General features: G+C 35.9%; 3 protein-coding genes across 4 annotated transcripts; 1 reads left to right on the forward strand and 2 right to left on the reverse strand.

Annotated features, from left to right (window-relative positions):
- Nucleotides 1–42,419: 42,419 nt before the first annotated feature.
- On the forward strand, nucleotides 42,420–121,286 carry LOC150102259 (putative glutamate receptor). 2 transcript variants are annotated; one of them, XM_090399123.1, is made up of 10 exons: nucleotides 42,420–42,467; nucleotides 47,866–48,048; nucleotides 48,175–48,321; nucleotides 66,525–66,628; nucleotides 67,436–67,526; nucleotides 78,255–78,413; nucleotides 89,850–89,994; nucleotides 96,924–97,153; nucleotides 106,332–106,591; nucleotides 118,112–121,286. In XM_090399123.1, exons 2-10 carry the CDS (start codon nucleotides 47,926–47,928, stop codon nucleotides 118,350–118,352), a joined length of 1,500 nt encoding a protein of 499 aa, XP_090255249.1. In that variant the 5' UTR covers nucleotides 42,420–42,467; nucleotides 47,866–47,925; the 3' UTR covers nucleotides 118,353–121,286. The 2 variants fall into 2 exon arrangements, with proteins under 2 accessions (XP_090255249.1, XP_090255248.1); XM_090399122.1 differs by lacking the exon at nucleotides 42,420–42,467 and having other exon boundaries at nucleotides 45,627–48,048.
- A 5,430-nt stretch (nucleotides 121,287–126,716) lies between these two features.
- On the reverse strand, nucleotides 126,717–177,117 carry LOC150102260 (acylphosphatase-2-like). The gene is made up of 5 exons (XM_090399433.1): nucleotides 176,860–177,117; nucleotides 157,482–157,498; nucleotides 142,077–142,186; nucleotides 136,760–136,956; nucleotides 126,717–126,884 (listed from the first exon to the last, which is right to left on the reverse strand). The coding sequence occupies exons 1-4, from the start codon at nucleotides 177,077–177,079 to the stop codon at nucleotides 136,842–136,844; spliced, it is 462 nt and encodes a 153-aa protein (XP_090255559.1). The 5' UTR covers nucleotides 177,080–177,117; the 3' UTR covers nucleotides 126,717–126,884; nucleotides 136,760–136,841.
- Nucleotides 177,118–229,328: 52,211 nt separating this feature from the next.
- Nucleotides 229,329–234,411, reverse strand: LOC150102261 (uncharacterized). Its single transcript, XM_090399483.1, has 2 exons — nucleotides 233,372–234,411; nucleotides 229,329–229,407 (listed from the first exon to the last, which is right to left on the reverse strand). The coding sequence occupies exons 1-2, from the start codon at nucleotides 233,773–233,775 to the stop codon at nucleotides 229,404–229,406; spliced, it is 408 nt and encodes a 135-aa protein (XP_090255609.1). The 5' UTR covers nucleotides 233,776–234,411; the 3' UTR covers nucleotides 229,329–229,403.
- Nucleotides 234,412–288,358: the final 53,947 nt, after the last annotated feature.

A 288,358-nucleotide genomic window follows, 5' to 3' on the forward strand; every position in this document is an offset into this window, starting at 1 on the left:
GTTCAAAATAATGAAATTTTCGAAAAAGTAATGAAATTACTTTTTCGAAAATTTCTGGACTTGTATTGTTGAAGTTACTTAATTGTGGATCATTAACACTACAAAAAAAAAAGTACACTGTGACAATTACTAATTTTATATTACCTTTTAAGACGCCTTGGTATTAGAGTTACATTTTTTACCTTCAGGCAACGTCTTTTGGCTAGCACTATCTTTCACTAGCACCTGGCATGACATGTATTATAAGCAACGTCCTCTTATTTATTATATTTTGTCCTTCTGGGAACAGGATGATTCTATAGAACACCAGGATTACTAATTCGCAGAAATTCATATCTGTAAAAAAATTATCTTTATTGAAATACAAAACATATTCCAAGAAGAAATTAAATTCAATTTTTATTCGCAATTTACAGACAATGAAGAATAGCTCCCCCACTAATTTCTAAAATTTAGTTGTGCTAAAATAGTTCTACTAATTTTTTTTTGAGAATAGGAAATGTCAGATTTATTTTACGTTTATTTTGAAGAAATTCCGATTCTAAACAAAGTTTTGTGAAATTCTTTTTTTTGTGTAATAAATGTAACCACTATAACTATATAGTTTCATGATTTTATGATTTTACTTAGTTTTTAAGTTATTACTTTAATTTGAGGATTTAATATATTTTAATTAGCATTAATAATTATGCGTAAGTAAATCATTAATAAAAACAGGAAAAGTGTCATAAAGACAACTCACATCAAATGTGCCTGTATGCTATAAATATCAAACACTTCGATCTTGAAGCTCAAAACGTCAGTTTGCAAGTTTGGTATAAAATAGACATTTTCCTATATTAATTGAATATTCTAATTAATTTTCATTTAATTACTTTTAGTTTGTGATGAACTGATAGTCACAATGCATCCTTACATGACATTCTTTCTTTCTTTCTTTTTTTTTTTAAATGAATATATGTTGCTTACTGAATATGAAAGTTCTGTCTTGAAACTTTAAAAGCAAATTAATTTCTTCCTATAATTCGAGAATTTATATGTGCCACTACTTACTTTGTCATATTGCAAATTAATAATTAGACGTTTCCAATTAGTAATATTTTTTCAATGAAACTGGTTAGATATCTTTTTGTTATTAAAAAGAAAAAAAAGTGAAACCGCCTACAGCGTAAATTAATGAAAATAATTAATTCCCATATCAAAATGAGTAAAAACAAAAATAAAAATGCCAGATAGATGCACAATAAATGTATCATTGCTGTATAGCTTTTTACTCGTGAATGGCGCTAGTAGTCTGCAAACAAACAAACAAAATTGCTGTTAGTATTTTATGCAATCCAAATAAAATAAGTTATTTACTGTACATATCTTATTGCTTGTTTATCGTGTCAGTGCGTTGTATTCGCTTAAATGTGTTGTTTAGTCTATCGATTCATAAAGATGGATAGTTAGATTCTTAATGTAAAATTCACAGCGACGAAACTAATATTCAAAACAAATTCCACGTTTCCCCCTAAAAAAAAAAAAAAAAAAAAAAAAAAAAAAACGCTCTTTAATATTGGTTGATGACGATGTTGTAGTAACATAATAATAGCATGCGTGATTCGTCCACTTAGGTGCAGGGGTGTAGTCCTAAAAGAAATAGTGCCAGGGCCTCTACCTTGGAAACAAAAATCCAGAGCACGAAGTGTGGCATTATTATTATTATTGCGACGGCCATATGGCAGAGAGATTGCCTTGTTTTCTGAAAAAAAAATGACAAGAGCGGCAAGTTGCTGTTTTTTGCCCGAAAGCTGGAAATGCGTTATAAGTCTCATTCTTATAATTTATTATAATGAATTTAAAAATTTTGATAGTTTTAAAGAAGTACCAGGGTGTCGCCCAAGCCCGACTACACCCCTGCTTAGGTGTTCATTATTAATATATTAGTATTATTTAGTCACCTCAACCAGATGTCGCTCTGTCACATTCCGATATTTAAAATGCAGTTTTCAAAGATTATATGTTTCGGAGACAGAAAATGATAGTGCTGTTTATTTCGAAAACAAAAATTTTCCATCGCTGATAATTGCAATTAAATGTGTAAACGTGGAAAAAAGTCTACAAATTGTAGGTCACAAAACTTCTGTTGTTTAAATGTTGAAATAATGCAAAATCGATGCATCATGCCTATAATATTCTAATTTATTGAAATGCATCGAATAAATGCTAATGCCTTACCTTTAGTTTATTTTAAAAAATATTATCTTAACACATACACACCTACGTGATTGTATTCCTCTGGTTCTTTTTCCTGCTTCTAGAAGAAAATTATTGTTTTCCTAACAGTTTCTCTCACACTTTGTTTAAGTGATGTACCACTTTAGATTTAGCTCTAGTTACATATTCCAGAATGCTAACATTTTCAAGTCCCTTCCTAATATCTTCATTTTTAACATGATTCTGCTACTGATGTCAGTTGTTTTCAATTGTTCTTAGAACTCATAACTGTGGTCTCTAATATTTTATCACGTGTTTTGTTTTTAACTCGTCTCTCATATCCATTAGTTAACATTGGTTTGAGCTCTGTCCTGAAAGCTAGTTTAGTGTTTTCTATGAACTAATTTTTCTCTTCATCATATCAACAGCTTCTTTCAGTCCACTGCTGGACGGACACCTCTCCATGTTTCTTCCATTTTGGTCGGTCTTGTACATCTCTTCACCATAAATGTCCAGAGTATTTTGTTTTCTCAACGTCCCATCTTGCCCCTGATCTACCTGGTTTCCGATAACCAGTGTCCATTTTATTGTTCTCTTTATCCGACTGTTGTCCGACATTCTCATTGCATCTCCTGCTCAGTGCCATTTGTTTCCTCTTATTACTAATACAACGTTAATTATCTTTGTTTGCTTCCTTATCCGAGTATTATTCTTTTTATATAACCGAGTTATTCCCAAAATGATTCTTTCCATGTTTTCAGTTTCGTCAGGTGTTTTTTTAGTCAGACTCCTGTTTTCACTACCATTAGGTCATTGTTAGGAGTACACACTGGTTGTAGATCTTTCTTATTAGGCAGCTTGATAAATTGCTTTTAAATATCTCTATAATCATTAAAAGCTTTCCATCCTGCTGTCATTCTAGCTCAAATTTCATTAAGTAAAAAATCATCTTCTATATAAGAAAAGTAATAAAACTGACATAAGAAATTATAGACTTATAACCATTCTACCAACTCTTCAAATAAACTGTTTAAAATAATTATAGATGGCAGAATAAACAATATATTAAATTTTCATCAACCAAAAGAACGGCTTTCAGAACATTCTTCTCAGATTTAGATCATTTACAATCCTAAATCAAATAATGAGAAAAAAAGAAGAAAAATATTAATATTATTATTAAAACCTACATGGAGTCAAAAGACTATTATAATATACCAACTTTTTTTGGCCTTCATAGATTATGAAAACGCATTCAACTTAATAGCTTTAAATACTTGAAGCTTTAAAACGAAGTAGCGCTCGGTCCACCCGAGCACTACTTCATTCGCCTTGTGTTCACAGCGGCCGTGATTCCCGAGAGCTATAGAGTATTCCCACCTTATGCCAGGGCCCCTTCCCCCTCCCCTCTGGGTCCGTCACTAGTCTTGGGCCAGCTATCTTTGACTGGCTACCGGTGGAGGTTGAACTTTCTCAGTCTCCAAAAGCGTTAATTGATTTTTTTTAAAATAAAATAAGTATTCAAAGTAATTGCCCCAAAGACCTAGGATATCTTAACTGTTCAATTTTTATATAAACTCTATCATCTCTTATTACTTTTACAGTAATCTTGCCCTTTTCTAAGATTTTTTTACAATGGCTTGTAAAAGGTTTGGTTCAGTTTATTCATTTCCTTATCTCCTTCGAAAAAACAGATTTAAAAAAAATGAAGACGATAGTGTGTGTGTGTGGGAATAGAAGAAAGTAATACATTCAAAAAAATAAAATAAAATAAATTGCTACTAGATTATAGATCAAGCTGATATAAAAGCATAACCAAAATTAAAAACCTACATTAGGTAAAAACTAAAGAATATTCTTATAAAATTGGACCAAAAAATTGAGTGTAATAAGCTGGTGACTTGCACATTTTTTTTTTTTGGTAAATAGCTGCATCCACCAGATGGGAAGAATCGGAGACCAGCTCTGCATAGGTAGATAGGAGAAATGCTTCATAGTATGAATGTTAAGACCCTAGTTCCTGTCTGCTAGATAACGTCTGCAAGTTCAGTGAATATGTTTTATTCACAGAACTATTTCAATTAACTTCTTATGTAGGTTAATGTGGAAAACATTAGAAAGCAGTGCAGGTATACAACTAGATGATGTAGTGTAACTAGGCATAGAAGCTACCTAAGTCAAGTGAATGTCCCTGTGAATTATGGCACTCAAGGTGACCATCTCACTTCCTCTACCGTAGTTATCCCACTGCAAGTATGTATATATAATCTGTGTTGTATCAGAAGCATATGTCAGATGCAGAATTATTGACTGAAAGAGTTTTAAAATGAAAAGTTTGAAGAAACTCATACTGCAACTGTTTTTGGATTTTAATACTGATGGGATTGGAATCCAGTTTTTTTCAACCAAAAGACTCAGTATTACCATCTGCTCTGTAGAGGCAATCTTGTAGAAATTGTAAATTTTACTTGATTCCTTATGTTTCATATATGGCTTTGATAACAGTTAATCTGCTGTATTTATAATCACCTAATTAGTAAAGATCATCGATTTTTCATTATATTGTTAGCATGCTGTTATTCAGATTATGAAATTATTTTTGATTTACAAAGTAGCTGAGGTGATATAAAGCAGTGAATGTATGTTTAAAATAAGCAAATGCTTACATTTATCAGCTAACACCATTTCATTGGAGGAATGTGATTTCTTCATAATACATTCTTATAAATGCTCGATTGAAAATGATTAATGGGAGTGCATTTTATATTCAAAAAAAAAAAAAAGGTTCTGTAATAATTTAATGTAACACGAGGTATTTGTTTACACATTTATATATTACAATAGAGATGTTGCTGCTTAAGAGAAGAATTATCTGGACTTTTTCAGCAGTAATGTGAGATCATTTTGTTCAGATTATGAGCCACATGGGGAGGATAAAATTTTTTGATATGAACTTTTGAAAAGTTTTGAGAGTTGCACTCTTGTAAGCCATTTCATGGATGAATACCATTTCAGAAATAAAAGAACTATATTTAACAGAAAAGTAGGCTTTCAGGGTCTAAAGTATGCTGAATTTTACTGTGAACTGCTAATTGCTAATATGCTCATTCTCCTTGTCACGAAAGAAATTTTGTTTTTGTTTATGAATTATCAGAATTATCTGTTCATGTTTATTGATAGCAGTGGGTTTCAGTGCTCTGGACATAATGGCTATATATAAAAATTACATACACGTATATTTTAGGTTTAGTATCCGGTTATGTAATTTTAGCCGGGTTGGTTGGCCGAGTGGTTAGCGTGTCCACTCTCCACCCAAGAGGCTGCAGCTCGAATCCCACCATAGGCATGGATGTTTGTGATTGTCCTACGAACTTTGTGTGGAAAGGGAATCTGCGACCCTACCACTTATACTAGCAGAAGACATCATTGCCAAAACAATATGAGGTACGGCAGTGACCATACGACATCTACGGACGTCAAATGTGATAATTTGAATTTTTTGTAAAAGGTGCCACCTTCCTGATATTTATCTTCTATATTCTTACCAGCCTTCCTCTGAATTTTGTTAAGCTACTTTTAACAACTATACCACACTATAGGTTTGCTAATAACCTTTCCTGGATGGGGAGCATCATTAAAAAAAAAATTCACTATCTTGCATTTCTTCCTCTGTGTTTTCTGAGAGAACACAAAGAAAAATGCATGGCATTCTGACTTTTCCCTCATTAAGTATCCCCCCTCCTTTTTTCTCTCTGGCTAAATCAATTAAATGTTTACTTCAGAATTGGGAAATAAATTTCATCCTTATTTTCAAACTCTTTCACTTTTTCTTTAATAATATTAGTATATTTAAGTCTATAGTTCCGCTCTGAATGTTTTTCTACTTTTGACTTCCTTTGACCTTACTCATTTTTCTTTTCAATATAATGTTCGTTTTATTATCATGTCGAAAACTAAGTGGTAATGACTTCCTCTGTCAAATCCACTGTACACCTGGCCCTGAACCAGCGTGAAGATATCAACAATAAACTAATAAGACTTTTCTTATTTTCTATGTTTTTCTCCATGTGAATTTCTGCACATCTTTATGCTGGAATATGATCAGTGATGACTTTTCCAGACGTTCTTATCATTATTCATTTCTTACTCTGCTGTTTAGATCTCCAACAAGAACCAACAATTTTTCCCGTTTTCTTTACGTGAACTGTCTTCATCAATCATTTCGTTTTGGTTTAAGCCAATGCGGAATACCATTTGGGCCCCAAAATCACAAATTTCTAGCTCATCCTCGTTCGTTTGAATACCCAGATGAATATCTAGTTATGGGTACACACGAAAAAAATGAAGATTTAACATTAAGTCAGAAGTTCCTTTATTTCTCTGCATTCCTTTAAAGACTATGTAAAAGGCTAGTCCGTCACAGCCAAGAAACTTGACTTCATATGATGCATTGATTATGCGTTCCTATTTAACATATCCTAAGTACATGAGATATCTTTCTCAACTCTTTCAATAAATAATTACTGTCCAGAAATTCAAGAATATTTTATATTTTTTTGATAAAATTGGAAGGAGTCATGATTATCATCATGACTCCTTCCAATGGCAGACGAGTTAGTCATTCTTATACATAAACTCTAGATTTTTCGCCTGCAAAAAAAAAAAAAAAAGACAAACCAGCCAGGGAACACACTCAATTAACGGACAAAAACATTGTACAGAGTAGTGTGTTCATAGAAGATTATGCAATATAGACGGTGGATGTTGATGGTGCTGTGTAGAGTGGCTTAGTGCAATGAGATTTGAGACTCCATGAAGGTGTCACGTAATAAATAATAAATCAGCTAACGCCTTTTATTCCCTAATAGGAGTAGGCAGGGCCTTTATACCCTATCTTTTGGAGACTGAGTAGACAGTTCAATCTCCACCGGTAGCCAATCAGAGACAACTGGCTCATTTCTAGCACTAATTATAGGCGGCTACCGATGAAGAAACCATCAGTTAGGCACCAAGTGCTGCCATCTCTTGGTGCATAACCCTAACAGGATATGTTATTGTCTGAAATAATGTGGATACTACTGTCGATTTTCTTGAGTTTACGGGACGAAAAACCCGAGTTTCCGGGAGGAAAAACCCGCTTGCCCGTGCCAGAAATCGACTAACTCGGGATCCGGTCGAAGATAGGCTTAGAAAAAGTTCCTCCAGTTGGCGACTAAATTTGAACTTAGGTCTAACTTCTACGGCCAAGCACAGAGGACGCAAGCGCCACTTGCACTGAGCTACACAGGCGTGGGTGTCATATAATAATTTTCAATAATAATAATAAATAATATATAAATAATAAATAAATAATAATAATGTTAAAACTGGGCAAAATGGGCATGGTTTAACATAATAAATAAAACGAATGTTAAAGATACCAAGTAATTTTAATTTTTAGTGGCCCCTTGCCTTTAATACAAAACATCATACATCCCCTTCTTGGAGATGTGTTTTGGCATTAAGGGTAAATATTAAGATTAGTGATCAGAGCTTGCTCCACTTCTACCACGAGTTGCCTTGGTCTTGCACTACCTGTGGGATCAGCTAGTCTTGCATATATTGCAGGCGCAAACTTGACATTTTGTCTGTTTGCTTACTTGGAAAAAATGGAGTAAAACCAGGTTTAAAATTACTTGGTATCTTTAACATAACTATACCCAAGTTAAAAATACTTTCTACTTTCTACAAAACGAATGTGTTTATTCAAAATGTGTCTTTATTTTAAACACGAAGACAATAACAAACAAAACTCGCAATGCTAACTCACAATTATATCTTTTGCTTGAATCCAAATAACTGAACTAAATCAAGCAACATTTTTCATGTCCCTTGTAATAACGGGTTAATGAAAGAAAACATAAATCGATTAGCCATATGCAAGCACATTTTCCGATTTCTCATAAATTTATTATAAACCGAATTTCGTGTCAATTATGTTACATACTAATCAAACAAAAAAAACCGTGATGTATAAGTAGAATTGGCCATAACAAATCAAATTCTCACAACGAAAACCAACAGTTAGATAAAATATGCGCGCACCAAACTGTTAAGAATTCTAATACGCAGACGACTTTACTCATATGCAGTTCGTAGTTCAAGTAAGTATCCATTTTGTCTGAGGTAATCTTTGAAAATCTGTTAAAATATTATCTATATTATAATATTTATATGATATATTATATTTTATATTTAATACTAATATATTTAATTTGATATACTGTATTAAAAGACTCTGCGATGAGTCTTCGACTCGTATAATAATAATAATAATAATATAATATTACGTTGCTCATTTGCGTAAATGAACACAAATGAACAACGTTTATGTTCATTTACAATAACAGTTATAATAACAATAAATATTACTTTTAATAAATAAATATAAATCAGTCTTGTAATGCCCCTTTCTCGTTAAAGGAAGCGGAATATACACGTTAGTCCTTATTGATACTTGAGTTCGTAGCTAATAATTTGAAGGCCGGTGGGTGAGTATCGCAGATAGCTTCCCTATTAAATCCTAAGTGCTATTATTGTTTTAAATAGTAAGTACTGCTGTCAATTTATTCATCCTTTAACAGTATAAACATCTGCAAAATGACCGGGACAGTCGAATGTAAATATTACAGGCCAATAAGTCACGTAATAAAATTACTACGATCATTATATTGGAAAAAAAATAAAATCAAAAATAACAAATGAAATAAAGGATAGAGAGAAAGACTTGCGAAAGTTAATAAATAGGGCAAAGGTGTTTTTACATTAAATTAAAAAAAAAAGTAATCAGCGTATGCAGAGAAAAAATTACTAATTATATGAAGAGCCAAAGGCTTCAATTCGGCGACATAACTTATTTAAGTTAAGGGATATTACATCCCATATTGTTTCTTAGCCGAATAAGAAACTCAAAGAGTTTCATGCCGAATATAGAAACTATATAAAGTTCGGCGATTCCAAGCGTAAGCAAATACCTGGATACTGCAGCAACTGACCCTTTAGGTAGCGCAAGCTGAGGCAACTCATAGCAAAGGTGGAGCAAGCTCCGATCACTATTCTTGATATTTACCCATAATGTGAACTTAGCTCCTAGGAGCTGTATTACTGTTCTACGTCGCCGAATTGAAGCCTTTGGCTCTTCATATAATTAGTAATTTATTAGGACACCTCTTGGCAATTCTCATAGAAGGGATGTAAGTTCTGTTCGCTACAAACTTGGTATTATTAACTAGGTCTACCTACTCACGATGAGACCTCAATAAAGGTTGAAACCGGTCTGGGTAGTGACCTTCTCTCATAATGTAGAAGGTCACTACCCAGTAATACAGTAATACAGCTCCTAGGAGTCTAATCTAGGAGCTCCTAGTAAATATCAAGAATAGTGATCGGAGCTTGCTCCACCTTTGCTGTGAGTTGCCTCAGCTTGCACTACCTAAAGGGTCAGTTGCTGCAGTATCCAGGTATTTGCTTACGCTTGGAATTGCCGAACTTTATATAGTTTCTATATTCGGCATGAAACTCTTTGAGTTTCTTATTCGGCTAAGAAACAATATGGGATGTAATATCCCTTAACTTAAATGAAAAAGGGAGATTATATCGCAAAATCAACCTTTAACAGAGTGAAGAACATAGCAAAATCAAGAGAAATAAGCAAAATTCTAGATTAGGAATGATTAAATACTTTATTTGGTCTACTTCTTTTCGTGGAGCAGAAAAATGGACAATACACAAGTAGACAGTAGAAGGATTGATGCTTTTGATATGTGGACATACAGAAGAGTATTCTGAGGTCTGAACTATGAGAATCAGAGAGCAATTGAACAGCCTAAGACAGAATTATATGGAGATCCATAATAGCAAATCTCTTAGATGGAGATGACACTTGACAGAATATCGCTGAAGCAGTGGCGCACCTAGAGGGGGGGGGGGGTCCTGTCCCCAAAAAAGAAAAAGGAAAAAAAAAAAAACGCTAGAAAAATTTCCAAAAATCTTTTCCTTATCGTAGGAGTGACGTTCGTAGGACTTGTGGAAGCAGTGATGATTTCTTATGTTTATTCACTAATGCTAGAAGTATTCGAAATAAGGGGAACGAAATTGTCGCTTTGCTCGAGTCTGTTTTCCCCAAAATTGTTGGTATAAGCGAGACGTGGTTAGATGACGATGACATCCTAACAGGAATAGAGATGAACGGATATGATTTTTTTTTGTGAAGATAGACAGGGAAGAAAGGGAGGAGGAGTACTGTTAATGGAAGCAGATGAGTTGTGCTCATCTAAGGTCGAATTGCAAGGTGCAAAATAATGGTCACGGTTTTGAGGCGGTATGGTGTGAGGTAGAAGTAAACAGGATGAAATATTTAGTTGGGTGTTGCTATAGACCTGGTAATATGGAGGGTAATGAGAAGGAAATGTATAGGCAAATTGGCCTAGCTAGCAAGAAACGAGTTATCATTATGGGCGACTTTAATTATGGTAATATAGACTGGGAGCAAGAGATTGCATCTGGGGGTAAATAAAATGAATTTTTGGAGTTTTTGAAAGATAATTACCTTAGGCAGCAAGTAACGGAGGGTGCACGAGGATCAAGAGTATTGGATTTGATCATCTCATCAGATGATGTTATTATAAATGAGGTGTCAAATCTTCCACCAATTGGTGAGAGTGACCACGAGGTGATCACGTGCAAGGTGACCAGTCATTCGAGGACGTCTGTTAGAAAGGGATATATGTGGAATTATAAGACTGGTAATTACGAAAAGCTCCAGAAACAGCTTGCGATAATAAATTGGAAAGAGGAACTGGATGGAAAGGATATCAATGCTGCTTGGGCCATTCTCAAGAACTATTTGGTGGAGGCAATATCAGAGTGTATTCCAAGGATCAAGAGGGTAAATAGAGTGGGTGTAAAATGGATGAATCAAGAGAAAAGGTATGCAATCTGGAAGAAGAAGGTATTATGGAAGAAACACAAAATGAGTATTTATAACAACCAGTTGCATGAGAAGTACAAAGAGCAGGCGAGGAAGGTGACTAACTTGATAAGGGTAGCAAAAATGCAGTATGAGCAGCAGTTAGCTAAAGCGGCCAAAAAAACTAAGGAGTTTTTTCGATAAGTCGCCAGTAGAAGAAAGAATGATTATGGTAGGATGGGATTGATTGGTTAAAACAGAGGAATGATAACTTCTGAGGAGGATATAGTTGAGATATTTAGTGAGCAATTTCTAAAGGTATTTCATTCTTGTGAATGTGACATCATGCAGAACTTGAAAGCAGTGGGAAAGGAGGAGGAGGAGGAACTGTTAGTAAGTGAACAGGAGGTATATGAGGAATTGAATAGACTTGATGTAAATAAGGCTGTGGGGCTTGATGCTATTTCACCACGTGTCTTGAGGGAATGTGGCAGAGAGTTAACAACAGCTTTTGTATATCTTTTCAACATGAGTCTCTCACTGGGTCAAGTTCCAAAAGAGTGGAAAGAGGGTAAAACTGTTCCAATTCATAAGGGAGGTGATAAGAGTAAGGCTTTGAATTATAGACCAGTCTGTGTGTCTGGAGTTGTGGTCAAGGTATTAGAGAAGTTAGTTAGGAATAAGATTCAGAATTGGGTTGACAACAGAAAAATACTCTTTGGCAGCCAGCATGGATTTACTAAAGGAAGATCATGCTTTAGCAACCTGCTTACTTTTTATAATAAATTGACAAATGCGTTGGATAAGGGTGTTGCATATACAGTAGTATATTTAGATTTTGCAAAGGCGTTTGATAAATTGCCACATGACAATCTGGTAATTAAATTGGAACGGATGGGGCTGAACAGTAGATTGGTTCGCTGGATTAGCTGTCTGATAGGTATCAGCGAGTTGTCTGTGGAAGAGCGATATCCCAGAAGAGGAAGTTATTAGTGGTGTACCTCAAGGGTCTGTTTTGGGTCCATTGCTGTTTAATTTGTATGTAAATGATATCTGGAGAGGTCTGAATGGTGATGTGCAGCTGTTTGCAGATTATGCAAAGTTGGGGAGAGCTATCAGGAGTAGTTTGGGTATTGTAGCTTTGCAAGAGGACTTGAATAACTGGCTGAATGGGTAAATAAGTGGGGATGTCAATTCAATGTTTCAAAGTGTAAGATTTTGAAATTTGGGAAGCAGAGATGGGATGTAAAGTACACAATCGGTGCAAATATCTTGGAAGAGGTAGAGGAAATGAGAGATCTGGGAGAGATTGTAGACAAGGACCTAAAATTTCGGGGACATGTTACTAAAATAGTGAAGACAACACAGCGGATAATGGAAATGATGCGGAGGACAGTGACTTGTAGAAGTAGGGATGTTATGGTTCCTTTGTATAAGGCTTTGATCAGGCCACATATGGATTACTGTGCACAGATCTGGTCACCTGGTTTTCAAAAAGTTGAAATTGCGTTGGAAAAAGTTCAGAGGCGATTGACTAAGGTGGTTTCTGGTCTCTGGAATATAGAGTATGAAGACAGATTGACAAAATGCAATTTGCAGAAATTGGTGGATAGAAGGAGGAGGGGAGATATGATTGAGACATATAAGCTGTTATGAGGTTATTACCAGATTAATGTCGGGGAGGTTTTGCACAGAATGGGTGAGGATAGCAGGAGAATAAGGGGTCATTCCTGGAAGCTGTATAAGGAGGATCTGAGCAACGGAGTGAGGAGCAAGTTTTTTGCATGGAGAGTGGTGAGTGATTGGAATGTTTTGCCCGAGAGTGTGGTGTGTGCAGAGACAGTGAATATATTTAAGGCACAGTATGATAAACTGCGTGTATAACAGTGGACCTCCCACGATGAGCCTTTGACTCCATGGAGGTTTTTATAATAATAACAATTAAAATTCATTTTTTTATTTATGTTGTGTCGTGTCTTCTATTTCTATACTGCTTATGAATTAGCGATCATTGCAGATGCAATGCGTATTCTCAAATCGTCTACTCAACTCTCCCCCCCCTCCCAAATTAAATCCTGAGTGCGCCACTGCGCTGAAGTAAAATATTTTTTTAGTATTTTATTATTATGTTTTATATAATTACATGCATAAAATTTAAGCAAGAATATTTGTTATATTTAGAGACGAATTACAGTTATTAACTATGTAACTGGCATGTTTAATTCAATTGATATAAACTACAAATAATGTCTTATTATTAGTAATAATCATAATTACAACTTATTTACATAATTTACAACATAATTACAAGTAATTGTTAATGTGAATTGTAAATAAAAATGAATTGTAAAATTAAAATGAATAGCAAAATTAAAATGTAAATGATTACTATTATGTTATGATTACTATTACTCAAAATGTTATGATTACTATTAATTTTAACAATAATTATAGTATTACATGGTCCTAATCAGAATAATTTAATAACATGTAACAAAATTATCTTACACTCATGTAATTTCTTTGAAAGATAATAAACTGTGTGTATTATTGTAAAAAAAAATGTATATATATATATATATATATATATATATATATATATATATATATATATATATATATATATATATATATATATATATATATATATATATATATAAAACATTACAACTGACGTATTTAACTGATATAACAGTATATCATGATAGTGTAATTAATTCTTAATTCATTATGTTGTTATGTCTATTTTTATATCTATTTCCCACCCATTAGTACTATAGGTTATTAGTAAACACAGATGTACTATAGGTTATCAGAAAACCTATAGTACATCTGTACTGTGAGCAGGCTAAGCATTTTTTTTCATTTATATATATATTATTTTTGCATAGTCCAGAAATCCTAGCGAGAAAGCCACTTCATGTCTACAGTAGGCGGGGCTGGTCGTCTCATACCAGGCAATGAAATTCATTCCCACCTAAAGATAATAGCAAACATCCATGCCCGTAGCAAGATTCGAACTCACGACCTGTTTGTTGAAGAGCAAGTACACTAACTACTTAGTCAACCAAGCCGATGATATATTAATTAATACATTGGGCAATACATTAATACATTGTGCCTCAACATAAACATCTCATGCTCATGTTGAGACAGTGAAATCCCTCACTAGGAAGATGGAGTAAGCTTTTATGAAGATAGTGAGATTAACGTAATGTTTATATTGTTTGGTGCTTTTTATGGATCGAGTGTAGGTGTTTGTACTACTAACAATAGTCTACTGCTACTACTACTACTAACGCACATATAATACCAAACAAGTGAAAACCTCACACTAATCAGTCTGTAAGAGGACGTGGAAAGAAAATGTTAATGGCAGTGAAGAGTAAAAGGCCTTTTATGGACTAATGAACAATGTAATATTACTTCACTTGATGTATTAATACAACACGGGGGAGTGTAGAAACATATTCCAGATGATGAGATTCGGTATTCTTAAACTTATGAGGGTTCCAGAGAAAGAGATCCATTCAACTCTCTCGTCTTCGAAAGTCATAATCGAAAGCAGATATCCTGGTGTCAACATAATACCAGATGAACACTAGTGGAATGGAAACAAGTGTGCAGGTCTGATCACTCGCCTTTCCTTCCTGCTGAATTACTGGGCTGGCCGAGGCATGGTATAAACAGAAAAAATGGGCCAATCCTAGCATAGCTTTTGCTATCTAGGCTGGTGGGGGAATGGTATTATTATTATTATCTGAGTCCTCCAGAGAGTCAATGAGTCATCGAAAGGCTATAAATCACCCAAGCCAGCTATAATACCTTCCCTTAAATTCATTCACATTAGATGCACTCACTACCCCTAAGGGCAAATTGTTTCACTCACTCACTGTTCTCTGGGAGAAAAACCTAGCTCTTACCCCTTTCTTGACTGTGAACAAATTTAACTTCCATGGATGCTCCTTGTTCTTTCCCCACCTTCCACATAACGAAAAAGTTCATCAGTTGATATCCTATAACACCCATTCAAAAGTTTATAGACCTCTATTATATCATCCCTCTTTCTTTTGTTAACCAATAATTTTTGTAACTCTTCTTTCCACAGCTTCTTTATCTCCTTGGAACCTGGGAGACCAAATCTGCGCACAATAATCCCGGTGTGGTCTTATCAAAGTCTTATAAAGAGTCAAAATAGTTTCCTTATCCTTACATGTCAACGTTCTCTTCAACATAGCAATTATCCTCTGAGTTGTATTTGCAACTTTTGCTACCTGACCTTTGAACTTTAAAATTCCTATCCACCAATATGCCTCTTCAGTTTCTTATAGTATAACCCTGCTAATATAATATGCTGCTGGAACTCTAATCACGCCAAAGTGATTAGATAATGGCCCAAGGACTGAACCCTGAGGTACACCACTGCTCACCTTAAATCCACCGTATACTACTTATCTGTATGTCAACCATCCCCTGATCCAAGTCAAGAATTTATATTCCAATCCCATATTCTCCAGTTTATGCAACAGCCTTTTGTGTGGTATCCTATCAAATGCCTTAGAAAAATCCAACATTATCATAGTGTATCCATTCCATTCATCCAACTCGACCGTAACATTGTGATAAAATATGAGTCAATTGCTAAAACATGACCTTCCTTTAGTAAACCCATGCTGTTGCTTGCAGAGTATAGTATGTTTGTCTACCCATTTCTGTATGCGAGTTCTTACCAACTTCTTCGCTACCACACCAGAGATACGATACTGATAGGTCGGTAGTTAGACACATCACAACTGAGATTCCTGTTATTGACCAGTAGCTCGCCAGTCATACTGGTCGTATTACATTATATATTCTGCATATTACACTTGTTTTACAAAATGGAGTCTTCCGAATGAAAATGAAGCTCGCCACCATCCTGTAAGGAATTTTTTGGAATATACTGTGAGATGTATAAACCCCGCATACTTCGCCTCTGAGAGACTATGGGATGCCTTACAGACATTATGATAACAGATTCATTAGACATTTTGTGAAATTAAGGCCAATGAACGAGTACAGGCCGTTATGTGACGAAAGCAGATATTAGATAGATGGTCATAAACCAATGTATGTGAATGTTATGTTATGTTATGCTATGCACATACGTACAAGGCGATGTTTTCTTTTCTCTTCATTACCAGTCGTGCTAAGAACTGGAGTAAGTTAATGAAGATAGTGGGATTAACATAATATCACTATTGTTCAGGGCTTTTTTATGGATGACATGTAGGTGGTACGAGCGAACTACGTCAATATATTATTTTATTATTTTTAAAACTATTTAAAATTTTAATGCCTGTATCCGGGATGAAAAACCCGAGTTTCCCGGAGAAAAACCCTGCTACCTTTGCACGAGATCGGCTAACTCACCTTCAATTGAAAAAAATCATATATAAAGATTCCTCTCATCACGAAGAGAATCGAACTTAATTCCTTTCCAATCGAATGGCGCAATGTACCGTAATTTTTCCAATATGTTTTGTACTGATATCTATCTTGACGGGGGACGATATTTGCAAATCTAAATCTCCCTGCGTTTTAGATTTACCAATGCTGGCTAGCCATTGTTATTCACATTGAAGGTATAATTTTATCTTCTGTAATGTATCATTTAGACTATCGCATCTAAATGACACCGCTAGTCTTGAAATGGAAAAGCAATTATGAGATAATTTGTTTGCAGTTAAGAGTAAAATCGATGTATTTTTCAGAAGTTTATGACAACTGTGAAATAGAAGTTTGTCCCCCGCCCCGCAATGCCCAATCGTTTGGTATACCTTGTGATATCATATCTCTTAATAAGCATGTTCTTATTAGTAGTGTCTTGCACGCTATTAACATATTTCTTTACAAACATAACATTTGCAAAAAAATATTTATCCATTTGATCTATGTAGTAATATACTTTTATATCACAAAGTAGGTGAAAATAAAGACGGATTAAATAAACCGAGAAAATAAGAACTAGCTTTTATTTATTTATTATTAAATCAATATAATTCAAAAGCTGCTATTCTTCAAACAAGTAATGCAAGAAAAACAAGTAACTTGGTTCATAAAAATTTATACAGATTAATAAAAAAAAAAAATTTTTATAACACGTTTCATTTGACCTTTCTCAGTTTGATTTTTCTTTTCGAAGTATAACTTTTTGCTACACATACACAAAGTCTGACACCTAGATTACTTACAAACATCCATTTATACTCTCTCACACACTCATTTTTTATCCTCTAACCGTCGCATATAAAAGAAAGAATGAAGTAATACCAAACGATATGTTTGGTTATTTCTTCTCGTTTGCTTGATAGCACTGGCTGAATGAATTCAATGCAGAAAGGATAATCGATCTTCTTCATTATGTAGAAAGGGTACTGCACTCGGAAATTATATTAAAAAAAAAAAAAAAAACATTGCACCTTTGTGTTTTAACAAATTTTAAAAACAGATATAAAAAAGTATCAATTATTTTTCTTTTTTAAAAAAAAATGCATGTCGAATTTGATATATACGTGTAAGTGTATAATGTATACATATGTTGCAATTTCGTTGCGTATTTTTGCGGCCAAAAATGGAGTGCGCACAAATTTTTTCCATTCAGATTTCTAATTAATAATTCATAATTTTTGAATCTACTATAAAAAATAATTATATGATAAATCATATTTGTCACTTACTTAATTTAGTAATTTTTCTAGACGTGTGGGCGAACTGATGCTGGCGATAGCAAGTTGCAGAGGCATATTTAGTGTTTATTTACTGTCTAGACCAGTGGTTCTTAACCGGTGTTCCGCAGGTAAAAGATATCACATGACACTTTGCTACGAAACACGGCAATCTTGTTTCAAAAACTAAAGATTATTTCAAGAGCTTGTTGGCCATGCAAGTTAAACAAGTAAAATATTTTGAAAGACTTTTGCTGTAAAATTCTTCTTATTATTGTGCTATCTTCTATCGAAGGTCAGCGACCATCTTGGCGAACAAACTGCGGTCTTGTGCTAATCTGAGCAGTTGTGCACTGCTCTTTCCTGTCCACGTCTTGATGTTGTCAAACCATGATATTCTTTTTCTTCCTCTGGTTCCTTTGCCATCAATTCTTCCTACCAAAATAGTTTGTAGAAGTTGGTATTTGCTGTTTCTCATGATGTGGCCAAGATATGATGTTTTTCATTTCTTGATTATTTGTACAAGATGTTTAGCTTTGTCAATGGATTTTAAGACCTCTTCATTGGTAATTTTTTCTGTCCATGATAGCTTTAGCATTCTTCTGTATAGCCACATCTCAAAGGCTTCGATTTTCTTGATGGTTGTCTCCTTCAATGTCCATGTTTCAACTCCATAGAGCAGAATAGACCACACGTAACATTTCAGCATTCGGCATCTGACTTCCATGTTTAGGTCTTTATTGTAGAATAGTGTTCTCATTTTCATGAAGGACTGCCGTGCAACTTCAATCCTTGTCTTTATATCTATTTCTGGATCCCACCGTTCATTAAGCCAACAACCAAGATATTTATATCTTGACACTTGATCAATATTTTTCCCATTGAGTGTCAGTTTCATTGAGGCTGGATGTTTGCTGATGAGCATGTATTTTGTCTTGTTGATGTTTATATTTATTCCCATTCTTTGGCTTTCTATGTATACTCTGTCAATGAGATTTTGGAGATCCATAATGTTATCTGCAATTAGCACGGTGTCATCTGCATATCGTAGGTTGTTAACAATCTTTCCATTTATTGTGATTCCCTCTGGACATTCTTCCAATGCTTTTTTAAAGATTACCTCTGCGTATATGTTGAACCGGAGTGGTGAGAGCACACATCCTTGTCTCACTCCTCTTTTGATGTTAATATCACTGGTGGTAATGTTGTCTAATTGAATGGTAGCTGACTGATTCCAATACAGATTTGTTATTAGTCTTATGTCTTGTTCGTCTAGCCTTGTTTGTTGAAGGACTTCTATTAAGTTAGTGTGTCTGACTTTGTCGAATGCTTTTTCAAAATCTATGAAACACATAAAGACAGATTTCTGTTTTTCTATGCATTTTTGTATCAATATTTGGATACAGAAAAGGGCCTCTCTAGTACCAAAACCATTCCGAAAGCCGAATTGTGTTTCACTTAGAGTTTCTTCACTTTTTCTATAAATGCGATTCTGAATTACTTTCAAAAATATTTTTAATGTTTGGCTCATTAGACTAATAAGTGGGAAGTCACCACAGGAATTCGCTTTGGGTTTCTTTGGGATAGTGATAAATGTAGATTTGAGCCAATCTGATGGAAATTCATCACTTTCATATATTTCATTAAATAGTTTTTCAAGAAGTTTGATGTTATCTGGTTCTATTAATTTTAAAAATTCTGTTTGCACACCATCTGGTCCACTGGCTTTTCCTGTTTTACTTGTTCGTATAGCATTCTCTATTTCGCATTTCATGATTGCTGGTCCTTGAATGTTATCTTTTATATTTATAGGCTTCTGTCTAGTATCATTGAAAAGTTCTGTTACATATTTTATCCAAATCTGTGCTTTATTCTCTTCTTCTAGAACTATTTTTCCATTTTCGTCTCTTAGAGACACTATTTGCTTTTTCCTCAGTTTTCCGGAAATTTCGTTGATTTTCTTATACAGATTGAAATTATCATGTTTCTTCTGAAGCAGTTCAATTTCAGTACATAAATTTTTCATCCAATTTTCCTTGGCTTCTTTTATTTTTTTCTTGATGATGTTATGTATTTCTGTATACCTGGCTAGGTCTTTGTTTTTGTACATTCTTCTTGTATCAATAAGAGAAAGAATCTCATCTGCCATCCATTCCTGTTGTTTTATATTATTCGCATAACCTACTTCTTCAATACTTGTTGTTACGATGGCATTCTTTAAGCTATTCGAAAGAGATTCCACACTTTTATTTTCTTCTATGTTAATCTGTTGTAATCGCAGGTTAAGCTGTGTCTTGGCACTTTTATTTATGTTCGGGTCTTTCAGTTTTTCTACATCAATTTTCTTTTTCTTCTCTTGTGATTTTTTAGCTGATTTTAATCTAAGACGTACTTCTGCAACTATGGGATTGTGGTCTGATGAGATATCTGCTCCAGGATAAGCTGTAAAATTAAAACCACATATTATAGCAGAGTCTCTTATTTTACCAGCATGTTGTGAAATAGTAAACATTAAGTTTGGCGACGAAGCAAAAATGGAAATTATGAAAATTCCTCATTCGGACGATACAATAAAAAATAAAATGAAAGATATGTCAGATGATATTGAGAAAAGAATTACCAATAAACTTTCCAAACAACATTTTGCTTTACAAATTGACGAGTACGCTGACATTAGCGGTAAAGCTCATCTACTAGGATTCGTTCGTTTCATTAATGAAAACGAAATATTACACAGCTCCCATGAAATTTTAAAATTTCACGGGAGCTGTGTGTAGGAATTTGTATGGACGGAGCTCCATCGATGGTGGGCTCTTTTAAAGGATTTGTTACCCTTGCAAAGAAAATAAACCCAAATATTATATCTACGCACTTCTACAGATAATCCCTAGTTTCAAAACCATTAACGGCAATATTAAAATGAAATACTAGACCAAGTTGTAAATATGTCAAGACTTTTAAAAGCACACATTTAAAAAAAAAAAAAAAACTTTGCATATCTATGGAAGCCAAGTACGAATCTTTGCTTTTGCACGCTGAAATAAAATGGTTATCCAGGGGTAAAGTGCTGTTCCGAATTTTAGAATGAATCATTAAGCCTTTTAAGAATGAATTATTGGCCTTTTTTCAAAATGAAGGTACAGATGCTTTTGTAAAATGTCTTCACAATATTTGGTGTGCTGAAATAGCGTATTAAGCAAATACTTTTGATTACTTAAATAGCGTTAATACAAGTATCCAAGGGGGAAATGAAAATATTTTGACATCCACTGACAAATTGTCACCTTTTTCAGAAAAAAAAAAGTATCTTTTTGGAAAAACCTCATATCAGAAAAAAATACAGTGGATATGTTTCCTTCGATCCTTAATAAAATGTCGCGGGAATTATTTCCGTTATAACAGAACAATTAACAATATTGGAGGAAAGATTTCAAGTTACTTTCCTTTCTTAAATACACACAATTAGGACTGGATACGAAATCCATTTGGCACAGTTGATACATCGAGTTGTGAATTTTCGTTACAGGAAGAACAATTAGTTACCTTGCCAACGGATCGTACTCTAAAAATGAAATTTCCTGAAATATCTCTTGAGGAATTTTTTGTCCAAGCCGAATACCCAGCTCTCTCCACAAGGGCACTGAAAATTTTGTTAGTTTTCAACATCATATTTGTGTGAGCTCGGGTTCTCAATATTAACCAATATAAAAACTAAAACGCGTGAAAGACTTACTAATGTAGACAAAGAGAGATGAGGGTAGCTATATCACATATTAGACCTGATATTGCTGAAATCTGCAAAAGCTGACAAGCTCAAGTATCACATTTTATAAAAATAAGTTCCATTTTTATAAAAGGCAAGTCCATGCATATGTTTATTGTTAGTTTTATGACCCTAATGCTTTTGGTGTTCCCCAAATTTTTCTGATAATCAAAAGTGTTCCGTGACTTCGAAAAGGTTAAGAACCGCTAGACTCCGGAACAACGTTTTTCTAACTGCCGGTTGCGATTAATTAGTGGGCCTTGAAATCAAGTTAGCAAGTGGTCACCAGAGGGGGGGGAGGAAACAAGGCCCTTCCCCCACTCAAAGAAAAAGGGGGAAAAAAAAAACACTAGAAAATTTTCCAAAAATCTTTTTCTAATTAAAATTCATTTTTTTTTTAAATTTATGTTGTGTCGTGTCTTCTATTTCTATACGACTTATGAATTAGCGATCATCGCATGTGCTCAGTCATAGGTCGTATGCGATGCGTAGTGTTTATTCTCAAATCGCCTATTCAACTCCCCTCCCCCCCCCCAAGATTAAATCCTGAGTGCGCCACTGGTCACTATCATTTTTTTAAAATGATATATAATAGAAAATATATGAGTATATCTGATAGATTTCTTAGCTTTAACACGTTCATGCCAGACGGTGTCATATCCTACGTTTCCTTTCAAGAGAGAACTCGCTTGATTATTATTATTATTATTATTATGATTATTATTATTATTATTATTATTATTATCACATGACACCTCCAGGGAGTCAAAGTACAATTAAGTAGTAGTGGAGAGGATAAGATGTATTTAGCGAAGTAGAGTAGTGTGCTCTCCACTACTACTTAATTCTCCAACTACGACCCTACTACCATCAATGCCATCTATCGCCCATCATCACAAACAACAGCATTTTTTGTCTATAAACTGCGTGTGTGTTCTGAAGGCCGATTTGTCTGTACGTGGGATGAAAAACCCTGCTACCACCGTATGAGATGGGCTAACTCGCCTTCAACTGAAAAATCCCATATAAGGATTCCCCTCGTGACCAGGGGAATCCTTATATGGGAATTTTCAGTTGTATATAATTGTGTATATATATAATTGTATATATATGTATATAGACCTGAGTTCATATACATATATACAGTATGTATATGTATATATACATATATACATATACATATAAGACCTGAGTTCATATACATATAAGAAGATTAAGCAGATGCATTTTTACAAGGTTTTAAATATACACGGCATGTTGGGTTGAATGTTTTCAATTAAATTTTAATTGTAAACTTAGTATTGTTTCAAACATAACGTACTGTGGGAGGGGGGGGGGGGGTTCTTTATCATTACGCAAAGTCATTTTCATTCCAGACGTCTCTAATTTATACTAATTGTCGCTATGTATAGTACACAGACTCTAATTGTGTCCATACTGTACTTAGTGGTAGAGTCAACTTGTATTTGCAGTATGGCGTCTGTTTGAGAGGGGATATTGATCACTTTATACAAGGACCTTGGCAAGCACTCCAGTCGCATTAAATAAAATGTTTCCTAATTTTTTTTATATGTTGTATTTAAAGGTTAATAAATTTGGTGTGATATTAACTTTATTACGTTTTTATAACATAAATCGCGTTGTAATAAAAAATCGCATATTTAGGAAGTATACCAAAATACATTCTTAATTCCTCCCGGAAATTCGTTTTTTTTTTTTTTCAGTAATTAAAGGAAATCGAACCATGGAATTGCACTATCTCAGACAATAATATATAGTATCAGGGTACTATATATCATTATTGGTGACAGTTGTCTCTCATATTCCTTCCCCAGATACTGTTTAAAACATTTGATAGTCTTGCTTCATCTATCTCTGATTGGTAAGAGTGAATGCACCAAGTTTCTAAAGAATCAGTTAGGGTTAAACCCCCATAAAAAACCGGACACTCGGATTTTTTAATCGTAATTCAAGGAAATCGACCATAGAACTCGCACTATCTCAGACAATCATATATAGTATTAGGGTTAGGGACTGCGCGATGGCAGCAGTTGTCTGTCGTATTCTGTTCCCTGGATACTGTTTAAAAACCATTGACAGTCATTTTCCAACTGCTCTGGTTAGTAAGAGTGGTCCCCCAAGTAGTTACCAAAGAATTAGTTAGGCTTCGCCTACTCTCCAAACGGAATAAAAGGCATTAGCAGATTTATTTTATTTGCAAATATAAGTACGGAAACAGTATTCTGACTGTTAACACCTCACTGCTCATTCCTGAGACGCTGTACAGTACTAGTCCAATTGCTGCAGAAATGTTATTTGTAATTATGCAAATGAAAATTAGTATATAAGTTCATAATGCATTTCTTTTTTTATTTTTTTTATTTTATTAGCATCTAGAGAAAGTTGATCGAGTTCATTACAACTACAGAAAGAATTGAGGAAAATGAAAGCAGGATCGTATTCAGCAATGACCTGTATAGAAGCAATACTGTTTATCTTTCTTTTCAGTACTGCAGTGGACAGCTATGATAATTCAAATTCTATTAATAGTTCAGGTAATAAATTAAACTGATAAAATTTGTTGTTTATGAAGTCACCAGTCAAAGATTTATTATACAGGGTGTTTAAACTTTTACAATTTTGAAGGTGTATCAAATCTCTTGATATGAATGAGATAAAAATAAATCTACAGTAATGTATCCAAATATATGAAGTTTGTATGAAATCTCAATTATAAAATATCAGTGGGATTTTCTGCTAGAGTTGCCATCTGTCTGGGTTTTGATACATTGGTTATTAGAACTTTGCTTGGCGTTTAAAATATGAATCCGTAAATATTCATATATTATCATATTCTGCAAGAATGCCAACTAAATCAGAGATGCATCCTGAGCAGAACTGTTAGTAGAATTGTGCATGTCCACGTTTGCAGCTCCGTGCTAATCAAACACTGTTATGTTTATGTTAATAGCGTCCTAGTCAAGAAATATTAATATGTATAAGGAGAATTATTAACAAAGATATTTTGATCTTATGTACTGTGATTTTATATATTTCATTATATTAATAAAAAAAAAAAAAAAACTATATTGTACATTTTATTTTTAACGCTGCCCCGTTCTCAACTCTGGACGAACTTCCTTTTTCTTGGTATGACTCATGCACCACTTTTTTTGTCTTGTCCATACTGCGTCAACAAACTACGTCATTTTTCTTTCCGCTGCTGGAACGCTTGGGATCGTGGTATTGGTGCTACGATTATGATGTAGTATGATTATTTAAAAAAATAAAAATAAAAAATGTCGCATTTGACACATCCGCATTGTAGAGCTCCTCATCGTAATTTATTCACAATATGATACATTGTGGAAAGGGAAAAGAGATTTATAAAAAAAATGAAAAGATTGCAAATTTTTGGTCTCCAAGTCTCTCTTTCTTGAGCTAAGTGGTAGATGTCAGATGGAGATTTACAGTTCAGTCTATTAATGGTTTCACAGATGTATTGCCAAATTGTTTGCATGGTCTTCCTCTATGGCGATTGCATCTCCTGGTTTGTACAGGATGAGTCATTTCAAAAAGGGTGAGACTTCAGGATGTCTGAGTTGATGTCCAAGCCATCCGAGTTGTAATTTTTTAGTTGTATTGACAAATGGTTCTTGCTTAGCCAGATTTAGCACAGTATGGTTAGCGACACAGTCCATCCAAGTGCATCCAAGGATTAGTCTGAGACATGTAGTTCCGAAGGAGTTAATTATATCTGTAGTTTTTTGGCATTTGTTCAGGTTTGAGAACCATACAAGAAGATGGTTCATGGTATAGTCTTAATTTTGTACTTAGTGATATTAATGATGATTTCCAGATTATTATTATTATTATTATTATTATTATTATTATTATAAAAACTCCATGGAGTCATAAGACTCATCGTTGGAGGTCCACTGTTATACACACAATTTATCATACTGCACCTTAAATATGTTTACTGTCTTTGCCCTCACTACACTCCCGGTCAATGCATTCCAATCACTTACCACTGCAAAAAACTGGCTCCTCATCCCCTTGCTCACACTCCTTATACAACTTCCAGGGATGACCTCTTGTTCTCTTCCTATCTTCACCCATTCTATGCAAAACCTCCTCGATATTAATCTGGTAATAACCTCTTAACAGCTTTTATGTCTCGATCATATTCCCTCTCCTCCTTTCCACCAATTTCTGCAAATTGCATTTTGTCAATCTGTCTTCATACTCAACATTCCAGAGACCAGAAACCACCTTTGTGAATCATCTCTGAACCTCTTCTTCATCTTCATCTTTTTGGAAACCAGGTGAGCAAATATGCGTACAGTAATTTATATATGGCCTAATCAAAGCATTATACAAGGGAATCATAACATTTTTACTTCTACAAGTCAATGCCCTCTGCATCATTCCCATTATCCGCTGTGTTGTCCTCACAATTTTAGCAACATGTCTCCTAAATTGTAGATCCTTGTCTATAATCACTCCCTCTACCTCTTCCAAGATATTTCCACTGATTGTGTACTCTACATCCCATGTCTGTTTCCCAAATTTCAAAATCTTGCACTTCGTAACATTGAATTGATATCCCAACTCATATCCCCATTCAGCCAGTGTATTCAAATTATATTCGGAGAGATCTGAATTGTGATATGAAGGTGTTTGCAGATGATGCCCAGCGGGGAAAACTATCAGGAGTACTGTGGATGCCGTGGTTTTGCAAGAGGACTTGAATACACTGGCTAAATGTACACTAGCAATGGACCCAAAACAGACCCTTGCTGTACACCACTAGTAACGCTCTTCTGGGATATCGCTCCCCCCATAGACATCTCGCTGATGCCTATCAGATTGTAGGCCAATCTCCAATCCAACGAACTCATCCACTCTTTAGCCCCATCTGTTCCAATTTAATTACCAGCTTGTCATGTGGCAATTTATCAAACGCCTTTGCAAAATGTAAATATACCACTTTATATGCAACACCCTTATCCAATGCATTTGTCACTTTGTTATAAAAACTATGCAGATTGAAAAAGCCCAATCTTCCTTTAACAAATCCATGTTGGCCTTCAAAGAGTATTTTTCTGTTGTCACCGAATTCTGAATCTTAGTTCTAACTAACTTCTCTAAGACCTTAACGACAACTCCAGACACACATAGACTGGTCTATAATTCAAAGCCGTACTCTTATCACTACCCCTATGAATTGTAATAATTTTATCCTCTTTCCACTCCTTTGGAACTTGACCCAGTGCAAGACTCATGTTTGAAAGATATGTAAAAGCCGTTAACTCTCTGGAACATTCCGTATCACACGTATAGACGAAACAGTATCCCATCTCATTTACATCAAGTCTATTCAATTCCTCATATACCTCCTGTTCATTTACTAACAGCTCCTCCTCTTCTTTCCCACTGCTGTCAATTTCTGCATGATGTCATATTCATGAAATTGTAAATTTCACGAGTTTATAAATTGCTCATTAAATATCTCAAGCATATCCTATGCAGCGGTTATCATTCATGTGTTTTCACTAACCAATCCCATCCAACCATAATCATTCTTTATTCTAATGGCCACATATCGAAAAAACTCCTTAGGATTATTTTTGGCCGCTTTAGCTAACTGCTGCTCATACTGCACTTTTGCTACTCTTATCAAGCGCGTCACCTTAAAATAGGCGGACATAGCGTATAATTTAAATTTAGAAGCGCTTATAAACAGTTTTATTGTGCGATATCCCCGTAGAGCAAACATTTAATTAATATTATTATCTAATCGTTTTGCATTAATGTTTCTCTTTTAATAAAAACAAACTAGCAATTGGAGATTTTCTTATATTTTTGTCTTATAATCCATCAAGGGCGATATTTAACTGTTTGCCTCAGGGCGCAATCTAATCTGGCGACTGCCCTGTGTGGGTGGGTGTTCTAGTGGTATAACCAAGATCTTCTGTGTTGATATGGAAGTTGTAGTCCAAGGATACCAAGAACAAATAAGTGCTAGTGCATCACGTTACAGGACTCTTGTTGTCACCAGAAGGATTCAGATGTTTCCGTTTTAAAGATTACTATAGCATTGTAATTTTATAAGGCACTGACTGCTTGTATGATTTTTGAAGGTGAACCATAGAAGCCAAGTATTTTAAACATTACTTCTCTATTAATGGAATCAAAGGCTTTTTTGAAGTCTATAAAGGTTAAAAAGTGTTAGGTTTTGATCACATGAGCCTTCTGTGATTCTTCTGATGCAATGTATATGTTCTATTGTACATCGTTTTTTAGAAATCCAGCTTGGTTTTTTATTAAAAGTGGTGTTAAATAAGGTTTTATTCTATTGAATATTATCCTATTGTAGATTTCAACTATGGCTGATATCAATGTAATACCTCTGTAGTTATCCATTCTATTAATTCCCTTTTTGGGTGTAGGACAATAAGGCATTGTTGAGGTATTATTCCAATGTTTAATCGAACCCAGGTCTTTCCGACCAAAGGGCTTCGTCTACACCGACTGAGCTACGGAGGCTCTGCTTAGTTGTCAGAGTTGTATATACAATATGTTGACCAAACTCTAGAAATTTTGGACCATCATTCTTGTTTAAATTTGATTGTTTTATGCTCTCGCAGGCCTCTTTAAATTTTCTTTCGTACCAGGTTCTTGTGTAACCCAAGAACTGTGCGCCTTTTCAGTCAATTCTATGCAATGTCGCCATTGCAGGATCGCAAAGACCTGTTTACTCATCGTGGATTACACGGACATGGTGTGCCCAGTTTTAGAATAGAAGTTTCAGTATGGTTACGCATACATTTACATTTGGCATACTCCTGGACGTTATAAATAGTAAGAAATTTTAGTTTTTATAGGAGGTTAAAAGTAGTTTTTATGCTGTACTACCTTAGATTTCTACTTATGTTGTTTGATAGACCTTTAGAGGATAGATGTCTTCTTCTTCTTTAGTATTCTGCAATTGAGCAAGTTCTTCTTTTAGTAGCAGAAACTTTCCTTCCACTCTCTTCTGTTCTGAGCCTTCTCTTTCAAGGTTGTGTACCTGTCTCCATTGAACATATCATTTAGCATTGTTTTCCTTACTCTTCCTGTGGGTCTTTTTCTGTCTAATTTCCCTTCGATGGCATCTCTGATGATTCCATTCCCCCCCCCCCCCCCTCAGAATATGTCCGATCCAGTTTCCCTTGCTTTTTTTATCCTCCTTAACAGACTTCTTTCTTCTTCTACTCTTTTTAAGATCTCTTCATTAGTTATTTTATCTGCCCATTTGATTTTTTCCATCCTTCTCCAAATCCACATCTCAAAGCTTTCCAAAATCTTAATTTCTTCTTTTTTCAATGTCCAAGTTTCAGATGCATAGAGGGTAACACTCCACACATAACATTTTATTGGTCTTTTCTTTAGGTTTCTATCCATTTTCTATTAACGGCATCTCTTCCCATCGCTATTCTTGCTTTTATGTCACTTTTACATCTTCCATCACTGCTAATAACACTTCTTAGATGTTTAAATGTCTTTACTTGATTCAATTTTTCCCAATTTATTCGGGTATCCATATTTGCCTCTTTCTTGCTATTTTCATCACCTTTGTTTTTCTGATGTTAATTTTCATTCCATAATTGATACAGGAGTCCAGTAATCTGTTCAACAGATGTTGTAGTCCTGTTTCAGTGTTTGATTGTAATGCCTTGTCATTTGCATATCTTATTGCAAATATCTGTCTACCTCCAATATTTATTCCTTCTTCCGAATTCTCCAGTGCTTCTTTTAGCATTGCTTCGGAATATATGTTGAACAAAATTGGTGACAGAGAACAGCCTTGTCTTACTCCTCATCCAATGATACCTGGTTCTGTTGTACCATATATGTCTCTTACCATGGCAGTTTGTCCCATATATATAGTGAGATAATTCGCCTTCTGTCTTTCCAATCTATACCAATCATTTCCATTGCTTCCACCATCTTATTCCATTTTACATCGTCAAAAGCTTTCTCAAAATCTATACAACAGATGTTAACTTCTTTATTTACTTCTAGACTTCTTTCACTTACTATTCTTAACAGTCCAATCGCGTCTCTTGTTCCCCTACCTTTCCTGAAACCAAACTGATCTTCTTCAAGAAATTCTTGCACTTTAGATGCAATTCTTCGTGTTAAGATTCTCATAAGTATTTTTGATGTACGGGAAATGAAGCTTATTGTTCTAAAATCCTTGCAATTGACTGCATTACTTTTCTTTGGTATAGGTATAAATATTAAGGTCATGAAATCTTTTGGTAGTTCTTTGTTATAAATTAAATTTATTATTTTGGTTATTTCTTCAGTTCCTTTCTTTTGAAGTTGTTTCAGGAATTCTTCAGGTATTTCATCTATTCCTTCTGCCTTATCCACATTTTAGTTCTTTAAAAACTGCTGAAATCGCTGTTTTGGTGTGATATCTTTTTTGTTCAGTTTTCTTTTTCATTTTCGTTTCTCACAGAGGTGTCTATGATCCATTATATATCTCAGATAATTTTAAATCTTGAGATTTAAAATGATGTCTTTTTGCCGTATATATCAGAAAAATATGAAGATGATTTGTTTTTATTTTTGAGTTAATTTTCATTAGAGCAATTGTCATCACTCTCATTTTGAGGGTATTTATTATTCCAAGTCTTTGCGTTGGGTTGTGATAAGTTTCTGCATGTACGAATTGACCAGTATGCGCAGGTTTGCGATATACACTACAGGAGGGTGTCGCAAACTGGCTTCCCCCGGGCAGGATACGGTCCGCGAAGGCTTCGTATCCGGCCCGCGACCTTAATGATTTCTTTTCTAAAAATCAATGTTTCTAACATCCTGCGGGATTAAACAGAAAAAATTCAAACTTCTAAATGTTTTATGACAGCTTTAAACAAAATAAAACTTATTATTACAATTCTTTGTACCTTGCTAACCACTCGGCCAGCCAGGCTGGCCGAGTGGTTAGCAAGTTTATGTTTTGGTTCACAGAATAATAGTGAATACGGCCCGTGTCTGATATACATCTAATTGACTGGCCCTTTGCTGCGTTTGAAACCCCTGCACTAAAGGAAGACAAGTTATGTGTATCCAAGAACGATAAGGATTTATTATTTATATCGTGAACTGTATTGTTTAAATGCTGAGGAAGGAATTTAAGGTTCGGTGGTTACAGTGGCGTAGCTAGGGGGTGCGGAACTTTGAACTTTTGCAGTTAATTCTAAAATAGTCTTGAGAACTTATTTCGAAATATTGTAATATTATATAGTTCGCCCACCGATTAGAGATCTTTCGACACTTCTGCACATGTCAGAAAAAGGAGAATCCATTCCGATAATAGGGTAATCAATCTGTCTACTGGGATGAGTTTATTATTACAGGGCGGAAAATTTAGCTTTTCTTTTACGAACATTGCTGATTTTAAAGTGTAACAATTTTGCTTGTATAACAGTTGGAAAATTGTACATAGAGTATTAACAAAATTAAAAAAGGTATAGCATAAAACAAAAATTTAACTAAGTTTATTTTTAAGAAAGGTTTCTATAAAATAAAAATAATTATACAGTAAAACAAAAAAATTTTCAAATGAACTTTGATATTCTAAACTTACAGTTGAGAGAACTGAGACACTTTAATTTTTTAAACCGATTAATTATTTATGACTTTGTGACTCTTTTAACATACCCATGCAAAAAAAAAATGTTGGAAAAAAATACCATTATCAAATGCTTTTAATCTTCAGTCATCTGAATCGGTGTCCGAATCGCCATCACTTCAACTTAAACTGATCACCAAAGATGCGCATAATTCTTCGATAATTCCGTCTCTGTCCCAATACATATTTTCCAATCAGGCGACATGAGAGCAACATTTTCTCCAGTTTTGAACTGTAATACGTTCTGAAAGCTTAAAAAGTTTCTACATGTCAATATCTCCAGTTACGTTGCGATGGCGAATGAAACTTTTCACTTCTGCCCAAACATACTCAATAGCATTAATATCGCAATGATATGGTGGTAGCCTCAAAGCTAGAAATCCATGCTCTTTGAGCAGCGTGTCAAATTTAAATAGTTTAGTTGTAGGCGAATTTCTTTTGACCAAATTAAGCAATTCAATTTTTCGCATATCTGGGGAATGAGAAATGTTATTTGCAGAGAGCCAATCCATAAGAACTTGCTTCTTATTAGACCAATTTGGAACTTTGCTTAATCGAATAAAGTGATATGAAGCGTTATCAATTATAACAACAGCATTTTTAGGAAGGTTTGGAATCAGTTTTTCTTCTGCCCACTTTTCGAAGATCATAGAATTAATTTGCCCATGGTAATCTCCAGTAGTTGAATTGGCTTTGTATAGTAAGTTTGAATTCGGTAAAAAAAAAAAAAAAAAAAAAACATTTCTCCACCCGCCCACAAAATTATTATGCACCGCGAGGCATTTCCGGTTTGTAGCACTCCACATTCTTCTTTAGACTGCCAACATTTTCCATAAGTTAAATTACTATCAATCCAAGTTTCATCTAGATGCATAATCGGTCTTTTCTCCTCCCTGAAACGTCTTATTGCTCTCAAATTCTGCGTTCTAGATAAAACAATGTCACTTCGCTTCATGATAAGTTTCCTTTTATTCTGGGACATTTTAAAACAAAATCCGATTTCATGAAGTATTTTCTTTAAAATTTCTCTTTTCCAAGGAAAATTAATTGTTTCTTTAAGCAGAGGAATCAATTTCGGAACAGTTGGCACTCTTTTCTCGATCACGTAAAATTTGTGACTAGTTCTTATAACGTCTACATCTAAATCATTCAAAGCTACGGTTTCGATAGTTTTCTTTCTCTGGCGCTTTTTTTTTTTTTTTTTTTTTTTTTTTTTTTAGGAGATTTAAATTTTGGCTTACCTTCATCTTTTGATTCCCTACGAATTCTTTTAACAGTCGACCGCGATACGCCCGCAATTGCACTTGCACATTTTATGACTTGAGAAAGGGGAACAAGGAGACGGCCTTCTGACGATTCTTTTTCGCAGAATGTCAGCACATTATTCAATATTCTTTTGCAAGGGCTACTGAAACGTTTAAGAACAGAACTTGTTGACTGTACTGGATCCATCATACAAATTAATAATAATAAAATAATGCAAAAAAGCGACAACAAAAATCAAGCTACTACTAGTACAGCGACAGACAAGAAAGCACGTGATTTCGCATGTTGGCGACCAATTCGTACATTCTTCATTTCTTTCTCCCTTTCAGCATGAATTGACTATTCTTGGCAAAATGCCAAGGAGAGACCTACAAACGGTGGGCGAACTATACCACTGCGAATTTTCTTCACAATTGCTTTAAGTGTTGTGAGTGGAGTTTTTCTAAATAAAATTGATTAAGAATTACCTACGTTACTGTGAAATAAACTTTGCCAATGTCATCGATGATTTTGTTAACAGAAAAGCAAGAAAAATAACATTTTAGAATATTGAAATTAAAATTTTACTTAAAAAATAAACATGGTGTTTTAATTTATTTCCATATACGTCGTTTTGACTTATATGGAATTTGTAGTATTTTTGGTGTGTATTGAGAGGGGCGGCAAAAGCTGTAGCTACACCACTGGGTTATATGGCCAAATTACATATGAAGTATGAAGTCTAAACATAAGGTTTAATAACTGAAGAAATAATTTTATGATTGGATGATGTAATTATTATTTATGAATTTTAGCAGTTTTAGAATTATTTCTACATCTCTCAATTTATTTACGAAAATTATCGATTATCTGGATTATTCTGTTATTTTGTTGGGAACTGTAATTTATGAAAATATGCAATTTCTGCCGATTATTTATTTCACATTTCTCTTGCTTGTCATTACTGACTTTTTTCCTCCTCTTAACTCCCAGGTGATTTAGTATCTTTTCATGGTGGATTTATAACTAACCAACAAGTGAAAAATTTCTGGGAATTTTTGAAGGATTTAAATAGCCAAATCTTGAAGTCAACCACCATCTTATTTGAAAATTATCAAAACATGTGTAAGTTCCGTTGAATATATTATTTCATTTATGGAATTTTATAAAGGTAATTAACTGTAGTGGTATACATGTGGTAATGATTTTATAAAGTCATTAAATTAATTTATGAAGCTCGCTTATTGGGTCTCGGATGGTACAATAAAAGTAACTTTTCGGTCTTTCCCCCTTTTTATTTTATTATTATTATTATTTATTTATTATTTTTTTGTTTCAGTGCTTATTTATATTACTTCACAATAATCCCACTTTGGATTCAAGAACACTAGATGGTAGCAGTTGACTGCCGTACTCTTTCTTCGACATCATTAGTAGTCACAAACTCAGCTTCTAGCATTTGTGTTAGACACGCAGTGTCATGTGTACCTAAATATGATTATCTCCTTCACATTTTCCAGCGCAGTACGCATGTGGATAATAATTTTCCATTCGTCTGGTCTATAAAATAGGCCGCTAAAGTGTCAGGACTTAAAATCTTTCAGATTTTTGTCTGGTGAGGTTTCGTAGTTACATTTTTGTATGGACAAAAGAGTAAATACGACACGTATTACACACGGGCATTTTGGCTGCTGCAACCCACGTAAAGAACAGTATTAATGAGCTACAAGCGCCATCTATGGATTATTTGCAATTGCCTATCAATGATAGTATTTTAAAAAATCTACTGTAAAAATGAAATTCCATTGTAAGATATATTTGAACAGAATGGGATCAAGTTATTTTTACGCGTGAAGAAACTTTTTGTTTCATGCCCAATACATTAAAATACATCTTTAAAACCTGGAAGTCGAACCAGCCTTAAATATATATATATTCGTCTGTAAATTGCATCTGTTCTCTTTGCCGATTTGGCAAAAGAATACACGCAATGGGAATGAATCTCCTGAGTTTCCGAGAAGGGGAAAAAGAAATAAAAAAAAAATTACGTCCGTATGAGATCTGCTAACTCACCTTCAATTTCAATTGAAGTCCATATAAAGATTCCTCTCTTGAAGACGAGAATTGAACTCGGGTCTTTTCCAATCGAAGGGCGCAACATGCCGTCCATTCAAATATACATATCTCAAAAAATTACTTCCAGTTTCCTTTCTTTATAATTAGAAGGTTTGATAAGGTTTGAAACAAACAAAAATAACAATTAACCTCTTTAAAGCAAGCACTTAAATACTGATCCCATTCAGTTTCATCAACACTAACAGCCAGTGATTCCAGTAGCAGTATGTTTAATTTGGCATTTTTGCCTCTTGCTTTTAATAATTGACTGAAGTGTCAATCAACGAACCACGTTTTTCTCAACCTCATAAACATGAAACTACTGACAGTCACACAACCATTGGCATTTGCAACATTAAGGTAAATAAACACTTGTTTCTTCTTTTCACACTGTGATTCATTCCTGTCTAGTTAAATAACTCATTGCTGTTCCTTTCCAGGGGAAAAAAAAATCAGCTAATACTTTTATTCCCTCACAGGGAGTAGGTGAGGCCGTTTTAGTCTATCTAAGTTTTGGAAGGGCAGTTCAATCTCTACCAGTAGCCAATCAGCAATACTGGCCCAAGATCATCACTAATTATAGGCAGTCTCTGATGAAGAGATGACTGACAAGTCATTTCTTCTCTGATGATGCCTCAATAAACATTCAAAATTCCTTTTATTTGTTTCCCAGGAACAAAGGTCTTCTCGAACATAAAAATAAATTTGCCTTCTTCCTTATTCAAAACATTTATCAAGAAGTTTTATTTGCATTTTCAACTTAGTTAAAGCAAAATTCATCCATTAATTCATGAAACTTTGTTTTTCCTTTCTCTCTCTCTCTCTCTCTTAAAGATCTTATCCTATTTTCGGATTAAAAATGCCCTTCACCTCAACTATATTTCTCCACAAAATTTTCCATTTCTTTTAGCATAGTTGGAAGAATGACAGTACACTGCTCCCACCAACTGGAAAAGACCTGAGTTAGATTTGAAGGAATCTTTAAATAGGCTTTCTCAGTTGAAGGTGAGTTTGCTAATCACTTATGAAGGTAGCAGGATTTTTCCCACCACATACAGGCAAATGGACCAAGAAAACACAAGCAATTTACAGACCCAACATACTATTCATGGACACAGGATTAAATTTAAGGTGGTTGTATACTTTAAGCAATAACTTTTAACAGCCCTTCCTCCCTCTACTGAGTAAATTTTAGATAATCAATACTAGAGGCGAGGACCACTTTGTAATGTGTGGCCCTAAGCTGTAGCTTGTATAGCTTACATGTAAATCCAACTCTGAATGAGTGATAGATTGTGTAGTGTACAGTTACAACAGACTGTAGTTATAGTTTCTTTTTTTTTTTTTAAATATAAATTTTAGATACATAACAATGGTCCAAGTAGTCTTGTGGTATAACTGATAATCTGCTTTCTCCTGGCTTCAACTTCACCATATACTATACTACTCTTTGATGCCTGTCCAACAGCTGTCCTGCTATTATTATGCCTCTAAGACCTCATCATGGACATTTTATACACCCCATGGTCTCCACAACTTATATCTCTCATCTGTACATAACTACACTCATCCAGTATCTGCACACAATTCTATCTACTTCCTGCTAATAGTAATTTTTGTCTGTAAATTGTGTGTGTGTTTTCTGTGGCCAATTTTCCTGTATATAGATGAAAAAACCTTAGAGAAAACCTTAATTTCTTAGAGAAAAATCTAGCTACTTTATGAGGGCTTCAAATGAAAAAGTCTACATAAAGATTCCTCTTGTCAGGATGTGAATCAAACTCAGATCTTTTCCAGTCGAAGGGTGAAATTCCTGTTGTTCTTCCAATAACAGCAGGTCTTCACATTTACGGTTTGTAGTATTCTAAGTAATTTCAATTCATCTCTCTCCATTCACCTATCATCAATGTTGCATCTGTCAGTGCAGTATCTCAAGCAAAGTAATTCAACTATTCTATTTCGTTTTCCTTCATTGTAACTTTTATTTGCCATATAGCAAAAAAAACTCTTTGGGATTTCCTCTCTTAATTTGATTTTGAGTTACTATGCTGGTGACGCTTGTTTCCTGTGCTTTGAACTACTCATGAGTTTAGTGATTACCTTTCTTTTTATATTCTATACACAACATTGTTATTTATTTTTTCTTTCTGCAGCTCCTGCTTAATGATGCACATTCATTTGATTCCAACAGAATTAGTGTGCTATGCATTGTGCAAATACCACTGACTATTTCCCCATGCACTGCTAACATTCTTCCCTTGCAGTTTCCAGCACTGTCAAACTACTGGTCCTCTTCGTTACATGCTATTTCACGTAATTACCTCTTATTAGTTTCATAATCCCCCCCCCCCCAGAATGTGTGCTTTTCTCCTTCCAGTTTATGTCCCCATAGTTGAAGTACTCCATAATAATTGCTTCCCTGCACTATTTGAGTAATTTGAAGAATTGGCTGCAATTCTTCTCCTGTCATCAGTAATATTTTTAAGGAGGATATGATATATTCTCTGTACCCTGCTTAAAAATTCAGTACCCTTCAGCATTTTTTTTCCCTAACATTCACTCTCCTGAGGGTGCTCCATGCAAAGAACCTGCTCTTCACTTCTATGCTCACACCCTCCTTATACGGTTTCCAGCAATGGCCTCTTGTTCTACCCACCCCCCTCCCATTTTATGAAAAATCTCTTCCATGTCAACTATAATAACAAGCCCTGACTATCTTATATGTCTGAAAGTTTGCACCTGAAGTATTTTCAGGACTGGCAATAAGGCAAGTGATCAGAACTTATGCCACCTTTTTACCACGAGTTGCCCCAGTATTTTGCACCTGAAGTATATTTAGGACTGGCAATAACACAAGTGATCAGAATTTATACCACCTTTACCACGAGTTGCCCCAGTCCTGAAAATACTTCAGGCACAAACTTTGTTTGCTTACGTTTGGATAAAGGATTAAACTAAATATCCTAGTAGCACAGCCAAGTGAATAAACTTCCATCATTCTTGTTTTGTCTGATTTGCCAATTTCTGTTCATATGCCACTTTTGTCTTCCTTACTAACTGAGTCACTCTCCTGGCTTGTTCTTTATATTCTTCATGTGACTGATTATTACCATTATTCATCTTTCACTGCCAGTATCTTCTTCCAGATTTCATGTGTAAGTTCCTCATTTATCCATTTTACGCCTATCTTATATAGCCTTTTGGCCTTCAGAATACATTCACACATTGATGCTGTTATGTATTTCTTTGTCAGTTTCCAAGCAGCATTTATTTCCTTACCACTCGACTTCTCGTTCCATGCTATAGCTCCAAGCTGTCTCCTAAAAGTCACAAAAGTCTGCATATGACTAGCCACAACCCAGGTGATCACTTCATGAACACTCTCACCAACTGGAGGAAAGTGTGAAACCCCACTCATAATTACATCCTCTGAAGAAATGATCATATCAAAAATTCTCGATCCTCACATGCCCTGCTTTATGTGCTGCTTGAGATAGTTATCCCTCAAGAACTTAAGAAATTCATTTTCCTTATTCCCAAATTTTATAATCACCAGCCTTATCATCTCACATATATCCTTTAATCACAAAAGCCTGCATATAGCTAGCCTACAACCCAGGTGATCACTTCATGATCACTCTCTCTATCTCACTATCTCTTCATTCCAGTGTCACCCATAATAATTTCCCTTTCTTTGTTCTCTAATCCAAGTTGTTTATATGTTTCTTCATCATTACCTTCAACATTTCCAGGCCTATAGCAACATCCAAGCACATTTCTTCGTCACCCCACCCTCCACATTTCCACAACATCCAACTAAATATGTCTTTCTTTCAAACTCCATGTTACACCATACTGCCTTATAACCATTGCCACTATTTCCCTCTTTCATGTCTACCTTATGTAGATATAATTCCCTACTATCATCAGCAGCATACTCTCATCTTGTTGTTTCTATTCTTGTGAAAAATACTGTATCCTTCCATTTTTATTCTCATTAGAATATCATCTTCATTCAACCATGTTTCACTTATTCCAATGATTTGGGGGTGAATAAACTCAATCAGTGAAACCATTTCATCTTCCTTATTTCTGATACTTCTGGCATTTGTAAATAAACACAGTAATTCATTTTTAGCTCTATAACCAGTCCTATCCAAGCCACTTGTTGGTTGGTGTGATTTCTCCACCACACCTGCCCCCATCACCTTTATTACTACTTACCACATATCTGTTCAGTTTGAATTTCCTCACCCACATTGCATTATACTCCATCTTCATATACACATTCACTGCAACTTTCAACACTCTCTCTTCCTCATTTTCACTCTCTCTATGCCATGTCTCCCTATCCACCTGGGTGCCCCCCCCATTTTCCTGTTCCTCTTGCATTATCATTCTCTCTTCATGTCTTACTTCTGATCTCTTGCACACATCACACGCTATGCTTCCATTCAGCAATGCATTCTCCAGTGCACTCACTCCAAAGCCATTCAAATGCAACATCACGCCTGTATAATTTCATTCTGATTATATTCTGAAATTAAAACTAATATAATTTATTAATTAATTTATTTATTTATTCATATGGAGTTTCCTCCCTTTTTCTCCCCCATCCTCTATTGGGGAGAGTTGAGCTCCCCTCATGGGGGGGGGGGGTTAAGTATTTATGGCTGTAGATCCGTGTGTGTTCACGGGTCTGGTTTGCCTGCTTGCGAGATGAAAAACGCCAGATGAACTGGCGGAAAAAACACTACTGCCCGCACCCAAGACTGGTTAACTTGGCTTTGGCTGAGGAAGATCCTCAAATTCCTCACGTCCGCGACGGGAATCGAATCTGGGACACTCTTTCCCCACTCTTATGGTTGCAAAGGGCACAGCCACTAGGCTAACCGCATGGACAATTAATGAATTTTATGGATACAAAATTTAAAGAAATATACAGATCTTTGTAATGCAACAAGAAAATTGGTGCATATGTTTCTTAGTTGAAAATACCTGAGTTTCAATATCATTTAAATTTCAAGTTACAGCCACTTTTTATTCTTTGCAATCCATTCTGTGTATACTATTTGTATAGTTTTGTGGGTAATGAAAAAGCAAATCTAATTGGGAATAATGTGGAGGATACTAACTTGTAGAAGGAGGGAGAGTCTTGTTCTGTTGTATAAGGCTTTGATTAGGCCACACATGGACGGCTGTGCCCAGATTTGGTTACCTGGTTTTCAGAAGGATGAAGAGATGTTGGAAAGAGTCCAAAGGCAACTAAGGTAGTTTCTAACCTCTGGAATGTCGAGTATGAGGAAAGATTGAGATTTGCAGAGTTTGATAGACAGGAGGAAGAGGGGAGATATGATAGCCCTAAAGTTAGTAAGGGGTTGTTATAGCATCAATGCTGGAGAAGTTCTACAGAAAATAGTGGGAGATCGGGGAGAACCAGAGGTCATTCCTGGAAACTGTATAAAGAGGGAGTGAGAAACAGGTTTTTTTTCGTGCAGAGTTGTAAATGACTGGAATGCCTTGCCTGAGAGTGTGGTGTCTGCAAGGAGGTTGAATGTGTTTAAGACATGGTATGATGAGCTGTGTGTGTGATAAAAGGACCTCCCAGATGAATCCTTGACTCCATGAGGTCTTGCGGTAATAATAATAATAATAATAGTACAAAGTGTGACAACTAATAGATTCTAACATTTTGTATCAGGTTGTTTTGCTGAGATGGAAAGTATATTATACTTGAAATTATATTGTTGTTTTCATCCATATTTTATCCCCAAGAGTATAAGAAAGAAAAGTTTAGATTCTGATATTGTAGAACCTATTGCTGCTATTTTGATGGCAAAAAAACATTTTTTCTGTGATGACAGAAAAAAAAATGCTTTTAAGACTATAGCAAATTCTCTTGAAAACCTTGGTACTGTGGAACTTTTAAAAGTTTATAGTTTCTTATAGTGGGAGATGATCAAATTTTGTTAATAAAGAGATAACTGTATTTTAATCCTGCCCTATTTATAATCTTAATTTTATTTTCCTTTTAAGATGAGGAGAATCTTGGTTACAGTGCGAATATCTTCCATGAAATGTTAACAAAAACAGTAGCTATCCACATTAATTCATCTCCAGCATTCCAACAAGTGGTGTCAGATGTTTTAAGCACAGAGAAGTTTCTACATATCTTTTTGTATCCAGATCAACACAAAGTCAGCAATCACATGATTTTGCAGGTATGGGTATTTTAATCATGAAGTATTCTAATAATGATTACAGTATTAACTTAATGTGGAGTTTAAATTTTATAGTTGTGTCACTTTGGTATTTTATGCATGAAGTCTGCCAAATTTATTCGAGGATGTAATATAGGTACATCACTAATTTTATGGCACTCTTGGTTCCAGAGCCTTGCCAGATTAGGCAGGTTGCCAAACCAACAGAAGTCATATAATAACAATTCATCAGCCTCTGGCTCACTAATTATATGTCTTCCATGTTTCTAAAGCACCACAGACTGCTAGAAACTTAATTAACATTTAATATTTAAGTGATTAAATGAAATACTATATGCTTGCAATGTATAAATGATACACTGCAAGTGGATATGAACTTGTACTTATGCTTTCCCAATCAAAAGCAGCACTATCTTTATTGGGACTTTTCAACTGTAGGTGAGTTACATGATCTCATATAGAGGTGGCAATTTCAATTACTCCTCGCAGAAACTTTGGTTTTTCATCCCACAAAATATACAAGGCCATAAGAATACACACCAATTAACAGGCATAATACACTGGCCTCATAGCATTAGTTGCTTCAGCCGTAAATACAAAAAAAAACAAAAACAACAAAACACTATGAATGTGAAATAAACCTTAGAAGCCCTAATCTGGATAAATGTAACACATAAGCTAAGAGTTACTCAATTCAGGGGTTATCAAAGTGCATATGTAAATAATTAAGCAAGTGTGTCGCATGCAATGCCATCTCTCCTGTGGCCTAGTGAACTAGTTGGGTGGTCCTGCAAATTTCGCATGACCACACAACTAGTTCATTAGTGCACCCTCTGAAGTTTGTACAGACTAAAGGAGGTGCTGAACAATCTGTCGCTAGAAAGTCGGTGGCGTACCTGTAATAATAGTGTCCTTAACACTAGATGTTTTACTGTCACTTTTAACATTCACACAGAATGGGGAATGAATTTAAAAAAGCCTTATAAACTCAAGGAGCTATACAAGCTTGTCTAGAGCAGGCTTTTACAAACACCCATGTCCACAGTGTGCATAAAATACTAAACCCATGTTGGTCAGAGAGTAGGTATGCTATCCACTTGGCCAATCAGACTAGCAGATGCTGTTATTCTACTGAATTAGCTGTTACCTTAATAAATATGAATGATATAATCACGTAATCACAAGAAAGATATTTATTTAACCAAATATTTCGGTCTGGAAATAGCAGACCATCGTCGGTGGTATTACAAGAACAGTTTAAAAAAATATACAAGCTAGAATACTAACAATAGATCGTTGAAATTAGAACATGCCGCGTGATGTTATATCACTAAGTATGAAACGAAATATTTTGAAGTAGAAACATGATTGAATTTGCTATTAAAAAAAAAAAAAAAAAAAAAAAAAAAAAAAATTAATGAGTAATCTTAATCAAGATTACTCATTAATTTTTATTTTTTTTTTTTTTTTATTATTTTTTTTTTTTTAATAGCAAATTCAATCATGTTTCTACTTCAAAATATTTCGTTTCATACTTAGTGATATAACATCACGCGGCATGTTCTAATTTCAACGATCTATTGTTAGTATTCTAGCTTGTATATTTTTTAAACTGTTCTTGTAATACCACCGACGATGGTCTGCTATTTCCAGACCGAAATATTTGGTTAAATAAATATCTTTCTTGTGATTACGTGATTATATCATTCATTCTTATGTCGCAAGTATCCTTAAAACAACAAATACTTAATAAATATGTCTATTTCTTTTAATATTACTTATAGAAGTATTTCTGGATTGTAAAAAATATTTTTTAAACTGTTCTTGTAATACCACCGACGATGGTCTGCTATTTCCAGACCGAAATATTTGGTTAAATAAATATCTTTCTTGTGATTACGTGATTATATCATTCAGTCTTATGTCGCAAGTATCCTTAAAACAACAAATACTTAATAAATATGTCTATTTCTTTTAATATTACTTATAGAAGTATTTCTGGATTGTAAAAAATAGCATTTCCACAAATTACATCCAGTTTATATGGCTGTGAAAATGCCATTCCCATTTAAATTAACTCTGGTTTAAATACCGTCAGCTGTTGCTATCAAAAACACTGTTATTGCAAACTTGTTCCCTATAACCAGTACCATCGACAGAATATAGCATAGAGGCAGCCTGCCTCACGGCGTGGCTTAATAAGGGCGTTTGTTCAACCATATTGTGATAGGTGTTGTCGCTACACTAACAGTTCTTGTTAGCGTAGCAAGTACAGAAAGTTTTTCCAAGCTTAAAGAGATTAAAAATTATTTGCGAACTGCAATGACCCAAGAAAGATTAGTTGGTCTAGCAACTGTATCGATAGATGCGGACATAGCTTATAATTTAAATTTACAAGAGCTTATAAACAGTTTTATTGTGTGATATCCCTGTAGAGCAAACATTTAATTAATATTATTATGTAATCGTTTTGCATTAATGTTTCTCTTGTAATAAAAACAAAATAGCAATTGGAGATTTTCTTATATTTTGTCTTATAATCTATCAGGAGTAATATTTAATTGTTTGCCTCAGGGCATGATCTAATCTGGCAACGGCCCTGTGCCTATAACATTTGTTCTCTAAATTATACATGAAATGTAAAGTATACACTTGGTGGGGATATATTGGAGGAAGTGGAAGAAATAAGGGATCTGGAGGTGATGGTGGATAGGGATATAATTAGAAAACACACTTCTAAAACTGTGAGGACAACACAATGAATTCTGGCAATGATGCAGAGGATATTGACTAACAGATGTAAGGAGATTCTGGTTCCATTGTATAAAATTTTGATTAGGGCACATATGAACTACTGTGTGCAGATTTGGTCACTTGGTTTTCAAAAGGATGAAGAGGTATTGGAGACAGTCCAGAAGCAATAAACTAAGGTAGTTTCTAGTCTATAGAATGTTGAAAAGATGCAATTCACAGCATCTAGTGGAGAGGAGGAAGATGGGTGATAAGATAGAGACATATCAGTTGGTAAGGGATTCTTATAGGATTAATGTTGAAGAGATTTTTCATAAAATGGTGGGAGATCGGGGGAGAACAAGAGGTCATCTCTGGAAGTTGTATAAGGAGAGTTTGAGCAAGGGACTGACAAGCAGGTTTTTTGCATGGAGAGTGGTGATTGGAATATACTGCTTGAGAGTGTGGTATCTGCAGAGAATGTGAATGTATTTACTTTAAGGCACAGTATGATGAGTTGTATGACAGGAGGTTCTCCTATGATGAGTCTTTGACTCCATGGAGGTCTGCAGATAATCATAATAATTCAAAGTACCCAAGAATATCTAGCTAAAGCTGCATACATTCACTCAGGCATCAAATTATAGGCCAATCTGTGTGTGTGTGTGTCAGGTGTTGTAGTTAAAGTGTTGGAAAGGCTGGTGGGAATCAGGGTCCTGAACTGACTTGACAATAAGGTATTATCTTTGATGGACAGCATGGATTTGTTAAAGAGAGGTTATGTTTTTAGTAATCTACTTACTTATTACAATAAGGTTACAGCAGCATTAGACATGGGAATGGATACACAGTAGTATACTTAGACTTTACAAGGCTTTTGATAGGTTACTGCATTATAAGTTGATAGTTAAACTAGAGTGGATGGAGTTGGATATTAGACTATCATTGGATTGGAGCTTGGCTGTCTGATAGGTATCAACAGGTTATGGGGGAGCAGCACCCTGGAAGGAGAATGTCACTAGTGGTGTGCCTCAGGGGTCTGTTTGAGGGCCACTGCTGTTTATCCGGTATGTTAATGATAGTGGGAAAGATTTAAATGGGAACATACAGTTGTTTGTAGATGATGAAAAAGTGGGATGAACTATAAGGAGTAGAACAGATGCTGTGGCATTACAAGAAGACTTGAAGTGAATGGGCATGGGAATGGGGATGCTAGTTTAGTGTTGCGAACTGTAAGGTTTTAAAATTTGGAAAACAAAGATGGGATGTTGAAAGTTTTTCCACTTGGTTATATTATAAAAGATGCCAAGAAATTATATTCTTGGTTTTATCCTTTATCCAAGTGTATGAGTTTCCTTGTCATGAAGTTACTTCATGTGCAAACTTTGTTTGCTTACACTTGGATAAAGGATAAAACCAAAAATATAATTCTTGGTTTTATTTGGCATCTTTAATTTATAAAGATGGGATGTAGAATTGTAATATATTGTTGGAGGTAAAGGAAATAAGAGTTCTTGGGGTGATGGTAGATAAGGATCTAAAATTTAGAGGACAGCACAACAAATTCTGACAATTATGTGGAGGACACTGACTTGTAGAAGTAAGGAGATTCTAGTTCCATTGTATCAGGCTCTGATTAGGCCACATATGGACTACTGCACATAGGTTTAGTCACTTGGTTTTCAAAAGGATGAAGAGATGTTAGAGAAGGTCCAGAGGCAATTGACCAAAATAGTTTCTGATCTCTGGAATGTTGAACACAAAGAAAGGTTGAGACGATGCAGTTTGCAGAGTCTAGTGGACAGGAGGAAAAGAAGTGATATGATAGAGATGTACAAGTTGGTAAGGAGTTGTTATAGGATTAATGTTGAAGAGGTTTTTCATAAAACGTTGGGTGAGAACAAGAGATTTTTCATAAAATCTCTTGTTCTCACCCAACGTTTTATGACACTGGGTGAGAACAAGAGATCATCCCTGGAAGCTGTATAAGGAGGGTGTGAGTAAGGGCATGAGAAGCAGGTTTTTTGCAAGGAGAGTTGTGAATGATTGAAATGCATTGCTTGAGAGGGTGGTGTCTGCAGAGAATTTGAATGTGTTTAAGGCACAGTATGATGAGCTATGACAAAAGGAACATCTTAGACGAGTCTGTGACTCCATGGGGTCTTAGGATAATGATGATGATGATAATAATAATAATAATAATAATGTTCTAATGGAAATCCATAAAAAACTAATCCTTTGGTTCATACAACTTTGTTTATTGTGAGAGGTTGACTATTTAACAAAAATGTAATACCCCTTTCCACTCCACTAATTGACTGATTATTTTTCTTTATTTTTTTATCTTTTTTATTTTTAATTTTCTTCCATATTATACTGCTGATGTAGCAGAGTAGGAAAATCTTACCAACATCAATAAAAAGTGCAAAATACATTATATAGATTATGTAGTATGAATTCAGTCCTGGAAAGTTTTGTTTGTATTAGATTTTGCACTACAGATAATGTAGTCAGAAATTATCATTCAACCAATATTGTTCATTTTTCTAGTAAATTATTCTAGACAAGAAATTAAAGGAAATTCTGATTTAATTCTTTACTCAGGTGTGAGTAAACAACATTTTTATGTGAATTATCTTCATTACTAGACTACAAGTATATGGAAGCTGTAGACTTCACATCAACTGCCTCAAGATCTCACAATGCACACAGTGCACTTACTTATGTGTATATTGCTATGCATTATGGGAAAGGTCACTGTGAAGACAACAGCTTCTATATACAAGTAGCCTAGTTGTGAAAATACTTCGTATGCAGATTTTGTTCGTTCATTCATTCATTCTTTGGTAAAGAATTGAAAAAATAATATAATTCCTTATTTAGTATAATTTACTTTCTAACCAAACAGAAAAATTTTCTACATTCATCTTTCTAAAATATCTATAATACCTGTAAGAAGCAGTATAATTGCTATCATGATGCTCAGTAGAATGACAATAATATAATAGTTGATTAAATAGAATAACATTTGTTAGTTGATTGAAACTAATTTCCAGATGTTATTTTAGTATCAGCACAATATTTGGTGGAAAATGACATCACCTGTGGGACAATAGTCATCATAAGGAGCATCGGTGGTACAGTTAGGATTTAATCAACTTTTTACATTTTAGAAGTAGCAGTGGATGCATTTAATTGTGATATCTAGATCTAGTAACTGTACATTTCAGTATGTTTGTATGTATTGGTTTTACAGTTGAAGCAACTCAGGCTACAAAGCCCGTGTATTTATGTCTCTAAATTGAATGTATTCTTCTGGTCAGTCACTTTACTAGGAGGGAAAACCCTTTCATCTCTGAATGAGATTTCCTAATTCAACTTCAATTGAAAAGCCCTGATAACAGTTCCAGACTGGATTCAAACCCAAATCTTTCTAACATGCAGATAGAACTGGTTTCTTTCAGTAGGAAAGAAAACAGCTATATCTTTCATTAACTGGAGTAAAAGTAAATGAAAGTTTTCACCATGTAGTACATTTTCTCTTCTCAGTTGTGTGCAAGTTTACTATATTTAAGCTGACAATTGGATAATACAGAAATGTGCTAAAAATATACATATTGTTAGCTAGCTATACTGATCAACTAGATTTTATCAGTCCTGCCCATAATGCTTAGCTACATATTTTTATGATTTTTAAATTTCTTTCGATTCACTTTCTCTTGATATTTTTTAGGAACCTGTATTTTATGATGACATTTAATTGTTTGTGAGATGTTCAGATATACCATTTGTAATCATTTTAAAGGAACATGCATACTAGACATATTTCTAAACATTTATATAGCTAACACGTTGAAAAAATATCAAGTTTTGTCTATGAAATATAAAATACAATTTTTGTTTGTAATTTATATATTTAAATTTTCTTCAAACTTATTTGCATGACAGGTTTGATGAGCATAAGAAAAATAATTCCTTGAATCCATTCTATATACTTATGTTATGCTTTTATTTTCAACTACACTGTCATAAATTTCTGTTATTCATTTTTATCCTGAATTATACATATTTTAATCTTTGTGCCATAGTTTTTCATTAATCTTGGTTCAGATATTTCAATGCACATGTCTTTCTTTGCTGCATTTGGTTCACTTATATGATTCTGTAATGATAATGCTATATATATATGTGTGTGTGTGTGTGTAAGTGTTTATAAGATGTTATACCAATAATATTACCTATTTCTGCAGTCCAAATCTTTGAAGTGCAGTTCCAGTTCAATCAGATGGGTTCTGTTTTTGGATCCATCCATGGATGTGAAATCAGAATTACAGAAAGAGTTGGGCCTGCATCAGTGCACTTATGATATTACCAACATCCATTATCTAAAAGGTTCTAACTTAGTTAGCGAAGACATCTATGAAATTATTCAGGTAATATAAAATCTTTTATATTACCTGAAATTATTCAGGTAATATAAAAGATCTGAATATTTATTAGAAGAATGCATTAACTATGAATAATATATCTAATGTACAGTTCATTTTTTTATATTTTAGATAAGATACAAACTAGGTGTTCTTCAAGAAACTTCAAACAGATGGTCGTCTCTTACCCACCGCTTTGAAAAAAAAGTCGCAAGTGAAACTGACAAGAATCCTATAATGAATTTTAATAGCACAACATTTAAAGCTACCATGGTTCCTGTAAGCAACAACATAGGCTATTTTCTTTAATTTTGTAATTAAGAAACAAGTGCTTTTAATATACCAATGAAAATAAAAAATAAAGCAACTTTCTGATTTAGCAAGAAATATTAAAAGCAAAATTTTAGCATTATCTAAGCTGCAAAATTCTCTGTGTACATTTTAAACATGATTTTCAGTTTAAATTCTAAATGAAAATGAGTAAAAAAAAATATTATTTTACAATACTTGGTTTGTATTTAAGGAAAAGTAACATGTCACCATGCTATCTGTGCCATTACTGTTTCAATAATTTTAAGCACATGAACAGATTTATGAAAAACTGTACATACCATTATCACAAGGGTTATTGGAAGTGAAATATAGGTATTACCAGAACATAATAAACAAAGAATAAAAACAAGTAGAATTTAATTTCCCTTGTTTTTATTTGTGTCATAAAATGTCATGGCAAGAGATTGTCCAGTTAAATAAGGCCATAGCTGTTTTTATCAGGGAACCAGGGTGAATACTAAAAAGCCAGTTCCTGGAACAAACTCAACATCAGCAAACTGAAGGTCCTTCAGTGTTGGAAGTGTCAGTGAAAAAAAAAAAGAAAAAAAAAGAAAAAAAGAAAAAAAAAGTGGAACTAGAGAAATGCACTGTCAGCTTAACTGGTATTACTGAAAAAGAAGACAAAGAATACAAAGCAGGCAAGATATTGTTAAATAATAACTAATAATATGTTATGTATTTGTAAAGTAATGATCATTAAAAGGAAGAGTTACGCTGGATTGCTTTGAATTACAACAAAAATAATTAAGCCTGTGAACCTTGTATTATGTCTGTTCTCCTGTCTATGTTTCTTGTTTTGTAGGATGAAAAAATCTGGGTTTGCTGAAGGAAAAATCCTGCATCCTTAAAAGGATATAGTTGATATAGAGGATAACGATATAGTTGAGATATTAAATAAGGACTTCATAAAGGTATTTCATCCTTGTGAATATGATATCATGTGGAGTTTGAGAGCAATGGAAGGGAAGGAGGAGAGACCGACTGTGAGTGAATAACAGGTATATTGGGAATTGAGCAAACTTGATTTTAATAGGCTGTGAGACATGATGAAATATTACCATGCATTTTGAGGGAATATAGCAGGGAGTTGACATCTGCTTTGGCATACTTGTTTAATATGAGTCTTACACTGGATTAAATTTCAAAAGAGTGAAAAGAAGGGCAAGATTGTACTGCTTCATAAGGGAAGTTACAGAATTCAAGTTACAAAATATAGACCAATCTGAGTGTTAGATGCTGGATCCTAGTTATCACTAACCTTTCCAACACTTTTAACTGTTGGAGAGGTTAGCGAGAACCAGGATCCAGAACTGGATTAACAACAGTAGTATTTATTCTCTTGGATTTGCTATAGGAATGTCATGTTTTAGCAATCTGCTTACTTATTACAATAAGGTGAGAAGTGCATTGGACAAGGCAGATAGATGGAAAAATAGTAGTATACTTAGATTTTACAAAGGCTTTTAATAGATTGCCATGTGATAAGTTGATGGTTGAACTAGAACAGATGGGGGTTGGATATTAGATTAGTGCATTGGATTGGAGATTGGCTGTCTGATAGGTATCAGCAAATTCTGTATGGGGGGAGCAATATCTCAGAAGAGGAAAGCCATTAGTGGTGCACCTCAAGCATCTGCTTTTGGATCATTGCTGTTTAACTTGTATGTTAATGATATTGGGGAAGGCTCGAATGGGGATATTCTGTTTTCAGATGATGATGATGCAAAGTTAGGAAGAATTATGAGGAGTAGAGTAGAGTAGATGTTGTGGCTGGCTTTACAAGAGGACTTGAATAACCTAGATGGGTGGGCACATGAGTGGGATAATCAGTCCAGTGCTTCAAAGTGCAATTTAAAATTTGGAAAACAAAGATAGGATGTAGATTATATAGTTGGTGGGGATATATTAGAGGAGATTGAAGAAACAAGAGACCTGGTGGTGATGGTGAATAGGGATCTAAAATTTAGAGAGTACATTTCTAAAATTGTGAGGACAACATCTGGTGATCATGCATAGGATGCTGACTTGCAGAAGTAGAGATATTCTGGTTAAATTTGTATAAGGCCTTGGTTAGGCCACATCTGGATGTGTACAGATTTCGCCACCTGAGAGGTTTTTCATGGAATAGTGGGAGATGGGAGAAGAACAAAAGTCATCACTGGAAGCTGTATAAGGAGAGTGTGTGTAAAGGAGTGACAAGCAGGCTTTTTGTATAAAGATTGTGGTCAATGATTGGGATGCATTGCTTGAGAGTTTGATCTTTGAAGAGAATGATGTGAATGTATTTAAGATACATTTATTTATGATGAACATGTATTTTTGAACTGTGTGTATGATAGGGGAATCTCCCATGATAACTTTGAGTCCATGGAGGTTTGGGGATAATAATAATAAGCAGTGACAATAGTACATTACACTAAATACATTAATTTCTTTAATAGCAGTCAAGGCAGTAAGACTTATTTGTACCTATGGTTCTACAGAAGGTTTCACTAAGGAAGAAGTACAGAAACTTTGAGTCAGCAGCTGACATGGAAAAAAAAAAAAAAGAAGGTGGGTGGGTGGGTGAAACCTCATTCTTTTTGGAGATCTAAATAGCAGAATAGGAAATGAATATGAAAAAGATATAAACAGTTTGGAGAAAAGAACAAAGTTAATAATAATGATAAGTACCTGCTAGATTTCTAGTCCATGTTCTGAACTGTCATTACAAACACCATGTTTCAACATATAGATGCATATTAACTATGTTATTATTATTGATACTGATATTTATAAAGCGTCTCTGTAGCTTAGTCAGTATAGACAAAGACCTTGGTCAGAAAGACCTGGGTTCGATTCCTGTCCATGACATGAGAAACCTTTATCTGGTCTCTTTCAACTGAAGGTGAGTTAGTCGGTCTTCATACAGAGGTGGAGGTTTTTTCCTCCTGGTAACTCGGGTTTTTCATCCCTCAAAGCAGGCAAACTGGTCCTGTGAATGCACACGGCTACAATCATAGATACTTCCAGCAAGGAAGGCAACAGGAAACCACCTTGCGTCATTATCTCCCTAGCAATCAGAAGATCCAACCTTGGAGACTCAGTGGCAAAGTCAGAAGAAAATATTGACTGATTGAGCAAGAGAGGTATGTGATGAAGTTGTCTACATGGACAGAAAAATGTGAAACTTCTTGATGAATTCAAGAAGTTAAAACTGTGATCTTGGAAAAAGAAGGTATATCAAAAGTTCCTGGCAAGTAAGTTAGCAGATACCCTCAGAAAATATGGAGAAAAATGTAACAAAGCTAAACTATGCAGGAAAGCAGTTAATGAAAGTCATGAGAAAAACTTTGCTAAGAATATAGAAGATAAATATCATGAAGATAGCAAAATAATGGAAAAGCTATTAAAAAATCTTAGAAATGGAGGAAAGAGTACTGTAAATGGAATGTTTATCAGAGGTGATAAAAAGGTGACATAAAACTAAAGACATATTCTGGATGTCTGAAATAATTACTTGGAAAGACTTTAAATAAAATAAAGAGTGACAGAACAGTGGTAGAAAATATTCACAACAAATGCAAGGCGTACATATAAATACTTGAGGTATTTATATGAAAGAGCCATCAAAAATTTTAAATATGAAAAAGGCAGTTGGAGTTGATGAGAGTCAATTAGAAATAATCAAACATGGAGTAAAAAGTTTTACATTGGTATAATTTCAGGTATCAAATATGACAGTGGCGAGATGAGATGGAGCGCAAGGATTATTATTATTATTACATAACTATTATTATTATTATTATTATTATTATTATTATATTAGGCTGCTTGGAAGGATAAAAGAGAATAGTGTGACAGGAAGGGTAGTCAGTGTGTTGGCTAGGTATGACTGTGGTGAAATGAGGTGCAGAGCAAGGATTATGAATGATATGCTGGCTGAAATGTGTGAGGAGATGGGAGTACAGTTTGTTAATGTATGGAATGAGTTTGAGGGACGAAGTGAGCTGTATGGGAGCGATGGACTGCATTTGAGTGGTTATGGTGTGAGTCGCTTGGAGAGACTGCTGCTGGAAGGTAGAGAAGTGAATAGAGAGAATGAATTAGATCGAGAGGGGAGTGATGTGGAAGAGCAGGAGAGTAAGACAGGAGAGATTGAAGAAGTGGATATGAATGGGGAAGTGAGTGGTATGAGTATAGAAAATGAGAGAATGGGTGTGCAAGAGGAGCAGGGAAATGGGGAGGCTCAGGGTGGACAGGGGTACACAGCATGAGAAAGGTGGATGCTCCAAGAGGAGGTGAGAGCATGTGTAGGCAGGAAAGAAATGGGATGACCAGGGATCAAGAGGAAACAGTTGGAATTGAAAAGGGTTCTAAAATGAAGAAGCAGAAAGGGAAATGGCCCCAGTCGAGCATGGAGAGATCACATCGAGTGAGTGGTATCAGTGGAACTAGCTGTAGATCCATAAATGAGCTGTTGTGTTTGTATACAAATGCTAGAAGTATAAGAAACAAGGCAGATGAAATGGTTGCACTAATTGCATCTATTCACCAAAGATTGTCGGAATAAGTGAGACATGGTTGAAAGAGGATGACATCCTGACAGGAATAGAGATGGAAGGGTATGACATGTTTCATGAGGATAGAAGAGGTAAAAAGGGAGGGGGAGTGCTATTGATGATAGAGAAAGAGTTATGTCCATACAAAGTAGAGATGCAAGATGGAAATAGTGCCAATGGTTTTGAGGCAGTATGGTGCGAGATAGAGGTGAATGGAATCAAATACTTGGTGGGATGTTGTTATAGACCAGGTAATGTGGATGGTGGTGATAGTGAAGTGTATAGTCAAATTAGCCAAGCAAATAAGAAAAGGGTGATCATTATGGCTGATTTTAATTATGGCAATATAGACTGGAATGATGAGATAGCAACTGGAAGTAAAGAAAATTAGTTTCTTGAGTTTTTGAGGGATAACTACCTCAAACAGTATGTAACAGAGGGCACACGAGGATTAAGGGTCTTGGATTTGGTCATCTCATCAGAGGATGTAATTATAAATGAGGTGTCAAATCATCCACCAATTGGTGAGAGTGACCATGAGGTGATTACCTGGGTGGTTGCCAGCAGTGTGAGGACCCCTGTGAGAAAAGGGTATATGTGGAACTACAATGGGGATGATTATGAAGAGCTCAGGAGACAGCTTGCGGATGTAGCATGGAATGAGGAGTTAACTGGAAAAGAGATCAATGCAGCTTGGGGGATTTTCAAAAACTATCTAGTAGATGCAATGTCTAAATGTATTCCAAGGGTGAGAAGGTTAAATAAGGTAGGTATGAGATGGATGAATAAAGAGATTAAGCATGCGATACAGAGAAAAAAAGGGCATTATGGAGGCAGCATAAGGGAAGGGAAATAACCAATTTTATGAGGTCTACAAAGACCAGGCAAGGAGGGTGACTTGGTTGGTGAGAGTAGCTAAAGAAAGATATGAACAGCAGTTAGCTAATGAAGCCAAAAAGAATCCTAGGGAGTTCTTTCGATATGTAGCCAGCAAAAGAAAGAATGATTATAGAAGGATGACATTGATTGGAGAAAATGGTATAAAGACAGCTGTTGCAGAATGTCTGGTGGAGATACTTAATGAGCAGTTCATAAAGATCTTTCAATCTTGTGAATGTGACTTCATGGAGAGATTGAGAGCAGTTAATGATGGGGAGGAGAGACTGACTGTAAGTGAGCAAGAGGTGTTTGGGGAGTTGAGTAAACTAGATGTAAATAAGGCTGTGGGACTTGATAATATATCACCGCATATTCTGAAGGAATGTGCCAGAGAGTTGACACCTGCCTTGACATATTTTTATAATACGAGTCTTGCACTTGGTCAAGTTCCTAAGGAAGGCAAGATTGTGCCACTTCATAAAGGAGGTGATTGAACTCAAGCATCAAACTATAAGCCTATCTGTGTGTCAGGTGTTGTAGTTAAGTTGTTGGAGAAGCTTGTGAGAACTAGGATCCCAAGTTGGGTTGACAACAATGGTATTATCTTTGATGGACTGCATGGATTTGCTAAAGGGAGGTCATGTTTTAGTAATCTACTTACTTATTACAATAAAGTGACTGCTTCCTTGGACAGAGGAGAAGGATACACAGTAATATACTTGGATTTCGCAAAGGCTTTTGATAGAGTACCTCATGATAAGTTGACAGTCAAACTAGAGCAGATGGGGTTAGATATTAGATTAGTGCATTGGATTGGAGACTGGCTATCTGATAAGTATACAAGTTGTGTATGGGGGTGCGATATCTGGGAAAAGGAAAGTCACTAGTGGTGTGCCTCAGGGGTCTGTTTTAGGGCCATTACTGTTTAACTTGTATATTAATGATATTGGTGAAGATTTGGATGGAGATATTCAGTTGTTTGCAGATGATGCAAAGTTGGGACGATAGAGAGTAGTGAACATGTTGTGTCCTTAAAAGAAGACTTGAATAAATTGAGTAATTAGGCACGGAAATGGGGGTGCGAGTTCAATGTTGCAAAATGTAAGGTTTTAAAATTTGGAAAACAAAGATGGGATGCAGAATTTATGCTTGGTGAGAATATATTATTGGAGGTAGAGGAAATAAGAGATCTGGGGGGTGATGGTGGATAAGGATCTAAAATTTAGGTGACACATCGCCAAAATTGTGAAGACAACACAAAGGCTTCTGGGAATGATACGGAGGACACTGACGTGTAGAAGTAGGGAGATTCTTGTTCCGTTGTATAAGGCTTTGATTAGGCCACACACAGACTATTGTGCCCAGATTTGGTCACCGGGTTTTCAGAAGGATGAAGAGATGTTGGAAAGGGTCCAAAGGCAACTGACTATGGTAGTTTCTGACCTCTGGAATGTCGAGTATGAGGAAAGATTGAGAAGGTGTAATTTGCAGAGTCTGGTGGATAGGAGGAAGAGGGGAGATATGATAGAGACCTACAAGTTGATAAGGGGTTGTTATAGGATAAATGGTGGAGAAGTTCTACAGAGAATAGTGGGAGATCAGGGGAGAACCAGAGGTAATCCCTGGAAACTGTATAAAGAGGGTGTGAGTAGGGGAGTGAGAGGCAGGTTTTTTTCATGCAGAGTTGTGAATGATTGGAATGCCTTGCTTGAGAGTGTGGTATCTGCAAGAAGTTTGAGTGTGTTTAAGACATGGTATGATGAGATGTGTGTGTGTGATAAAAGGACCTCCCAGATGAATCTTTGACTCCATGAGGTCTCAAGGTAATAATAAATAACACCTCCAAGGAGTCCAAGGACTCATAAAGGGAGGGTACCTACTCTACAACTCTTTGTCTCCGTCACTCAAAATCCACCAACCACAACTACACCATGTTATCTGCTGCCCACCACCATCACTATGTTAGCAGAAATGTGTAAGGAGAAAGGAGTGCAGTTTGTTAATGTGTGGATGAGTTTGAAGGACAAAGTGAACTGTATAGAGCAATGGACTGCATTTGAGTGGTTTTTGTGTGAGTTGCTCAAAGAGACTGCTGCTGGAAAGTACAGAAGTGAGTGCAAAGAATGAATCTGATCAAATGGGAAGCGATGTGGAAGAACAGGAGATATTGAAGAGGTAGTTATTAATGAAGAAGTGAGCAGCATGAGTGTAGAGAATGAGAGAACAGGTGTGCAAGACAGACAGGGAAACAGTGAGGCTCAGGGTGGACAGAGAAACACAGCGTGAGGAAGGTAGATGCTCCAAGAGGATGTGAATGCATGTGTAGACAAAATGTGAAGGGGATGACCTGGGATCAAGGGAAAACAGTTGGATTTGAAGAAGGTTCTAAGATGAATAAGGAGAAAAAGAAATGGCTCAAGTTAAGCATGGAGAAGTCACATCAAATAAGTGGTATCAAAAGAACTAGCTGTAGATCCAGGAATAAGCTGATGTGTTTGTATACAAGAAGTGTAAGAAACAAGGCAAATGAAATGGTTGCATTAATTGAGTCTGTTCATTCACCCAAAAATTGTTTGAATAAGTGAGACATGGTTGGATGAGGATGACATCCTGGTAGGAATAGAGATGGAAGAGTGTGATGTGTTTTGAGGATAGAAAGGTCAAAAAGGGAGGGGGGGGGGAGTGCTATTGATGATAGAGAAAGAGTTACATCCATACAAAGTAGAGATGCAAGAGGGAAATAGTGTCATTGGTTTTAAGGCAGTATGGTGTGAGATAGAGGTGAATAGAATGAAATACTTAGTTGGATGTTGTTATAGACTTAGTAATGTGAATGGTAGTGACTATGAAATGTATAATCAAATTAGCCAAGCAAATAAGAAAAGGGTGATCATTATGGGCAATTTTAATTATAGCAATATAGACTGGGATGATGAGATAGCAACTGGAAGTAAAGAAAATGAGTTTCTTGAGTTTTTGAGGGACAACCACCTCAGACAGTACAGGGCACACGAGGATTGAGAGTCTTGGATTTGATCATCTGATGAGATGTAATTATAAATGAGGTGTCAAATCACCCTCCAGTTGGTAAGAGTGACCATGAAGTGATTACTTAGGTGGTTGCCAGCAGTGTGAAGGCTTCTGTGAGAAAAGGGTATATGTGGAACTACAAGGCTGGTGATTATGAGGAGCTCAGGAGACAGATTGAAGGTGTAGCATGGAATGAGGAGTTAGCTGGAAAAGAAATCAGTGTAGCTTGGGGGATATTCAAGAACTATCTAGTAGAAGTAATGTCTAAATGTATTTCAAGGGTCAGAAGGCTAACTGGGTAGGTGTCAAATGAATGAATGAATGAAGAGATTAAGCATGCAATACAGAGAAAGAAGGCATTATAGAGGAGGCATAAGAGAAGTGGTAATAACCAATTCCATGAGGATTACAAATACCAGGCAAGGAGGGTGACTTGGTTGGTAAGGGTAGCAAAAGTTCAGTATAAGCAACAGTTAGTTAATGAAGCCAAAAAGAATCCTAGGGAGTTTTTTCAATATGTAGCCAGCAAAATAAAAATGATTATGGAAGGATGACACTGATTGGAGAAAATGGAATAATTAATTGCTTGGAAGATATAGTGAGGATATTTAATGAGCAGTTCATAAAGATCTTTTATTCTTGTGAATGTAACATCATGGAGAGATATCATGGTTCTTCACTGCATACAGTGAAGAACAATACAGACAAAAAATACTAGTTGTGGTGGGTGGTAGATGGCGTTGATGGAGATGATTCGTAGTAGAGGTTCGGTGTAGTGGTTGAGACAGTTGTAGGTGTCCTCCTGCGATGAGTCTTCGGACTCCTTGGAGGTATCAGGAATAATATTAATAAAAGAATCCTCTCTCTTTCACACACACACACACACACACACACACACACACACACACACACACACACACACACACACACACACACACACACACACACAAAGTTTCCCTATCCACTTCATGAACATTTGCAGCCTCAACAGCAAATCTAAGTAATCTGCACCAATCCCACCTACAATCATCAATATTGTTCATTGTTGTTCAATTATTGTCCACCTCAACTACCTAAACTGAAACCTGCACATCACTTTTCACCACAAGGGTGGAATTTATGCATTCATCAGAATTGATATCATATGTCAGTGAATGCAATACTTCAAATTCTCTCCCCTCCATATTTGATTTGCTTTGGTTCTGAATTTCCCTACCAGTCCATCTTGCATGTTTACCATTCCCCATATTCAGATAACCATTCTTGCCTGTTCAAGTATCTATCTCTGGAGGTTAATTTTTTGCAGTCACTTCAATGTCTACAACTCAAATTGCCTTCCCTTCTGAAGTTCTACTGATCAAGCAAGTAGGGATGCCAAGGACCCTTAGCAATGACCTAACACAAATAGTCCATCTTCCTACCAGAATAACAGACAATCTCACCATCTTGTCAACATCCTTGACTCCTTCTGAACAAGTTCCCCTTCCAAATATGCTGTGGATGTCAGTTCTCTTTGGAATTCAGACCACAACCTGATTCGAGTTTCCTGCACTTTGCAACTTACATGCAGCCATTCTCAGTCTTGTGTCCTCAGGCATTATAAGGTTGCCAAATAGATGATCTCCATGACCTCTATTCCTACTTTCTATGAATTATGGCTTCAGTTCTCCCAATCCAATCATCTGTTCAGACCAAATAGCAGAAATAATTATAACTAGAATGAAAACCTATCCCTCACTCTACCCAAAATTACTGACCAGTATCCAGTGCACCGGTTCTCCAACAAGTGTTCCAAGGCACTTCAAGAAAAAAGTTCAGCATATCACAAATAGCCTGAGACCAAAACTTGAGCATCACACAATATGCACTGCAGTTTACAGAAACTGCAAAAAATCATGAATAAATCTGATTCTGAATGGGCCAGATTCAGATTCCATACACAAACCTTTGCTTTGTGGTCCCTACCAGGCCATTGGGTATAATTTCTGCTCATCCACGCTTCTATCCCTCTCACATCTGAAAGATAATATTCTAACATCACCCAAAGATAAGAAGGATCTACTGGCATCACTCGTCTTCCAATTCTTGCACTGATGACCATGGCAAAGTATCCCCCCCCCCCCACACACTACCAAGACCTACTCTAGTTTTCTGCAAGAAAGAAATCATTAAAATCCTGAATAACTTGTAAACAAACAAGGCATCTGATCATGATGGCATACCATGTATTGTGCTAAAAACTTGTGCTCTAGAATTAATGCTTATCTTATATGTTGATAGTTTTTTACTTGGTTATACTATAAATTAAAGCTGCCAAGAAATTATATTCTTGGTTTCATCCATTATCCATATGTAAGCAAAGAAAGTTTGTGTGTGAAGTCACTTCACGACTGGGCTACTTGTATATAGAGGCTAATGACGTCACATTAATTGCCATAATATCCCATAATGCAATGCACATATCTTTATGGATATATATAATACTATGCATTATGGGAAGGGCCACTACCCAGACCAGTTTCAACCTTTATTGAGGTTTCACCAAGGTTGAAGTAATGCAGAGGTCATATTTCCATATACAAGTAGTCAAAAGGTGTCACACCTTATTACTAAAATACTCTGGATTAGAGATAGATAGATAGATTAGAGTAGCCCAGTTGTGAAGTTACTTCTCACACAAAATTTGTTGTTGTGTCCCGAAAAAGAAAGTCACTAGTGGTATGCCGCAGTGTCAGTTTTGGGGCCATTGTTGTTCAGTTTGTATGCTAATGATATTGGGATGGGTTTAACTAGTGATATGCAGCTGTTTGCAGATGATGATGCAAAATTGGAGAGAGCAACACAGAGTCAAGCGGATGTTATGACCTTACAAGACGATTTGAATAGATTGCATGAATGGGCAGGTAAGTGGAACTATCAGTTCAATGTTGCAAAGTGTAAGGTTTTGAGATTTGGTAAGCAATGATAGGATGCAAAGTATACACCTGGTGGGGAAACTTTAATGGAAGTAGAGGAGATGAGAGATCTAGGAGTAATGGTGGACAAGGACCTGAAATTCAGGGGCCACAGGACCCTGATATGCAGAAATAGAGAGGTTATGATACCACAGTATAAGGCCTTGATTAGGCCTCATATTGAATATTGCACAGATTTGTCACCTGGTTTTCATGGTGATGTGGATATGTTGAAAAGGGTCCACAGAAAATTCACAAAGGTGGTCAGTAGTCTGAGATGTAGAGTATGAGGATAGATTGAGAGAATGCAAGTTGCAGAGCTTCGTGAATAGGAGGAAAAGGGGGGGAATATGATTGAGACATATAAGCTAGTCAGGGGTTGTTATCGTGTCGACATGGAGGAGATTTTTCATAGAATGAGAGAGGGGGCTAGGAGAGGTCATTGCTGGAAACTGTATAAGGAGAGGTGTGAGCAGAGGAGTGAAGAGTAGGTTCTTTGCATGGAGGGTGGTTGGTGAGTGGAATGCATTGCCTGGGTGTGGATACATTGAATCAGTTTAAGGCACGGTTGGATGAGCATTGTGTGCAATGATGTGTACCTCCCATTGTGAGCCTCTGACTCCATGGAAGTTAAATGTTATTAATAATAATAATAATACTTGGATAAAGGATCGAACCAAGAATATAATTTCTTGGCATCTTTAATTTATGCTTATCTTATATCACTTCTTTAACCTTTCCTACCCTACATCATGGAAACAAGCCTACATTTAGCCTATTCCAAAGAAAGGTGATAAAAGCCAGCCTACCATCCAATTGTTCTCATTTCTTTTCTCTCAAAGACTATGGAGAAGGTCATCAACAGCCAACTTCTATACCTTCTGGAGGCTCACTAACTACTTAATGACAAAAAATATGGATTCCACCACTCTCCTCCATGCATAGCTGATTTTCTACAACTCACCATCCACCTTTACACTTAAGCCACGGTAAGGTTTGGAGAAACTCACATGGTTGCTCTTAACATTTCTAAGGCATTTGATTAGAGAGGGAGCTCGATTGCTAGCTTCCTCTCTGATCAATTACTATATGTCATGGTAGATGGTTCCTTTCCTCAGATTTCCCCACCAATATACTTCCTACTATACATAAATGACTTGCTCTCACTGATTTCAAATCCTATCCATAGCAATTTGATGATGGTTCACTCTACTCTTGCCTCTCGTTACACACCTTGTAGTGCCCAAAATTAGAAGCTTCAAGATCCTCCATAACAAATGTCTTAAGCTCTTATCTCCTCACTTGTTCTTTAAGTCCTTCCATCTTTATGGCATCACTGAGTAAAAATAAAATGTTTAAAATATGTTTGTGTATGGGGTGCTTAAGGGTGAAAGCTGTATAACTGAGAGGAGACCTCCACATAGCCTTTAAAGGAATGTGGAGAACCAACCAGGGCTTCTGACCTAATGTCCAATCCTCAACTTCTCGTGGTGCACCCTCTTGGGTATCTACTTGGATACTGAATGAACGAGGATGGGCAGGCAATTTGGGATTTAGCCAACCAAATTGTATTCTTATTGGTTAAACCAAAATAAAAAAATGATGGTAGAACATGACAAAATTTCATGCCGGCTGGGGCGTCGCCCAGTTAAACAAGGCCCCCATTGTTTTCACCAGGGAACCAGGGTGAACAGAGAAAAGTCAGCTACTGGAACAAATCTGAAAACACACCCCAACTCATCATCACCAGAGTTAAAGATCAGTACTATCAACATAAGAAGCCCAAATGGCAAAGAAATGGAGCTAGCTGAGGAATTAGATAAGTACCAGATCGACATAATAGGGGTGACTGAAACAAAAAAGACAAAAACTGGTGAGATCTTTCTGAGCAATAAATACAAAATGTTATATTCAGGCAATGACAATCAAGGAAAAGAAGGAGTAGCCATAGTGTTCAACACAAAATACGAGGCTAATCTTCTTGAATGGCAGTCAGTCTCAAGTAGAGTAATGTGGGCAAATATGAGAATGGGGAACTGAACAATGAGACTTATTTGTGCCTACGGTCCAACAGAAGATTCTACTAAGGTAGAAGTGGAAGAATTTTTTGATGCTTTAGAAAAAGCAACTGACTCAATGAAAAAGGAAAAGTTGGTCCTTGTTGGGGATCTAAATAGCAGAGTAGGAAATGATTGTGAGACATACAAAAATATTTTGGGAAAATTTGGAGAAAAGAGCAAAGCCAATAATAGTAGCAAATGCCTGTTGGATTTCTGCTCAGGACATGGACTGGTTATTACTAACACCATGTTCCAACATAAAAAAGTGCACAAATTCACTTGGAGAGAAGAGCAAAGGAAGAAGAAAAGTCTCATTGACTATGTTATTGTTGACAGTGATGTTTTCTCCCTGGTGCAGGACACCAGAGTGTACAGAGGATTTGAAATTGGAAGTAATCACTATTTAGTCTTGAGCAGGATAAAATTGAATTTCATATTGAAAAGAATAACATGTAAGAAAGTTTTAAAGCGAATAAAAGTTGAGCAGCTCTCAGATGTGAACTGTAGACTAAAATACACAAAGATTATTGAAGAAAAAATGAAAGCGTTTGAGAACAGGAATCAAACCTTGGTGATTCAGTGGCAAGCCTTGAAGAAAGCCCTGATTGATTCAGCTAGAGAGGCATGTGGTGAAGTTGTCTGCAAGGATAGAAAAATTAGAACTCCATGGTGGACACAGGAAGTTAAAGAGGTAGTGAAGGAAAAGAAGAAAGCATATCAAAAGTTCCTGGCAAATAAATCAGCTTGTGCTCTTAGAGAATACAGAGACAAATGTAAGAAAGCTAAACACTGTGAAAAAAACTAGCTAAACAAAAGTCATCGGAGGACTTTGGCAAGAATATAGAAAATAAATATCAAGAAGGTGACAGAATATTCTGGAGGTTGTTGAAGAAGCTTTGGAATGGAGGAAAGAGTGCTGTAAAAGGAGTTAGAGATGATAAAAGTGACATGAAAACAGGAGAAAAAGATATCCTTGAAGTATGCAGTAATTACTTTGAAAAACTGCTAAATGAAACAAGCAGTGATGACAGCACAGTGGTAAAAAACACTGACCAGGCATGCAGTCAGGAATACATATCCATACTTGAAGTAGAAAAAGCCATCAAAGGCTTGAAATGTGGAAAGACAGCAGGAGTAGATGATATTTGACCAGAAATACTGAAGTATGGTGGTATAAGAGTCTTACAGTGGCTGCACTGCATAGTTCAGAAAGCCTGGACATAGGGACGAATTCCCGATGATTGGAGTAGAGCTCTCATAGTACCCATATATATAAAAAGGGAAATAAAACTGAATGTGAAAATTACAGAGGTATTTCCCTACTGAGTGTTCGTGGCAAGATCTATACACGTATACTTGAGAAACGGTTGAGAAGAATTGTGGAAGAAAAGCTTGGTGAAGAACAAGCTGGATTCAGTCGAAATAGAGGCTGTCAGGATCATATCTTCACTTTACGACAAATAGTCGAGAAAGCATGGGAATATAACAAAGATCTGTATTTAAGTTTTGTCGATTTGGAAAAGGCATATGACAAGGTGCCAAGAGAGAAGCTATTCAATACGCTACAGTTATATGGTGTCAATGGAGCATTATATCAAGCAATACTTAGTCTTTATTTGAGTTGTAAGTCAGCAGTTAGAATTGAAGGAAGTATAGGAAGATGGTTTAATGTTAAATCTAGTATGAGACAAGGATGTACATTATCCCCTCTGTTATTCATTATCTATATGGATCACATTATGAAGGAAAGTGGTATTAAACATGATATCAAAATTGGAGATGTTAATGTCACCTCTTTGCTTTATGTGAATGATGTTATACTTCTAAATAAATCCGCTACAAGTCTGCAAGATTCTCTGACTAAATTGAATAACTGTTGTAATAGATATGGTATGAAGGTCAGCATTAAAAAGACAATGAAAGTAGGTAGAATCGTTTAAAATGTCAACTGATTTGTGAACGGAGAACCTGTGGAACAAGTAAAACATTTCAGCTACTTAGGCACGATTTTTAGTGAGGATGGTAAATTAAATATGGAAATAGACAACAGAATCAACAAAGCTGGTATGGTAGGAAGTCAATTGAATAAATTCATATGGAATAAGAGAGAAATTAGTCAGAACACTAAATTAGCTATATAGAAGGCAGTGTTCAAACCAGCTTTAACTTATGGATCTGAGAGCTGGGTCAGAAGTACTAGAGATTTGAAGACTAGAGACCGCAGATATGAGAGTCCTGAGAAAGATTAGAGGTGTGAACAAATGGCATCAATGGCAATATCATATTAAAAACGAGAATATTAGGAAAGAACTTGACATTGTTAGCATCCAGGAATGTATTGCAGAGCTAATCTCAGGGTGGTATGGTCACTTAAACAGAATGGGAGAGGAAAGATTAGCAAAGCAAGTGTTCTCCTCCCGGTTGGCAGGAAAATTAACCAAAGGAAGACCAAGATATAGATGGATTGATACGGTACAAAGTGCCTTAGACAATAGAAATATAAGAACTGATAATGTTGGAGTCTTGATAAGTAACAGACTAATTTGGAGGAAAATTGTAGATAGGAAGTTAATAATAATGTAAATTTTTCATGTAATACTATCATATCCTGTACACCCCTTGTGGGTACATGGCAGAAATTTGATGATGATGATGATTAAAATATGACAGTATGAAAGGTGAGTAAGTCCATTTTATACAAATTTTTTATCCAGTGTACAGACAAATCGGTTAGCAAACATATGCAATTAACAGACAAAAATATTCTTACTGGGTGGTAGTTGGCATTGTGTGTAAATGGAGGATTAGGCAGTGTCAATGTGGGTTGTGTGATGTGGAGCGTCTGCAATGAATTCTTGGAGGTGTTGTGTAATAATTTTTGATTCAAGAAAGTGCAACTGTAGGCTGTGTGCAGATGCTTTACAATACATGACAACACAAGGAACAATCTTGTTACAAACATGCAATTAATGTGGAACATATATTGTAGCATATTATGGTGTATGCACAGTATTCATATATATATGGGAAACAACTATAAGAACCAGCAAATTGATGCAATTCAGAAAATTTTGAAGTTGAATTTCTGAAAAAAAAAAACATATCTAGAAAACACAGCTATTCGATTAACTGTTAAAAAATATGTTAGAAAATGCGAAATTTAACTTAAAATTAAGCATCATGCAATTAGACGAAGATTTTTACTAGTTATGCAAGTAAATGTTATACAGTTAAATGATATGATCTGTATATGAAACAAGACCATACAAAAACTGGACTTACGGAACAAGAATGGAGGTAAGGAAGAAAAGTTAATCAGTGCATTTAGAATTGGAGTATGAATTCCAATGCTCTCTTCTAAATACCCATGAATCACCACTATCAACTTATTAAATGATGCTAATTCAGATGAATAATTTCTGCAAAACTACCAGCAGATATTAAATATTTATATGAAAAAAAAAAAAAAAGAAATAAATGAAATATAACAGGGATGGGTGGCCAAGTTTCCTAGGCCCTAGAGCCACACAGGGATTTTTCAGATGCTTGTGAGCTGCTAGATATTTTATAAAACAATTATTATTAAAAATAATTAAATATAAATAAATATGTATATTTAAATATAAACTATATAGAATAATATAACGTTAAATATAGATATATAAATACTTATGTACATATATGTATTGTGTCAATGAAAAATGTATATGTATCACAAATTTTTGTCTTTTATGATAAACACAATAAAAACCAAAACTGCATTGAGAGCTGCTGGGAGAGGGGATTTGAAGAACTGTTGTGAAGAGTTAAAAGTTGTTCAATTTCCACAGAGTAACTTGCTTGTCACAGAGCAACTTGCTTTCATATAAATTCAATTAATGCAATGAAGTGTTTGTTGATATCCATATAGTGGATTATGTAGTCCACTATATGGATATCAACTGAGCATGTTAAAGATACCTGTGTTGCACTACGTGCAGCTGCAAACTTGACTTACTTGTCTGTTTGCTTACTTGGGAAAAAGGATTAAAAACCTAGTTTATGAAATTGCTTGGTATCTTTAATATAATATATACCCAAGGTAAAAAACTTTCTACATCAACTGAGCATGTTTTCTGTCTGGTTTGTCACTTCCATTTGAGATCAGTTAACTTACTTTCAGCTGAAAATTCCTTATATATATATATTTTTTTTTTTATTTTATTTTATTTTATTTTTAATATGATTCCCATTAATAAAAGGCTGTACACCTACCATACATTATACCTTGAGTAGAAAATTTACTCTAGAGGCCAAACAAGGAATTTTTTTTCAAACCTCTTCAAACTTCTAATAAGAGAAAGGTAGTGGTTGCATACTGGGTGATGATATTCATCTGCCATCTAAGGATATTCACAAATATCCATGCCTACAGTGAGATCTGAACCTATGACCTGTTAGAGAATGGAAATGTTATCTGCTTAGCCAACCAGGCTGGCAAATGTTCTTCAAGTCCTAGATGGTTTTCAAACCTGAGTTTGAAAACCAGTATTAATAACTGAGCCTACAGAGCCTGTCATTTAGGTTATAGAACTGATTATTATTAATTTATTTATTCATTTTTATATTTTAATTTTATGTGAGAGGCAGATGCTTTTCCTTTTCCCTCATAAGCATATATGATTAAAGTATATTTTTTGTTTTAGACTCAAGTCTTTGATGTTAAAAATACTTCAGATGGCAAATGGATTCCTCAGGGTGGCTGTGAATACCGAACACTACAGTTACTTTCTGAAGCTTTGAATTTCAAGTAAGAAAATGTATAAATCTTATTTTAAAATCACAGGGTATTATTTAAGAATTTGCATGCTTCTAAAACATTTTTAAGAATTGTTAAGAAGGATTTAAATCTGTAAAAGAGCATACCATCTTACACCCCACCCCGTATACTTTTACCCTTAAGATTTCATTATTAGTAAAAATCATGTACTCAGGTACATGATTTTTAATAATACCTTTAATACCATTCCTTCAGGTAGAGATCGTATTAGAGGGATTTTGAATGTATAAAGCACCGTTATAAAACATATAATGAGATAAAATATCTAGATGTATCTGTGATATAATCTTATTTAAAATAACATAGTTTTGTTACCTTTTAACTTCTCCATAAATATAATGAATGTTTAAGAAATTACAGTTTCAGAAAAAAATGCTGTAGATTGTTAACAATCAATAAATATTTCAAGCTTGAAAGTAGATAAGTGGAATTAAGCTTTGTCTTGCAGATTAAAATTCAGTTCTACAAATAAGAGTATCAGGAAACATAGCAAATGGGTTATAAATTGTGAAACCTGGGTATCAACTTCACTTTGCAGAAAATTTCATATGTGTAAGTAACTTCCATTGTTACATACACATTTTATACAAACCCATTAATATATTAATTTTATTGGTTAGTTTATATATTTCCATTCTACTTGCCTATTTTGTGCACTTAATCAATGTCACTGAGGGAGTTTTACTTGAATTTTTTTTTTCAAACCATATACTTACAACATTTAGAAATCATTTATATGCTGTTTTCACATTTCCAAGTATCTTTCGTGGCATTTAGATATACAATACATCCTGCCAAAGATGGAAAATGGGGAGCTGAAAAGTCTCCTGGGGTATGGACAGGAATGGTCCACATGATTATGTCAAAGGTTAGTTATTAAATCCTGTGTTTTTTCATTGTTTTTGCATGTCACACTTCAAAGTAATTAGCATTTGCTGACATATGACATTATCCAATTATTTATATAGAGGTAATAGTTTCTCATCATTATCAATAATTAATTTTTAGAGTGTGAACTAACTTCATACATCAGTTTGCACAGTAGTCAAAGAAACTACACACCAGTACTGTGTCATCTCATTTAATTATGGGACTGCATCGGTACTAAGACAAGATTAATAATATATACACCCATTACTATGAGGGTGGTCTGAAAAGTTTCGGCCTAACAATAAAAAACGAATTTATAATTTCAAAATTATTTTTATTTTTCGACATAATTCTTCTTCAAGACTAATACATTATCAATCCCTGTAGTGGTTCTCAGTAAGATCTGAAAAATATCCCTCTTCAGCTGCAATCACCTCTTGATTCAAAGAAAAATGCTGACCAGTGAGGAAGAGTTTTAGTTTTGAGAAGTCAGATCTGGATGTTCCAACAATTCATAGTGCAGATCCCTTAATTTTCCCATTGCCAAAACACTTTTGTGGGCAGGTGCATTGTCCTGATGAAAGATGGTTTTTTTTTCTGCAAACCGAGTATTTTCTAGTGAATTTTTTCATCTAGTCTGGTTAAAAGATCGGAATAATATTCTCTGGTTATTGTTTTACCCTTTTCAAGATTAATAAACAAAATGCCTTTAGCATCCCAAAACACCGATGCCATGACCTTTCCTGCCAATGGAACTGACTTTGTCTTCTTTGGTGCTGAACAACTGGCTTTTGTCCAATGTTTTGACTACTGATTGGATTCTGGTGTGTAATGGTGAAGCCAAGTCTCATCCATAGTAATAAATCGATGCACAAAATAAAATCAATTTTATTCTTGTTAAAATACTCCAAGCACTGTTCAGAGATTTTCATGCGAGTGCATTTTTGATCTGCTGTGAGCAAGCGTAGCACCCATCTTGCGCAAAGCTTTTTCATTTGCATTTCTTTTCAAAATATATCCTGCATGTTCTTTTGAAATGCCTATAAGTCTCAGCAATTTCATGCACTTTGATTCGCTGGTCATTCAATACCATATTGTGCACTTGATCAATGATTTCTGGTATTGTTACACTTTTTGGACATCCTTCATGTGGATCATCTTCGAGGCTGGTACAGCCACGTTGAAACTCGGCAACCCATTTCTTAATTGTTGAAAATGAAGGAGAAGAGTGCACATAAACTTTTATGAACTTAGAATGAATTTCTTTTGGCATTAAATCTTTTAAGCACAAGAAAAAATCAATTTTATCCATTTCAAGGGATACAAACAACACTTTTGCTTCAGACAGCTGTATAAAACAAACTACTTGATAGAATGACTTGCAATTTCACATGGATGCTTATGACAGGTGTACCAACTTAGAAAAAAAAAAAAATCTTGCCAACAGTGTTGCCATCTGTGGTTGAGGCCGAGACGTTTTCAGACTACTCTCGTAGATTCATTGTGTACAACTATTGTTCATGATGTCTAGCATGTTTTATTTCATGTTTTTTTTTTTTTTAATGTGAATCCCACTCACAGAAGGCTGTAAATAGCCTATAATACATTAGTATTAGTATTATGGATAGGCTAAAGATTATATAATCTGGAAACCTGTACTGGAGAACAAACATGAAGCTTTTTTTTTTTTTGGCTCTTTATTTTATCATTATTATTATTATTATTATTGTGGATGCATGTACGCTGTACCGCTGTTGCTGGTTTTATAGGTTTAAAGTGTTAATTAACTCATGTTTCTAACTTGAAAGTGCTACTATTTAATTCTACTAGTCACGCTGAAGACAGGGACGTTCAAATTACCAAAATCGGATAAGTAAGATTCAAATTTTCAGTGTTGGAAGTTCATAGAGTGTACTGCAGTCACCAGCCAGCGAAGAACAAAGGACATCGCCATTTTAAAAGTCGCACTATAGTCGCTAACGGGAAGAAAGGCTAAAGGTCACGGAGACAGCGAAGTTCAAACAAAATGAGCTGTGACAAATGCAATAAGCCATTAAGCGATTAAGGGGACGGGCCGCATTGTTCCAGATGTAACAAAAACAACACTTCCACTGTTCAGGGATCTCAGAAAGCACGTGGAAAGCAAAAGGAGCTGTGAAACGGACCAAATGGTGATGTGAACAGTGCCGTGAGAAAACGAACAAAGACCAGGCACCAAAGAAAAGTAACGATGCACATCAAAGTAAGCCGCTTCCAGATTCTAAAATTATAGATAACTTTGCTTCATTTAAACTCATGGTGAAAGACTTATTAAATGCACACATGGATAAAATTAACAAAAAATTTGAGGAGTATGAACATTACATACAGTTCAATAACGAGACCTCTGAAGAAATGTTAGGAACCGTGCGAGAAATAAAGACGAAATTAACGGTAGCGATAGAAATGCAAGAAATACTCCAACACGAAAATCAAGAATTGTGGAAAGAAGTAAACACACTCAAGTGTCAAATGGAACACATGCTACAAAAAGAAAAAAAAAAAAAACTTCAAATTGAGGGAATAACGAAAGAAAATACAGAAGACTTAAGCAACATAATGCAACTGATCGGCAGCAAAATTGGAATTCAAATCGCAACCACAAATATCACCTATATCAACCGAGGCCCACAAAAAAATAAAGAGAGACCACCACCAATCATCGTTCATTTTACCAACAGAAATCTGAGAGACTCCATTCTTACAGCAAGCAAGAAAACAAGGCCGACAACAACGATCCTAACTGATAAGAAACTCCCAACACCAATCTATATAACGGAACACTGGACTCCATACTTCAAAAATCTTCTATACCAAGCAAGGAAGAGAAAAACTACAAGTTCCTGTGGACAAAGAATTCCCAGATATTTTTGAGAAAGAATAAAAACACTCGAGTATACAAAATTACAAGTGAATCCGACTTACACAGCCTACCAATATAAAACACTAACTCTTTACATCCTTAAGAATAAGATTAGAACTCATTTAAAAACTATATAATGGAGATCTCAAACATAGGCGAACATATCCAGTCAGACAATATAAACTTCAAGGTCTTTGACTCTTTGAAGAAATCGTCAGACAACATTTTGACCAACACCAACTTCACTATCATACACACAAACATAAGAAGTATAAAAAAACACTGGCTTACATTGATAACAGCTCAATTATACCATGATAAACATAGATGCGCTAATACTGACCGAAGTTGCAATAAACGACACAGAAATTTACGCATACAACATAAATAATTATCAAACCTACAACTTATGTAGACCAAACAAAAGAGGTGGCGGCATTGTGGCATTTATCAAAGAAAAATACAATGTGACAGAAAAACAAACTCACTTCGAACATGCGGAAACACTAATTTTGGAACTAACAAACAGCCACAATAGTATCAAATACACAATAAACACAATATACAGACCCCCAGATAATAATCCACTCAGTTTTCTTCACGAGTTAGAAACATGGCTAAGCGGCATTGAACCGTGTACAACACACAGGTGCTCATCCTAATAGGAGACATTAACATAAATATTCTTGACCATGCTTCTTCAACCACTAACACATATCTTGATATACTAAGTAAGCACAACATAAACCCTACCATTAACTCCCCAACAAGAGAAGAAATACTCAATAACTCACTAACACAATCATGCATTGATCATATCAACATACGGGCTCCCATCCATACATATACATCATCAGTAATTAATGTAAAAATTGCTGATCACTTTGTCTGAACTTCGTTTTATTACGTTTCCTACCCCCCCCACCACAAAAGTCGATAAAACTCGATCATACTAAAGAGCATTGTTGATAACCAAGTAAAAAATACAGACTGGAATTCCCTACTTAAAATAAACGATCCTGTAACATTATATGAGAATTTTCAACTAAAGTTCACAGAAATATACAAAAAAGCAACAAAACCTACACAAACGAGGCAACAAACAGAAAAAAATCCATGGATAAATGACGACATACTAAATACTATTACGGAAAAAGAAAATCTATGGAAAAAATTTAAAAAGTCACCCAGTAACACACATTTACAAACCTTATACAAAAACACAAGAAAAAAACTAACAACAAAAATTTGTAGGGCAAAAAGACGATACTACTTCCAAAAATTCATGGAATATAACAACAACATTAAGCAAACATGGGCTACACTCAACGAATTAGTAACCCGAAAAAAGAAAACTTCAGCACAAGATTTTATTGCAAAAAGCTTCGGTCAGGACACAAACCAAGAGGAACTAGCAGACTCATTCAACCATGCTTTCACAAACAACATCGCACAACTCAAAAAAGACAAACTACCAATGATCAACAAAAAACTACCAACACAAAGTCAACAACAAACGATCTATTTTCCACCCATAACAAAACAGGAAATGAAAGAAGCAATCCTACAACTAAAACCAAAGACCACTCCAGGAATAGACAAAATAAGACTCACAGACCTTATAACACATTTTGAACAAATAAATCCAATACTTTTGAAACTCATGAACATAATATTCGACACAGGCATTATTCCACAATAACTAAAAACTGCAGTAATTACGCCAATATACAAATATGGCAAAAGAAACGATTCTCAGAACTACAGACCAATAGCTACACTACCAGTCACCTCAAAAATTCTAGAAAAAATAACACACACCAGACTACAGAACTGTTTACAGAAGTACAACATCATCTCAATAAATCAATATAGCTTTCAGAAAACAAAAAGCACCATTACTTTATTAGAAGACATCGCCGACACAATAAACAAAGCTCTCGACAAAAACAAGTATGTCGTCCTTATACTGCTGGACCTAACCAAAGCATTTGACACACTTGAACATGACATACTACTCACCAAACTATACTCAATAGGTATAAGAGGAACACTGCATACATGGTTCAAGAACTACCTCTCAAACAGAACACAAGGTAACAAAAATAGGTACATGTCACAGTCAGAGTATACAAGTAAAACACGGTGTACCTCAAGGTGCAATATTGTCATCCACTCTATTCAACATATACATTAATGATGTTCATAACATATCCATAAGAAGTCAAATATTTCAATATGCAGATGACACTGCACTACTAGTAATCACACAGACATTAACACAGCTCTCTGCAAAGCACAACAAGACCTAAACGAAATCACAACATACTTCCACCAAAACGCAATTCTAATCGACGGCACCAAAACACAGATGTTGATAATACACAACCCAAGAATCATATGCCCTGCATCACTATCGATACCTTGTCACACATACTGCTGTATTAACAGCAAAAATACCTGCCAATGTTTCGAAATCAAACCTATAACACACGCAAAATACCTCGGTCTCTATATAGATTCCCACCTTAAATGGACAAAACATATAGAATACCTACACACCAAACTCCAGATCATTGCAGCAAAACTCTTCCAAGTTAAAGATATTATTCCACCCAACATAAAAATACTCCTCTATCATGGTATCTGTGAATCCCTACTCAGATACGGAATAACAGTCTATGCAAATACATCAAACAGCCACCTAACAAATTTAGAAATGCTACACAGGAAAATCGCGTCAACAGTGATCTGGACACCTTACACGCAACAACCAATATCCGACAAGCACATGGCGATACACAGAATTCTGAGCATTAAAAACCTGAAACACTACGTGTTTCATTAACAAGGAATTATTTCAACATCACCTCCCGAAACAAGAGAGACACATATCGTATAACATGACCTACAACCTCTCTCTACATCCCCACACCCTTCAACAACTGAGATCACATCAGATACCCACGCAACTCAACAACCTACCAAGAAAGTTAAAACACGTAGATAACTACAGAACATTAAAAAACGAACTCTGGAAAATATACGAACAAAGTTAAGAAACTATTAACACTAATATACACATCATAAATCACTACCATCCAATGCATACATCCCATACATAAACAGTAGCAACAACACAAATAGTGAAGGCTAAATCCTACTCTCTTCATAAAAGCTAACCCAAGCTTCGAAGTAGGTGGGATTAACTTGCCTCACTCATCTACAGGTAATCCTTATAAGCAAATGCAGAAATTTGTATGAATAATCACTCTTTCTCAAACTTTAAAAAAATATATATATAAATAAAAATAAAATAAAAAATTATACAAAAAATTCTGTATAATCTTCATTGTTAATATTAGAAGAACATGTGTTGTAAATACATAATATATAAAGGCAAAAAAGTATTACTAAAATTTTTTTAATTGAAATCCAGTGTAGGAATTGCAGCACTTAGTGCTGAACTCTGTAAAATTATAAGGTGCAATGTCACACAAGATGTTTATTGTATGTATAAATATTTTAGCAATCAATAAATATATTATTATTATTATTATTATTAAAAAAAAAATATACTATTCTGTATAATCTTTATTGTTAATATTAGAAGAACATGTGTTGTAAACACATAATATAGATGCAAAAAAATACTATTAAAATTTTAGTTGAAATCAATGCAGAAAATGCAGCACTTAGTGCTGAATTCTGTAAAATTATAAGTTGCAATCGGTACACAATAAATAACGGAAAAAACTCGCGTAGAAAGATTATTTATTAGTATAATTTTCGCCTGTGTGTCACGGGCATCCTCAGTACATTAAGCTCAAAATGAAACACTAACTGACAATTCCAAAAAAGCGCCACCTAAGTAGCTGGTGTAAGATAACTAAAAAGGTCAATAACTTTCTTAAAAAAAAAAAAAAAATTAATATAATAAAAAGTTAGGAAAGATTAGCTGATTTGTAAAGTACTATCTCCCATAAAGGGGACAGACGTAAGCCATCGGATCTGTTTAAGTTAGGAGAATGAAGTAGAGTTTCACATGTTTCTTTATAAAGGTGTTCCATGAGAAACTGACTTTTGTGAAGAACTCTTGTCTTTCTCCAGTGAACTCTGTGTTTAGTGAAGATGGCATGTTCAAAAAGTCCAGACTTTTCAGGTTTAAAGCATTCAATATAAGATTGGTGTTCTTCTAGCCGAATAGAGGCAGATCTTCCCATTTGTCCGAAATAAGATAATCCACAAGAGCACGGAATCTGGTAGACACCTGGATGATTAAGATGTGGAAGCTTGTCCTTAGGAGAAGTGAGAAAGGTGGACAAGCTTCCACATCTTAATCATCCAAGTGTCTACCAGATTCCGTGCTCTTGTGGATTATCTTATTTCGGACAAACGGGAAGATCTGCCTCTATTCGGCTAGAAGAACACCAATCTTATATTGAATGCTTTAAACCTGAAAAGTCTGGACTTTCTGAACATGCCATCTTCACTAAACACAGAGTTCACTGGAGAAAGACAAGAGTTCTTCACAAAAGTCAGTTTCTCATGGAACGCCTTTATAAAGAAACATGTGAAACTCTACTTCATTCTCCTAACTTAAACAGATCCGATGGCTTACGTCTGTCCCCTTTATGGGAGATAGTACTTTACAAATCAGCTAATCTTTCCTAACTTTTTATTATATTAATTTTTTTTTTTTTTTTTCGGAAAGTTATTGACCTTTTTAGTTATCTTACACCAGCTACTTAGGTGGCGCTTTTTGGAATTGTCAGTTAGTGTTTAATTTTGAGCTTAATGTACTGAGGATGCCTGTGACACACAGGCAAAAATGATACTAATAAATAATCTTTCTACGTGAGTTTTTCCCATTATTTATTGTGTACCGATATGTCTACTGACGGTTTACCTCTTTTAAAACTTATAAGTTGCAATGTCACTCAAGATGTTTATTGTGTGTGTAAATATTTTAGCAATCAATAAAAAAATTATTATTATTAAAAAATAAATAATAAATTATTAACCCAAGGCCTCATGGAGTCAAAGACTTATCTGGGAGGTCCTTTTATCACATACACAGCTCATCATACCGTGTCTTAAACACACTCAAACTCCTTGCAGACACCACGCTCTCAGGCAAGGCATTTCAATCATTTACAACTCTGCACGAAAAAAACCTGCCTCTCACTCCCCTGCTCACACCCTCTTTATACAGTTTCCACGGATGACCTCTGGTTCTCCCCTGATCTTTAGTCTGTAGTCTCATGCCGGACAATGAAATTATCCAACTTTGCAACAACCACAGCAGAATTTGAACTGCTAGCCATTGGTAGAGCAAAAGTGCTATTCTCTCAGCTATCCAGGCTAGATTTTGAATGTTTAAAATTTTTAAACATTTTTCTCAGGAGACAACTTAATGAGTAGTAAAAATGAAAAAAAGAACCATTTTCTGAATTATATGTCAAAACATGACATAAAAAGATGAGCTAATGTTTTTTTTCCAGTTTGGTTGCCTTCTCTCACCAAATATAAATATAAAATATGGCTTCTCTCACCTGATGCAGCCTAAGCTTTTTTGAAGTTTTTGTATAAAAACTTTGTATAATAAGCTTAAAAGATATAAAAATGTCATCTGCTTTAAATTGGTCTCTTCCCCCCCCAGCCATCTCCTCATATTTTTTGTCGATCTGATCCTGCACAAAGATGGCTCATACTGAGTCTTTCAAGCATGACAGCAATAATAATGATTAATATATGCACGTAAACACAAGAAAGATATTTAATTAACTAAATATTTCAGCCTGGAAATAGCATACCTTCTTCAGTGGCACTACAAGAACAGTTTAAAAAAAAAAAAAATACAAGGTGGAATACTAACAATAGATCATTTAAAAATAGAACAAGCCGCGTGATATTATATCACTAAGTATTAAAGGTAATATTTTTAAGCAGAGAGACATGATTGAAATAAAGATATTAATTAATAATATTAAATAACATAACATTAATATGAATTAATGAGTTGTCCTGATTAGACTTTCCCAGATTTTGATATAGATATACAGTCATTCCGATTCAGGTTAGGACGATGGAGTAAGGCCTCTAGGCTTTCTTTGAATAAACATTCAAATTTATAATGGGATCTATGTAAAAGGTGAGTTTTTGACCAAAGGATGTTGTGGTTAGTTTCAATCCCGTGCTGAGCCAATCCACATTTTTCAGGTTTGTTGTGATGAATTGAGGATTGATGTTCTTGGATTCTTTTTTCAAGAGAACGTCCAGTTTGTCCAAAATAGGAGAGATTACAGTTGCAGGGAATTTGATAAACTCCAGGAAGAGATATAGTTGAGCGTGATGATGGGCTGATTCTTTAAAAATATAATGACTTGTGAATGTTGGTTTCCTGTAAACTGTAGTTGTAAGAGTATTTGAAGGTGACCGGATGAGGAGAACGTCTAAAAAAGATAACTGGTCGTTTTCTTCCATTTCCATAGTAAACTTTATGCGATGATGTAAGAAATTGATACTGTTTAAAAAAGAAGGTAAGGTAAAGAATCAGCCCATCATCCTTGTCAAAAAACAGGAATCATAAAATGTCTAATCAGAAGAGCCAAAACTAATTGTTCTACTTCTAATTTTCTACAGAAAGAACTTTCTACTATCCAACAACACATGAAACTCAATGGCTTTTCCGAAAAGAGTACTCAACATCTTCTCGATTCTTATAATCCACCACAAAACAACGAAGATTCAATATGTCGAGTTCCAATTCCTTACATCTCCGGGATTTCAGAACCTATCGCAAGAATTCTGAAGAAATATGAGTTAACAGCTACATATTCACCTATTAACAAATTATCTTCCCATTTTCCTTCTCCTAAAGACAAACGCTCAACTATATCTCTTCCTGGAGTTTATCAAATTCCCTGCAACTGTGATCTCTCCTATTTTGGACAAACTGGACATTCTCTTGAAAAAAGAATCCAAGAACATCAATCCTCCATTCATCACAACAAACCTGAAAAAGGTGGATTGGCTCAGCACGGGATTGAAACTAACCACAACATCCTTTGGTCAAAAACTCGCCTCTTACATAGATCCCATTATAAATTTGAACATTTATTCAAAGAAAGCATAGAGGCCTTACTTCATCGTCCTAACCTGAATTGGAATGACTGTAAATCTATATCAAAAATCTGGGAAAGTCTAATCAGGATAACTCATTAATTCATATTAATTTTATGTTATTTAATATTATTAATTAATATCTTTATTTCAATCATGTCTCTCTGCTTAAAAATATTACCTTTAATACTTAGTGATATAACATCATGCAGCTTGTTCTATTTTTAAATGATCTATTGTTAGTATCCCACCTTGTATTTTTTTTCCCCTTTAAACTGTTCTTGTAGTGCCACTGAAGGTGGTCTGCTATTTTGAGACTGAAATATTTGGTTAATTAAATATCTTTCTTGTGTTTACGTGCATATATTATTCAGTCTTTATATCACAAGTATCCTTAAAACATCAAAGCAATAATAATAGTTTGGAGGAATTGACTAGTTTCTCCATAATACAAAAATATTTACTGAAGCAAAATCTGCTGACATTAGTTCAATTTCACTATATTGCTAACTGAAGTTCATAAGAGAAGATGCATTCTGTTTTTTTTTTTTTTTTTTTTTCAGTGTTTATACGTATAAACACCTGTTTTTTGATTCATCTAGTGGTATTGCTTTGTCTTTTAAGATTAAATAATAAGGAATTTTTATTCCAGCATATTACTGGATAAATAAATATAACAGTAATTTTCTATATTTTTAGGAGGCTGACATTGCTATTAATATGTTTGCTATCAATGAAAAGAGAAGTGAGGTCCTGGATTTTTCAACTCCTTATCGTTATGATCCGGTTTCTTTTATTGTGAGAATTCCTCAACCGAAATCAAAAACATTTGTTTTTGCGAGGCCTTTTCAACCTTCAGTAAGTAGGTGATGATAACTTAGAAAAAATGAGGCAGCACTGCTAAATTTTATTACATTATGCAGAAAACAGTAGTATTTTTATGTAGTAATGCGACTCCCACACCCAGAATGTAGTAGCGCATATAATAGCACATTAGTATTATGGACGTTTTTTTTAAAATATATTTTTATTCTACACATGAGAAGTACAAAAACCTATAGTACGTAAGACTAAGGATGATTTTTAATATTTTTATTATTATATATTTTTTGTATATTTTTATTTATTTTTTTACATAATCCAGATACTCTAGAGATCAAACATGGAACTTTTTCGAACCACTTTGGACTTCAATAAGCAGGATGGTGGTCTCACACCAGGCAATGAAATTCATCTCCCATCTAAAGAAAATCAAGAATAGATGAAGGTTTATAGCTGGATGTATGGTTTGAAAATGGCATGGAGATTATATTTTGAAAAACTTTAGCTATCTTTCTGGATATATTTCCAAACAGAGGGGATGAGAATAGTTCTGATCTTGTGTGTCAAGTATGGGAAGGATAAAGGCTGCAATATTTTGCCTATTTTATCTTCAAAAAAGTGTTGTGATGATAACAGTGTTCTAAAGAGATGTTAGCTTATTCTGTTTATAGGAAATATAAGTGATTGCTTATGTTTCCTATAAATAGAAAAGGATGACAAACTATGATCCTACAAAAAAAATTATCATAGAAACAAAGAACGTATGAAAGAAAGAGCCACTTAAATTATACAGAAATAGTGGATTTTAATATCCTAGGCTTGCACTACCTAAAAGTGCATGCTGCCAGGGCATCCATATATTCACCTTTTATTAGGGCATTTGATAATGGTTTCACTGGCCTGAAAGTTTAACAGCTGTCAGGCCAGTGAGACCTTAAGAGAGAGAGAGAGCCCTGTTTAAGTATAGGCCTTCTCCAAAAACTCGATCAATCCTTCAGATCACTGAATCAGTGAGTGACCTGAAGGATATCGTTTATCATTTAACTCATTACTCAGAGGTGGGTCTACTCAGTGATAAGCTCACCCTACCACCAAGCAGACACACAAGTTATATGCAACTAGTGTGTCTAGGAAGAGAAGATAGTTGTTTGTTTCTTTTCTGCAGTGAAATCTACATTTGTATGTTTGCTGTAATATGCACCAGCATGTGTGTTTGAGCCGTGTGACTAAATGGCAGCCATCATCTACAGTATGTAACCCTATCACTCAGTATGACTGTATACAGAGTGTTTGGTTTTCTAGAAATTCTACATTGAAATTGGTGTGTGTGTGGGGGGGGGGGACCTATATGTATGGTGATTTGGATAATTTCCATTACTGGTCCTTACAAAGGACCAATAGCAGAAAATTCATTCTCTGTCCAAATGGAAATCACCCTTCTGGTCCTTGCAAAGGCCATCACAGGCAACTTCTGTTCATCCTTCTTCCACCTCTCATCCAGATGACACCAATGCTACAGTACACAAAGCTGATCTATTGGCATCTCTTCTTCTGCAACTCCTGCATAGATGATCAAGGCGGATCTTCACCCATGCTAGAACCAGAGCTTCACGACTCTTGTGTCATATCTTTTTCAACAAAAAAGATATCAGAAAAATACTAAATAACTTAGACACTAAAAAGTTTACCAGACCTGGAGGCATGTGTCCAATTATACTCCAGAACATGCTCTACAATCTTTTATACTCAGCTGTCAGTTGTCCTAATACATAGAAGTATGAATATATCTGGACTGTTTCAAAAAAAAAAAAAAAAAAGGGATGGGGTGGGGAGAGATTATTCACTATAGAGGTTTCCCAGTTAATCGATGATCACTAGGATGGATCCCATCACTATATCCACAACTGATCTCTTAGCCTACATCATTCACCAATGGATACATGTCATGGAAAAAGTTTGAAGAAACATGAGCTCTCACTCTTGACATTTTCAGAGCATTTGATCATGTCTTGCATCAAAGCTTGTTCAATCAATTGCCATCCTATTTACCTTCCACCCTCTGTAACTGGGAAGCCAGCTTTCTTTCTGGTTGTTCACTGCATGGTGTGCATGTTGTTGATGGCTTCATCTCTGTAAGCTTCTCCACCAATGCAGAAGTGCTTCAGGGCTCTGTTTTATTGCTTATCCTCCTCCTTCTATACATAAATAGCACATATTGTCAATCACTAATAATCCTAGTCACAGCTTTACTGACAACAGTACAACACTTCTATTCATTCTACTCATTTAACAAACCTTGGGGTATACACAAACATCCAAAGTTTCAAGTTCATCTGCAAACTAATGTCTTAAATACTGATCTCCAAACCATCTTTTAATCTGGATTACACCAATGATACCAAAATGCAGTCTTGCATTTTTTTTTTCTCACAAAAAGGGTCTCGGTTCACCTACCCTTACCTGCACAAATTCACACACTACATGAATTCACCATACAGGATCAGATCTGTCTCTGCTGGACTGACACTTACTTCCATCATCGACCAGCATAAACAGTTGCTTCCCCAGCTTCAAAGGCATTCTTTTCTACTCTAGATACTACTTTTCATCTATCCTGCTACTAACTCTGTACTAAGGATATGTCCATCCTTAGAATACTGTTCACATTTGGGGTGCTGCACATAAAACCTCCCTAAAAATTCCCGATGCTATCAAGAGAGAGTGATTCAGGTGAAAGATATCCCACCACAATTTCAAAAGTACAACTTTTCTGCAGGTACTTCCAAGGACAATGCTCCACTGAGCTGGCATCTGTCATTCTACCTCTGCTTATCTACCACTGTCCTCTGGAACAACCTTTCTTATGAAGTGTTTCCCAGCAACTACAACCTCTAACTCCTCAAGATAAATCTTAATAGATTTCATCTTTCCCAATCCTCACCTGCATCTAACATACAACATTGATGTGCTATAGGTTCCTCTACCTTTCCTGTATGGGATCAGTATAAAAAAAAACTAAATAAAAATTATTATTTTCATTTTCAGGTGCAAACTTTGTTTGCTCACACTTAGCTAAAGGATTAAACTAAATTTTATTTAAATTAAGGGGATATTAAATCCCACATTGTTTAAAACCGAATAAGAAACTCAAAGATCGGAATCAAAGAGTTTCATGCTGAATATAGTAACTATAAACGTATCTGTGACTACTAGCATAAGCTAAAGCATGTAGTTCAAGTACGTAGTACAAACTAGGACAACTCGTAGAAGGTGGAGAAAGTTCTGATCGCTATTCTTAATATTTTCCATAAATTTTCCTTTGATTCCGATCTTTGAGTTTCTTATTCGGTTTTAAACAATGTGGGATTTAATATCCCCTTAATTTAAATAATGTTTACATCGCCGAAATGAAGCCTATTGGCTCTTTATTTTAAATAATAATTTACGGGTGCACCTTTTTGACAACTCATATAGCAGAGTATATAAGTTCTTTTCGCTATACCCTTAGTATTATACTTTGGTCTAGCTACTCACTGATGAGATCTCAATAAAGATCGAAACTGGTCTGGGTAGTGACCTCCCACCATAATGTATAACATCATACGTCTCCTAGGAGGTGGGTTTTACATTATCGAAAATACTAAGAATGACGATCAGAACTTTCTCCACCTTTGCTACGAGTTGCCCTAGTTTGTACTACGTACTTGAACTACGTGCTTTAGCTTACGCTAGTAGTAGCCGATACGTTTATAGTTCAGCATGAAACTCTTTGATTCCAATCTTTGAGTTTCTTATTCGGTTTTAAATAATGTGGGATTTAATATCCCCTTAATTTAAATAATGTTTACATTGCCGAAATGAAGCCTATTGCTCTTTATTTTAAATAATAAGGATTAAACTAAATTTATTGTAGTCTAACCAAGTGAAAAATAAACTTTCAACATCTTTCTCTAAATCCAGAATAATTTAATAATAAGGTGGCAGACCTTTCAGCAACTCCTATAGATAAGGATGACTTCTCCTATTGCTTCTGCCTTAGTATCTCCACTCTGTGCCTGGCTCCCACTGACGAGACCTCAATAAAGGTTGAAACCGGTATGGGTACTGTCCTACCCCCTCCTTAATGCATAGCAGTATATATGTCCACAAAGAGATGTGCTGTGCATTATGGGAGATACTGAGACAAGGATTTGAGAGCTTGATCCACTTTTGCTGCGAGTTGCCCAGTGTTGTACTACCTTACCTCAGTCCTGAAGATATTTTCAGGTGCAAACTTTGTTTGCTCACACTTGGATAAAGGATTAAACTAAATTTATTAAAAATTATTATTATTACTATGAGCATCAGATTTCCATGCAGTCAAAAGACTCATTACAGGAGATCCCACTATCACACAAACACAGTTCACTATACCATACCTTAAGTATATTCACCATCTCTGCATTCATAACACTCTCAGGCAATGCATTCCAATCACCTACCACTCTTCATGCAAAAAACCTGCTGCTCACTCCTCCCCCTTGCTCACATCCTCCTTATACAGCTAGGGATAACCTCATATTTTCACCCCTTCTATGTGAAACCTCATCCACATTAATCTGGTAATAACCCCTTAATAACTTATATGTCTGAATCATATCCATTCCTCCTCCTCCTATCTACCTGTCTCTGCCATTTGCATTTCCCCAGTCTGTTTTCATATTCAACATTTCAGAGATTAGAAACAACCATTATCATACAATTATGTATGATCAAGATTTTCTCTCAGTGACACAATGGTAAAATAAAGAAACCATATCAGAGCTGATCGTGACTTCTGAATTTCTTAAGTTAAAATTTTTAAATTGAATAGAATTTTTAATGATGGAATGAGAACTGCCTGTGTGTGTGTGTGAGAGAGAGAGAGAGAGAGAGAGAGATGGGGTAGAAGAAATGATTTTGCTGTTTGGCAAGTTTGTAGATAGGATTGTCTATGCTATCAACTATAGGACAAAGGGGGATATTAGTATGTGACTTTTTTTGAGTCCCCATATATCTGGGATTGTTTAACATGATAAGGTTTTAGTGTTTCGGTAACTGCCCTGGGCCAAGATGCAACTTTTTTAAAAAATAATTTACATGCCTTTTTTTTTTGAGACTGTGAGATCTTGATCTATAACTTTGTAATTAGAGGACTCTTTTTGTAAGATTGTTAATTTTTCTCTCATATTTTGTTTGATCCATTAAGACAGTTGCATTAGCTACTCACACACATTTGGTATGGTGCACCAAAATCCTCTCTAAGATTGCTCGATGCCAGGGGTGGCTCATGCATAGTCACTGTGGAACTGTAGCACCCCCAATTTTTCTTGATATATAAATATATTTATTAATTTATTTATATTTGCTTGTAATATTTAATTTTATCATCAACAATCCTATACAATTCTCTTATTTTGTAAAAAAAATAATAAAAATCAATCTTGTAGCACTTAGGGGGGCGAAGGATGTTAGCAGCACTGTGTTTACCACAGTGTCATATTGCTACGTGCGCAAGCATATGCACGTCATAGTGAGATGCAAGCTATTAACATAATGCGGCACTGCCCGTCGCGCAATCTATTGTTGTTTATATGTAGTTTGTGCCAGTAGTAGAGTGTTCATAGTGCTTATCGTGTTTACTCCGTCTCTTTAAATATTTGGACATTACAATTAAAGACATAACATTTGTTATAGTTTTTATTTTAGAACATTATTGGGGTTATGATAATGGATTTTATTTTTAAATAATTTCGAATTATACTAAACTGTATAATTTTATCGATAATAAACAATATTTTTTCATGTTTAATTTTTTTTAAATTCTTACCATAATTTTGATATTTTATCCAAACATGTATACACTGTACTTTTTCGAAAGTTGCAGCACCCCCACAATTTCAAGACACGAGCTGCCACTGCTCGATGTAATTAATTATTAATCCTTCTCTCACAGATATCAGATTTTGTCTTATGTCCATTCTACAAATATTTCATTGACACTACTCTGCTGAACTGACCATCATTCCACCAAAATCATAAGAACAAGAGACACTACTAACCAACACCCATTTACAGTCTACCTCAAAATTTGCCAAACCAACTTCTCTGCCTCCTCTTTCATTTCAACTTTCCTGTTCTTGGAACAGCTTCTCTCACTTTGTCTTCCCTAAAGAATATATCTTTATCACACATCACAATTTGGACCATGAATTATGCTCATAATTCAAACATTTTAAATAACATTATTGCATATTTAAAATTTATGGAATTACTTGGAAGGAAATTGGTAAACAAAAAATATTCAAGCCATATTTATTATGATGCTTTTTTTAATTATATTTTCTAAATTGTCTATAACTCTTGATAAAGATTTTTGGACATTCACTGTATGGCATATACTGTGAATGTCCCTCATTCAGATACATACAAATGAATGAATGAACCTCTTATTTGATCAGGGAGAATCACACTTTATATATATATATATATATATATATTACTCCCACACATGAGAGGCAGCAGGGCCTATAGCAAATAAATGCCATAAAAGGTCAGGGGTCAAGAGCAGAACAATCTATTTATTTTCTTCTATTTTCGAAAAAAGTTTGGTTTCTTTTTTTGGACAGAGGATGTAGATGCTAGTTCTGCTAAACAGTGATGGAAATATCTGTGGAAGAGGCATGGAAACTGCTCAATTTTCTATGAGAAAGTAGCTGAAGAGAATCTATAAGAGATGCATCATTAATCAACTGATGCCCTTTTCTGAACAGCATCAAGAATTTTTAGGGAGGTCTTAGGTGCACCACCCCAAATATGAAAGCAGTATTCCAAGGTTAGTTGGATTAGGGATTTACATGGAGTAAATAACTGGTCAGAAGAGAAGTAATGTCCTGAACAAAAAAAGATGCCATTTTTTTTTTTTTTTTTTTGGATGCTGAGGATGCTATAGAATTGATATGATTATGCTAGGAAAGGTTTGGAGCAAGAGTCAGTCTGAAAAGAGATTTGGTCTTGACTGTTATATCCAGAATGCTGATACCCAAATTATGTTCATAATTCAAAAATTTCAAATAATATTATTGCATATTTGAAATTTATGAAATTACCTTGAAGGAAATTGGTAAACAGAAAATTGCATGCAACTTACAGGCTAAGAAGGAAGTTTGTACTTTGGTCCCATGCACTTATGATAGGCTGTTTGCTTTTCTTGAAATGCCCTGGCACACTTCTTGGAAACCCATGGTTTGGATATAGAGTGGGAATTTTGAACAGAGTGAAGAATGAAAGCTCCTTTCCAATATGGATTATTTCTGTAACAAGTTTACAAGTATCTAGAGCTGAGCATGATCAAAAATAAGCGAGGAAGATCTGAGGTCATTTTTGTGAGAAAACAAGCAAAAATGTTTTGGAAGCATTCAAGATGACTAGGTTGTTTTGTTTTCACTCCAATGAAGGATACTGCAGAAATCAGTTTTCAGGACATTTATGATAGATGATCTTCAAGCTTGAGATGTTTGTGCACTATTAAGGTTTGTTGTATGAGTAGGATGAATGGAGAGTATTATCATCAGCAAGACTACGAGTAAGGTTTTTGTAATCAATGAGAGTTGGTCATTTATATAAACTAGGAAGAGGGTGGGTGAAATGACAGAGCCCTGAAGGAAGGGAAATCTGCATTAACAGGAAAATCTGTAGAGAGAGAGAAAACACCATTACATGTAGAGATCGATCTGACAGAAAAATGGCAATCCAATTACACAAGGATGAAGGCAGTCCATATGATAATTATTTGTTGAGAAGCCTCGATGCCAGACCCTATCAAAAGCCTTGGAGATGTCAAGGGCAACAGCACAGGTTTCACCTGTTTGCTTTCCATTGGCATGAGTCCATAGATGGTGATGTAGGCCAGCTCTCCTTTGGATACTGGCAAACTCCCTACTGGTGCTCATTAATTAGCTGGCAGTTCTCCAGGTGTCAAAGAATTTGACTGTTGATAACCTTCTCCATTAAAACTGAGGTGAGAGCAATAGGTTGATAGCTTGATTATAGCCATTTATTACTTTTAGAAATTGGCTGATCATATCAAGATAGGGAGATTCTAGATTAGGCATTATTTGTAAAGGAATACCACATTGCACAAAGGCACAAGTATGTCAAACAACAAGCATACAAGATGATCATGTGCATGGTTGATACAGCAGAGATTTGGGAGTTCAGTGAAAAAAAGAAAATCAGGTTTGGATATCTGAAGGTGATGATGCATGTCATTTAAATTATTATTAATACCATGAATGTTAGTAAAGTCCATATAGAAGGTTTTTGAATTTAAGTGTTTTTTTTGGGGGGGGGAGGGGGGGATTTTTAAGGAAGGTTTATTTTTTAGTTTAACTGCAGTGACACTGTATTGATTTAGGTTTACCTTTATATTTAATGTTTTAAAAGTGAAAAGAAAACAGTAGGAGAACAAACAGAGAACATGCAATTTCCAAACCATAACATGCTCTTGACAGTGCACCCCTCCATATCATTACACAGCCTTCCTCCAGGCATGGACTGGCAGTGTAGATGGTAGTGAGATTATGTGCCAGTTGATCAGGAATCCTCCTAAAATGAATTACCATCTGGTTCAGTTCTGTATACTAACTGATGGCCCAGCCCGTGGAACTGCTTTACAGATGTACGCTTCAAGATGAGGGAGATTCTGCATCTCTGCAGTTTGTTTAGCTCACCCTTGATGGGTATCACTCAAACTGCATATAAAAGGTTGGAAGGAAAAGGGGATAGATACCAGAAATCTTGTTCTAGGAAACAAACATGGCAACAGCCACTTCAGGTGTCCAATAAGTAAAGTGGTGGTATTTCACTGGGCATTGAAATTCATCTACCACCTAGTAGGTCTAGTTGGCATTTCCTCCAACTAGGAAGGTATCCCTTTGCAGATGGAATGCTTGCCACCAGTCCCATTACCATTAGGGGAGGTCATCAGCCTGTTTCCCAGGTATGATAATGATGAGTTGAGAAGGCGAGCGAAGATTATGAATGATATGCTAGCAGAGTTGTGGGAGGAGAAAGGAGTTCATTTTGTGAATTTGAGGGGGTGGATAGAGCTGTATAAAAGAGATGGGCTACATTTAAATGGATTTGGTGTGAGTCAGTTGGAAAAATTGTTTCTAGAGAAAATAATGACAGAAGTGAATGTAAGACCTGAGGAAGCAAGAGGTGTTGTGGAAAAGCAGGAGAGTAAGGCAGGCAAATTTTTGAATGGAGAGATGAGTGGCATGAGTAAAGAGAATAAGAGAGAAGGAATGCAGGGTGGATAGGGAGAACATGAGAAGTGTAGGTGATCATTTCATGAGAAGATGTGTGAGTGTGCAAGAAAGGATTAAGATAGTCAAGGAAGTAGGGTTGACATTTAAGTCAGGGGAGGGGGTGTAATATCAGTGATGATAAAGAGGAACGGAAATAGGGAGTGTGGATAAGTCATATCTGAGAAGCATGGTCAGTGGACTTGTTCATTGTAGCATCTAAAAATGTTTCTGATTTGTTCTAAATCACTGGATGAATGAAACAGTGAAGATTCAAGGGAATGAATAGTAACAGTGGTTTTGAAGCAGTATGGTATGAAGGTGGACAGGATGAAATGTTTAGTAGGGTGTTGCTCTAGACCTGGTAATGTAGAAGGCATTGAGAAGGAAATATTTAGGCAAACTGGTCTGGCTAATAAGAAAAGAGTGATCATTATGGGCAATTTCAATTATGGTAATATAGACTGAAGAGACAGCATCTGGAACCAAAGAGAATGAATTTCTTGAAAGTGAGGGAACTTTCTTAAGCAATACCTAACAGAGGCTATACATGGATCAAGGATCTTTGGATTTTATTATCTCATCAGAAGATATTGTAAATGAAGTGGTCACTTGGATGGTGGCCAGCCATATCAGGACTTTTGTGAGAAATGGTTATCATCAAGGCCATGGGACTTGATATATCACTGCATATCTTGAGGGAAATGTTCCAGAGATCTAACAACAGCTTAACTTACTTTTTAACATGGGTCTTAGATTGCTACAAGTTCCAAAGGAGTGGAAAGAGGTCAAAATTGTTCTGCTTCATAAAGGGGTGATAAGACTAAGGCATTGAACAAGCCAGTCTGCTTGTCTGGAGTTGTGGTCAAGGTGTTGGTGAAACTAGTGAGGACAAAGATTCAGAAATGGATTGATAGCAGCAGAATTCTCTTTAATGGACATGCTAAAGGAAAACTGTGTTTTAGAAATCTGCTTACTTACTATACTAAGGTGATGAATACATTAGTCAAGGGGATTGCATATACATGTACAATAGTATATATTAAGATTTTGCAAAGGCTTTTGATAAATTACCACATGACAAGCTAGTAGTTAAACTGGAACAGATGAGGTTGGATAGTAGATTAGTGCAATGGATTGGAGATTGTGTGTCTGATAGGTATCAGCTGGTTGTGTATGGGGTGATATCCCAGAAGAGGAAAGTGGTGTATCCCTGGGGGTGGGGGACCTGTTTTGGGGACATCAATGTTTATTTTGTATTTAAATGACATTGGAAGGGACTTATGAGTGGTGATATACAGTTGTTTGCAGATGATGCAAAGTGGAGGTGAGTTATGAGAAGTACAGCAGATGTTGTAGCCTTGCAAGAGGACTTGAATAGACTGTCTAAATAGGCAAATGTGTGGGGATCTCAGTTTAATGTAGCAAAGTGTAAGGTTTTAAAATTTGAGAAAAAAAGATGGAATGCAGAGTATAGGATTGGTGGGGACATCTTAGAGAAGGTGAAAGAGATGAAAGATCTGGGGGTGATGGTGGATAGGGACTTGAAATTTTGCTCACATTTTGCTAAAATTGTGATGACAATTTTATGAGTTGTTCGAGAAGGTTCAGAGATGATTCACTAAGTCAATTTTTGGCTCTGGAATGTGAAATATGAGGATAGACTGATTGAGAAAAATGCAAATTGCAGAGCCTAGTGGATAGGAGGGGGGGGGTAATTACCAGATTAATGTGAATGAGATTTTTCATAGCATATCTGGAGACAAGAGGAGGAGAATGAGAGACCATTCCTAGAAGCTGTATAAGGAATATGTGAGCAGGGGGATGAGAAGTTGATTTTTTTTGCATAAAGAGTGGTGGGTGATTGTAATGCATTGCCTGAGAGTGTGGTGAGTGCAGAGACAGTGAATGCATTTAAGTCAAGGTATGATGAGCTGTGCATGTGAGAGTGGGACCTGTTGCAATGAGTCTCTTGATTCAACGGAGGTCTGACAACAATAATAATAATAATAATAATTATTATTATTACTACTAGAAGCAGGCCACAGCATAAGAAGGGGATTGAGTTGATATAATTGAAATATTTATTAGAAAATTAATTTATATAATTAATTATTATAAAAATTATGTTTATTGTATTTTATAGGTGTGGATTGCATTGTTTATAGCCTTATTTTTAGTGACGACATCAGTCTGCTGTTTAAATCATATAGCCTATATTGCCATCAGATGCAAGAAGATGCCATTGAGAATGTTCTTTTGGAACTTGTTTGGCACACAAATTAACCAAGGTAGTTGAAAATATCTGTAAATGAGAAATAATTTAGTTTGATAGATGCTAGCATATTATTAACAGAATTTTATGGAGTTGATATATATTGCAGATCTTACTTGATCAGCTACATATTATATCTTAAACTCATTCATTCTGCACACACCCCATCAATGCATTTCATTCGTTCTACATTTTTAGTGATATAACTTCCAGGGTCTCTTGTTCTTTCATTCTCTGCCTTCGTTGTATGTATAATCCCCATTTTAATCTGATAAAACCCTTCACAAAGTAATGTTTCTACCATATCACCTCTCCTCTGCTTATTATTTTTAAATCTTACAATTTTCCGTACCTTTTCTCTATAAACAACCTTCTCGTCCTCAATAGTTTCTAACACACTTGTCTATGGATTCCAGAGTTTCCTCGTCACAATAGAAACTAGATGATCGAAATATGTACAGCAGCCCATATCTGATCAAGGCCTCAGTTGTACAACACCTTAGCTATACTTTTTGGTGTCCTTCTTATCACTGCAGCAGTACATGCTACGTAGTCCACAATTCTTGCAGTGTGCCCTTTGAACCTCAAGTCTCGGTCAATCTCCCCTCCCAGATCTCATCCACCTCTCTGAGCACAGACAACACACTTCTGCACCTTGCACTCAAAAATGCTGCACTTTGTACCTATTAACATTGAAATTTGCATTCCCCTCATTCATTTGTGCCAAATGTGTATTAAATATTTTACATGATTTAACATTAGCATCACTTCTATAACTCTCCTAAAAATGAGCAAACAGGTGAATATCTCCTTATCAACTCAAACAAAATATCTTTAATAAATAAATTCAATAGTATAAATCCAAGGAATAAGCACAGTGATACATTGTTACTGCTTCCCTCCATACATAATTTGGTGTTAGATAACCAATCTTTTATCCATCTTAATTCCTTCAACTTGCAAACTTGTCATGCAGCAATCTATTATATGACTTTGCAAAGTTCAAATATGTCTTCCTCTATATCTTTATTTAAGTATGCTGCTAAAGGAAAACTTTCCTTCAACGAGATTATGTTAACCATTATAGAGAAACTTTTATCTATCAACCCATTTTCGGTATTCTACTTATAACTGGTCTCACCAATGCCTTAACCACAACTGTGAAGATATGCAACACAAGAGTTATCAAAGAACTTACAGAAGTTCATGAAAAAAAAGTCTCAATACATCATGAAACTACAACATTTAGAACTTGAGAACAGAATTAGACATGAAAATTGAATATCATATCTTTAATTTTGCATGGTGGAGAGACTTCATCATAAAGGCCATCAGTTTGTGGACATGTTATGATAAGAAATTTCATAGATATGGTGAGATGATAATGACAATAACATTGCATATAATTTAGATAATTCCTTCCATATACTGTATTACAAATCGCAGTCAGTCAGTCATGTCCATTCAAATTACATGAATTAAACTCAGATATAATTGTAGTTTTGGTCAATGGTTTAGTGTTTATTTATGTATTTAATGTTACTATTTATCACTTCTGTGATAAATAGAACTAGTGCCAAAAAAAAATCCCAACTGTTGTTCCAATGCCTGTTCTGTGGAGAGGCTGCCTTTAAGATAGGTTTCATCCTAAGTATCTTTCTCAATTCATTGTTTTCATTTATTTTTTCATGATATTTTGTTGAGATTTGTTTCAGTGGATCTTTTATTTTTTTTAAGGGGGGGCGGGATGCAGTCCGATAATGAATGGAATTGATATTTAACTGAATAATGAAATTAAGCACTGGTGTAATGATATAAATATTTTATTCCTCTCACGGACAATGAATGCTATGATGTAAGAAAATTCCAATTATTATTTATTTTTTTTATGCATTGAGTAAGAGGAGAAACAATTGCAGAAGAATAATCTTTCTTGATGAAAAATTGGTGGTCAGGTGAGTGATATAATGAATTATACATTTGAGCTGTTTAATTAAAGGTAGTACATTCTAGTGAAACAGGTTTTATTCTTGGGGGGGGGGGAGATTGAACACTAAGTATACAAGATACTAGAGATAGTTTTTTTTTTGCACTTAGTTACAAAGTAAATTATACTTGCCAAGAAATTGTAGTCTTGTTTAATCCTTTACCCAATAAGGTACCTGGGGCAAATAAGGCCCAGTGTCTAATAAAGCCCGTTTAAAAAAAAATCACATTTATGGTAAGTTGTGCCGGTTTGGTTTCTTACACACACACACAAAGGATGCAATAAGCAATGGCAAATCAGTGGCACCATATTGTCTAGTGACTGTATTGTGTCAGTTTGACTTAGACCTTTGTGGGAGGTGATTGTGTCTTCCCGTTTAATAATATTATGCCGCAATAATTCGTAAGTTTTAATTAAAAATATTGTTCTTTTCGCATTGTTTTTATATTTAAATTGTTCTTTCAACATTCAGTTTTATGATAAAAAATGTTTTAATTGGTTTGAATTCATATATTACGTGAAAATAGATTTAATAAGGCCCATCAACAGTAAATTTGTTGATGGGCCTTATTAAACTGCTATAATTTATGATTTTATTTTTTGGTGATTGCTCATAATAGTTATTTTATTGCTAAAGGCCTCTGAAAATGTCAGAAGTTAAGAAGAAATGAGGTCTTTGGACTGATGAAAGACTGGAAGCAGCTATGAAAGCTGTGCAAAGAGGACAACTATCACAACGTGCAGCATCAGAACGCTATGGAGTACCTAGAAGAACAATGAGGAACCATTTAAAGACCACATAAAGACGATGAAAAGATTATGAAGAAATACTGTGCTAATGAAAGAACAAGGAAAGGACTTGGTAGAAAGAATAGTAAAGTTTGCTTCAATTGGCATCCTTTTAACTCCAAAAGCTATATGCAGGCAAACTTTTATATTTTGCAAACAAAATGAAATTAGGAATAACTTCAATAAAGAAAGTGGCCTCACAGGAAAAGATTGGTTGAAGTTATTTTTAAAGATAAACCCAACAATTTCTAAACGTAAAGCTCAATTTTTGAATCCTGCTCGAGCTGTAAGAACATGTCCTAATCCTCCATCTTGTGATTCAGATAACTCCGATGATGAGATTCCATTGGCAAATCTAAAAACAAAGAACTATTTGAAGTCATCATTTCAGGAGTTAATGCCAACGCCAAATTATGCAGTTGTAAAGGCAACACCAAGAAGAAAAGTGTTAAATTATAAGGGCCAGAGAGTGACCAAAGATCTTTTCAAAGAAAAGGATAGTAAGAAAGAGAAGGCTGCCACTAAAAAACAGAAGAAACAAAAAAAAATAAAGGAACAAACAGTGTCAAAAGAGGGTTGTATTGCCATGGATGCAGAGAAGAAAAGGTTGCTGATATGAGGCAATGCACACGGTGTCTTAAATGGTACTATGAAGAGTGTGTTGGTCTCACCAAAGAAGAATGTGCTGTATTTGTATGCCCTTATTACTGTTCTTAAGCTAATAATTATGATTAAAATTAATAATAATTAAAAATAATTGTTATATTCTTTTTTAAATATTTAATTTTGTTCAAGGGCTTTATTAAACTACTGTGGTTTAATAAGGCCTGCACAAGGTGTTTTTTAAAGACTTGGTTAAAATATAAATTACTACAAGAATTGTTCTTATTTGTGTTTTTTTTAATTAGTAATAATACAAACTTTAATATGAACACTGTTGTTTCAATTAATCTAAAATTGTCTAATTTATTCAAATTTTAAATAAGGTGGGCCTTATTTGCCTCAGGTACCTTATAAGCAAACAAAGTCTGCACATGAAGTATCTTCATGACTAGGCTACTTGTATACAGAGGCTGTTGACTTCACATCAATTGCCTCAGTTATCCTATAATGCAGAGCACATTTCCTTCAGATATGTTGTTATGCATTATGGCAGTGGTTCCCAAACTGTGTGCTGCGATACACAATTTATGTGTATTATTTTTTTTTGATGGGTACTAAATTGTTAGGCCACAAATACTTTAATATTAAGTAGTTTGGACCTAACTACTACTACTTCTTCAGCTTAATGGACCATCTAATACTGCCATCACTAGGTTTCTCCATTGGTCTCTGTCATAAGCTACATCTGATGTAAAGTGTTCATTCAGCTGCCTTAAGTTTCTCATTATCACATCCATCCATCATGTTTTCTGTCTTCCTATGGGTCTCTTCCTGTCACTTTTATTTGTAAGTACTTATTTGATTAAATGGTCATCTGTTCTCCAAATATGACCAATTCTCTTGCTTCTTATAAATGATAGGATGTTGGATCTTTGAAACAGGTTTTGCAGTTCCTCATTATATCTTCATACATACAGTCCAGTATTTTGATTGTAAGATGGCCCAAAAATTTTATTTGTTAATAAAATTTTATTAACAAATAATATTGTGTTAATAATTTTTCTTTTAATAATAATCTTTTCTTTCAAATATAATAAGTTTTCTATTATCTTCCTTTGTTGACCATGTTTCAAAACCAGAGGTTATTATCAGTTTTAGACAGCTTAAGTAGAATTTTTCTTTGGATTTTCTTGATAATGTTCTCGACTTCAGAAGTTGTAAAATTGCAAAAAAATATCCATGACTGGCCTTCTCGATTCTCTTCTCTAGCTCTTGATGCATATCATTATAGCTGTTAATGTTGATCCTAGATAATTAAAGTTATCCACTTGCTCAAAGATATAATTATCAACAACCAAGTTGAATTGATCTCATGGGTCCTTGAAATGCAAGTATATTTAGTCTTTTTCTCATTTATGACATGACCTACAGGCTTACTTGCCTTGATTAAATTAGACAGTGTGTAACACCTCACAGGATGTCTCCAAGAATAACAGTGTCATTGGCATAATAGTATACTGTTCCCATTTATTTCCATTCTTCATTGTTCGTTTAGGTCTCTAATGACTTTTACAGTGCTAAATTGAACATGCCTGGCAAGAGAGCATCTCCTTGGCACAATTTTATTTCAAAACTTGACAAATGTACCTTACAGAGGTTGTGGTGATTATCAAGTTTTATGAGATTTACGTACTTTTGTAGTATTCTAAAAAGTCATTGAACCCTGTAGTGCATTTCAATATATACTGTCATATTGCCAGACTGGTTGGCTGAGTGGTTAGCTTATCTGCTCTTCAGCCAAAAGACTGCAGGTTTGAATTCCATCATGGACATGGATGTTTGTGATTGTCTGTGAAAATACTAGTGGTGGTGGTGGGCGGAAGATGGCATTGGTGTAGTTAGTAGAGACAGAGAGTTGCAGAGTAAGTACCCTCCCTCGATGAGTCTTTAGACTCCCTGGAGGTGTCACGTAATAATAATAATATGTGCTTGTTTATAGTCCATGCATACTAGATGTAATTCTTTATCATATTCATAATGATTTTCTAGTAATGATCAATCAAAAATCCAAGAACATCCAAAATCAACTAAAGAAGAGAAAAGGAACAAAATAACTGACTGTCCTTCCTTAACACATGCATTTCAAATGGTTCATTATCTTTTTCTATTTATAGAAAGCAAGTCATACTTGATATTTATACAATCACATTATCATCCAGCACAACAGTATGGTATCCTAAAAACACTAACAAAGCACTAGAGCTATTTGTTCCAGTGATATTCTCTTACCACTGAACTTGCCTATCTTCACTACATATTTTTAGTCAATGTCTATAATCTTCAAAAAAAAAGTACTTAATGCCTTTTCCCCCATTTCCCTCCTTCAATACACAAGATCACAGAGAAACTGTTACCATCCAATATATTTGCAGCTTGTCTGAAAAGATATCCAAAGTACTTAAAAATATATATATATATATAAACTCCACACTACATTCAAACCATATATCAAACAAGCAACCCTCATCAAGTTCACTTCAATCCTTTATCATATTTAGAAGAATATGAAGTGCCATGTTCTTACAATCCAGTTTACTATGGACACAGAGGAAGATCTCTTGATATCTGCCTTGGAGAACATAAGAAATACATTTATCACCATCATTATGCAAGTAAGGACTGGCAAATCCCATGCTTTGAACACACCTTTACAGAGGATTTGATAAGAAAAAACCAAAGTGTTATACAGCAGTCATTACAGGTTGGAAGGCTGTTTTCAAGTCAAAGCAGATAGGAAACATTCCTCAAACTTCAACAGGTATGACTATATTAACTTTCCAAAACTCTAGGAGAGTGTAATTTTAAGACTGAATTAATACTTGTAACATATTTTTAAAAAATTATGGGGGGATATGGTTGAAACATATATGCTAGCCAGGGATTGTTATCAGGTTGACATGGAAGAGATTTTACATAGAATGGGAGAGGGGGGGAAGAACAAGAGGTCATCACTGGAAACTGTATAAGGAGGGTATGAGTAGAGGTTCTTTACATGGAGAGTGGAATGCATCATGAATGTAGACACATTGAATCAGTTTAATGTGTCTCTAACTTCATGGAGGTCACATGTTAACAATCTTCTTCTTCCTCTGTGCTTTTATCTCACTTCCAATGCAGGATATGCGTGATACATTTGATGCGACCTTTATTAGTACAACCTCCAAATGGCCTGCCGCTGGGGGGGGCAGTTTGCCTGTTCTGAGAGACGAAAAATCCCAGTTTCCAGGAGAAAAACCCTCTACCTCCACATGAGACCACTAGCTCACCTTTAGTCGAAAGAGACCATCACATCATTGACGGGAATCGAGCCCAGGTCTTTCCGACCAAAGGGCTTCGTCTATACTGACTGAGCTATGGAGGCACTTCACATGTTAATAATAATAATAATATATAAATATCTTATGTTCTTATTTACTTTGTTTGTGTTACAAATTAAACTGCTAAAAATCAATGTGCTTCTTCTAATAGAGTATTAACATCTCACATTTTTTTTTGATATCTAACAGGAAACACATCTTCATATTTCAAGGTGCAGTTCAGAAGAATGATATTTGGTTCATGGTGGATATATTCTATCATCCTCATCTATTGTTACAATGGAACTATCTTAACATTTCTTCTTGTACCAGAAACAGAGCCACCCATAGACACTATTTCAAAACTTCGTACAGCTGTTACACAGGGCAAGTACACATGTGGAATACTGGCTGACTCAAGTACATATTACAGATTTACAGTAAGTACAATCAGTGTAACTTCCACAATTACTTAGTTATTATAAATAGCTTTATTCAACTATTCACTTTACTTAATTTCATTTTTAGTTACTTCCCAAGAAGTCTATTAAATTTCTCAGCAAAAAGCCTTAAATGTAATTGATTCTTAAGTTCATAACTATGGGATTATGAGCTTAAGAATCTGTCAATGTTGCCTTTTGTCTGAAACAGAACAACAACATAGAATATGAGGCATGTTTAAAAAAACAAAAAACAAAGAATATTTTTATTTGAAAAATGTCGCATGAGTGAGTAAAATGCATTGCCAGGAGTGCAGAGATAGTGAATAAGCATAATGTGTATCATGACAGGCATGCTGCTAGTTAGAGTAGATTATCTATGATTAATTTTGTGACTTCATAGAAGCCAGATAATAATAAGTGGTGTCATTTATTTTATTTTCTAATGTGATTGACAGAAACTAAGAATAACAGCACTGAGTTATCATTATATGTCAATAGTACATGTTGGTATAAAACAAACAGGATCTATTTCTTGCATTTATTTTAATTCTGCCATCTACAAAGAAAAACTCAAATTGGTATGCCCTTCTACTAATCTGTGTTAGGTTGGCTTTTGCATTATTAGCACTTGAGTTCTCTTGCATATCAGTTTCGGAATGCCATATTTTATTCTCTGTTCATGTTAATTATTCAAACCCCTTAGCATGTTTTGCTAAGGGGTTTTAATAATTCTGAATTCAATAACTAACTGTTCTGTCTTTTGGTGATAAGATTTAGTCTGAAGTTTTTTGTTTTTTTTCTGATTTTGTCAGATTATTTTCATCTCTATTTGTTTCCTTAAAGGATTTTGTTCGGAAGTTTTTATAGAGGAGTTGAGTGCAATTCTCTGTGCATGGCTTAGCAAAGAATTCATTACCAATCTTCCATGTCTCTCCCAATTTCAAATATTCTAAATCGACTTCAAAAATGGGGTCTAAGTTTCAACTTGAGTGATTATATTTTCATCTCTAATCTGTACAAAACACACACCTACTTTTCTAAACAGAAACTATTAGCTTCAAGCTACTCATCTCACTTTTCCCAACAATAAAACTCTTGACTGTTCATCTCAAAGGTGGCAATTGCACACGTTCACATTGATATTCCATGCCAGAGAATGTTTAATCTGGAATTATTATTATCACCCCCAAGACCTCACGGAGTCAAAGACTCATCTGGGAGGTCCTTTTATCACACACACAGCTCATCATACCGTGTTTTAAACACATTCAAACTCTTTGCAGACACCACATTCTCAGGCAAGGCAATTCCAATCATTCACACCTCTGCACGAAAAAAACCTGCCTCAGGGTTTTTTGTAGCTAAAAACTTCTTTGGTTCATTCTGTCCTTTTGATTTCCTTTCTTTTAATCTCTAGTTTATCCTTTCTAATAGCAAAATCGTTTTCCTCAAAGATATTCTAATTCACAATTTCCATTTTCTAAGCACACGATACACGGGTGTTAAGACATTTGCTAATATCAATGATCTCACACAAATTGTTCCTATGTGTAAGAATGTCAATTAATTTTAACCACTTCTGTCCACTAATGACCCTTTATAAATATACAGTAATGCTGTTTGTCTTGAACCTCTATAGCTAAGCTTTGACAGTGCTCTTTGGTTGGAAAGACAGAGTTTGAATCTCATCTAGGATGCAAAGAACTTTTATCAGGACTTTTCAAAGTGAAGGTGAGTTAGCTGCTCTCAAGCAGAAATGGCATGGTTTTTCCTCCCAAAAACTCAGTTCCCCCCCCCCCTCCAAAAAAATAAAAAACAGGTATAATGACCAGTAAAATGCATGCAACTGACAGTCATAATACACTGTACAGATAGTGTATTATTAACTGCCTTATTAGAGCATTAATTACATCCCCAAGATGCCAAGTTACTAGGCATTAACAGCCAACTGAGCATAACAAGAAAGGAAAAACAAAATGGGATGTTTGTGATCCAAATGGCCTCTGGGCAGTTTGGATCACAAACTGTTTTCACTGTTTAGATCACAAACTTAGTATTGATTTCCCCATTCATTGAAAAGTGCATACACACAAACACACACCCACACAACCTCTGGTTGTTGGACAACATCAGAATGCCAGATGAAATAATGTTCATAATTTCTGTTTTATTTCGTGAATTATTGTTGTTGATATTTTTAAAGGATGTACCAAAATAACACCATATAAAAAAGGAAGATAATAAAAGAGTGCATGATATTGATTGTGTAAATGAAAAAAGATCAAAGAATATAGAGAGAAATGAAAGGAGAATGAAAAGACAGACTACTAAAAGAATTGGATAAATACTGACCAAAAGGAAAAGAGAGAAGACAAAGACTAATGAAGATGAAACAGGCAAATGTGTAATCCTCAATAATAATTAGAATTGTTGTTTCCACTCTTTTGATTCAATTGTTTGCAGTGAGTGCACTAAAGCAATTCTTATAGAGTATGGAAACATCATTGAATGATTCAAAGTGGATATTGAATCCAACATTATTTCATAGCCGAATATAGAAACTACAAGAGTTTCGTGCCGAATATAGAGGCTATAAAAGTTTCGGCAGATACCAGCGTACGCCAACCTTTCATGATGGATGACTCATAGTAAAGGTGGAGCAAGATCCCACCACTGTCCTTAGTATTTTCCCATAATGTAAAACACATCTCCTACTCTTGTAGTTTCTATATTCAGCTATGAAATAATGTTGGATTCAATATTCACTTAATTTGAATAATTTTGCATTGCTGAAGTGAAGTCTTTTGGCACTCTTTTTCAGTAATCATTGAATGATGTTTCCATAATGAACCCCCCCCCTCCCCCCCACACCAGCTTCCATTCTAAAATCTTGTCCTTTATCTAAATCTGGATTCTCCAAGAAATACAACAAGGTTGTTGAAGAGAATAATCAACAATATTGCAAAAATAATATGCTTTAGCACACTGATTTGTTATTAACATCAGAGTTCCATGGAGTCAAAAGACTTATCTTAAGAGGTCCATATTCTCATTCCAAAAGATGATCAAACCTTGTCTTAAACCCATTCAGTTTCTGCACTCGCCACACTTCCAGGCAATACATTCCACTCTCACTGCAAAGAACCTCACTCCCTCCTTATACAGTTTCCAGGGATGGCCCCTTATTCTAATCTTGTCTCCTTCTACTCTATGAAAAATCTCCTCAATGTTAATCTGGTAGCAACCCCTCATCAACTTATTCATCTCAATCATATCACCCCTTCTTCTATTTATAAGGTTCAGCAAATTGCATTCTCTCAATCCATCCTCACATCCCACACTGACTTGAAACTGACTGAGTGAACCTTTGCTGAACTTGAATATATTCTCATCTCCTCGAAAACCAGGTGACTAAATCCGTGTACAGTAGTCCATACGTAACCTAATTGAGGCCTTATACAAAGGAACCATAACCGCTTTGCTTCTACATGTCAAGGTCCTCCTTATCATTGCCATTATCCACTATGATGTTCTTACAATTTTAGCAACGTGACCCCTAAACTTCAAGTCTCTATCCAACACCACTCCTAGATTGCTCATCTCTTCTGCCTCCTTCAAAATTTCTCCATTAACTGTATGCTCTGCATCGCAACCTTGCTAACCAACTTTCAAGACTTTGCACTCTGCAACATTAAACTGACAGCTTCACTCATGTAGTATATTGAGATCATCCTGCAAAACCACATCTCTGTTCCTCATAGTTCTTCACAAATTTGCAACATCAGCAAACAACTGCATATCTGCAGTTAAACCTGTCAAAATATCATTAATATACAAACTAAACAATAATGGTTCCAAGACAGACCCCTGCAGTTCTCTACTCTCCTCTTTTGAGATACCATTCTCCCAAACACAACCCACTGCTATCTATCTGACAGCCAATTATACAGCGTCCATCAAAAAAATGTATACACACTTTAACAGATGTCATCTCTGGACCTTTTTTCCGAAGTTGGGTCGAATTACGGTAGTAATGTGCAGTATGATGTTCTCTCAAAAGATGTCGTTACTCACATGAATACTAGCATCAACACGTGACTGGTAGGACAGTCAAACAAAATGGCCGAGGCACGATTGTCGTTCGAGGAATGCAAGACCATTTTGAGTTCTCCCCCACATTCTCCTGATTTAACATCCTTGGATATCTGCCTATGGGGAACTCTAAAGGATGTAGTGTATCGTAGAAAACCAGCTACACTGGTGACCCTTTGGAAAGAAATTTAAACAACAGCATGTGCAGCAATCCCACTGGACACTTTGGTCAATGTTGCCCAAGCAGTAGTTTGCTATAATATTGAGTGTCTGGATGCTAATGGTAACCACTTGAGTACTTCGTGTAATTGTAGAAGGTCAAAGATAACTTGTATTCATCCCTTGATGTCTGTATAAATTTAGTATTACAATTTTTATACCAGGGTGAGCCTCAGCTACTGGGCAGGTCTGGGTGGTGGATAGTGGAATGGCTTGCAGATATGTAAGCTAGCTGCAATGAGGGGAAACCTGAGCAGCCCCGAACCAAGGCAGTAGTGCTAATAGGACATTACCAAACACTATAACATAGTCAGGTCATCATACAATGGTCATACTGCATCGTCCGTCACGCAGGTTACCAAGGGAAGCATTCGGGTTTTAGGCAGAGGGACCCATTCAAAAAATATGTTACAGTCTCCCTTAGACACCATTCCTCAGCACTCTGCTAGAGGAAACTCCACCAATGGGCCCACTACCTGTTTGGGGGAGGTGTTTAGGGGCAGCGCAAAGAAATGGTTCTGCAAAAGGACGGAAATGGCAACAACAACCGCACCAGACTATGGCTTCAGGCAACTGGAACATCTTTTTTCTGACAGAGAAGGAAAAGGAACTGGTTGAGGAAGCCAAGTGCTACCAATTAGATTTAGTCGGACTTTCTTTGACCAAGAGGAGAGGCTCTGGAACTGTTGACCTGGATGAGGGGTGGAAGCTCTACTACTCTGGTGTGAGCCTGACAATGTCTGTTCAGGTGGGTGTGGGGATACTCACAAGCACCTGACTGTCAGAATGTGTTGTCGAGTGGATCCATGGGGGGGGGGGGGGTGATGGGTGTGTGTGTTAAGGCTCTGGATGAAAAACCACAACTTGGCTGTGGTGCAATCCTGTGCACCTAATCTGGAGTTAGAATACTCTGCCTTCTGAGAGGAAGTGGATGCTGCTTTCGACAAGGTGGCAGACATGAAATCAGTCCTGCTAATGGGTGACTTCAATGCACATGTTGGAACAGGTGACCAGACATGGAGGGATGTGGTTGGGAGAAATGGAGACCCTGACCTTAATGCGAATGGGTTGAAATTATTGGACTTCTGATGTACTAACAGTTTGTCCATAAAGAATACCTTCTTCCAGCACTAAGAAGTTCATACCTGGTACAGGGATACATTTGGACAAAGGTCTCTGATTGACTTCTTTATAGTCTCAACAGACCTATTTTCCTCAGTGCTGGACATTTGTGTGAAGAGAGGGGCAGAACTGTCAACTGACCATCACCTTGTTGTCTGCACTCTACAGCTACAGAAACCAAATGCTACCATCAACATTGGTAGACCTAAGCAGCTATACTGTATGAAATGGGAAGCATTGGAAAATAAGGCTGTGAGGAAGAAATTTACAGATGCTGCTTTCGACAAGGTGGCAGACATGAAATCAGTCCTGCTAATGGGTGACTTCAATGCACATGTTGGAACAGGTGACCAGACATGGAGGGATGTGGTTGGGAGAAATGGAGACCCTGACCTTAATGCGAATGGGTTGAAATTATTGGACTTCTGATGTACTAACAGTTTGTCCATAAAGAATACCTTCTTCCAGCACTAAGAAGTTCATACCTGGTACAGGGATACATTTGGACAAAGGTCTCTGATTGACTTCTTTATAGTCTCAACAGACCTATTTTCCTCAGTGCTGGACATTTGTGTGAAGAGAGGGGCAGAACTGTCAACTGACCATCACCTTGTTGTCTGCACTCTACAGCTACAGAAACCAAATGCTACCATCAACATTGGTAGACCTAAGCAGCTATACTGTATGAAATGGGAAGCATTGGAAAATAAGGCTGTGAGGAAGAAATTTACAGATAACATCTCCTCCAGGTTCAAAGAGATTCCCAGACATACTGCAGTGGGAGCTGTTCAGGACGGCTGTCACTGCCTCTGCATTCTCATGCTGTGGCAGAAAGCAGCTTGGCATGGTGACAGGCAGTGAAAACAGTTCCTTGGTGGAACCAAGAGTCCAAAAAGCTGTCCAGACAAAAAAATCCTTTCCTCAGTGTACTGGAAACGCATCTCAGGTCATCTCAGAAAGTATATGCTAGGTGCTTGGAAAGAAGGTGCAGGAGCATAGTTGAGTCAAAGTTCCAAGAAGAACAATGTGGCTTTTGTCCTGATAGAAGCACAACTGACCAAATTTTCACTTTAAGGCAAGTCTTTTGAGAAATCTTGGGAATATGCCAAGAATGTCTACACGTTTTGTGGACTTGGAGAAGGCATATGACTGGGTTCCTCGAGATAAGCTTTGGCAAGTAGTACAGGAGTATGGAGTGGATGGCCAACTATTAGCTGCCATCAAGACCCTGTATGAATGCCTGGAGTTTTGTGTCAGAGTAAACAGCACAAAGTCTGAACCTCTCACACTGTCCGTTGGTCTCTGCCAAGGGTGTGTTCTGTCACCATCCTCCTTTTCTTAATATTTATGGACTGGATTGATAGGCACAGCCGAAGCAGTGAGTGTGTCAGAATTGGAAGATGTAACATTGGGTGTCTGCTTTTTGCAGATGACCTAAGTTCTGCTTAGCTCTTCCACGGATGACCTCCAGCGGATGCTAGATAGGTTTGTAGCTGTTTGTACAGAACCCGGGATGTGGCTAAAATGGAAACATTTGTGGTCTCAAGACAGCCATCCCAGCGCACTCTACATGTGAGTGGAGTCCCACCGAGGCAGGTGGAGAAGTTTAAATACCTTGGGGCCATATTCATGAGTGATGGAAAGTGGGACATAGAGCTAGATACTCGAATTGACTCAGTATAGCGGGAGCTTGGCTGTTCGGTAATATTGAAGCAGGAGTTAAATCAGAAGGCAAAGCTGGTTGTCTTCAATACAGTTTATGTCTCCATCCTCACCTGTCATGAGAGCTGGGTAATGATCGAAAGAATGCAGACACGAATCCAAGCAGTTGAAATGAGGTTCTTCGAGGGGTTGCAAGGCTGACAAGACTTGGCAGAGTCAGAAGCTCTGCAATTCAGAGAAATCCTCAATACTCAACTGCTGCTTCTCCATGTTGAGAGATCACAGTTACAATGGTACGGGCACCTGGTCAGAATGCCACAAGAGAGGCCCCCCAAACAGGCCCTCTTTGTCAAGCCAGAGGGTGGGAGGCCAAGGACTCATTGGATAGATTATATCCAAAACCTTGGAGGTACATGTCTGGGACTTCCACCAGAACACCTGAGCTTGGTGGCGGAGGATCATCACCATTGGAAGTCCCTCTTGCAGCTGCTGCCCCCACAACTTATACAGGTGTTTCGTTTGCTGAAGTGTGTATACATTTTTTTTTGACGGACTCTGTATATCCAACTCACTAGTCTCTTATCCAATCCCATCCATTTTAATTTAGTTACCAACTTGTGTGGCAATCTATCAAAAGCCTCTGCAAAATCTAAGGATATCACTGTATATATGCATATCTCTTATCCAACGAATTTGTCACCTTGTTGTAGGACATAAGCAGATTGCTAAAACATGACCTCCCTTGACAAACCCATGCAGACTGTCGTACTATTATTATCAATCCAATTCTAAATCATAGTTCTCATCAACCTCTCTAAAACCTTTACAACAACTTCAGACTATAGACGAGCCTATAATTTGTAGCCTGTCATAGTCATTCTTTCTTCTAAATTGCCACATATCAAAATAACTCACTAGGATTTTTCTTGGCTTCACTGGTTAATATCTGCTTATACTGCATTTTTATTAACTGAGTAACTTTCCTGGCCTGCTCTTTACATTTTTCATGAAACTGATCATTACCAATTGCATGAAAAATAAGGATAGAAAATGGATGAATGAAAGAAGAATTCTTTTATTCATTCATTTTACTGCTACCTTATTTAGCCTCTTTCAAATGCACACAAGACATTGCTGCTGTTAAATAGCTCTTCATCAATACCAAGCAGCACCTGTCTCCTTTCCATCAACCCCTCTATCCACAGAGTACCAGAACTTCTCTTAAGAAAGAAATGAATTTTTTTATTATTCTGTCTCAGCCTTATACCCAGGCAGATCTTATCAGTCCCTGATAAACTGCATGAAGTTTCTAACTCTTTAAAAAGAATGAATGTATATAAACATATTTGATTATATATACTATTTATATGTAGATACTGGTTTGATTAACTTAATTTTTTTCAAAAAATTGCTTTTTGTACATACACTAATTTCTCTCTTTATTTAAGCTACTGTAACCTTTGGCTTGGCACAGTATGATCTTAGCTGTCCTTGTGCTAATAAACTCCTAATCAACAAACCAATTTCTTTCCACGTTAGCTTCTAGTTGTCTCTTAAGCTTTTCATAATTACCCTGTAGTTCCCACATATACAGTATATCCCTTCTTCACAGTTCTCTTGTGATTGGCAACAACTCAGGTGATCACTTCATGGTTGCTCTTGCCAACTGGGCAAAGATTATACACTATAATGGAGGACACATGGAGACACCTCCATGTGTCCTCCATTACATATTGCCTAAGACAGCTGTCTCTTGGGAACTCGAGAAATTTATTCTCCTTAATCCCTGATGTCATTTCTTCATTTCAATCAATATTGCCATAATTAAAATGACCTATAATGATCACTTCTCTTGTTCACTAACAAATTGCCAATACATTTCTCTTCAACATTTCCAATAGCAACAACAAACTAAATATCTCATCCTACCCAACTAAACTTCCACTTGGCATCATGCTGCTTCATATTATCAAAAATAATGAAAAGATAGTCAGCTCATATATAAATTCACTTTGTAAAAAGCAAAAACATTTATTCTTCAGTTAAGTGACTTAATTTATATTTATTTTGCCTTTTACAGTCTGCAAAAAGTGGAATCTTGAGGACATTTGGTCAAGCTGTTCTTAATAATAAAGAAAATCAAATTAGGAACTTTCCTGAAGCTGGAAAACGTGCCCTTGAAATGAATTTTGCTTTTATAGACGTTGAATTATCATCTGAAATGGCCATGGGTCCTTATGGACGTCGTCATTTCCTACGAGCAAAAGATTACTTCTTTACCAACAGATTAGGTGTAGCTATGTATAAAGGATTTCCCTATAAGACTTCTTTTGATAAAGCGTAAGACATTTTTTAATTATAAAACTTCAAAATCAATCTTTTATAGGTAATTTGGAGTTAAATTGGATATCATGAACTTTTTAAATGTCTCAAAAAATTACAAATGCACTAGAAAAATGACATCACATTACAGAATGGATGCGAGTACACTTGTTCATAAAGCAACAGTTCCTACTATAGTTACAATAATTAAAACCATCCATTTCAAAATGAATAAAAAACCTCGTTAGATATTTAGCATATTGACTGCCAATTACGAGATAACTCGCAGTTGGCTGTCTATATCAGGATGTCAACTACAAGTTACCGTGTATCGTATTTTTTGTAGTGAACACTGTTGTGGACTACATGATTTACTGCCAATTTACTGCCAATGTAGGTGTTTCCAATGGGGGAAAAGGGAAGATTGGCATATGGTGTAACTATAGAGAAATCAAAATAAATAATTTTTTACAATTGAATAAATGAGAGAAATAGCACAACAGATATGTAAAATAAATACAAAAATTGCAACATCGGAGTTATAGTAACATAATTTCAGAGCTTGTGTAATGATACATAAACTTACTGGTACTTCTTGAGTGCTGATGCCAACACACTGCATATTACTGCACTGTCTTTGGTCTATTCTACAGCAGAGCATTGTGCTCCTGTGTGGCTGAACAGCGCACACGCTTCTTTAGTTGATTTCCAGCTGAATCAAACTATGAGGATAATCTCTGGAACTCTAAGATCTATTACTGAGAGTTGGGAGCCTACTGGCTCCCAACTCTTAGTAATATAGCCCCTCCCTCACTTTTGCAGTACCCAAGCCTTAAGCAAATTATGGACAAAAATAATCGGAAACAGTTCCTTGCCTATCCACCAAGACATTCCTTCCATGCCTCACAAAGATTGAAATCCAGGCGCCCTACCTGGAGGAGTGCAATACAAATGAACGACCAGAACTTCGACCTATGCAAGTCATGGGGAAAGTATTGGCTTCAACATACCTCCAATCTTCAAATTCCCATTTCAAATCCAACATCTCGTTTGGAGGGCTTCAATCTCCCTAGACATGTATGGACCACTTTAAATAGGATCAGAAAGGACATGGGAGATGTCCTTCTGAATTTAATTGTGTGAAAGTCAGTTATACAGGGTGTAACGAATTCTCTAATAGGGAAATAAAATATAACAGAATTAAATGAACTTGAAGTAATCCTTGTGATTTCTGCCATATGCATGTGTTCTGGGCTGAGGACTGCACCATATTACAAAGACATGGTTCAACAGTGAATAAGATAATACTTATCCACTTTTTTCTACAGATGTTCCATGCAATAATTTGAAAGCATGGGAGATTCTGAGAGAATCCATCACCATTCCTTTGATTTTGATTTTTTTTTCTCATTAAATGCTGTAAACATATAGCATATCTTTATAGGTCATTTCTGGTCTACAATAAGCAAGATGGTGTATCACACTGGCCATCACCTACAGCTTGTAAATCTTCAGGTGATGTAGCCACATAGATAGCAAAATCAAACTACAAAATAAAGAAATCTAAAGTTGAAGTCTTTGGACTGTTACTAAAAAAAAAAAAGAAAAGAAATAAAAAGGGACTTGATATCAAAACCAAAATCTTTCATAGGTTTTGTGACCTCTTTCATGACACAACAGTGCCATGTGTGGATAAGGATGATGTTTCTTTAACAGTTGGAGGTTGTAGTTCTTTAGGGAAAACAGTATAGGGGAGATTGTTCCAAAGAAAAGAGGTAGAGCAAATGAAAGTGATAAGTCTGAAGTGAAAGCATGTATGGATGTTGGCTGGCAGCTACTCATGTTTTTACATGTTTAGAAGTAAGTGTATATAACAGTGTTGGCTGGTTCATTGAAGTAGTGTTCAAGAAAATACCTGTAGCAAGACATGGCACAGATGACAAAGTGACTGGAGGCAGAGTCTGAAAGAGAGGGAAATCATCTATTAAGCAGAGTGCCCTCTTCCAGATAGCATTAATCATCCTTGGAAGTTTTTATGAGAATAGTATTCCATGGGTGGATCGCTTTAGGATTTAAATGGTGGTGGTAGTAGTAGTAGTAGTATGGGCAAGAAGTACTGCCTTTAACAGAAGAGAACATAAAGTTTTTTTGGATACTGAGGAGTCTATGGAAATGATGTGTTTGCACCAAGAAAGGATAGTGATTGGAGATCTGACTGAATATTTGGTAATGTACAGATCCACAAGATGATCATCACCTTACTTGAGAATGGGAAAGAGATCAGTGTTTAAGATATTTAAAAAATAAATGTATATTTATTTTTTATGTATATGTATATTGTTTCGTGTATCGAGACTGATATCGTTAACGGTAGTCAGAATGTAGAAAATGGCGGTGTACTAGAGAATTGCGTGGTAGTGCCAGATATGTGTGAGAGCGTCGCTGAAAGTGTAAATGAAGGTAGAAACACCGAAGGAATGGATGATTTGATCGATAATGAAAATGGTGAGATAAATGCGAGTAGCGAAATTGCCCTTTTAAATGGCGCGATACACAGAGCCAAACGACAACTGGAGCGTATGCAAAAATGTGTGTTGAACGTACCGACAAATAACCGGCGGAAGTCTGTGACGGCAAATAATAGAATGTACGTAAACGTCAATAAAATGAGGGAGCGAGTGCTGTATGGGGATTCGCTATTAAGAGGCGTAATAATTGAGAGTTTAACGAAGTCGTACCAGCCGGGTGCGAACATAAAGGACGTCAGCGAATCTATTCGACTGCAAAAACAGAGGGTGAAAGAGATGATAATAGTGGCAGGAACGAATGATTTGAAAGAGGACAAAATGGAAATGATAGAGGATGTGAGGGAGTTGTTTGAGGTAGCAAAAGAGAAGAGTGAGAGAGTTAGGATGGTGAGTATCTTACCGCGGTATGACAGCGAAGTGTTTAGAAGGAGGGCCATAATTGCCAATGACTTTATGCGTGGGTTATGCATGGAGAGTGGTGTGGAATTTGTGGATGTGTGGAATGAGTTCGATGGGCGAAAGGACTTATATAAGATGGATGGGTTACATTTGAATGGAGTTGGTGTACGGAGACTTGAAAGAGTGTTGATGAATGATGTGGAAGTGGATGTACAGACTCAGGGAAACTAGATTTATTAAGAGGGGGGGGAGTAGATATGCAGACTTTAGGGGGGGGGGCAGTTAAGTGTATGAATGAGTATATTATGCCCGGGCGAGTACGACAGACAACAAATCAGAATGGGATAATTAGTATAAGGAATCAAAGTAGGGATGGGACAAATGGGCTTCTGCGATTCATGTACACTAATGCCAGGAGTATTAGGAACAAGAAGGAAGAGTTTTTGGCCATGGTTGGCACTTCCAGGCCACAGGTTGTCGGTATTAGTGAAACATGGTTGACAGAAGATGATAAAGCTAGTGGGATTGAATGCGATGGGTATAGCGTGTTCAGGAGTGACAGGGTGAATAAAAAGGGGGGAGGAGTGTTATTGATGATAGCTGATGAGCTTCAGCCAAGGAGTATAGAAGTTGAACTGCAGGATGGGGAAAAAAGCACATTTGAGGCTGTTTGGTGTGAGATACAATCTAGCAGAACAAAATATACAATTGGGTGCTGCTATAGACCGGGTGATGGAGTGGATGGTGGGAATAGTATGCATAAGCAAATAGAAGAAATGAATGGAAGGAGGGTAATTATTATGGGTGATTTCAATTATGGTAACATTGACTGGAAAGAGGAGAGGGCACATGGGAGGAAGGAATTGGATTTTATGCAGTTATTAAGAGACAACTATCTACGGCAACATGTATTGGAAAATACCAGGGGGCAGAGAGTGCTGGACCTAGTAATTGCAACTGAGAATGTAGCTGTAATGAACATGACCATGTTGCCACCAATTGGTGAGAGTGACCATAAGGTCATGACTTGGGAGGTGGCTAAAGGAGTCGAATTTACAATTAAGACAGGGTATATGTGGAATTACCGGGCTGGTAAGTATGACAAGCTTAGGTGTGTGCTTGGCTCAATGCCATGGCATGTAAAACTGCAAGGGCTGGATGTTGATGGTGCATGGGAGGTGGTTAAGAACTGTTTGCAGGAGGCAATGGTTGACTGTATACCAAGAGTCCGAATAATAAATCAGGTAGGGGTTAAATGGATGAATAACACTATTAAGCTTGAGCTGCAAAAAAAGAAACAATTGTGGAGGGAATTTAAGGAGAAGGGTGACCATCAGGTGCATGAACAGTATAAAGCTCAGGCCAGGATGGTAACAAGGGTGGTAAGAAAAGCAAAAGCAGATTACGAAAGGAAATTGGCCATGCAGGCTAAAGAGAATCCCAAACAGTTTTTTCAATATGTTGCAAGTAAAAGGAAAAATGCTCATGGTAGAATGATCTTAAAAAATGCTGAGGGTAGGGAGGTAACTGAATCAGTCGATGTTGTGGAATTACTGAGCGAGCACTTTGCAAGAGTATATCATCCAGGTGGTGGCTTTGCGAAAATGGAGGAACCAACAGCTTATACTGGAATTGTGATGGATGAGGTAGAGGTAACTAGTCTATTACAGAACCTCAATGTCAATACATCTGTGGGATTGGATGGTATACCAGCTCGTGTCATACGTGAAGCGGCCAAAGAATTATCAGTGCCCTTGACCATTATGTTTAATTTGAGCCTCAGGACTGGGTCAGTCCCAAGGGGGTGAAAAGAGGGGAAAATAGTTCCACTGCACAAAGGTGGTTCCAAGGCTGCTGTTGAAAATTACCGGCCAATCAGCATAACAGGAATCATTATCAAGGTCTTAGAGAAAATAGTCAAGAGGAAAATACAAGATTGGATAGAAGAAAATGGGATACTGTATCGGGGACAGCATGGTTTTGTGAAGGGTAGGTCATGCCTCAGTAACTTGCTCACGTATTATAACACAGTGACGGCTGAACTGGATAAGGGTAATGGGTTTACAGTGATTCTGCTGGACCTTGCTAAGGCCTTTGACAGGATACCACATGGAATTCTAATCAGTAAATTGCAGCATATGGGAATGGACATAGGGTTGGTGAGATGGATAGGAGGGTGGTTGACGGAGAGATATCAGAGAGTGGTTTACTCAGGAGTAGAGTCCACAAGACGGCCCGTGACTAGTGGTGTACCACAAGGATCTGTTCTTGGACCACTGCTGTTTAATTTGTTCATAAATGATATAGGAAAGGATCTGAGAGGAACAGTTCATTTGTTTGCGGATGATGCGAAGTTGGGTAGGGCAATAGTGAATGCAGATGACGTCAAAATTTTGCAGGATGATTTGGATAGATTGGAGGTCTGGGCTAGGGAGAATGGATGTCAATTTAATGTGGCAAAATGTAAGGTTATGCATTTTGGGGTGAAAAGATGGGAGGCAGTTTACTGCATTGGTGGAACCGTGCTCCAGGAAATTGATGAGGCACGAGATTTAGGAGTGTTGGTGGATAAGGAATTGAAATTTAGGGGACACATTGCAAAAGTGGCCAAATCAGCTCATCAAATCACTTGGTTGCTGAAGAATACGTTGACAAGCAGAGACAAGCAGGTTATTGTTCCTCTGTATCGAGCCTTGATAAGACCTCATCTCGACTACTGTGCTCAGATTTGGTCACCTAGGTTTCTTCTTGATGGGGAAGAGGTGGAGAGGATCCAGAGGCGAGTGACCAAGATGATAGCAGGTCTGTGGAATGAACCGTATGAGAACAGGTTGAGGATTTGTGGGTTGCAAAAATTGGTTGATAGGCGGAGGAGGGGAGATATGATTGAGACATTCAAATTACTGAAGGGTTTCTATAAAATTAATTCAGAAGATATTTTTGAGAACAGGGCTGGTTGTGGGAGGACTAGGGGACATCCATGGAAACTGGGCAAAAGTGTGGTTAGTAAAGGTGTTAGAGCTGGGTTCTTTACTTTTAGAGTAGTGAATGAGTGGAATGCGCTCCCTGAGTCTGTGGTGGATGCTGTGACAGTGAATGAGTTTAAGGCGAGGTATGATAGATACTGTATAAATGTCAAATAGTTGTGATGAAAATGATTTGGGGCCTCCCTCGATGAGTCTAATGACTCCCTGGAGTTGCCCGTAATAATAATAATAATAATAATAATAATATTTATATGTTATTCATTCCATATATCAGAAGCACCTCCAGGGAGTGAGGGACTCATCAAGAGTGGCCACATACTACATGCACCAGCATGTGAATTCAATTCATATTAGATATTGTGGGTGCTTGCACACACACACACACACACACATATCATCCGATGGCAATCCATTCCAATCGTGCACCACTCTATGAGAAAAAATCTAGCTTTCACCCCCTTTCTTGACAACATTCATTCTCAGCTTCTAAAGACGCCCTCTTGTCCTTTCCACACCCTCCATAAAATGAAAAATTCCATCTACTGAAATCCTGTATGACCTTTTCAGAAGTTTGTAAGTCTCAATCACATCATTCCTCTTTCTCCTGTTTGCTAGTGTCTGCAGTCTACAAATTCTCATAAAAAAAAAAAAAAAATCTGTTTTCATAATCAGTATTCCACAATCCTGATATCATTTTTTACACTGTCCTTTGCACATTCTCTCACCCTCTGTGTCCACTATATCAGAATCAACACAGAAACAAGGAGACTAGACCTGCACACAATAGTCCAAGTGAGGTCTTATGAAGGCCTTGTAAAGAGGCAAAATGACATCATTATCTTTACATGTCAAAGTTGATATTTCATCACTGCAATTATCCTCTGAGTTATATTTGCAATTTTTGCTATATGGCCCTTGAACTTCAACTTCCTATCTACTAAAAGTCCAAGATCCCTAGTGTTATCAGTTTCTTCTACTTAATCCCGCTGTATAAGATGGAAGCTTGATAAAGCCTCTATGCCAGACTTGAGCAATGCAAGGTTTGGTAAAGAGGAAGGTGAACTGTTATCAGCAAAACTATTGATAGAATTTGAGGTTAATGAGGGAAGGTCATTGATGTGTAAGAGGAAGAGTGACCAAAACAAGAGGGTCATCCCTGGAAGTTGAATAAAGGTGCGAGGACTAGATTTTTTGGTTGGAGAGTGGTGAATGAGTGGAATGGGTTGCCAGAGTCAGTTGTGAGTGGTTTTTCTGTTAATGGGTTCAAGGAGAGGTATGATAGATTGTGTGAACAGATCGAGTCTCTCATGATGAGTCTTCAGACTCCATGGAGGTGCCCATATAATAATAATAATAATTTTAAGTTTTTGATGGCTTTTTCCTTTTTCTAGCTCATATATTGATAAGTCCTCCTGGCTGAATTCTTCTTGCATGTTTTCTACCAGCATTCTGTCACTTCTTGTTTCATTTAACAATCTTTTCAAAGTAATTATTTCAGATATCTGGAATATCTTTGTTTTCATGACCTTTATCATCTCCAATTCCTTTAACAGTACTCTTTTTTTTCAATTTCTAAGCTTTATCAATAGTCTCCATAATATCATCCAAATGAGGTTAATGATGTGACAGAGACATGTGGGAACAGAGGTGGACGAATCGGAGGTTCTTAGGATATTGCAGAGAGTCTCAATGTAAATACAGCTGTGGGATTAGATGGGAAATCAGCTAGCATTTTTCAGGAATGTGCAAGGGAACTAGCAATGCCTCAGACTAGGCGCTTTAACCATGCGGAGGTCACAGTTGAAAAAATTGCAGCGTAGGTCGCACGTATCTGAGAGATACATTCATTACTAGTATGTGCTAAAATGTGATTAAAAAAAAAAACACTGCAAATATAATACATGATGGTTTATTTATTTTCAGTTACAATCTAGAAATTATTGAACAAAGAAAAAAAAAACTAAACAAATACTATACTGACATCGGAGTTCGCGGTATCTTTCAGATACAATTTACTATCAAATATCACTTTCATTTTCGCATTCGACTCTATCATTCTCATCATCGGACTCGAGTAACATTCACTGATTCTCTTCAACACCTGATGGATTATCCAATCAATATATTTTTCCAGCCATTTTCAATGGTAAATAAAAAAAAAAAAAAAACTAAACCAATACTATACTGACATCAGAGTTTGCGGTATCTCTCAGATACAATTTACTATCAAATATCATAAACTTCACATAACACGTGTTAAGCCAAAACTGACTGCATAAAATAGTGTGGAATATCACTCGTAATATATGCATGTGCAGCTAGTCATGACTCCAAGCTATATGCTGGATATGCGTAAGAATATTTATATTAAACAATTTGTTTTTATCTGTCAGATCAGCCATGACCTCTGCAGGGTTAAGTTTATTTCTGGTAGAGTTCCAATGAAGTGGAAAGAGGGCAAAATAATTTCCTTGCATAAGGGAGGTTCTAAAAGATCTCAGTATCTCAGGAGTGGTGGTAAGATTAGTTGAAAAATTGGTCAAAAAGAGAATTCAAGAATGGGTGGATAAGAATATGATACACTTCTAGGGGGCAATATAGTTTGTAAGGTCAGTCATTCCTTAGTAATTTATTAACTTTTTTTACAATAGAGTGACAGCTGAGTTGGATAGAGGAAATTGGCTACACGATGATTCTGCAGAATCATTGTGTAGCCAATTATGTGTAGAATTAGAAAGATGACTGGAGTTGATGATATTGTGAAGTGTTGTCAAGCGGAGATGGGCTGGCCATATTAGTAGACTGATAGACGAAAGGTGGACAAAATTAAGCACTGAGTGGATACTAAGAGAAGGAAAGATTGTCAAAGAACAAGATGAATGGATGGTCTACAAAGATTTGACATGAGATGGTGGACATTGGCTATAAACAGACAGAACTGGAAAGTTAAAAGTTAAAGGGAAACCATATATCCAGCAGAGGATTGAAAGAGACTAAAAAGAAGGAACTATAGCTACCTCCTTAATTTATTTGATCATTATTGCCTAAATATAACATCTTTATTCACCTATTTTTATCTTCTTTGTTTCAAGGATATGTGTAAGAATATTTATATTAAACTATTTGTTTTTATCTGTCAGATCAGCCGTGACCTCTGCAGGGTTAAGTCTCATCTCTGGTAGAGTTCCAATGAAGTGGAAAGAGGGAAAAATAATTCCCTTGCAAAAGGGAGCTTCTAAAAGATCTCAGTTTGCATAATATCCCTATTATGCCAACGTGTACTTTTCCAATTCTTGTACCAGTTACATCTCTTTTCCATTAATGCAAGGGTGGTCTGAAAAGTTCTCAGCCTAACAATGAAAAAACGATTATTTCAAATTTATAATTTCAAAATTATTTTTATTTTTCAACATAATCTCCCTTAAGACTAATACATTTATTCCAGTGATGTTCCAGCACCATTATCCCGTCCCTGTAGTGGTTCTCAGTAAGATTTGCAAAATATCCCTCTACAGCTGCAATCACCTCTTGATTCAAAGAAAAATGTTGACCAGCGAGGAAGAGTTTCAGTTTTGGGACGATATAGAAGTCAGAGGAAGCCAAATCTGGGGAATAGGGTGGATGTTCCACAATTCATGGTGCAGATCCCTTAATTTTCCCATTGCCAAAACACCTTTGTGGGCAGGTGCATTGTCCTGATCAAAGATGATTTTCTTCTTCTGCAAACCGGATCTTTTCTCACGAATTTTTTCATCTAGTCTGGTTAAAAGATCGGAATAATATTCCCTGGTTATTGTTTTACCCTTTTCAAGAAAATTAATAAACAAAATGCCTTTTCCTGCTGATGGAAGTTCCATCAGCAGGAAATTTCCATGTCGGTTCCATCATGGAACTGACTTTGTCTTCTTTGGCGCTGAACAACCAGCCTCGGTCCACTGTTTGGATTCTGTGTGTAATGGTGAATCCAAGTCTCATCCATAGTAATAAATTGACACACAAAATTAGTTTTATTCTTGTTAAAATGCTCCAAGCACTGTTCAGAGATTTTCATGCGAGTGCTGCAGTGCATTGATCTACTGTGAGCAAAGTGCGACACCCATTTTATGCGAAGTTTTTTCATTTGCAATTCTTCTTGCAAAATATATCCTACACATTCTTTTGAAATGCCTATAGTCTCAGCAATTTCACGCACTTTGAGTCACCAGTCATCCAATAACATATCATGCACTTGTTCAATGATTTCTGGTGGTGTTACACTTTTTGGACGTCATTCACGTGGATCATCGTCAAGGCTGGTACGGCCACGTTTAAACTTGGCAGTCCATTTCTTAATTGTCGAAAATGAAGAAGAGTGCCCATAAACTTTTATGAACTTTTAAGTGAATTTCTTTTGGTATTAAATCTTCTTTTACAAAGAATTTTATAACCGCACGATAATCAATTTTATCCATTTCAAGGGACACAAACAACACTTTTGCTTCAGACAGCTGTATTAAACAAACTACTTGACAGAATGACTTGCAATTTCACATGGATGCTTATGACAGATGTACAACGTAGAAAAAAAAATTGTGCCGATAGTGTTGCCATCTATGGTTGAGGCCGAGAACTTGTCACCCTCGTACTTGTTAAGTTGATGGTGCCAACTGTGAATTAAGCTGATATTTTCTTTATAAGGAAGTTCACAATCTGGTTGATTTTTTAATATAGGAGGTGAGGGATTCCCAGTAAGACCCCAATTAAAAAAAAAAAAGTTTAATGAAATGAGTTACTCATTAGAAATGAGTATTTAGAGGGATGTCCACTATAATAATTCCTAGTAGGACAGCTCTCTGATTATTAAGGATTCCCCTTCAGAGCTGTTATAAGCCTAATAAATCATTATATGAAATACAATCTAGAGACTGACTTGATTCTGTCATTCAAGCAAGGGGTAGTCAAACAGGTAGATTAGCAGAATATGAATGGAAGAACACAAAAATTACATGTGTCCTCCAAATAGGCACACAGAGCTCAGCAAAAGACCATGTCATTAATAGTAGGCATAAAAATGACTGGAAAACCACCAAGTTTTTATAAATTCAACTATGAGCATTTATTTCCGGAATTTGTTAAGTGTGTTTTCTTCAGGTGATTTGCATGATGAAAAACTGCAGTTTCCAGGATGATAAAATCCTCCATAAGGCTGACTAACTTACCTTCATTTCCTAACATCTGAGAAGCCATCCTCCTTAATCACAACTAATATATCAACAGTTTATTCAGTTGGCTCCTTGGACCCAAACTACTATTACACTGTTTTATAATTTTCCGAGCAAATAATTATGGGCTATTTCCAATGGAGAGGTGGAAAGTAGTTATGAAGTGAACTGCCAAAATTTTTGTTTTGGCACATCACTTAAAAAATAATCACAATTATGAAAACTGAAAAGCAGTGCATAAAACTGGGCTCAAATTGGAGATGTCCAAAGGCACAGGAGATTACATCTGCCAGCAATGTTTGATCTCATAGAAAATATTTATGAGAAGAAGAAGTCTACAATTTTAGTTTTTTTTAAATCATAATGTAATTTAATAGCATGCATGATCAAAATATTAAGAAATGTTTTTAAAAATTTTTCCAGTGTTACTCGACTGGGTGAATCAGGATTATTCTACAAACTTTATGAGGATCAAATTCACGATATAGAAAAGCAAACTTTGTTGCAAGAGGAAGCTGATAAAGGTGTTAGCCCCCTGAAGTTAAAGAATCTTCAAGGGGTCTTTTTGTTACTTTCATTTGGCTATTTTATAGCAATAATAGTTATTATAATTGAGATTGGAATAAAGAAAATATGCAAAACTGATTTGCATATTTCTAATTAATTTTTTTTTCTTAAAAATCGCTTTTACTAATTTGCAAATACCATATTTGCCGATGTATAAGACACACTTTTTTTCTTTGAAAATAGGTCTGAAAAACAGGGTGCATCTTATATGCTGATACTCAGTTTTTTATTACTTTCATTTCTGGAAATTTTCTCTGTTCAGTTACGCGATTTCTTTCTTGCGGTGTGTGAGAGCATTCCAGTTACATTAGTTATGTATTCAAGTTACTGGAATACATTCTAGTATTCCAGTTATGGATAGATAACATTTAGTCTAGGTGCTCTGGCGGATTGTTGAAGAAGCCTACCCTGCTAGTAAGGGATCAGTTTCATTCTCACAGAACAGAAGATGTTAAAAATAAAACTCAAGGAATTGAAAACTCAGTTAGCTGTAATTCCCAGAGGTCTAACTAGTCAGCTTCAACCTTTAGATATCTGCATTAATAAACCATTTAAGGGATTTATGAAGGAGAAGTGGAACACTCCATCCAGAAGACTGCTGGATGCAGTCTTCAGAGTTTGAGGTTATGTCATCAAGAAGGAAGAGGCCTAGCATTTTGCAAGTTTGTGAGTGGGTCAGAGCTTCATGGGATGCTGTGAAAACTGAGACAGTGGTTAAATCATTTAAGAAGTGTGGTATTAGTAATGCGCTGAATGGTACGGACGACAGATTGTTGTATGAGGATTCAGATTCTGATTTAGAAGAGGTTTCAAGTGTGTCTTATTTAGCTCTGGAGATGAATTTCTGGGTTTTTGACGAAGAAGATTAAAAGGTGGGTACTCTTTTCTAGTTAGATTAGGTATTATTACTTTATTACTTTATATTTGAAATACTGTAAATTCATTAGAATATTCAGTTATAAAGTTTTTTTCCTAAGAAATGTGTACAAAAAAGGGGATGTGTCTTATACGCTGGCAAATATAGTATATGTTTACAAATCGATTTTATTCATAGATATACAAAGCTTTTTTTTTTCTCTTATTTATATTTACATATAAAATAAACTGATACTTAAATTTATGTAATTGTATTTGCGAGCTGCTATGTACATATTTAAAAAAAAAAAAGTCGTGTGCGTGTTTTGCACTTTAGAATGTACAAAAGTAAAAGTTCTTTGAATTTTTGTCTATATCCCTTTCTTAGGCTCTGATCACATTTAAATGATTTCATTCTTTAAATAATCGCACTTTCAACTCTACCTGTAGGATCTTTTAAATTTTAGTAGCCAACTTAATAATTATGTTTGTATCATAAAAATTTTATAATTCCTTTCAGATTTCAAAATTTTATAACAGTCTGAATCTGTTCTTTCCTTATGCTCTGAAATGTATTAAAGTAAAAGTTAAAGTTGTAAAGCCTCTGTAGTGGAGTTGGAAGAACAATGAGACATTATGCCCTTTGATTGGCAGAGACACAAGTTCAATTCTCGTCATGATGAAAGGAATCTTTGTAAGGGCTTTTTTCAATTGAAGGTAAAGTTAGTCAATCTTGTATGGAGGTAGCAGGTTTTTTTTCCATGAGAAACTGTGGCTAGAGAACCACATAATTTATACAGACAAACTATTTTGTGTAGCATATGACACTGTGTATTGACAGTGGGTAGTACTCGTGTTGGAGGATTAAGCTGTGAAAATGGTGGATTATGTGGAGATGACTGCCCTCTGATGACAAGTCCTTGGAGGTGTTCCCTAATAATAATAAATAATGGATAAATTAAATGTAATATATAATTTAAAGCAAAAACAATGTTCAAGAGCATCTTATTATCATCCCATTTTCAGCAGGTTCAGTGCTATTCTCAATCAGGAGGATTATAACAAATTTATTTTTAAATTATGATATAAAAAAGTATAAAGATAATAAAAAAAGAAAGCATAAAGAGAATAAAAGTAAATGCAGTCCTTTAGAAACTCAAACAGGCTTTTAGCATACATCTTGAAAGAAGATATTCTGAATACTGAAATGCACAACATCTCTAAATGCTGTGGCATCAAGACATTATGAAAGAAAACTGATGGACAGATTGGTGTACAAAAGTAATGAATTGTATCTGGAATGGGTTTGATGTATGGTATTTGTTAGTAGACAAAACCGAAACAAAGGTGAACAAGAGACCCGAGAAAGTGAGAGGTTATGAAAGAGTAAGCAGAGCAAGAGAGAAAAAACAGTTGTCAATGACAAGGGAAAGGGAGATGGACAGCTAAATGGGGCATCAGGATGGACAGCAGATGGAGACAATAGTGACTGGTGAATTTTCAATAATAGACAAAAAAAAAAAAGTTTAAATGTATGTCATTCTTGAACATTAGTCACAAAGAAACTAATAGAACATTTCCATTCTCTGTAAACATAAAATCTATATACACTAACTGACACTTAAAGAATTTCATCCTTCACACCAAATATGGTATTATAAAAAAATAAATAAATGAAATAAAATAAAAACCACAGAGCCTGAATCATTTCTAACAATAGTTTAATCTGAAATATAAATAAATAACATAGTAAACTGCTAAAATTAAGGGGATAAAAAATCCCTTGTTTTACAGCCAGTAAGCGAAACTCTAAGATTGAGAACTACGATCTATGAGTTTCATGCCAAAGAACTATCGGTGAATCCAAGCGTAAGTGACCACTTTGTAGTACAACACCAAGGCAACTCGAAACAAAGGTGGAGCAAGATCCCTCACTATCCTTGATATTTTCTCATAATGTAAAACACAGCTCCTAGGAGATGTAATACTGCCTTACATTATGAGGAGAGGTCACTACCCAGACCGGTTTCAACCTTTTTTGAGCTCTCATCAGCGAGTAGGTAGACCTGGATGATATCAAAGTTTAAGTGAAAAGAACTTACATACCTTCACTATACGAATGCCATTTTTCTGGCGACCTTAATTAAAATTAAGGGGATAAAAAATCCCTTGTTGTTTTACAGCCAGTAAGCCTTGGTGTTGTACTACCAAGTGGTCACTTACGCTTGGATTCGCCGATAGTTCTTCGGCATGAAACTCATAGATCGTAGTTCTCGATCTTAGAGTATCGCTTACTGGCTGTAAAACAACAAGGGATTTTTTATCCCCTTAATTTTAATTAAGGTAGCCAGAAAAATAGCCGTTTGGCTTTTCATCATAGTGAACAGTTGTTTCTATCTACAGCAAGCCAAAAAAAAACAAAAAAACATTCCAAATGGTACATAATACTACATATACAAGGCTCATTAGAAGTAAGTTGTAATAATAGGAGTGCTATTTCATTATAACAAGGACTTCTTTTTATATTCTTCCATCATCATCATCGGCTTTTTAGCAGGCACTTAAGCACCCATGCCTTCCTAACCATAATACGAGGATAAGGCTGTTACTCCCTCTACGTATTCTACTGGCTGGTTTGTATGTTTCGAGTCACAAAAACCCGAGTTTCCAGGAGAAAAAAATCCTCTACCTTCAAAGGTGACATCGGTTAACTCACCTTTCCTCAAAAGATAACAGATAAAGATTCCTCACGTCACACAGGAATCGAACCCAAGTCTCTCTGACCAAAGAGTTTCATCTATATCGACTGAGCTACGAAGGCTCTTTATACTCTTACACAGGTATGAAAATAATGTATCTGCCAACATGGCATAACCATTTGTCATCAAAAACTACACAGAATGTTGTTTGACAAATCCCAACCCAGCTGTCTGAATAGATAGCATTTCTGGTCTCCAATCAATAGGCTTAAACAGGTTTAAAACTCCACCCTGTAGGAAAATTCAAACATACAGCTTATTGACAGGAGATTTTTCAATGATGTTTGTGAATGTCTTTAGGTGGTAGATGAATTTCATTACCAGTATGAGATCACCACACTGTTTATTAGTTCAAAGTGGCCTTTAATGTTTGATATTCCAGACTAGAGTTAACATATAGATTTACCATTAGTAGGTAGGATTCACAAAAAAATTAACTGTATGCACCTTTTATTAATTGATGAAACAACATTTAACTCACATCAAAATGAATAATACTCAGGATGGGTTTGGTGAAAATCCTGTGCAAATGCCTATATTCAGTAAATCTATGGTGTAAAGTTGTTGGGAACTTGTTAAACAGAATGTATATATTTAATGATCATCTCAAGGGAGTGGATATTCCTTTGCTAATGCAATGAGATGGTGTATTTCTGTCATGTGGAACTGCAGTACAATATTTTCAAAAGATTTTTGATTATTTGATCCTTATCCCAACTGTTGAAGAGGTCTTAGCCAGCTAGATTGTTCTGACTCTTAACTCTTGTGACTACTGATTTTAGATTCACTTGAAAGTGCATTAGTATATACACAAAGAGTTAACAATATTAATGCTCTGCAAAGAAGTTTGTGTATTGCATGCCCCATTCAAAATGACAAACCAATAACAGAGAACAATTTCAGCACTATTACGGAATGAAGAAATGCATATCAAGTAGAGGGCAGATATTCTGAGTAACTCTTAAGACTTCAGATGGTTATTTCTTAAATAGTTGATTTTCCAACTTAAATTTTAAGATGATAAAACATTTTGTAACTTTTAAAATAAATGTTTATCATAGAGTTCCTTACAGGTTGCCATAATTTATGACTATAGCACCCTGCACCATATATGATTTTGGTATATCACACAGTTGCTAAGTTTTTCTTTGGTGGTGGGAAAGGCACAGGTATGATATAAAAAAAAAAAAAATTTAAAAAAAATGCCCATTTTAAAAACATAATGCATAATTATTTCAACCCCCCCCCCCACTTTTTTTTAAACGAAGTAATTTTTGTTTCTTTTTAGGTAACTTCTATTTTATTTTTATATGTTTTTTTATATTTTATTTTATTATTTTTTATATATAATAATCTGGAAGCTCTGCTCTAAATGGGCAATGGTCTCACATCAAGCAATGAAATTATCTCCCATCTAAAGACAATAATAAACATCCACGCCCAAGAGAATTCAAACCAAGCCTGTTGGATGGAGAGTGGATGTAAAGCATTTAGGTTGTTTTTGATTTATGGCTGAAATAACTAAAGCTGCAGCATATCATGTCTGTTACTTGTGTGTGTGTGTGTGGGAGGACAAACCTTTCCACCTCCACACTGAAACTGATTAACTAACCTTTAGATGAAAAACCCATTACGAGACTCCTTGCATCCTAGGACAAGTCTACAACACTTGATCTGGCACAAAAGGGGGCACTGCTTACCATCGCAAAGGATGTTCTTAAAAGGGATAGATACGGCAGTGCTGGTGTCATAGTGTGGGGAGGCATTATGCTTAATGGATGCACAGAGCTACAAGTGCTGAAAAGAGGGATATGACTGGTGAATGAAACTCCAACAAAGCTCTTTAATTTCATGTGCGATTGTTCCATGGTGCTGTAGGCGAAGAATACATTTTTATGGATGACAATGCCACACCATATCGTAAACAAGCAGTGGAGATATTTCTGGAGACCAAGGATATCAATCAAATTGAGTGGCCAGTACACTCCCCAGATCTCAACCCCACAGAACACGCTTGCAATGCAATAGGGAGATGCACTGCTGATCAAAATTCCCCTCCAGAAAACAAACAAGGCCTTATCCTTGCTCTGAAGGAGAAGTGGACTAGTTTGTCTCAAAAACATCTAAATCACTTGGTGCTAAATAAGGTACAACATTATGAGAGCATCACAGTTCCAGGTGGACATATTCTATACTGAAATGTCTCTGTGCATTGTTTTCTATAAGCACTGTATATTCATTCCTTAACTACGTTCCTAAGAAATTTATAATTTTTGCCAAAAATGTATTGCAATTTAATTTGCATGAAATTTGTAACAAATATTTTTGTGTAATATAATTTAGTATGCTGGCAATAAACTTATGTCCATATTTGGCTGTAGCCATGAAAATTTTTTCATAAACAGATAAAAATGTAGTTCATACTTGACTTTTGAACACCAATGTACATCGCAATGCTAGCAACACCTGCTAAACAAACTTTAGCAGGTCTAAGTCTGATCTGACTTTGAAAAAGCTAAAAGTAAAAAACTTGCATCCTATATACTAATCCGGTTGACTGAGTGGTTAGCGTATCTGCTCTACAGCCAAAAGGTTGCGGGTTCGAACCCTGCCGTGGGCACAGATGTTTGTGATTTGTGAAAATACTAGTGGTGGTGATTGACAGTAGATGGCATTGGTGTGGAAGATGAAAGTAGTTGTGGTTCGTTGTAGTTAGTGGACATGGAGAGTTGTAGAGTGGGTGCCCTCCCTCGATGAGTTTTTGGACTCCCTGGAGGTGTCATATAATAATAATAATAATATATACTGCCACTGGCAGTTGTATGTTTTGGTGCAGTTCCAATCTGTGCTCCTGCCTCTGATTCACTCAGATGGCAGTACCACAATATTGCCTAAAAATAAAGATGACCCTTTATATTATTCTTCCAATCCAACCCCTTTATCTGGAAGGTTGCATGCTTTCTGTCAGAAAGACTCCTGAACAACCTAGATACCAAAAGGCTTCTGATCCTGATGGAATCACAATTATACTCAAGAGTTATGCTCCTGAATTAACACCTATTTTTTATCATCTCTACACTATATTATAATCAGGTGGTATCCAAGTCCCACAGCATGAAAGTAAACCCACATACAGCCAATTACAGAAAAATGGAGAAAAGAATCTACAATCAGATTACTGACCTACTACTCTCATCTCAGCACTCTAAAATAATAAAGAAAGCCGTTGACAGTCAACTTCTTCACCTGGAGAAATAATTTTATCAGTGAAGCAATGAATCTGCCAGTCAACATCCACAGGAGATCTCCTGGCTTACATCACCTGCCTTTGGACATGTTACATGGAAAGGTTTTGGAGAACCTGTTCTGTTGCACTTAACATTTCCAAAGCATCTGATCGGTTCCAGCATCGAAGGCTTCTCAGCAAATTACCATCACATGGTCTGCCAGTTTTTTCTCAGGCTGTTTTCACTATGCATAATGGTAGGTGTTCTCTCTCTTCAGATTTTCCTTTCAATGCAGGTGTTCTCCAGGCCTGTTATTTTATCTATCCTTTCTCCTCATATATATGAAGAGCCTATCCTCACTGACTTCAAACTCCATCCAGTTTTGCTGATGATAGCATTCTCCACTTATCCTACTCATACAATAAACCTTTTAGAACTCGAACATCAAGATCAACTACAATCAATACCTTAAATGCTGATCTCCACATCATCCTGCAATGGTGAAATAACTTGGCAACCTTCAATTCTTCCAAAACACAACTTTGTCCTTTTTCTTGCAATAAGTTCTTCTCTCCTTATCTTTAATGAGGTTCACTCAGCAGTCAAGACCAGATTTCTATTTTAAGACTGATACTTACCCCTAGCCTTTCTGGCACAAGCATATATCACTTCTATGACAACCTCAGCTTACAAGAAACACTCTGAATTCTTTTTGTTGCTCAAGATGTTACTTTTCATCTGTCCAGGTAAATCCCAAATCAGCCCAGGTGGTGGTGTGTCAAAATCCTCTCTAAAAATTCTTGATGCTGTTTAAAAGAGGGCAGTATACCTACATGACAACCCTCTCTTACAACTCTCCAACCACCATGTCACATATAATTTCTGCATTATCTATCTCTTCTAAAGATATATAGAGACTGTTGCCTTCACATCAATTGCCTTAGTATTCCATAATGAAAAAAAAACATTATATAAAGGATCACTGCCCAGACTTTGTATACAAGTAGAGTGGTCATGAAGTTACTTCATGCTTATACTTGGATATAGGATTAAAACAAAGAATAATTTCTTATTAAGTATAACACACAATGTAACCAAGTGAAAAAATTTTCCAACTATCTTTCATTCTGAGTATTTAATAATAAGCGATAAACACCTTTTTTCTACTTATATATGAAAACACATGACTCCTGCATTGATTAAACCACTGATGAGACCTTAATGAAGGATAAAACCAATCAGTCTGGAATCAAATAATGCTAAAGATACTAAGGCAATTGATATAAAGTTAACAGTCTTTATATATAAGTAGAGTAGCTGTAAAGTTCCTTCATGTTTATGCTTGGGTATAGGATTACAAGAAGAATATAATTTCAAGTATAATATGCATTTGTAATCAAGCAGAAAAACTTTCCATGAGTAATTCACTATAATGAACTATTCCTATGGTTCCTAAAGCTCCAAAGATATATGAGATTGGACTGCAATTTTATATTACACTAAAAGATTTTGTGTAATTCAATATAAAAATAATTAAAATATTTTAATATATATTAATATAAAGATTTAAGAGTACAACTGCCATCAGATTTGCGTGGAAACAAGATTTTAACTCAGTAATAAACAGAACAACAAAATTTATTTCTATTTGTACAGCATTTGTACAATGGTAACATGCAATAATGTCACCAATAATAACCAACAATTGTCATAAATTAAAGTATCAACATATTTTCATCAGGCTAAACTGAACACAAAGGAACATCAGTCCCAATTAAAAGTTGTATCCTGTCAAAAAAAAAAAAAAAAAAAAAAAAAAAAATTAATAATTAAATGTGCATATACATAATATATATATAAATGCATGCAATGATATATTAGATATAAAATACATACCATATATATCCAGTGTTAAATATTTTTCATTTGACTTAAGAATAAATTCCCCCCAACACACACACACCAGTCTGTTGAGACAGGCTTCATAGAAAAACCCAGATTTCTTGTATGTATCAAGAATGAGAATTTTTTTTGGTCAAATAACACTGAATTAGATAGTCTTGGGAAGGAGCATTAGTGTTTTCCACTATGCAACTAATCTGTAAAGCACACTAAACATGAACTCAATTCAAGTTTTCATAACAAAAACCATTGCTTTTTTTTTTTTTTAACACTTGCTGAAAAAAAAATTAGGCTAAAGTGAAGAAAAACTGTTTAGAGATTAAGGTATTGTTTCTGGGAAAACTTCCATAATGTTTAGCTTAAGTTTTTGAACAATATGATGACAATCAATATGGCAATCTTCAGCATAATTGATAGAATAAATGAAATACTGTCAGTCATGTGATATACAGCATCCTCTTCCATTAAAACTAACAATTTCATAAACATTTAACAGTTTGGCAGAGCTTGCTTAAGCAAAAAATTTCTTAGCTGGTTAGCCAGAGGCATGAAACTATATACAGCAACACTCAAAGCTATCATCACAAATGCATGTGCATGCTTTGTTCTCTTGCTCAATCACTTTTCCTTCATTTTGCTTTAATTTTGATACCTATAAAGCATTATTATATTCAACCCCTGATATGGAAAAGAAAAAGAGTGATAAAGAAAGTTACAGTAATAAAAAAAAGAGAAGAAAAGTAACTCCATTAGAGGAAAAGCTAAAAAACTTGCTCGATTCCTATTCAGAATAGTAAGCGAGAATGATCTCCAACTAGAAGAACAGCATGTACATGAAGAAGAAGATAAGGAGTGTGAACAAGGAGAGAATGTTATGACTAAGAAGCTAACTGAAAAATTATTCGAGGTAGTTTTCAATCACATTGAGTATGCTAAGAAAATTTTGTTCGATGCTGATCCTGATATGGAAAGAAGCTTCGAAGTCTGCCAAAATCTTGATAAAGCATCGCCAGCTATCACAAATTGCATGACAAGATAAAAAAGTCGAGCACTATTCAAACATCTTTACTTAATTTTTTTTGTAAAAAGTAACTCAATCAAATGTTTAGACCAGTGGTTCTCAAACTTTTTGAAGTCGGGGCGCATTTAAAATCCTACAAATAATTGTAGGCGCACTATATACAAATTTCCGAGAAATATGTTGTAATAATTAAGTCAAATATTACAGAAAAAAAAATAATGCGATAAAAAAAAATAAAATGAAACATAGCTTAAGTTTATTCATTCTTGTGTTTATGAGAAACATGAACCTGATGTGTCCTAGCGATTGCTTCAATGTTTGGGCATATATTTGAAAGGCAAACTCTCATTTCCTCATCAATACATTGAAGAGTTCCTCTCTTTTTACACTTAATTGTGCTGAGGGTAGAAAATCCTAATTCACATAAATATGATATTGAAAATTGTAGTAAAATGTTCAAAGCTTTTTTTTTTTAGATATTGACATATATTCTTCTTTTATAGAAATCCAAAAGGCTTCAAGAGACAATTCCTTATGTTTAATCATCAATCCATGATCAGTGGATATAGCTGCCAGTTCTTCTTCTTCTGTTAATGTTAAACCAAAATCACTTGAAGTTTCCATAAATGGGTTTCTAATCCAATCGTATTGTTCAGTGTTAAGTGATGGAAAATAAGAACTCAATTTTTCTTCTAAACTTGTTAAATGTTTAACTATTATTGGAAGTGTTTCATTTATGCAAGTGTTACTTATCAATGGAAACATTTCCAAATTACCTTCAACAGCTTTTCTTTTCCAAATCTGTAGTTTTCTCTGAAACACTTTCATTTTGTCAGTGGATGTCAGAATATTTTCTTCTTTCCCTTGCATGCTAGTATTCAAAATATTGAGCTGCTGAAATATATTGGCCAAATACTGTAACCTGGCAATCCAAAATTTGCACTGAAGGAGGTTACAAAAATGTAATTGTTTCATCTCTTCAAAAAAACGCAAGAAGTTCCTGTCGTAGCTCGTGTACACGGGTAAGTACTTCCCCCCTTGACAGCCACCTCACCTCAGTGTGTAAAAGCAGCCGTCTGTGTTGTGAATCCATATCGATACAAAGCTTTTTGAATAAACACGATTTGACAGGTCTTGTTTTAATAAAGTTTACCATCTGAACAAGTTGATCTAAAACTTCTCTTAATTTTTCTCCCAATGTTTTTGCCATCAAGGCCTCCCTATGAAGAAAGCAGTGAGTTATGATAACATTCTCATTTTGTTTTTTTTACAAAAGCTATAAGGCCCTTAACACAGCCTACCATGGAAGGGGCTCCATCTGTACAAATGCCTTCACACGACTTCCGTGTTAACTGCCATTTATCAAGATAGCTATTCAAAATGTTAAAAACGTCCTCACCTTTTGTAGACACACTTAATTCTTTGCAAAAAAGAAACTGATTTACTATTTGATCTTCATTAATAAAATGGACGAATACTAAGAGTTGCGCCTTGTTGATAATGTCTGTTGACTCATCAACTTGCAATGCAAAATTTGAATACTGAAGTTTATTGCTGCATACATTTTTCTCGATATCAGAAGACATTTCTATAATACGCCTGTGAACTGTATCGTTGGACAGAGGAATCTTGCTTATTTTCATTGCTGCTTCATTTCTTAGCATTGTCATGACATTTTATTGCATGCAGGCAAAATAAGTGACTCACCTAAAGTATGATCTTTCATATTTTTTGCTATCAGTTCTGAGACTTGATAAGAAGCGATTTGAGCTTTATCAGAAACAGTCATTATACTTTTAAAAGAATTTGCCGCTTTTGTTTGCTGTTCAGACAATCTCTTGAAAAAACTTGCAGATTTATCTTGTAAATTGGAGTGTATAGTTTTAAAATGTTTACTCAATTTACTAGGAAGCAATGATTCATTTGCCATTTTACATCCACATACTAAACATAGCGGCAAAGGATGATCTTCACTTCCGGTCCAAGTGAAACCAAAGCTTAAATAACTTTCATTATATTTGCGAGTAGGCCGTGATTTCGCTTTCTTACTTGCACTTAACTTTGCTCACTTCCAGAATCTGATTCTTCAATATCATGCTTCTTTTTGATAAATCTATCCATTTTATTTGGGTGTATTTATCTGAAAATAAGTAATATGCACATAACATCCACTTCCAATACTTTTAAAATAAGTAATATACACGACAAGAATAAACCATATTCTTGTTCTCTTTGCAAGAAAAACCGCTGTTAATTAACATAATAATGATGTGTTGACAAAAAGAGCGGTATATCCGTAATGAAAAGGTATAATAGAGTAACTATATTTATTTTTATATCTGGACACATATTTCTCTGGAATACCACAGGGCGCACCCGGAAATCTTCTAGGGCGCACCCTTTGAGAACCACTGGTTTAGACATTAAATAAAAATTTAAGAAATTAATTTTTATTAACTTTGATGATCTTATCCTCTAATATAACTTTTTTTTTTTTTTTTTCAAATTTAAGCTAACTGATGGATGAATTATAATTATTCCTATTGTTTATTGTATTCGCTTAACGTGATTTCACTGAGCACGCATTAATTGATGGATTAATTAATCAAGTTAAGCAAGGTTTCCTGTGTGTATTTCCTGTAGACAGTGCACTGAACTTAAAATTTTGGTCTCAGTGTATTTTTTTTTAAGTAATCGATGTGTGCATTTCTTCTAACTGTAAAAAAATGGCAATCTCCATAATAGCTGCCATTAGTGTTTCAGTCAAGCCATGGATAATAACATTTGCATAACTTACAGAAACACAAAAGAAAGAAAAAGTTATTTATTAAATTGCATCATGTCCTCTGCTGCCCATCTCTCCCAACTTTCTCAAATTACATCTTTAGCCTCAAGTTTCCTGAGATAGCCATAAAGCAGTTATAGAAGTAATGGGAGAAAAAGGGCTTCATTCTCAAAGCAAATATTACAGGAAGATTTCATGCAATAGTCAGAGCATTATTGCTCTGACTATTCTATTTATTGGTCTCTCTACTGATCCCAAGGCTTGCCATTTTAATAAGTTTAACAATCTCACTGACAATGTCTCTGGTTAGGATGATGATTTAAAGGGGGGAAAAAAAACTTCTTGTACAATCCCCGAGATTATATGGTCTTCTGAAAATCCACAAACTTAGCATTCTGTTAAGGCTGTGGTTGATTGTATTGGTTGGTCTATAATGTTATCTATGTATTTATCAAATTTACTTTCTTTCAGAGGAAAGGCTTCCACTATTATAAAGATCACTTCTGATTTTAAAAACACAGTTTGTGATCTTCATTTGAGCGCGCTATGATGTTATGATCAGCTTAGATACAGTATCTCTTTTCACAGCATTCCTTTGTCAAATACCATCAAATTATTCAAGCAATATTTTCAATCTGATATTATGAACCTCTGTTTTTTTTTTTTTTTTTTTCGTTCTGATTATTTTACCTTTCAAAATAAATTGTACTAACAAACTGAAGGTACAGTGAAGGGAAGTTCTCTTTCTTACACATGTATTAAGTACTTTATGAAACATATCAAATGACATCTCCTTGAGAATATTTCTCCCAGACATACACTGTTACAAGTATATTATTATTATTATGTAACACCTCCAGGGAATCCAAAGACTCATCGAGGGAGCAGTGTGCCAACAACATTGAATGACTGATCCCCTTCCGACTGCTAACTGCGTTCAAACTTGCTTAACTTTCTGTGTGAGCCATTAGTAGCTCACATAACTTAAAAATACAGTTAACTTAAAAAGAAGAAAACAACCAATAGCCTTTTTTTTATGACTCCCACTCACAAAAGGTTGTAAACTTATAGTAGATTAGTACCATGAACAAATTAATGATTTCTTTTAAATTTTTATCTGGCCCAGAAACACTATTCAAGAGACCAAACATGGAATTTTTTTAAAGCCACTTCAGGCCTCCAAGAAGCAGGGCAATGGTATCTACCACCTCATAACAATCACATACATCCATGGCAGAATTTGAACCTGTGGCCTATCAGCTGGAGAGCAGATATACTAACCACTCGGCCCATCCAGCCAGCAATGACAAATACACAAGTATCGTGACTATGATACATGAATATAGAAAGCCACTGACTTCACACAAATTGTCTTAGAATCCCATAATGAAAGCACACTTCCTTTCAGAAGTGTGCTTTCGTTATTGACCCTTATTGAGGTCTCATCAGTGGGAGCAAGATCCAGAAAGAAACCAAGGTTGAATTAATAATAATAATTATTATTATTAGAATCTGACCTCCATAGAATCAAAGAACTCATTGCAGGAGGTCTATACTCTCTCTATCATGCCAAACAATCATTGAACGAAAGATCTAGAACCCATTCACAGTTTCTGTATGCACCACACTTTTAGACATTGCATTCCACTCACTAATCACTCTTCATGCAAAGAACTTGCTTCTCACTTCTCTGCTCATGCCCTCCTTATTCAGCTTCCATGGATGGCTTCTAGTTCTATGCTTGCCACCCTCTAAAAAATATCTCCAGTTAATCTGGTAACAACCCCCCCTCACCAATTATAATGTCTCAATCATATCCTCTCTTCTTCTATTCACAAGGCTCTGTAAATTGCATTCCCTCAATCTCTCCTCATATCTCACATTCCATAAATCTGACAAACTTACTAAACCTTCTCCAATACATCCTCATCTCCACTGTCATAAAAAAAAAAAAAAAAATCTGTGTACGTTGGTCTCATATTCGACCTCACCAAAGCGTTATACAAGGGAACCATAATCTCTTTGCTTCTGCATGTCAATGTTCTAATTGTTGCCATAATCTGTTGGCATGTTCTTACAATTTTTATAATGTAACCCCTAAACTTCAAGCTTCTGTCCATCATCATTCCCAGATCTCTCATCTTCTCCACCTTCCCCAAAATTTCTCCATCAACTAAATACATTACATCCCAACCTTGCCTACAAATTACAAGATCTTGCAACTTTACAACATTAACTTTTGCCTACTCACATGGTCTATTCAAATCCTCCTGCAAGGCCTCAATGTCTACTGTACTTCTCATAGTCCTTCCCAACTTTGCATTATTGGCAAACCGCTAAGGGAAATGGCTAATCAGTGATATTGCTAAACTTTGTAAAAGCATTTGACAAGATTCCACATAGAACTCTACTGCATAAATTGGAGCAAATGGGGATGGATATGAAACCTGGTGATCTCGATTAGATAGTGGCTGATGGACATATATCAAATAGTGGTTTATGGAGGAGTTGAGTCCAGAAGGAAAGTGCCAGTGGTGTACCACAGGGCTCAATACTTGGTCCTCTGTTGTTTAATTTGTATATCAAGGATATAGGAAATATTCAGTTGTTTGCTGACAATGCTAAAGTGGGAAGAGCAATGGCAAATGAAGGTGATGCACAGATATTGCTGGAAGACTTAAACAGACTAGCAGTATGGGCAAAGGTAAATGGCTGCCAGTTTAATGTGACCAAGTCTAAGGTGATGCACTTTCAGAAGAGATCAGAAGCTGTCTACTATACTGATGGAACTGAACTGCAGGAAACTGGTGAGGACAGGGACTTGGATGTGATTGTGGACAGGGAGATGAAATTTAGAGAGAATATTGCAAAGGTAACCAAAACAGTACATCGGATTACATGGTTTTTAAAGAACACGCTAATAAGCAGGGACAGAGATGTTATTATTCTTCTATATATGGCTTTAATAAGGGAACATCTGGACTCTCAGATTCCGTGATGAATATTGCATATAAACTCAATGCAACAATTTCTTCTCCCTTGTTCCTGACACTCTTGGCATTCGTCAATAAACATAACAATTCATTTCTTAGTCTATAACTAGTTCTACTCATGCTGTCCTCAATCTGTGACTTCTCCTCACCTGCTCCTGTCTATCCCACATAAAATCTCCACCTTTCTCTTTTCATCAAAGGACAAGCTTCCTCAACTTAGTTTTCCAGGGCTATCAGATTCTTTGTACTCATGGCTTGTCTAATTATAGAAGTCTGGAAGATTTACCTTTGTCCATGCTCTTGCATCGAGCATCTTGAGCCTGAATAATCTGGTGTTGTTGAATGTTCCATCTCTACTAAGTCCAGAATCCTCTAAAATAAAATTAAAATCCTATATAAGAGCAGATTTCTTATGGAGCATCTCTATAATGAAACTTGCAAAACATTACTTCATTCTCCAAACTTAAATCAATCTGATGGTCTGTGTTTATCTCCTTTATGGGAGGTAGTACTTTTCAATTTGCTAACCTTTTCAAATTTATTTATCATGATAATCAATTCATGATTAAGTAAATATTTTGAGTGCATTCTATTAATTATTAATTTTTTTGGATAACAATACCAATAATAAACATCATAGGTATAACAAATCAGATTTTATTAATTATACTGATCTCTCAAAACCAGTTTCTGGTATAGCATCACATAACAGACTCCTCAATTATCTAATCAGCAAATTAATTTCCCACTGCACTCAAATCATTGAGGGATTACTGTATAATCATAATTGTTTGTTCGTAATAGTTGCATTATTATCGAGGATATTTTTTGATGTTACAGAAATTTATAATGTCAGTAAGCCAACAAGATTTAATTATGCACATGAAAACTGAGTTTTTTTTTCTTCTAGAAAGACTGCATAAGGAAAGTTGTGAAGCATTGCTATGATGCAATGAAGCATTCCTGAATCTTATAAGAACTTAGGTTACAATAAGACTGTTCTCCTCTACAACAACTCACGATTCTATATCCTCAGTTTTAATTCTTCTGTCATATATACTGTTGTTCTATGTTTTTAATCCTGTTGATGAGTAAGGTCTATCAATTCTATCAAAAAATAATTCTACTTAAGTAATCTATATTTACTATTTTTCAATAATTATTTCTTGTCTTTTGCTGATAGTATTAAAATGATAACTGCATATACATTTGAGGAAGTTCATATTATCGATATTTTTTCTTCTTTTTTTTTAATGTATGATTGACCAGCAACATATAAGCTAACAGCCCAAAAGCAAACTTCTGGAAACTAATATACACTGAACACCCCCATTTTATCACAGAAAGAGTACTTAAGTACTGCTGTGTATGTATATGTATATATATATATACGAGGGTGGTCTGAAAAGTTCTCAGCCTCGACCATAGATGGCAACACTATCGGCAAGATTTTTTTTTCTAAATTGGTACATCTGTCATAAGCATCCATGAGAAATTGCAAGTCATTCTATCAAGTAGTTTGTTTTATACAGCTGTCTGAAGCAAAAGTGCTGTCTGTATCCCTTGAAATGGATAAAACTGAGTATCGTGTGGTTATAAAATTTTTTTGTAAAAGACGGTTTAGCGCCAAAAGAAATTCATTTGAAGTTCATAAAAGTTTATGGGCACTCTTCTCTTTCATTTTCGACAATTAAGAAATGGGCTACTGAGTTTAAATGTGGCCATGCCAGCCTTGAAGACGATTCAAGTGAAGGACGTCCAAAAAAGTGTAACAACACCAGAAATCACTGATCAAGTACACGATATGGTAATGCATGAAATTGTTGAGACTATAGGCATTTCAAAAGAATGTGTAGGATATATTTTGCATGAAGAATTGCAAATAAAAAAACTTTGCAGAAAATGGGTGTTGCGCTTGCTCCCAGCAGATCAAAAATGTACTTGCATGAAAATCTCTGAAAAGTGCTTGGAGCGTTTTAACAAGAATAAAACTGATTTTGTGCATCGATTTATTACTATGGATGGGACTTGGATTCATCATTACACACACCAGAATACAAACAGCAGTCAAAACAGTGGACAGAAGCTGGTTGTTCAGTTCCAAAGAAGACAAAGTCGGTTCCACCAACAGGTCATGGCATCAGTGTTTTGGGATGCTAAAGGCATTTTGTTTATTATCTTAAAAAGGATAAAACAATAACCAGGGAATATTATTCCAATCTTTTAACCAGACTAGACAAAAAAATTCGTGAGAAAAGATCCAGTTTGCAGAATAAAAAATTCATCTTTCATTAGGACAATGCACCTACCCTAAAAGGTGTTTTGGCATTGGGAAAATTAAGGGATGTGCACTATGAATTGTTGGAACATCTGTCCTATTCCCCAGATTTGCCTCCCTCTGACTTCTATCTCTTCCCAAAACTAAAACTTTTCCTCACTGGTCAGAGTTTTTCTTCAAATCAAGAGGTGATTGCAGTTGTAGAGGGGTATTTTGCAGATGTTACTGAGAACCACTACAGGGATGGGATAATGGCACTGGAGCATCGCTGGAATAAATGTATTAGTCTTATGGGAGATTATGTTGAAAAATAAAAATAATTTTGAAATTATAAATTCATTTTTTCATTGTTAGGCCAAGAACTTTTCAGACCATCCAAGTATATATATATATATATATTATTATTATTATTTGTATTTATTTATTTATATCAAAATGTGAAGGGAATATTTTCAAAAATTTTGAAATCCAATATGCACAGAAATTCAAACCACGTTGTCAATTCCAATTTGTAAATTATCATAAGAATTATTCCTTAACTAGAAAGAATGATACTTCTGAGAAAACACTAATGTAATCCCATCAATTGTGTCATCACCAGGATAACATAATGGATGGGATTACTATGTTAATTCATTAAATATAAATATATATTCTGATATGCGAATTAACACTTTTTCTCACCTGGAACAAGGGGAAAAAATGAAGTGCAATAACTTAAAATCAAGAATGCAATTTAGTTGAAAAGAATTTTTTTTTTTTTTTTTTAGTACCGAACGTTAAAGTCATTGAATTCAAGTTTAGCTATGGTCTTTTCATTCTTAAATTCACATTTGTCAATTCTGGAACTGGGACTTCCTGTTGTTTGTAGCCACTTTTTCCTACAGAGGAAAGAAATTCCCCATTTAGTTCATTATATTAGAAAAATAATAACATGTATTGCAACAAAGATCAGTATAAGTTCTTTAAATTACTTATATACAATCCAATTATGATTAACCCCCCCCCACAAGATTGCACGAGTATTTGCATAAATAATTATGCTTTATTTACAGCTTGTTCATTTTTCATTTAAATGGTCCTCATATAATCATAGGATAACTGACAATGTCTGCATCATAAGATGAATGACATCTGTTACAATTTCCTGAATATTTAATATGAACTATAATATATATATAAAGCAGACTTGCGGTAAATGAATTGTTGGGGAGAGGCACTAAAAATGCCAGTTCTTTCTTAATTAAAAAGGGAAAAATGAAAGAAAAAAAAATAGTGCAAATTATGTACATGTTTATATGTTTTAGTATAGTTACACAAAGTACTTTAAAAACAGAATGTGTGAATGTCAAATACAAAATCGTTAGAAGTTTGTAATTTAAAAAAAATTACACTGTTGAACAAACTGAATAAGAATTCAGCAATAGGGACTGATGGGATATCAGTATGTGTGCTAAAAGAGTGGTCAGCTGAACTGGCTATTCATTTGACCAGGCTGTTTAATATAAGTCTCAGAACAAGGAAGATTCTGCAGCAATGGAAAGAATGTGTGGTAATTCCATTGCACATGGGTGGTGCAAAGACCAATGTATCCAACTATAAAATATATACACGTTTACACAAGAATAATATTTAATTTGCCAAATATTCCGGTCTGAATATTACAGACCATCTTCAGTGGCTACATAGGAATAGTTTTAAAAAACAAGGTGGAATACGAACAATTGATCATTCACACGAGCCGCGTGATGTCATATCGCTAAGTATTAGAAGAGTAAACATTTTTAAAGTCATAATTAAAGATATTAATTCAGAAATTCATGTAATAATGTTAAATAACATTAGACTAATATAGGAAATTTACATTAAAAAAAAATAAATGTGTTACCCTGATTAAACTTTCCCAAATTTTTTATATAGATATACAGTCATTACGATTCAAGTTAGGATGTTGAAGTAAGGCCTCCACACTTTCTTTAAATAAACGTTCATATTTGTAGCGACATCTGTGTAGGAGGAGAGTCTTGGACCAAAGGATGTTGTGGCTTGTTTCTAATCCATGCTGAGCTAATCCAGATTTCTCGGGTTTGTTGTGTTGAATTGATGCCCTTGAATTCTTTTTTCTATAGAATGTCCAGATTACAGTTTACAAAGAACTTGATACACACCAGATAGAGACAAGGTTGAGCGTTTATCTTTAGATGAAGGAAAATGGGTGGATAATTTGTTAATAGGTGGATAAGTAGCTGTTAAATCACATTTCTTCAGAATTCTTGAAATTGGAACTCGACATATTGAATCTTTGCTGTTCTGTGTTGGATTGTAAGAATCAAAAAGATGTTGTGTACTCTTTTCGGAGAAGCCCATTTAGTTTTATATGATGTTTGATAGTCCAAAGTTCTTTCTGTAATAAATGAGAAGTTGAACAATTAGTTTTGGCTCGTCAGATTAAACATTTTATGATTCCTGTTTTTTGACAAGGATGATGAGCAAATTCTTTGAGAATATAACGACCTGTGAAAGTTGGTTTTCTGTAAGCTGTTGTTGTAAGAATATCTGAAGGTAAACGGATGAGAAGGACTTCTAAAAATTATAACTTGTTGTCTTTTTCGATCTCCATGGTAAACTTTATACGAGGATGTAAGGAATTGATACTGCTTAAAAAGGAAGGTAAGGAGTCTCTGTTGTGAGGCCAAACAGCAAAGATGTCGTCTATTTATCTAAAGCAGTATCAATTGCTTACATCCTCATATAAAGTTTACCATGGAGATTGAAAAAGACAACAAGTTATCATTTTTAGATGTCCTTCTCATCCGTTCACCTTGAGATATTCTTACAACAACAGTTTACAAAAAACCAACTTTCACAGGTTGTTATATTTTCAAAGAATCTGCTCATCATCCTTGTCAAAAAACACGAATCATAAAATGTTTAATCTGACGAGCCAAAACTAATTGTTCAACTTCTCATTTATTACAGAAAGAACAAGGGCCATGTAGCAAAGATTGCAAATACAACTCAAAAGATAATTGCAATGCTGAAACATTTGCATGTAAAGATAAGGATGTCACATTGCCTCTTTACAAGGCCTAGATAAGACCACACTTGGACTATTGTTCGCAGGTCTGGTCTCCTGGTTTCTGTTGTGATTCTGATATAGTCGAGAAAGTGCAAAGAAGTGTTAAAAATGTTATGAGGATTGTGGGATACTGATTATGAAGACAGATTGACATTTTTAGACTGGAGACAGACACTGGCAAACAGGAGAAAGAGGGGTGATATGATTGAGACTTACTAACTTCTGAAAGGGTCATACAGGATTTCAGTTAATGGAATTTTACAATTTATGGAGGGTGGGGAAAGGACAAGAGGGCATCCTTGGAAGCTGAGAATGAACGCTGCTAAGAAGGGGGTGAGGGCTAGATTTTTCTCTCATAGGGTAGTATGTGATTGGAATGGACTGCCACTGGATGTTGTGAGTGCAAGCAGTGTGAATGAATTCAAAAACAAGTATGATAGCTGGTGAGTGTAGTATGTGGCCACCCTTGAGTCCCTGACTCCCTGGAGGTCTCTCTTAATAATAATAAAACATTATAGACTGGTTTGTAATTTATGTTCTTCAGAACAAAATAGGAATTAAATGATCAGCAATTAATCAGAACTATATGTTCTGTTTAATATGAATCATTTTTATATAAATATTTAATACACATACTGGCCACTGAATTAGAAACGTTTATTTTATGTAAAGGTATGCGACTGAAAATACCAAACCTCTTCAATTCTCTGTGCATAGTTTTTGTCGAGATATGGATTGGGAACAGCCTTCATTAAATACTTTGGTTGACTGCTGCACAAAGGAAGTTCTGTGTCTGTTTGTTCTAATAATAAAATGATAACAGGGATAAAAAAAATGGCTAAACCATTTAAAATAAATAAAGAGCCAATATGCTTCATTTTGGCGATGTGAACATGATTTAAATTAAGGGAATATTAAATCCCACGTTGTTTTAAAGCTGAATAACAAACTCAGAGATCGGAATCAAAGAGTTTCATGCCGAATATAGTGACTATAAAAGTATCGGTGGCTATTAGCATAAGCTAAAGCACACAGTCCAAGTACGTAGTACAAACTAGGTCAACTCGTAGCAAAGGTGGAGAAAGTTCTATTTGCTATTCTTAGTATTCACCATAATGTAAAACCCATCTCCTAGAAGATGTATGATGTTATACATTATGGTGGGAGGTCACTACCCAGACCGGTTTCGATCTTTATTGAGATCGCGTCAGTGAGTAGCTAAACCAAAGTAATACTAAGGGTATAGCGAAAAAGAACTTATATACTCTGCTATACGAGTTGTCAAAAAGGTGCACCCATAAATTATTTAAAATAAATAAAGAGCCAATAGGCTTCATTTCGGCAATGTAAACATTTAAATTAAGGGGATATTAAATCCCACATTGTTTTAAAGCCGAATAAGAAACTCAGAGATTGGAATCAAAGAGTTTCATGCCGAATATAGTGACTATAAAAGTATCGGTGGCTATTAGCATAAGCTAAAGCACACAGTCCAAGTACGTAGTACAAACTAGGTCAACTCGTAGCAAAGGTGGAGAAAGTTCTATTTGCTATTCTTAGTATTCACCATAATGTAAAACCCATCTCCTAGAAGATGTATGATGTTATACATTATGGTGGGAGGTCACTACCCAGACCGGTTTCGATCTTTATTGAGATCGCGTCAGTGAGTAGCTAAACCAAAGTAATACTAAGGGTATAGCGAAAAAGAACTTATATACTCTGCTATACGAGTTGTCAAAAAGGTGCACCCATAAATTATTTAAAATAAATAAAGAGCCAATAGGCTTCATTTCGGCAATGTAAACATTTAAATTAAGGGGATATTAAATCCCACATTGTTTTAAAGCCGAATAAGAAACTCAGAGATTGGAATCAAAGAGTTTCATGCCGAATATAGTGACTATAAAAGTATCGGCGGCTACTAGCGTAAGCTAAAGCACGTAGTACAAACTAGGGCAACTCATAGCAAAGGTCGAGAAAGTTCTGATCGCTATTCTTAGTATACCCCATAATGTAAAACCCATTTCCTATGTATAATATCCATAATGTATAACATCACCCATCTCCTAGGAGATGGGTTTTACATTATGGGAAATACTAAGAATAGCGATCAGAACTTTCTCCACCTTTGCTACGAGTTGCCATAGTTTGTAATACGTACTTGGACTACGTGCTTTAGCTTACACTAGTAGCCACCGATATTTTTATAGTCACTATATTCGGCTTTAAAACAATGTGGGATTTAATATCCCCTTAATTTAAACAATGTTTACATCGCCAAAATGAAGCCTATTGGTTCTTTATTTATTTTAAATAATTTATGGGTGGACCTTTTCTGACAACTCGTATAGCAGAGTATATAAGTTCTTTTTCGCTATACCCTTAGTATTACTTTGGTCTAGCTACTCACTGATGAGATCTCAATAAAGATTGAAACCGGTCTGGGTAGTGACCTCCCACCATAATGTATAACATCATACATCTCCTAGGAGATGGGTTTTACATTATGGGAATACTAAGAATAGTGATCAGAACTTTCTCCACCTTTGCTACGAGTTGCCCTAGTTTGTACTACGTACTTGGACTACGTGCTTTAGCTTATGCTAGTAGCTGCCGATACTTTTATAGTCACAATAATTTTATTATTGCAAATATTTCAGCCTGAAACTAATAGGCCATCATCAGTGCACAAGCACAAGATGAAGTACAAACAAGGGAACGTTATTCTTTTCTTTAGGTGTTGATTTAGCAACAGATAAATGTGAGCCATGCACTGAAGTTGGTGACACTATATGGATGATAACAAAATAAAATCAGGCTACAAATAAAACTGGATATATAGCAGGATCAGAAATATATCTAGTGTATTTGTTGAATTGCTATTCTTAACATACTAATAAATTTTTACTTAATACTTACATTAAATCAAAATTGTTCTTCTCTCCTTGAATAGTTCCAACAACAGTATTTCTATTTGTGTTCATAACCCAACCACACAGTCCTAATTCTTTGGCTCTCTGTCTTGTATACTAAACAGAAAATATTTAAAATTGGTTATTACTCAACAATATGATCACAATGTGCAATGGATAGTATTCATTTTAATATCTAATACTCAAAAAAATAGATATATTATTAATAAATGCAACATAGCCTATGTATATTGCCACTTTTCTGGCTCCTACCCACAAAATTCTGTAAACCTATTAATACCATGGGAGCGAAAGAGTTATTTATTTAAAAAATTTTTTTACATAATCTAGAAACTCTGCTCTAATCAAACATTAAAAATTTTAAGCCACTTCTGAACCACAATAAGTGGGCCATCAGACAATGAAATTCATCTTCTACTACAAGACAGTCAACAATGGCAAATATCCATGCCACAATGGTATTCAAAAGTGCAACTTTTTGTTAGAGAGAGGGTATGTTAACCACTTGGCCAACCAAGCTGGCAAATATTTTCATAACAAATGTTTATACAGGCAGATCCCAACTTATGAACATAATGCATTCTTGGAAATGTGTTTGTAAGTAAGTTGAATTTTTTTTTTTTTTCACAAGATCTATTGCTAAATTTGTTACCGCATTTCTGAAATAAAAATAAATTACCTTAATACAAAGATAGTAAACATGCATGATTTGAAAAGTTTTTTTTTTTTTTCACTTCTTTGTACATTCTTTGTCTGAACAGATTGACAGTATGTGGGCTTCAAAAACTAGTTGCTAGCATGTAATAGCATATAAGTTATTCAAGGAGTTTTACAGGATTGACGAAAAGACTTTTTTTCAGTTTATGACAGGAAGGGAGAAAACAAGGGATCACCAGTGGAAATTGTGTAAGAGTGTGGTTAGCAAGGGGGTATTAGGACATGATTTTTTGCTTGGAGGGTGGTGAATGAGTGGAATAGTTTGCCAGAGGCGGTTGTGAGTGCTTCATCAGTGAATGAGTTTAAGAAGAGGTATGATAGGTACTGAATGAATAACAGATTTCCTGAGATGAATCTTCTGAATTTATGGAGATGTTATTATTATTATTATACAGGCAACAACAACATTTTTTTTTTTCTGCATTTTGTCATTCCGTATTTTTATTTCAATATTTTTTTACACATTCTATATTTAATATAGATATTTTACAACATATAATTTAATAAGTCAATATCAAAGTTTGTTAGTATACAGCGTATCTACATATATACTATTAAAACATATTACAAAACATAAAACATACTATTATTAAATTTAATAAGTTTTAATTTAATTATTAAAAACATACTATTACAGCATTATTGTTACATTTTTTTATCACAACAAAAATTCGTTTTTGATAAACTTGTTTGTTTGGGTGGCATTTCTGCTGTCTTCCTCAAAGCTGCAGAAGCTTATCTGAGTTAGATAATAGATGGTGGTTTCATGGTTTTGTTTCAGTACCCATCACAAGCTAGATGTAGCTTTAACTGTTTATGCTTGGAAACATGTATATGAAGATAAATATATATATAGTTTTTTCTGGTTAACATGTAGAGGCGAGTACATGCACCCATGGACTACCACTGCATGAGCAAGGTTTAACCTTTTTGAAGGAGGGAGAGAGAGGTTGGATTTGGTATGTTTATGTCCTTGTATTGGTGTTTGAGAGCAATTCATTATGAATTTAAAAAAAACACACAAAAAAAAAAACAATAATAATTTGTTTCTAGCAGACCAACTCTATGGAGATGATATTATTATTATACAGGCAACAACAACAATTTTTTTTCCCTGCATTTTGTCATTTGTATTTTTATTGCAGTGTAGAAAAACCACACGTCTAGTAGGATAGGTACTATGTGAATAATGACTCTCCTGATATGAATATTCTGAATCCATAGAGAAGTCTGTATAATAATAATAATTTGTTTCTAGCAGACCAAATCTATTACTGTCTTTGCAGTGTAGAACCACACATCGAATTCTTTATTGTTAAAAAGCATGCCATTTCTTCAACGACAATATTTCATTCTTTTTAGAACAGAGCTTACATCGAGAGTATAATCACTGTTCTCTTTAAAAATTGCTGCATTTTTAACGCAACTGGGTGAATTAAGTGGTTCGCTGTTTTCAGAATGCTTAATTTAGTTTCTGATGAAAAAAATCTTTTTTTTTTTTTTTGCTGCTTTCAGCACTTTCACATTTATCTGCTATATTTCAAAGTATGTACTATTACTTTGTAATGAAATACTTTGTGTTGAAATACAGAAAAAACAGAATGGCAATATGTATATACATTCATAACATTAATGTGTGGAATACGTTCAACTGGAGAATATTCAAACACACTGGCAAAGAAGAGAGAAAGAATTACGTGAACATTTTCCATTATGCATCACAAAATGTCATTGAACTTCACACATAAAATGTTCATAAGTGCAGGTTCTGTTTTCATTAAATAAACTGAAGATCACAATTTGTTGGTCCATACAAAGTTCATAAATACGAATTATTCACATATTGAAAATCCATAAGTAGAGGTTTGCCTGTATATATATACATACATACATACATATACATACATAGATTGTGTGTGTGTGTGTGTGTAATATAAAATAATGCTTGCCATGACTATATGTACAGCATATACCAATACACGTTACAGTTTACCTGTAATGCATAGTAACTGGTAATCTGTAATTTTATTCTCTAATCAAAGGATGGGCCTGTTTCTTTTAGTATATACTAGTGGGAACTCTTCCCCCCCTTTGGCGCCTACGGTGCCCCCTCCCTTGAGTTCTGGGCTGGTAAGCCGGTTCTCCATTGTTTTGAAATGTCCAACAAATTGTTGTCTCATGAAGGCAAACACATTGTTGGACGTGAAACGTTTAAAATTTCGGCTTATCAGCTTAACCTGGCTCAAAACAATGAAGAGACAAAAAACAAGACATAAAAACATTTCAAGTTTCAGCTTAACAGCTTAACCTGGCTCAAAACAATGAAGAGACAAAAAACGTTTCAAATTTTGGCTTATCTTTTTATATATAGAGAGTGGATATCATTTCAAAATTATTTTTATTTTTTAACATAATCTCCCTTAATACTAACACATTTATTCCAGCACCATTATTCCATCCCTGTAGTGGTTCTCAGTAAGATCTGCAAAATGCCTCTCTACAGCTGCAATCACCTCTTCATTCAAAGAAAAACACTGACCAGCGAGGAAGAGTTTTAGTTTTGGAAAGATATAGAAGTCAGAGGAAATAAAATCTGGGGAAGAGGGTGGATGTTCCAACAATTCATAGTGCACACCCCTTAATTTTCCCATTGCCAAAACACCTTTGTGGCCAGGTGCATTATCCTGATGAAAGATGATTTTTTTCCTTCTGCAAACTGAGTCTTTTCTCATGAATTTTTTCGTCTAGTCTTGTTAAAAGATCGGAATAATATTCCCCGGTTATTGTTTTACCCTTTTCAAGATAATTAATAAACAAAATGCCTTTAGCATCCCAAAACACCGATACCATGACCTTTACCGACTTTGTCTTCTTTGGCGCTGAACAACCGGCTTCTGTCCACTGTTTTGACTGCTGTTTGGATTCTGGTGTGTAATGGTGAATCCAAGTCTCATCCATTGTAATAAATCAAAGCAAAAAATCCGTTTTATTCTTGTTTAAACACTCCAAGCACTGTTCAGAGATTTTCATGCGAGAGTGTTTTGATCTGCTGGGAGCAAGCGCGGCATCTATTTTCTGCAAAGTTTTTTCATTTGCAATTCTTCATGCAAAATATATCCTATATGTTCTTTTGAAATGCCTATAGTCTCAGCAATTTCATGCAATTTGACTTGCCAGTCATTCAATACCATATCGTGCAGATGATCAATGATTTCTGGTGTTGTTTCACGTTTTGGATGTCTTTCACATGGATCATCTTCAAGGCTGGTACAGCCACGTCTATCATGGCTGTACCATGATAGACAGCAAATCTCATGGCTGATTTGCGTGTTCTCATGGCTGATACAGCAAATCAGCCATGAGAACACATGCAATTTACAGAAAACAATGCTGTTGTTTGTGGTGATGGTGTTATTGGTAGCAGTATATGTGTGTGTGTGTGTCTGTGTGTATAGCAGAGTAAAGTGCCCTCCTGCAATGAGTCCTTGGAGGTTGTCACATAATAATTTGTAAGATTGGGCATGTCTCTCTTTAATTTTGCCACTAGTCCATTGTTTTTTGCCAAGCATCTTACATGCTCTTTCTCCTCCACCGCCTGATAACCAATTATTAGTCTTCCATGAAAAGAAGACCGTGTTCATTTTACTTTCTCATCTATCAAATTACAGTATCGAGTTTTGGAGAGAAATTATATTAACAAATGCTTCCTTCAATTTTTTGTGTATGTATCTCATATAACGGATGAGTTTCACCTCATTTAAAATATCTAAAAAGAATTTATAAGACACACTAATGGAGACTGATTGTTTTAATTAATTTTTGTTTAACGACATCAGCAGTAACAGATACAAATTCTTTACATTTCTCCTCTGTCCTGCTGAACCTCTCAGCAGGACAGAGGATACTAACAGTTTTAGATGGAAAAATTATTGGAAAAGGATCAAGAGACAAAAAACAAAGGACATGGCTTGTAGATATAAGATCATGGATAGGATCAGATCACATGGCTATGCAGAAACAAAAAAAGGAAAGCCACCAACAGAGAGAACTGGAAGGACATGGTGCTGCACCCTCTCACTGAGGAAGCTACATGAAGAAGAATAGGCTGTATTAAAAAAGCATTTCAGGTATTGATTTTACAATCCATCTTTCTTTGGAAAATAACTAGAGATATATTTCATGAGCGATTTCTGGCCAAGTCATGTGTTACAGAATTTTTTTTTTTTTTTGGCGAAAGAAGTCTCATGAAACCTAAATGTCTCCACTTTAAAAAGGCTTCAAAAACCTTCTAGTGTTTCTTTCAGCAGTCTCCATTTTTTATACATTATGCAGATTTATCTTCGCAGCATAACCACTCGAATTCCTTGGGCCATTTGTCTCGACTGTTTTTAGTTGATGATACAACAAAACTCTTTTCTCCAGTGTTTTTAATGCTGTCTAGTCCCTTACTTTGACTTCAGTTTTGCACTTCACAAAACCAAATAGGGTAGTTTGCATTTCCTTTCGTTTAGTGTTCATAATGAAGAGTGAATTTATATAAATTGTCCAATAAAACAATTCAAGAGGAAAGACAAATTATTTTACAAAAACAATATAAAGTGGTTTGCAACGTAGTCAGACTAACATTTCACAATGAAATTTAAATAACATGATCCTGTATTCGACTTGTCTTTGCAAGATAATTATGTCTTTTAAAGAAGAACACTATAAAAAAAGCTTTTCATCCTGAATGTTCAAGTATATAATTACACTAAGCTAATTCATGTTGTGAATTGTGAAAATAAGCTTACATCAATACTCACACAACCACACAGCTGCTCATGGGTTAAAGAGGATGTTGGAACAATTACAGATGGCAATGAAACAAATGAAAATAGGTCTTGTTAAATTATTATTATTTTTTTTTTTTAGGTGTATCTCTGATTTTTATAAGAATGGTGATGACTTGCAAGTTATGCAAAATAAAATGTTGTTTGAGAATACTTAACTATTTATTTCAAAATTAATCTACAGTTAGGAATTACTGCAGAGAGTAATTCCTATCTATTGTCATAGATAGGAATTACTTCACATTTCCAAACAATGGCAAGGTATCTTTAAGGGCATCTCTGTTCAAACATTTAGCACAGAAATAGTCTATGAAAGAATTAACTTTTTTAATTAATTACATAAGATACTATCTCCTAGTTAAAAATAAAACTTCATTCAGTGGAAGCTGCCTATGATCAAATAACTTGATTGAGAATGAGATGTTTTAAAACTAAAAAAATAAATAAATAAATAAAAGTGTAAATTATATGGCAATACATTAAGAACAAGGCTTAAAATTCACTTGCCATCACTTGTTCTCTAATAACTTGCCCTTGGCAAGTGGACTTCTGGACCCTTGTCAAAATAATAATAATGAAGTAATTCCTATCTATGACAATAGGTGGCACTATTTATCTCTCACCCTGTTATAGGATCAGTGCCGGAGAGGTTCTACAGAAAATAGTGGGAGATCAGGGGAGAACCAGAGGTCATCCCTGAAAGCTGTATAAGGAGGGTGTGAGTAGGGGAATGAGAAGCAGGTTTTTTCATGCAGAAACTCTCCTGACATTAACAAAATAGAAAATTTTTGGGCCATAGTGAAAAAGAGACTTGGAAAATTAAATCATGATACAAAAGATAACTTAATACAATCCATTATAAAAGTATGGTTTCGAGATGCAGAAATAAGAATAATGCATTCTACGTTAGTAGAATCCATGCCAAGCAAATTAATGAGCTTATTAAGAACAGACGAGCATATAAATTATTAGGTAAAGTTGGAGTTTAATTGTTGTACTTATTTTCTTGCAAAATTAAAATTTTTCTTTAAAATGTGAATGTTTGGATTAATGTGTTCTCTATTGCTTATATATATATATATATATAGGAAAACCTCGCTTAATGCAAATTTGATATGAACAATAATCAGTTAGTGCCATTAAGTGAAACAACACTATTTCCTGCTTTAAGGGGGTGATTAATCAGTTAACACAATTTTTTTACATTAATACAAAACTTTTTGTCGCCAATCTGCAGCAAGCAGTGGCACTTGTCAATGTAGCAGTCAGTGGATAGTAGCAGTGCTGCGGATGGTGGCTGGCGACACTTGGCATTTGACTCAAAGCTATCGTCACAAACTTTGTTCTCTTGCTCAATCACTTTGGTGATCCAATATAAGGGTCTATGGAACAGGAAAGAAGAACCACCATTCCAGATATCGAGATGAGAACTAAAGTATGACTTCAGTCCCGGTAAGAAATTCTTTGTCTTCACATTTTGGATTCATAAAGAAGGGACGTGTGTAGTCTTAGTAAGTGTTCATGTAGAACGAATGTGAGAGTTTAAAATTTTGTTCCAAGGAAACGTGGCATAGTAATTTCTTTGTTCCTCGAGAACGTACTGTGATATCTTAATTAGTTCCTTGAGAACGTGTAGGAAGTTTGATAAGATTTATTTAAAGTAACGAAATTTAGAGAAAAGGACTTCAGGATTTTATTGGGAAGGAGCTGAGATCAATTTGTATGATCGAGTTGAATAATATTTTGTATGTATATGAGTTTATGTTTGATCTCAGTTGATAAAATTGTATGTTCTATTGATGTGAGCTAAGTGTAATACCGAGATATTCTGCTAAGTAGCCAGATAAGCTAATGAAGTTTGAGTTGTGTTGTTCTAGAAAATTATAAACTTTCGTAATTATAAACACTCATAAAATTTCGGATCCAAGCGGGAACCCAATTTATTAATATAGGACCATGACTGTAATGTGCTTAAGGATAGAAACAAATATACAGTAAGTCTTTAAAGTAATAGTGATATTGTGTTCTCTGATCATTGATTCCTGGATATTACGCTTTAGATTATCTAGACGCGGGGTGGCGCACTACAAATAAATTTTCTCTGTGTCGAAATAGGAATCAATAATCAGAAGAATAGAAGGGCTGGTTCATCCATAAGAATACCACCTCCCTTTATTTGCACCAGAAATATATTATCGTTATAATAAGAAGTAGGCCACAGGTGTGTACTAAGACTGCATGTTAGAGAGTTGATAGACATAGAAACAAACAATTGAGTGTATAGAGAAAAGAATATATATATGAAAAGAAGAAGAATAAAATATAAATGAAATATTAACACATCCCCCCCCCCAGATATAACAATCTACTGTCTCCACCACCACCACTTCCACAGACAATCACAAACACACGGTGGATTCAAACCCACATCCTTTAGGCTAGAGTTAGCATTTAAACTTTAAATGCGAGACATATATATTTGATTATACTTAGATAAAAGATTAACTATGAATATAATTTCTTGGCAAGTATAATTTCTTTTTTAACCAAGTGAAAGATCTTTTGTCACCCATTGTCTATACTGAAGTTATCACATGGTAAAAAAAAAATAAATAAATAAAAATACAAATGGAAACACCAGTAATAACAGATATGGGAAGCAGTTAACACATTAGAAAGAATTACAGGAGGTGTCAGCTATATTTAGTGGGGGGGGGGAAGCATGAAATTCCTTATATTAAATAAGTACAGTAGAATAAATAATTGAGCATAAGAGTAAACTTGCTATTGATCTAGAGTCCTCTACTAAGTTTAAACTAATTAAGCCCATTTATGTTTAATGCCATAACCCCACATGAAAAGAAAAAAAAAAAAATTACCATGTCAATATGGTGAATAAAAAAAAAAATTACTCCACCAACATTCACAGCATAAATACAAACTTAAAAAAAAAATTGCACTCTGAATGATTCTATCTGTTGAGGTGGGACTTGTGCATTTGTACAATCTCATGTTCCATATCAGAGCATGCTAAATCTTTAATTTCCTCTTTTTAATCTTCTCTAATTTAAGATTTTCCTTGTTCCATTCTATCTCATTTATCCAGTTTCTCTCTCTCTCTCTAGCTCCCTACCTGAAAATCATGCTTTCTGAAAGTTTGATTTCTTGCAGTCCAACCACCAAACCAATTAATCTGTCTCCTCTCAAAACTTGATGTCCACCATTCTAACTGGCTTCCTTTTTCTAATTTCAGTGATACAGTGGAGTGGCAGGAGTGGGGGATGCTAGTTATCTGCTATAAGGAATGAATCTAATGCAAATCATTCATCTGCCAACCAGAATACTAAACTATCCTCTCTATTCATCCATACTGCCAGCCTGGTTGGCCCAAGTGGCTAGTGTATCCGCTCTCCAGCTAAAAGGCTGGGGGGGGGGGGGGTTCGAATCCTGCATGGATGTTTGTGATTGTCTGTGAAAATACTAATGGTGATGGTCGGCGGTAGATGGCGGTGTAGATAATGACGGTAATTGCAGTCACTGGAGTAGTAGAGATGGAGTTGTAGAGTAGGTGCCCTCTCACGATGTGTCTTTGGACTCCCTGGAGGTGTTACATAATAATAATAATATTTTGGGTGAATAGAGAGGATGGTAGCTGCCATAGCACAATTGGAAGAATAGCGTACCATTGCACCCTTCGATTGGAAAAGACCTGGGTTTGATTCTCGTCGTGACGAGGGGAATCCTTATATGGACTTTTTCAGTTGAAAGTGAGTTATCCAATGTCGTATGATGGTAGCAGGGATTTTCTTTCCCAGAAACTCGGGTTTTTCATCCCATGTACAGACAAATCGACCTTCAGAACACATGTAATTTACAGACAAAAAATACTGTTTTTGGTGATGATGGGCGATAGATGGCATTGATGGTAATAGCGTTGTAGTTGGAGAATTAAGTAGTGGTATTGGAGAAGATGACATGTATTTGGCTAAGCAGAGTGGTGTACCCACTCACGATGAGTTCTTGGACTACCTGGAGGTGTCACATAATAATAATAATAATATTTTTGATCTTTTCTTAACCGCTTCTGCTTCTAAGTATTAGAGTTTATCACTAGCCTACATGTAATGGTAGACCAGTGATAAAGTCACCCACCTCTTTTTCTAATATTATTATTATTATCATTATTACGTGACACTTTCAAGGAGTCTAAGGACTCATCACGGGAGGGCACTCTGCTCAGCTACACACATCTCACTATCTCCCCTACTACTTAATTCTCCAAATATACATGATGACACTCCTACTACCATCAACACCAGCAATTTTTGTCTGATGGTTGATTTTATTATTATTATTTTGTGATGCCAGCAAGGAGTCCAAAGATTCATCGAGGGGGGGGGGGGTGGCACCTACTCTACAGCTCTCTGTCTCCAACAACTACTACACTGAACTGCTACTATCATCATTTACACCAAAGGCATATACTGCTCACCACCACTAGTATTTTTTTTTTTTGTCTGTAAATTGTGCATTCTGAAGGCTAATTTGTCTGTATTCGGGATGAAAAACTTGAGTTTCTGGGAAAATAAACCTTGCTACCTCCATATGAGATCGGCTAACTCACCTTCAATTGAAAAAGTCCATATAAAGATTTCTCTTGTCATGACAAGAATCAACCTCAGATCTTTTCCAATCAAAGGGTCCAATTATGCTACAGAAGCATGAAGAACTATAGATCCACTAAATGGAGTGAGGCATTGAGCAGATGGTGCACTTCAGTCTGCCTCTATATCTCACAAACCTAGCAGTGTTCAAACATCAAGCTTCCTACTCTTAAACACTCGGAATACCATTCTTCAATGGGGTGATAACTCAGAGTCACTTTCAATCCCACAAAAACACAGTCATGTCTTTTTTTCCCCTTGTTCTTGTTTGGTAAGCTAGATGTTATCAAAGATAGGTGAGGTGGATTAAGAACAGATCTCACTTCTTGTTCTGACAAAAATCTCTTTCATTTTTTATTTGTCTTTAAGGTTAACAGCTTATTTTGTTTACTGAGTGGAAAGTAACAGATGTCTTTATTTTTGTGTCAACTGTTGGTAAGTTCATATTTTAAAATGAAAGAATATGTGGGTTTAGCAAATTATATTGGGGGGGTGGAGGTATGAAAGAGTAGAAAGGTATGTCTCATCTCTCAATGTGAATGAATAATTTTTTTTTGTGTGTCTCATACAGAGGCAGTAGGGTTTTTTTCATCACGGAAGACAGGCAAACCGGCCATAAGAGCACATGCACGCACACACACACACACACAATTGACAGATAAAATACACTATGCAGATAGGAAGGATTAACTGTCTTATGAGAGAGTATTAATCAGGTTTAGAAACTAAGCCTGTTGGATCAAGAGGTCCCTTTGCCTAAAATTTCTTTCCCCAAACAAGCAGTTTATTATGCTTCTTCTTTTCTATTAAATACCCCCCCCCCCTCCTCGAGTCTCTGTAGTTCTTTTGACAATGCTCTTTGGTTGGAAGACTTAAGTTCAAATCCCCTCTAGGATGTGGAGAACATTTTTCACACTACTATCATACTGCTTTTCAACTGAAGGTGAATTAGCAAGTCTCATACAAAGGCGGTAGGGTTTTTTTCATCACGGAAGACAGGCAAACCGGCCATAAGAGCACATGCACGCACACACACACACAATTGACAGATAAAATACACTATGCAGATAGGAAGGATTAACTGTCTTATGAGAGAGTGTTAATCAGGTTTAGAAACTAAGCCAAGTTACTTGGCCAGGCCACAGAGCCTAACAAACAAGGGAAGATGAAATCCTTTTTTATCCAAAAATGGAAATGAATCAAACAACTGAATACAAAAAAAATCTTGAAAGACAACCAATATCTCTCACGACAATGGAAAATAGTTATTAGTCTTTTATATTTTATGCCTAATAACTATTCCTAGGTATCTTGTAAAGGGTGGTCTTCAGGTCCATTATGCAGCTGTTGACATTGTGTAGCACCTCTGCAGTTGTTTGACCAATCCCTGTTTGATGTCAGGAAAGTTGTTGCACCTCAAGTGCACTTCCCTTTTGTCCTCGTCCATGAAATAGATTTGCTGGAATTGGGCTTCCTGTTGAGGTACTGGCAGCAGACTTCCTACCAAGTGATACACCTGCCCATGAACTATAAAGGTCGGTATGAAGCCATCTCGTAGAACCTGCCTGGTCCTGAATGATGTCATGTTGAAGCAGCCATTGTAATTCCGAATGCGGTTCATGAAGTGGACGTGCTTGGGGTGGCTGTCCATTATCAGGCTGTAGAGAGACTCAGGCATAGATTCAAAGGGTGGGAGCTGCACCTTGCCAGCACTGCAGCACATGCCGAGGGCCTCCTCCTCTTTCCACTTGAGGGCATTGCAGTACTGGAAGTGGCTCATGGTAACCAGGGCTACAGTGCTGTCTGCCTCATAAGCCACGCCTGAGTGAGTCTTGACCTTCAACAGAAGTGCTTGCCTTTCTACTCGTCTCCCAGGATTGCTTTGCTCAAACCGAAACTCTGCTGCTCTGTGCACCTCTGAGTTATTTTGTTGGTAGTTGGCCATCAGAGGATTGCTCTGTGCATATTTCCTTGCAGCATCCTTAAGTTGCTTCCTCCTTTTAGCATCAGTGTATCTGCCACAATGTTTGACAGGAGCCTTCTTAGAGGAAGAGGTGAAGGCTATGAGAGGTGCAAGGCAGAATCGGGCTGAGGGAGGGGCGATGTGGTGGACACTTCTTCAGATATGCATCAAAATGGCCCCTAGAAAGGTTCTGCATAAAGGGGTGACCTTCATGTCCCAAACTCGAACAACTGCCCAGTCACCACCAGCTAGCATAAACCACCATAAGGGTCGAGACATGAGAGCGAGGTACTCAGCAGCAGTGCCGTAATGATGGCGTGGCGAAAGAGGAGCCCACCACGGGTGCAAACTAGGTTTGGGGTGCAAAACATAAAAAATAAAAATAAATAAATAGATATAAAAGTCTGCTATTTTATATTGTATTTTAAATTTCGGCAATACGCGCTTTAAACACACAAATTCTGCAACTGCAACTCATTTTGATCAGGTTAACAGTAAGTATTTAACATATTGCATTTAGTAAAATTTAACTTGTTACATTTAAAATTTTCAAAATTTTTGTCATTTTTGGGTTGGGGCACAAGTCAGACACTCGCCACAGGTGCTTCATACCTTCATTGCTGTACTGCTCAGCAGAACTGGTGTAGTTGTCCTCGGTGTCATGGGACATGATGGAGAACTACTCCAGTTGTCCACCATGTGCCTCACGATTAGCTCATGCACAACCCTAGCCATTAGTACCATCTCCCCCATTAACATTTAAAAACTCAATTGCCATATCGACTTAAAAGAAAAATAAAAACGTAAAAACACAGTAAAAAGTGGAAAATAATCCTTTCTTAAATATATGAATTTAAACTTTTTGGAGTCGCTGCCAAATTGAACACAAACTAACTAATTACATAAATTTTTAATGACACGATAACCTATTTAATTGTTGTTGAATATTACTAAAAGTTCTGAACTTTTAGAACTAAATTATTATTATTATTATATCACACCTCCAGGGAGTCCGAAGACTCATCGTGGGAGGACATCTACTCTACAACTCTTTGTCTCACTACTCCACCAACCTTCATCATCTAACACCAATGCAATCCACCGCTGACTACCACCACTACTAGTACTTTCACAGATAATCACAAACATCCATGCCCACGGTGAGATTCGAACCCGCAGCCTTTTGGCTGGAGAGCGGATACGATAACCACTCGACAAATTATAGAACTAAAAGTGCTAAAATCCTCCCCCTCCCCCCAAATCTAGATTCGCCACTTTAGGGGTTGATTAGGGCAAAATCCTGAATTATATTCAAGCATTTGCATGGGTAACTTTTGCAAGCAAAAGCTAAGTCAATATCTCATCGGGCCTAAGAGATATTGAGGAATCCATGAAAACACATTTTACCCATTTTCATCCCCTTAGGGGACAAATTTCTAAAAATCCCTTCTTAGTGGGTGTTTAATGTTCGTGCTGGGCATTGATGAGTCAGTCAGTCAGGACATTTTTTTTTTTTTACATATATAGATATAAAATTTGATTTTATTTTCAATGACAATCTTACCCATGAAATGTTATAGACTTATATTCCATTAGCAAGGCTCCAGCAATACGACTTAAATTTACTAGCAAAAAAAATTTTACTTGCACAAGCCAGACTCACTTTTCATGATGCACTCAGTCATGTTATCAAGGCTTTGACTTGTCTTTACAAGATAATTGTATTTTTTATTTTTAAATAACTATTAAAAAGCAGAATCCTGTGTAGCTCAGTGAATGTGATTTGCACACCACGTCGCTTGACCGCACTAAGGAAGACTTTGTATCGAATCTAGTTGTCGACTAGAGGAAATTTTTCTAAGCCTTTTTTCGACTGGTTCCTCAGTTAGTTGATCTCAGGCACGGGAAAGCGGGTTTTTTCTCTGGAAACTCGGGTTTTTCGTCCTATAAACTCAAGAAAATTGACCGTAGAACCCACATTATTTCAGACATTAAATATATTGTGTTAGGATTAGGGACCACGAGATGGCAGCACTTGTTTGGCCGTCTCTCTTCACTGCATGCCGCTTAATTAGTGATAGCCTTGGGCCAGCTATCTCTGATTGGCTGGCAGTGGAGATTGAACTGCCCACTCAGTTTCCAAAAGTTAGATAAGGCTAAACGACCTAGCTTACTCCCTATATAGGAATAAAAAGGTGTCAGCCGTTTTTTTTATTTATTAAAAAGCGTTTCTGTTACGTAACATTTTCAAGCATTTAATTGCATTAAGCTAAATTCAAGTTGTGTGCTGTGAAAATAAGCTTAGGACAATACTATACAGTTGCACACCAACTTAAGAGGTAAATGAGTTGGAAGAATAAAATGCATAAATGAGCTACAGCATTTCACTTGACTGTGCCAATTTTAATTTTTGTGTTTTTAATTAACTTGCTAATTTTGTTAAAGAAACTTTCTTGCTGCAGCATAATTCATTTGTAGGTTTGAAGAGTCACATCTAAAAGATATTTTAATGTTTGGTTTCTCTTCCTCACTTGGATAAAGAAAACCAAACAATGACTAATTCCATTAATCATAGAATGATCCGCATACACCATATCATTAAATAAGATTCTACTTGGCTTACTTCCTTGTTATCAACTATTCTTTAAGTAATTTTTTTTTTTTTATCTTACTGTTATAATTTTTCCTTTTATCACAACATTTTGTTTTCATCCTTTCTTTCTTTATTTACTATTATAGTTTATTCTGTAATATATGTATATCAAAGTCTGCCTTATGTTCAGCTCTCTCAAGATATAAATATTAATTTATCTAGCATTTTAATAATTTCAAATGAAATCCTTAATTTATTATTTTACCTCTAAACTTACTGATCTAAAAGAATTAAAATCTATAGTGAGGTGCATGATATCAAACTTCAAATTGTTTGACAATCCAGTTATCTAATCTTTTGACTGGAACTTAGTTCCATTCTTCATCTATAGGGCTGTACTGGAATGGATCACTGGATCCATTCCAGTACAGCCTTTGATCCAAAGATTGTTCTGTGTTAAATATTAAAATAGGAACTAATTCCACTTCTAATCAAAGCATTTCATTATTACAAACAGTAAACCATTCTAAAGGATTATATAACACAGATGTCACAGAAACTTACAATATTTCATTTAAATAATGTTTAAATTATATCTAATAGATAAATTAAATTCATTACTTACCTTTCTGAAAAATACACCTGAAAATAAAATATAAAAAATTAATAAAAAGAAATCCAAGTTTCTTTCTATATACATTTTAAGAAATTAGCTCACTAAAAAAAAAGTAATGCTATCCAGAAGAGAGCAATCTGATTAACCAAATATCCACTACCTCACAGATTCACTCCATTCACATACATTCTCTATCTCACACACATTTGTACATTAAAACAATCAAAGTTTGCATATGTGCAATTGTCTTCACATTCAGTGAAAATAAGTATCATGAAGATACTTCATGTGCAAACTTTGATTGCTTACACTTGGATCAAACTATAGGCCTATCTGTGTGTCAGGTGTTGTGGTAAAGTTGTTGGAGAAGCTTGTGAGAACTAGGATCTAGAGTTGGGTTGACAACAATGGTATAATCTTTGATGGACAGCATGGATTTGCTAAAGGGAGGTCGTGTTTTAGTAATCTACTTACTTATTACAATAAAGTGACTGCTTCCTTGGACAGAGGAGAAGGATACACAGTAATATACTTGGATTACGCAAAAGCTTTTGATAGAGTACCTCATGATAAGTTGACAGTCAAACTAGAGCAGATGGGGTTGGATATTAGATTAGTGCATTGGATTGGAGACTGGCTATCTGATAGGTATCAACAAGTTGTGTATGGGGGTGCAATATCCAGGAAAAGGAAAGTCACTAGTGGAGTGCCTCAGGGATCTGTTTTAGGGCCATTACTATTTAACTTGTATATTAATGATATTGGCAAAGATTTGGATGGAGATATTCAGTTGTTTGCAGATGATGCAAAGTTGGGACGAACCATAAAGAGTAGTGAAGATGTTGTGGCCTTGCAAGAAGACTTGAATAAATTGAGTGATTGGGCAAGCAAATGGGGATGTGAGTTCAATGTTGCAAAATGTAAGGTTTTAAAATTTGGAAAACAAAGATGGGATGCAGAATTTATGCTTGGTGAGAATATATTGTTGGAAGTAGACGAAATAAGAGATCTGGGAGTGATAGTGGATAAGGATCTAAAATTTAGGGGACACATCGCCAAAATTGTGAAGACAACACAAAGACTTCTGGGAATGATGAGGAGGACACTGACGTGTAGAAGTAGGGAGATTCTTGTTCCACTGTATAAGGCTTTGATTAGGCCACACATGGACTATTGTGCCCAGATTTGGTCACCTGGTTTTCAGAAGGATGAAGAGATGTTGGAAAGGGTCCAAAGGCGACTGACTAAGGTAGTTTCTGACCTCTGGAATGTCGAGTATGAGGAAAGATTGAAAAGATGTAATTTGCAGAGTCTAGGGGAGAGAAGGAAGAGGGGAGATATGATAGAGACCTACAAGTTGGTAAGGGGTTGTTATAGGATCAGTGGTGGAGAAGTTCTACAGCGAATAGTGGGAGATCAGGGGAGAACCAGAGGTCATCCCTGGAAACTATATAAAGAGGGTGTGAGTAGGGGAGTGAGAGGCAGGTTTTTTTCGTGCAGAGTTGTGAATGATTGGAATGCCTTGCCTGAGAGTGTGGTGTCTGCAAGGAGTTTGAATGTGTTTAAGACCCGGTATGATGAGATGTGTGTGAGATAAAAGGACCTCCTAGATGAGTCTTTGACTCCATGAGGTCTTGTTTAATAATAATAATAATAATAATAAAGGATTAAACCAAGAATATAATTTGTTGGTGTCTTTAATTTATAGTATAACCATATATTCATCCAAATATATAATATATATATATAAAATTAATATTTAACTGACTAGAACCCGAGAAAGTATAACACAAAAAACTTTAATAAATCACAACTAGTTTCATCGGTGTCCCGACTTCTTCAGGTGAGTAAGAAATAACACAAAACTTATAAAATTAACAAGGTAAAAAACATGGACTTTCCAGCTTAATAAAAAGAAGAAGAATAGTAACCGTCATATTTGAATTGGTGACTGCATGCTATTGTTAGCATGAGTTGAATGTGAGTGACAGCTAATTTAAGAGAGCCAGTACTGGATTACTGTGCTATGGGAATCAGGCAAATTGTAGCTCAGATTGTTGTTCATGTGTGAAGGGTCCAGAACTATTTCTTTGGATTCTACAATTCGTCTTTCAAATTCATCCTTGCATATATATAAATTGGTCGTGCAGTTCCAATCAACTTGGTGTTGACGTTTTTCGAGGTTAGAGTTGGCGGAGAAAAGAACATGACTGGAAAGGGCGCTCGCTCGTGTTCTACTGTAGGAGATGTCACATCTATGTTCCTCAAGATGTAGTGAAACAGATTTATCTGTCTGACCAAAATAAGGTCGACCACAGTTGCACATAACTTTATAAACACCAGGAAAATGCAGTTGGTTGTGTTTTAGTTGACTCAGAAAAGAACGAAGTTTTGTCAGAGTTGTATAGTCGGTCTTTATGTTGAATTTCTTCATAATCCTAGATAGTTTTGGGGTAAGAGAGCTAATAAATGGTAACTGTATGTGAGTGATAGGGTTGGATTCATCTTCTTGTCAAGGTTGTTGGCGTGGTCTCAAACTTTAGTGATGTTACGAGATGAATATCCATTATTTAAGAAGGTGTTTTTCAGGAATTTAAGTTCTGTTTGAAGATCTTCTTCTGTGGAAGTAAGACATCTTGCACAATGGGCAAGGGTGGAGATGATGCCAAGTTTTTGAGGAGGGAAGTGATGAGAAGATGCATGCAAATATCTATCAGTGTGGGTGGTTTTTCGAAAAATTGAAAATTTAACACAGTCAGGTAATCTACTCATCTTTAGATCCAAGAAGGGGAGAACGCCGTTAATCTCTAGTTCTGATGTGAATTTAATGTTCAGATGTTGATTATCTAAATGGTTTAGGAAGTTTTGTAGTTCCTCTAAACCATGTTCCCAGATAAGGAAGACATCATCTATGTAACGTAACCACAGTTTAGGTTTTAAAGTAGCTACAGAAATAGCTCTCTCTTCAAAATCTTGTAAAAAAATGTTAGCTAAGACTGGGGATAGAGGGCTGCCCATAGCTAACTTGCTGTTTGTTTATATATTTTATCTTTGTAGCAAAAATAGCCAGAATTAATGCAGTGCATTAGCAGAGCAAATATTTTCTTAGAAACCTTGTCCTTAAGAAGAGTCAGAACTTCATCTGTAGGTACATTCGTAAAAAGAGACACGACATCAAAACTCACCATTCTGTCAGAGTCTTTGAGATTTAAATTTTTTATTTTCGAGATGAAATCTTCAGAGTTTTTATTGAAGGAGGAGGGATTGCCAACTAGATGTTTTAAAGAAGCTGCAAGATATTTAGACAGATTTAAGTAGGTGAGTCAATACCTTCCACAATAGGTCTTAAAGGAGTGTCATTGCGGATCATAAGTAGGCCGTACAAACGAGGAATGAGGGGATGGAGAGAGCGGAGAGATAGTCTTGTGTGTCTAGAAAGTTCAGATGTAGATTTCAGAAGATTGTTTGTATGGTTATGAAGTTCTCTTGTGGGATCACTTTCTAGAATAGAATAGGTGTCAGAACTTAATAAGTTGTTAATCTTTGAACGATAGTCAGATTTGTCTAAGATTACAGTTGCGTTCCCTTTATCAGCAGGTAAGATAATAATATGCTGCATACTCTATGGGAGGAGTTATACTGGAGGAAGTAGGGGAGACAAGAGATCTGGGGTTGATGATTGATAGAAACCTGAAATTTAGGGGACATATTGCAAAGGTGGTGAAGGTAACACAGAGGATTGCTGCAATTATGAGAAGGACACTGACCTGCAGAGATAAAAGGGTTATCATTCTGTTGTATAAGTCTCTGATCAAACCACACTTAAACTATTGTTCTCAGATTTGGTCCCCAGGATTTTAAGGTGATAAATTAACTGTGGAAAGGGTACAGAGACAGATGACAAAGATGGTTTCAGGACTGTACAATTTTGGTTATGAGGATCGGCTGAGGGAATGTGGTCTGCAGAGTTTGGTGGATAGAAGAAGGAGAGATAATATGATTGAAACTTTTAAACTGTTGAGAGGTGGTTACATGGTTGACACTGGGGACTTCTTTCGGCTGGTTGAACAGCAGGAAGGAGTGATGACAAGAGGCCATCCCTGGAAGTTACGAAAGGAAACTGTGAACAAGAGGGGGAGGAGTGGTTTCTTTGCATGGAGGGTGGTTGAACCGTAGAATGCATTGCCTGATGGAGTGGTGAGAGCAAGAACGGTCAATGAGTTTAAGGAGTGGTATGATTCTTAGGGGGGGGCCCTCCCCTCGATGAGTCTTGACAGACTTTATGTTCTTAGGAAGGACCTCCCACGATGAGTCTTTTGACTCCATGGAGGCCTGAATAATAATAATAATAATAATATCATTGTTGTTACGAATCAGGTGGATTGCTTTTCTTTCTGTTGGAGATAGATTATCTGTAGGATGACGACTGTTGTTTATAGTAAAGATGGCATCACTCCCAAGTAAAGTCGCAGTTTGTTTTGGTAACTGCACAGCCGCCTTTTCAACTTCTGTAAGAAAGAGTTCTTTAGGAATGGAGGTCGGAGAAGGAACGAAGTTAAGACCTTTTGAGAGCACACTAAGTTCTGCAGGAGAAAGTGTGTGTGAGGATTTGTTAATCACAACAGTTTTTAAATTTTGTGAATTGATATGGGATTGGCGAGTTTGCTCCTGTTTAAGTTGGTCAAATTTTCTGATAAGAATTAATTTGTTAGTGTTGCGATCTAGAAGCACGGAGAGAGCTCATGTTTTTAATATCAATCCAGGACCTGTTATCTAAAGATGAACATAAGTTATTTTCTAAAGAATCTCTTTTAGAGAAAAAAGAAGACTAAAGTGGACTTTGTATCTGCGATTCTTTCATTTAATAAATCAAGTTTAGCCTTGCGGTAGATATCATAAGCACGTTTAGTGTGAATCGATTCTTTGAACTCTAAAAACTTGGGGATGACAGAGTGAAATTTGCATCTTTACCAGGGTTTTCTGATATTCCTTGATATGATGTACATTAACCTCGTCAGAAGTAGATATATATTGTTATCAGGATAAACTCAGGATGTATACATTTATAAAATTAATATTTAACTGACTAGAACCCGAGAAAGTATAACACAAAAAACTTTAATAAATCACTAGTTTCATCGGTGTCCCGACTTCTTCAGGTGAGTAAGAAATAACACAAAACTTATAAAACTAACAAGGTAAAAAACATGGACTTTCCAGCTTAATAAAAAGAAGAAGAAGAATAGTAACAGTCATATTTGAATTGGTGACCATGTGCTATTGTTAGCATGAGTTGAATGTGAGTGACAGCTAATTTTAGAGTTCCAGTACTGGATTACTACGCTATGGGAATCAGGCAAGTTATAGCTGAGATTGTTGTTCACATTGTTGTTTATTGTGGTCAGACAGATAAATCTATTTCACTACGTCTTGAGGAACATAGACGTGACATCTCCTACAGTAGAACACGAGCAAGCGCTCTTTCCAATCATCTTCTGTTCTCCGCCAACTCTAAACTTGAAGAATGTCAACACCATGTTGATTGGGACCGCACAACCGATTTATATATATGCAAGGATGAATTTGAAAGACGAATTGTAGAATCCAAAGAAATAGTTCTGGACCCTTCACACATGAATAACAATCTGAGCTACAATTTGCCTGATTCCCATAGCGCAGTAATCCAGTACTGGTGCTTTAAAATTAGCTGTCACTCACATTCAACTCATGCTAACAACATGCAGTCACCAATTCAAATATGACTGTTACTATTCTTCTTCTTTTTATTAAGCTGGAAAGTCCATGTTTTTTACCTTGTTAATTTTATAAGTTTTGTGTTATTTCTTACTCACCTGAAGAAGTTGGGACACCGATAAAACTAGTTGTGATTTATTAAAGTTTTTTGTGTTATACTTTCTCAGGTTCTAGTCAGTTAAATATTAATTTTATAAATGTATACATCCCGAGTCCATCCTAATAACAATATATATATATGTTAAAGATACTAAGCTATTTTATATATATAAACTTGGTAATCCTACTTCCCAAGTAAGCAAACAGACAAGTAAGTCAAGTTTGCGACTGCAAGTAGTAAAAGTCTGGGCATCTCCGCACGTAATTGCTTTACTGCTCAAAGGATTAAGAAACAGCTGAAAGTCAATAGATCCTTCTCCTTAACTTGTTGTATTTGATGCTAACATGCAAGAGATTTCGCAACCATTTCATATATACATACATACATACAAATTTCTAATAAACAACAGCATGTGGAATGTGTAGGAATAGAATGAAAAAGTGACAAACTTTCAACACAAATATTTAATTTGTCTTATGTTGTTGTTATAAATATTTCCAAGGACAATGTTTTGATAAACTGCTGCCCATCATTCTTTCACTTTTTTTCCCCAAGACTGTAAGAAGCAGCTGCTGATCCATTTAAAATCCAGCTTGAAACTTACCAAATCTATATCTTTTCCTTTTTTATTCCATATGACTCTCTCCCCTTTGGAACACCCTCATTGTGTTTCTCAAACTGCAACTTTCAGCTGTTTAATCTTTTGAATAATTTGATAACACCGAGTGAAAAATATATTTCATCTTGTATGGTGTATGAATACATATAAAAGGAGGGGGGGGTGTCACTAAGAGACTGCAAAGAACTCAAAAGTCAACATAAATTTATTGCTTTAGTATAGTTAAAATTTGAATGTAACATGCACATCAATATCAATTTCGGGATAGAAGCATGGTGACATTGCTGTACTTGTCAAAGGATTAAAAAAACAGCTGAAAGTCAATAGATTCCTTCTTTCTCCTTAACTTCTCACCTATACATGATACTAATATGCAAGAGATTTTGCAACTGTTTGATAATATATATATATATATACATACATCCAAATTTCTAATAAACAAAATTAGCATGTGGACTGTGTAGAAACAGAATGAAAAAGTGACAAAATTATGTATTAAATACATAGATATTTCATATGACTACATCAACATGGCAGACAAATTGCAATGCCTGGTGTGACACCACAGCTTATAAGATAATCCAGAAATCCTGCTCTAGAAAACAAGGATAATTATAAAAGCACTTCAGGCCTTCAATAAGCATTAGTGGTCTCACACCAAACAATGCGATTCATCTGTCATGCTGATATATTTTTATGAAATATCTATGCATTAAATACATATTTTTGTCACCTTCTCATTCTATTCTTAGAATCCACTTGCTGATTTTGTTTATTTTGTGTTTTAGGTAGAAATGGCATAGAGCTGCACAAGATTATAGAAACTGATATAATGCATTTTCCCATAATAGCACATTCTGAACTAGAAAACTCATAATCATTACAGTTACATCCTTCCAATAGCACAGTAAGAGTTAATTACAAATGATACATACAGCAAACCATGTTTGTATATAAAGGTATTCTTTTGGTATCACTGAACTCTTCAGCATACTTCTCTACATATTCAAGCTTAAGCCAGTGTCACTGTTATGCTGCTGAAGAATTTAAATGTGACCAATGGGATTATTATTATTATTATTCGTGACACCTCCACAAGGAGTCTGAAGACTCATCGCGGGAGAACACCTATCGTACAATTCTCCATCTCACCACTACACCGATCCTCTACTACCAATCATCTACATCAGCGCCATCTACCGCTCACCATAGCTAGTATTTTTTGTCTGTAAATTGCGTGTGTTCTGAAGGGCCAATTTGTCTGTATGCGGGATGAAAATCCCGAGTTTCCGGGAGAAAAAACCCTACTACCTCCGTATGAGATCAGCTAACTCACCTTCGATTGAAAAAGTCCATATAAAGATTTCTCCCATCATGACGAGAATCGAACTTAGATCTTTTCCAATTGAATGGCACAAAGTACCGTCGTTCTTCCAATTGCACTATGGAGGCACTTAAAGGATTATGAACAGAGGATTATGAATGGAACTAGGCTTACTGGTAAAAATATTGCCTAGATCTAGAAGTTATCAGTGTTTCAAGTTTCAACAGAAGGAGGAACTGTTGCCAGAAGTATACATGTAACTCCATCCACAACTCTTTCATCCCTAAAAACAACAATTTCCAATACTGATAATGTTCTCCTTTATAATCAACAAGTCGCAGAGGAAGACAATGGGAATTCATTTACTAAAATGTATTTTAAGACATGGATATTTATGTAATGTCATCTGATGTGATCATTGAAAATCTGGTACCTCCATGAAGTCCAGAGACTAATCATAGGAATTCCACACTAACCATTATTCACACACTACCTATCATATCTCCTTAAGCTCATTGCTAACAAAGCACTCATGACTGCCTCTGCAACTCATTCGTCACTCTTCCTGCAAAAATCTAGTCCTCTTTCTAAGCACACCTTTACACAATTTCCAAGGATGACTCCTTGTTCTCTCCCATCCAGTTACATACTGAATCTATTCTGTAAAATTCCTTTAATAATATTTAGGTCTCTATCATGTTCCATCTCTTCCAACTATCAATTAAGCTCTCAGTAAATTAAAGATGTCAAGAAATTATATTCTTGTTTCGTCCTTTATACAAGCATAAGCAAACAAAGTTTGCATGTGAAGTAACTTCACAACTGGGCTCCTTGTATATAGAGGATAATGGCTTTACATCAATTGCCTTAGTGTCCCATAATGCAATGCACATATCCTTACAGAAATGTATAATGCTATGCATTATGGGAAGGGTCACTACCTGTTAACTTCACTGGTTGATGGACTCAGTCCATCAACCAGTGACATGGCTGTGGGTGAAAGGATTTTGTGTAGGTGCTCTGCCCGTTCTTTGTGAACTATTTGCACTGATTTTGATTTCTTTTGAGATGAAGGCTTTCGGTCTTCTGCATTCTAAGTGGTCGAGGGTTTGTAGTCTGCTTCTTGTTGTATTAGTTGGTTTGGGTGGTTATCCGTGGCTGTGAGGAATTTTTCTGAGATGTCCTTCAAGTGGGTTTTGATGTCTGGTAGTTTAGCTTCTTGATGCAGTTGGAGGTTTCTGATGAACAAGGGAGCATTTAGTGCCATTCTTAGGCATTTGTTCTAGATTGTTTATAGTCTTTGGATGTTTCCTTCTGTCGTGCCCCTTAGCTGATGAGGTGTAGCTTAACTGAGGTCTTACTGATTTGTAAAGGAAAATTTTGTTGTTTATGTTTAGGAGGCTGTTCTTATTCAGGAGTGGGTATAGTTGGGTTATGGTCTGGTTGGCTTTGGTAGGGGCATTGTCGATGTGCACCCTGAAGTTTAGTTTCCTGTCTAGTTAAACTTCTAGGTATTTTGCTGATTTCTTCCAGGGGATTGGTTTCTGCCAGAGTGTTCACCAGACGAAAAGCAGAATGGGAAGCTAGCATACAGATGTTTGGACTTCCCATTCTGCTTTTCGCCTGGTGAACAGTACTGCGGTACTTTTTATTTTTTCTGGATTGATTGAGATGCACCATTTTCTGTAACATTTCCCAAATTCATTGATTGGTGTCTATAGTTTGTTGGTGGCTAGTTGTGGTCAGAGAGATCTAGATATGATGGTCATGTCATCTGCATAGAGTGCGGCGATAGCTGGGGAGATCTGCCATATACATGGAGAAGAGTAGGGAGCCTTGCTGGACTCCGGCTGTGATTCTTCTTTCTGAGGACCTAATTCTGTTGATATTTATTCTGAATTTCCTGTTCAGGTATGACTTGATGAGCAGGACAAGTGGTGTTGGGATTCTGACCTAGTGTAGTTTATAGAGTAGTCCATAGTGCCAGATCTTGTCGAATGCCTAAGCTATATCCAGGAAGATTGCTCCAGAATGCTGGTGCCATTCATATCCTTGGGTAATGTATTCTATTATATGGTATGTTTGAGTTCATAGCGTTCTTTTCTGAAGCTGAATTGCTTGTCTGATATGACATGGTTGTTATCTGCTACATCTTAGATTCATGCAAGTATTGTGCATTCTGTGATCTTGCCCATGCATAATAGCAGGCTAATGGGGCTGTAGTTCTGTAGAAACTATCTTTACTGGTTTGGGGATTAAGAAGATGTCTGTGAGTTTCCAGCATTTTGGGTAGCGCTTCAGCCTTATGATGGCATTGGTGATGGCTACTAGATGCATAATGCTTTTACGTGGAAACAGTTTGAGCACTTTATTTGAGATTCCGTCTGGGCCTGGGGCTTTTTTTTTGGTATTGAGTTTTTTTATGATCTGGTATATTTCTGAAGGCAATATAGGTTTGTTGATGGCTTGAGGTTTGGTCTTTTGAGTTATTTTACATACTTGGTTGTGGATTTTTCTTATTACTTGAGTGTAGTTGAGGCTGTATTGTTATTCCAGATTGCTGTGAAGGCTTCCGCTTTTTCTTCGTCTTTGTAGGCTATTCAGGTTTTGCCTTTTGATTGGGGGGGGGGGATGTGCTTTGAGAGAAGCATCCTCATAATTTTCCATATTGACTGATCTTATGTGTTTAGGTGTTGTAACCTGTTGTTCCATTGCTGATTTTGATGGTCTTTTAGTGCATACTGGACTTGATTCATTGCTTTATTAACTGCTTGTTTCAGAGCCCACTGTTCTATGATACTGTATCCCTAGTCTGTTCTTCTCTCTGATTAGTTGTTTTATTTCTTCTGGGAGTCTGGTTGGAAGTGCATGTGCGTTGTGATTGTTACAGAGGCTATTGCTGGCAGTACCTGTTTTTCAAAGGTTTTTCACTGCCTTTTCTATTTCTTCTGTTGTTGTTATATGCGGTACTGGGCCTACATATTCCTGGAGTGCTGTGGGGAGTTGGTTCCAGTAGATGTGGGGGTGCTGTCTTCAATTAAGTTTTGTGTGGTGTCGTGTCTAGTTGCAGTATATGATGGGATTGTGGTCTGAGTTCAGATCGTTGACTGTTTGTATTTGATAGCAGTGGGCAACATTCTTTAGTATTGCTATGCCTAGTATGTCTGGTTGGCCAGTGGTTCTGGCTCCATAGTGTGTGGGCATGTTGGTTCTATAGTTGCTATATTCCTTGTGGTGGTGTATGTGTTGAGTATCCTGCTGTTATTGTTGATGCTTCTGCTGTTCCAGGTTGGGTGTTTGGGATTAAGGTCACCTGCTATTATGACCATTCTGCCTACATATAGTACTTCTTCCAGGTCTGTTTCTAGGAGTTTTTTTTCTTTGGAGGGTTGTAGGCTGCAAATATCTTGAGACTGTCTTTTTGTTTTCCATGCAAACCTCGATCCCTATTGCTTTGATGTTGCATAGGTTCTGTCTGTGTGGTAGGTGATATAGTTTCTGATTTTTGGTTTATCGCTTGGGTGCAAGTGAATTTCGTTGATAAGACTAATGTCAGCTTGTGTCTTCGTGGCAATTCCTGTAGTTCTAGGGTCTTGTTGGACAGTCCATTCACATTCCAGCTGATGATCTGTAGTGTGGTGGGTTTCTTGTTGTTTTTATCCATTGAGGATTGTAGAGAACAGTATTTGAGTGTGCCATAGGATGATGTCTTTGGTTTCTTGTGGGGGGGGGGGTTGTTGCAGTTCTATGCAGCTTATTAAGTTTGACAGGTCGGTTTGCTGGTCTTTTGGTCCTGGCTTGGGGTTTTTGGAGATATGTTAGTTTTTGCATTTCTATTTCTGCATATGATCTTCAGTTCACTGTGGAGGCTGTGGTTTGTAGCAACGTTTTATGTTCTTAATAAATTTAGTTTAATCCTTTATCCAAGTGTGAGCAAACAAAGTTTGCGCCTGAAAGTATCTTCAGGACTGGGTTAAGGTGGTACACACCAGGGCAACTCGTTGCAAAGGTGGAGCAAGCTACCAACACTCCTATCCTAGTATCTCCTATAATGCAAAACACATCTCCTTGCGGATATGTCTATTGTTATGCATTAAGGGAAGGGCCACTACCCAGACCAGTTTCGACCTTTATTGAGGTCTCTTCAGTGGGAGCCAGGCCCAAGTCGAGATATCAGGCAGAAGCATTTGCAGGTCATCTCCACCTATAGGAATTGCCAATTGGTGTGCCACCCTTTTTTAATAAATTACTCTGGATTTAGAGAAAGATGTTGAAAGTTTATTTTCCACTTGGTTAGAGTATAATAAATTTAGTTTAATCCTTTATCCAAGTGTGAGCAAACAAAGTTTGCGCCTGAAAGTATCTTCAGGACTGGGTTAAGGTGGTACACACCAGGGCAACTCGTTGCAAAGGTGGAGCAAGCTACCAACACTCCTATCCTAGTATCTCCTATAATGCAAAACACATCTCCTTGCGGATATGTCTATTGTTATGCATTAAGGGAAGGGCCACTACCCAGACCGGTTTCGACCTTTATTGAGGTCTCTTCAGTGGGAGCCAGGCCCAAGTCGAGATATCAGGCAGAAGCATTTGCAGGTCATCTCCACCTATAGGAATTGCCAATTGGTGTGCCACCCTTTTTTAATAAATTCATTTTAATAAATTGTTGGTAGCTTGCTCCACCTTTGCAACGAGTTGCCCTGGTGTGTACCACCTTAACCCAGTCCTGAAGATACTTTCAGGCGCAAACTTTGTTTGCTCACACTTGGATAAAGGATTAAACTAAATTTATTATACTCTAACCAAGTGGAAAATAAACTTTCAACATCTTTCTCTAAATCCAGAGTAATTTATTAAAAAAAGGGTGGCACACCAATTGGCAATTCCTATAGGTGGAGATGACCTGCAAATGCTTCTGCCTGATATCTTGACTTGGGCCTGGCTCCCACTGAAGAGACCTCAATAAAGGTCGAAACCGGTCTGGGTAGTGGCCCTTCCCTTAATGCATAACAATAGACATATCCGCAAGGAGATGTGTTTTGCATTATAGGAGATACTAGGATAGGAGTGTTGGTAGCTTGCTCCACCTTTTATGTTCTTAAATTTTTTAAATCTAAGACTTTACCATGTTAAACTTATACCCATTATCCTTTGTCCACATTGTCAAGTATGGACAAAGGATTAAATTATCCTGCATATCTCTATGTCGCCTTAATTAACCAATGCCCTCGCTATCATCTGCAAGTAACTGGATTTTCTCCCTTAAATCATTTGTCCGCGCGGTTAGCCTAGTGGTTATGCGCTTCGCAACCATATGCCTGGGGAAGGAGTGTCCTAGGTTCGATTCCCGTCGGTGACGTGAGGAGCTGAAGGATCTTCCTCAGCCATAGCCATGTTAGCCAGTCTTGGGCGTGGACGGCAGGGTTTTTTCCCCAGTTTATTCTGGGGTTTTTCATCCCGCAAAGCAGGCAAACTGGCCTTGAGAACTCAACACTACAGGCCATAGGATACACCGGGGCATAAGGCTGACCACCTTATCCTGTAAACGGAGTGAGGTCCGATGATCAATGGACCCTCGACACCGCAAGGTAAAAGAGGGTATAAGGAAGATGATGAAATCATTTGTATAAAATCATTAATATAAATAACAAACCAAGTACAAGTTGGATGACCTGGTTGTGGAGCATCGTCAGAAATGGATTATATAGTTATGAAAGGAACACTACATATAACTACTGTAGCTAGCACAGATATGTTGCATTGTGTATGATCAATGCTTCTTTGCATATTTTCACAGGAGGATAAGCAAGTGGTGCTGCTGAAAAAAGAGGAACTAACAAAGAGAAAGGAATGCTTGTTAAAGCAGAATGAGAATTTTGTACAGTAAGATTCCATGATAAGAGGAGTGCTTTTTGAGGGAATGATGATATCATGTTTCCCAAGTGCAAAGATAATGATGTTATTTTGGCAGGTACATATGATCTGTTTCCAAGGTATGATAGAGTTGAATTGTGAAGAAGGGCCATAAATGCAAATGACCCAATGTGTAGGTTGTGTAAAATGAATGGAGTGTAGTTTCTGGATGTGTGGGCGAGTTTGATGGCTGAAAAGACTTATATACGGCAGATGACTTGCACTTAAATGGATTTGGTGTTAGCAGTTTAGAAAAGTTGCTGCAGACTGTAGTAAGATTAGATGTCCAAAATCAGGGAAACTAGAGTTGCTAGGGAAAAGCAGGTGGTGAATGCAAATACCAATAAAGCAAATGGGTGTGCGATTGGAGAGAAAATGCTGAATTTAGTTTTTGAGGTAATAAATAAGAATGAAATTCTAGGTACTAAACATAAGGTTAATTATGGGCCTATGAGATTTATATCATTTATGTGTACTAATTCAAAAGTGTTAGGAACAAGAAAGAGGAATTTTTATTATTGGTTAGTTCCTATTGACCAAACATTATTGGTATTAATGAAGAATGTCTGACTAAAGATGATATAATTATTAGCACAGAAAGTAAGGTTATAGTATTTTAGGGTGGATAGAAAAAATAGGCTGGAAGGGAAGGGTATTACTAATGATATGAGTTGCAACCTAAAAGAGTGGTAGTCTAAAGCATCTGTCTGGTGTGAGAGATACAAGATAACAAGACTGTGGCTGGATGCAGCTATAGGCTAAGGAATGCAAAGGATGATGTAGGTGTTATGTATCAGCAAATAAATTCAATAAGTGAAGAGCATTCACTCAATTATTATAAGTGACTTTAATTACGGGGATATAGATTGGAAGGAGGGAAGGTCATATAGGCTTAAGGAAAGGCTGTAATTTATGCAGCTTCATAGGAATAATTACCTAAGACAGCATATAATGGAAGGTACTAGGGGATCGAGAGTGCTGGACCTTGTGATTACATCTGAGGATTTGTGTATAACTAAGATGGACATATGGCTGCCAATCAGGGAGAGCAATTATTTAGTTTTGACCTGGAGGTGGCTAAGCATGGGGAATTTTCATTAGAGAAGGTTTCATGTGGAATTACAAACTGGGAACTATGAGAACCTTAAAAAATTGCTTTGAGTAGTACTACAGGAGGATATATTTCAGGGAAAAGATGTTAGTAGTGCACAAGAAGCAGTAAAGGGAGATGTTTAGAGAAATAAGTTATAGCATTAAGCAGGTGGAAGAGATTCATAGATAGAGGTGGTGACCAGCAAGCCCATGAGTAGTATAAAGCACAGGCCAGAAGAGTGACTGGTTTGATAAGGAAGGCAAAATCAGAGTATGAAAGCTGATTAGCTTAATGAGTCAAGGGCAATCTGAAAGAGTTCTTTCAGTATGTGGCAAGTAAAAGAAAGAATGACCACAGTAGAATGATTCTGAATAATGCAGATGGTAGAGAGGTGATGAAGAAGACAAACTGGTTGAATTGTTGAATTATCATTTTGCAATAGTGTATCATTGAGGTGAAGATATTACAGTAATAGATGTGATGGGAATTAATGTGGAAGTAAGGATAGAGGAAGTCGAGGCACATAGGATATTACAGAATCTGGATGTGAATATAGCTATGGACAAGATATCAGCTCATGTATTATGAGACTGTGCTAGTCCTTTTGTCTAGATTGTTTGCTCCGAATCTCAGCTCGGGTAGAGTCCAAAGGGAAGGTGAAAATAGTTCCACTGCATAAAGGAAATTCCAAGACCAAAACATTAAATTATTGATCAATTAGTATTTCAGGAGGTGGCCAAACTATTATTGGAGAAGTTGGTTAAAGATAAAATTCAGAAATGGGTAGATAGGAATGGGATATAGCATGGGGACAGCACGGTTTTGTGAAGAGTGGGTCATGCTTCAGTAATTTACCAACTTTTTATAATAAAGTGAAGCTGAGTTGGATAACAGTAATGACTATGTAGTGATACTGTAGGACTTTGCAAAGGCATCTAACAGGATACCATGTGAAATCCTGATACATAAATTACATCAAATGGGTATGGGTATGAAGCTGGCGTGTGGATAAGACGATGGCTGTTGGAGAGATACCAAACAGCAGTTTTATACAGGAGCAGAGTCCTGTAGAAGGCATGGGACTAATGGTATGCTACAAGGTTCTATACTTGGACCACTACTATTTAATTTGTACATTAATGATATAGGAAATGATCTGAAGGGAAATATTCAGTTGTTTGCAGATGATACAAAATTAAGTAGAGTAATAGTCAATAAAGATTATGTTGAAATTTTATAGGATGATTAAACTGACTGCCAGTATAGAAAAAGATGAATGGATGTCAATTTAATGTAGAAAAGTGTAAGGTCATGCATTTTGGAATGAAAAGATTACCAGCTGTGTACCATATTGATGAAACTGTAGTCCATGAAATTGATAAAGCCATGGATTTGGGGGGGGGGGGGGGGAGTTGAAGTTCAGAGGGCATATTGCAAAACTGCTAAAACAGCTCATAGGATTACCTGGTGATTGAAGAACACCCTGATATGCAGAGATAAACAAGTTATTATTCCTCTTTATAAGGCTTTGATAAGGTCTCATCTGGATATCTGGATTACACAAATCTGGTTGCCTGGGTTTCTTGGAGATGTGAACGAGGTGGAGTGGATTCAGAGGCGAGTGACCAAGATGGTGGAAGGGGCATCTGTGTGATGCTCCATGTGATAGATATTGAAGATTTGTTAATTATAGATGCTAGCTGATCGGCAGATAAGGGAAAATATGATAGCGACATAAGTTGTTTAGGGGGGGGGGTTATAGGATTGATGTAGAGGAAATATTTCAGTACATGAATAATGTGAGGAAAAGAGTGTGGTTAGCAAAATAGTGAGCACTAGATTTTTTTGCTTGGAGAGGTATGAGTAAGTGGAATAGATTGCCAGAATCAGTTGTGTGTGTTTTGTCATTGAATGATTTCAAGGCAACATATGATAGACATTATACAGGTATTGATAATTAAAATTGTTTCTGAAATTGACCTCCCATGATGAGTCTACAAACTCCATGGAGATGCCCATATTATTATTATTATCTGAGACCTCCAGGGAGTCAAGGACTCATCGAGGGAGGCTGCAAATTACCCAACCCAGCTATCATACCTACCCTTGAATTCATTCACACTAGATGCACTCACTACCTGTAAGGGCAAATTATTCCCCTCACTCACTGCTCTCTGGGAGGAAAACCTAGCTCTTACCCCTTTCTTGACTACAAATAAATTTAGCTTCCATGGATGCCCCCGTGTTCTCTCCCCACCTTCCATATAATGAAAAATTTCATCAGTTGCAGTGCTAGAACACCCATTCAAAAGTTTATAGACCTCTATCATATCACCCATCTTTCTCCTGTTAACCAGAGTCTGTAATCCACACCCTCACAATCTGGCCTCATAATCTAAATCCCATAATCCGGATATAATCTTTGTAACTCTTCTTTGCACCCTTTCCACAGCTTCTTTATCCCCTTGGAACCTGGGAGACCAAATCTGCGCACCGTAATACAAGTGTGGTCTTATCAAAGCCTTATAAAGAGGCAAAATAACTTCCTTATCCTTACATGCAAGGTTTGCTTCAGCATAGCAATTATCCTCTGAGTTGTATTTGCAACTTTTGCTATGTGACCTTTGAACTTTAAATTCTTATCCACCAATACACCAAGATCCCTTGCCTTTTCAGTTTCGTGTAGCATAACCTTGCTAATATAATAAGCCACTGGATGTAAAAATAATAAAATTTTGAAACATTGAAGTAGTCACCTTAAAAAATGTTGGTCATGTCTCACTGATTCTTTGAAAATATGTTTGAATTTATATATTTTTTGGGAGAGGCTGATTTTCTTGACCACAGATAAAAACAGTTCCATCTAGCTGCTATTAATGGCATAATCTACCAAACATAACTTTCTTTATTGTAGAAATCTTGTATTTTTTATGTTCGCTGCAACAAATGCATCAGTATTTCAATGGTGTAACATTTTTTCACAAATGGAAAAAAATTGTGTTTAGTCTAGAATCGGGAATCTAAATTGCACTTTTTGGGTTAGAGTAACCACTCTTTCTTTAAATGCCTTTAAAACTAATATTGTATACTTTTAAGCATTGCCAGATGGCCTGACTGAGTGTACTGTATGTCTGCTTTGCTACCAACATGCTTATATCACAATGGTACGAATCTCACTGTAGCATGGTCGTTTGTGAAATCTTCAAGCAGATCATTTTTATAATGTATTATGACATCAATGCCTACCTTATTGTAAGTCTGTAGTGGTATGTAAAAAACCATAGCTGGTGTTCAGAGTATAATGCTGCATAATAAATCCCTGGCCTTTCCATGGTACTATAAGTTTTTAACATTCTGTGAGTAGAATTCTCATATGAGCACTTCATTCAAATAAAAATTTTCTTCTCATTTCAATCCTATCATCATCAAATCTCTTATCTGATGTATCAAATTGCAACACCAGAGTTGCACTGTGTTCATCATTCTCTCAAAATAATCTATCACCATGCTGTTCTCCATACACATGGAGAATCAATTCATCTCAGCAGAATAAGTTCTTATGTTCCATGAATTGCTCACAAGCTGTTATAAAACTTGATCTCCTTAAATGCCACTTTTCTGAAAGTTTTAGACTTTCCTCTGTCACAACTTGTCAAAGGAATTCAAACTGTTCTCTTCCATCTTTGCAATGTTATATCACAAATTCTCAGATTTTTAAAAGTTTCATTAATTTTGTTAATACTGAAATTAATGAATGCCATTAATACAATATAATTAATGCTATTTTTATATAGCATTTTTAATGATTTGTAAGCTTTTTGAAATGTGCTAAATTGGTGTTTCTAATCTGAAAAACTCACAATTTTCTATTAAAACACAATTTCCCATGTGACTCCATGTGATTTCATATGTTCTAATTCTCTCTGCCCTGCGAAATTTCTTGCAAATGATATAATTTAATGGTGATCTCTTTAATGAGAATTTGAATGGCCAGTCATTTTAATTTGATCCCACCAAACCTTCTTTGGCGTAAAAAATAAATTATCAAAAATTAAATAAAAATAATAACAAAATGTTTGTAAACGATTAATAAAAATATAATATTTCCAGAATAAAATATTAATAAAATAAACATTAATAAAATAAAAATAAAATTAATAAAGATAATAACAGTACATTATCAAAAATGATAGAAAAAACTAAGTTTCAAGGGAAGTGAATTTTGAAGGAGGTTTTCTGGAACGCTTGCAAATACTGCTAATTAAAGTAACCTCTAAGCACCGGTATCATTTTAAAAGAGCATTTGCCAAACAGAACCTTCTTAGCAAAGTAGCTTGGCAGCTATCACTTAACTTTGTACACATAAATAATATATCAAGAAAATATATAAAAATTAATTCAACTAAATGCATGCAAATATGAATAGTTTAAAAGAATTTTAAAAAAATAAGGCATTACAGAGGGAAAAAAAAACATTAGCATTGCCAAAAAATTGTCTAGGGATTATTTTTAATCTTTAAATTGCAGCTATTAATTTTATAATTCGAAAATTTGATGAGAAACAGAAGAGAGAGAGAAATCAACCTTGTACACGACCGAAGACTTCGTAATCCACAGACATCATCTTTATAGCAGACGTCATACAGTAATCGAAACTTTTCTGGTATTCAGCTTGATTACGAGTTTCACAACGACCGATACTTAATTTTTCGGCTTTGTCTTCTGAGTCTTCCGCATTTATAAAAATACTAAAAATTTCCGAAAATAGTAGGGTAAAAAAAAATGCTGTACATAACTTTCTCATTAAACAATTCGCAGCTAACGTTCGAAAAGAACGTAACTACAAAATTAAACAAAACAAACACTTCGTATAGAGGGCGATAATGTATCATATGGTAGTTATGAATATTATTCAGCGAAAGTGATCTAAGAATTATTTTTCTGAATTTTTTTTTATAACAATCGAAATTAATTTAGGCAATTATAATGTACTTCTTGATGCTGAATACACACATGCACTTAAAAATTTCATCACGTAAAGATTTTTTTAGATAATTGTTATTCCTTTCAATGATATAAGCCTACCATTACCTATTTACTAAAATAAAGAGCCAAAAAGCTTCATTCGGTGAAGCAAAATTATATAAATCAAGTGGATATTAAACCCAGCATTATTTCAAAGCCGAATACAGAAACTATTAGAGTTTCGTACCAAATTTCACCAGAGAGCTTACGGGAATACACTAGCCGGTATTTACGAGTTGTCCTTGCTCGGACGTTATAGGAGACATGAACACTGCCCAAACGTCCATATATTCTCCTTCTATTCGTCCATTTTGATAAGGTTTCACTGGCCTGACAGCTGTTTCGAACTTGTTGGTTCTCCTCAGAGACCAGGCAGAAACCTTAAGAGAGCAAAAGCTCTCGTTCAGTACTAAAGAACTCGAAGTGTCGGAAACTTTCATAGTTTCTGCATTCGGCTTTGAAATAATGCTGGATTTAATATCCACTTGATTTATATAATTTTGCATTGCCAAAATAAACCTTTTGGCTCTTTATTTTAGTAAATACTTTACGCACCGACTGAGAGTTCGCTTACGAAAAATACACCTCTCCGACACTTCGAGTTCCTTAGTACTGAATCGCCCAGATCTATCCCCTAATTAACAGGAACAGCAAGCTAAACATCAGAATCAAATTGTTTTTATACCAGCTGACAATTCGTCCCATAGTCACTTATGCTTCTCCAGCATGGAGCCATACAGTCGCGAAATCTCCATGCTTGCTGCGCAAGTTCATTAATTGAGAAAGAAGTAATATTTATTTGCATGCATTTATAAGCATTCCATTTAGGCTTTTATTTTTGTAGATAGAAGACGTCTTAAGCTTGGGTGGCAATAATTGAGCTTTGCGTTGTTTATCGAAGGCCGATGCTTGCTCGTCTAGTCAAAGCTACCTTGGCTTGCTCTGTTGTGGGAACTTCCAGGTCCTCGCAGCAGCTCTGTGATTTCATACGCGCTCATAGCCATTTCACTTCGCCTCACTCTGTTGCTTAAACGCAGGCCATACACAGTCAATAGCTCTATCCAGTGAGCTTCAGCCAGCCTTTACAAGTGTGCGTGTTGCTTGGGAAAATTAAGTTAATACAACTAACTTTTTATGACGATGTTATTGACCAGTTCATAAAGAAGAACCGTAGGGTAGAATTTGTATTCAAGTAGCTAAATTGAAAAAGATAGAATCTCATTTGTAAAATGAATGTTGTATTTGTATGATTAAATGTACATACATTTCTAAATATATAGTTTTAAATGGTCAGTAATTCATTATTCCGCTAATCACACTTCAATCACACCTCTCACTCCCTGAATGATAACAAGAGCAAGCGTGAATTTCAAGATCAGCATTCGCCACTGAAGCCATACCTCCAATACTAACATTCCCAAACTGCACCGTGTACAAAACAAGTGCCTGCAAATGATTCTAACCTCTCCATGGTTCATCAGAAACAATCAACTTCATCGAGATACAAATATTCCTTATCTCTTCTTTTTCTTACAATCTTTAGCAACAAACTTTTTCCTAAAAACGTCCATATGCCCCAACGATCTACTTCAGCAAGTTATAGCCTACAAGGCAACGGATATATTCAAACATAAAAGACCAAAAGCCATTTTAACTTCCTGTAGCAATGCATAATCTCCATGCCCATTCAGAGTGAGCAAACTGCAAAAAATTTTATCCCTCACTGTAGCCGTAATAGATAGCAGGGAATATGAAAAGCCTCTGAGCGGTTTCACGTACTGTTCGACCACGGTCGGGCGTCACGCCCCAGGCAGGTTCGATATACAACCGGCGACGAGTCGAGCGCCACCGGCCACCTTCCGTCGCCCGCCCTCGTGGCTGACAAATTCCCCTCGGAAAAGAGGGAAAACCCAACTTGCGGCGTCCTACTAGCGGAGGGAAGTGCGTCAGCGACCGGTAGGACTCTGGCTCTGGCGCGGTCCGTCGTTCAGACCGACGCCAGCCCAACTTCCACTAACTGAATCCCCCCGCTTTCGGCTTTCTAGGGCCCACCCGTTTGCCAGTATGAGTAGCTCAGTGGATGTGGCGTTTGTACACCACGGCGCTTGGCCGCACGAAGAAAGGATTTGGTGGTTCAAATCTAATCGCCGACTAGAGGAAATTTTTCTAAGCCTTTTTTCGACCGGTTCCCGAGTTAGTCGATCTCTGACACAGGCAAGCGGGTTTTTCCTCCCGGAAACTCTGGTTTTTCGTCCCGTAAACTCAAGAAAATCGACCGTAGAATCCACATTATTTCAGACATTAAATATATGGTGTTAGGGTTAGGGACCACGAGATGGCGGCACATTTGAGCCGTCTCTCTTCACTGTGTACCGCTTAATTAGTGATAACCTTGGGCCATCTATCTCTGATTGGTACCAGTGGAGATTGAACTGCCCACTCAGTCTCCAAAAGTTAGATAGGGCTAAAAACGGCCTCGCCTACTCCCGTATACAGGAATAAAAAGGCGTTAGCTGATAGCTGATTTTAAAAATAGCTGATAGAATATGAAAAGCATCTTGCTTCACCCCTAAAGCCATCATTGTCAATTGTCAATTCCTTAGTACTGAACGAGAGCTTTTGCTCTCTTAAAGTTTCTGCCTGGTGTCTGAAGAGAACCAACCAGTTCGAAACAGCCATCAGGCCAGTGAAACCTTATCAAAATGGAGCAATAGAAGGCGATTTAAGTTTCATACGAAACTTTCATAGTTTCTGCATTCGACATTGAAATAATGCTGAATTTAATAACCGCTTGATTTATGTAACTAGTATTACCTATTTCGGCTTCAAAGGTTGTAAGCCAGTCTTATGGTGGTTGAAATGGCTTCATCTTCCCTATTGATTTAGAATTTATTCTGAAGTACTTGCAAACCTTTGGCATTATTTTATTATATTCCACTTAATTATATTTGTATTTTTTTATTTTCTCTCTTACTGGTTCTTGGTTAAATTCTTACATTATCAAATAAGATTTATTATTATTATTATTATTATTATTATTATTATTATTATTATTATTATTATTATAACCTCTTCAAGGACTCATCATGAGGTAAACTACTCTACAATACAACTCACCGTCTCCTCTACTTAATCCTCCAACTAAACTACTATGATCAACACACACAACACCATCAATTATGCTACTTTTCTCAGCTATTAAGTTTATAAAAAAATAAATTTAAAAAAAATCAGCTAACGCCTTTTTATTCCCGTATACATAGGGAGCAGGCGAGGCCGTTTTTACCCCTATCTAACTTTTGAAGACTGAGTGGGCAGTTCAATCTCCACTAGTACCCAATCAACGATAGCTGGCCCAAGGCTATCACTAATTAAGTGGCACACAGTGAAGAGTAAAGGCTCAACAAGTGCGGCCATCTGGTGGTCTCTAACCCTAACACTCGTATTTAATATCTGAAAATAATGTGGGTTCTACGGTCTTGAGTTTACAGGACGAAAAACCCGAGTTTCAGACATTAAATATATGGTGTTAGGGAGAAAAAACCCGCTTGCCCGTGCCAGAGATCGTCTAACTCGGCAACCGGTCGAAAAAAAGGGTTAGAAAAATTTCCTCTAGTCGCCGACTAGATTCGAAATCAAGTCTTTCTTCGTGCGGCCAAGCACTGTGGTGGGCAAACGCCACATCCACTGAGCTACACAGGCTCTTATTAAGTTTATTTATCTTTTTTTTTTTAAGATTTCAACAAGATATATTAAGATAACTTTCAGTCTACGAGTTTACATTTCAGTGGAGGATTCATTTTATTTATTTATTTTTATTTTATTTTATTTTTTTTTTTTTTTCAGAATTGTGCAATTTTCATGATGTGTCCTTTGATATATAGCGCCTCCATAGCGCAACCGGAAGAAGGACGGTACATTGCCTCTTCACTTGGAAATGCCTAAATTCGATTCTTGTCGGGATGAAAGAAATCTTTTTCTTTTTCTTTTTCAATTGAAGGTAAGTTAGCCAATCTCATACAGAAGTTTCAGGGTTTTTCCTCCCAAAAACGGGATTTTTAATCTTGCGTGCAGTCAAATTGGCGTTGAGAAACACGCGATTTACAGACAAAATATGCTAGTGGTGGTGGTATTGCAATAGATGGCGTTGCTTGTAGATGATGATGGTAGTAGCGGTTCTGTATAGTTGGTGGATTAAATAGTGGAGACAGACAGTTGTAGAGTAGAGTGCCCTCCCTCGATGCATCCTTGGACTCCTTGAGGTGCAATGTCACAATAATAATATTCATACGAAATCATGAATCCTAAGTAAGTAAAAGAACCAATGTTCCAAAAGTGTATTGTTTATTGCTATATCATTTATAGTTAGGTCTTAACCTTCAAAAGTTCTTGGTTTCCATTTGTCTGCTGAGTTTTTTAAAAAAATCAGCTAATGACTTTTATTCCCTTATAGGGAGTAGGCAAAGCTTCTAAACCCTATCCCTAGCTTTTTGGAGACAGAGTGAGCAGTTCCATCTTCACCGGTAACAGTGATATCTGCACCGGTAACAGACATGGATATCTGGTCCATGTCTATCACTAATTAAGTGGTTCCGATGAAGAGACGGACAAACAAGTGCTGCCATCTTTTGGTACATAGCCATAACAGGATATTTTATTGTTTGAAATAATGAAGGTTCTACGGTCGATTTTCTTGAGTTTATGGAACGAAAAACCAGAGTACCAGGGAGTTAAAAAAACGCTTTCCTGTGCCAGAAATCTACTAACTTGGAAACCAGTCGAAGATATGCTGAGAGAAAGTTCCTCCAGTCGATGACTAGACTTGAACTTAAGTCTACCTTCAGGCAGCCTTGTGCAGAGAATGCAAGTGCCATTTCCATTGAGGCTATTATTATTATTATTATTATTATTATTATTATTATTATTATTATTATTATTATTATTATTATTCCAGATAGGCATATGTTTCATCACAAGTAAAGATAGGAAGGTTATTTTCTCTCTTAAGAAGACAATGATTGAGCCGCATGTTACCACTGTGCACAGACTTGGTCATATGAGCTTTTTGGGGATTGGAAGATGGTGGAGGAGATTTAGAGATGAGTGACCAAGCTGGTGACAGGTCTGTAGAATGTTCCATATTGAAGGTGTGTGGGTTGCAGAGTTTAGTTGACAGGTAGAGGAGAAGGGATATGATAGAAACAAATAAGTTACTAAATGATTCTATAAGACTGACACAAAGAAAATTTTCATTACGTGGGAAGTATGGGAGAAAGATCACACTTGAATGTTATCTAAGAGTATTGTTACTAAGTGTATGTGCGTAATATGTTCTTTACTTAGAGAGTGGCAAATGAGTGGAATTGCCAGAGGTGATGTGAGCACCCCCAACAGTAACTAAATTTAAGGAGATGTGCGATAGGTATTGTGTTAACGGGTAGTGTGGGTCTCCTACGATGAGACTTTTGATTCCATGGCATACCCATATAAATGATAATAATCATAATGCTATCATAAGCAAAACTGTGAATAGGATTTGAATTCAATGAGAATTGGGTTATTTCTCTATATGAGAAAGAGCGTGGGTGAAGTAGCAGAGTATTAACTGCATCAATAGGAAAGCGAATGACCACCATTCCTAAATAGTTGCTTAGAACATGTGTTGATGCGAAAACAGCAGAGTTGACTGGTTTCCCAAAAGGTGAGATATCCTGGGTTTTTAATGAGTGAAAAAATAACCCACACTGCTTGTCTAAGTGGCATAACCAAGGTACTTGAACAGTCTGTCAGGAAGAAGATCGCTGTTCTCTGGGAAGGCTTGTATAGAAAAACAAGACTTCCTCTCTGCGGCAATTGATCCAAGCGTTTAATCAAGGATGTTCCAGATCCATATTTCACCGAACGATGAGCAGGGGGTTGAAGAGGATCGGTATTGGCAGTTGCATGCCAATACCGAAACCACCGACTAATAAAAGTTTCTGATTCAATAGTCGGTATGTAGGCTATCTGTGGGTAATAAGTTATGCATGTTAAATAACTTGTAACGACTGGCGTTTTTGCCATAACCATTATGGATAAATGAATTTGGCAGGTCAATGTTTCGAATTATCTATTCCATTTGGTGTTATCTGAGGACTGATGATATCAAATGTTTAGCTAACTTGACGTAAAAATTTTGCATAATTAAAACTGGCCAGATTTAGAATACCAAATCCTAGATGTAAATCAAGATCTCTTTTCTTGTATATCATAGGATCCCAGAAAGACTGATCATTACTGCTTTCTAACTGAATATTCAATTTCATTCTGCAATGGCATTTGAATGATGTCTGTATGTTCTTGTGCAAAGGGCGTTTGCTTCCATAGCAATAACCTATGTAAAGAAAGATGGTTCGAAGATCGATTATAATCACCGTCTAGAGGAAGATTTTCTAAACGACTCATCGGCTGCCTCCCAATTTAACCAATCTTCGGCACGTGCAAGAATAGAGTACGGCTTTCTCCAAGTAAGTTATTGTAAGTCAGATTTTCATCCCAGCAGGTAAAAAATGACCATCGAACTCACACTGTGTCAGATAATAATACACGTCGTAAGGATTCAAGAAATCGAGATGACAGCAATTATCTTCCATGCTTTCTCTCTCTCTCTCTCTCTCTCTCTCTCTCTCTCTCTCTCCTGAAGTTTCGGTTCACTGATAACTCGTTTGATTTGATCATTGATCAGTAAAAGCTTGAAGAGTGCAGACAAGTTGCTGACTTGTCTTCAGAAAGTTAGGTTAGAACTAAAAGAATTCTAACTACTCTGACTGGGATATATAATGAGTGGTATATTTATTTATTTTATGGATGGATCTATAACACATGTTATATCTAGTTAACTATGTTTTCAAGAGGCATATCATCTTTCTCGAATTTCTCCATAAAAAAATTGTAATTGGAGCTTAAGATTGCAATACTGTTCTTTGGTCAAACGTGTTTGTATAGTAAACCTTTCCATTAAAAAACAATGTGAATGAATATAATGTCAGAAACATTAAAGATAGGAAGATTTTTTTAAATTTATTAAGAGTTTCTCGAAGAGAGATGCCGAGAAATTAAGAAACTACGTTAAATTTTTAAAGAATAGAAGGTAAACTTCTAATTTTGAAAATTATGAATGAAATTTGATATAACAGGAGATGATGTGTGACCAATATACACTGCTTGGAAAGAATTAATGGATGCTATAGTGTAAGGAACATTCATCGCGCCCACCTTAATAAGACGTAGAATCTCCTTTTGCTGCGATGATTGCAGAAATCCTACGTGGCATACTTTCCACAAGTGCATGATAAAGATCAATGGCAATTTTGGACCATTCTTCCAGTAGGCATGCAATTAGGTACTGGGCTGTTGTAAGATGAATATTCCTTGACCTCACCCGATGCTCCAGTTCATCCCACAGATGTTCAATAGGGTTGTGATTGGGTCTCTCTGGAGACCAGTCTAGTGTGGTGACGTTCATGTCCACAAACCAAGCAGTTACACTAGTAGCCTCATGACACAGGGACTAGCTGAAAGAGACAATGATCAGTCCATATAAACGCCAGAAAGTAGGAAGCATTGTATTGTCCAGAATATTCACATATCTCTCGGAATTCAATCTTCGTGACACCGCAAAGAGAGGTTCGAGACCAAACCAGGAAAATCAGGACAATACACGACACCGCCACCTCCAAATTTCATAGTTGGAGTTATGCACACTGGTAAGAGACGTTCGCCGGGCATCCAGCACACCCACACCTGTCCGTCTGCTCGTTAGACGGTGTAGCATGATTCTTCGCTCCATAACACAGGTTTCCAAGGTTGCACATCCCACTGTACACGCTCTTTACACCACTGAAGACGACACTGCATGTTGTGAGTCTCGGTTTTGAATGTTCTTGTGCAGATTCCTGTGCCAATCGATGTACGGAACTCCGCATTGAGCGTGTCGACCGATTAATGAGGTTTTTACATATTATCCTTCGTAGCAACCTACGTCCACGTTTGGTAAGGGTTGAGGGGGGGTGGGATCATCCACTGCAAGTAGCATTTGCAGCTGACTCCCTGCACTTCCATCAGAAGTAATATATCCAGTAGCGCACTCAGGATTTAATCTTGGGGGGGGGGCAAGTTCAGTAGACGATTTGAGAATACACACTGCGTATCGCATATGACCTATCACTGAGTATCTGCAATGATCGCTAATTCATAAGTAGTATAGAAATAGAAGACACGACACAACATAAATTTAAAAAAAAAAGAACTTTAATTAGGAAAAGATTTTTTGGAAAATTTTCTAGTGTTTTTTCCTTTAGTTTTGGAGGGGTAGGGCCCCTTGGCCATCCCCTCTGGGTGCGCCGCTGAATATATCATTAATTTGTGACCTCGGAAAGCCCAATTTTTCAACAATTTGCCGAATTACAACATGCATTATTATCACGTTCTTTCAAATCCTGTCGGTTCCCTTTAAGCAACCATTTGACTCTAACTAGGGAGCATGATATTTCTACAGTTGCACTGACTAAGGAGCATGATATTTCTCCAGTTTATACCGTCTATAAGCAAGTAACTCGTTACATGCCAGGATGCAGCTTAGCCATTGGGTGTCTGTTGACTACTTTCCAAGTAGTTCATTCGAGGCTTGGCTATGTGTTTTGGCATCAGGACAATTAGAGAACTCATTGTTCCTCTGACACCAAGTTCGCATGCCTCACTAAAAATTAGTAAACGAGGCATGTCGATATTATATCTATTGTTTATGAAATCACTTGAAAATTTAACTACTATCAAAAGAATTAGACAATATTTTGAACAGTTATGCTGCTCATTTCTACCATGACAATTCTTAATATTGTGTTTAAGTTTTAAAAGCGGTATACCGTGAGTAGACATATCGATCCAAAATTAATAACGGAAAAAAATTACGTACAAAGATTATTTAATAGTATAATTTTCGCCTGTGTGTCACAGGCATCTTCAATACACATTAAGCTCAAATTAAACAATAACTGACAATTCCAAAAAGCGCCACCTAAGTAGCTGGTGTAAGATAACTAAAAGGGTCAATAACTTTCCTAAAAAATAAAAAAAATAAATAATAAAATAAAATAACATAAAATAAAATAAAATAAATAAATAAAAAAATAATAATAATAAATAAAAAATAAAATTTAATAAAATTAATAAAATTAATAAATAAAATAAAAGCTGGTGTAAACCAGCTACTTAGGTGGCGCTTTTTGGAATTGTCTTTGTTTAATTTGAGCTTAATATACTGAAGATGCCTGTGACACACAGGCGAAAATTATACTATTAAATAATCTTTGTACGTTTTTTCCGTTATTAATTTTGTATCGATATTGTGTTTATAACGATAACATAGGTTGGGAAAAAGGTTGGGAAGCAGTGCTTCCCAACCTTTTTCCACTTGTATATCCTTTTTAAACCCATTTCTATAAATTGTATCCCTTGTTTTTAAAATAGATGTTTTTAAATACTGACATTTATTGTTCCATAACTAACGTTTTGTATTTTGTTTACATTACTAGTTCCCAACCGGTGGTACGCGTACCCCCGGGGGGGTAGCGTACCACCGGTTGGGAACCTATGATATAGAGGATTGTTATACAATCTGTAGACCATGTTTTTGGTATGAAAAACCATAAGTTCTGCTACGTTGGTTGTTTTGAAATTAATGCCGAAGCAACTAAGGATCTTTTCTATTATGTTTGTAAATGGCGCTTATTCTCTTGGCCAATTTGCCTGTTTGTAGTGTGAAAAACTCGAATGTGCTCCAAATAAACAAATCGGCAAGAAGAATATAGCCATGAAATATATATATATATATATATATATATATATATATATATATATATATTAGGGATCTGTGTGTGTGTGTGTGTGTGTGTGTGTGTGTGTGTGTGTTACAGGAGAACCCTACATTTACCAACACTCGTTTTACGACCAGTAAAATTCTTTTTCTGTGTCTCAGAAATTTCTGTCCAGTAGCAACTCAATCTGGATGCTTATCCTTCTATCTCATGTTATGCTAGCTGTCTCACTGACTGAGAGCATAACTGGGAAAAAACATTTCTGGCGGTATGAATAATTGATAATAACTGAATCAACGTGGTTTATTTTTTATCCAACGATTGAGTTTATGCCAGATGATTATGTAACACACGTACAATATATGCATTTAATAAAACTTATCACTGGTAGTCTCTGTGCCTGGATCACTTCTCAGGTGCAGAGGAGAAGCCTTAACTAAAATTGAACTATTGTAATTTGCCCCTCTCTCTCTCTTCATTTATTGTTATGTTAATTTAAAATTCCTCATAGCGCTATTCTTATTTATGCCCTCAAAAACGTCAACAAAAAAGAAACGTGATTTTGAACTTAATACAGAATGGTTAAAGAAGTGCAAAGCAATAAAAATAGTAAGCACAAAATGTCTAACGGCTTTTATTCTGGAACAGGTGCAGGCAAAGCTTATTCAACCATTATTATTAGTATTATTATTACACGGACACTTCTATAGAGTCCTAAGACTCATCAAGGAGATTCAAACTATCAACAAAATAGCCTTTCATCGAAACAGTAACAGACAGCACTCACAATTGACTCAGGCATCATATTCTACTCATTCACAACTCTCCAAGCGTAAAATCTAATTGTTATGCCCTGGCTACCCACCCTGTTACTCAACTTCCACGGATGACCTCTTGTTTTGTCCCTTCTAGTGCGATGCCGAATCATTTCCCCTGTAGCAATCCTATAAAACCCTCTAAGGAACCTAAATGTTTCTATCATATCCCCAATTTTTCTCCTATGAACCAATTTTTGGAATTCACAAACCGTTATCTCTATCCTTATAGGGAACGTTCCACAGATTACTCACCATCTTGGTCATCACTCACCTCAGGATCCTCTGCATCACTTCCTCATCTTCCAAATAATCCAGACCAGATCTGAGACACTAATCCACATGCCGCATATTAAGGCTTCATAAAGAGGAATGTAACTCCCTTATCTCTGCTTGTTAATGTATTTTTTAAGAATCCCGTGAACGTTAGAAGCTTGGCTACTTCAACAGTATGTTGTCTAAACTTCAACATCTATTACTACCTCAAAATCTCCCTGGCTTCATCAATTTCCTGGAATACTGTTTCCTTAATGTGATTCACGACTTTTAATCTTTGTATCTCAGAATGCATAACTTTACACTTTGCACATTAAATTGACACCCATTGTGTTTACTCTCAGCCATTTAATTCATCCTGCAAGCTCTCTACATTAAAATCAACGATAACCAACTTTGAAACATTTACTGATAGCAAACGCAAATTATCAATAAATCAGAACATCGAGAGAGAGAGAGAGAGAGTACAACGGAGAATTGGCGCCATCTCGTAGTCTTTAATTACACCCATATTACTGTGTGTCTCAGTAACTTCTATGGTCGATTTTTGAGATGCAGGGTACAAAAACCAACAATATGGGAGGAAGCCATACTTGCCTGTCGATCGATTAACTTGAAAACTGGTGAAGAGTTATATTAATCACTAAGATTGTAAGAGACTCATGACAATTTAGTCTTCGAGAATATGAAATAAAATTGATTAAATTTGCTCTAAATGTCAGTTGTGTCGTGTGCGATAAGCACTATTTTAAAAATTACTGAAAAAAGTTTATTATATATTATACTATATTATAGAGTGTTATCAAAGTGTATTCCCACGAATGTAGCCCAGATTTGCGACACTTAATCTATAAGTCACAATTCAATCTTTAAAACGGGACATAATCCACACAGACAACATATACTGGCTTCCACAAATTAAGGAAGAAAAAGAACATTCCGGATAACTCAAAAACCGTGTGATGAATATTTATGCATTCGGTGAAAAGCATTATGAGATGAGATATGAAAGAAATCCCAAGACAAACTGTAAATGAATAGTTTAATTCAGTTACAAAAGGGTACATACAAACGATCGTCAAAAACCAGAGATGAAATGACATTGACAAAGGAATTCCCAATAAGGAATGTTTTCACTGCTCACATTCATAAAGTAATACAACATTCGAGCGCTGTATTGTTTTATGGAAATCAATGTGTGTATGTGTAGCCCTTTCGAGTTAATATTGTAACTCATTTTAGTCTAAGACTCTTAACCGATGGGGAAAATTTATAATTTAACGTCGTTTCCAGTTATAATGTTTTGAAATGAAGGATTAGATTATGCTTGATAATTCAAGCATCATCCAGCTAATGAGGATCTGAGTGAATTAAAATAACTAAGTCTAATGGAGCCGAAAAAAGTTGAATATAAAGTGGACATTATAGTTAACTCGAAATATTTGAAGTGTTTAGAAATAAATACTGAAATCAATCATGTATGTATTTTATTTTATCTTACAAATAAATAAATCCTGTAATACCTCAAAGATTTTTATTCCATAAACGGAATATGCAGATCTCTTTTGGAAAAGCTCACTTTTTTTTGAAGATAGAGAGGCAGTCATCCCCCATCTTTCAAGCATTCACTGAGAGTAAATCCAGCTCTCAATGAATCAAACATTTTGGGAATAGAGAGAGGGTGGGGGGATTTACGACTGGAGGGCTGCTATATCTTGACAATGACCGTTATCGTGTCTTGGCTCTAAACATGATGCGAAGTTAAACATCCGAGATTCAGGGAGTTATAAAGTTACTTGACCATTCCAGTAATGGACTAACTCGGAAAATGCCTGAAGAAAGGCTCAGAAATAAATTGAGTAGTCAGTGATTAGGATAGTGTCTCTAACAGTCTCTCTTTCGGCAGCCTGGTGCTAATCATGAAAACTATTTCCATAAGTCGGAACAAGCATTCATATTTTAATTTTTTTATTATTTGTTATGCTATTTATTATGATTTAAGGAATAAATTATGATATTATTCCATAAAGGAAGTAGACGAGGCCAATTTAGCCTGTATTTTTTTTATTTTTTTATTTTTTAACTTTAGTACTGAAACCGCACGTGAATCCTCCAAGGAGTTCAAGAACTTATCGTGGGAGGGCACTGTACTCTGCTGCTACTACTACTACACACAGCCTACTATCTTAGTTATTGCGTGTGTTATCATGGTCGATATGCCTATATGTGGGATGAAAAATCCGAGTTTCCGGGTGAAATAACCCTGACACTTCCGTATGAAATTGGCTATCTCACCTTCAATTTAGAAAGCCCACAAGTTCTCAAATTCTTTTCCAATCGAAGGGCAATGTCACGTTTGTCTTCCAATTACAGAGACTGTATTTGCATGTAAATCTATACAGATCGTTTGCCTAATTTTGATGCTAAAAATGGCCCAATAATACTTTAACTGAGATGAGTCAACCTAGTTTAATAAATAACTTTACACTAATGCTGACATATTTTTAATGTCCAATCTTTCATGGTTAATTTGAGTGAGGGATACAAAGAAGACAATTATTCGACGCATGTCTAACTGCGAATACTGTACCAGTACCCAGTACTGTACTGTAGAAATTTATCAATGACAGTACTTGAGTATAACTGACGAATGTATGCGAAGAGTTAAGGAGAAAAAAAGTTTATGCAAGTTTGACTTTTTTTTTTTTTTTTTTTTGAAGCTGTGTGTACTTTAAACATATATATATATATATATATATATATATATATATATATATATTTTTTTTTTTGAAGCTGTGTGTACTTTAAACATATATATATATATATATATATATATATATATATATATATATATATATATATATATATATATATATATATATATATATATATATATATATATATATATATATATATATATATATATATGATTATTTCTTGTTCATTGTCAACAATTTTTATTTATTTATTTTTCTTTTTTAAGAAAACTGAATTCCATCTAAGTCTTTATCAGATTTAATTTCTTTTAGAAGCTATATCGTGCACGGTGATAATTATAAAATTATTACCATTTTCATAAAAACACTCACAATTATCGTTCAAAAAGATAACACAATATTATTGAACCTGCTCGTAGATCGCAGACTGGCGCGCATGTGCATTAGCTCTCATGAATGGCGTTAAATATTATTTACTTATTTACTTAGTTACTATTCATTTAAGGAATGTGCATGAAAATTGTTTACTTGACCAACATATAACAGTGGATTTTTTGAAACACTTATTTTATTTATTTATTTTTATATTAGATAGATATTATTATTATTATTATTATTATTATTTTTTTTTATTAAACTTTAAATTCGTGATCGACATTTAGAGGTTATTTTGTCACTATATCATAAATCAGAGATCGATAAGAAGAAATTAATTTGCTCATAAATATTCCAATTCTTGAATTCTTTAATGAAGCTGAAGGGAAATCTCTTAACCTTCCCCGTTCATCTACGCAGTTTGCATAAAACATGAGATTATAATTTCCTCTTACATCAAACTTCAATTTGTGACACATGATTTATGACCATAATTTCTTAGCCTCAAAGAGAGTTAATGATATTTTCCAGCGCTGAAAATGGTGTTTATCCAATTGATTATGTCAATCTAAAGAAGACGAATACACATAGAGAATAGGATAGCGAGCAACAACCATAAGTGCACCAAATCGGAAATGGATCTATACTTGTTCTACTATTCATTCTCCATATGGGTTCGTTTTTATGGGGAAAGTTTGCGTACTTGGTTGAGCACTTAGCTCAGCAGTCAATATTTAGTGAATGGATGAAATTCTCTTTACCCCATTAGCTAGAAACCAGCGGTGGATCAATAAAGCAAATCTTATCACTATCCATTCTTCAGAAGTTGGCGTAAGAGCTAGAATATGAGAGAAAGTTTTTTTTTCCCTGAATTTTTTTTCTTTTGTTTTGGTTCCTTCGCAATTACCTTAAGAGATATTTTTGTAGGGACAGTGAGAAGCAATATCGGGGTTTCTTTTATAGCTTTATGAAAGCGTTCTTAGAAAAGGTGCTGTTAGAAGATGGGTAAATAATCGTACAAGATAAAGTAGTGTAAAAGAACACAGAGGAGTAGGATTTCTAATATTTGAGCCATCCCTTAAAACGTTTTGCACCGGCGGTTTTCCGCCGGTCAAAACATACAAAAAAAAAGGATCACGGGATTCGAATGTAAGGTCAAGAAGAAATCAATCACAGTTTCCAGTTCCCATTTATCAGATGATACCGCACCATAATATCAATTCTTCAGAGAGTGAATTATTTCTAATCCTCTTTTATTCTTCTTTGAATCCTAATTAATTCATAATGCTGTATTTTACCGTAATAATTTATCAGCGTATTAACTTACATTCAGTTATTGGTTCCATTCTTACTGCTTTTTTTTATTATTTTATTTTTATCGCGATCATCAAAGTTTTTCTGTTTCTTTCTTGTAGTTAACTAAGTGAACACGAAGTCCTATTACTTAATCAAGTTTTGTCTTGGTATAATGTCCTGGCGTAGAGTTTCCATTAGGTCATTTCAATATATTGACCTGCTGGATCACCGATGTCTTGGCATTACAATGGGGGAGGGTATGGAAAGTTCTGATAAACACCTAGAACACGAATGATATTAAAGCAACCGTGTTCTAGGTGTTTATCAGAACTTTCCAGATCCTCCGCGTGTACTTTTCAATGTACTTATTTCAGAAATAACAATTTGGCTTTCTTTTCAATTAGAAATATTTTTATCGGCATGGAATAGCAGTACTAATTTACTTCTCAAACTATATTTAAGTCTAATCTTTTGATATTAGTTGATTTCCTTCTTATCGATTTTATGTAAAAAGACGGGAAACGTTTTCGTGGACTAGAGGAAGCAGTGGCGAGTCGTCCATAAGGGCTGCAGCCCCTCTAGTATAAAATGAAAGTACCTGTAATATTATCGCGGTTCTTAAATTTTATTATATATTTATCTTAAAAATAATACTATTATCAGTACTGGCTCAGCGCAGGAGCTGCATTCACTGCAGACCGCACCAAACCGCACAATTCATACAGAGATGGCTACCTAGTGGGGATAACGTAGTGGTGTGTGTGTGTGGGGGGGGGGGGGGTAACGAGCGATTTACGTGCAATTTGGGCTGGTAGCATTGCAGTCCGAGAACGTTGCTACTACAGGAGCACAAATAACACAAATTGAAGTTGTTTTTCTTTTCGCAATCAACTGTATTTATGTGTATAACTTGACTTAGTAAGTAAATGATATAAATAGTACATGTTTTAGTTTTATTAATGATATAATTTTTTCAACATATTGATTTCTTTTTACATACTTTTATTGCTACAGCACCCCCATCACTACAAATTCTTACGAGTCGTCCCTTGTAGAAAGAATGGGTACGCTTTTCTCTTAAAATATTTGAATTAAAATCTCGTTTAGAAAATTTTCGTACGAGAACTACTGAAATTCAAACAATTCGAAAACACACACGTGCTAACATAAAGGGCAAATTATGGAAAAGAAGTAACCGCTTTATCATGCCAAAAATTAGAATCTAAGTTGCTTCCAGGTAATAAGCCATTGTGTCTAAAGGAAGGTGGCAGGGTTTTCCTTCCAGAAATTCGTTGTAAAGACAAAGGCATACAGGTCAGAAGAATAGACCCAATTAATAAAAAACATAATAAACTGACCTCATAGCCAGTAGCGGCTCGTGGCTTGAAATCGTGGGGGGGGGGGGGTGCTGCAACTTTCGAAATATACATACGCACTGTAAGTACAGTGTACACGTGTTTGGATAAAATATCAAAATTATGGCAAAAATTTTTAAAAAATTAATTAAAAAAAGCAGCTAACGCCTTTTTATTTCCGTATATAGGGAGTAGGCAAGGCCATTTAGCCCTATCTAACTTTTGGAGACTGAGTGAGCAGTTCAATTTCTACTGGTACCCAATCAGAGATCGCTAATTAAGCGGTACGCAATGAAAAGAGACGGCTCAACAAGTGCCACCTTCTCGTAGTCCCTAACCATAACACTCGTATTTAATGTCTGAAATAAGGTGGGTTCTACGGTCGATTTTCTTGAATTTACGGGACGAAAAACCAGAGTTTCCGGGAGAAAAAACCCGCTTGCCCGTGTCAGATATCGACTAACTCGGGAACCCGTCGAAAAAAGGCTTAGCAAAATATCTTCTAGTGCCGACTAGATTCGAAACTAACAGGTCTTCCTTCGTGCGGTCAAGCGCTGTGGTATGCAAACACCACATCCACTGAGCTACACAGGCTCGATTTTAATCATGAAAAAATATTTTACTATCGATAAAATTATACAGTTTTATATAATTAAAAATCACTTAAAAATAAAATCCATTATCATAATCCCAATAATGTTCTAAAATAAAAACTATAGCAAATGTTATGTCTTTAATTGTAATGTCCAAATATTTAAAATGATGGAGTAAACACGATAAGCACTACGAACACTACTACTGGCGCAAACTGCATATAAACAACAGTGGAACTGCGCGACGGACAGTGCCGCATTACGCTAATAGCGCTGCTTACGCAAGTAGCAATATGATACATGGTAAACACTGCTGCTAGCGTCCATCGCCTTCCCAAGTGCTACAAGGTGGATTTTTATTATTTTTTATACAAAATAAGAGAATTGTATAGGATTGTTGATGATAAAATTAAATATTAGAAGAAAATATAAATAAATTAATTAATATATTTATATATCGAGAAAAATTGGGGAAGCTACAGTTCCGCAGTGCCTATGCACGAATCGCCCTTGATCATAGCCTTAGCTCATTAGGTCGTAATTCTAAATAACAACAGCATAAAGTAAGACTAATGGAATATGTACTTTCTTTTCTCTGAAATTCTACAATTAATTAAATACCAGTTGATCCATTGGCTTCAGACTAGGTTTCTATTTAAAAAAGAAACAATACAAAACACACACGCACTGAATGAAAATTCAGCTTCAAACAGATCATCTACTTTTCATAAATAGTTAATTGCTGTCACGAGTTAACGACAATAAGTGAATTTTGGACATTGTACAGATGGTACATTTGGACCAATAAAATTTGAATACGTTCGGATCTTTCAAGACTTTTGTACTTATAAAGTTATAACAACGTGTTCATTTCGCATATAATAATATGCGAAATCAGGATTACTATCTTCTTAACATATATGCTACAAATTTTGTTTATTTATGCTATGTTATAAAGATATACAGCGGTGTTTTAATACAGTATATTATTTTAAAAATATGTGTTTGTGATCTTTGTTTTTCAAGAACTTATGTAGAAAAATAAATAAATCTTCTGATCTGTTTTATTTCTTCCAGGAGACTAATTGGCTAGCCATCGAACTTCTTGAAGATCGATAGGCAGCAAGTCTCCACCCTCAGTCTTCACTGACTGCAGACACAAAGATTATAAATGATTTCAATAGGCTTCCTCTGGTCCTAAATCCTAACAGGTGTATTAGTCTGAAAGGTATATTACCATATTATTGTTTAAAACCCGAGTTTCTGAAAAAACAATCCTACTTGCTTGTGCCTTGCCTTATTCGTGAAAAAAATACTAGAAAACGTTCCTCTAGTTAGCGATTGGAATCGAACTTATAAATCTTTCTTCAGGCGGTCTAACACTAGGGAAATCAACAGCATTTTTACCAGCACTTAAAAAAATACATATGCAGAAATAAAGACAACTGTAAATTTCAATTTAGGTAAAAAAAATGGGAAACGTTTAATCAAAATTTAAATAAAACATATTTTTTAAAGTTTTATCAAAATAAAGGAAGGTATTAAAAATTAACACCTCCCATTTATTGGAAGGTCTGATATGGCCTCTAAAATATGGCCTCTAAAAACTTTAGAGGCCATATTTGGCCTCTAAAGAAGTTTTTGGGTTATTAAAAATTACAAAAAATTATAAATATATATATTAATAAAACAGTGAAAAATCATTTTCACATATGGTACTGACACTATAGCTTTACAAACTTTGGTGGATGAGAATCACATAAAATATTGAATTGTAATTAAAATATTGGTGTTTTTACGTTTATAAAACTATTTTTAAAAATTTTATTTTAAATAATTTTTAAAATATTTTTAAAATTATATAAAATATTAATTTAAAGTATGTGATTCAGCAAGCAGCTACACCTTTTATTTTCTTTAAACTTGTTCAATGATAAGACATTTCGTGTCTTTCCAGGACCGGATGGCATAACTAACAGAATAGTAAAACTACTTCCAAGAAAGGCAATAGTCCATCTCGTCAACATTACAAATGCAATCTTTAGATTCCAGCATTTCCCTTCTACATGGAAAACAGCCACAATCATACCATTGAAGAAGCCAGGAAAAAATGCTCACCTTCCTGAAAGCTACTGACCCATAAGCCTATTATCCAGCCTCGGAAAGGTAACAGAGAAAGTGATCCTCTCAAGATTCCAAGCAGAAACAGATAAGTTAGGAATTTTGCCTAATGAACAGTTTGGCTTCCGTAGGGCCATAGTACAGCCCAACAAGTGCACCGGCTGGTAGAAATCATTACTAAAGGTTTCAACTGGAAACTCAATACAGCTGCCATCTTCATCGACGCAGAGAAGGCGTTTGATAAAGTATGGCATCAAGGTCTTCTCTACAAACTGATAAAATTTAATTTCCCAGTCAGACTAATAAAGGTAATACATTCTTATCTGAAAGACAGATACATGCAGGTCGGGGTAGGAGAAACGGTTTCGACCAGACGCAGGATCTCGGCAGGCGTACCTCAAGGATCTCTTCTGGCACCTCTACTGTTTTCAATCTATGTAGCAGACATCCCTCTAAACCCAAGAACAACATTCACTGCATTATATGCTGATGATACTGCACTGATGTCAAGATCACTGAGCCCAAAACTGGCAACTAAAAGACTACAAAATAGCATACACACTTTAGAAAAGTGGATGGCAGACTGGAGGATCCAAGTTAACCCCCAGAAAAGCTCAGCCATACTGTTTACTAGAAAGAAAATTCTTACCATGGAGGATATTTATTTATTGGGAGTAAAGATTCCATGGCAGACTGAAGTTAAATATCTTGGAGTGATTCTTGATAGTAAACTCCTATTCAGCAAACATATTAGTTACATTTCTTCAAAGACATCCAACGTCTTAGCACAGCTCTACCCTATGATCAACAGACAAAGTAAACTGGACATGCAAACAAAATTAACAATTTACAAGATGGTAATTAGACCGGTTATCACTTACGCATCCCCAGCTTGGAGCCACACCGCAAATTCTAACATTCTAGAACTTCAGAAATTACATATTAAGTGCCTGAGGATGATTCTGGATGCCCCCTGGTTCATAAGAAACACCCAGATCCATAGATAAGTTAATATCCCTTATATCTCTTCCTTTCTCATAAATCTAGCTGAGAAGTTCTTTACCAAGACAAGTAACCATCCAAACCCGTTAATCAAGGAAGCCTCGGAATATAATGAAGAAGAAATCTACAAATTTAAAAGACCAAAATCTATCTTAAATTCAGCCGAACATAACTAACTTCACTGCCCTCAATGGGCGAGCATATAGCTCACAAACACTCCATCCAAAGTTCTTCCGTTACAAGACAAAAGGGAATATGAAAAGCAATTTTGCTTCACCCATCTAGCCAGAAATGTTAATGTTAATGTTAATCGCTTGCTGAATGTTTTGCTTGAACTTTTGACGAGAACAGACGTGACATTTTAGATTAAGCCTGATTAAATTTCATACAAGGTTTTTCGGGAATCTCACATTGCACTGCTGCTGAAACAGTATGATTCCTATTGTCTCCCCTTCTGCATGAAAAAAGCACGGGGTCTGATGGCCGTATAGGTCCCACCCGAAACGAGGACCAGTGGTGAATTTATAGTATTTTCGGGAGTAGGTTTTCACTCTGTGACCATGCGTTCCTGACAATCCTTTTCCCTTTTATAGAGCATTACAAACTTGTTTTACATAGCTAGTAGACTTCTGCATGAGTCTACAGGATCTGATAGCAGGCCACAAGATTGCCGAAACAGGCACAACAAGAGGTATATCTACCAAGGTGCTCTTTATCCCAGTATGGACATCACGGACGATATTGTTCAAGCATTTAGCAAACAGCAGTTGCTTGACCTGTTCAAGAAGATATTTAAAAAGTTTGATACAGAATTCCCTGGATTTATAAACATATACGCTCAGGTCATTGATCAAGAAGGAGAAAACGAGGATACAGAGGGTGAATTCACAACTGTCCCATCTCCCAAGAACCCTCGAAAGATCGACTCCCAGGGTGCACAGGCAACCAAAAGATGGAGTACTTCTGAAAATCTTATGGAATAAGATCTAACACCACAAACTTCAGAAGACAAAAAAGAAAAAGTACCACCAGTAATCCTCCGTGACAAAGAAAAGTGGACATCAGTTTGAAGGGCTCTCGGTGAACAAAACACCAACTTCTCCAGGTGTAGTAATAAAGATGAGGGAGTTAAGATTCATTCCACTACTGTCTCAGATGATCACAAAATGGCAAAAATACTGGACAATTCCAAATTGCCTTTCCACACCAAATTGTCTTTCGCACTAGCAAGCGAAAAAAATCTTAAAGTGATCCTCAGAGGGGGTTGCCGAGGGCATCACAACAGATGACGTCACTGCCGACCTCATCAGTCAAGGACTTACCCCAATCCAAGTTAGCAGAATGCTGAGATCTGACAAAAGGCCAATGCTTTTAGTACTAGTAGAAATCAGCAACACCCTGAAAAGGATATACGAAGTGACAGATAATCCGCAAGCTTAAAATTACAACTGAGCCTCTAAGGAAAAGAGCATCGGCAGGCCAGTGCCCTAGATGCCCAAAATTTGGGCATGCCCAACATTCGTGCAGATCAGCCTACAGATATCTAAAATGTGGTGAAGGACACCAACCAGCTCCTGCACCAAGTCAAGAACTACACCTGCCTGTTGCGCTAATTGAAGAGGACCTCACCCCGCAAATTACAAGGGGTGATTTTTCCAACAAAAAAATTGTTGGTCAGCAAGAGTGAAGCCTGCTCCCCCATATAATGACACTATAAGCAACCAAGCAGGTTGCCCTCCTGTTCGAAATACATCACCGTCAGCAGCACAGGAAGGCACGTGATCTTCATCCATGACCAAAACATACTCGGAGGCGGCTCGAACTTAGATTCCTTCATCTCATTAGCAAACAAGCTCCAACTTAACATCAGTTCTAACTGCTTCTCTTGCCACATGCTGCAGGAATTCAGCAAAGCAAGCGCTTCACCCTCTTCCAGAAAAAGATTCTATTTAGAAACCTAATCCATACTAACAGCTCTATACAATGTCTAAAAAATTCAAACTGAACTCACTTATGATAATATCATGGAATGCAAAAGTTCCGTTAAACAAAATCCTTGAACTGCAAGAGTTCACTCACAGATACAATCCCGATATAGTCTTAGTTAATGAAACACATCTTAGGCCAGCTAACAACTCTAAATTATGGGGCTTTGTGATATATAAAACAGACAGACTCACAGCCATGGAGGAGGTACAGCCGTATACATCAAAACTAATTTAAGTCATAATGTCCTGACCAACCCCAAAAACAAGAACCTTGAGATAACAGGTATTGAAGTTCATATTAACAAAACCGGCAGCATCAAAATCTATGCAGCATACAACCCACCTAGCATCCCACTGTTGGCATCTGATTTGAATTCCATTCTCGGCTCTACTGACGCCATTATTATGACTGGAGACTTTAACCCCAAACACACAGCTTGGTTCAGCTCTACAATCGTGGTCATACACTAAACAATTATTCAACACAAAACTCAATAGTTATAGCCAGACCTACAGAACTCACCCATTACAGTCCAGTTGGAAGCTCAGATGTACTTGACATAGTCATCTTCAGAAACATTAGATACCATTATCAGCTGGAAACACTAAATAAACTGTCTTCCGACCACAACCCCATCCTGCTTAAGTTCGGTACGCTCGAGCAACTCCCTCATCCACACTCATTTATACCTTGGGGAAAACTCTCTAGAATTTTCCCAGAGTACATCGGCCCAGTCCCTATTATTCACAATAAAGAGGAGATAGACTATTCTGTAAACAACCTAACCAGTCATATCAAAAAAGCAATGAAATCAGTTACCCAAACTACAGTCTTTCACCCGATCAGTCGGATCGCCGAGGAAATCATGGAGGTAATAAGAACAAAAAACAAAGCTCGCAAAAGATACCACAACACAAGAGCCCCCACGAGACAAAACAATACTGATTAGATTAAATTGGCAAGTCTACGAAGCTCTTCAAAAGCACCGAAACCTTGATTGGGAAATCAAACCAACTAACCTAAACCCAGAGGACAACTCCATCTGGAAATTCTTGAGATTTCATCGCACTAAAAGGCAACTTATACCCCCAGTACAGACCAAGAAGGGAGTCGCCCACACTGACAAAGAAAGAGCTGAAGCTCTAATAGACAACTTGGAAACACAACGCAACCCCCTCTTATGAAAATTCACCGCCGAGTCAAGCAAGTCTTAAGAAAACAACAACAGGACAATCCTGAACCTATCACACCTAATTCTCCAGCGGAAATAACAAAGATTATAGCCCATTTGAACAACAAAAAGGCTCCAGGTCCAGATGGCATCACCAACAGAATAATCAAATTATCCAGAAAAGCTTTAATTCATTTAATCAACATAATCAATGCTACTCTCAGATTTCAGCACTTTCCCACAACCCTGAAGACGACCGACATCATCCCTATCAAAAAGATTGGAAAGAACCGCCAACTCCCAGAAAAGCTACAGACCTATCAGACTTCTACCCTGTCTTGGTGAGGTCGCTGAAAAAGTTATACTCACACGGCTTCCATCAGAAACGGACAAGTTACGAATCATTCCAAACGAGCAATTTGCATTCCGTAAAGACCATAATACTGTACAACAGATACAGGGCTGCGCCAACCCGAGGGAGAAAAGGGTGCACCGCACCCGGGCTGCAACATTGACTTTAACACGACATTAACTAATATAATATTAATAACCCTTACTTTTAGATATCAGATGGGCGTCCGATAAAAGTTTGCACCTGGGCGTCAAATACCCTTGGCGCGCTTCTGAGTTCCAGATACATAGACTGGTTGAGCAAATCACAAAAGGCTACAATTGGAACCTCCATATAGCTGCAGTCTTCATAGATGCTGCAAAGCTTTTGACAAGGAGTGGCATCAGGGCCTGCTTTATAAACTCATAAAATTCAACCTACCAATTAAGCTAATAAAAATAATAGAGCATACCTTAAAGACAAATTTGTGCAAGTCAAAATAAACGAAATAGCATCAACTAGACTCAAAATCCTGACTGGTGTGCCTCAGGGTTCTCTCTCTCTTGGCTCCCCCTTTTATTTTCAAACCACTTAGCTGAATCCCCGAAAACCCTAGTACAACCATCATTGCACTATATGCAGATGACACCGCTCAACTAGCAAGATCACTCACCCCCGACTGGCAATCAATAGACTCCATAGCAGTATTCACATACTAGAAAAGTGGCTGATGGACTGAAGGATTCAAGTCAACCCCCCAAAACGTTCAGCTATAATGATTTCCAAAAAGACGGTCCAGAGCAAGAAGGACATTCACCTATTACACCTATTACGAGTCAAGATTCCATGGCAGACTGAAATTAAATACCTCAGCGTGCTGCTTGACAAAAAACGTCAATTCAACAATCACATAAAACATATATGCTCGAAGACATCTAAAGCAATCGCTTTAGAAAGAGAAGAAGCAAGCTGGATGTACGTAACAAACTACTTATATATAAGATGATAATATGCAAAGTCATCACTTACGCATCTTCTGCTTGGAGCCATACCTCGAATACAAATATTCAAAAACTGCAGAGGATTCAGAGCGCCTGAGGATGATTCTGGATGCCCCATGGTTGGTTAGAAACTCCCAGATTCACAGCGAAGTCAACATTCTTTATATGTCCTCCCTTCTCCATGATCTAGCAGAAAAGTTCATCAATCACTCAAACCGGCTGATCAAACAAGCTTCGGACTACAGTGAAGCAGAATACTATAAATATAAAAGACCCAAATCAATCTTATGCTCAGCTGAATGTAGCTAATCTCAATGGACTCACAGGGCGGGCCTAGAACTCAATATCACTCCATTTAAAGAACCTCCCTCACAGACAAAGGGGAATATGAAAACCATTAGTGCTTCACCCATCAAACCAGCAATGTTCTGTCGCTTGCTAAATAGATTCAGTACTTTTGCTTTTGTCTGGGAAAGATTTGTAAATTTTTATAATCTCATAATCTTGGTTTTGTAGGTTCACAAGAAGTAGATAAACAATTCACAAGTTAAAAAAAAATTATAATAGATCACTAAAATTTACTTTTAAATGACGCCAGTTGTTCAAATGTTCCGAAGTCCCAAAACACGCGAAGCATGCACGATGTATTATGTGGTGACGACATCAAGCAGACGCTAGACCGTAGAATATTTCCTGAAATGTATCATTTGTTCTGATATATCTTGCTATCATAAAATGAGACAAAAAAGTTGAAGATTTTTTTTCTCTAATTAAAGGAAAACCAAAACAAATCTAACAACTGCATAACACACATATCAAACAAAGGGCACATATATGTTTATTATTCATTTTATGGCTTGATATTTTGGGATTTTAACAGTTGACTCCAAAGTACATACCTTTCGTTAATAGGCGGTACCAAATTTCATTCGTTCTACTTGAAAAAAAAAAGTAAATAAAATAAAATAGAAATTAAAAAAATCGCGCGCATCAGAGAATTAAATCAGTGAAGCGGATTCGATCGTGATTTTTTTAATCCATTCCAAAGAAAAATTATGGTAAGACATCACGATAAACTGTATAACTATAAGCGGATACCCACTGTATTAGATTTATATTAATTTATAAATTCATACCCACCATTGAATAATAGTTAATAATTTTATCAATAGGTGGCACCACCAGTAAATCCGTTAATCAACACATCTTACGCTAGTCGCCAGTAATTTTGAACTGTAATATGAAATATTCGAATTCATTGAACGAATAATTAGTCACAAAAGAATTACATACATGAAACAATTATTTTAAATATCAACAGATTAAAAGTTACACACCAGGATTCTCTATGAGAACCAGTATGAGTTACGTTACATATTAAAACGAATGTATTGATGCATACAGAGTAGTAATTTTATATATTTTTAAAAAGTTTTTGACAAACAGAATGCTAGACAAGAAATTAGTATTTAAACGGGTGCGGATATGACTGGATAAGTGAAAAAAACAACCTGGAATTTAGGAACCATGCTGCTAGAATTGTTAGGAGGACACAGATAATTAGGACAATGATAAAAAGGACCTTGACATTGACATTCTTTTAACTTAGAATGTTTTCCACTTAGACTTTTAACAAAATAAAGTCAGAAATTCTATGACAGAACTGTACTTGGGGGGGGGGAGTTAGAACCCCTTCCTATGTTTCGTTTATGAAAACAGTTATTTTCCAAAAGTGTTCGCCTTCAGTGTAAGAACCACAGTCGCTTCCTCTGCAGTCCTCTTGAGAGCTGTTGGCTGGTATTCTGTTAACTCATACATCTGCTTGACAGCAATTTTTCCCTTCTTCCATATTTTATTCCCTTTAGAATTAAATTTGCGATTTCATCACATGAGTCAATCTTCCTGCAGACTGTTAAAAGATAACCTCCAGCGTGTCATCCATATCTATCGATTGTCTGACACTTCTTGGATTGTCATTAAGGCATGTCCAATATTACGAAATATAGAGGCGAAAAGAGGATGACATATTCTAAGAATTAAATAACGGACGTCACTTACTTTGGAAATACATACTGAAAACGAACTCTTCCATCAAATTTCAAGACCAATTTCTGCGTACAGTTAAATAGATAAAACACAAAAGATTGACAGTTGAAAATTATAACTGATGATATAATACATGATATTCATTGAAAAAGGAGAGCTCGATATATAACTGTTAATATCCAAGAAAAGGCATTGAAATTATTATCAATTAACAAATTATTTGATATAATTTATGAGCATAACTTCCCAAAACTTAGAAGGTTTAAGAGTCGTTTGTTTTTGACTTAGGAAAATAAATATGGGCTTCACAGCTATCTTTATACATCATTCTAATAAAAACCAGCTCCTTTTTAAAACTGTGTTTAATATATATGGTGACTTGAAACCTGACATCAGAATCATGGAGTTGGATGTAATTCTGACGTATTTGTGTTTAAGAAGCTAGCCAGACACTTTATATGCCAAATTAGCTTTTAGAGTCTTTTTCGTCTGTCCGATCCACAAACTAAATTCATTCTTACGCTTTCCTAATGATAATTATTCACCAAATTATCAAAATTTACAAAATTCTTTGATCACTCGACTGCTTTTATTATGGACCGACAGGTCAATTTGCTCATTACCTGGTGTCCTAAAGGGACACCAGGTTTCAATACTGCTTTATCGATTCGTCCTCTATTTTGAAATCTTCTTACTTGGAACAAAAGAACACTAGAAACCAGAAACGAGTGCATGAAGTTATTATACGAAGCTTAAAAGTGACATGAAGCTTGAAACTATTACAATCTCCCATTGACTACGCATGCGTGTTATGCTGAATTTTGGAATTAACCTCTTATATAAAGTATCTTTTTTTTTCTCTTTTCACTTTTTCGATTTCCATAATTGTCATGTAATCTCAGTAACGCACATTGCAATCATTTACCACACTTCAAGGCTGAATCTTAATAAAAAGAAAAAAAAATGGCACCACTCATTGCAACATTTCCCAACTCGATTCATTAAATATCAGTGACAGGTTGTGAGTTTCAATCCCACTGTGGGTATGGATGATTGTGTCCTTAATTGATGTGAGAGATCCCACGTACTACCTCAGTTGTGATCGATGGAGTCCTTTATTAGAAAGACCTAGGTTCAAACCCTGTCTAGGATGCAAAATACCTTTAAACCAAACCTCGACAAATTGTAAGCTGATTCAGAAAAAAGTAATAAATATTGCATAAACGTTTTGAAAATACTTGAGTATTTTTCTGAACCATGCCACCTTTTTAAGTGACCCACACTGCCTTTCACATACAATATGTAAATTTTTTATTCAGTTATGTAACAAATAATACGGTACAGAATTTTGTATTATTTTTACATTTACCATATATGTAATTATTTGATAATTTTACTCCATTAAACGAATAACTATAATAAATCATAAATAATCAAAAACTACAAATGATTTGTTTATCGGCAAAGCAGTGAAATATTTCTGTCACAGATAGCTGTGAAAAATGGAAAAAATCACAAAAATAAGCTTGTGATCTATTCCTAAAACATTTGTTATTATAATGCTTCCTCAATGGCCACAAGTCAATTTTTCTTCCTATTTTTGCGGTTTCATGATTAAACAACAGAAATCCATTTGGTGAAATGTTATTTCTTTTCTTTTCTTTTTTTTTTTACTTTTTTTTTAAATATTTTTTTACCCGCTTTATTGAAAACAAGATCTTCCTGTCTCATAAAAACAATCATAAAATATTCTTTCAAGAAGCGGTGAGAAAATGAGATGTTTCTATTAGCATATTTTGAGGAAGAATACAGTATGTGGTAATAAATGGTGGGGGGGGGGGGAAGAAAATGCCGCTGAATTTCATCTTGTCTATAACACTTTCACAGCAGAGCAATGTGTTGCATTTATATGACTTTTAAAAATGCTTCTGGTGTTTTCATATCTTCTTTTTCACGCCTATTTATTTGTAGCCGCTATCATAACTTTATTCATAATGACACACTTTCAGCACTACTTGTTATTTAGCTATTGATATATCAAATTTATAGAGAGAAAAAAATCAGAGTTCTGTTAATATTGAAGACAATACTGAAACACATGGCAACATATTTCTGTTATTAGCATGATAAACCACGCTAATGGAAAAGAATGTGTTTATTATAGGGTGCATCTTTGAAATTTGATACACTGAACAAAGAAAGATGAAGCTTTATGGAGGTTGTTTTCAAAAGTTAACTCACAAACTTCGATTTAAAAAAAGGTCTGCTTATTAATAATTATTTTTGATTTGTTTTCGGCAACTTGTTCTCAGAAACCAATTGTATTCATTGTTGTTCTGGCACACAAGCGCCACCACAGAAAATTTGTTTTATATATTTTATCAAAGTTTTGGTTAATTTTTTTGCTTATATAATAGCTGTTATGTATTATTTATTTAATTTAATAATCTCTTTTATAATATGATGCTTCATAATTTTCTTTTGCTTCTTCGTTAATTATGCTATTTACATGGCAATCTTAATTTATTAAGACATTTTATGATCACATTTATTGATTAAAAAAAAAATTCGATAAGCTTACATAGTACAAGAAAGAAAATACCGAGTATTCAATGGGTCAAGGTAATGAATTACCAACACAATTGAATTCTTAACTAAGAATTTAATATATATTTAGAGTTTAATATATCTTTGAAGAAAATGATTAAACTTTATATTTATATTTAAAGAAAATTATTCAACTAAATAATTTCATTAAATTATATTTAATGAAATATAATTAAATATAATATTTATTAAAATATCATTTAATTTCAAACACACCTTTTTTTTTCTGATGATGATGACGATAATTATGTTTTTCGAAGACAACTTCGTAGTAAACAAGCAGCAAACTACGAAGAGACTGACCTCTTCAAATACAAGAGGCCAAAAGCCATCATAAATACTTACAACAATGACTAATCTCCGTGCCCCCCCCCCTTTTAATAAGATTAAAAAAGATTAGAAATCTTTTTTAATCTTATCAATGAGTCTTCGGACTCCTTGGAGGTGTCAGGATCCTCCAGTCCATCAGTGTGAATACTTCTATGGAGTCTATTGATTGCCAGTCGGAGGTGAGTGATCTTGCTAGTAGAGCGGTGTCATCTGCATGTAGTGCAGTGATGGTTGTACTAGGGTTTTCGGGAATTCAGCTATGTAGATTGAAAATAAAAGGCGGAGCCAAGAGAGAGAGCCTTGAGGCACACCAGTCAGGATTTTGAGTCTAGTTGATGCTATTTCATTTATTTTGACTTGTATAAATCTGTCTTTGAGGTATGCATCTATTATTTTCATTAACTTATTTATTATTTTTTTTGGGGAGGGGGAAGATGGACTGAGTCCTTGACTCTACATCCCTTCATCAAACTGAAGAAAATCGGTGTGGATGGGGTGCTATTGAGCTAAACGCTCTGGTCATGGCTGGGTAACGGCAATAGCCAAGCCTCAGTTAAAACGTCATTGGCTACAGCATTGCCATACGTTACCCTGGAAAACAGGACATTAGCTAAATTACGAATAACGTTTCTGATGCGTTGGGTGAAGCAAAAATGCTTTTCATATTCCCCTTCGTCTGTAAAGGAAGAACTTTGAATGGAGTGTTTATGAGCTATAAGCTCGCCCAGTGAGGGCAGTGAAATTAGCTGGGTTCAGCTTGTCGTAAGATGGACTTGGGCCTTTTATATTTGCCGGTTTCCGATTCATTATATTCCGAAGCTTCCTTGATCCACGGGTTTAGGGGGTTGCCTGTCTTGGTAAAGAACTTCTCAGCTAGATCTAGGAGAAGGGAAGAGATGTAAGGAATTTTGACTTCTCTATGGATCTGGAGGTTTCTAATAAACCAAGGGGCATCTAAAATCATCCTCAGGCACATGTTCTGTAATCTCTGCAGTTTTTGAATATTTCTTTCGAGGTGTGGCTACACGCGGGTGGGGATGCGTAAGTGATGACCGGACTTATTACCATCTTGTAAATTATTAACTTAGTTTGTGTATCCGGTTTGCTTTTTCTGTTGATCGCAGGGTAGAGCTGTGCAATTACAGGGTGGCAATAAAATAACTTCCCTCTTTGGAGGCATCTGTAGCTAAAACCAATAAAAGGAATGAGATTAAATTTTATATTGAGACTTTTGAAGGCATGGGGAGATGATTTCCGAGAAAAAAAGATTTAGTACCAAAAGTCGCCGACAGGGGAAATTTTGGCGCTGGCTGAGCCGAAAACAGTCAAATATTTGCAGTAATCGCAGGTAAAAAGCATTATACAAATTTTACTATGCGTATGTGAGAGCAGCGCCACCAATTCCACTTAAAAGGGGAATGGGAACGTTCAGGCAGTTATTCGAGTGACTGATGAATTGTGCTCAATATGCGTCCTACTTTACCCCTCAGTGCTTTATCTGTTAAGTTGTTTTACCTTAAAGAGTGCAATGCCGTAGCGGCCCTGTCGGGAATTTAGAAGGCTGCATAACCTGCGTACACGTCCTATGTCAGTTGTAGCACTGAGAGTAATGATTAAGAAGTTTGAAGAAACTGGATCACTAAGAGTTAGACCTGGCAGAGGACGGAAAGCACATTGAAAATCGTGTATGTGGTCCAGGGGACCCTGATTCTGATGAATAAAACATTATTTCCTGTGAGTTCAATCACTACATTAATTTCTGTTTCTCTCACAAGTTGTTGTTTTAGTTTAATTATTATTATTATTATTATTATTATCCTTGTAACTCACCACATATCCAGCTGGAATGAGTGATGCGGAATAATCGAAATGTTATTATTCCATTTTATCTGCCTTTAATGTAATTATCCGCTTGTTTTCGGCTCCGCCAGCGCCAAAATTTCTCCTATCGGCGACTATTGGTACTAAATATTTTTTTCGCAGAAATCATCTCCCCATGCCTTCAAACGTCTCAATATAAAATTTGATCTCATTCCGTTTATTGGTTTTAGCCACAGATGCCTCCAAAGAGGGAAAGTTATTTTATGGCCACCCTGTACTTGAGATGTCTTCGAGGCTATGTCTCTTATATGATTTCTGAAATGGAGTTTTTTTTTTTTTTTAGTAAGTATCACTCCAAGATATTTGACTTCAATCTGCCATGTGGAATCTTAACTCACAAAAGATTAATGTCCTCCATACTATGGATTTTCTCTCTACAAAACAGTATGGCTGAGCTCTTTTGGGGATTTATCTGGATCCTACAGTCTGCTAGCCATTTTTCTAGTATACGTATACTGCTTTGAAGTCTTCTTGTTGCTAGTTTTGGCCCCAGAGATCTTGCCATTAATGCTGTATCATCTGCATATAATGCAGTGAATGTTGTTTTCGGGTTCAGAGGTATGTCTGCTACGTAGATTGAGAACAGGAGAGGGTGTCAAAAGAGAGCCCTGAAGTACGCCTGCCAAGACCCTGCGTCTGAACGAACCGTTTCGCCCACCTTGACCTACATATATCTGTCTTTCAGGTAGGAGTGGATTATTTTAGTTAATTTGATTGGCAAGTTAAATTTTATGAGTTTATAAAGAAGGCCTTGATGCCATACTTTGTCAAACGCCTTCCCAGCATCGATGAAGATGGCAGCTGTATGGAGTTTCCAACTGTAGCCTTTTGTGATAATCTCCACTAGCCGGTGGAAGCCAAACTGCTCGTTGGGTAAAATTCCTAACTTATATGTTTCTGCTAGAAGCCTTGTGAATATCACTTTCTCTATCACCATTCGGAGGCTGGACAACAGGCTGATAGGTGTGTAGCTTTCGGTAAGTTGAGGGTTTTTTTCCCGGCTTCTTCAGTGGCATGATGGTAGCTGTCTTCCAAGCAGTGGGAAAATGCTGATATCTAAAATGGCATTGATAATGTCGACGAGATTGACTATGGCCTTTCTTGGAAGTAGTTTTAATATTCGGTTGGTTATGCTATCTGGGCCTGGAGCCTTTTTACTGTTTAGATGAGTTAAGATATTTATTATTTCTGCCGAAGTAATGGGAGTGATATGTTCTGAATTATCAATATGCTGTCGTAAAGTTGTCCTAACATGACGATGAATATTGTATCCAAGGTTAATATTTAGATTTGCATAAGATGGATTGCACTGTGATTCAAGGTTGTCTATTAGTGCTTCTGCTTTCTCTTTATCTGTATGAACAATCCCTTTCTTGGTCTGATTGATCCATTTCTCTGGGGTATGAGTTGCTTTTTGGTGCGGATGGCTCTTAACAATATCTAGACGGAGTGATCTTCAGCATTGAAGTTAGCCAATTTTTTTTCCCATTGATGGTTTCTGTGTTTTGAAGAGCTTCACGAACTTATCTGTTTAGGTTGTTCAGTACTGTTTTGTCTTGTGGGGCTTGTGCATTATGGAATCTCTTTCTGGCTCTGTTTTTTGCTCTAATTAGGTCCATGATTTCCTCTATCTTATATTTTTAAATTTAAAGGAGTGTCAAGAACTCGCTTGGCCACAGTGCAGAAACCTACATCCGTAAAGTACCATTCATCCACCTCTGATCCTCGTTGCGGGTGGGGCCTACGCGGCTATTAGACCTCGTGCATTTTTCATGCAGAGGGGGAGACAGTATGATTCAGACTGTGTTAGCGCCAGTGCAATGTGAGCTTCCCGAAAAACCTTGTATAAAATCTAATCAGGCTATATATATATATATATAGCAAGTAATTTTATATATATTAAGCATAGCAAATAATTTTATAAACTTGGTTGTTTTACTCCTTCTTCCAAGTAAGCAAAACAGTTAAGTTTGCGCCTGAAAGTAGTTCAAGTCTAAAGGTAGTGCAACACCAGGGCAGTTCGTTGTAAAGGTGGCTAAATGTACTCCTTCTCCCAAGTAAGCAATTACTTGGGAGAAGGAGTAAAAAAAACCAAGTTTATAAAATTACTTGGTAACCCTAATATACATTATCCCCAAGGTAAAAAACTTTTCATACACACATATATATATATGTGTGTGTGTGTGTGTGTGTGTGTGTGTGTGTGTGTGTGTGTGTGTGTGTGTGTGTGTGTTAAAGATGCCAAGCTATTTTAAAACCTGGTTTTACTCCATTTCTCAAGTAAGCAAACAGACAAAAAATAAGTCAAGTTTGCGCCTGCAAGTGTTGCAAATCTAGGCAACTTGTGGTATGGTAAAGGTGAAATAAGCTCTGATCACTATTCTTAATATTTACCCTTAATGCAAAGCCCATCTCCTTGAGGAGGTGTATGATACTATGCATTAAAGGCAAGGGGGGGGGAACTAACCAGACCGGTTTCGACCTTTATTGAGGTCTCATCAGTGGGAGCCAGGCTTAAGAATACCAAGGTTAAGTAATACAGAGCTTATAAGTATTTTACCAAAACAAGTTACCGTAAGGTGCTTAGACCTCATTGAATAAAAATCTCAGGATGAGAGATAGATGTAGAAAGTTTTTTTTACCTTGGGTATAATATATATATATATATTATATGTGTGTGTGTGTGTGTGTGTGTGTGTGTGTGTGTGTGTGTGTGTGTGTGTATTGGGTATTATTGTGTGTAGTAGTATTGTGTGTAGATGAAAGATTACTTAGTGTAAACGGTGGGTTGCGTAGAAGAGAGCCCTCCCATGATGTCTTGAAATCCTTTGAGATGTCAAGTAGTAGTTAATAATAATAATAATAATACTTTTTATAGTGATTCATTGAAACTTGTTCGCTTACTTAAAAGAAAAAAACTTTTCATACAAATTCCTTAAAATACTTTCGTTCCCGAAGGTTATGCAGTCACAAAAGGATTAGTATTACCAGCGTCAAGCCATAAAAAAAAAAAAAAAGGTAAGCTAATTATTCAATTTTATAATGGTTTTCCAAGAATTAGCTTACTGTGTTCACCTTCTTTTGCCAAATCCCAGAGGTAAATGTAATCCTATTAACCTGATCTCGCTATTAGAGGGAACAAAATGCTATACTTAGATCTTGAGCTATAAATTTTAATTTCCGTTTCACTTCTAATGAGCTTGACATTATATAAATTAATGTCTATCTATTGTAACTGATCTAAAGAGATTAAATTATCCACATGTTATAAATAAACTGTGGGGAATTTTTTTTTCTTTGTTTTAGCATTTAAAATCGCCTTTTTAAATGTAAATGTCGTCTGTCTTTTCTATCTTTTCTTGTCTTCGGATAAAGTCGTGATTAGTAGAGAGGGCGCTTCAAACAAGTAACATAGTTGGCTATTTCAGTGCTTTAGATTTCCTTGCTTTTCAGTTATGGGAATTTTCAGTGCAAAACAGGCAAAGGTATGAAGCTTACATGTGTATGGCGTGACAAACTGTAATACAAAATCATTCGCCAGTAATGATAGTTCATGAATGTGTAAGCGTCGCAAATTTATATCGTTCGCCTTGTTTTGCCCTTTACTATTCTGGAAATAAATGCATGAATAGAAGTAGCATTTTTTTTTTCAATTTATTTTTGGTGATTTTCAAATTTCAACGCATACATAACAAGGTAAAAATGAAAGGCATTTGTTGATTAATGATGCCTTCACTTTTCTGACTCATGATAAATATAGAAAAATATAGCAAGACTTGGATTTTGAATCTTTTAAATTTTATTCATTTAAAATGTTTTTTTTTTTTTATAATTGACAACATATATATATATATATATATATATATATATATATATATATATATATATATATATATATATATATATATATATATATATATATATATATATATTTTTTTAGGAGTGAGCAATATTTAGCAATATTCAACAAGGAAAACACGAAATACATGACATTTTGAGTCCAATCCTGTCATTAAATTTAATATTAGTGCTTCCAAGTCCGTCCCTCGAAGCCGCTGCCATTAGGTTTTTAAAACATTACAGTTTTATTTTAGCTTAATCTGCATATGAACACAGTGTATGACTCAATATATAGAACTTGTTTAGAGTGTTGTTAGGTCTTAATACTGCCTTTGTTAAGTCTTAATAACATCTTTCGTTTTGGTCTATTTTTGTGCGTAGTCGAATCGCATTGTTTTATTGGATGGTGTGCAGTAACGACGTCGTAAATTCTCTTTTGATTGTGAATTTATCTTGTAGTTTCTGTTAAGTAACGGGAAATGTGTCATTAAAGAAGGGAATGATGCTTAGTATATTTTTTTTTATTGCGGAAGCTGATCCATGCTGTAGAATTCCAGTTTAACTACTCCCTGAATGTAATGACTCTTTTCTGATCTCGGAGAAAGGACAAGAATCATAAAATGAGAATTATTAGGTCTGTTGGGTGTTAAACTCTTGTTTTCATTTCAGTAGTTAACTGAATTTATGTAAATCGTCTTTTCCTTTAGCTACTATAGGTTAAATTAGAAGAAAATTTAGTCATACGGCTACATATTAAGTGGAACTAGTGCCTAAAATTTTATTGGATTTTTTTTTTTTTTTTTTTTTTTTGTGATGCACAATTTGATTTCTTGAACCAAAACTGTTTAATTCTATTCTTTAAGAACAGAAACAACAATCTAAAGTTACTAGAGAATGTGGAATAGCATAAACCAATAAAATACTTTCAGTATGGAAATTATTTTGACATTATGTAATCGTGGTATAATAACGTTTCAGCAAGTAGAGGAATAAATAATAGTTCCAAGAATAGTTCTTGAAAATATTCAAACTAACAGTTTAGGGATTTTATCATAAATGTTTTTCAGTAGATTTCAAAAATCATTATAGTTTTAGTTTGTTTTTATCTTTTGGTTACAAATTAACTTAAAGAATATGAAAATTGACAACTGACATTTATGTCTTTAGGGGTAAAGCAAAATGCTTTTCATATTCCCCGCTATCTGTTGTGGTTACAGTGAGGGTAAAATTTACAAGCAGTTTGCTCGCCCTGAATGGGCATGGAAATTATGCATCACTAAAGGAGGCCAATATAGCTTTTGGTTTTCTATATTTGAATATGTCCGTTGGATCGTATGCTACAGCTTGCTGAACTAAATCGTTGGGATGTGTGGACGTCTTTAGGAAAAACTTGGATGGTAAGGATTGTAGAAAACAGAAAATATAGGGAATATTTGTGTCTCTGTGGAGTTGAGTGTTTCTAACATACCACGGGGCGTCCAGAATCATTCTCAAGCACTTGTTCTGCACTCGCTGTATTTTGATAATGTTAGTATTAGAGGTGTGGCTCCAAGCAGGAGAGGCATAGGTGATTATAGGACGAATCGCCATCTGGTATAGTTGCAATTTGATTCTGTTGCTCAGCTTGCCATTTCTATTAATTAGCGGATAGATCTGAGCTATGGCTTTAGATGCCTTTGCGCAGGAACAAATTACCTGGGTGTAATTCTCGACAAAAAGCTATCTTTGAACCGAGAATTACACCCAGGTAATTTGTTTCTGTCTGACAGGGAATTTTAGCATTGAATAGTAACACATCTCCTGCAGGAGACATTGGCCTTTTTGAGAAAAGAACGGCTGAGCTTTTCAGGGGGTTGACTTCCAATCTCCTCTTGGAGAACCAACCCTCCAGCTTTAGAGGGTTTTCTTGAAGCTTTCTGGTAATGAAATGAGATTTGAGAAATCTGGTTAGTATTGCTGTATCGTCCGCATACAGGGCCAAAATGGAAGACATCAGATTGTGCGGGATGTCTGACATATATACAGAAAACAGCAAGTAGCCAGTGCATTGGAACCAGTACAGATCCCTGCAGCATTCCAGCAAAGATATGGCGCTGGGAAGATGTAGAACCGTTGATATTAACTTGATTGATCTATTCTGAAGATATGAATGGATTAGATGAACCATTTGTAGTCAGGTACCGGCTGAGATAAGTTTATGCAAAAGTCCAAAATGCCAGATTTTGTTAAATGCTTTGGATAGGTCTAGGAAAACAGCTCCTGTACACTGGCGCTAGTTGTAACTGGTGGTGATGTATTCTACAATTCTGTGGATTTGCTGGGTAGTATTATGGTGTTTCCGAAAACCAAACTGTTCTTTAGGGAGGATGTTTAGGTCATTTACTAAGGTTTGGAGTCGTGAGAGGATGACCTTCTCCCAACCTTACCCAGACTGGAGATGAGACTGACTGGACGATACTTTTGCGGAGCGTGTGGGTCTTTGCCTGGCTTATGTTTAGGGATTACATCACCCAGTTTCCAGGTGGAACGAAAATAGTGAAGTCTTAAGATTGCATTTGTTATACTGGTCTGGTGCACTACAGCTTTTCGAGGCAGAAGCTTGATCACCCTGTTTGAGATGCTGTCTGGTCCAGGAGCTTTACTGTTCTTAAGTTTTTTAATAACATCATATAATTCAACAGGGGTTGCGGGTGAAATATGGTCAGCACTGGTATCTGGGAAATTTAATGCATGCCTGACCTGTCTGTGGATTTTGTGCAAGTGATTGAAATCTAAGTGTTATAAGAAGGTTTGCACTGCTCCTCAAGTTTCTTTAGTATGGCTTCTGCCTTAATCTGCATCTGTGTGGACTAGGTCCTGGTTTGAGATTATGGGAGGGAAGGATCTGTTTTTATTTTTGATGTTTCTCAGTAACCTCTATCTGGTGGTTACTGAGAAACATCAAAAATAATTGATCAATAGGTGAGATAGCGGCTAACGTTTTATCCCAAACTTGGTTTCTATGAGTTTTAAGTGCATCTCTTACTGCTCCATTCAATCTAATAAGCACTATCTTGTCCTGAGGAGCGCGAGTGTTACGAAATCTCTTGCTAGCTCTGTTCTTCTCTCTGATCAGGTTCATAATATCCTCAGGCAAACCACCAGGCTTAGAAACAGGTTTGTGGAAGGTTGCAACCGTTATAGCGGACGTGATCTGTTGGGTGAGGCTAATCACTGCAGATTCCACATCTTCTGGTGTGCATATGTGAGGGACAGGTCCAATTTGACCCCTAAGTGCTTTAGACAATCTCTCCCACGATAGGCCCGAATGAGAGGGAGGAGACAGACATTCTTGTTCTCCCAATTGCAGCAGAATTGGGTTGTGATCCGACGACTGCTCGTTTAGTGATTTAAGGCTGTACTGTAGTTTAATGTCTTGCAGGATAGCTATATCCAGGATGTCAGCAGTGCCAGACGTACTGAGATGAGTTGGTTCGGTCGGTCCTGCCACAACAGCATAGTTTGATCCTATGTAGTTGGAAATGATGCGGCCATTTTTATTGGTAGATTTACTGTTCCAAGCAGGATGTTTTGCATTGAAGTCTCCAGCGATGACGACCGGTCCTTTTACTCCAAGGATGGCATCCAGACCTGAGGCCAGTAGTGTCTTCAATGGAGGGTTGCAAGCAGAAAAAATTTAAGGTTTCCAGTTTGTGAGGACATTAATTCCTGTGATTTCGAGGTTGGTGGTTGTAGGGTTGGTTATTGAATGACGACTGATATAGTTTTTGATAAGAGTGGCTGTTCCCCCCACCTCTATACCCAAGTCTGTCGTTTCTGTAAATCTGATACCCTCTGATTTTTAGGGTATCAGAAGGCCTCAGGTGAGTTTCGCTGATTAGAAATATATATATAATTTGTATCTATTATTGAATTTCTGGATTTTAACAATTTATTTTTGATACCGTTGGAATTCTAAGCAATAATCCTAAGAGTATTTGGGGCGATTTTTTCCCTATGCATCAGTGAGTGTAGATAATATGGATTGGGTTTGCTGTAAGAATCTTTTTGTAACACTTAGTGATGGATTTGAGTTGCTGAAATCCTACAGCATGTTTGCAAGAGAAGAGGTGATAATAGCTGATAGATTTCAATGTGGATTGTTCAGATTCTGGGTTTTCACTATCTGTTTGAAGCGGAACACATCAGCATATGTTCTCGCTTGATGTTGAAGATTCGTTTTCTTAAGGGGCTCCGTTAATGTTGGGCGAGCACCTGTTGTCATGATCTCACTCTTGGAGGACTGAGGAGCCTGAGCTTCAGGAACGCTCACATTAGATGACGAGGTAGACTGATGTTTTGGATCGTTCCATCTGTTTTGGGGTGATGTATACATCCTCTATAATTAGCAGGTTGAGGATCCCCACAATTAGCGCACTTAGCTGGGGCGGATTTTGGCTTGGCGCAGGTGTTTTTGGGTGATTCTCGCCACATTGTAGGCATCTGAACTGAGCTGTGCATAGCTTCTGGGCATGGCCAAATCTTCGGCATCTGTGTCACTGCCCAAAAGATGCTTTCTTTCTCAATGGATCTGGGGTTATTTTGAGTCCACAGATTGATTTTAGATTATAGATATCTTTGGAAATGTAATGAATTTTTACTTAGACTAAAGGCATAGGTGTCTTATTTGATCTAAATATTCTAGTGACCTTTATGGGAGGTAGATCCTGTAAGTTGAGGTCAGTAACTATTTCATCCGTGTCAGTATCCTCGGAGACTCCTCGTAGGACCATTTTGTTTTGGAGGCAAGTGAAAATGTGTGATATTGAGTTCCCTTTGCGTCCAGTTCCTTTGTAAGATTTCTATAATCAGCCACCGTGGTGGGCTGAATTTTTATGACTTCGTCTACATTTATAGCAGATCTATAACTTATTTGTAATTTAGCTATGATTGTTTTTAGTGTTGTCCATCTCTACTTTTCCCTTAGGATAATCCATGGCACATTTTCATTGGGGGAGGCAGAGGGATCTGAAATGGGAACATCCTCGTCCATACCAATATCATTTGTTGGCTCAGCAGCGAGAGTTTTTCTCTTCTTACGAGCGGGGATTTCTCCTTGATCAGAAGGATTAGAGGTAGAGACAACTAGATTGAGTTTTTCCTCCATTTGAGGAGAGTCTTCATTTTCCTCAACGTCGACTTCAGGTGAAGAATATAAGTTTAAGTAGCCTGGCCAATCCCGTTCAAACGTTTCGAGAAGCTTTTTAACAAAAGCGAGTGCTAGCTTTTTATGGAGTGACTGGATAATGATGTCGGGGTCGATCATGGTAGTAGGCCATGTCGGCTTGAACTTCTTTTGGATTTTATCAATAAGTACAAGAGCCGGCTCTTCATTGAGCAAATCAATGAATACGTCTAGGTCAGGTTCGCTCATAACTGGGTATTGGCGTTCATAAAAATCCCGCAGGTCTAAAGACCTGCCAGCAGAAATTTTTGTAGAATATCCCGCAGCCGCAAAGGACTGCCAGCAATACCAAGTGTAGGCTAAAGAAAGCAATAGCAATTAAATTGCATCTAATCCAAGTCTTATCTTGATATTTCATATTTCATATTTCATAAAATGAAGAACGCTCACTCGCGACCTATGACTACCGATCAATTCTCACTACTCAGAATTGTTTTCCAGGATTTTCCAGGATCTCCAGGATCTCCAAAAACATTAAATGCAAAATTGATATATTTCTTATGTACAAATATTAAAAAGGTGTATTAACATTTTATTAAAGCATCCTAAAATAAAACAATTTTTAGAAACTTTTTAGTTAGTTTCAAATTAATTATTATAAAATCTTAATTTTATAATAGAGTCGTTGAAGCTTCTTAATTCTCATTAAAAAAAAACAAAAAAAACCGTCACTTCACAGTAAAATTCTGCCTACTTCGTCGAAACAGTGCAAATCCTAGCAGGCAACGAGAGAGGTTCTTAAAATTATGGCAGGAAAATGTGGCAAAAATTTGCGACTCTCCCGTGTACCTTACTTTGGTTAATATTACTGTGTGAATGTTATCAGGCCTATAGTCGAATATTTTGATTTCTCCTCGATTACCATCAGGTCTTGATATATATCTTAACGGGGGAGATTATTATAATAGTACTGTGCCCTTACGTTTATATTATTAGTAAGTTTCTCTGGATAATTTCCTTTAATTTTGTAGGAACTTATATTTTGATTTTCTAAAGCATTTCTAAATGCATGGATCCACCAAGTTGTATTTCTCTAAACTTTTCCTGTCAGTTTTTTTTTTTTTCTTCTTCTTCTTCTTCTTAGTTGTAGGCTAGTGTCGAATTTCTTCCGGAAGTAAACAACTCTACTTGCCTGCACTAAAGATTAAATTATTTGATCACATTTAATCCATATTTATTAATGGCATTTGTATGTTATATGATTACATCATTTGTCATACAGAAGTATTGTATTTTCAGCAGTAAAAATTGAATTTTAGCGCATTATTATAAATAAAGTGTAAAATTTGTTTTGACTTAAGTATAATTTATTTATTTACTTTCGCTTAAGAATGCTAGAATATCCCAGGAATCTATATTTTCGACTCGCTCTTTCTCTGCTATATATCAATAACTTTCTCTCTCTCTCTCTCTCTCTCTCTGTGTCTGTCTGTCCATCTCTCTTCAAATCCTATTCATAGTTTTGTTGATGATGATACTCTCCCTTTAAGAACCCTTAAGGTGCTCAAATGATTCAGGTTTCAAAATTTTCCAGAACGAATGTCTTCAATCAGTCTAATGTTCAGATTTTCATTCAAGACTTTTTTATTGGGCTTTTCAGAGCCTCTCATCTTCCAAAGAACTTGGAATTCTTTTTTGCCCCCAAGGCTATTACTCTGCTTCAGTGGTACACTCAGGATATAATCTTGGGGGGGCGGGAGGAGTTGAGTAGACAATTTAAGAATACCACACTAAACATTGCATTTGCATACGACCTATGACTGAGCATCTGCAGTGATCGTCAATACACGATAGCCGTGATCTCCTCTGGCCCGGTTCGGGCCAGAGGAGATCACGGTCCTCCTGAGCACTACTTCGTTCGCCTTGCGTTCACAGCGGCGTGATTCCTGAGAGCTATAGGGTTTTTTCACCCTATGTGACCGCTGATTCATAAGTAGTATAGAAATAGAAGACACAATACAATATAAATAAAAAAAATGAAATCGAATCAGGAAAAGATTTTTGGAAAATATTGTAGTGTTTTTTTCCTTTTTTGGGTGGGGGTAGCAGGGGCCCCTTGTTCTCCCCTCTGGGTGAGCCACTGCTTTGCTCTATCCTTATTATAAATCCCAAATCTGACAGACATTAGAATATCGTCATCATCATCACATATGTGCTAGTGCACTCAAAACGTCCTAAAGAATGTTTGATGGAATACAAAAGAGTTTAATCTACCTAATAGATGACCCATCTCTCATTGACCTCATTCATTCATTTTCTCATAGACGCTTCTTCCTGCATTGTGCCTTTTCCCCAAGTACATTACTTCAGCAAACTACTCACCTTCCTTCACTTGCTTAGAATCATAAGAACACGAGCAACCACTAGTCAACATCTATTCACAGTTCAACTTCAATTTAACATCTTCTTCCATTATTTCCCTACTGTTCTGTCTTGGGAACAGCGCCTTCCTCATGCTGTTTACTCAACTTAATTTAACCATCAAATGCCTTTTTGTCTGTTAAAGCTCTTAGACTAGCTTATGCCATGGTGACTTCCCTTTGCCTTCTCTGGGGTTTTTACAAACAACAGCGTCTATAATGTATCGAAATGGTCTGGCACGATCACCACAAATCATCCTCCCAAAGATAATTCTACAGCTGGATTATCTTTGGGATAATATTTGATATATTAGAAGGGCAACAAGAATCGTGCTGTCTAAGATAATGACTACAACTCCTAAAATGGTAGCGCCATTGCAGTAGCGCGCTGCAAATGAGAATAATCAGAACATATAGCGCTTATGGTTTGTGACAGATTATCTCAATACGCTCTTGTAATATACTCGTCTACTTTGAATGAGAAAGACAAATTGCTGTATTATTCTATGAGTTATTGAATACGTAGCAAATTTATTATTCAGAGTATTATTTGAGTTTGCATAGTCTCAATGTTTTTAGTTCCATAACGCCAAACAACCGGAAGAAAGACCATTGTAGAGAAGGCCGCCTACAATGTCGACTAAAGGAACTTTTATAGTCCAGAAACTAGGGCTTTTAACCCTGCAGCTCAGAAAATCCACGATAGCACTTATGACATTTTCCTACAGTAATGCTAATTAGAGCTTAGGATCAGAGCTACACAGATGCCTTCATAATCATCATAACAATGAACTCAGCTATCGTTGAAAGATAAAAGAGACTGGCTCTCCATGAATTTCGAAAGTTAGGGTTTAAATGTGCTCTATCTACTACCTTTGGGTAATAAAAAAGTTACAGGATTTATGTATTATTATTTTTGTTGTTGTTATATTTTAGAGCAAATATGTTTTGCCTTTTAAATGTTTCGATGACATAAGCGTAAGAATAATTTCACAGCATTTAAAGTTATTTTAATGCTCCATGTCATAACTCTTGCACATTACCAGTTTAACACGTGACTTGATTCATAAAAGAAAGCCCTCTCAACTAACAACATTCAAATGCAGAAATGAAAAATGCACATTGTGTGGGGGGGGGGGGCGTACAATATCATTACAAATTCTCTTGAATGTGAAATGCTTTGTAAGTCATTTTTCTAAAGCTAAATTCAAATCAATATCGCTGAAAATTGATGAATAAATCTTTGTTCGCAGGTCAACACTAAGCACTGCTTCTCCTAATTTCTGTTGTCTTTCTAAACAAAACTTCGTTAACTGCTTCTAAACGGCCAACGGCATTAATTAACAGTTGGACCGCATTTTGACGATCTATATTCGTGACAAACATCAAATGGAACTCCATTAACGTCATATCGAAAACAGACGAACAGTTTATACGCTTTGTAATCCCTAGCGGTACAAATATTAGCGACAAAACTCATGCAATCAAACCACGTATGTCCGTTTTTTTATTATTATTTTCATTTTCATGTTCAATTAATCCAGTAGTAGTAATAAAAAAAAATTATAGTTCACAACAAAATTACAGACATGATAAGTTTTAAATTTTATTATTAAGTTAATTTTTCATTCTTGTGTCAAATTATCGTTTGGCTAGCAAAAACACTAGCAAAAACACTGAACTTCGATATCACCTTCAGTACACGCGCTATGAGATATGCCGTTCGACTACATGCACATTAATAGATGAGCACATGTAGAGTCTACGCCATTACATTTAGCTGTAGCAATGGTGTTGACGTTGGAAGAAAGACATTTATTGTTGAGTTTTATTTTCGTTCATACGGAGTTGATAGTACAAATTCCAAGCCTACGACATGCTTGTGAGCAGTTGTTCGTCGTTTCTGTAAGCGTGTCCCAAGCAATAGTCATCATTGCCTAAATCGAGAGGTTTCGATGTACCGGGAGTATTCTGCCGCAATACAAAAGGAATTCGGGGAGATCACGAACTGTTAAAACAATTGAGAATACGGGCATGTGCTGGAATTATTATAGTCTCCTAAACGCAGTCAACACTGAACAGCGGTAAAATTTGGGATACCGAGGCGGTCACTACAGAAAATCCTCAAGGAGCTAGGAGCCTTTTCGTCAATTTTAAAGGCAACAGATTACGCTGCACGGCGGGAATACTTTGCACGTGTGCTCGTCAATGTCTATGAGGATCAGTCCTTAATGTCCGGTTCTAGAACGAAAACGCATTTCTAAGGGTCATGTAAACAGACAAATTTACAGGTTCCTTGGTTTTTCGTGACCTGAATTTGTCCAAGAGAAACAATGCCCTTACAGCGAAACGATCACTGCATTGTGTGCGGTTTCTGGCAGTGGCATAATTGGGTCCTACTTCGTGCCCCTTCAATAGTGAACGCTACATCGAGAATGTGTTAATTCCGTTCATCCAGGATTTGCATAGGATGTGTCGTGCAAAAACAGCATTCCATTTCGTGCACAGGTATTCCAACAGGATGGAGCAACCTGTCACATATCACATGGTTCTACAGCCTGTTAATTAGATCACTTCCCACGAGAGGCTTATTTCGAGGTTCACAGAATTTCCGTACTCTTTACGATCTCCTGATCTGACACCACTTGATGCCTTCGTTTGGGGTATGTTGAAGGAATGGGCATTCCACAATGACCCACCTTCAAATCCTGGTGAACTAAGGGATAAAATTACATGATATAGCAAGCACATGTCCCAGCCATTGTTCTCCAAGATGACAGAGAAGCTTCGCCTGCGCTACGCAACCTGTCTTGAAAGACAAGGTTCCCATTTCTAGCACGTAATCGACTGTTGTCAATGCTTTATTTCATGGGTCGGTAACCGGTGGCCCGCGGGCTGCATGCGGCCCAAACGCGCATTTTTGCCGTTCCATAATAGGTTGACCATACTTACATGGCATATGGCCAGGAAATTTTTATCATCAAGAAAAGACATTATGGACATTCAAGAGGACGTTATCTATTACTCGACTGCTGGATGGTTGATGTAGTAAAAATTGATAACTTAAGTATTTTTTTCACTGACTATTTTCTATTAATTGAATGCTTGCGGCCCGGTTATTAGAAATAAAAGTTGAATGTGGCCTGCGAGTCTGAAAAGGTTGATCAAGATTCCACCCATAGTTGTAGATGTACATATCCTCATGTGTAAACATATTTCTTTGTTATAAACAGTTTACTCCATGACACATATCGTTGTAGTAGTTGCAATTTTGATGTTATAATCTGATGAGAATACCTAGTCTGATGAAGCCAAGCATAGGATCGATCTTATCACGGTTTATTAAGTTAATAACTTGTTTTTTTTGTTCAAGTAGCTGGAGATAGTTTAGAATGTTTATGTGAGAGAGTATACAATAGTTGCTTTGTGTGTGTTACAGGTTATCTGACGTAGAAAACTGCAGAGTGGTTTTAGTGTTAATATGAATGTACTGTTTCTTAAACTAGTTTTCTAGATTGAGAACAGTCGATTGGAGCTTGTTTTTTGATCACTTAGATTGGTGTTTTTCATCTGGATGTAGTTGCTCAGTTTAGGTTTATCAGCAGAGTAGAAAGGGTTTCACTGACGAGAATGACCTCATCATGGTAATGTAGAGCGAAGGTGTAGTTCGAGTAATTTGTTCAACAAACTACTGGTATTCCAATTAATGATCTGTAACGAGCTGGGGTGTCTAAAGAAGTTAGCTATGAAGCCATATAATCCATCCTAGATGAAGGATCTTTTCAGGGACTCTGCACAAGTTGGAATGTTTCGGACTTAAAGAATCGACTTTATTCATCCTCTATAATTAGCAGAATATGGGCTGCCACAATTTTGGTTTCTGACAGGATGCAGTCGCACATTTCACACAGCGGAATTTTTCCTTATACCAGCGTAGGACATGGCCAAAGTGTTGACACAATTATTGCCAAATCGCAAGCTGTTTGAAGGTCATGAAGGTGGCATTGATCAAGTTATTGATCATCAAAACCGCGATTTCACCCCAATCACGTTATCTGCATGCATAAAGCGAATAAAAGTCCAAAGCCCCTAATATGAATTGGTCTTAGTAGCATTGGACTTTTATTCGCTTTATGCATGCAATAACGCCATTGGGCTGAAATCGCAGTTTTTGATGATCAATAACTTGTTCAGAGGACATTAATTTGGTGATTCGACTTAGAATAACTTACAAAATGTTTCTTTTTTAACGACTAATGTGTGGTTATGTTCTTGTCAAATAAAACCTGGTAACGTCGCGCTAGTCTGCGAATGTCTTGGATTGTATGCTGACACCCTCAGTTGTGTTTTTCTATCCATTCATCTAATGAGATGGATGGATAGAAAGTAGATGAATGGATGGTTCATTATCCTAAATTAGAGGTTTTAGATAATTTGATGTAGCTGGCATTCTACTGAGGCAAGTCAGCTGTAACAGAGATGCTGAATCCCCGAAGGAAAGATTTTTATAGTCAGTTCTGCACATCTGGTATCCATTTATTTTGGGATTATCTGATGGTCGGAGATGGGTTTCATTTATCAAGAGTATATCTGGCTGACGCCTTTGGGCGAACTCCCGGAGCTCCAAGATTCTACCTCTAAATCCGTTCGCATTCCATGCTATGATCTGCAAAGAATCTGGTGTTATTTTATTTCTGTTCATGAGTAAGCGCTGAGATAATGACTTGTGTGTCCTTTAGAAATCCATTTGTAGAGCATGGTGAGGGGTTGGATCTGCTAAAATCCAACAGCATATTTGCCAAGGAAGAGGTAATGATATCCAGGGATGTTTGTTTCGGGCAAGTTACATCCGCATATGTCCTAGATTGTTGTTTCTGAGTTGTTCTTTTAGGGGCCTCTGACTTCAGCAGATGGGCTTCTGACCATTTATGTTGATCTTTAGGAGACTATGAAGTAGTCCTTGACGTAGGTGTGCTAAGAGAGAAAGAGTATGTTCCTTCTTCTGGTTTTCTATTTCTTGGATTGTACGTGCATCCTCTGTAGTTGGCAGTGTGAGGACCGCCACAGTTGGCACATTTAGTCGGGGTGGATTTTGGGTTAGAGCATGCATTTGTTGGGGGGCTGACCCCACTTTTTAAGCATTTAAATTCATCCCTACACATTTTCTGGGTGTGACCCAACTTCTGACATCTGTGGCATTGCCCTGTTGAAGCCATTTTCCTTAATGGTTCTATAGTGATTTTCAGTCCACAGATGGACGTCAGATCATATATGCTTGTAGGTTTGATTGATCTCTGCTAATACCAGTGGCATTGGAGTCCTGTCTCTCCTGGTCATTCTGCTGACCTTTACGGGTGGTAAATCTTGCTGGTGTAGATCTGCAGTGATTTCTTCTGTGGAAACATCTTCAGATACACCTCTAATCACTACCTTGAGGTTTTTTTTTTCTGAACCTAGTGAAAACGTGTGTACTGAATACCTCCGGTATTCAAATCAGAGGTTAACGGTCGATAATCCATCACTGTCCTGGGTTGGATTTTAATACTGTCTGTGACATTCTTCGCTTGGCTCTATAAGATATGTAAGTTGTACGTCGTAGTCCTTAGCGACATCCATTTATTCTTTTCACGCAGTCGGGGGTATCTTTTCCCTTGAGGAGGTAGTACAGTCCGGGACAGGACCATCTTCTTCCATTTCATCCACATTGGGTGGTTGAGAGGCTGCAGTTTTGCGTTTTTTGCAAGCACGAACCTCCTGATAATCGGTGTGGTCTGTAAGGGGATTATCCTCAGCAGTTGTTGCTATTATGCTAGCGCCGTCTTGAAGCAGTTCTAAGAGTTGAGAGTCATCTGTATCGACTTCTTTTATTTCATGAACTACAACTTTTTCCTGGCCATTTTGTGTGAAGCAGATTTCCTAAGTGTTTAAATATTGTCAGATGCTGCTTAAAATTAAGTTCTTCGTACGGTGCATCCATGGTATGACCCAAGCTTTGTTCTGTAGAGCAGGACATGACTTTCCCTTTCCACAATAATAATAATAGACAGTTTCTAATGAAGTGAATGAAGCAATTAAAACAATGGCGATACTAATGGCAGTAGGACTAATGTATCGCCCTTGTTTTGAAATTTGTTGACTTACCTACTTAGCTGATTCTTTGGACCTCTTTAAAAATAAACCGATTGATTATAGTAGTAAAATTATTTACTACTAGTACATTTACTTGTCAAAATTCCTTGAATCACATTTTATATCATCAAACAAAATCCCGCACGTCAGAAAGCATCACTTTCTACCATAACTATCCATTAATAATAATTTGAACTTTGAACGTAATTGGTTGATGGACTGAGTCCTTGACTCTTTATCCATTCATCTGGATTTTAGATTGTGGGTGATGAGATTATTGTGGGTAATTTACCCACTCATTGTGAGCATTGAGGCTGTATCAGCTTTCTCTTGCGATGGAGGATTTCGGTTTTTTATGTTTGAAACGATCTGAGGGCTTGTAGTCCGCTACCTGTCGAACTAGCTGATTTGGGTGATTATCCGTGATTGTGAAGAATTTCTCTGCAATGCTTGTCATGTAGGTCTTAATATCTGGCAGATTGGCTTCGTGATGTAACTGGATGTTTCTGATGAACCATGGGGCATTAAATGCCATTCTTAGGCATTTATTCTGGATTATCTGAAGTCTGTTGATGTTGCTTTAGTAGTGTGACCCCAGGTTGGAGAGGCGTAAGTTAGTTGCGGTCTGATTACCGATTTGTAAAGGAGGATTTTGTTGCTTATGCTTAGGAAGCTGTTCCTATTCAAAAGTGGATATAGCTGTGCTATGGTCTGACTTGCCTTAGTGGCGACACTATCCATATATGACTTGAAGTTTAGACGTCTATGAAGATAAACTCCCAGATATTTGGTAGAATTGTGATAAGGGATGATTTTACCAAACATTTGTATGCTTGTATTCGGTTCTACTTTACGTCTGATGAAAAGTACTGAAGAGCTTTTGTTTGGATTAATTGCGATACGCCATTTGGTGTACCAATCCTCCAATTCATTGACTGCTCTCTCTGCGGCTTGATTGTGGCCAGGTGTGGACGGAGGGATCTGGCTATAATGATTGTGTCATCGGCATATAGAGCGGTGATAGCTGGGGAGAGTTTGGGGAGATCTGCCATGTATATGGAGAAGAGTAGGAGAGATAGCAGAGAGCGTTGAGTCTGGCCGTGACTCTCCTCTCTGTGGATCTGATACCGTTGAGTATTATTTTAAATTTTCTGTTATTTAGAATTGGTTTGATAAGTAGAACTAGCGGTAATGGAATACCAACTTCGTGTAATTTAAAAATCAGTCTGTGATGCCACACTCTATCAAATTCCTGAGTAATGTCCAGGAAAACTGCGCCAGAGTGTTGGTGCCATTCATACCCTTGGGTTATAAGTAGTAGGGGTGGCACTAGTGACAAGATCAAGATCAAGATAAGATAAGGAAAGTGGGCGTGGCTTCCTGACGTCATTGTGTGCATGGCTTCATGGGTGTGTAAGGTTTGGAATTTCCGTGTGGGCAAGTGTGTCACTGGCTTCTGTTGTTGTGTTTTGGTTCGCGTATGGGATTATGGGTGATGGTAGAGATAAGGATTCGTGTTGTGATTGGTGGTGCAGTTCTGACAAGATGAAGATCAAGATAAGATAAGGAATGGTGAGGTGGGTGTGTGTTGTTTTCAGATGTAGATAAGTGACGTCATTTTTTATTTGTAAATAAATGTCGTCATTTGTTATTTGTAAATAAGTGACGTTGTTGTTTTGAATGGAAAAGGGAGATATATTAGAGATAAGGATTCGTGTTGTGATTGGTGGTGCACTAGTGACAAGATCAAGATCAAGATAAGATAAGGAATCGTGACGTGAATGTTTGTTATGAGATGTAGATAAGTGACGTCATTTGTTAGTTGTAAATAAGTGACGTTATTGTTTTGAATGGAAAGGGAAATATATTAGTGTATAAGTAATCGTGTTGTCATTGGTGGACACTTCTGACAAGATCTAGATCAAGATAAGATAAGATTCGTGACGTTATGTCTTTGTGCGGTATTTTGGTTTGGCTATGGAATTGTGGGCTATGTTTTGAGATAAGATATCTTTTAATTTTCCCAGGGTGACACACATCCGTCATTGTCGTCTGTGGGAATTCTTAGAGTATGTCGTGATGGCTGGTGTGATTAGATTTTTCTGAATAATTAATTATATACTGGTGTCACTCAAACATACGGTTTTTTTTTTATTTTTATTTTTTTTATATAGATGGTTGTACTAATTTTCCAATACATTTGCGGTATTTGTTTCCTGTTAAAGGGTGGGAATTCTTAGAGTAAGTTGTGATGGCGGCAGTCTTTCGAGCTTTTCTGAATAATTAATTATATACTGATGTCACTCAAACACACATACTTTTTTTTTTTTTTTTCCATACCTCATCTGTATTTTCTTCTATATACATGTTCTTATCAAGTTCATATTTTATTCATAATTCATCCGGATATTTTGATTTGTCTAAAAGTAAGATCTTAAAGTTCAATAAATAAATAAATAAACAAATCGTGTGTGTTTTCACGGTTATTTCAAAAGTGTTCTTACTTAAACATACATAACACATCAAAGACACTGTTTGTTCTTTTAAGTTTACATATTTATTTCACAGATATTATTTACATTGCCATATGCAAGAAATAGGAATTGAATTTACATATATCACCAATGCAAATGGTGCTTTTCTTGGCGTAACATTTCTTTGATGAGGCAAGTTTGATTGCCTGATTTTGATACTGCTTCCCAGATGATTATGGCTATTTCTCCGGTCATTAATGTTAGCAGTACTGCTATAAAAGCAAGTAACTGCCACTTTTGCGATGTTTCTTGATTTTCACCTGCAAAGAAAAAAAACCATTGATAGTAATGGAAAAGTTAGCAGATTACTATAATCCTAATACAGTAGTTAGTTTTGGAAGTATCAAAGCTTTACAGAAACATACAAATTTGTCACATGAAACTGTGAAAAGTTGGTTAGCAACACAACCTACTTATGTGAGACATAAACCCATTAGAAGAAAGTTTAAACGCAATCAAATCAAAGTCCCGACACTTTTACATACTTTTCAATGTGATTTGGCAGATATGTCATCCCTTGCAAAAGAGAATGGGGGTGTGTGTTTCCTTCTTGTATGCATTGATTGTTTTTCCCGATTTGCGTGGGTTCGAACACTGAAGAAGAAATCAGCAGACGATGTTGTTAATGCTTTCGAGTCTATTTTTAAAGAGGAAGTGCCATGTTACATAAACACTGATCAAGGAAAAGAGTTTTGCAACAAGAAAGTTCGTGCATTGTTTAAGAACCATAATATACATTTCTACACGACCAGGAGCGAAATGAAAGCACCCATTGCAGAAAGATTTATCAGAACATTGAAAACAAAGATCTACAAGTGGATGACGTATACTAAAAGTAAAAGTTATACAAATGTATTGCCGACCCTTGTACATACTTATAACCTCACACCACACCGCACTATCGGTATGGCTCCTTTCCAAGTTAACCTTCACAACGAGGATCGTGTTTGGAAATATTTGTACGGAACCCAAGAGGAGGCTAGCAAACCAAAATTTCAAGTAGGTGATAGTGTAGTTTTAAGTGATGATACCCACAAATTTAGAAAAGGGTATTGGGGTAACTGGACACGAGAATTGTTCACTATTGCTCAGGTTATTAATAGAAACCCTGTAGTATATAGAGTTCGCAGTCGGGACGGAGAGATAGTGGAGGGAACTTTCTACGAAGCTCAACTGCAAAAGGCTAATATATCCAATGAACTTCCGGAAGACGTGTATCTAATCGAACAAGTACTTAAGCAGCGCAAACAGAAAGGAAAGGTTCAGTATTTTGTTAAGTGGCTCGGTTATCCCTCATCGTATAATTCTTGGGTTCGTAGCGAAGATGTTTTACTTAACCCTCCCCAGTAATGCCAGTATGAAAATGTTTCCTACAAACACACAAACGAAATTTCAAGTGGAATTACCACATGAGATCAGACTTAAAGGTAAATGGGAAGTTGCTCTTGCCGAAATTCATCTTCCGGGAGAATTTAATAACATCGATTCCGGTTACGATGAGTTTCATATGATACGTGCAATTGGGGGAGCTGGCAACAATATCGAGAACAACAACATCGCAGGAAATAAAGTTTTCGAAAAGTCTAAAGAAGGATTTTACAAAGTGTACAAGATTCCCCATGGCAGTTACAATTCACCCTCTGAACTTCTTCAAGCAGTGTTTGATGTGAGTTCTGTGATTACTGGAAAAAAGAATCCAAACAACACTATTTCTCTGACAGTCCCAAAAGATTACAACCTGTTGTTTCCCAACGAGGCCTCGGGTTTGGGGCTTCTACTGGGTTTTAATCAGATTGGTGTTAAACTGAAAGGTACAATCACAGGGAAATATCCAGTTGATATAAAGAGGGGTGTAGCCGCATATTTTGTTTATTCTGATTTAATACAAGAACAGATAGTTGGTGATACATGTGCACCATTGTTACGAGTTGTTCAGTGCAGCACTAAGTGCTCCTTCGTTTTTGCTCAACCTGATTATTATCCGTTACGAAAACAAACATTTCAGTCAATTAGCATTGAAATTCGTTCTGACAGCGGCGAATTGTTCCACTTTCGTGGTGGCAAGACAATAGTTAAATTACAGTTCCGACAAGTGAAGGATGACTGATTATCTCAGATATTACACATTGCAGGCGGGTGGGGCTCAAATGTTTACAGGCCCCCCAATACAGCGTGGGTACGGATTAGGTAGCATTTTCAGAAGTGCCTTCTCCTTTCTAAGTCCACTTTTAAAACCTGCAGCTCAATTTGTCGGTCGTCAAGCCTTAAAAGCCGGTCAGCATATGATAGGAGATGTCTTGGAAGGGGTACCTGTACGTCGAGCCTTTATAAACAGAGCATCAGAAGCTGGGAAAACCATTGCTGAAAAGGCTCAGAGTCGATTACTTCAGAGAGGTCAAGGAAGCAAGAAGAAAAAAACGAATACTAAAAAACGCAAGCGAGATGACATCTTTTGCTGAGGATATGATGTCAGAGTTAGATCTTTTTTCCCACCCTCGTGTCAACATGTGTGTGGAAAGAAGTTCTTATGTTACCTACCAACCAATATCCAGTACTGACAGTGGAGGTCCTGTGGAATTTTGCATACCAGGTACATCTGAAGAATACTTGGATTTGGGAAACTCATACCTACGTATTCGTGTGCGCATCACCGACAATGATAATAAACCTATCGAAGATTCTTCAGTTGGTGTTGTGAATAATTTTTTCCATTCCCTGTTCAGTCAAATTGACGTTTTTCTCCAAGATAAACTAGTGAATGTGGCATCAGACACGTATCCTTATAGGGCTTATATTGAAAACCTACTAAATTATGACAGAGATGCTAAAAACAGTCAACTCACAAATGAACTATTTGTTAAAGATGATGTGGCTAATGTTAGTGATATGTTTACCAAAAGTGAATGTGGGATGCGTAGACGACAAGCTCGAATTAACCAATCAAAAAGTGTCGAGATGATTGGGCGAATACACGCTGACATCATGCATCAAGACCGGTACTTGATCAATAACGTTACTGTTCGTGTTCGTATGATTCGCAGTTCTCCCGAATTTTGTTTACTGACTGCAAATGCTGATTCTAAGGCTAAAGTGCAAATTGAAGAGGCTACACTTTTTGTCCGCAAAGTCAAAATAAATTCAAAGATTCAACTGGCTCACCTGTCTGTGTTAGACAAGTCAAACATGATATACCCCATCAATCGTGTGCAAGTGTCTTATTTTTCAATTCCCAAGGGTATGTCAGATGCCACACGAGACAATCTGTATCTAGGTGAAATACCATCTAGATTAATTATTGGACTGGTCGCTAGTGATGGATTTAATGGCACTTTCAACAGAAATCCATTTAATTTTCATCATTTCAATCTGAATTTTCTTGTAGTGACCGCTGACGGTATTCAGTATCCCTCACAACCTTTGACTCCGAACTTCAAAGAAAGGCATTACAGCAGATGTTACATGTCACTGTTCACATCACTAGGTAAATGGAACAGAGACTGTGGTAATGACATTTCTTATGAAGAATACGTAAAGGGAAACGTTCTCTATGGATTTGACTTATCGCCAGATCAAAATGCCGTTGCCCCCCATGTCAGCCTGTTAAGAAGAGGAAGTGTGCGACTCGAGGTTAAATTTGCTCAACCTCTTCCTGAAAACATCACAGTGGTTCTTTATGCAGAATTTGAGTGTACGTTATCCGTAACAAAGGATCGTTCTGTGTTACTGGACTATGAACACTGAACAATTAGTAAGCATACTAGAGTTAGAACCCACGACGAGAAATGTGGGTTTAGGAGTTTGTGCTCGTGATGAATTGCCACTATATCCGATCAGAAAACAACAGTCGATGTTCGTCGTGAACACAGATCCGACCTGGTTGCCAGGACAACATTGGCAAGCTATCTATATTAAAGACAAACACGGTGATTTTTTCGATAGCTTCGGTCGTCCACCCGAAAACGATATTGTTAACTTTCTGAATATTAATACTAATAAATGGTATTATAATTCTGTAATTGTACAAGCTAAGGAATCTGTCGCTTGTGGTTTGCATTGTGTGTATTTTTTAATATTGAGATGTCGTGGTCTTTCTATGCAAAATATTATTAACAAATGTTATTCTAAGGATTTATGGTTAAATGATATTGTAGTAACTAATGCTGTTACAGAACATTTACTGAAAATAAAAAATAATTAAAAAAAAAAATATTGTTTTTCACTTACCATTTTTTCCAAACCAGTTTCTTATTCCCACGCAGCTTTCGGGGAGATAGAGAGATGAATTTGGTACTCCTTCTTCGAGCTCTCTTGCGGGGAGGGATTGGAGTGGAAGCATTTTCTTCACTGGGAGTGGCTGATGTTGATGGTTGATGGGAATGGTTCTGGGTATTTGGTTTGTTCAGTAAAGGTTCTGGACGTGGTATTCTATGTTCCTGTTGCTCTCCTTCTGTGAGAGCCAATTGGTTTTTCAACCCTAAATACTTTTGCAGAACATTTAAATATGCTTTTACTTTTTCATCTGCATGTTTATTTCTTATTTTTAAAATAGCACTCATTTCATCATCAAGTGCATACAATTCACGCTCCTCTGGTGATTGGAGAAGCGTAAATTTTTTAAACATATTCATTTTCTAATAAGTGAAGTCAATAAAGGAACAATGATACTGCCTAATAATGGGAACAGTGCTCCTCCGTGCTGTAAAACCAATTTTCTTCTGGTTATGAAGGGAAGCGATTTGTTACTTAGTGCTCTTATAATTTTTTTTTTCCTTCGTAGGCGTGACTTTTGCTTGTTTTTTAGTGGAATATTTCCACATAATACATTTTTGCAAATTTCACAGAGTGTGGTGATTTGGCTGGAGGTGCAATGTTTTAAAGCATCATTTGCTTGTTTGGGAGAGGAATGAGATAAGTACTTGATGAGATATTCATAGCGTTTGAGTCTATCAGCCATTCAGGGATAAATACTGTATTGGGTTCTTCTCCTGGCAAAATCCGTGACCTCAAGCGTAAAATATCAGGTGTTTCCTGTCTAAAGTCTAAAACTAAATATGAGTGGGGTTCCCGTGTTGCATCTTTATAAATCTGAACTAACACGTTCGTTTGTCCTGGAAATACTTGGGAAGCTAAATGAGAAAACTGCAAAGAGTCTCGGGGATTTTTAAAAGCAATAACATAATGACTATTGAGAGAAATTGTACGAAAATGTGTACCTTTACAGAATAAATTTTGTGTCAGTAGAATGACACTAAGGTTACGGTGATGTGAACCTTTTATGAAAACATCAGCTATTTCTGTGCTGTCCTTAGCCTGGTGAACCAAATCATCGATTATGAGTAAATTTCTCACATAAGAATCAAATTCAGGTAACTTCAAACCATTCACGAATTCTATATTGGTAAATTTTTTAAATTTATCTTGATTTTCACTGTAACAGTAAACGATTCGTTCCGGTGGTGGTTTGATTAGTTGATTACAATGTTCTATGAGAGACAACACGAATGTTGTTTTTCCTGACTGAGTAGCTCCCGAAATTATACATGTAAATGGATGTATGAACATATTGAAAATGATAACATAATAAGACTGTGATTGTTTTATATAATCAGAGATCATGTAAAAACAAATTGATACTTGTTTTAATATCAAAAAAAATCTCCTTGTCAACATTTTTTTTTTTTTTTTTTAATCACAGTCACCATGTAATCATGCCAAGACGAATTTTCTTTTTTAATTCTAAGAAAAAAAAAAAAAGCTATTGTGGAATAATAGTAACAATAACATTGATGTTAAAAATGTACAAGAGAAGGGCGACACTGCAAATCATCGTGTTGGGAAACAACCATGGATTTTTACCAACCAGGTAGAATGTTGTTTAGTTTTCTGTCCCATAGATGGCATCTTTTGCTTATGGGGTATATGAGTGTAAGGAATTATCCTTTAAAATACCCATAGGGAAAAGTGCATGTGTCTGTTGACACTATGCGCTTCGCAAAAGTGTATCCAAATCTTTTTGTTACTGAGGTCGTTTTGAGTTGACAGCTCCATTTGTCTCTGTGGACAGAAAATGGTACAGGAATTTGGATATTTTGTGGCTCACCCCTTACTGCTGCAATCATAGATTCCAGATTAATCTCAGTGGCCGCGCGAGAATTTAAAGTAATGCCTTTGCATTTGGTCACAATCTTACCCCTCCGCGTTCTGTAGGAATAAGATTTGGGGCCTGTGGTAACAAACTCAACAATAAAGTCACCGTCGAGTTCGTCACCTAGCTCCCCAAGGTAGTGACCAATGGACGGTGAGTAATCGCCCGGTTTTTCAATGAAAATCACAGAATCAGTATCTGTGTATAAAACCCGTCTTTGCAAAGGTTCCATGACCTCGTATAACTTTATCCTACCGTAGGCAGCTACAAATGAGGAGATGACAGCATTCCCTTTCCTATTTTCAGGCTCAGTGCCTTCAACAGGCGAGTAGGCAACCATCATCTGCTCTTCTGAAACTAACCTGGCATCTTGGATAACTTTACTGTTATCTAAAAAAAGTTCTACGAGGTCTTCATAAGAGGAAATCACCTGGGTGTGAGTTCTTAACATTCTCATGCCAAGCCTTCCCCATAGAGAATTCAAACAAAGCTTAGCAAGTGAACGTTTACCAGGGTTTTTACTAATGTGCTCACTATTTAACATAACACCTTCCCTTAGCAAAAACTCGTCCAGATAAGCCTGTCGGTTTTGACCTTCAGACCATCCAGATGCTTCCTGTTTCAGCTTCAGAAAGGTATCAATATAGTGAGCAAAGAAGTTTTCTTCCCCTTCAAATTTTTGAGAAAAATGCCACACCTCGTAAAATTCAATAACTTTATAACCGCGAGAACGTGCTAAATCTAACTCTGGACTGCACCAATAACCTGTAAATGATCGGTCCGTATGAGAGCATAATGTAGCCATTTCGGAAGCACACTTTCCACACAGGGGGAAGATTAATTTTTCGTTAACTGTGATGGGCAAAACCGGTAAAAAGAGATCTGTAGGTGCTTCCACTTTTGCATGGCAAATACCAAAGTATACCCCAGGAGAATAGTCGAAATTATCGATAATAACTTCGGGATGCCCCATAGGAAATACCTGGTATTTCATTACCCATGGATAAAGGCTATTGAAGTCCAAATACCGAATAACTTCCCCTTCTGACTGAATTTTGTGATACATTTTGTAGCAGTCGGTTCTGCCACCATGTAGAGCACTACGAGGTAATATGGGATCTGGAATATTAAGACAGCAATAAAGGTTTTCAAGGCTGGGTTTTCAGAAATTTCTGCAAGTAACCAGAGAATTTTTTTTTTTTTGATTCATTGAAGTAAAAGTCTTATTTGTTCGTTATCTAGAAACAAAGTTAATGAATGAAAACTAACAGTGTGGGAAAAAATCAGAACCAATGGAAAACCAATAATCACAACATGTGACAATGAATAATTTAGTTCTCATAGATCAGACAAGGTCAAATTACGAACCTTTGCTACCCATCAGTAGAGTAACACCTCGAAAACTCTTAGTCACAACATTAAGCTTGAGTGCAATATGTGTAGGATAGGAAGGGATGCGAACAAGTTGGGTCTCAAAGATCACATGAGGTCATTTACAAATCTTTGCTACCTAACACTATTGTAAACATTACTCACATGAAAGCTTGACTAATACACTACACTGGAAATATTTTACCTTTGAAGTAAGCGCTATATACGGCTATGAAAAGAACGATGACTGGCTGACCGGAAATGAGTCACTCAGTTATCTACAAACTAGCTTAATGAAAATTAACAGTGTGGGAAAGTAATATTTATTTATTTATTTATTGAACTTTAAGATCTTACTTTTAGACAAATCAAAATATCCGGATGAATTATGAATAAAATATGAACTTGATACTGTAAAAGACTTAATGAGAAATATTCAGTGTTGGAAAATAAATTCACAATTTACGGTTGTGACTCATGTCATCCCCTTTGAAGAAAAGCGCTCGCTGGGGGATATGGCAATGACGAAACCTCACCATCTACGCTCCGTAATCTAAAGGACGAAGTAACTAGTTCAGGTTACAGTATTTACAGAAATTTCATTCTTTGTGGTTTTTGTGTTTGTGTTGTGTTGTGGATATAAAATTGAACTATTTTGGAATAATCGAATTTCGAAGAGTCATCTGGAAAGCTGTAAGTACTTTTTTAACTTAAACATAACTGATCGCATGTTGTTTGGTAAGCGTAATTCTAATACTGAATATTTTTTTTTTTTTTTTTTTTTTCCCATAAGAATAATCATAGGGTATATATTAGAGTATCAACATGGACACATTAGCAATTTTTATGTCTAGTGTGTGTGTGTGTGTGTGTGTGTGTGTTTAAGGACAGGTACTTTAAGTATATAATTAATTATTCAGAAAAGCTCGAAACACGAGAGCCATCACGACTTACTCTAAGAATTCCCACCCTTTAACAGGAAACAAATACCCCAAATGTATTGGAAAATTAGTACAACCATCTATATAAAATAAAAAAATAAATAAATAAAAAATAAAAAAAAAACCGTATGTTTGAGTGACACCAATATATAATTAATTATTCATAAAAATCTAATCACACCCGCCATCACGACATACTCTAAGAATTTCCACAGACGACAATGACAGATGTGTGTCACATTTAACTTAAACATAACAACTGCTCGTATGTTTTTGGTAAGCGTAATTCTAATACTGAATAGTTTTTTTGTTTTTTTTTCCATAAGAATAATCATAGGGTATATATTAGAGTATCAACATGGATACATTAGCGATTTTTTATATCTAATATGTATATGTGTGTGTGTGTGTGTGTATGTGTGTTTAAGGACAGGTTTTTTAAGTATATAATTAATTATTCAGAAAAACTCGAAACACGAGAGCCATCACGACTTTCTCTAAGAATTCCCACACTTTAACAGGAAAGAAATGCCCAAAATGTATTGGAAAATTAGTACAACCATCTATAGAAGAAAAAAAAACTGTATGTTTGAGTGACATAGAATATAGTTAAATTAAATTATCATTCCAAACTCAATAACAACAAACATTCGCGTCACGATTCCTTATCTTATCTTGATCTTGATCTGGTCAGAAGTGTCCACCAATGACAACACGATTACTTATACACTAATATTTCCCTTTCCATTCAAAACAATAACGTCACTTATTTACAACTAACAAATGACGTCACTTATCTACATCTCATAACAACAAACATTCACGTCACGATTCCTTATCTTATCTTGATCTTCATCTTGTCACTAGTGCACCACCAATCACAACACGAATCCTTATCTCTAATATATCTCCCTTTTCCATTCAAAACAACAACGTCACTTATTTACAAATAACAAATGACGACATTTATTTACAAATAACAAATGACGTCACTTATCTACATCTGAAAACAACACACACCCACCTCACCATTCCTTATCTTATCTTGATCTTCATCTTGTCAGAACTGCACCACCAATCACAACACGAATCCTTATCTCTACCATCACCCATAATCCCATACGCGAACCAAAACACAACAACAGAAGCCAGTGACACACTTGCCCACACGGAAATTCCAAACCTTACACACCCATGAAGCCATGCACACAATGACGTCAGGAAGCCACGCCCACTTTCCTTATCTTATCTTGATCTTGATCTTGTCACTAGTGCCACCCCTACTACTGTTATATGTTCGATAACTCTGTAAATTTGTAGCGTTGTGGAGTGATATTTCCTAAATCCGAATTGTTCATCTTGAATGACATGGTTGATATCTGTTGCCTCTTGAACCCATGTGAGAATAGTACGTTCGGCTATATTACCTATGCATGAAAGAAGGCTGATTGGTCTGTAATTTTCAGGAAACTGTGTATTTTTTCCAGGTTTCGGAATTAGGAAAACGTGGGCAATTTTCCATCGCTCTGGGAAATAATTTAGCCCGAGGATGGCATTATGATGGCTACCAGATGCATAACCTTTTTGCAGGGAAGTAGCTTGAGCACCTTGTTTGTTGTTCCACCTGGACCCGGAGCCTTTTTGTTATTTAGTTTTCTTAAAATCTCATATATTTCTGTTGGTGACACGGATTTGGTATTGGATTGGAGTGAGGCATTTTGAGTTATTTTACGCATTTGGGTGTGAATTTTACTTATGAAATTTATTTGATGGTGCACATTTGGTTATATTTGTTACCTGTGCTATAGCTGTCAGGAGTTGTTTTTCAAGAGTTTTCACTGCTTTTTCTATAACTTCGGCAGATGTTATATGCGGTATTGGTGCAAGGTTTTCCTGGAAGGCTGAGGGAAGTTGTTTCCATTAGGAGGTAATACCTCTGTTAGAATAAAGTTTGAGAAATGGGTCCTAGAGCCCAATGTAAATATCCCGTAGATCAAATCGATCTACCAGCATAGGTAGCAAAATTTTGCACTTAAAAGTTTTCTGAACAAAATTACTTACCGAACTAAACCAAAACTCAACAGACATTATTCGTCAAACTAAACGACATTACATTCACTAGGCTTTATACGACTCAGCTAATCCTAATCTTAACTCCTAATCCGCGATAGCTACCTGGAATCAAAACTGAAATCGTCTTATCGTAATCACAACACTAACAAGCGAGCCGCCATCTTTTCAAAAATTCTAATAATTTTTTTTTTTAGTAAAAGTTTAATATATCAAAATTATTTTAGAAAATATTCTGTGTATTAATTTGCTTAATGTATTGCATTATATCAACAAAATATCATTGATATTTTAAAATATTTGTAACAATATTTTATTTCTAATAAGATTATATATTCAATATTCATTGAAAATGAAAATGCATAAAACAGGTATAACAGATACAGATGGTAGAATTTTGACCGAAAAATTTTCACTCAATGAATAATTTCTCGTTGACGCACGGATAACTTTTAAATAATAGAGCAGAAGCTTCAAAATGCACTGACAACAAAACGTGCCAATTGCATATTTATTATATGCCCACGTAGTTGCGACATACCCGAAATTGCCTAACGACAAGCGAATATTTCTTTCTCCGAGAGAAAGAAACGTATTTTGCATGCTAACCTAAGATCACATATTCTTTGGATATACAGTATAAATTCTCTCTCAAAAAAATCTCTAGTTCGCTGCGCTTGCTGCGACCTCTAACATGTGCATTGTTTATCTCGGAAGTAAATATGGTTGAGGTGTGATAGATGTTTTCTGTCACGTAAATACTGCATAATAACAAAGTTGCGGTAGAATATGTTACCGGCGTAGCTTTATACAGGATTTATTTTTTTTTTTTTTCAGTCTGCATTATCCCGCGCCTACATAATTATAAATTATTTTAACGTCTGTCCAGAATATTCGTTTTAATTTTCTGTTCTCGTCGTCTGCAAACTTCGCGTAGGCTTAACGAGATAATTTAGTTGTAGGGAATTCCAGTCGTGTTTAAACAGAGTACAAAGGTTAGTAGTGTGGTTATTCAAAGAAATATTTACTTAACCGGTAAAATTAGGGAAAAGGCTAAAACAGAAGATAGAAAACATATAGATAATGTTGTGTTTTTCGCTACTTTTTAAATAGGAATTTAAAATAAAATATTTTAAATACAAATGTAGGTCGACAGTGTCAATGATGATGGTGTGCTGAAGAAATAGGTTTTATTTTAATTATTGAGTTTTTTTTTTTTTTTTCTTATGGTAGATTGAGTTCTTAATCTTGCCACTCAGCGAAATTGATAGAACGCGTGCAAATTATTATAGTTATGATCATAATTATTATATAGTTATTATATAGTTATTATATATATATATATATATATATATATATATATATATATATATATATATATATATATATATATATATATATATATATATATATATATATATATATATATATATATATCATCATCATCATCATCATCAAATTCCTGCCATGTACCCTCAAGGGGTGTACAGGATATGACAGTACTACATGAAAAAATTACATCATTACTAACTTCCTATCTACAATTTTCCTCCAAATCAGTCTGTTACTTGTCAAGACTCCAACATTATCAGATCTTATATTTCTATCGTCTAAGGCACTTTGTACCGTATCAATCCACCTATATCTTGGTCTTCCTCTGGGTCGTTTTCCTGCCAACCTGGCAGAGAACACTTGTTTTGCTAATCTTTCCTCTCTCATTCTATTTAAGTGACCATACCATCTGAGATTAGCTCTGCTAACGCATTCCTGGATGTTGACAATGTCAAGTTCTTTCCTAATATCCTCATTTTTAATATGATATTGCCATTGATGCCATCTGTTCACGCCTCTAATCTTTCTCAGGACTCTCATATCTGCGGCGGTCTCTAGTCTTTGGTCAAGTGTTTTACTTCTGACCCAGCTCTCAGATCCATAAGTTAAAATTGGTTTGAACACAGTCTTGTATACAGCTAATTTAGTGTTCCGACTAATTTCTTTCTTATTCCATATGAATTTATTCAATTGACTTCCCACGATACCAGCTTTGCTGATTCTGTTGTCTATTTCTATATTTAGTTTACCATCTTCAGTAAAAATTGTGCCTAAGTAGCTGAAATGTTTTACTTGTTCCACAGGTTCTCCATTCACAACACAGTTGACATTTTCAATGATTCTGCCTATTTTCATTGTCTTTGTCTTTTTATTGCTGACCTTCATACCATATCTATTACAACAGCTATTCAATTTAGTCAGAGAATCTTGCAGACTTGTAGCGGATTTATTTAGAAGTATAACATCATCCGCATAAAGCAAAGAGCTGACATTAACATCTCCAATTTTGATATCAGGTTTAATACCACTTTCCTTCATAATGTGATCCATATAGATAATGAATAACAGAGGGGATAATGTACATCCTTGTCTCACACCAGATTTAACATTAAACCATCTTCCTGTACTTCCTTCAATTCTAACTGCTGACTCACAACTCAAATAAAGACTAAGTATTGCTTGATATAATGTCCCATTGACACCATATAACTGCAGCGTATTGAATAGCTTCTCTCTTGGCACCTTGTCATATGCCTTTTCCAAATCGACAAAACTCAAATACAGATCTTTGTTATATTCCCATGCTTTCTCGACTATTTGTCGTAAAGTGAAAATCTGATCCTGACAGCCTCTATTTGGCCTGAATCCAGCTTGTTCTTCACCAAGCTTTTCTTCCACAATTCTTCTCAACCGTTTCTCAAGTATACTTGCATAGATCTTGCCAGGAACACTCAGTAGGGAAATACCTCTGTAATTCTCACATTCAGTTTTATTTCCCTTTTTATATATGGGTACTATGAGAGCTCTACTCCAATCATCGGGAATTCGTCCCTCTGTCCAGGCTTTCTGAACTATGCAGTGCAGCCACTGTAAGACTCTTATACCACCATACTTCAGCATTTCTGGTCGAATATCATCTACTCCTGCTGCCTTTCCACATTTCAAGCCTTTGATGGCTTTTTCTACTTCAAGTATGGATATGTATTCCTGACTGCATGCCTGGTCAGTGTTTTTTATCACTGTGCTGTCATCACTGCTTGTTTCATTTAGCAGTTTTTCAAAGTAATTACTCCATACTTCAAGGATATCTTTTTCTCCTGTTTTCATTTCACCTTTATCATCTCTAATTCCTTTCACAGCACTCTTTCCTCCATTCCTAAGCTTCTTCAACAACCTCCAGAATATTTTGCCACCTTCTTGATATTTATTTTCTATATTCTTGCCAAAGTCCTCCCATGACTTTTGTTTAGCTAGTTTTACACACTGTTTAGCTTTCTTACATTTGTCTCTGTATTCTGTAAGAGTAAAAGCTGACTTATTTGCCAGGAACTTTTGATATGCTTTCTTCTTTTCCTTCACTGCCTCTTTAACTTCCTGTGTCCACCAGGGAGTTCTAATTTTTTTATCTTTGCAGACAACCTCACCACATGCCTCTCTGGCAGAATCAATCAATGTTTCCTTCAGAGTTTGCCACTGAATCTCCAAGGTTTGATTCCTGTTCTCAAACTCTTTCATTTTCTTTTCAATAATATTTCTGTATTTTAGTCTACAGTTTACATCTGAGAGCTGCTCAACTTTTATTCGCTTTAAAACTTTCTTACATGTTATTCTTTTCAATATGAAATTCAATTTTATCCTGCTCAAGACTAAATAGTGATCACTTCCAATTTCAAATCCTCTGTACACTCTGGTGTCCTGCACCAGGGAGAAAACATCACTATCAACAATAACATAGTCAATGAGACTTTTCTTATTCCTAGCCTCTTCTCTCCATGTGAATTTGTGCACATTTTTATGTTGGAACATGGTGTTAGTAATAACCAGTCCATGTCCTGAGCAGAAATCCAACAGATATTTGCCATTATTATTAGCTTTGCTCTTTTCTCCAAATTTTCCCAAAATATTTTTGTATGTCTCACAATCATTTCCTACTCTACTATTTAGATCCCCAACAAGGACCAACTTTTCCTTTTTCATTGTGTCAGTTGCTTTTTCTAAAGCCTCAAAAAATTCCTCCACTTCTACCTTAGTAGAACCTTCTGTGGGACCATAGGCACAAATAAGTCTCATTGTCCAGTGCCCCATTCTCATATTTGCCCACATTACTCTACTTGAGACTGACTGCCATTCAAGAAGATTAGCCTCGTATTTTGTGTCGAATACTATGGCTACTCCTTCTTTTCCTCGATTGTTATTGCCTGAATATAACATTTTGTATTTATTGCTCAGAAAGATCTCACCAGTTTTGGTCTTTTTTGTTTCAGTCACCCCTATTATGTCGATCTGGTACTTATCTAATTCCTCAGCTAGCTCCATTTCTTTGCCATTCAGGCTTCTTACGTTGATAGTACCGATCTTTAACTCTGGTGATGTTGAGTTGGGGTTTGTTTTCAGATTTGTTCTGTTTGTTTTCAGATTTGTATATATATAAAGTGTTAATATAAAATGAACAATTATATTTCGAATAATTTACCAGTATTGCACAAGTATTCAGTTATAACGTCCACTTCCAATTCTTCAATTTCGTCTAATTTCACAATCATTTATTTTAGTAATCCCCAATATAATGTTGATTCACTTTTGGCTGAATTAAAGATTGCTCTCTCTCTCTCTCTCTCTCTCTCTCTCTCTCTCTCTCTCTCTCTCTCTCTCTCTCTCTCTCTCTCTCTCTCTCTCTCCCTCTCTCTCTCTCTCTCTCTCCTGGGCAGAACTTCCATAAGATATTAATAAACGGACCTGGTATTTTGATCAATTCTTAATCCAAAATGGAACTCCAATTCCAGTACCGAAACAGATCGTACCTTGAACTTCAGTTCTAATGCTGCTCAAAGGTATTCTGTAGGGTTCAGGTTGGAACTCTGAGCCCAAGAAAATTTACTGCCGCCATTTGAAACTTCGGTTGTTTACCAGTCTTGGAGCTGATGACCAGGCTACCTTCTTATCTCAGATTCCTTTTTAGAGTTCCTAAGATTTATGTGATAGAAAATTAGATTTCCAATATTATATCTCATAATTCAAATCCTTATCTTTGGTACTGTTCCTGACTTATTTCTGGTTTTTCCCTACATCAGACCAACTCCAGAAGTTCATTATATTCGTTGAATAAGGAAAAACCATTCTACCTCCGTATAAAAATCTTTGTTTGAAAAAACCCTCCTAGGTTGAAGAAATTCTTCGACAAGAATCAAACTTCGATATTTTTCATCTGGATGGTGCATATCGTGTTACTCACCAGTACGCACATTTCCTGAAATGTGCGTGTAAGTATATACACTTCGTAGTCCATTATGACGTGATACATTATCATAGTAGTCAATCAAAGAACTAGCAAAGCACAGACAAACAGAACTGTCAATATAAAGGTCGATGTTCTGGGCCTACGTCAAAGAGGGGAGGTATCTGTACCCTAACACACTAGCTAATGATGAAATGTTCACCCTGATAAATGGTAGGAGATACAAAGGTTTTACTAGGATGTACCACTCTGAGAGTGGTATATCCTAGTACAGCCATCATCAAATATATCTGAAAGATACTTTAGTGTAGAGTGGCAGTCATTAAACTGTGGAGGGTCTCCCTCTATGAGTCCTAGGACCATGAAGAGGCCATGTAGTAGTAATAATAATAAAATAGCACATTAAACTTCTTGAATAGGCTACATCATGATTCGTTACGTCACACCATAGCCTTCACATTGTGATATCACAGTGTACTTTGCACTGAAAGTCGAATCCGTGCACTGTTTGGGATAACGCTCGGCTTGTTTGCTGCAATCAGTGGAAACTAAAGCTATCGAATTCATGACCTAATGTTCTGTTTGCAAACTTCTACAGTTATTCAAACTGTGAGTGGTAAAAATCTGAATCTTTTTAATACTCTCCTATCGCTATTCATCAGTTTATGTCGACTACCTGTTTCTTGAGCTTGTTTTCACCAACATGTTTCCATCCTTCAATGATGTCATTCCCATTTCACAAGGAATGCCATAATTGTACTTCAGTCACACAGACTATTATACCATCATGACAATACCTCACTGGAAGCCGGTTAACTTCAAAAGTCAGTTCCTCTTTCTAGTATTTGATACTGATCTATTCTCTATAGACATTCACCTTCTCTTGCCTTTCTTTACATTGTTAACATAATATTCTGTATTCCACTGACACGCAAAATCAGGATAGTTTTAATCTTGAACATATTACGATAGAACTGGGAATGCAAATAAAATGATTAGGACAAATCTGCTTGAAACAAACTGATGAAATAATTCCTGGGGTGAAAGAGCATTTATATAATGGATTAAAACCATGAACATTAAAAATAAAATACATTTTTTAAATATTTTACTTTTATTGTCATTAGTAGAGTTAGATAAAGGGAAACAATTGATAGTGCATTATTAAATATTACCATCAATTACCCACCAATGTTGTTGATGCAAACTACAAGAACGACTGACTGTTTTAACCTTCATCACAACCCATCAAGGTCAACAAACAAGGAATCTGAACAATACACGAATAACTTTGATAACAACTCCACTAAACTACCATTGGTATAATTTGCAAACTTACCAAGCCTGAAATGATCTGTAGACGCGTTTTCATGTCTGTATATTAACAATGGATTGAGATAACTGACCTTTTGTTCTATCGATAGGCACGCCCGAGTTGGAAAGTCATAAATACCTGCCAGTCATGCGCAGTTTAATTATAAACTACCCCTACATGTTAGAGCGGTTCACCAACTAGCGAAGTTAAAGTGTTGAAGTGAGCTCTGTTGTTTTAATGGAAATTGAAAACTAGGATTATGGAACTAACTTAGTGGCTCACGTTCAAATTCTCTCTCCAAACTTCTCTTCGTATTCAAATATGTTAGAGAATTTATACAGTTGCAGATCTGGTGTTTCTCATGTCCTTAGGAGGAACATACATTCTGTGTTATCCAGTTCTAGGTAACTTCGGTAAGGGCATGATTGTCGGCCCAATTGGTAAGTTGTCATTTGCTTAAAGATCGGAATAGTTGTCAGGACTTAATTTATTGTCTTCACTACAATTTATTGTCTTGACTACAATTTATTAAGTCTTGGCAGTTATTGAAATGAAGTATATTATGGATCCATCCATATTTTACCGACAAATATTGAAATTTATATAAGTTTGAAAATTAGAGAGCTTACGATAACATAGCATATGACATTAGAGTTGCTTTGGTATTGTCTACTTAAAAGACAGGTCTCTGCCCAGGAGCCTGTTCACTTTTATTAATGCTTAAATCAAGGTTTGTTTCACTGGCCTGACAGCTGTTTCGAACTGTTAGTTCTCATGAAAGACTAGGCAGAAACCCGAGCCTTTCGGCTCTATACTTTAGTAACTTAATGACAGTTTTGTCATCCGATGGGGGGGGCGGTCAAGAAACAAACAAATCATTACTGTTATAACTTTTCGACTTTTCGGTCGACATTTCAGCTGAAGGTGAGGCAGCTGATATCATAAGGAGATGGATGAAAAACTCGACTTCCCGGTAAGTTGAATACTGTTTATGGCCTAAAAGAAACCTATCTATAGCTTATGCTAATGAACTATTGACGGAAAACAAATAGTTTCAAGATGTACTGACAGAGAATAATGAGATCACCGTATATATGTGTTCGGAATCACTCTAAAAAGACACACTGAAAAAAAAAAAAAACATTGCAATATTTATGGCAGTCATAAGTAACAGAACGAGACTGTCTAGGAGTGAGAGTCTATGTTGGTTAGATCGATCAAGTTTGTTGACGTTTCCAAATGATGAATTAATCCACAGGGATGTAGAATGACGAACTACTTTTGCGCTATTACGGTGTATAATTGGAAAGCACTATATTTGTCTAACTCATGTTATGTCGGTACGAAAGTAAGTGGTATAATGCGGAATGAATATCATGATTTCTTAGTCACGTGATATCGACATGAGAAGGGTGTGTCTAAGAAATCTTTGGCACATGCAATTAAAAAAAAAAAAAATTGGCTCCGTTTTTTTTTTCTTTTATAATAAAAGCCAGAGAAGAGGTGACCACTTTGCCAAAGTTGGCATGTAGCATCGAGGAGTGTTGGCAAATTAGGCAAAAATTATTGCCTAAAGATAATTTGGATAAATAAAAGGTAAACCTTGTCGATAAACTGATATTTGCTGTTTTTTTTTTTTTTTTTTTTTGCCTGTTGACATTTTGTAAATGTCACAAAATAAAAAAGTCCCACAAGTAGGCAGTGTTTGCATCTATAATGATGCAAACACTGCCTACATATACATGAAACACGACATTAATCTGCTCACCAGCTAGCTAACCCTAAACATCAAATTCTGGATAATAGCTAGTAAAATATATCAAATAAAAGATATAGATCCTACATACATAAAATACTAATTTATAAATCATTATGTGAAAACATCCTAAAATATTCAATAACACACGCGTTTTGTACAGACTACGAACTAAACAGATTATGATTACTGCAATATGGAATAATAAAACAGATTGGAGGACCACAGTTACAAAACACAAAATATTTAAGCTACAACACTTATGCCACTATACAGTCATGCTGCAACCCAATTTTTCCACAAAACTACAGAATAAACAGAACAGCATGTCAGATAACAAGATCGCAGTCAACAAAACTGAATTACATATCGATATATCAATCAATACGGAAAAGTAAACCCCAGCAACGCTTATATATCCGACGTGATCAATAAACTGCCAGATACGCATTATATATATATACATACATATATATATATATATATATATATATATATATATATACATATATATATATATACATACATACATATATATACAATGTAACAATATATAATAATGTTTTAATTGTATACATGTAAATACTCTGTATGATAATAACATCATACAGATAATTGTATGATGTTTATTTGTGTTAGGAAGAACAACAAAAGTACGATAAAGTGTTAAATGTGAACCTAGCATAACTAACTTTTTACACAAGAAAAGTAAAAAAAAAAAAAAAAAATAGAAACAAGTGGAACGTGGACGCTGGCATTGTTCAGTAGGTATTCGTGATAGTTGGGAGAAAAGTTAAAGTGTGACATGTGGAAAGATGTAATAAGTGACTTCTAAATATCACATAAAATCATTCCTTGGTTTATGTTGAGTGTGCTTTGTGAATAGATAACTATCGTAGCCTGTTTGATGATGCGGGCAAAGAAGTCGCCTTCCATGTACTGCATGGAGCTCTTGTTCCATTCAATATTGTGGTGAGTGCGGGAGAAGTGGAAAACTAGACTTGAACTGTCTTCTCTGTTGTTATTCACGTGTCCAATATGTTCTTTTTTGATCAAGGCTTGGGACTCGATGATATTTCACTACGTGTTTTGAAGGAATGTTTCGGAGAGTTAACATGAATCTTGCACTGGATCAAATTTCAAAGGAGTGGAAAAAGGGTAAAATTGTTCCGATTCATAAAGGAGATGATAAGAGTAGGGCTTTGAATTATAGGCCAGTCTGCGTGTCTGGAGTCGTGGTTAAGGTGTTAAAGAAGTTAGTCGTGATCAAGATTCAGAATTGGGTTGACAACAGAACAATACTCTTTGGCGGCCAGCATGGATTTACTAAAGGAAGATCGTGCTTTAGCAATCTGTTTACTTTTTACAATAAAGTGTCAAATGCATTGGATAAGGGCGTTACATACACAGTGGTATATTTAGATTTTGCAAAGGCGTTTGATAAATTTTCACAGGACAAGCTGGTAATGAAATTTGAACAGTTGGGGCTGAACAGTAGATTAGTTCACTGAATTGGAGATTGGCTGTCTGATAGCTATCAGCGAATTGTCTATGGAGGAGCGATATCCTAGAAGAGGAAAGTTACTACTGGTGTGACACAAAGGTCTGTTTTGGGTTTATTGTTGTTTAATCTGTATGCAAATGATATTGGAAGAGGCCTGAATGGCAGCAGTTGTTTTCATGATGATGCAAAGTTGGGAAGGGCTATCAGGAGTAGAGCGAATGCTGTCGGTTTGCAAGAAGATTTGAATCCACTGGCTGAATGGGTAAAGGAGTGGGGATTTCAATTCAATGTTGCAAAGTATAAGGTTTTGAAATTTGGGAAACAGAGATGGGATGTAGAGTACACAGTTGGTGGAAATATCTTGGAAGAGATAGAGGAGATGAGAGATCTGGGAATGACTGTAGACAAGGACCTAAAATTTTGGGGATATATTGCCAGAGTTATGAGGAGAGCATAGCGAATAATTGGAGTGATGAGGAGAGCACTGACTTGTAGAAGTAACATGGTTATGGTTCTTTGTATAAGGCTTTGATCAGGCCACGTATGGATTACTGTGCGTAGGTTTGGTCAGCTGGGTTTCAAAACGATGGAGATGCGTTGAATTAGGTTCAGAGATGATTGACTAAAGTAGTTTCTGGTTTCTGGAATGTTGAGTATATAGACAGATTGAGAAATGCAATTTACAGAAATTGGTGGATACAAGGAGGAGAGGGGATATGATCGACACATATAAGCTGTTAAAAGGTCATTACCAGATTAATTTTGGGGAGATTTTGCACATACAATGAGTAAGGATAGAAAGATAACAGGAACTGCATAAGGAGAGTGTGAGCAAGGGGGAAGGGGGTGAAGAGCAAGTTTTTTGCATGGGGAGTGGTGAGGGATTGGAATGCATTGCCCAAGAGTGTGGTGAACGCAGAGACGGTGAACATATTAAAGGCGCATTATGATGAACTGTGTGTACAGTGGACCTCCCATGATGAGGTTTGACTCCATGGAGGCTTTTATATATTTTTTAATAGTAATAGTAATTTATTGATTGGTAAAATATTTACACATACAATAGACATCTTGAGTGACATTGCAACTTATAATTTTATAGAATTCAGCTCTTAAGTGCTGCATTTTCTACATTGATTTCAACTGAAATTTTTAATAGTATTTTTTTTTTGCCTCTATATTATGTATTTACAGCACATTTTCTTCTAATATTAACAATGAAGATTATACAGAATTTTTTGTATAATTTTTTATTATTTATTTATTTATTTAAAGTTTGAGAAAGAGTGATTATACATACAAATTTATGCATTTGCTTATAAGGATTACTTGTAGATGAGTGAGGCAAGTTAATCCCACCTACTTCGAAGCTTGGGTTAGCTTTTATGAAGAGAGTGGGATTTAGCCTTCACTATTTGTGTTGTTGCTACTGTTTATGTATGGGATGTAGGCATTGGATGCTAGTGATTTGTGATGTGTTTATTAGTGTTGATGGTTTCTTAACTTTGTTGGTATATTTTCCAGAGTTCGTTTTTTAATGTTCTGTAGTTATCTACGTGTTTTAACTTTCTTGGTAGGTTGTTGAGTTGCGTGGGTGATCTCACAAAAGAACTGTATGAGTTGTTGAAGGGTGTGGGGATGTAGAGAGTTGTTGTAGGTCGTGTTATACGATACGTGTCTCTGTTGTTTCGATAGGTGATGTTGAAGTAATTCCTTGTTAATGTCATGTAGTGTTTCAGGTTTTTAATGCTCAGAATTCTGTATATCTCCATGTGCTTGTCGGATATTGGTTGTTGCGTGTATGGTGTCCAGATCACTGTTGACACGATTTTCCTGTGTAGTGTTTCTAATTTTGTTAGGTGGCTGTATGATGTGTTTGCATAGACCGTTATTCCATATCTTAGTAGGGATTCTCAGAGACCGTGATATAGCCGGCATAGTTGGCCTAGTGGTTAGCATATCCGCTTTCCAACCAAAAGACTGAGGGTTCGAATCCCGCTGTGGGCATGGATGTGTGATAATAGTAGTGGTGGGTGGTAAATGGCGTTAGTGTGGATGATGAAGGTAATTGCGATTGGTGAAGACGGAGAGTTGTAGAGCATGTACCTTCCCTCCCTTGATGAGTCTTTGGACTCCCTGGAGGTATCATGTAATTTTTTTTAACATTTTATTATTTCTCAGATAAATTACATACATTATATGAACACAATTATGCATAACAAATACTTTCTCGTACATAAAGTTTTTTTAAATTGTAATAATAACAACTGTTTACAACGTATGTTATTATAATATTCATAATGATGATTATTACAGATGGTTCTTTGCAATTTTACGCTCTATATATACAATATCAATGGATATAATCAATCTATATTGCATACTTTTGTTACAGTTATTACATACATTACATGCATTTGGTTACATATGATACATCTTGGAGGAGAACTAATTTCTCTACTTTCATCCTCGAAGCTTATATGTAAGCTTATCTGAGGATGACACCAGTTGGGTATTATTTATTGTTTTTTTTGCTGTGTTGGGAAGCAACGAAATCTATGATTGAGAAATTCGCGCGAGCGAACACACACACACACACACACACACACACACAACACACACACACACACACACACACACACACACACACACACACACACACACACACACACACACACACACACACACACACACACACACACACACACACACACACACACACACACACACACACACACACACACACACACACACACACACACACACACACACACACACACACACACACACACACACACACACACACACACACACACACACACACACACACGCACGCACGCACGCACGCACGCACGCACGCACACTTGGAATGTATTGGCGTCGCTGAACTGGAAGCCTGAGCGAATATATTGTGTTTCATTAAGTTTGTATGGTATTTTGGGTGCGTGTTTCTTGTTCGTAGTATGTCCTTAGAGCTATTTTCAAGTTATTGTAGTTTGTAAGGTTTCTGTATTCAAAAGGTAATTTGTTTATCATGTCTGGGATGTAGAAGTTTCGAGGGGCCTTTCCGTAGTGATTATTGTATTTATATGTCATATAATTAGTTGTCTGAGGTCATGTTATACGGTATGTATTTCTGACTGTCCTGTAGTTGGCATCGAAATAATGTTTTAGCAAAGCTGCATAGTGACATAAATGTTTTGCTGTCAGTATTTTGTTTTCTGACATTGCAGTGTATATAAGGTCGTTATTTTCTCTTTGTTCCTAAAAGATCAGTTTTATCATTTTGTACTGTAGTGACATTAATCTATTTAATTTGTAGGGTGCACAGAAAGCATACGTTGTTATAGCGTATCTTAGTATATTTTGGCATAGTGCTTTGTATATTAGTGTTTTTAGGCGTATGGGAACTATGTCTTTTAACCTGTAGGGTTTGCCACTTATTGTTCGGAGTTTGTTGTGTAGATAGTTTATGTGGCTATTCCAGTTTATATCTACATCGAAGTGAATTCCAAGGTATCGTATTGTTTCAACCTGAGTGATTGTAGTGGTTTTGCTGTTCGTGTGTTTTTTGTGTTGGAAAGTGGATGTTGGATGATTATATATTTGTTATTAACTGGTCGAGTCAGTGGAGTTCTGAATATCATTAATTTTGTCTTTTCTGAGTTTAGGTGTATGGAGCTTTTCGTGAGCCAGTCTATAATCAGATTTATGTCATGTTGCATATTTGTTTGGGCTATGCTTGCGTTATTATGGATGGATATTATTGCTGTATCGTCTGCGTATTGGAATATCTTACCTTTGAGTGGTAACTGATTAATATCGTGCGTGTAAATGTTGAATAGAGTTGAGGAGAGTACAGTTCCCTGTGGCACTCCACAGGTTACTGGTAGCTCTCTGCTTCGGTTTGACCCGATGCGTGTGATATGCTTTCTATTTTGAAGGTAGTTTGTAAACCACCTGTGAAGAGGCTCGTCAATTCCAACATGCCTCAGCTTTTCTAACAAGGTTTGATGTGTGAGTGTATCGAATGCTTTAGTTAGATCAATAAAGACTACCACGGCAATTTTGTTTTTGTCTAAGGTGGTATTAATTACGTCTGTAAAGTCTTCCAAGAGAGATGTTGTTCTCTTATTTTTCTGAAAACCATATTGTGTTTTGGGGATAATATGAGAGATCTCAGTGTATGCTGTGAGTTTCTTCAGTATGATCCGCTCCATAATTTGATTGATAATTGGTAATGTTGCTATGGTCTGTAATTGCTGATTAAATTTCTTTTTCCTTGTTTGTACATGGGTGTGATTATGGCGGTCTTTAGCATACTTAGTATCTGTCCTGTTTTAAATATTTTATTTATCAATTTTAGCAGGGTAGGACTTAAACTAGTTGCATGTTGCTTGTCTTTAGGGCTGATACCATCAATTCCTGGGCATTTGTTTGGTTTGATTTGTTGTATTGAAGAGAGAAGTTCTGCTTCTTTTATGGTTGGGAACCATAATATCTGTTTTGATTGTAGCCCAAGTGGAGGGTCTTGTTTTGTGATTGGTGGAATATTTCTGTGCAGTTCTTGGATGGAGTCTGCAAAGTATTGGCTAAAGTCATTTACTAGTTGTTGAATAGGTTTTGCGTCTTTCATGAAGCTGTGTTTAATGGTTTCGGAGGCGGTGGTGTTGGGAACACAATCTAGCATCTCATTGATCAGATGCCAGGTTTGTTTCATGTTGTTTTGTGCAGAGGTTAGTTTGTCTCTGTAGTAGCTTCTTTTTGCATTTCTGATTTGTGTTGTAAAGCGATTCCTTGTTATCTTATATTCAGTTTTTAAAGCTTTGTTATTTGGATATCGCTTTAATTCTTTCCATAAAGTAAAATAATAATAATAATAATAATAATTTTTTATTTTTATTTTTATTTATTTATTTTTTATATAACAATCATAATAATAATTTACAATTATATTGTTCAGAGTTACATAAGTTGTATATCAGAGTTACATAAGTTGTATAATATTACATGTTGTGGTTTACTATTTTTTTTTCAAGTTTGAAAAGGTGTGATTATACACAACAGTATTTACCACCATTGACCATTGACGTTACTGACAGGATGGGTAAAGCACAAGTGCTTTTCTTATTCCCCTTTATCTGTAATGAGAGTTATTTGGGAATGGGAGATTTGTGAGCAATTAAGCTCGCCCCCTGAGGGCAGTAGTGTTAGCTATGATCAGTTGAGAGAAGAATAGCCTTCGGTCTTTTGTGTTTGTGGTAATCAGTTTCATTGTAATTGACAGCTTGCACGATTAGTGGGTTTGAATGTGAACTTGACTTCACGAAGAATTTTTCTGCAAGATCACGAAGAAGGGAGGAGATGTATGGAGTGCCGGTTTCTCGGTGAATTTGTGAATTTCTGATGAACCACGGTGCATCCAGGATCATCCTAAGGCATTTGGTTTGGATTCTCTGTAATTTTGAAATGTTTGATCTTGAAGTGTGACTCCATGCTGGTGAGGCGTAGGTAATGATTGGACGTATTACCATCCAGTAAAGAAGCAATTTATTATGTAGGTTCAATTTGCTCTCGCGGTTGATCAATGGGTACAGCTGAGCTATGACTTTGGAAGATTTGGAGCTAACGAGATTGATGTGTTTGTTGAAAAGGAGTTTCTTATCCATCAATACCCTAAGATATTTGGTCTCTGAATGCCATGGGATCTTTTGACCAGAGAGCAGGATGTCTTCTTTGTTGCAGATCTTTCTTCTTGAAAACATCATGACTGAGCTTTTGAGGAGGTTTACTTGAATTCTCCAGTTGGTGAACCAGTTTGCTAGCTCATTGATACTTCCTTGGAGTCTAGTGATTGCTAGGTGAGGGCTGAGCGATCTAGCTAGAATAGCGGTGTCGTTGGCATAAAGAGCAGTAGTAGTTTTTGGGTTGAGAGGAATATCTGCCACGTAAGTTGTGAAAAGTATTGGGGCCAGAAGAGACACTTGAGGTACTCACGCCAGGATTTTGCGCCTTGAAGAAACAATTCCATTGAGTTTTACTTGCATGTATCTTTCATTGATATATGAATATATGAGTTTCACTAGTTTAATTGGGATATTGTTTTCAATTAGTTTGAAGATAAGGCCTTGATGCTAGACCTTATCAAAGGCCTTGGCAACATCCAAAAATACAGCAGCAGTATGAAGGTGCCATTTAAAGCCATGAGTGATATGTTCTGTTAGTCGGTGAATTTGTTGCACCATGTTGTGGGCTTTGCGAAACCCAAATTGCTCATTTGGGATTATTTTCTGTTGGTCCACTGCTGATTGTAGTCTTGATAGGATGACCTTTTCTGTTACTTTGCCAAGACAGGAAAGAAGACTGATGGGCCTGTAGCTTTGGGGAAGTTGTGGGTTATTACCAGGTTTTTTTCCAGAGGTATAATGTCCGCGATTTTCCAATCAGAGGGAAAGTATTGGAATCTTAAAATGGAATTGGTAATATTAACTAGATGAATTATGGCTTTCCGTGGGAGTAGCTTTATTATTCTATTGGTAATGCCGTCAGGGCCGGGGGCCTTTTTATTCTTCAGATGGGAAATGATATTTATTATTTCTGTTGGAGATGTGGGGGTGATGGTTTCTGAATCATCCTTAGGCTGACTTAGTGCATTTCTAACTTTACGATGAACTTTGTAAATAAGATTGATATTTAAGTTTGCATAAGATGGGCTGCATTGATTTTCCAGATTGTCAACTCCAAGATTGGTCTTTAAAGGGGGAAGTGGTTGTCTTTTGGTACGAAGAGATTTTACAAACTTCCACATGGAATTATTTTCTGGGTTGATTTCCTTCAGTTTGTTTTCCCATTTGGAGTTCCTGTGGACCTGGAGGGCTTCTCGAACCTGTCTGTTCAAAGTGTTTAAGGTTGCTTTGTCCTGCGGGGCTCTAGTGTTGTGATATCGCTTTCTGGCCTTGTTTTTGGCTCTAATCAGGTCCATTATCTCTTCTGGGATCTTAGAAGCGTGGAAGACAGTGGTTTGAGTGACTGATGCTATTGCTGTGTTGATTTGCCTAGTTAAATTGTTTACAGCTTGATCTATTTCTTCTTTTTTACGAATGACAGGGGAGGACCAATGTGGACTGGAAGAACCTTAGGGAGCTTGTCCCATGATATGAAAGAATGATGGGGAGAGATTTGGTCTTGACGTCCTAACCTTAGTAGGATGGGATTATGATCTGAGTTAAGCTCTTCTACTGTCTCCAGCTGGTATTATTATATTTGATGTTTCTGAGGATAACTATGTCTAATACATCAGAACTTCCTGATGGGCTGTAGTGAGTGGCTTCAGTGGGTTCAGCAACTATTGATGAGTTGAGTAATGTGTAGTTGTATAAGGTACGGCCTTTGGTGTTGATTGACGAACTGAATCAGGCCATATGTTTGGAGTTAAGGTCTCCAGCTATAATTATGGAATCCCTGGAGCCGAGGATGGAGTCTAAGATTGCTGTCAATAGTGGAATACTGGGAGGATTGTACTGTATTGGGAGGATAGTGTAGATTTTGAGTTTGCCAGCGTTATTTGTGTGCACCTCCACACCCGTCACCTCAAAGTTTAGAGTTTGGGGGTTGGTCAGCGAGTTGTGGCTTAAATAATTTTTGATAAAAATAGCTGTTCCGCCTCTACTAGAGTTAAGTCTGTCTGTCCTGTATAAAATATAACCTCTTAGTTTTGGATTGTTTGATGGTCTGAGGTGGGATTCACTGAGCAAGATTATGTCTGGATTGTATCTTTTTGCAAATTATTGCAGCTCGAGAATGTTGTTTGTTAAGCCATTGGCATTCCAAGCTGTTATCATGAGAGAATTTGGTTTAAAATTTTTAAACATTATAGAGAGCTGTTAATATGGATTGGGTTTCTAGGTAGAATCATTTTCTGGAGGATGGTGAGGTGCTTGCTTTGCTGAATTCATGCAGCATTGTTGCAAGTGACGAGGTTAAAGCTGATGTCAGATTAGAGCTTGTTCGCTCTTGTCATGAAGTCTGGGTTCTTACCGCTTCCGCATATGATTTGGACATGGTTGAGAGTCGAGTGCCTTCCTGTGTTGTCGAATGTGAGGTAATATGATCTGGAGGGCGAACTGCTTGGACGTGCATTGTGTCATTTCTTGGAGGAGCGTGGTTACTTCTTAATGATCCACGGTTTTTTGGATGGAAAAGGCAACCCTTGTAATTAGAGAGGTGTGGTCATCTACAGTTGGCACAACAGGCAGGTGTCGACCTGGGTTTGGTGCAGGAGTTGGATTGATGACCCTCACCGCATTTTAGGCATCTATATGCAGCTCTGCGCAGTTTTTGGGCATGCCCGAACCTCTGCATCTGTGGCACTGCACTGCCGATGCCTTCTTCCTTAGCGGTTCGGTTGTGATTTTAAGCTTACAGATGTCCGTTACTTCATAGATGCTTTTTTGTGTGTTGGAGATTTCGACCAACACCAGTGGCATTGGTGTTTTATCTGACCTCAACATTCTACTGACTTTGGTTGGAGTCAGTCCTTGATTGATGAGGTCAGCTGTGATCTCATCAGTTGTGATGCCTTCAGTCACTCCTCTTAGAACTACCTTTAAGTTCTTCTCGCTTGCTAGCGCAAAGGTGTGGAAGGGCAGTTTTGAGTTGTCAAACATTTTCGTCATCAAGCGATAATCAGTGACAGTGGTAGTGTGGATCTTTACACCCTTTTCAGTATTTCTTGCCCAGGAAAAATTGATATTATGTTCTCCTAGGGATCTTGAGACTGAGGTCCATTTGTCTTTATCTCGAAGAATAACTGGAGGGACCTTTTCTTTTCTGTCTTGGGAGATCTGATTTTGTTGAGTTGTTACATTATCTTCCAATTCACCTCCCGATGTTCTTCGCCTTTTATTAGATTGTTCCTCATGAGAACAATCGAACTGTCGGGGAATTTTTGTAGGTAGAACAGGTGTAATGTCCTCTTCTATGTACAAATCATCATCGTCAGTGTCATTTAATTGAGTGAAGAGATTCAAGCAACCAGGATAGTCTGTATCAAATTTCTTAAGGATGAATTTGAGAATGTCAAGTGACATATCTTTGTTTAGCTGTTGAATGGCGTCCTTGATATCGTTTACATCCTCCATTCTTGTGTACGAAATATTAAGATATATTTCGGATAGGTATGATGGCGAATAGAACGGGCTAGGGCCAGAAAATTGTATCAAAAGTTAAATTCTTACCTTCTATTCCGCAAACAAAGCATATTCACAATATCTAAAACTCACTAATCACAACTGAAATGAAAAAACATTCTTCACAACAACAACAACCATTATGCAAGACTACTATGCGAGCCGCCATCTTTTCTTCTCTCTGACCGTAAAAAACAACAGTATCTAACAACAACAACAACAACAACAACGACAACGACAACAACAACAACAGCGTTACTGGTTTGCTGGGGAAGCATAAAATGCTTTTTATTTTCCCCTTTATCTGTGTGGAGAAGCTTGATGGGGGAGGTTGTGAGACTTATGCTCGTCGCACTTTGTGAACTATGGAGTTAGCTCTGTTCTGCTGAAAGCAGGATTGCTTTGGGTCTTTTGTGTTTTTGATAGTCATGTTCACTATAACTGGAAGCTTGTCTGATTAGTGGATTAGGATGAGAATGTGCCTTGCTGAAGAACTTTTCCGCATGGTCATGAAGGAGACAACGGATGTCAGGGGTTCCGGTTTCTCTGTGGATCTGCGTGTTTCTGACGAACCATGGGGCGTTTAAGATCATCCGCAGGCATTTGTTTTGTATCCTCTGTAGTTTCTGGATGTTAGATTTGGACGTGTGACTCCATGCCGGGGATGCATATGTGATTACTGGTCGAATTACCATCTTATATAATAACAGCTTGTTGCGTTTATCCAATTTACTGTTGCGATTGATCAGGGGATAGAGTTGGGCTATGGTTCTGGATGTCTTTGTGCCTATGAGCTTGATATGGCTGTTGAAATTTAGCTTTTTGTCTAGCTGTACTCCAAGGTATTTGGCTTCTGTCTGCCATGGTATCTTTTTTCCGAGAAGTTCAATATCATCTTGGATGAAGGCTTTGCGTCTCGTGAACAGCATAGCTGAGCTTGTGACGGGGTTTACTTGTATCCTCCAGTCGGAGAACCATTTCTCTAGCTTTGTGATAGTATCCTGGAGACGACTGATCACCAGGTGTGGGCGGAGAGATCTTGTCATTATGGCTGTGTCGTCAGCATATAGGGCTGTGATGGTAGTCCTCAGGTTCTGTGGAATGTCCGCCACATAGATTGTGAAAAGTAAAGGAGCCAAAAGAGATCACTGTGGTACTCCTGCCAGGATTTTGCGCCTAGATGAGATGGTGCCATTTATTTTTATCTGCATGGATCTGTCAGTGAGGTATGATTTTATTAGATGGGTAAAGTTCGTTGGAATGTAGGCCTGAATGAGTTTATAGAATAATCCTTGATGCCATGCCTTATCAAAGGCCTTGGCAATATCCAGAAAAACTGCAGCTGTGTGAAGGTTCCAGTTGTATCCTTGAGTGATATGTTCCACTAGTCGGTGTATTTGTTGCACTGTGCTGTGCATACGGCGGAAGCCGAACTGTTCGTTTGGAATTATTTCTAATTGGTCTGATTTTTCTTGCAGTCTTGAAAGGATAATTTTTTCAGCAATCTTTCCCAGGTTGGAAAGCAGGCTCATTGGACGGTAGCTTTGCGGGAGTTGCGGATTGTCTCCTGGCTTTTTTATTGGTATGATGTCTGCTGTTTTCCATGCAGAGGGGAAGTGTTGTATCCTCTATATGGCATTGGTTATGTTAACCAGGTGCATAATAGCCTTTCTAGGAAGTAATTTGATGATTCTGTTAGTAATTTCATCTGGCCCTGGAGCTTTTTTGTTGTTTAGATGTTTTATGATGTTGGTTATTTCAACTGGAGTAGTGGGGGTGATGCTGGATGGTTTGTCTTCGGACTGACTTAAGGTATGCTTGACCTGCTGGTGGACTTTATATATGTGGGTTTATATTATCATATGACGGGCTGCATTGTTTTTCTAGGTTTTCTGCTATTGCTTCTGCTTTTTCATTATCAGTGTGCGCCGTTCCATGAGCAGTTTGCATGGGCGGTAGGGGATTGTGTTTAGTGCACAGAATCTTCAGAAATTTCCATATTGTGTGATCTTCTGGGTTGAGTGATGATAGTTTATTGTCCCAATCCTGGTTCCTGTGGATTTGAAGTGCTTTTCTGACTTGGCTGTTCAACTTGTTGAGAGTTTTCTTGTCCTGTGGGGCTCTTGAGTTGTGGTTATATTTTCCTGGCTTTGTTTGTTGTTCTGATGAGATCCATTATGTTTTCTGGGAGCCGACCGAATGGGTGGTTGGTTGTGGTTTTGGTGACTGCTTCTAGTGCTTTTTTAATTTGGCTTGTTAAATTGCTTATTGCTTCATCTATTTCTTTTTTTTGTGGATGATTGGTACAGGACCAATGTATTCTGGTAGGATTTTAGCTAGCCTATCCCACGATATGAAGGTGTGCTGGTGGGCCAGTTGGTCTTGCGTGCCAAGTTTGATCAGGATTGGGTTGTGGTCGGATGATAGTTCACTGAGCGTCTCTAGTTTGTATTGATAACTGATGTTTCTAAGGATAGCTATGTCAAGTACATCTGATCTGCCACGAGGGCTGTAATGAGTGTGCTCAGTGGGTCCTGCTACCACAACTGAGTTAAGTGTTGAATAGTTGTGTAGTATGTGACCACTTCTGTTGTTGGTGGCAACAGTATTTACAACAACAACAACAACAACAACGTTGCTGGGTGAAGCATAAAATGCTTTTTATTTTCCCCTTTATCTGTGTGGAGAAGCTTGATGGGGGAGGTTGTGAGACTTATGCTCGCACTTTGTGAACTATGGAGTTAGCTCTGTTCTGCTGAAAGCAGGATTGCTTTGGGTCTTTTGTGTTTTTGATAGTCATGTTCACTATAACTGGAAGCTTGTCTGATTAGTGGATTGGGATGAGAATGTGCCTTGCTGAAGAACTTTTCCGCATGGTCATGAAGGAGAGAACGGATGTCAGGGGTTCCAGTTTCTCTATGGATCTGCGTGTTTTTGACGAACCATGGGGCGTCTAAGATCATCCGCAGGCATTTGTTTTGTATCCTCTGTAGTTTCTGGATGTTAGATTTGGATGTGTGACTCCATGCCGGGGATGCATATGTGATTACTGGTCGAATTACCATCTTATATAATAACAGCTTGTTGCGTTTATCCAATTTGCTGTTGCGAATGATCAGGGGATAGAGTTGGGCTATGGTTCTGGATGTCTTTGTGGCTATGAGCTTGATATGGCTGTTGAAATTTAGCTTTTTGTCTAGCTGCACTCCAAGATATTTGGCTTCTGTCTGCCATGGTATCTTTTTTCCGAGAAGTTCAATATCATATTGGATGAAGGCTTTGCGTCTGGTGAACAGTATAGCTGAGCTTTTGACGGGGTTTACTTGTATCCTCCAGTCGGAGAACCATTTCTCTAGCTTTGTGATAGTATCCAGGAGACGACTGATCGCCAGGTGTGGGCGGAGAGATCTTGTCATTATGACTGTGTCGTCAGCATATAGGGCTGTGATGGTAGTCCTCAGGTTTTGAGGAATGTCAGCCACGTAGATTGTGAAAAGTAAAGGAGCCAATAGAGATCCCTGTGTTACTCCTGCCAGGATTTGGCGCCTAGTTGAGATGGTGACATTTATTTACATTTCTGTTTATACATTAAATTGCGACAGTCAGAGCTCGCATATGATTGGTTACTCATTTCAGCTTTCAAATACGTCCGTTTATAAATTATTGATTTTCTTTGAAAATGGAAATAATTGTGTTTTTCTACTTCTTTAAATGATTCTAAACTCTTTAATATTTTATTTACGAAAATTGTAAACAAAAATATTGAAAACTGCGTAATATTTTCTGTACGAAATAAAAACAACCTTCATGTGATATTTTATTATTTTCTACGTAAATTTTCACAAAGCATCAACGGAAAAGCAATTGAAAGAATGTTGACGTTATTTGTATAACTGCAGCTGACTTTATGTAAACTATTATCAATAAATATGCTAATTGCAAACGAAAATGATTTGACAGTACGATCTATTATCAACAAACGATAAAATGTCGCCTAAGGCGTAGAAATTTTAATCAAAATTCAGTTATTATTTATTGTTTTTATAAGTCGAAATTTTATCGATCGTTGGCTCGAACATTTCTTTCGGGATGTTGTCTGCTGTGTAATAACTTTCTTCGGCTTTCTGATGCTACGGAAGGATTACGTTCGCGGTATTTCATCTTCGTTCATTCTCAGAAATATTTGGCGTCAAGGCAGGCTGATGTTCCAAAGAAAGAGTTTTCTTGCTTCTTTTGTTCTGGCCATGCGGGAATATTTCCCTCCCTCCCCCCATTCTTTACTTCAGCTGACCTCATCGATTTTATCATGAAAATGGGTGTTCGGCACTGGAACTACCAACAAATAAAAGCCTCACTAAAACTCTTTTGATTTTCCAGATGAATTTGAAGTTAACGTAAACATAAGACTTTGTCGACTCTTATTTCACTTCATTTAGTTTATTTTTATTTATTTACTTTCATTAACTTGAACTCTGAACAGGAGTTTGCTGTTATTTCACTTAATTTTCTTTTTAAATTTTATCAATAATATTTTATTTTATTTGTGATATGAACTTTAACACACACACACACACACACACACACACACACACACACACACACACACACACACACACACACACACACACACACACACACACACACACACACACACACACACACACACAGATTCTTATCTGCAAATATCGGAATTAACTACTAGTTCGAATGATATCTGCGTTCTAGAGTAATAAGTCAAACAATCAATCAATTGATTGCTGAACATAAACCACCTATGATAGCTGCTGAACACACCAGCTATCACACTTATTCTTGAATTCATTCACACGTCTTGCACTCACGACATCCAATGGCAATCCATTTCAGTCACGCACCACCCTATGAGAGAAAAATCTAGCCCTCACACTCTTCTTGGCGGCCTTCATTCTCAGCTTCCAATGATGCCCTCTGGTCTTTCCCCACTCTCCATAAATTGAAGAATTCCATCAATTGAAAATCTGTATGAACCTTTCAGAAACTTGTAAGTCTCAATCATATCATCCCTCTTTCTCCTGTTTGCTAGTCCACAAATTCTCAATCTGTCTTCATAATCATTCTACAATCCTTATATCATTTTTAACACTCTCATTGGCACTCTCTCCAATATATCGGAATCACAACGGAAACCTGGAGACCAGACCTGCCCTCAATAGTTCAAGTGAGGTCTTATCAAGGCCTAGTAAAGAGGCAAAATGACATCCTTATCTTTACATGTGAACGTTCGTTTCAGCATTTATCTTTTGAGATGTATTTGATTTCAATCTTTGCCATATGGCCCCTGAACTTCTACTTCCTATCAATCAACACTCCAAGATCCCTAGCCTCATCAGTTTCTTCAAGCATAATCCCACCAATAAAATAACACATTGGATATCTAATCACGCCGAAGTGAATGACTTTACATTTACTGACATTGATCTGACATCTATTTTCCAACGCCCACACTTCCAGCCTATTCAAATCATTCTGCAAGCATATCAGCAGCATTCTGGCTTACCCTATCTACCTATATTTGCATCAACAGCAAATAGCAAAAAAGTTATCGTGAGGAAACTAGATTAGTATAGTAATAGGGTAGTCACTAGTGACCAGATCAAGATCAAGATAAGATAACGAATCGTGACGTGATTGAGATGATGACGTCATTGTGTGTGACGTCATGAGCTTGGAATGTTTGGAATTTCCCTGGGGATATATGTGTCAATGGCTTCAGTTCTTGTGTTTTGGTTCGCGTATGGAATTATGGGTTATGGTAGAGATAAGGATTCGTGTCGTGATTGGTGGTGCACTTCTGATCAGATCAAGATCAAGATAAGATAAGGAATCATGTTATGGGTGTGCGTTGTTATCAGATGTAAATAAGTGACATCATTTGTTAGTTGTAAATAAGTGACGTAATTTATTAGTTGTAAATAAGTGACGTTATTGTTTTGAATGGAAAAGGAAGATATATTAGAGGATAAGGTTTCGTGGCGTGATTGGTGGGACACTATGAACAAAACAGGGATAGGTGAAAGGGGAAGCGACGTCCGTATCGTGGATGTGTGTTGTTATGAGTTGTAGATAAGTCAGTGGTTTACGTATGGCATTATGGGTGATGGTATTGATAAGATAGAGTTTGAAACGTGTGGAATTTCGTTGGCGCCCCCCTTCTGTTAGGAACATCACATGGTGTGTTGGGTTTGCGTAAACTATTGTGGGTGATGTTTAGAGATAAGGAGTCGTGACGTTATGTGTTTGGAAATTTCTGGGGAACATATGCCTCTGTGATATCACGTGTTGTTTTGGTTTGCCAATGGAATTGTGGGCGATATTTTTGAGATAAGATATCTTGGAATTTTCCCAGAGTGACAAACATCCGTCATTATCATGAAGTTTTGTGTTTGGTTGTCTATAGATGGTAGTACTAATTTTCCAATACAGTTTGGGGTATTTCTATCCTGTTAAAGATGGGAATTGTTAGAGTAGAGTCATGAACGCAGCAGTGGTTAGAGTTTTCTGAATAATCTGATTATATGCTGGTGTCCCTCAAACACACGTTTTTTTTTTACATAACTCATACATATTTTATTCTATATTCATATTCTAAAGACTATGGGAATTCTTAGAGTATAGTAGAGTCTAGTGGTGGCAGCGTTTAGGCTTTTCTGAATAATTTAATTATATGCTGGTATCCCTCAAACACACACTTTAGTAATTACAAATCACTTGTTATGCTTAAGTTTAAAAAAAAAATATATATATATATAATTATATATAATTATATATATATATATATGTGTGTGTGTGTGGCTAACATATATATATATATATATATATATATATATATATATATATAATTATATAATTATATTAACTTACATCTCTTTCCAGAATGGGACATTTTAGAACTATTGAGGTTTTCTGAACATTCCAAATTGCTGATTTTGAAATATATTCACAGCACAAAACATACAAACACAAGATCTGAAATGCTGTTGACTCTTTTTTCATTATAGGTTACTGTGGCTAACATATATTCACAGCACAAAAACACAAAAAACATAGGAGTTGAAAGATATTTCTGTAAATAACCAGAAAATCTAGTTGACTACTTAATTTAGATTACTGTCCGATTGGTTCTCTGTATTAATTCCTTCCCACAGTTGCTCATGCTATGTTTTCCCAAGCTTGGCGGGAAAGTCTATGCACCGTTTTGTTGAGGATATGTGTTATTTCCTGTTTGGAATTCAGAGTGCTGTTAGAGTATAGAATTCTGACAAGTGAAATGATTTTTTTTAATTGATTGGTTATTTTCTCTATTTTACTTTTAAAATTCAGTTTAACTACATACTCTAACACAATAAATGAGCAAAATTAATAAATAAATAAAATGTATGTGAATTTATTTTCCAACACTTGAGATTTCTCATTAAGTCTTATCTTAAAGATATTTCACTTATCTGGTCGCCAAATTGTTGTACTTAGGTGAGAAATCGTGTGTTTAGGTTGGAACTCTTCATTCCCATGGGAAATTATTGCTGTAGTAAATTAATGTTTACATTTATTTTTTTTAAACCAACATGATTATTAATTTTACCTTCAATTCCTTGTGCTCGTAACCTATTTTTTAACTGAAATTTATTTATTTATTTATTTTTTAGCATTAGTAATTTTAAATAACGGACATGAGACAAACAAGGGTGTGAACTCCCCATAGAATTTTCTTTTAGAAACTTCTTTTGCCAGCACAACAAATAAATAGTTATTTCTTATTATTTCAAATGAATATTAGCTCTGTAATATATACTTTGTTAATTTCTATGTTATCTTTTAGTTGACTGTCATATTATTAACAAATTGTATTTACTCTATCTAACATACAGAAATTAAATAAAGTGAAAAAGGCTGTTTTTTTCTTATTATTCTTCTGATTTAACATTTGCACTGATTTTCGTAGTGTATGGCTTGCCACAGGTGCTTACGTGTAACTTTTAACATAATATGTTATGTAAATATTTTAACACAATTATTATATTATATAGTCTTTCCAGTACAAATAAATAATTATTTATTCTTATTTCAAATGAAAATTAGCTCAGGAAGAAAGAAAAATTGTAAAGAAGAATATAATGTTTGCCCTCAAATAAATATTTATGATCACAGCAAACGAGAAACTCATCAGCTTTTTCAAAGTTTTGAGCTTCATGTACATATTGTTTTCATCATTTGGTATCATTTAAATGAAGAACAGGTCTGGCTATTAAATTCGTTAATGTTTTTTTTTATTTTCCTCTTCTAATGATGAGTATTTTTTGATATATGCATATTGATTCACTTGATTTTATCTGCAGACTATGATACCTTTTTTCTACAGCAATCTTCTTAACACATTTGCTGCCAACTATGAGTATACTCGTAGTTGGTAAACTAGCTACACAAGCCAGCTACGAGTATGCTCGTATGACGCTTACTGCCAGCAACGAGATTACTGCACTGACCTTGAAGAAGTGAAAATGCTTGGCTTGTGGAGCTAGCATCAAAACTGTATATTCTCATAGATGGTATATGCTCGGCACAAGCCAGCTACGAGTATACTCGTATGACACTTACCGCCGGCAACGACATTACCGTACTGACCTTGAAGAACTGAAATTGCTCGGCGTACAGGAACAGACAATGCCTAAGTAGCGTGGCAGCGAACGTGTTAAGAGTTTTAGTAACATGTTGGGTTAAAATAATGTCTCTCTGTAAAATAACCAAGTTCTAACAGTCATACTTTCAGTACGACTGTTTTATCTAGGTTCTGTTGGAGGTATCTACAGATATAATAACAAAATTGTGACTTTTCAGGTGAAATCTTCTCCACTAAAATTCTGGCTATTAAATTAATACCCGATTCCTTTTGCTTCCAAGCGTTGACAGTTTCTTGAAATATTTGAGGGCCTGCATGAACAAATAAGTCTTTCAATTCACTGAGTGGATTTTCAAAAAAAAGTCTCTGGTTAGTTTGTGGCATGAAATTTCACAAAAAAAAGAAAAAAGGTCTTACTTAAATTTGTATAACACATCAACAACACCCAATTTGTTCATTCTAATCTACACATTTTATTTGAGTGAAAATTTTATTTACAATTGTATTTACTGAATTTAACATTCAGAAAATAAATAAAGTGAAAAACACAATCTTATTTTTTGATCCTTAATCTGCTTATTGTTAATTTTGTGCTGTTGTTCAAAGGTTCTTCCTATGGGAAGAACCTTTGAACAACAGCGAGGAATTGCCATGATGTGGTTTTCGACAACGTGATTCTCATCTGAAAGATTCTTCATTTGTGATCGTTGGGAATTTGTTACTGCAGTAAGTTTAAGGAAGGGTCATATTTGTATTATTTTGAAACCAATACATATATTTTTGAGCATTATTTAAAGCACAGAAACGTGCACGATATTTCCAAAAGCATTTAAAAGCACACGTTATGTTTTCACGTTTTAAGGGATCCAATTTCATTTAAATCAAAAACAGGCGTCCCTATTAACCTCGTTAATATTTTTCATTTTTCTCTTCCTTTCGCGAGTAATATTTGATATTTGCATGTTGATTCCATCATCCAATCTCTTAGTTTGTCCAAAGCTAGTGAACCAATTTCCCACTTCAGCTGATGGTTATATTTTATTAACCAAAAATTCTGTTTTTTAACTCTTTCAGGTAATTCTTTCCAACTACAAGGTGATTTTGTCAATGCATATATTACAATAATTCCATCAGAAATACAAATTTCTTTAAGAAATAAATTTGAAGTCTTATTCAAAAGAAATTGGCAATCAATTATTCCAATGATAACTGAAAATTCGTATTTTTCACCCACTGCCGATTTTTCATAATCGTTTTCCTTCATTCTTCTTCTTCTTAGATTACTTCATATGGCACAACAAATAAATAGTTATTTATTATTATTATTTCACTGATTATTAGCTCTGATCGTATATTTTTTATGGTAACTTTCGTTTACAAAATTCTAAACAATTAGAACTTTTCACAAAGAAACTTTCAAAGAATTTGTGGCTCACCCATTATTTTTACATTACCGAACACAAAACATCACAACAAAAAACAGCAGCTGCAGTGGATGAATGATTACCTTAAGTCCAAAGTCACTCGACTCTATGGTATATTCTTATAGTACTGTTTACACTTACCATGCCCTACCCTGACCATTCCTTCAAAAATTAACTTTTTGCGCAGATGACTCAACAACATATTTTTGCATACAGTTGGATATACTGTTGGTGTTTTTATTTTACTTTGTGTGGGGAAAGGTAAAATTTGTATTTGTGTTATTTGGAGAGTACAAACTTTCTATACCAAACTTTAAGAGTTTAAGTCACGTTTTTGGGTAAAATTATCTTGATCTGGTCACTAGTGGCTACCCTACTACTTAGTGTGTTATAAAGTAATCCAGAATGGAATTTGAACTTAAGAGCCTCTTATGTAATAAATTTTCTCGTATTTCAAAAAAAAAAAAAAACTTGTCACATTCATTCAGACAGATCCATAGAAGTTATCATAGCTTTTATTAAGTATTTATTTTAGTACTGTTATCTGAAAAATCAACGGATCTTCGGCATAAGTCGAAGGATTTTAAAAAGATCTTTGTTTCAATCCCAGAGATGTGCAGAACCTTTATACATAATAACTTTTTTTCGCTGTAGGTAAGTTAATTGGTAAAATGTTCCCCCCCCCCCTCACAAAAAAAAGAACAGCGAACACACCCACAGACACACCCACCCACACAAAGTTATAGTCTGTCCACAGTTGTGAGAACTCTAGCTGACACAGTGCCGAGAAGAGTCAGTTCAAGTTGAAAGGGATAAAGGAAAAAGATGATGTTAGTAATAATAGATGTTTAATATTTTATGTTTATCACGCTTTAATATATTTAATACAGTCTCTCTTTAGTATTAATAGCTGTTAATAATGTCTGTGGGAGCAAGACAAGTTAAGATTTAAGATAAGTTAAGACTTAATAATAAGTCTTAACTTATTATTAAGGATTACTGAAGCGAGAAATGGTACAAAAATAAAACTGTTGTGTAATTCGATGAGCCTTAATAATTTTTTTTAAGCAACTTTAATAGTCAATAATGAACGATTCGGAGATATTAGCATTGAACGTGTCGCCATTGCTCTTCAACATTTCTTGATACCTTTGTCTATGATTCTGAACAAAACAAAACTTGGATATGAAATTCCTACATATAATATGAAAATTTCCCATCTGTTGTATATGGAAGACTTGAAGTTATATGAAAAATCGGCCCAGCAAATAGACTCTTTATTGAACACAGTTCGTATTTTCAGTCAGGACATCAAAATTAAATTTGGTTTAAATAAATGCGCAATTTTATCTATTAAACGAGGAAACATAAATGACCCTAGCAATTTTAATTTTGATCAAGAGAAATATATAAAAGCAATTTCAGCTGGCGAACCCTATAAATACCTAGGAACATTAGATGTCAATGATATTCTCCACTCGAAAGTTAAACGACCGGCAGCATCAGAATACATCAAAAGAGTTAGAAATATTCTGAAAACAAATCTAAATGGATTCAACACAATTAGAGCAATGAATTCTTGGGCTATACCATTGATCCGATACACAGCTAGCATAATAGATTGGACAAAAGAAGATCTGGACAAACTGGACTGCAAAACTAGAAAACTAATGACTATGCATCATGCATTACATCCACGAAGTGATGTTGACCGGTTGTACCTACCAAGGAGAATAGGTGGACGGGGTCTGCTGCAAGTGAGACAGACTGTGGAAGAAGAAAAAATTAGTTTAAGAAGTTACATCGACAATAGCTCTGAGCCAATGCTTCAAGCAATTACCCAAGAGGGCCTTCTAAAAGCAACAGGAAACAAATCCGATTACAAAAAGGAACAACAAAATATCCGATATGTGCGCTGGAAACATAAACCTTTGCATGGCCAATTTCTTAGAGATAGTGAGGACAAAATTGACCTGATCAAGACGTGCAATGGCTACAATATGGATATATTAAAACAGAAACAGAAGCATGTATTCTAGCAGCTCAAGAACAGGCATTACAAACTAATGCAATCAAAGCAAAAACTTTGAACGTCAATAATAACAGCGAATGCAGATTATGCGATCAGAAAGATGAGACTGTAGAATATCTAATCAGTGCCTGCAGCAAAATAGCTCAAACGACTATAAATACCACCATGATCAAATTCTAAAAATAATTAATTGGCAAGTATGCAAAAAATATGGCTTTCCTACTTCTGATAACTGGTGGCAGCATAAAATAGAGACAGTATTGGAAAACGAAACAGCAAAAATTCTCTGGGACTTTAGAATACAAACTGATCGGCATTTGGAACACAATAGACCTGACATCACAATGATCGAACATCGACAGGTTTGAATTATTGATATCGCATTACCCAATGATAACAACATTGACAACAAAGAACTGGAAAAAAATTACTAAATATCGAGATCTGACAATCAAAGTTGGCAGGTTGTGGCTTAATCACACGAAAGTCATCCCAATAGTTATCGGTGCAACTTCAAAGAAGCTATCCAGCTATTTACAGCAATTAAAAATCAACGAAGTGACCCCATATGACCTACAAAAAATAGCATTACTTCAAACGGTCCATATTTTACGACGCTACCTGACAAACTATTCTTAGATTCTTGGGTAGAATCTGAATTGTTCTGTATCACCAGTCAAATTGTTATTTAAATAATATTTGTTGTTTAAATAATGTTGTTTAAATCTTGTTTCGATGAATTGTGTATCAATTATGTGAATAATAATAATAATAATAATAATAATAATAATAATAATAATAATAATAATAATAATAATAATAACAATATTTTATTATTTTTTATTTTTATTTTATTTATTTATTTTTATTTATTTTTTATAATAATAATAATAATAATTATAATAAACACGGAAATGTAATCAAATTAAAGATGAGAGAGAGAGAGAGAGACCAGAAATGCTACTAGAATACCATATCTCTTTGTATGCATATATGTTTACTTAATGATCTTTTAAACCAATATTAATATGTATTTTCTTTCTTTTCTACCTTCAACTCATCCGCCTCAGTATAGGTCCAACAATCTTTCATGTCTCCGACTGCCTTAGAAAATGGAATGGATAATAAAATTATTCAATACACATTTCTCATAAAATCTTTTAAGAAGTCTTGCTATTTGTCATTAATTTTTTTTTTTTATCTTGAGTCTTTTATCGAACTTCAAAAAATACGAGCAAAGTGCTTATTTAGCAAACTCAAGTGGTTGACATTGTTGTAAATCACTCACGAAATCACGCTCGTAAATATTTTTCAACATTAAATGGTTTAGATTGTCGTCAAAAGTAAGAAAAAAAAAACTTGTCATAAAATTTTCCACCAAGTCGGACATGATTATTAGTTATCCACTTGGTTGCCTTGAAATACATTTATCAACTAAAGACAGAAATTGCTTCTCGAAGTCGCGTGAAATGGTTACCATGGTGATGACGTTTATTGTTCATAGCGCGCGACAATGTTGTTTGGATTAGGTGAAAAATTCTGCCAGCTTTGTAAATAACGAAGTAAATCCTACCGTTCAAAACGATCAAGCAATCATAGAGCGTTAGAAATGGAAGTCAGTATTCAAGTGTTCGCTTTCTCAGTATGCACGAGTGGTCTTTGAAACCCGTATTTAAACAAGGTGACACCAATAAAGAGATAAAATTTTTTTTATAGATATCAAAATGACTTTTATTTTGGTTCGTTGATATTTTTTTATGCTTTCTAAATTCGTGATTTTTAATAAATATCTACGATTAAATGGAAAAATAAATACGTTAGCCAACGTATATTAAAATTTTGATGTGCATATATTTTTCCAATAGCAGAAGTAACATTTCTGTGTTAAGTGATAACTGCGCATGCTCACTGGTATACTTAATATTAGCAATTATTTAAAAATTTTTTATTTTATTTTATTTTGTGATATTTTGAGACATTTTTATTGCATATGATAGTTTTTATATATTTCTTTATTTAGTATTTATTTTATTTATTTAAGAGTTTTCTAAATTAAATTTATTATTATTATTATATTTCTACATTCAGTTAATAGGATTCATAATCAAAGAATACAAGAACACGTGCTAACATATTCACATCTTTAACTAGCAGATGTTTTCCAATTAAGGTCTTATTCAAAGGCCGGAATTGATTAAATATCATATTCCATAATTTATTGCTGTTTTCTGGATTTGAGATGGCGTGTCTAGAAGACTGTTTTCCTTTTTCAGATATTTCATAAATCCAGAAGTTAATTAATTTTAATTTATTAATTGAGTTAATAAATAATTTATTAATTCAATTAATTATTTACAAGCTGATGTTTCACCATCTCAAGCTAGCATTATGAAGGACACAGATTTATTGCACTTAACTGGATTCTGTACCGCTTTGATTCTGTACTTTTTTTTTTTATGTCTTTTTTTTTTTTTTTTTTTTTTTTTTTCCCCCTGAAACAGATGGTCGATCTTGTCTGTCTGGATTCTATATTAACAGGGGATAGTGTTTCCGGGAAAGGAAAGAGGTCCTTGATCTATCTCAGGAAGTTCGATTTTTTGTTCAGAGGTTTGTAGCCTGTTCTAACTTTGTGTTGTTTTTGGATGAGCCCAGCATAACTGTTATCCCTTTGATATAGGGAAGAGATATGTTGTATATAGGGCCAGTTTTATCGTTAGGCGAACCTAGGCAATCGCCTAGGGGAGCTAAGACTTATTTATGATGTAATCATTTTCTTGCTATACAGATATTAGGAGTTATTATCCACATGTTTAGGTGTACGTGTGCTTATGTGAGTATGACAAAATATATACAGAGAGAGACAATGTATAGGGGCGCCTAAATTTTCTTTGCCTAGGGGGCATCAGATACTCTCGGACCGGCCCTGGTTTTATAGGATATTTGATACAGTTCTTTGATGGTTTGTATAGGATGGTTGATGAGGAACTTTGTTGTGCTTTTTAAGGATTTTTTTTTTTTTTTTTTTTTAAAGATGATGCCTTGCCGATCTATTTGTTAAGTTCGGATGTGAAATGCTAAGCAAGTTGGAACAATTTATATCCAAGACGGGACTCCAGGTTTGACCTTAAGTAGCCCATATAGTCTTGCTGGGTGCGTGTAAAAATTTTCTAAGACAAAGGCTATGCTGGCCAGCTTGTAATATTATTTAACAGACTTAGCTTTACTTTTTATTGATACTGTCCGTTTGTTCATTATTGGCATTATGTTTACTTATCCGATGACAATTCTAATGCCTTTGCTTCATTATGAAGACCATTTAATAATGGTGGCGAATTTGATATTTGCCATGATATAAATGATATAAAATTATTTTTCTTTCTTATAAGGGGTTGTTGAACTTCCTGATTAAACTGATTTTATTATCAGTAAACATTCTTAGTTCATGTTCGGCCGAGAGACACTATAATGCCAGGCCCAAGTTCTTATAAAGAATAAGATGAAGATCACAATACTTTGCATTGACAACACTAAGTATCCCGCAGGTGTTTTGTCCTTTAGTAGAGATAGGCTGCCTTTTGTATAGATTCTGAGTGCTACAGGGGAAGCGGAAATTTGTTTAATCTTGTACACGCAGGGATTAAATCATCGTCTTAACAGTGTCTGTGTAGTTGTTGTGGCTCTTTATGTCCAACTTTGTATTTTAATCTCCAAATCTCTATAATTTTTCAATTTTTATGTACTTTTTCTTCTGTTTTACGTCTCCCTATTATTGCCATATTAAAACCCACATACTACACTCGCTCTATAAACGATTTTTGAGTTTCATTTAGCATATTTTCTATATTTACCTACATGTAAATATAGAAATATAGTGTTTGTCTGACTTATTCACGTCCAGCTATATATAATAGATGATCTGCGTCGCTGCCTAATGCAAGGAATGATTCATTGTTTTTAATTTTCCCTTTTAACGATCAGGCTCTTCCAAATCGTTCTGAACTCAGTTAATTTTTTCTGCTGTGTATCTGATTACAGGGATGTCTTATGTATTGATTGCTGTCACTCTTGCCTCCATTATACTTTGACTTCGGAACTTTTTGGAGTCTTTTCCGATACCTTTGAGCCTATTTTCTTTTTGATTTTTGCATACCAATTGTGAGCTTCTTCAAGCATTCCTAAGTGTTTATTGGATTCGCCTTGAGGAGAGATTTTAATTCTTCTTCCATTAGCAAATCTGATTCCTTTGCTGTCTTTTATTTTGCCTGGACAATTTTTCTATTAAGTTCAAATTCCATGCAAATATCTTCATTGAAGATTGGGATTGTATTGGATCAGTGACTTAATTTCTTTAGATGACTTTCCATGCAGTTTATGATTGTCCATGTACTGGCCTTGGATATGACATATCGAAGCACGCAAGCAATGATACTTTTATTGCTTGCGTGCTCTTTGATATGTCATATCCAAGGCTAGTTTTCTTTAGAAGGAGTGTATAGGATAGTAATACAGTGCTAGGTGATTAATTTACATCACTATTGATGTGCTCTAATCAATTGTCTTCCAGATTAGTCTACCACTTGTCGATACTCCAATACATGCATTATGCGAACCGTATCTAAACATATTTCGCGAAATTCACCTAAAACAGTGATATATACTTAAATTCAAATTTAAATAAAGAAACATGCGTTATTCTGTTAAATACACATTTAAAAAACGATACCTACCTTAGGAGAATTTTCCTTGTTTTCGTTTCGTTTTTTTTTTTTTTTTGATTTTTGTGCTTAACTGCCCCCCGAGTTTCTCGTAAAAAAAAAAAAAAGTCAAAGTTTGAGTGACTGGAGTTTCGATTTTTTCACAGGTCTGAAAGAACCTTTCCTTCTCTGATCTTCCTTCGCAGTGGCGCACCCAGAGGGGAGCAGGGGCCCAGTCCTCCTAAAAAGAAAAAGGGAAAAACAGAAAAATTTCCAAAAATCATTTCCTAATTAAAATTATTATTATTTTTATTTATTTATGTTGTGTCGTGTCTTCTATTTCTATACTACGTATGAATTAGTGGTCACATAAGGTGGGAATATTCTATAGCTGTCGAGAATCACGGCCGCTGTGAACACAAGGCGAACAAGGTAATGCTCGGGTGGACCGAGCCCTACTTGGCTTGCCCGAGCTGGACCAGAGGAGATCGCGGGTTTCATGTATTGGCGATCATTGCAGATACTTACTCATAGGTCGTATGCAATGCATAGTGTCTATTCTCAAATCGTCTACTCAAACCCCCCCCCCCCCACCCAAGATTAAATCTTGAGTGCGCCACTGTTCTTTGGTATCATTTCTAATTTCTCTCCAAATCTATGACAGTTCTGAGGGTGTTTTTTTTTAGGTCCAACCACCTACAGTCAGAGTCTTCCGATGAAACCCTGGTTTGAAGGCAAGGTACGTAGGGGACGTGGAGGGAGTCATTTCTAATTACATAAGAGGCATCCTACCTATGAAGATAGTCTCTTTTCCCATTGTTTTCATTGCTTGTTAGAGTCTTCTATGCCTAATCCCATTTTTAGGAATTAAAATGAATTATTGCTAATTTTACGCTTCTTGTGATATTTAGGATGGGATTGTAAAATTCATTATATGATCTCTTCTAATCTTGTTACTGAAGTTCTTCCCATCGTAAGACTTTGTATTTAAAAAAAATCATATATTGTATGTTTTCTATTCTCGTTTTACATATTTTCTGATTTTTTTTTTGTTTTATGTGGTTATTTCCAGAGCCTTCCTAGCTCAGTTCGGTTACAACGATGACTTTATGAGGACATTTTCAAACCCTCATAAAGGTTCTTTATGTTAAACTGGTGGTTGGGTTAGCCGGTCTGATACAGAGATTGTTTTTCTCCCTCCCAGAAACTCGGATAATTTATTCAGCAAAGACAGACAAACCGACCAGCGAATACGCACAATATAACGTTTCTAGCAGATTTGATTTTTTCCTGCTTTGTCGTTGTAACCACCTTGTTTTTTTTCCATTAGGCTTTACTTTCCTCAGGGAGTGAGTTCATATCTCTCTGTTTCTTCCTTTATTGATTGATTTTATTTCCTTCTATCTTTACTCTTTTTGTGATCTGTTAATGTACTACTTCTATTACTTGCTTTTTTATTTATCTTAGATAACACTGCTCTCCTTCTCCACCTTTATTTGTAACGGCTCGTCCCATGGGATGCGCCTGTAGACGTTCTGAATTCATCTTATATTCTCTGCATCTATTTTTCATTTCTCTAGTTTGTCACATGCTTTGTTCTTAGTCTATATCTTTTTTTTTTCTCGAAGTTCGGGTCATATGTAATTAAAATCGGAAATCTCTTGTTTTCTATTTATCTTAGAACATGACCTTAGCAACTTTTGATGTTTGTATGCAACTGGTGATAACTTGTGTTCACCACTCTCTCTTTTCACGCGAATTCCATCAAAGAAAGGTATATCTTTTTCAAAAAATGATCTACCTTGGCATCGACAAATAAAGAGAATTCTAGCAGCAACCCATGATTTGTCCTAACTTAAAAACTCCATTGAGATAAAACAAAATCTCCCCCACACCCAGTTACTTTATTTTTTATGTAATGTAAAATAAAATAATCAATTGATCGTTTAATTAATTTTTTACATGAATCCCATCCATGAAAGGTTTAAAAAAAAGCCATAGTACATTAGTACCGTGGATCAGCTAAGAAGTTTTTTATTATTCTCTTTTTTATATTTTAAATCCATTGGGTTAACACGTTCATTGCCAATCGCGCTGCGAGTTGGCAATGAACGTGTTGGCAAACGGCCGATCACGCGTTATCGCGTTGACTTCGCTAACTAAATAAAAAAATAAAAAAAATTTGGCCACCACACGAAATTCCAATTTTCAGCTTGGCAATGAAAGTGTTAAGTAAGTTCCCATTAATTAAAAACTATAAGTCAATAATTAATTGAATCGATTATGCTTTCTAGTTTACTTTGTGTAACAAATAAAATAAAATAATAAAATAAAACAAAATTAAAATTAAATTAATTGCAATGTAAAATTATGAATGGCTGCACAAAATATGGAATTATGAATGCATTGTATGGAATTCAACAAAAATGCAATGTAAAATTATTTATAATTTATAGATGTTAAAAAATAAAAGGTGTAAATAACATTTATAAAATTTTAGAAAACATTTAAAAATTATTAAATTAAAAAATAATAATTTAAAATTAAAATATAGATTTCATTATTATTACTAAAGTAAATATAACTTTTAAAATCAGAATCAAAAGATTGAAAATAATTTTTGAAGATCTAACGTATATTGAATCTTTCACCAACTGTGCTGAGTTGTAGATTAATGACTTCTGTGTTTGGTTACTGTAGTTTTCTAAATCGATGTTTGTAGTGGCCTACACCGTTACGTTGCTTTGAAAGAAATGGAGACAAATCACTCAAGAGGATAAAATACCCCACCATTAAAAAGATCAACCAAACAATTACCGCCGACAGCCACTCAGCAGATAAAATAAAGTTTTTGGTTCAGAAAAACGATTGATACTCCTCTAATTCTCCAGAGAAACGAAAAAAAAAAAAAAAGAGGAAGACGCTCGTTTTTCAGAAGAGAAAAAGACTAATTTATGTTCGTTGATAAATAAACAGACTGAAAAAAAAAACAAAAAAAAACGAGTTGTTGAGACAAAAAAACATTAAAAGAATTAAAACATTAATTTTTACTTGAAAGTGATTTACAAATGATACTGAGTGGATACTTTATTAGGAACATCTCTCCATTTAGGAAAACGAAGAGGTGTTGAATTGAATTTCATTTGCCCATGCGAGACCAGCACTTCTTCTATTTCCGAAAATACTTCTTTATGGAAAAAGAGAACAAATGGAATTTGACAAAGGAAAAATGTCAGACTCGAGCTCACTAGAAGTCAAAAATACATTCAAAAATAACGTGGAAGTCACTCCTCTTTATTATTGAAATATTAAATATTATATAAAAAGAAATAAATCTTCTAAAGTCTTTTATCCCCCCCCCCCCCCATGGGGAGTAGGCTAGACAGTTTTAGCCCTATCTCACTTTTGAAGACTGAGTGGGCAGTTCAGTCTCCACCAGTAGCCAATTAGAAATAGCCGACCCAAAACTATCCCTAATTTTTAAATGACATCTGGTGAAGAGACGGCAGACAAGTACCGCCATCAAGCGGTCTTTAACCCTAACAAACTCTATCATTGTCCGAAATAGTGAGGATTCTACTGTCGATTTTTTGATTTTACGGTACGAAAAACTGTTTTTGAGGAGAAAAAATCGGCTTCCCCGTGTCTGAGATAGATCAACTCGAGAACCGGTCGAAGAAAGGTTTAGGGAAAAAAGTCTCTATTAGGCGACAAGAATCGAACTCAAAAGCTCTTTCTTAGGGCAGCCTAGCATTGTTGATGCAAATACCATTTCAATGGGATTACCCAGGCCTGTATTATATATATTGCATATGTTACAAAAAATATGTAATATGAAACATTCAATATTATATATAATATTAAATATTTATGCATTGAAATTAAAATATAAAAAACAAAATTATTTAATGAATTAAATGAAATTTATTTTATTTTATTTTTTTCTATTAGCCAATAATTTATTAACAAAAACATTACTACCGACTCTAAACTTTTGGGAGGGCTGTATATTTTATAATATTGTACACGTGTTAGATCAGACACTGTTTGGTTATTTACATTGTTATCAACTCTCTTTTCATAATCTACTATTGCAGTAACGGAGATTGAATTCAAGTGTTCTGCTTCTAAGAACTTTTATTGAAATTAATGTTATATGCGCGCGCATATTTCCAAAGTTGTCCATTTATGAAATCCTGTCTCCATGACAACCATAACCTTATCTTTATGAACCAATCATTGACACTTACGTGCTTTATTATAAAAGATAACAATGAATGATGAGGTGGAAAATATTGCAAAGGTTAAATTCACTGTAGATTTTTATTCAATAATCCAATTATGTTTGCGAAAGAGGTTTATATAAATTTTCAGGTAAACATATCGTAAAAAATTGTTAAAAGCACGATGTTACCGACGAAACTTTTGAAGCCTAGATTCTAGTTTAAATTGGAAAAATTATAATTCGTTCTTTGTTTGAATATTTTTATATACGAATGAAATACGTAATCTAAGCTCTTTTATTATTTTATTTTTTATATATTTTTGTTATCTGAACGTCTAATATCTCAGAAGATCCAAGTTTTGTCTTCATTTCGACTCTATAAGAGCTAAAAGAAATATTATTCGAGTTACTACAGACCACTTCTTGAGATTACATCCTAGGAAGCAAAGCGCTACCTGGTTTTTGTACAATAAATGACTGGAAGTAGATTATCGCGAAGAAAGAACCTCTAACTTATTTCTTCCTGTTCAAGTGACTAAACAAACAGAACTTGAAATATTGGTACGGGTATAAAATTAAAGAAGTTAGTAAAGTAAACAGAATAAGTGGAATATTAGAAATATGAACGCCATAAAACATGAAAGGGAAAATTATAGCGGGAATTAGTAGAGTGAACTAAAATCACAGGCCAAATACACTGGGGAGGGGGAAACTAACAAATAATAGACCGGATATGCAATAGGACTAATTAGCTGCTTTTGTTTCTCTCCTATTTCATCGTCTGCCTGATTACGTAATTTACAAAAGACAGGAAAATGAATTTTTATTCACAGCACCTTACAGATTTGGTGAAATAGACGTCTTCCATTGTCCTATTATAAACAAAATTTAGGAGTGTGCTTGTCAAGTCTGTTTGTTCTAAAAGACAAAGTATGTACTTGAATGAAAGAGAAACAAACAAAGGAACATTTTTGAAAATATGAAACGCGAGATGTAGATGGATAAAACAAATGAAACGTAAGCAACGCGATGACGTATATTGTCTGTAAAAGAACATATATCATTGATTAAACAATATAAGATCATTTAAGTTTGTACAGATAGACCAAATTAAGTTTTCAAGCTTTATACAGATAGACCAAAGCTTAAATAGCTGAAAAGAATGTCCAAAAGGAAGTTAAAGAAAAATGTGGAAAGAAGGGGACCCGGGCCCTATTTTCTAATGTTGCTACACATTTCATTCCCAGTTTTCTTAGCATCGAAAGGGGAAATTACATGTTTCTTTTTTAGCTTTCCTCCCGTTTCTTCTATGTTAGCTTTTGCAGCTTTTACTAGCAGAACTCCCTCGACTTCTAGGGATCAGATCAATGGAGAAAAACCGTCTGTTTTCTCGTACCAATTTCTCTGAGCCGTTTTCCGAATAGCTTTATTAGGAACGCGATAGATGCGAAGGTGGCTATAGACAGCGGACGTAATCTCATTTCGATACCATTACATGCCAAGTAAATTCCGGAGTACCCTGTTAGATTCATCCCTACAGGAGTTAAAAAGGGGGTTTGACATTTAACTCGCTATAAGTACCTCATTCGACAACTTCTAAAGCCTACCCGTGTATCTAATCTCTATCCCGTCCATTTTTTCCACTGGGAATTCGTTTCTCATGCTTTCCAATTGTCTGAACTTTTTTTTATTTTTATTTTATTTCAGGAGTGCTGCCGAGAATATAGAAAATTGTCCTTTTTCCTCTCTTCTGTGTGTTCTATTGGAGATTATTTGTTTCTTCTCGACTGTTATTCATGCATTTTGTATGCTGTGATCAGCATATTCAGTACCTTCAAAGACGTCCTCAAAAATTGATATTCAGATAAAAATGATGCGCCTCTAAGGGACCGTCCATAAATTGTAAATTACGCAACTCTCTTTTGTTAGGATAGAGAGAAATTGCAATTATGTGTTGGTAAGAGAAAGAAAAGTTTAAGGATGTTACGTAACGAAAATTGTTTTCTCGTTTCTTTTTTAAAAATTCGTAAATATTTAAAAATTTTATTTTTCCGTTTCCACACACACACACACACACACACACACACACACACACACACACACACACACACACACACACACATTTACTATCCGAATAAACACATGCTGAAAGTCTATCTGACAACAAATCGTCCAGCATACAGCAAATTGGTCAAAGAACACACGCAATTAATTAATGCTTAACTATTCTGCATTAAGTAGTGGATACAAGATTAAATAGCATAAACGGTGTGGCGTGGCTCCTCGTAATGAATTCTTGGAGGTAATACAGTAATACAATAAAATTGAAAGTAAGTTTAAAATTAAAACATTTGAATTTATATAATTGTTTTTTTCCTAATTTGTGGTTCATGAAAGAAGGTTAAGAAAAAACTTTTTTTTTTTTTTTTTTTTTTTTTTTTTGCAAGAGGTTATCAGAATTCAGGAAATTAGTGTGCCCTAATTTGTAAACATTTCTAAGAAAGTCTTTTAATTTGCTTTAAGATGGACTTGTTATAGCGAAAATAGGAAAAATAATGAATTATCTGCTCCAAAATTGAATCATGACAATCTTGTTCTTCTTGGACATACTATATATATATATATATATATATATATATATACAATCGTATTTACTACTCGCATAGATGGCGCATGCGCCAAAGCACACATTCAAGTTCTTGTCAGGCAATCTATTTCCTTAGTTCGTCGAACACTACAGAACGAACTGACTCATCACAAATTATTACTTTGTTTTTGTAGGAACTATGATTTACTATTCTTTATCTTTTAGTAATCTATAAGCGGAGAATGTTAGCTACATTGGAGCATTCACCCATTGATTTTGGTTCTTGTTTTTGCCAGGCTAAGACAAATAGAAGCTTACATACAATTTACAAACGCCATGCAAATGTTTATTTACCAAAGCGATCGATCTCATCATAGACTTCCTTAGTATCGTACTGTAATCCAAAACGCATGCGTTACAAAATTTAGGTTGTATATTTTTGATTATGTAAGATACGATTGGACAATAAATAACAAAGTAATATAAAACCAAGGAGCAGAAAAACGGATATGCTTGAAAGAGAGAGAGATGATTTGAAATTTATCTTTTCTTGTTCGACAAATGGAAAGTAAAACGTCTAGGGAAATACAACAGATTGAGCAGACTTTTATCAAAGCGAATAAAAGATACAGGAACAAACAAACTTCAAGCAATATTACTTTGATAGGAGCACAAAGTAAGTATGACAAGAGATAGAAAATAGATAGATGGACGGAGTGAGAAGGAAAGGATATAATCATCTTTTGGCGTGTAATGGTAGTACACGAAACTATCTGTGTGTGATGCAGCAAGCCCTTCCCACATACAGCTACTGTGTGGTGGAAGTGCAGTGGAGATATTTCACGACCCTCCAAGGTAATCTTCCCTAACTCTTATCAGGCAGGGAAAAGAAAGGGATCTGTGTTGACCAAGTTTATAGCTTTTGTGCTGAGCTACCATTCTCTTGTTATATGACCCTAACAATCGGGAAATAATCTTCATCTCTACACAGACATCAAGCAAATTACCAAAATATAAATAAAGAGAGAGAGAGAGCTTGCCATTCTATCGTTTTTACTTGTAGTTAATTAGAATATTGGATAGTCTTGTGTCTAACCTTACATAGCAAAGCTACAGCGCCTCACATCTATTGTTAGAAACCCATTGCATGCTGGGAATGGTATATGAAATATTAAAACTTCTAATTTTCTTATTAATAAACCAGGCATAAAATATCTCCATGCAGAGATAATGTAATTAGTTGGATGGCATCGTATGTTCTCTTTTTCCTGTCTAGATTATTAGTATTAATTAAACCATCTTATAATATAAAAAGGCCGTAATGTCATGCGGAGATTAAAAATTCTCTATTAATCTGATCTCAATAAGATTTATTTTCATAACATAAACTCAATAAACAAATTTTTGTCATTCGAATCATCATGTTTTTTTTTTTTTTTTTTTTTTTCACTCATACAAAAGTTTGATCTAGGTGAATGACGTCATGACTGACATGGTAACAAGTAGTAACAGTTTATATCTTCCTATCAGTGTTGAATTTATGGGATTAAAAGCATTTGCTTTGAAGACAGTAAACGAAAAGAATAAATGAAAAATTCTGAGTTGCCAAAATATATAAATACTAGAAATTTTATTCTGTTTAGATTTTGTTTCATTTTTAAAATTAATTTTTATACGATTTTTATAAGTTAAAAGGTAGAAGCAGAATGAAATTAGTGTGGTGGCGCTAGTGTCTGCTGAAGTAAAATGTCGTCGTAGAATGAAGAGTAACACTTCATTGGTAAGAGCAACAATAACTGAATCTAAACCTATTTCTTTAAATTAATAGATATACGTCAACTTTTCCATTCTGTAAAACACAAAGGGAAATTTATCTCTAATTTCTAATGTTTTATAAAACCTTACACTACTGTTTTAATTCGTAATTTACGCTGAGTGGCACGCATAGATACGCAGACGATAGCTTTTATTACATTTATTTTCTTTGTTTTAGTGACAAACAAACTCCATTTCTGAGATATCTGTTGCAGCTACGTTGAAGGCCAAACTGGTTGATAATAAATGAAAATCATTTTTACATTTTGGTTGGTTTTAAATGTTCGATAAAAGAAAATATTTGACACTAAAAAGCCCTGTATTTACTTTTTTATTTATTTTTTTATTTTTTAAGTATTAGAATGGTTGCCGTGGTAACCACTCAAGTAGGTAAATTTCATACGCTAATAAATATCGTAAAAAAAAAAAAAAAAAAAAACAGAAATTTTTAATACAAAAAAAATATTTAATTTTTTAAGGTGTTACTAGAAACCTAACGGTAAATTTTTCAGTTGTGTCAAGAGAAAAAAAAAAGCGGGAGTTAAAAAAGAGGAAACATTCCCAGGTGCACTTACAAACAATATTATTGAATACAAAACAACGTAAACATTGATGCGATCGCAGAAACTACAGTACGTAAAGGAAGTCACTGAGAACTTTATTGATTACGTTTCAAACCCCGGAACAACAGAGCAGATTCTGTACACAGACAGAAAGAAACATCAGCGATGTTGATGAGAGTTTAAAAGGAGTGAATTTTCCTTTGTATATTACAGAATAGAAAGGTTGGCGTGTACTCCTTTAACAATGAATGTCAGAAGCATCAGGAGTTTGCGATCCTGGTGTAAACGAATAAACTACGAGAGAAGAAACAAAAAATTTCACTCCGTGTCTCTTTTACTTCTGTTCTTTTCCTTGCGTTGGTTTGTGAATCTACCGAGACGTCCCTTGTCTTCTCCCCTTAACAGACACCCTGCCTCTTCCAAAGATTACTCACCAAAAGCAGTGTTTGTGACATCTTCTTTCGCTACAGCGAGTCTAAGTAGTTCCATCTCTCTCTCTCTCTCTCATCTTTTGTATTGTTTGAGGAGAAAAAAACTGTCATTTTTCACGCTTCTAGGAAAGCAAACCAGACTTTGTTTGGTGCATCATTCTACACTTGCTTTCAACAAACGAAAGTTTAGATTAAAACAGCCTTTGCAACGAAGACCCAGACAAAATTACAAAATTCTTCTTTTTTTTTTATCGATAAAGTAATCACTTCGGAATTTTTCAGCCAAAGACTGGAAGATGTTTGGATATAAAATCGATACAGATCCACATGCTGATTGATGTAGTCTAAAATATCTATGAAACCTATTCTATTTAAATTTTTGTTCGTTTGTTGCGAAGAAAGCGTAATGGTAATATCATAGATAAATTTCGTGAATATAGAAGACGTAGAAAGTATCCTCTAAATATATACAAAGAATAGTCTTAATTTGAAGAAGAAGAAGGAAGGGAAGAGAAAAACATTAAGCGATAAGATGACAAGGAGAAGTGGAAATGGATGCGATGGAAGCAAAAATCGAAGTTTTCTGTAGTTCATCAGTGTTGAGTATGCGTACTTCAAAAGAACTGAGTGAACTTTTCAAACGAGAAAGAGAGAGAATTACTAATCAATAATAGTATTCGCTGTCTCTTCGAAAAAATATTTAGCTGTTTACGGTGAGGGAAAAAAAAAAGTATTATTTTTTTTCCCCATCAACCTAATTTTTTAAACCTAATTACATTCGTAATGTATTATGGTTTGTGACATCACACACACAACACACACACACACACACACACACACACACACACACACACACACACACACACACACACACACACACACACACACACACACACACACACACACACACACACACACACACACACACACAGATTCGAATTGGCAAATATCGGAATTAACTACTAGTTCGAATGGTATCTGCGTTCCAGAGTAATAAGTCAAACAATTAATTGATTGATGAACATAAAACTAGACTCATGTGACAGTTATATTTACCTACAACCCTCCAAAAAGCATTATATATTAACATACAGATCTGATCTGATTTTCCTTTCATCCCCCCCCCCCTCCAATTTTATCCGAGCTCGGGACCGGCATATGACTGGGATGTATTCATGACTGTAATCCATGTGTGTTCACGGGGCCGGTTTGCCTGTTCTGGGGGAACAAAAAACCCAAGTTTCCGAGTGAGATAAAAAAAAAAAACCTATGAAATCGGCTAACTCACCTTTAGTCGAAAGAGACCACATAAAGGTCCGTGAGGGACTCACTGACGTGAATCGAACCTATGTCTTTCCAACCAAACGGCTTCCTCTCTACTGATTGAGCTACGGAGGTTCAATATACAGATAATATATAAATACTGCACCAAAGCTGTAGTTTGCGCTTAATATTTACTTAAAAAACAATATTAAAGGTGACAAAAATTATGAACGATAGAGATGTTAGTAAAGCCACGAAATTTATAACTGTAAAGATGTCTTTCTAGAGGTGATGTGTGGATGTTAAAGCTGGTTCATTAAGAAAAAAAAACGAAAGAATTGATTCATTTGAATTACGAGTGTGCAGGAGACTATTAAGAATCTCATGCATCGCAAGGGCGACTAATAAGAAGGTTTCAGAGAATAAAAAGACCAAATGCGCCTTGGAGACATTGATTGCTAAACAGAAGTTAATGTAATTTGGACATATTTTGCGAGCAGATGAGTCATTGGAAAAAGCAATTATGTTAGGGAAGGTTGATGGAATGAGAAAGAGAAAAAGACAGCCAAAGAATTGGATGAACAGATTGGAAATTACCAACACGAAGTTACAAGTGGTGAAAGAAGAGATAAGAGACTGAGTGGGACGACGAGCTTATGTGCACAAGATCAGCGAAAGTCGGAAACCACTGATGTTATGACAACACTTAGTTGATGCATTTTTGGCAAATATCGTGCGGTCTCTCAGTTAAAAGAATGTCACACGAGAAATAAGATATAACACTTAATCTCTACTGTCAAATAATACTGACTTCTTATAAATTAATATTAATTAATTAACACTTTTAATACATATTATATATATATATATTATATAATTTATAAATAAATAAAATATTTAATTAAAATTTAATATAGATAAACAGATGAAATACATGCATCCAGACATATATATACATATTATACACACGTAAATATTTATCATATAATATATATATAATTATATTTCTACCGTTTATTTTCTTTCATGCATAGGTAAGATAGCCGAACGTGCTATTCTCACACGGGTTCAAGAGGCAACAGATATCAACCATGTCATTCAAGATGAACAATTCGGCTTTAGGAAATATCACTCCACAACGCTACAAATTTATAGAGTTATCGAACATATAACCCAAGGGTATGAATGGCACCAACACTCTGGCGCAGTTTTTCTAGACATCACTCAGGCATTTGATAGAGTGTGGCATCATGGACTAATTTTTAAACTACACGAAGTTGGTGTTCCATTGCCACTAGTGCTACGTATCAAATCATATCTAAATAACAGAAAATTTAAAATAAAACTCAACGGCATCAGATCCACAGAGAGGAGAATCACGGCCGGAGTCCCTCAAGGGACTCCGGCCGTGATTCTCCTCTCTGTGGATCTCCGCTATCTCCCCTACTCTTCTCCATATACATGGCAGATCTTCCCAAACTGTCTCCAGTTATCACCGCTCTGTATGCCGACGACACAATCATTATAGCCAGATCCCTCCGTCCACACCTGGCCACAATCAAGCTGCAGAGAGCAGTCAATGAATTGGAGGATTGGTACACCAAGTGGCGTATCGCAATTGATCCAAACAAAAGCTCTGCAGTACTTTTCACCAGACGTAAGGCAGAACCGAATACAAGCATACAAATGTTTGGTAAAATCATCCCTTGGCGCAATTCTACCAAATATCTGGGAATTCATCTTGATAGACGTCTAAACTTCAAGTCATATATGGATAGTGTCGCCACTAACGCAAGTCAGACTATAGCACAGCTATATCCACTTTTGAATAGGAACAGCTTCCTAAGCATAAGCAACAAAATCCTCCTTTTCAAATCGGTAATCAGACCGCAACTAACTTACGCCTCTCCAACCTGGGGTCACACGACTAAAAGCAACATCAACAGA

The sequence above is a fragment of the Typopeltis vanoorti genome, chromosome 10 (genome assembly GCF_054136105.1).
Source record: "Typopeltis vanoorti isolate ZY-2024b chromosome 10, IOZ_Tvanoo_1.0, whole genome shotgun sequence".
Lineage (NCBI taxonomy): Eukaryota > Metazoa > Arthropoda > Arachnida > Uropygi > Thelyphonidae > Typopeltis > Typopeltis vanoorti.

Excerpts from the sequence above, each read along its gene's own strand:
- LOC150102260 (XM_090399433.1), bottom strand. The coding sequence starts at position 177,079 with ATGAGAAAGTTATGTACAGCATTTTTTTTTACCCTACTATTTTCGGAA. Across the intron at positions 136,957-142,076 it reads AAGAACAATTTTGATTTAAT|GAAAAAGTGGCTACAAACAA; the intron begins GTAAGTATTAAG and ends TTTCCTCTGTAG.
- LOC150102259 (XM_090399123.1), top strand. The coding sequence starts at position 47,926 with ATGGATGTGAAATCAGAATTACAGAAAGAGTTGGGCCTGCATCAGTGC. Across the intron at positions 48,049-48,174 it reads ACATCTATGAAATTATTCAG|ATAAGATACAAACTAGGTGT; the intron begins GTAATATAAAAT and ends TTTATATTTTAG. Across the intron at positions 66,629-67,435 it reads TCTGAAGCTTTGAATTTCAA|ATATACAATACATCCTGCCA; the intron begins GTAAGAAAATGT and ends CGTGGCATTTAG.
- LOC150102261 (XM_090399483.1), bottom strand. The coding sequence starts at position 233,775 with ATGAATATGTTTAAAAAATTTACGCTTCTCCAATCACCAGAGGAGCGT.